The sequence below is a fragment of the Saccoglossus kowalevskii genome, chromosome 12, assembly GCF_978046115.1.
Source record: "Saccoglossus kowalevskii chromosome 12, keSacKowa6.1, whole genome shotgun sequence".
Classification (NCBI taxonomy): Eukaryota; Metazoa; Hemichordata; class Enteropneusta; family Harrimaniidae; genus Saccoglossus; species Saccoglossus kowalevskii.
In genome coordinates, this window is record NC_140652.1 from 36,088,951 (window position 1) to 36,356,065 (window position 267,115).

Below are 267,115 nucleotides of genomic sequence, written 5' to 3' on the forward strand. Positions count from 1 at the left end.
AATATCGATTTTGGGACTCGTCATAGGAAAGTTACATGTGGTTTGTCAATATAGATTTTGGGGCTCGTCATAGGAAAGTTACATGTGGTTTATCAATATAGATTTTGGGGATCGTCATAGGAAAGTTACATGTGGTTTATCAATATAGATTTTGGGACACGTCATAGGAAAGTTACATGTTGTTTATCAATATAGATTTTGGGGATCGTCATAGGAAAGTTACATGTGGTTTATCAATATAGATTTTGGGGATCGTCATAGGAAAGTTACATGTGGTTTATCAATATAGATTTTGGGGATTGTCATAAGAAAGTTACATGTGGTTTATCAATAAAGATTTTGGGACACGTCATAGGAAAGTTACATGTTGTTTAGCAATATAGATTTTGGGACTCGTCATAGCAAAGTTACATGTTGTTTATCAATATAGATTTTGGGGATTGTCATAGGAAAGTTACATGTGGTTTATCAATATAGATTTTGGGGATCGTCATAGGAAAGTTACATGTGGTTTATCAATAAAGATTTTGGGACACGTCATAGGAAAGTTACATGTTGTTTATCAATATAGATTTTGGGGATCGTCATAGGAAAGTTACATGTGGTTTATCAATATAGATTTTGGGGATTGTCATAAGAAAGTTACATGTGGTTTATCAATAAAGATTTTGGGACTCGTCATAGGAAAGTTACATGTTGTTTAGCAATATAGATTTTGGGGATCGTCATAGGAAAGTTACATGTGGTTTATCAATATAGATTTTGGGGATTGTCATAGGAAAGTTACATGTGGTTTATCAATAAAGATTTTGGGACTCGTCATAGGAAAGTTACATGTTGTTTAGCAATATAGATTTTGGGGATCGTCATAGGAAAGTTACATGTGGTTTATCAATATAGATTTTGGGGATTGTCATAAGAAAGTTACATGTGGTTTATCAATAAAGATTTTGGGACTCGTCATAGGAAAGTTACATGTTGTTTAGCAATATAGATTTTGGGGATCGTCATAGGAAAGTTACATGTGGTTTATCAATATAGATTTTGGGGATCGTCATAGGAAAGTTACATGTGGTTTATCAATAAAGATTTTGGGACTCGTCATAGGAAAGTTACATGTTGTTTATCAATATAGATTTTGGGGATCGTCATAGGAAAGTTACATGTGGTTTATCAATATAGATTTTGGGGATCGTCATAGGAAAGTTACATGTGGTTTATCAATAAAGATTTTGGGACACGTCATAGGAAAGTTACATGTTGTTTAGCAATATAGATTTTGGGGATCGTCATAGGAAAGTTACATGTGGTTTATCAATATAGATTTTGGGGATCGTCATAGGAAAGTTACATGTGGTTTATCAATATAGATTTTGGGGATCGTCATAGCAAAGTTACACATGGTTTATCAATATAGATTTTGGGGATCGTCATAGGAAAGTTACATGTGGTTTATCAATATAGATTTTGGGACTCGTCATAGGAAAGTTACATATGGTTTATCAATATAGATTTTGGGGATCGTCATAGGAAAGTTACATGTGGTTTATCAATATAGATTTTGGGGATCGTCATAGGAAAGTTACATGTTGTTTAGCAATATAGATTTTGGGACTCGTCATAGGAAAGTTACATGTGGTTTATCAATATAGATTTTGGGGATCGTCATAGGAAAGTTACATGTTGTTTATCAATATAGATTTTGGGGATCGTCATAGGAAAGTTACATGTGGTTTATCAATATAGATTTTGGGGATCGTCATAGGAAAGTTACATGTGGTTTATCAATATAGATTTTGGGACACGTCATAGGAAAGTTACATGTTGTTTATCAATATAGATTTTGGGGATCGTCATAGGAAAGTTACACGTGGTTTATCAATATAGATTTTGGGGATTGTCATAAGAAAGTTACACGTGGTTTATCAATAAAGATTTTGGGACTCGTCATAGGAAAGTTACACGTGGTTTATCAATATAGATTTTGGGGATCGTCATAGGAAACTTACATGTGGTTTATCAATAAAGATTTTGGGACACGTCATAGGAAAGTTACATGTTGTTTATCAATATAGATTTTGGGGATTGTCATAGGAAAGTTACATGTGGTTTATCAATATAGATTTTGGGACTCGTCATAGCAAAGTTACATGTTGTTTATCAATATAGATTTTGGGGATTGTCATAGGAAAGTTACATGTGGTTTATCAATATAGATTTTGGGACTCGTCATAGTAAAGTTACATGTGGTTTATCAATATAGATTTTGGGGATTGTCATAGGAAAGTTACATGTTGTTTATCAATATAGATTTTGGGGATCGTCATAGGAAAGTTACATGTGGTTTATCAATATAGATTTTGGGACTCGTTATAGGAAAGTTACACGTGGTTTATCAATATAGATTTTGGGACTCGTCATAGTAAAGTTACATGTGGTTTATCAATATAGATTTTGGGGATTGTCATAGGAAAGTTACATGTTGTTTATCAATATAGATTTTGGGGATCGTCATAGGAAACTTACATGTGGTTTATCAATAAAGATTTTGGGACACGTCATAGGAAAGTTACATGTTGTTTATCAATATAGATTTTGGGGATTGTCATAGGAAAGTTACATGTTGTTTATCAATATAGATTTTGGGACTCGTCATAGCAAAGTTACATGTTGTTTATCAATATAGATTTTGGGGATTGTCATAGGAAAGTTACATGTGGTTTATCAATATAGATTTTGGGACTCGTCATAGTAAAGTTACATGTGGTTTATCAATATAGATTTTGGGGATTGTCATAGGAAAGTTACATGTTGTTTATCAATATAGATTTTGGGGATCGTCATAGGAAAGTTACATGTGGTTTATCAATATAGATTTTGGGACTCGTTATAGGAAAGTTACACGTGGTTTATCAATATAGATTTTGGGACTCGTTATAGCAAAGTTACATGTGGTTTATCAACATAGATTTTGGGGATTGTCATAGGAAAGTTACATGTGGTTTATCAATATAGATTTTGGGACTCGTTATAGGAAAGTTACATGTGGTTTGTCAATATAGATTTTGGGACACGTCATAGCAAATTTACATGTGGTTTATCAATATAGATTTTGGGACTCGTCATAGGAAAGTTAAATGTGGTTTATCAATGTAGATTTTGGGACTCGTCATAGGAAAGTTACACGTGGTTTATCAATATAGATTTTGGGGATCGTCATAGGAAAGTTACATGTTGTTTATCAATATAGATTTTGGGACTCGTTATAGGAAAGTTACACGTGGTTTATCAATATAGATTTTGGGACTCGTCATAGCAAAGTTACACGTGGTTTATCAATATAGATTTTGGGGATCGTCATAGCAAAGTTACATGTGGTTTATCATTACAGATTTTGGGGATCGTCATAGCAAAGTTACATGTTGTTTATCAATATAGATTTTGGGGATCGTCATAGGAAAGTTACATGTGGTTTATCAATATAGATTTTGGGGATCGTCATAGGAAAGTTACACGTGGTTTATCAATATAGATTTTGGGGATCGTCATAGGAAAGTTACATGTGGTTTATCAATATAGATTTTGGGGATCATCATAGGAAAGTTACATGTGGTTTATCAATATAGATTTTGGGGATCGTCATAGGAAAGTTACACGTGGTTTATCAATATAGATTTTGGGGATCGTCATAGGAAAGTTACATGTGGTTTATCAATATAGATTTTGGGGATCATCATAGGAAAGTTACATGTGGTTTATCAATATAGATTTTGGGGATCATCATAGGAAAGTTACATGTGGTTTATCAATATAGATTTTGGGACTCGTCATAGGAAAGTTACATGTGGTTTATCAATATAGATTTTGGGGATCGTCATAGGAAAGTTACATGTGGTTTATCAATATAGATTTTGGGGATCGTCATAGGAAAGTTACATGTGGTTTATCAATATAGATTTTGGGGATCGTCATAGGAAAGTTACATGTGGTTTATCAATATAGATTTTGGGGATCGTCATAGGAAAGTTACACGTGGTTTATCAATATAGATTTTGGGACTCGTCATAGGAAAGTTACATGTGGTTTATCAATATAGATTTTGGGACTCGTCATAGGAAAGTTACATGTGGTTTATCAATATAGATTTTGGGGATCGTCATAGGAAAGTTACATGTGGTTTATCAATATAGATTTTGGGGATTGTCATAGGAAAGTTACACGTGGTTTATCAATATAGATTTTGGGGATTGTCATAGGAAAGTTACATGTGGTTTATCAATATAGATTTTGGGGATTGTCATAGGAAAGTTACACGTGGTTTATCAATATAGATTTTGGGACTCGTTATAGGAAAGTTACATGTTGTTTATCAATATAGATTTTGGGGATCGTCATAGGAAAGTTACATGTTGTTTAGCAATATAGATTTTGGGGATCGTCATAGGAAAGTTACATGTGGTTTATCAATATAGATTTTGGGGATCGTCATAGGAAAGTTACATGTGGTTTATCAATATAGATTTTGGGGATCGTCATAGGAAAGTTACATGTGGTTTATCAATATAGATTTTGGGGATCGTCATAGGAAAGTTACACGTGGTTTATCAATATAGATTTTGGGGATCATCATAGGAAAGTTACATGTGGTTTATCAATATAGATTTTGGGGATCGTCATAGGAAAGTTACACGTGGTTTATCAATATAGATTTTGGGGATCGTCATAGGAAAGTTACACGTGGTTTATCAATAAAGATTTTGGGGATCGTCATAGGAAAGTTACATGTGGTTTATCAATATCGATTTTGGGACTCGTCATAGGAAAGTTACATGTGGTTTATCAATATAGATTTTGGGGCTCGTCATAGGAAAGTTACATGTGGTTTATCAATATAGATTTTGGGACTCGTCATAGGAAAGTTACATGTGGTTTATCAATATAGATTTTGGGGCTCGTCATAGGAAAGTTACATGTGGTTTATCAATATCGATTTTGGGACTCGTCATAGGAAAGTTACATGTGGTTTATCAATATAGATTTTGGGGCTCGTCATAGGAAAGTTACATGTGGTTTATCAATATAGATTTTGGGGCTCGTCATAGGAAAGTTACATGTGGTTTATCAATATAGATTTTGGGGCTCGTCATAGGAAAGTTACATGTGGTTTATCAATATAGATTTTGGGGCTCGTCATAGGAAAGTTACATGTGGTTTATCAATATCGATTTTGGGACTCGTCATAGGAAAGTTACATGTGGTTTATCAATATAGATTTTGGGGCTCGTCATAGGAAAGTTACATGTGGTTTATCAATATAGATTTTGGGACTCGTCATAGGAAAGTTACATGTGGTTTATCAATATAGATTTTGGGACTCGTCATAAGAAAGTTACATGTTGTTTATCAATATAGATTTTGGGGATCGTCATAGGAAAGTTACATGTGGTTTATCAATATAGATTTTGGGGATCGTCATAGGAAAGTTACATGTGGTTTATCAATATCGATTTTGGGACTCGTCATAGGAAAGTTACATGTGGTTTATCAATATAGATTTTGGGACTCGTCATAGGAAAGTTACATGTGGTTTATCAATATAGATTTTGGGGATCGTCATAGGAAAGTTACATGTGGTTTATCAATATAGATTTTGGGGATCGTCATAGGAAAGTTACATGTGGTTTATCAATATCGATTTTGGGACTCGTCATAGGAAAGTTACATGTGGTTTATCAATATCGATTTTGGGACTCGTCATAGGAAAGTTACATGTGGTTTATCAATATAGATTTTGGGACTCGTCATAGGAAAGTTACATGTGGTTTGTCAATATAGATTTTGGGACTCGTCATAGCAAAGTTACATGTTGTTTATCAATATAGATTTTGGGGATCGTCATAGGAAAGTTACATGTGGTTTATCAATATAGATTTTGGGGATCGTCATAGGAAAGTTACATGTGGTTTATCAATATCGATTTTGGGACTCGTCATAGGAAAGTTACATGTGGTTTATCAATATAGATTTTGGGACTCGTCATAGGAAAGTTACATGTGGTTTATCAATATAGATTTTGAGGATCGTCATAGGAAAGTTACATGTGGTTTATCAATATCGATTTTGGGACTCGTCATAGGAAAGTTACATGTGGTTTGTCAATATAGATTTTGGGGCTCGTCATAGGAAAGTTACATGTGGTTTATCAATATAGATTTTGGGGATCGTCATAGGAAAGTTACACGTGGTTTATCAATATAGAATTTGGGACTCGTCATAGGAAAGTTACATGTGGTTTATCAATATCGATTTTGGGACTCGTCATAGGAAAGTTACATGTGGTTTGTCAATATAGATTTTGGGGCTCGTCATAGGAAAGTTACATGTGGTTTATCAATATAGATTTTGGGGATCGTCATAGGAAAGTTACATGTGGTTTATCAATATCGATTTTGGGACTCGTCATAGGAAAGTTACATGTGGTTTGTCAATATAGATTTTGGGGATCGTCATAGGAAAGTTACATGTGGTTTATCAATATAGATTTTGGGACTCGTCATAGCAAAGTTACATGTGGTTTATCAATATAGATTTTGGGACTCGTCATAGGAAAGTTACATGTGGTTTATCAATATAGATTTTGGGGATCGTCATAGGAAAGTTACATGTGGTTTATCAATATAGATTTTGGGACTCGTCATAGCAAAGTTACATGTGGTTTATCAATATAGATTTTGGGGATCGTCATAGGAAAGTTACATGTGGTTTATCAATATAGATTTTGGGACTCGTCATAGGAAAGTTACATGTGGTTTATCAATATAGATTTTGGGGATCGTCATAGGAAAGTTACATGTGGTTTATCAATATAGATTTTGGGACTCGTCATAGGAAAGTTACATGTGGTTTATCAATATAGATTTTGGGGATCGTCATAGGAAAGTTACATGTGGTTTATCAATATAGATTTTGGGGATCGTCATAGGAAAGTTACATGTGGTTTATCAATATAGATTTTGGGGATTGTCATAAGAAAGTTACATGTGGTTTATCAATAAAGATTTTGGGACACGTCATAGGAAAGTTACATGTTGTTTAGCAATATAGATTTTGGGACTCGTCATAGCAAAGTTACATGTTGTTTATCAATATAGATTTTGGGGATTGTCATAGGAAAGTTACATGTGGTTTATCAATATAGATTTTGGGACTCGTCATAGTAAAGTTACATGTGGTTTATCAATATAGATTTTGGGGATTGTCATAGGAAAGTTACATGTTGTTTATCAATATAGATTTTGGGGATCGTCATAGGAAAGTTACATGTGGTTTATCAATATAGATTTTGGGGATTGTCATAGGAAAGTTACATGTGGTTTATCAATATAGATTTTGGGACTCGTTATAGGAAAGTTACACGTGGTTTATCAATATAGATTTTGGGACTCGTTATAGCAAAGTTACATGTGGTTTATCAACATAGATTTTGGGGATTGTCATAGGAAAGTTACATGTGGTTTATCAATATAGATTTTGGGACTCGTTATAGGAAAGTTACATGTGGTTTGTCAATATAGATTTTGGGACACGTCATAGCAAATTTACATGTGGTTTATCAATATAGATTTTGGGACTCGTCATAGGAAAGTTAAATGTGGTTTATCAATGTAGATTTTGGGACTCGTCATAGGAAAGTTACACGTGGTTTATCAATATAGATTTTGGGGATCGTCATAGGAAAGTTACATGTTGTTTATCAATATAGATTTTGGGACTCGTTATAGGAAAGTTACACGTGGTTTATCAATATAGATTTTGGGACTCGTCATAGGAAAGTTACACGTGGTTTATCAATATAGATTTTGGGACTCGTCATAGGAAAGTTACATGTGGTTTATCAATATAGATTTTGGGGATCGTCATAGGAAAGTTACATGTGGTTTATCAATATAGATTTTGGGACTCGTTATAGGAAAGTTACACGTGGTTTATCAATATAGATTTTGGGACTCGTCATAGCAAAGTTACACGTGGTTTATCAATATAGATTTTGGGGATCGTCATAGCAAAGTTACATGTGGTTTATCATTACAGATTTTGGGGATCGTCATAGCAAAGTTACATGTTGTTTATCAATATAGATTTTGGGGATCATCATAGGAAAGTTACATGTGGTTTATCAATATCGATTTTGGGACTCGTCATAGGAAAGTTACACGTGGTTTATCAATATAGATTTTGGGGATCGTCATAGGAAAGTTACATGTGGTTTATCAATATAGATTTTGGGGATCGTCATAGGAAAGTTACATGTGGTTTATCAATATCGATTTTGGGACTCGTCATAGGAAAGTTACATGTGGTTTATCAATATAGATTTTGGGGATCGTCATAGGAAAGTTACACGTGGTTTATCAATATAGATTTTGGGGATTGTCATAGGAAAGTTACATGTGGTTTATCAATATAGATTTTGGGGATCGTCATAGGAAAGTTACACGTGGTTTATCAATATAGATTTTGGGGATCGTCATAGGAAAGTTACACGTGGTTTATCAATATAGATTTTGGGGATTGTCATAGGAAAGTTACATGTGGTTTATCAATATAGATTTTGGGACTCGTCATAGGAAAGTTACACGTGGTTTATCAATATAGATTTTGGGGATCGTCATAGGAAAGTTACATGTGGTTTATCAATATAGATTTTGGGGATCGTCATAGGAAAGTTACATGTGGTTTATCAATATAGATTTTGGGGATCGTCATAGGAAAGTTACACGTGGTTTATCAATATAGATTTTGGGGATCGTCATAGGAAAGTTACACGTGGTTTATCAATATAGATTTTGGGGATTGTCATAAGAAAGTTACACGTGGTTTATCAATATAGATTTTGGGGATCGTCATAGGAAAGTTACATGTGGTTTATCAATATAGATTTTGGGGCTCGTCATAGGAAAGTTACATGTGGTTTATCAATATAGATTTTGGGGCTCGTCATAGGAAAGTTACACGTGGTTTATCAATATAGATTTTGGGGCTCGTCATAGTAAAGTTACATGTGGTTTATCAATATAGATTTTGGGGATCGTCATAGGAAAGTTACATGTGGTTTATCAATATAGATTTTGGGGCTCGTCATAGGAAAGTTACACGTGGTTTATCAATATAGATTTTGGGGATTGTCATAAGAAAGTTACACGTGGTTTATCAATATAGATTTTGGGGCTCGTCATAGTAAAGTTACATGTGGTTTATCAATAAAGATTTTGGGGATCGTTATAGGAAAGTTACATGTGGTTTATCAATATAGATTTTGGGGATCGTCATAGGAAAGTTACACGTGGTTTATCAATATAGATTTTGGGGCTCGTCATAGTAAAGTTACATGTGGTTTATCAATATAGATTTTGGGACTCGTCATAGGAAAGTTACATGTTGTTTATCAATATAGATTTTGGGGCTCGTCATAGTAAAGTTACATGTGGTTTATCAATATAGATTTTGGGACTCGTCATAGGAAAGTTACATGTTGTTTATCAATATAGATTTTGGGGATCGTCATAGGAAAGTTACATGTGGTTTATCAATATAGATTTTGGGGATCGTCATAGGAAAGTTACACGTGGTTTATCAATATAGATTTTGGGGCTCGTCATAGTAAAGTTACATGTGGTTTATCAATATAGATTTTGGGACTCGTCATAGGAAAGTTACATGTTGTTTATCAATATAGATTTTGGGGATCGTCATAGGAAAGTTACATGTGGTTTATCAATATAGATTTTGGGGATCGTCATAGGAAAGTTACATGTGGTTTATCAATATAGATTTTGGGACTCGTCATAGGAAAGTTACATGTGGTTTGTCAATATAGATTTTGGGGCTCGTCATAGGAAAGTTACATGTGGTTTATCAATATAGATTTTGGGGATCGTCATAGGAAAGTTACATGTGGTTTATCAATATAGATATTGGGACACGTCATAGGAAAGTTACATGTGGTTTATCAATATAGATTTTGGGGATCGTCATAGGAAAGTTACATGTGGTTTATCAATATCGATTTTGGGACACGTCATAGGAAAGTTACATGTGGTTTATCAATATAGATTTTGGGGATCGTCATAGGAAAGTTACATGTGGTTTATCAATATAGATTTTGGGGCTCGTCATAGTAAAGTTACATGTGGTTTATCAATATAGATTTTGGGACTCGTCATAGGAAAGTTACATGTTGTTTATCAATATAGATTTTGGGGATCGTCATAGGAAAGTTACATGTGGTTTATCAATATAGATTTTGGGGATCGTCATAGGAAAGTTACATGTGGTTTATCAATATAGATTTTGGGGATCGTCATAGGAAAGTTACATGTGGTTTATCAATATAGATTTTGGGACTCGTCATAGCAAAGTTACATGTTGTTTATCAATATAGATTTTGGGGATCGTCATAGGAAAGTTACATGTGGTTTATCAATATAGATTTTGGGGATCGTCATAGGAAAGTTACATGTTGTTTATCAATATAGATTTTGGGACTCGTCATAGCAAAGTTACATGTTGTTTATCAATATAGATTTTGGGGCTCGTCATAGGAAAGTTACATGTTGTTTATCAATATAGATTTTGGGGATCGTCATAGGAAAGTTACATGTGGTTTATCAATATAGATTTTGGGGATCGTCATAGGAAAGTTACATGTGGTTTATCAATATAGATTTTGGGACTCGTCATAGGAAAGTTACATGTGGTTTATCAATATAGATTTTGGGACTCGTCATAGGAAAGTTACATGTGGTTTGTCAATATAGATTTTGGGGCTCGTCATAGGAAAGTTACATGTGGTTTATCAATATAGATTTTGGGGATCGTCATAGGAAAGTTACATGTGGTTTATCAATATAGATATTGGGACACGTCATAGGAAAGTTACATGTGGTTCATCAATATAGATTTTGGGGATCGTCATAGGAAAGTTACACGTGGTTTATCAATATAGATTTTGGGACTCGTCATAGGAAAGTTACATGTTGTTTATCAATATAGATTTTGGGGATCGTCATAGGAAAGTTACATGTGGTTTATCAATATAGATTTTGGGGATCGTCATAGGAAAGTTACATGTGGTTTATCAATATAGATTTTGGGGATCGTCATAGGAAAGTTACATGTGGTTTATCAATATAGATTTTGGGGATTGTCATAGGAAAGTTACATGTGGTTTATCAATATAGATTTTGGGGATCGTCATAGGAAAGTTACATGTGGTTTATCAATATAGATTTTGGGACTCGTCATAGGAAAGTTACATGTGGTTTATCAATATAGATTTTGGGGATCGTCATAGGAAAGTTACACGTGGTTTATCAATATAGATTTTGGGGATCGTCATAGGAAAGTTACATGTGGTTTATCAATATAGATTTTGGGGATCGTCATAGGAAAGTTACATGTGGTTTATCAATATAGATTTTGGGGATCGTCATAGGAAAGTTACATGTGGTTTATCAATATAGATTTTGGGGATCGTCATAGGAAAGTTACATGTGGTTTATCAATATAGATTTTGGGACTCGTCATAGGAAAGTTACATGTGGTTTATCAATATAGATTTTGGGGATCGTCATAGGAAAGTTACACGTGGTTTATCAATATAGATTTTGGGGATCGTCATAGGAAAGTTACATGTGGTTTATCAATATAGATTTTGGGGATCGTCATAGGAAAGTTACATGTTGTTTATCAATATAGATTTTGGGGATTGTCATAGGAAAGTTACATGTGGTTTATCAATATAGATTTTGGGGATTGTCATAGGAAAGTTACACGTGGTTTATCAATATAGATTTTGGGGATCGTCATAGGAAAGTTACATGTGGTTTATCAATATAGATTTTGGGGATCGTCATAGGAAAGTTACATGTTGTTTATCAATATAGATTTTGGGGATTGTCATAGGAAAGTTACATGTGGTTTATCAATATAGATTTTGGGGATTGTCATAGGAAAGTTACACGTGGTTTATCAATATAGATTTTGGGGATCGTCATAGGAAAGTTACATGTGGTTTATCAATATAGATTTTGGGGATCGTCATAGGAAAGTTACATGTTGTTTATCAATATAGATTTTGGGGATTGTCATAGGAAAGTTACATGTGGTTTATCAATATAGATTTTGGGGATTGTCATAGGAAAGTTACACGTGGTTTATCAATATAGATTTTGGGGATCGTCATAGGAAAGTTACATGTTGTTTATCAATATAGATTTTGGGGATTGTCATAGGAAAGTTACATGTGGTTTATCAATATAGATTTTGGGGATTGTCATAGGAAAGTTACACGTGGTTTATCAATATAGATTTTGGGGATCGTCATAGGAAAGTTACACGTGGTTTATCAATATAGATTTTGGGGATCGTCATAGGAAAGTTACACGTGGTTTATCAATATAGATTTTGGGGATCGTCATAGGAAAGTTACATGTGGTTTATCAATATAGATTTTGGGGATCGTCATAGGAAAGTTACATGTTGTTTATCAATATAGATTTTGGGGATTGTCATAGGAAAGTTACATGTGGTTTATCAATATAGATTTTGGGGATCGTCATAGGAAAGTTACATGTGGTTTATCAATATAGATTTTGGGGATCGTCATAGGAAAGTTACATGTGGTTTATCAATATAGATTTTGGGACTCGTTATAGGAAAGTTACATGTGGTTTATCAATATAGATTTTGGGGATCGTCATAGGAAAGTTACATGTGGTTTATCAATATAGATTTTGGGGATCGTCATAGGAAAGTTACATGTGGTTTATCAATATAGATTTTGGGGATCGTCATAGGAAAGTTACATGTTGTTTATCAATATAGATTTTGGGGATTGTCATAGGAAAGTTACATGTGGTTTATCAATATAGATTTTGGGGATCGTCATAGGAAAGTTACATGTGGTTTATCAATATAGATTTTGGGACTCGTCATAGGAAAGTTACACGTGGTTTATCAATATAGATTTTGGGGATTGTCATAGGAAAGTTACATGTTGTTTATCAATATAGATTTTGGGGATTGTCATAGGAAAGTTACATGTGGTTTATCAATATAGATTTTGGGGATCGTCATAGGAAAGTTACATGTGGTTTATCAATATAGATTTTGGGACTCGTCATAGGAAAGTTACACGTGGTTTATCAATATAGATTTTGGGGATCGTCATAGGAAAGTTACATGTTGTTTATCAATATAGATTTTGGGACACGTCATAGGAAAGTTACATGTGGTTTATCAATATAGATTTTGGGGATCGTCATAGGAAAGTTACATGTTGTTTATCAATATAGATTTTGGGACTCGTCATAGGAAAGTTACATGTGGTTTATCAATATAGATTTTGGGACTCGTCATAGGAAAGTTACACGTGGTTTATCAATATAGATTTTGGGGATCGTCATAGGAAAGTTACATGTTGTTTATCAATATAGATTTTGGGACACGTCATAGGAAAGTTACATGTGGTTTATCAATATAGATTTTGGGGATCGTCATAGGAAAGTTACATGTTGTTTATCAATATAGATTTTGGGGATCGTCATAGGAAAGTTACATGTGGTTTATCAATATAGATTTTGGGGATCGTCATAGCAAAGTTACACGTGGTTTATCAATATAGATTTTGGGGATCGTCATAGGAAAGTTACATGTTGTTTATCAATATAGATTTTGGGACACGTCATAGGAAAGTTACATGTGGTTTATCAATATAGATTTTGGGGATCGTCATAGGAAAGTTACACGTGGTTTATCAATATAGATTTTGGGGATTGTCATAAGAAAGTTACATGTGGTTTATCAATATAGATTTTGGGACTCGTTATAGGAAAGTTACATGTGGTTTATCAATATAGATTTTGGGGATCGTCATAGGAAACTTACATGTGGTTTATCAATAAAGATTTTGGGACACGTCATAGGAAAGTTACATGTTGTTTAGCAATATAGCTTTTGGGACTCGTCATAGCAAAGTTACATGTTGTTTATCAATATAGATTTTGGGGATTGTCATAGGAAAGTTACATGTGGTTTATCAATATAGATTTTGGGGATCGTCATAGGAAAGTTACATGTGGTTTATCAATATAGATTTTGGGACTCGTCATAGGAAAGTTACATGTTGTTTATCAATATAGATTTTGGGACTCGTCATAGGAAAGTTACATGTGGTTTATCAATATAGATTTTGGGGATCGTCATAGGAAAGTTACATGTGGTTTATCAATATAGATTTTGGGGATCGTCACAGGAAAGTTACATGTGGTTTATCAATATAGATTTTGGGGATTGTCATAGGAAAGTTACATGTGGTTTATCAATATAGATTTTGGGACTCGTTATAGGAAAGTTACACGTGGTTTATCAATATAGATTTTAGGACTCGTTATAGCAAAGTTACATGTGGTTTATCAATATAGATTTTGGGGATTGTCATAGGAAAGTTATATGTGGTTTATCAATATAGATTTTGGGACTCGTTATAGGAAAGTTACATGTGGTTTGTCAATATAGATTTTGGGACACGTCATAGCAAATTTACATGTGGTTTATCAATATAGATTTTGGGACTCGTCATATGAAAGTTACATGTGGTTTATCAATATAGATTTTGGGACTCGTCATAGGAAAGTTACACGTGGTTTATCAATATAGATTTTGGGGATCGTCATAGGAAAGTTACATGTTGTTTATCAATATAGATTTTGGGACTTGTTATAGGAAAGTTACACGTGGTTTATCAATATAGATTTTGGGACTCGTCATAGCAAAGTTACACGTGGTTTATCAATATAGATTTTGGGGATCGTCATAGCAAAGTTACATATGGTTTATCAATATAGATTTTGGGGATCGTCATAGGAAAGTTACATGTGGTTTATCAATATAGATTTTGGGGATTGTCATAGGAAAGTTACATGTGGTTTATCAATATAGATTTTGGGGATCGTCATAGGAAAGTTACATGTGGTTTATCAATATAGATTTTGGGACTCGTTATAGGAAAGTTACACGTGGTTTATCAATATAGATTTTGGGACTCGTCATAGCAAAGTTACACGTGGTTTATCAATATAGATTTTGGGGATCGTCATAGCAAAGTTACATATGGTTTATCAATATAGATTTTGGGGATCGTCATAGGAAAGTTACATGTGGTTTATCAATATAGATTTTGGGGATCGTTATAGGAAAGTTACACGTGGTTTATCAATATAGATTTTGGGACTCGTCATAGCAAAGTTACACGTGGTTTATCAATATAGATTTTGGGGATCGTCATAGCAAAGTTACATATGGTTTATCAATATAGATTTTGGGGATCGTCATAGGAAAGTTACACGTGGTTTATCAATATAGATTTTGGGGATCGTCATAGCAAAGTTACATGTGGTTTATCAATATAGATTTTGGGGATCGTCATAGGAAAGTTACATGTGGTTTATCAATATAGATTTTGGGGATCGTCATAGGAAAGTTACATGTGGTTTATCAATATAGATTTTGGGGATCGTCATAGGAAAGTTACACGTGGTTTATCAATATAGATTTTGGGACTCGTCATAGGAAAGTTACACGTGGTTTATCAATATAGATTTTGGGGATCGTCATAGGAAAGTTACATGTGGTTTATCAATATAGATTTTGGGGATCGTCATAGGAAAGTTACATGTGGTTTATCAATATAGATTTTGGGGATCGTCATAGGAAAGTTACATGTGGTTTATCAATATCGATTTTGGGACTCGTCATAGGAAAGTTACATGTGGTTTATCAATATAGATTTTGGGGATCGTCATAGGAAAGTTACATGTGGTTTATCAATATAGATTTTGGGGATTGTCATAGGAAAGTTACACGTGGTTTATCAATATAGATTTTGGGGATCGTCATAGGAAAGTTACATGTGGTTTATCAATATAGATTTTGGGGATCGTCATAGCAAAGTTACATATGGTTTATCAATATAGATTTTGGGGATTGTCATAGGAAAGTTACATGTGGTTTATCAATATAGATTTTGGGACTCGTCATAGGAAAGTTACATGTGGTTTATCAATATAGATTTTGGGACTCGTCATAGCAAAGTTACACGTGGTTTATCAATATAGATTTTGGGGATCGTCATAGGAAAGTTACATGTGGTTTATCAATATAGATTTTGGGGATCGTCATAGCAAAGTTACATATGGTTTATCAATATAGATTTTGGGGATTGTCATAGGAAAGTTACATGTTGTTTATCAATATAGATTTTGGGGATTGTCATAGGAAAGTTACATGTGGTTTATCAATATAGATTTTGGGGATCGTCATAGGAAAGTTACATGTGGTTTATCAATATAGATTTTGGGGATTGTCATAGGAAAGTTACATGTGGTTTATCAATATAGATTTTGGGGATCGTCATAGGAAAGTTACATGTGGTTTATCAATATAGATTTTGGGGATCGTCATAGGAAAGTTACATGTGGTTTATCAATATAGATTTTGGGGATTGTCATAGGAAAGTTACATGTGGTTTATCAATATAGATTTTGGGGATCGTCATAGGAAAGTTACATGTGGTTTATCAATATAGATTTTGGGGATCGTCATAGGAAAGTTACATGTGGTTTATCAATATAGATTTTGGGGATTGTCATAGGAAAGTTACATGTGGTTTATCAATATAGATTTTGGGGATCGTCATAGGAAAGTTACATGTGGTTTATCAATATAGATTTTGGGGATCGTCATAGGAAAGTTACACGTGGTTTATCAATATAGATTTTGGGGATCGTCATAGGAAAGTTACATGTGGTTTATCAATATAGATTTTGGGGATCGTCATAGGAAAGTTACATGTGGTTTATCAATATAGATTTTGGGGATCGTCATAGCAAAGTTACATATGGTTTATCAATATAGATTTTGGGGATCGTCATAGGAAAGTTACATGTGGTTTATCAATATAGATTTTGGGGATCGTCATAAGAAAGTTACACGTGGTTTATCAATATAGATTTTGGGGATTGTCATAGGAAAGTTACATGTGGTTTATCAATATAGATTTTGGGGATCGTCATAGGAAAGTTACATGTGGTTTATCAATATAGATTTTGGGGATTGTCATAGGAAAGTTACATGTGGTTTATCAATATAGATTTTGGGGATCGTCATAAGAAAGTTACACGTGGTTTATCAATATAGATTTTGGGGATTGTCATAGGAAAGTTACACGTGGTTTATCAATATAGATTTTGGGGATCGTCATAGGAAAGTTACATGTGGTTTATCAATATAGATTTTGGGGATCGTCATAGGAAAGTTACATGTGGTTTATCAATATAGATTTTGGGGATCGTCATAGGAAAGTTACATGTGGTTTATCAATATAGATTTTGGGGATCGTCATAGGAAAGTTACATGTGGTTTATCAATATAGATTTTGGGGATCGTCATAGGAAAGTTACATGTGGTTTATCAATATAGATTTTGGGGATCGTCATAGCAAAGTTACATATGGTTTATCAATATAGATTTTGGGGATCGTCATAGGAAAGTTACATGTGGTTTATCAATATAGATTTTGGGGATCGTCATAAGAAAGTTACACGTGGTTTATCAATATAGATTTTGGGACTCGTCATAGGAAAGTTACATGTGGTTTATCAATATAGATTTTGGGGATCGTCATAGGAAAGTTACATGTGGTTTATCAATATAGATTTTGGGGATCGTCATAGGAAAGTTACATGTGGTTTATCAATATAGATTTTGGGGATCGTCATAGGAAAGTTACACGTGGTTTATCAATATAGATTTTGGGGATCGTCATAGGAAAGTTACATGTTGTTTATCAATATAGATTTTGGGGATCGTCATAGGAAAGTTACATGTGGTTTATCAATATAGATTTTGGGGATCGTCATAGGAAAGTTACATGTTGTTTATCAATATAGATTTTGGGACTCGTCATAGCAAAGTTACATGTGGTTTATCAATATAGATTTTGGGGATCGTCATAGGAAAGTTACATGTTGTTTATCAATATAGATTTTGGGGATCGTCATAGGAAAGTTACATGTGGTTTATCAATATAGATTTTGGGGATCGTCATAGGAAAGTTACATGTGGTTTATCAATATAGATTTTGGGGATTGTCATAGGAAAGTTACATGTGGTTTATCAATATAGATTTTGGGGATCGTCATAGGAAAGTTACATGTGGTTTATCAATAAAGATTTTGGGGATTGTCATAGGAAAGTTACATGTGGTTTATCAATATAGATTTTGGGGATCGTCATAGGAAAGTTACATGTGGTTTATCAATATAGATTTTGGGGATCGTCATAGGAAAGTTACATGTGGTTTATCAATATAGATTTTGGGGATCGTTATAGCAAAGTTACATATGGTTTATCAATATAGATTTTGGGGATCGTCATAGGAAAGTTACATGTGGTTTATCAATATAGATTTTGGGGATTGTCATAGGAAAGTTACACGTGGTTTATCAATATAGATTTTGGGGATCGTCATAGGAAAGTTACATGTGGTTTATCAATAAAGATTTTGGGGATTGTCATAGGAAAGTTACATGTGGTTTATCAATATAGATTTTGGGGATCGTCATAGGAAAGTTACATGTGGTTTATCAATATAGATTTTGGGGATCGTCATAGGAAAGTTACATGTGGTTTATCAATATAGATTTTGGGGATTGTCATAGGAAAGTTACACGTGGTTTATCAATATAGATTTTGGGGATCGTCATAGGAAAGTTACATGTGGTTTATCAATATAGATTTTGGGGATTGTCATAGGAAAGTTACATGTGGTTTATCAATATAGATTTTGGGGATCGTCATAGGAAAGTTACATGTGGTTTATCAATATAGATTTTGGGGATTGTCATAGGAAAGTTACACGTGGTTTATCAATATAGATTTTGGGGATCGTCATAGGAAAGTTACATGTGGTTTATCAATATAGATTTTGGGGATTGTCATAGGAAAGTTACACGTGGTTTATCAATATAGATTTTGGGGATCGTCATAGGAAAGTTACATGTGGTTTATCAATATAGATTTTGGGGATCGTCATAGGAAAGTTACACGTGGTTTATCAATATAGATTTTGGGGATCGTCATAGGAAAGTTACATGTGGTTTATCAATATAGATTTTGGGGATTGTCATAGGAAAGTTACACGTGGTTTATCAATATAGATTTTGGGGATCGTCATAGGAAAGTTACATGTGGTTTATCAATATAGATTTTGGGGATTGTCATAGGAAAGTTACATGTGGTTTATCAATATAGATTTTGGGGATCGTCATAGGAAAGTTACATGTGGTTTATCAATATAGATATTGGGACACGTCATAGCAAAGTTACATGTGGTTTATCAATATAGATTTTGGGGATCGTCATAGGAAAGTTACATGTGGTTTATCAATATAGATTTTGGGGCTCGTCATAGGAAAGTTACATGTGGTTTATCAATATAGATTTTGGGGCTCGTCATAGGAAAGTTACATGTGGTTTATCAATATAGATTTTGGGGATCGTCATAGGAAAGTTACATGTGGTTTATCAATATAGATTTTGGGGCTCGTCATAGGAAAGTTACATGTGGTTTATCAATATAGATTTTGGGGCTCGTCATAGGAAAGTTACATGTGGTTTATCAATATAGATTTTGGGGATCGTCATAGGAAAGTTACATGTGGTTTGTCAATATAGATTTTGGGGATCGTCATAGGAAAGTTACATGTGGTTTATCAATATAGATTTTGGGGATCGTCATAGGAAAGTTACATGTGGTTTATCAATATAGATTTTGGGGCTCGTCATAGGAAAGTTACATGTGGTTTATCAATATAGATTTTGGGGATCGTCATAGGAAAGTTACATGTGGTTTATCAATATAGATTTTGGGGCTCGTCATAGGAAAGTTACATGTGGTTTATCAATATAGATTTTGGGGATCGTCATAGGAAAGTTACATGTGGTTTATCAATATAGATTTTGGGGATCGTCATAGGAAAGTTACACGTGGTTTATCAATATAGATTTTGGGGATCGTCATAGGAAAGTTACATGTGGTTTATCAATATAGATTTTGGGGATCGTCATAGGAAAGTTACATGTGGTTTATCAATATAGATTTTGGGGATCGTCATAGGAAAGTTACATGTGGTTTATCAATATAGATTTTGGGGATTGTCATAGGAAAGTTACACGTGGTTTATCAATATAGATTTTGGGGATCGTCATAGGAAAGTTACATGTGGTTTATCAATATAGATTTTGGGGATCGTTATAGGAAAGTTACATGTTGTTTATCAATATAGATTTTGGGGATCGTTATAGGAAAGTTACATGTGGTTTATCAATATAGATTTTGGGGATTGTCATAGGAAAGTTACACGTGGTTTATCAATATAGATTTTGGGGATCGTCATAGGAAAGTTACATGTGGTTTATCAATATAGATTTTGGGGATCGTCATAGGAAAGTTACATGTGGTTTATCAATATAGATTTTGGGGATCGTCATAGGAAAGTTACATGTGGTTTATCAATATAGATTTTGGGGATTGTCATAGGAAAGTTACATGTGGTTTATCAATATAGATTTTGGGGATCGTCATAGGAAAGTTACATGTGGTTTATCAATATAGATTTTGGGGATCGTCATAGGAAAGTTACATGTGGTTTATCAATATAGATTTTGGGGATCGTCATAGGAAAGTTACATGTGGTTTATCAATATAGATTTTGGGGATTGTCATAGGAAAGTTACATGTGGTTTATCAATATAGATTTTGGGGATCGTCATAAGAAAGTTACATGTGGTTTATCAATATAGATTTTGGGGATCGTCATAGGAAAGTTACATGTGGTTTATCAATATAGATTTTGGGGATCGTCATAGGAAAGTTACATGTGGTTTATCAATATAGATTTTGGGGATCGTCATAGCAAAGTTACATGTGGTTTATCAATATAGATTTTGGGGATTGTCATAGGAAAGTTACATGTGGTTTATCAATATAGATTTTGGGGATTGTCATAGGAAAGTTACACGTGGTTTATCAATATAGATTTTGGGGATCGTCATAGGAAAGTTACATGTGGTTTATCAATATAGATTTTGGGGATCGTCATAGGAAAGTTACATATGGTTTATCAATATAGATTTTGGGGATCGTCATAGGAAAGTTACATGTGGTTTATCAATATAGATTTTGGGGATCGTCATAGGAAAGTTACATGTGGTTTATCAATATAGATTTTGGGACTCGTCATAGGAAAGTTACATGTTGTTTATCAATATAGATTTTGGGGATCGTCATAGGAAAGTTACATGTGGTTTATCAATATAGATTTTGGGGATCGTCATAGGAAAGTTACATGTGGTTTATCAATATAGATTTTGGGACTCGTCATAGGAAAGTTACATGTGGTTTATCAATATAGATTTTGGGGATCGTCATAGGAAAGTTACATGTGGTTTATCAATATAGATTTTGGGGATCGTCATAGGAAAGTTACATGTGGTTTATCAATATAGATTTTGGGGATTGTCATAGGAAAGTTACACGTGGTTTATCAATATAGATTTTGGGACACGTCATAGGAAAGTTACATGTTGTTTATCAATATAGATTTTGGGGCTCGTCATAGTAAAGTTACATGTGGTTTATCAATATAGATTTTGGGGATCGTCATAGCAAAGTTACACATGGTTTATCAATATAGATTTTGGGGATCGTCATAGGAAAGTTACACGTGGTTTATCAATATAGATTTTGGGGATCGTCATAGGAAAGTTACATGTGGTTTATCAATATAGATTTTGGGGATCGTCATAGGAAAGTTACATGTGGTTTATCAATATAGATTTTGGGGATTGTCATAGGAAAGTTACATGTGGTTTATCAATATAGATTTTGGGGATCGTCATAGCAAAGTTACATGTGGTTTATCAATATAGATTTTGGGGATCGTCATAGGAAAGTTACATGTGGTTTATCAATATAGATTTTGGGGATCGTCATAGGAAAGTTACATGTGGTTTATCAATATAGATTTTGGGGATCGTCATAGGAAAGTTACACGTGGTTTATCAATATAGATTTTGGGGATCGTCATAGGAAAGTTACATGTGGTTTATCAATATAGATTTTGGGGATCGTCATAGGAAAGTTACATGTGGTTTATCAATATAGATTTTGGGGATCATCATAGGAAAGTTACATGTGGTTTATCAATATAGATTTTGGGGATCGTCATAGGAAAGTTACATGTGGTTTATCAATATAGATTTTGGGGATCGTCATAGGAAAGTTACACGTGGTTTATCAATATAGATTTTGGGGATCGTTATAGGAAAGTTACATGTGGTTTATCAATATAGATTTTGGGGATCGTCATAGGAAAGTTACATGTGGTTTATCAATATAGATTTTGGGGATCGTCATAGGAAAGTTACATGTGGTTTATCAATATAGATTTTGGGACTCGTCATAGGAAAGTTACATGTTGTTTATCAATATAGATTTTGGGGATCGTCATAGGAAAGTTACATGTGGTTTATCAATATAGATTTTGGGGATCGTCATAGGAAAGTTACATGTGGTTTATCAATATAGATTTTGGGGATCGTCATAGGAAAGTTACATGTGGTTTATCAATATAGATTTTGGGGATCGTCATAGGAAAGTTACACGTGGTTTATCAATATAGATTTTGGGGATCGTCATAGGAAAGTTACATGTTGTTTATCAATATAGATTTTGGGGATCGTCATAGGAAAGTTACATGTGGTTTATCAATATAGATTTTGGGGATTGTCATAGGAAAGTTACATGTGGTTTATCAATATAGATTTTGGGGATTGTCATAGGAAAGTTACACGTGGTTTATCAATATAGATTTTGGGGATCGTCATAGGAAAGTTACATGTGGTTTATCAATATAGATTTTGGGGATCGTCATAGGAAAGTTACATGTGGTTTATCAATATAGATTTTGGGGATCGTCATAGGAAAGTTACATGTGGTTTATCAATATAGATTTTGGGGATCGTCATAGGAAAGTTACATGTGGTTTATCAATATAGATTTTGGGACTCGTCATAGGAAAGTTACATGTGGTTTATCAATATAGATTTTGGGGATCGTCATAGGAAAGTTACATGTGGTTTATCAATATAGATTTTGGGGATCGTCATAGGAAAGTTACATGTGGTTTATCAATATAGATTTTGGGGATTGTCATAGGAAAGTTACACGTGGTTTATCAATATAGATTTTGGGACACGTCATAGGAAAGTTACATGTTGTTTATCAATATAGATTTTGGGGCTCGTCATAGTAAAGTTACATGTGGTTTATCAATATAGATTTTGGGGATCGTCATAGCAAAGTTACACATGGTTTATCAATATAGATTTTGGGGATCGTCATAGGAAAGTTACACGTGGTTTATCAATATAGATTTTGGGGATCGTCATAGGAAAGTTACATGTGGTTTATCAATATAGATTTTGGGGATCGTCATAGGAAAGTTACATGTGGTTTATCAATATAGATTTTGGGGATCGTCATAGGAAAGTTACATGTGGTTTATCAATATAGATTTTGGGGATCGTCATAGGAAAGTTACACGTGGTTTATCAATATAGATTTTGGGGATCGTCATAGGAAAGTTACATGTGGTTTATCAATATAGATTTTGGGGATTGTCATAGGAAAGTTACATGTGGTTTATCAATATAGATTTTGGGGATCGTCATAGGAAAGTTACACGTGGTTTATCAATATAGATTTTGGGGATCGTCATAGGAAAGTTACATGTTGTTTATCAATATAGATTTTGGGGATCGTCATAGGAAAGTTACATGTGGTTTATCAATATAGATTTTGGGGATTGTCATAGGAAAGTTACATGTGGTTTATCAATATAGATTTTGGGGATCGTCATAGGAAAGTTACATGTGGTTTATCAATATAGATTTTGGGACTCGTCATAGGAAAGTTACATGTGGTTTATCAATATAGATTTTGGGGATCGTCATAGGAAAGTTACATGTGGTTTATCAATATAGATTTTGGGGATCGTCATAGGAAAGTTACATGTGGTTTATCAATATAGATTTTGGGGATCGTCATAGGAAAGTTACATGTGGTTTATCAATATAGATTTTGGGGCTCGTCATAGGAAAGTTACATGTGGTTTATCAATATAGATTTTGGGACTCGTCATAGGAAAGTTACATGTGGTTTATCAATATAGATTTTGGGGATTGTCATAGGAAAGTTACATGTGGTTTATCAATATAGATTTTGGGGATCGTCATAGGAAAGTTACATGTGGTTTATCAACATAGATTTTGGGGATCGTCATAGGAAAGTTACATGTGGTTTATCAATATAGATTTTGGGGATCGTCATAGGAAAGTTACATGTGGTTTATCAATATAGATTTTGGGGATCGTCATAGGAAAGTTACACGTGGTTTATCAATATAGATTTTGGGGATCGTCATAGGAAAGTTACATGTGGTTTATCAATATAGATTTTGGGGCTCGTCATAGGAAAGTTACATGTGGTTTATCAATATAGATTTTGGGACTCGTCATAGGAAAGTTACATGTGGTTTATCAATATAGATTTTGGGGATTGTCATAGGAAAGTTACATGTGGTTTATCAATATAGATTTTGGGGATCGTCATAGGAAAGTTACATGTGGTTTATCAATATAGATTTTGGGGATCGTCATAAGAAAGTTACATGTGGTTTATCAATATAGATTTTGGGGATCGTCATAGGAAAGTTACATGTGGTTTATCAATATAGATTTTGGGGATTGTCATAGGAAAGTTACATGTGGTTTATCAATATAGATTTTGGGGATCGTCATAGGAAAGTTACATGTGGTTTATCAATATAGATTTTGGGACTCGTCATAGGAAAGTTACATGTGGTTTATCAATATAGATTTTGGGGATCGTCATAGGAAAGTTACATGTGGTTTATCAATATAGATTTTGGGGATCGTCATAAGAAAGTTACATGTGGTTTATCAATATAGATTTTGGGGATCGTCATAGGAAAGTTACATGTGGTTTATCAATATAGATTTTGGGGATCGTCATAGGAAAGTTACATGTGGTTTATCAATATAGATTTTGGGACTCGTCATAGGAAAGTTACATGTGGTTTATCAATATAGATTTTGGGGATCGTCATAGGAAAGTTACATGTTGTTTATCAATATAGATTTTGGGGATCGTCATAGGAAAGTTACATGTGGTTTATCAATATAGATTTTGGGGATTGTCATAGGAAAGTTACATGTGGTTTATCAATATAGATTTTGGGGATCGTCATAGGAAAGTTACATGTGGTTTATCAATATAGATTTTGGGGATCGTCATAGCAAAGTTACACGTGGTTTATCAATATAGATTTTGGGGATCGTCATAGGAAAGTTACATGTGGTTTATCAATATAGATTTGGGGATCGTCATAGCAAAGTTACACGTGGTTTATCAATATAGATTTTGGGGATCGTCATAGGAAAGTTACATGTGGTTTATCAATATAGATTTTGGGGATCGTCATAGGAAAGTTACATGTGGTTTATCAATATAGATTTTGGGACACGTCATAGGAAAGTTACATGTGGTTTATCAATATAGATTTTGGGGATCGTCATAGGAAAGTTACACGTGGTTTATCAATATAGATTTTGGGGATCGTCATAGGAAAGTTACATGTGGTTTATCAATATAGATTTTGGGACACGTCATAGGAAAGTTACATGTGGTTTATCAATATAGATTTTGGGGATCGTCATAGGAAAGTTACATGTGGTTTATCAATATAGATTTTGGGGATCGTCATAGGAAAGTTACATGTGGTTTATCAATATAGATTTTGGGGATCGTCATAGGAAAGTTACACGTGGTTTATCAATATAGATTTTGGGGATCATCATAGGAAAGTTACATGTGGTTTATCAATATAGATTTTGGGACTCGTCATAGGAAAGTTACATATGGTTTATCAATATAGATTTTGGGGATCGTCATAGGAAAGTTACATGTGGTTTATCAATATAGATTTTGGGGATCGTCATAGCAAAGTTACACGTGGTTTATCAATATAGATTTTGGGGATCGTCATAGGAAAGTTACACGTGGTTTATCAATATAGATTTTGGGACTCGTCATAGGAAAGTTACATGTGGTTTATCAATATAGATTTTGGGGATCGTCATAGGAAAGTTACATGTGGTTTATCAATATAGATTTTGGGGATCGTCATAGGAAAGTTACATGTGGTTTATCAATATAGATTTTGGGGATCGTCATAGCAAAGTTACACGTGGTTTATCAATATAGATTTTGGGGATCGTCATAGGAAAGTTACACGTGGTTTATCAATATAGATTTTGGGGATCGTCATAGGAAAGTTACACGTGGTTTATCAATATAGATTTTGGGACTCGTCATAGGAAAGTTACATGTGGTTTATCAATATAGATTTTGGGGATCGTCATAGCAAAGTTACACGTGGTTTATCAATATAGATTTTGGGGATCGTCATAGCAAAGTTACACGTGGTTTATCAATATAGATTTTGGGGATCGTCATAGGAAAGTTACACGTGGTTTATCAATATAGATTTTGGGACTCGTCATAGGAAAGTTACATGTGGTTTATCAATATAGATTTTGGGGATCGTCATAGGAAAGTTACACGTGGTTTATCAATATAGATTTTGGGGATCGTCATAGGAAAGTTACATGTGGTTTATCAATATAGATTTTGGGGATCGTCATAGCAAAGTTACACGTGGTTTATCAATATAGATTTTGGGGATCGTCATAGGAAAGTTACATGTGGTTTATCAATATAGATTTTGGGGATCGTCATAGGAAAGTTACATGTGGTTTATCAATATAGATTTTGGGGATCGTCATAGGAAAGTTACACGTGGTTTATCAATATAGATTTTGGGGATCGTCATAGGAAAGTTACACGTGGTTTATCAATATAGATTTTGGGGATCGTCATAGGAAAGTTACACGTGGTTTATCAATATCGATTTTGGGACTCGTCATAGGAAAGTTACACGTGGTTTATCAATATAGATTTTGGGGATCGTCATAGGAAAGTTACATGTTGTTTATCAATATAGATTTTGGGACTCGTCATAGCAAAGTTACATGTTGTTTATCAATATAGATTTTGGGACTCGTCATAGGAAAGTTACATGTTGTTTATCAATATAGATTTTGGGACTCGTCATAGCAAAGTTACATGTTGTTTATCAATATAGATTTTGGGGATCGTCATAGGAAAGTTACATATGGTTTATCAATATAGATTTTGGGGATCGTCATAGGAAAGTTACACGTGGTTTATCAATATAGATTTTGGGGATCGTCATAGGAAAGTTACACGTGGTTTATCAATATAGATTTTGGGGATCGTCATAGGAAAGTTACATGTGGTTTATCAATATAGATTTTGGGACACGTCATAGGAAAGTTACATGTGGTTTATCAATATAGATTTTGGGGATCGTCATAGGAAAGTTACATGTGGTTTATCAATATAGATTTTGGGGATCGTCATAGGAAAGTTACACGTGGTTTATCAATATAGATTTTGGGGATCGTCATAGGAAAGTTACACGTGGTTTATCAATATAGATTTTGGGGATCGTCATAGGAAAGTTACACGTGGTTTATCAATATCGATTTTGGGATTCGTCATAGGAAAGTTACACGTGGTTTATCAATATAGATTTTGGGGATCGTCATAGGAAAGTTACATGTTGTTTATCAATATAGATTTTGGGACTCGTCATAGCAAAGTTACATGTTGTTTATCAATATAGATTTTGGGACTCGTCATAGGAAAGTTACATGTTGTTTATCAATATAGATTTTGGGACTCGTCATAGCAAAGTTACATGTGGTTTATCAATATAGATTTTGGGGATCGTCATAGGAAAGTTACATGTGGTTTATCAATATAGATTTTGGGGATCGTCATAGGAAAGTTACATATGGTTTATCAATATAGATTTTGGGGATCGTCATAGGAAAGTTACATGTGGTTTGTCAATATAGATTTTGGGGATCGTCATAGGAAAGTTACATGTGGTTTATCAATATAGATTTTGGGGATTGTCATAGGAAAGTTACATGTGGTTTATCAATATAGATTTTGGGGATTGTCATAGGAAAGTTACACGTGGTTTATCAATATAGATTTTGGGACTCGTCATAGTAAAGTTACATGTGGTTTATCAATATAGATTTTGGGGATTGTCATAGGAAAGTTACATGTGGTTTATCAATATAGATTTTGGGGATCGTCATAGGAAAGTTACATGTGGTTTATCAATATAGATTTTGGGGATCGTCATAGGAAAGTTACACGTGGTTTATCAATATAGATTTTGGGGATCGTCATAGGAAAGTTACATGTTGTTTATCAATATAGATTTTGGGACTTGTTATAGGAAAGTTACACGTGGTTTATCAATATAGATTTTGGGACTCGTCATAGCAAAGTTACACGTGGTTTATCAATATAGATTTTGGGGATCGTCATAGCAAAGTTACATATGGTTTATCAATATAGATTTTGGGGATCGTCATAGGAAAGTTACATGTGGTTTATCAATATAGATTTTGGGGCTCGTCATAGGAAAGTTACATGTGGTTTATCAATATAGATTTTGGGACTCGTTATAGGAAAGTTAAATGTGGTTTATCAATGTAGATTTTGGGGATCGTCATAGCAAAGTTACATATGGTTTATCAATATAGATTTTGGGGATCGTCATAGGAAAGTTACATGTGGTTTATCAATATAGATTTTGGGGATCGTCATAGGAAAGTTACACGTGGTTTATCAATATAGATTTTGGGACTCGTCATAGCAAAGTTACACGTGGTTTATCAATATAGATTTTGGGGATCGTCATAGCAAAGTTACATATGGTTTATCAATATAGATTTTGGGGATCGTCATAGGAAAGTTACATGTGGTTTATCAATATAGATTTTGGGGATCGTCATAGGAAAGTTACATGTGGTTTATCAATATAGATTTTGGGGATTGTCATAGGAAAGTTACACGTGGTTTATCAATATAGATTTTGGGGATCGTCATAGGAAAGTTACATGTGGTTTATCAATATAGATTTTGGGGATCGTCATAGGAAAGTTACATGTGGTTTATCAATATAGATTTTGGGGATTGTCATAGGAAAGTTACATGTGGTTTATCAATATAGATTTTGGGGATCGTCATAGGAAAGTTACATGTGGTTTATCAATATAGATTTTGGGGATCGTCATAGGAAAGTTACATGTGGTTTATCAATATAGATTTTGGGACTCGTTATAGGAAAGTTAAATGTGGTTTATCAATGTAGATTTTGGGGATCGTCATAGCAAAGTTACATATGGTTTATCAATATAGATTTTGGGGATCGTCATAGGAAAGTTACATGTGGTTTATCAATATAGATTTTGGGGCTCGTCATAGGAAAGTTACATGTGGTTTATCAATATAGATTTTGGGGATCGTCATAGGAAAGTTACATGTGGTTTATCAATATAGATTTTGGGGCTCGTCATAGGAAAGTTACATGTGGTTTATCAATATAGATTTTGGGGATCGTCATAGGAAAGTTACATGTGGTTTATCAATATAGATTTTGGGGATCGTCATAGGAAAGTTACATGTGGTTTATCAATATAGATTTTGGGGATCGTCATAGGAAAGTTACATGTGGTTTATCAATATAGATTTTGGGACTCGTCATAAGAAAGTTACATGTGGTTTATCAATATAGATTTTGGGGATCGTCATAGGAAAGTTACATGTGGTTTATCAATATAGATTTTGGGGATCGTCATAGGAAAGTTACATGTTGTTTATCAATATAGATTTTGGGGATCGTCATAGGAAAGTTACATGTGGTTTATCAATATAGATTTTGGGGATCGTCATAGGAAAGTTACACGTGGTTTATCAATATAGATTTTGGGACACGTCATAGCAAAGTTACACGTGGTTTATCAATATAGATTTTGGGGCTCGTCATAGTAAAGTTACATGTGGTTTATCAATATAGATTTTGGGGATCGTCATAGGAAAGTTACACGTGGTTTATCAATATAGATTTTGGGGATCGTCATAAGAAAGTTACATGTGGTTTATCAATATAGATTTTGGGGATTGTCATAGGAAAGTTACATGTGGTTTATCAATATAGATTTTGGGACTCGTCATAGGAAAGTTACATGTGGTTTATCAATATAGATTTTGGGGATCGTCATAGGAAAGTTACATGTGGTTTATCAATATAGATTTTGGGGATTGTCATAGGAAAGTTACATGTGGTTTATCAATATAGATTTTGGGGATTGTCATAGGAAAGTTACATGTGGTTTATCAATATAGATTTTGGGACACGTCATAGGAAAGTTACATGTGGTTTATCAATATAGATTTTGGGGATTGTCATAAGAAAGTTACATGTGGTTTATCAATATAGATTTTGGGGATCGTCATAGGAAAGTTACATGTGGTTTATCAATATAGATTTTGGGGATCGTCATAGGAAAGTTACATGTGGTTTATCAATATAGATTTTGGGGATCGTCATAGGAAAGTTACATGTGGTTTATCAATATAGATTTTGGGGATTGTCATAGCAAAGTTACATGTTGTTTATCAATATAGATTTTGGGGATCGTCATAGGAAAGTTACATGTGGTTTATCAATATAGATTTTGGGGATTGTCATAGGAAAGTTACATGTGGTTTATCAATATAGATTTTGGGGATTGTCATAGGAAAGTTACATGTGGTTTATCAATATAGATTTTGGGACACGTCATAGGAAAGTTACATGTGGTTTATCAATATAGATTTTGGGGATTGTCATAAGAAAGTTACATGTGGTTTATCAATATAGATTTTGGGGATCGTCATAGGAAAGTTACATGTGGTTTATCAATATAGATTTTGGGGATCGTCATAGGAAAGTTACATGTGGTTTATCAATATAGATTTTGGGGATCGTCATAGGAAAGTTACATGTGGTTTATCAATATAGATTTTGGGGATCGTCATAGGAAAGTTACATGTGGTTTATCAATATAGATTTTGGGGATTGTCATAGGAAAGTTACATGTGGTTTATCAATATAGATTTTGGGGATCGTCATAGGAAAGTTACATGTGGTTTATCAATATAGATTTTGGGGATCGTCATAGGAAAGTTACACGTGGTTTATCAATATAGATTTTGGGACTCGTCATAGGAAAGTTACATGTGGTTTATCAATATAGATTTTGGGGATCGTCATAGGAAAGTTACATGTGGTTTATCAATATAGATTTTGGGGATCGTCATAGGAAAGTTACACGTGGTTTATCAATATAGATTTTGGGGATCGTCATAGCAAAGTTACATGTTGTTTATCAATATAGATTTTGGGGATCGTCATAGGAAAGTTACATGTGGTTTATCAATATAGATTTTGGGACTCGTCATAGGAAAGTTACATGTTGTTTATCAATATAGATTTTGGGGATCGTCATAGGAAAGTTACATGTGGTTTATCAATACAGATTTTGGGGATTGTCATAGGAAAGTTACATGTTGTTTATCAATATAGATTTTGGGGATCGTCATAGCAAAGTTACATGTTGTTTATCAATATAGATTTTGGGGATCGTCATAGGAAAGTTACATGTGGTTTATCAATATAGATTTTGGGACTCGTCATAGGAAAGTTACATGTTGTTTATCAATATAGATTTTGGGGATCGTCATAGGAAAGTTACATGTGGTTTATCAATACAGATTTTGGGGATTGTCATAGGAAAGTTACATGTGGTTTATCAATACAGATTTTGGGGATTGTCATAGGAAAGTTACATGTTGTTTATCAATATAGATTTTGGGACTCGTCATAGGAAAGTTACATGTGGTTTATCAATACAGATTTTGGGGATTGTCATAGGAAAGTTACATGTTGTTTATCAATACAGATTTTGGGGATTGTCATAGGAAAGTTACACGTGGTTTATCAATATAGATTTTGGGGATCGTCATAGCAAAGTTACATGTTGTTTATCAATATAGATTTTGGGGATTGTCATAGGAAAGTTACATGTTGTTTATCAATATAGATTTTGGGGATCGTCATAGGAAAGTTACATGTGGTTTATCAATATAGATTTTGGGGATCGTCATAGGAAAGTTACATGTGGTTTATCAATATAGATTTTGGGGATCGTCATAGCAAAGTTACATGTTGTTTATCAATATAGATTTTGGGGATCGTCATAAGAAAGTTACATGTGGTTTATCAATATAGATTTTGGGGATCGTCATAAGAAAGTTACATGTTGTTTATCAATATAGATTTTGGGGATCGTCATAGGAAAGTTACACGTGGTTTATCAATATAGATTTTGGGGATCGTCATAGGAAAGTTACATGTGGTTTATCAATATAGATTTTGGGGATCGTCATAGGAAAGTTACATGTGGTTTATCAATATAGATTTTGGGGATCGTCATAGGAAAGTTACATGTGGTTTATCAATATAGATTTTGGGGATCGTCATAGGAAAGTTACATGTGGTTTATCAATATAGATTTTGGGGATCGTCATAGGAAAGTTACACGTGGTTTATCAATATAGATTTTGGGGATCGTCATAGGAAAGTTACATGTTGTTTATCAATATAGATTTTGGGGATCGTCATAGGAAAGTTACACGTGGTTTATCAATATAGATTTTGGGGATCGTCATAGGAAAGTTACATGTTGTTTATCAATATAGATTTTGGGGATCGTCATAGGAAAGTTACATGTGGTTTATCAATATAGATTTTGGGACTCGTCATAGGAAAGTTACATGTGGTTTATCAATATAGATTTTGGGGATCGTCATAGGAAAGTTACACGTGGTTTATCAATATAGATTTTGGGGATCGTCATAGGAAAGTTACATGTTGTTTATCAATATAGATTTTGGGGATCGTTATAGGAAAGTTACATGTTGTTTATCAATATAGATTTTGGGGATCGTTATAGGAAAGTTACATGTGGTTTATCAATATAGATTTTGGGGATCGTTATAGGAAAGTTACATGTTGTTTATCAATATAGATTTTGGGGATCGTCATAGGAAAGTTACATGTTGTTTATCAATATAGATTTTGGGGATCGTTATAGGAAAGTTACATGTTGTTTATCAATATAGATTTTGGGGATCGTTATAGGAAAGTTACATGTTGTTTATCAATATAGATTTTGGGGATCGTCATAGGAAAGTTACATGTTGTTTATCAATATAGATTTTGGGGATCGTTATAGGAAAGTTACATGTGGTTTATCAATATAGATTTTGGGGATCGTCATAGGAAAGTTACACGTGGTTTATCAATATAGATTTTGGGGATCGTCATAGGAAAGTTACATGTTGTTTATCAATATAGATTTTGGGGATCGTTATAGGAAAGTTACATGTGGTTTATCAATATAGATTTTGGGGCTCGTCATAGTAAAGTTACATGTGGTTTATCAATATAGATTTTGGGGATCGTCATAGGAAAGTTACATGTGGTTTATCAATATAGATTTTGGGGATCGTCATAGGAAAGTTACACGTGGTTTATCAATATAGATTTTGGGGATCGTCATAGGAAAGTTACACGTGGTTTATCAATATAGATTTTGGGACTCGTCATAGCAAAGTTACACGTGGTTTATCAATATAGATTTTGGGGATCGTCATAGGAAAGTTACATGTGGTTTATCAATATAGATTTTGGGACTCGTCATAGGAAAGTTACATGTGGTTTATCAATATAGATTTTGGGGCTCGTCATAGGAAAGTTACATGTGGTTTATCAATATAGATTTTGGGGATCGTCATAGGAAAGTTACACGTGGTTTATCAATATAGATTTTGGGGATCGTCATAGGAAAGTTACATGTGGTTTATCAATATAGATTTTGGGGATCGTCATAGGAAAGTTACATGTGGTTTATCAATATAGATTTTGGGGATCGTCATAGGAAAGTTACATGTGGTTTATCAATATAGATTTTGGGACTCGTCATAGGAAAGTTACATGTGGTTTATCAATATAGATTTTGGGGATCGTCATAGGAAAGTTACACGTGGTTTATCAATATAGATTTTGGGGATCGTCATAGGAAAGTTACATGTGGTTTATCAATATAGATTTTGGGACTCGTCATAGGAAAGTTACACGTGGTTTATCAATATAGATTTTGGGGATCGTCATAGGAAAGTTACATGTGGTTTATCAATATAGATTTTGGGGATCGTCATAGGAAAGTTACATGTGGTTTATCAATATAGATTTTGGGGATCGTCATAGGAAAGTTACATGTGGTTTATCAATATAGATTTTGGGGATCATCATAGGAAAGTTACATGTGGTTTATCAATATAGATTTTGGGGATCGTCATAGGAAAGTTACATGTGGTTTATCAATATAGATTTTGGGGATCGTCATAGGAAAGTTACACGTGGTTTATCAATATAGATTTTGGGGATCGTCATAGGAAAGTTACATGTGGTTTATCAATATAGATTTTGGGGATCGTCATAGGAAAGTTACATGTGGTTTATCAATATAGATTTTGGGGATCGTCATAGGAAAGTTACATGTGGTTTATCAATATAGATTTTGGGGATCGTCATAGGAAAGTTACATGTGGTTTATCAATATAGATTTTGGGGATTGTCATAGGAAAGTTACATGTGGTTTATCAATATAGATTTTGGGGATCGTCATAGGAAAGTTACATGTGGTTTATCAATATAGATTTTGGGGATCGTCATAGGAAAGTTACATGTGGTTTATCAATATAGATTTTGGGGATCGTCATAGGAAAGTTACATGTGGTTTATCAATATAGATTTTGGGGATCGTCATAGGAAAGTTACATGTGGTTTATCAATATAGATTTTGGGGATCGTCATAGGAAAGTTACATGTGGTTTATCAATATAGATTTTGGGACTCGTCATAGGAAAGTTACATGTGGTTTATCAATATAGATTTTGGGGATCGTCATAGGAAAGTTACATGTGGTTTATCAATATAGATTTTGGGGATCGTCATAGGAAAGTTACATGTGGTTTATCAATATAGATTTTGGGGATCGTCATAGGAAAGTTACATGTGGTTTATCAATATAGATTTTGGGACTCGTCATAGGAAAGTTACACGTGGTTTATCAATATAGATTTTGGGGATCGTCATAGCAAAGTTACACGTGGTTTATCAATATAGATTTTGGGGATCGTCATAGGAAAGTTACATGTGGTTTATCAATATAGATTTTGGGACTCGTCATAGGAAAGTTACATGTGGTTTATCAATATAGATTTTGGGGATCGTCATAGGAAAGTTACATGTGGTTTATCAATATAGATTTTGGGGATCGTCATAGGAAAGTTACACGTGGTTTATCAATATAGATTTTGGGGATCGTCATAGGAAAGTTACATGTGGTTTATCAATATAGATTTTGGGGATCGTCATAGCAAAGTTACACGTGGTTTATCAATATAGATTTTGGGGATCGTCATAGGAAAGTTACATGTGGTTTATCAATATAGATTTTGGGGATCGTCATAGGAAAGTTACATGTGGTTTATCAATATAGATTTTGGGACTCGTCATAGGAAAGTTACATGTGGTTTATCAATATAGATTTTGGGGATCGTCATAGGAAAGTTACACGTGCTTTATCAATATAGATTTTGGGACTCGTCATAGGAAAGTTACATGTGGTTTATCAATATAGATTTTGGGACTCGTTATAGGAAAGTTACACGTGGTTTATCAATATAGATTTTGGGGATCGTCATAGGAAAGTTACACGTGGTTTATCAATATAGATTTTGGGGATTGTCATAGGAAAGTTACATGTGGTTTATCAATATAGATTTTGGGGATCGTCATAGGAAAGTTACACGTGGTTTATCAATATAGATTTTGGGACTCGTCATAAGAAAGTTACATGTTGTTTATCAATATAGATTTTGGGACTCGTTATAGGAAAGTTACACGTGGTTTATCAATATAGATTTTGGGGATCGTCATAGGAAAGTTACACGTGGTTCATCAATATAGATTTTGGGGATCGTCATAGGAAAGTTACACGTGGTTTATCAATATAGATTTTGGGACTCGTCATAAGAAAGTTACACGTGGTTTATCAATATAGATTTTGGGACTCGTCATAAGAAAGTTACATGTGGTTTATCAATATAGATTTTGGGACTCGTCATAGCAAAGTTACATGTGGTTTATCAATATAGATTTTGGGGATCGTCATAGGAAAGTTACATGTGGTTTATCAATATAGATTTTGGGACTCGTCATAGGAAAGTTACACGTGGTTTACCAATATAGTCACTAAGACCAGGAGTAAATGGGGCAGACCCAGGAAGCACACACAGAAGCTTCAACCTAACGGTTTTTAAAGTAATCTACTTCAATAGAATAATAACAGAATCAGGGATTAGCATATACACAGGGATACACTGGAGTGGGACGTCCCTGACATAAAGAATAATTCAAAGAGAGAAAGGAAACCTAATCTGTTTGAGTTGAATTCAACTCTAAACAGTCTTTCAATAAAATGCAATCAGCTAATTTATTCTTAACAAAACCGATGATTCGAACAATAAATCAACTTAAATTATGAAATGTATTCAAATAAAAACGCAGGTGTAAACAAAGAATACACCACGATATATGAACAGTGCATACATGTCAACACAGTCAACATCGTGCCAGGTTTGCCATCGTTGCGGGCGCTACTCGACGAAATCTTGGCGTGTCAGCGCAGTTTACCCAGGTTTGGCGTTGAGTGCGATGTTCTGCAGACACTTTAAATGTACACGAATTGATAGATAGGATTACTCTACTCGTATATCAGTATAGACAAGAGAACTGGTGATGGTTGTAGAACCATAACTGCCTCAGCTCAAAGACTGTTATGTAATACAGGGGAATGTAAAGGGAAATGTATTGTAGTGTTACCTCTGTGTAATTTACAATATATCTGCATTAACCTTCACTTTGAAGGACTAAGGACAAGTCACATCAGACTAATCTCTAGTATTCTGCTATATCTCAGATTTCTGAGACACATGTATCCATTGTCCTAGCTACATGTTTAGGCGAGAATGCTCAAATACCAATTACATTAGTTTTCCTTTTTGCTACCTCGCTCGCTAAAGTGTTTTATCCCGTTACACAGTCACATTTGTATAAAATCTCGTTTATCAGACATCATCATTAAGTAATAGATAAATAAACAACATAAATTGTAACTATTTTCAGCTAATGACGCCGGAAATCTAAAAATATCATGTTCAATACTGCTTCAAATTCGTTGACAAAGACAATGTTAGAATATTTTCGTGTGCAGACATATTTTGGCAGCACTTTATGGTTTTGCATATTGCAATTATTAAAGCGGGGGTCGTCACCTGAGCACGCGCGGGAATTGAGTCCCAAGCAACGATAACAACACACGCTAAAAACGCAAAGATTCATGGGTAGACACTTGTTCATAAACAATGACACGCTATGGCCATCTGACGCATGTTCAGGCGACGACTCCCCCGCTTTAAGAGTTTGGGCTCAGTAAAAGCCATGGAAGGTTCATGGTAAAAGCTAAACTAATATTCTTTCAAAGTTAACTCTGCGGGTGACATCAAATTAAGATTTTAATACAGTGAAAAAACTTCTATTACATTAGCATGATTTTTCGTACCGAATGGTAATTTTTTTAATTTCTATTGATTGACATAATAATGACTTTGGAAAGTACAGCAAGAAGGTCACTAAAACTACAAGGCAAAGAAAAATAGTTCTACTATGGTGATCTACGGTAGGTGATATTATAGATATATAAAAATGGCGTTGTTTCAAGACCAACGCTTGCTATATTTATTGAAAAGATATGATTCGTATTGTAAAGAAGGCATTTTCCATGAGTGTTACGTGACGTTCCGACTGGTTGACGCATAATAAACAAGACGCGCTGCCTGCTACGCCACGTCTTGTGATGTCACTGTGTGCATCCGTATTTGGAATGTGTCACCTGCATAGAAATACCATATTTATTTCACCCATAGGTGTGTTTATGTCGATATCTGGATATTATTATTATTAATCTTTGTCATAATCGCTGTAGTTTGTAATGAGAACGAGGCTATAATTTTACAACTATAAGCAAGTTTGGGTGATAAAAATATACAACTACAAGCCTGCATCGCGAGGATTGCTTGCTCCCCGAGAAAGCAGAAAACCGCAGTCTAGAAACTTTATATTTATCTGTATGTACTTGTCACTTTGGCAATGTCACTGATTACTTTAGTGAGTAAAACATCCGGTGTATTCTTGTATAAACGGTAGTTTTGTCAGATAACGATTTTTCCATGCACAGGATGCTCTGCAGACTTTAAATGTGACACAAATGAATAATGTATCACATGGTTGCCATGGCAACATATTGTTTAACTGAATTATGCCACGCTATGATAACAGAGTATGATAACAGAATTAATTCATTATTTGAGATATCCTTCGCCGAATTAATTTATTTGCCCAGACTGAATTATATTGAAATTAAACTGAGTCAATCTCGACAACGTCAATTATTTGTGAACGTCGTCTTCATGGAAACTGCTGTTCATTTAAAATCGTTATCATGACGCCCGTGGTTCTGTGTATGTGTGTTTTCAGATAAATGCAGTACAATGATAAACAATCAGGTAAATCTTGAAAACGTCAAAACATTATGGTTTTCCCTTCCCTGTGTTTGGTTTACTTTCAGCGAAAGTACCGGTGAATATTTATTTATATGCACGACGGATTAAAATAAGTGTCCATCTGGTACCAACGAGCTCTCAAAATAGAATGTTATTCTCGGTTCACGATGTGGCCAGTCTAATTTTTGAGGTCTTTCGACGTAAGTAGGTCCGATACAGTGAACTTGAAAATGTAGAAAAAAAAAACAGATTTACGTCTTCGTGTTTTTTCCATGGTGGACAATTTATTTGTTTCCGCGATGAAAAATAGTAACAAAAAGGATATGACAGTTCCATGAAACAGCTGTGACTCGAATTTCAATATGTCACGTGACACACATATGATTTCAGGGAGTGGGAAAATGTATTACTGATATAAAAAAAAATATTACAAAATATTGTTTGTCTTTTACCTACCCTCCAGTATAATTGACTGTTCTCCACCTGTTTACGCTTATCGATGACCTTCATAAATAATAATGTTTATATTCTGTAAACTGGGCATCGATAGTGCACACATTTACCAAGTAAATATTATTATTGATAAGAGATAAATTAGTGCTTGACCCTGGCCTAAGTGTGATTGTACTTCGTTTTACCCCTGGCCTAAGTGTGATTGTACTTCGTTTTACCCCTGGCCTAAGTGTGATTGTACTTCGTTTTGCCCCTGGCCTAAGTGTAATTGTACTTCGTTTTACCCCTGGCCTAAGTGTGATTGTACTTCGTTTTACCCCTGGCCTAAGTGTGATTGTACTTCGTTTTACCCCTGGCCTAAGTGTGATTGTACTTCGTTTTACCCCTGGCGTAAGTGTGATTATACATCGTTCTACCCCTGGCCTAAGTGTGATTGTACTTCGTTTTACCCCTGGCATAAGTGTGATTGTACTTTGTTTTACCCTGGCCTAAGTGTGATTGTACTTTGTTTCACCCTGGCCTAAGTGTGATTGTACTTCGTTCTACCCCTGGCATAAGTGTGATTGTACATCGTTTTACCCCTGGCCTAAGTGTGATTGTACTTCGTTTCACCCTGGCATAAGTGTGATTGTACTTCGTTGTACCCCTGGTCTAAGTGTGATTGTACATCGTTTTACCCCTGGTCTAAGTGTGATTGTACATCGTTTTACCCCTGGTCTAAGTGTGATTGTACTTTGTTTTACCCCTGGCCTAAGTGTAATTGTACTTCGTTTTACCCCTGGCCTAAGTGTGATTGTACTTCGTTTTACCCCTGGCCTAAGTGTGATTGTACTTCGTTTTACCCCTGGCCTAAGTGTGATTGTACTTCGTTTTACCCCTGGCGTAAGTGTGATTATACATCGTTCTACCCCTGGCCTAAGTGTGATTGTACTTCGTTTTACCCCTGGCCTAAGTGTGATTGTACTTCGTTCTACCCCTGGCATAAGTGTGATTGTACATCGTTTTACCCCTGGCCTAAGTGTGATTGTACTTCGTTTCACCCTGGCATAAGTGTGATTGTACTTCGTTGTACCCCTGGTCTAAGTGTGATTGTACATCGTTTTACCCCTGGTCTAAGTGTGGTTGTACATCGTTTTACCCCTGGTCTAAGTGTGATTGTACTTTGTTTTACCCCTGGCCTAAGTGTAATTGTACTTCGTTTTACCCCTGGCCTAAGTGTGATTGTACTTCGTTTCACCCTGGCATAAGTGTGATTGTACTTCGTTGTACCCCTGGTCTAAGTGTGATTGTACATCGTTTTACCCCTGGTCTAAGTGTGATTGTACATCGTTTTACCCCTGGTCTAAGTGTGATTGTACTTTGTTTTACCCCTGGCCTAAGTGTGATTGTACTTCGTTTTACCCCTGGCCTAAGTGTGATTGTACTTCGTTTTACCCTGGCCTAAGTATGATTGTACTTCGTTCTACCCCTGGTCTAAGTGTGATTGTACATCGTTTTACCCCTGGTCTAAGTGTGATTGTACTTTGTTTTACCCCTGGCCTAAGTGTGATTGTACTTCGTTTTACCCTGGCCTAAGTGTGATTGTACTTTGTTCTACCCCTGGCCTAAGTGTGATTGTACTTTGTTTCACCCTGGCATAAGTGTGATTGTACTTCGTTGTACCCCTGGTCTAAGTGTGATTGTACATCGTTTTACCCCTGGTCTAAGTGTGATTGTACATCGTTTTACCCCTGGTCTAAGTGTGATTGTACTTCGTTTTACCCCTGGCCTAAGTGTGATTGTACTTCGTTCTACCCTGGCCTAAGTGTGATTGTACTTTGTTTTACCCCTGGCCTTAGTGTGATTGTACTTCGTTCTACCCCTGGCCTAGGTGTGATTGTACTTCGTTTTACCCCTGGCCTAAGTGTGATTGTACTTCGTTCTACCCCTGGCCTAAGTGTGATTGTACTTCGTTTTACCCCTGGCCTAAGTGTGATTGTACTTCGTTTTACCCCTGGCCTAAGTGTGATTGTACTTCGTTTTACCCCTGGCCTAAGTGTGATTGTACTTTGTTTTACCCTGGCCTAAGTGTGATTGTACTTCGTTTTACCCCTGGCCCAAGTGTGACTGTACTTCGTTTTACCCTGGCCTAAGTGTGATTGTACATCGTTTTACCCCTGGCCTAAGTGTGATTGTACTTCGTTCTACCCCTGGCCTAAGTGTGATTGTACTTCGTTTTACCCCTGGCCTAAGTGTGATTGTACTTCGTTTTAGCCCTGGCCTAAGTGTGATTGTACTTCGTTCTACCCCTGGCCTAAGTGTGATTGTACTTTGATTACATTTACACAAATATACACGAATTCACAGTGAAATATGTGTCGAGTTATTTACTGTCCGACAAGACTAAACAGTACTGGTACCTTTACTTTTCTGTACTGCCTTAAACGATTATTTTAACTCAGTGCTCTGGAACTTTGAAGTACAGTATTTGAGAATTCCTATCCCATAAAGTTATCACACGGCACTAAGCCAAGATTATTCATATACGCAAATTCGGATAAAAATATTTTTTGCTACCAGGCTGTTGTTAATGGATATTTTCCTATCCCAATTGTTATACTTTATAGAGTGTAAGCTCTGAGGGAGTCTTTATTTAGTGCGCCGAGACGTTGAAAGACAAATAATCCCGATCGAGATATATTCATTCTGTTCGAAATGCAACTGTTTACGATCGGAACATATATCTCGTTCGACGATTGGTTCTGTCTGGCCTTGGATCTTAAATAACATCTATAGTAAAACTGTTCCATGTTTGCAGTGAACATGGGTCAGCTTCATTTGCATAAAGAGAGCGATTAAAATTCAGTCAATGAGCAAATTGCTTACAGTTTCGCGATACAACCTCTATATTATTGAAACTCTCGTTGCAGAACTTCCTGCTACTGCTGTGTATACTGCGATAAACATACCGACTGCTCTATTAATCTATCAAATCGATGACGTCATTACACAGGCTCGTGCAGCGTTTAGTTTGAGTTTATGAACATTTATGGCTTTATACAATTTAAAATGACTCCAAAGTAGACGTTCAGTGACATATATCTGTGGGAACATTAATATAGTCATTAATTTTATTGTCAACTAAAATCAAAGTTTGAAAGCAAAAAGTCCATAGAAATGAAAGGGCCTATGTTTGAAGTTCCGTGTATTTATATTATTTGCGTTTTGCAATAGAAGAATATGCAAGTATTAAAAAGCATTAACGTTATTTGTGTTCTCATTTCGAAGTCGTCATATCAACTTATTCATACCTTACGTATCTACGGAGTGTACTGAGGACAGTTTCCCGACATGCACCGCAATATCTTCATCGCTTCTCGCTGACCGGAAAATAACGCAGCCTCTACATAGCCATTCCATTTTGGATCAGTTGCCTCGCCTCCAAAAAACAACCGACCTAAGTTTGCCTGGAGTCTTTTTTGAGCACCAATCGACACTTCAACTGGCCAGTTGCTGTAAGCACCAAAATACAGAGGATCACGTGACCATCGATGGAGCATTATTTCTTCGACATCCGGGATGTTGTCACCATACATATGACGTAGCACATTCATCACTTCCGATCTAATGACGTTATCGTTTTGTCCCTCCAGTCTTTTCGATTCTTCGCCTGTCACTGTCACCATCAATATATTCGTGCCAACATCGAATAAGCCGGGAGCTTCAAGATTTTGCCAGACGGGGTAAAATCCTCGTCTTGGATGCGCGTGTAAGATGAATTCTTGTTCGTCCCAGAATCGGGTTGCATTCTTTGGAAATTTCAAGAAAATCTTTGTGTATAGTGCCATTTCGAATTGTTTGATTTCTAACATCTTCCAGGTAGGAAGGGGAGGGTCAAACATTATGACGTCATTTTGAAGTACGCCGATGCTGAAAGTGATGAGAGCGAATGGAGCTGTGTATACAGTGTCGTCTTGGCAACGGACAGTGACGCTGTTGTTTGTCCAGGTAATAGCCGTCACCACTTTACCGTACCTTAAACGGAGGTCGCCTTGTTTCATGAATTCATTTGACATTTTTTTGATAAGTACGCTATACCCGCGTTGGTCGGTCACAAACAAATCTTTGTCGTTCACGACGACAGCTGTAGACTTAAGGGACGTTACGTACGCAATTCCGCCGTATTCAAAATCAACACGAAGATATTCCAGAACTTCGTCGATAGGGGTACGTGGGTTCCACTTAGCTAGTCTCAGCGCAGCACGGATAGACATGTCAGATTTATTGTTTTCCAGGAGTTCTAACGCTAGATCGTGGGTGTAATCAAGAGACTTGTCAAGCTGGTGTCTTACAACCAACGCTTCCCTGGTCACGTTCTTCCCTTCTGCATTTCTAAAAATAATACTATCCCAGTTCGACGGTTTCCCTTTTAATTTATACTTCTTAGCTAGGCCAACAACAGGATTCAGGTTCTCGTTGTTGGGCTGGATCCAATTGGCGCCAACTTCCACCACTTTACCACCGAACGGAACTTCCATCATGCGCCCGCCTACACGATGAGACCCCTCCAGTATGACAAAATTGTCAATTCCGTGAGAATTCAGAACTTTAGCTGCTGCGATCCCGGTTGCCCCGGCACCCAGAATTAAAACATCAGCATTAAAATGGCTTCTTTGGTTATTTCTAGACTCAACAACATTTATGACTAATACATGTATAAATAAAGCACCCAACATCCTAAAATAACTTCCCATTTTGGCATCCAATATCCTTAACATTGGGTCTAAATAATACCACGATTTCTTTAAGTCCTCGGGATTTGCACCTAATTGTACTTTAGCACCAATATAACGACGAACAATGGGATCACGCAGCTCAAAATAATACTCCTCCTAAAAGTATTTCAATAACACGTTTCACAACAAGCTAATGTCGCGAATAAGACACTGAAAATAAAGGTCCCCAACTGCAGCGACGTACTATTTCGTTCTGCTTCCCAGTATTCCTGTATATTTTTGCAGTCCTGTGCGGTGAACCGTGTTTGCAGTCCTCGTCAACTGACCTTGGCGACGCGAGACTTGTAAAATCCAGTTCTACCCACGCATATTACGATTGTTTATAAAAAGCTCTCGAGCTTTGTCAATAAATTGTCTTTATTTACATGAAAGCGCCCTCTAACGAAGGTTATTTATACGTATATTTGGATGTCATTATATATTTGATCGTCTGCTGTACCATCAAAGGTCATTTGATAGATCGTAATGACGAATACACTGCACTGTGGTAGGCTGTAATAACTCTAGGATACGCGCCCTCACACAACAACAATAGTATGTTGCAAAGCAAAAACGTCATGCGTGTACCCGTAACCACCCGTAACCACCACCACAGGGATTTTGAGAGATGCATTATTAAAAAAATTAAAAGCTTTTTCATCTACCTATCCGCGCAGTAGACTGTTCCTGCCTATTGCCTTCACCACATATTCACACAATGGAATGATCCACTTACCTATTGCCTTCACCACATATTCACACAATGGAATGATCCACTTACCTATTGCCTTCACCACATATTCACACAATGGAATGATCCACTTACCTATTGCCTTCACCACATATTCACACAATGGAATGATCCACTTTACCTATTGCCTTCACCACATATTCACACAATGGAATGATCCACTTACCTATTGCCTTCACCACATATTCACACAATGGAATGATCCACTTACCTATTGCCTTCACCACATATTCACACAATGGAATGATCCACTTACCTATTGCCTTCACCACATATTCACACAATGGAATGATCCACTTACCCATTGCCTTCACCACATATTCACACAATGGAATGATCCACTTACCTATTGCCTTCACCACATATTCACACAATGGAATTATCCACTTACCTATTGCCTTCACCACATATTCACACAATGAATGATCCACTTACCTATTGCCTTCACCACATATTCACACAATGGAATGATCCACTTACCTATTGCCGTTACCACATATTCGCACAATGGAATGATCCACTTACCTATTGCCTTCACCACGTATTCACACAATGGAATGATCCATTTACCAATGACCTTCATAAATATATTTGCTCAACGCATGGAGCAGGGAACAGTCTAATAATAATAATAATCTTTAATGGATAAAAATCGATACATGACAATTAACGAAAATAAAAAATACAATACAAACATTAATAAAAATAACTAAGAACAAAAGAGAGAAAATAGCCACTGGTGACGCTGTATACGATCGAAACCTGTTGAGGCTTGCCTGCGCTTATTCAGATTTTAGTGTAAATGCCTGAAACACTTGTTAAATATGGTGACCAGTTTAGTATGATAGAAAGTGTACAGCCTTCAAATTAGCACAATAGACAGAGTGGGGAGGGGGAGGGGTCAAGACCAAATATACGTGATTCCGGAGTTTCATAATAAATGCTCTCTATTAATAATTTCACTTACGTGAGGGAAGCCTGAATAGGTTTTGATTGTATACAGCGCCACCAGTGGCTGTTCCCAGCTTCATGCGTCCAGTTGTAGATTAGCATTCCACTGTGCATTTACATATCAAACGCCGAGTTGAGGCTGGGGTGGGTGTGTTTTGGTCTACGTTTCTCCCGGAATTGAAGCGGTTTATTAACAGTATATACATACATAAATATTTCTGTAACTGAGGATAGCTGGAAAGATATGCATCCGATACTTATTGATGCTCAGCAGGCTAACCTTACAACACAATGTTAAACTAATAAATAAATTTATTCGTTGAGTGAATAAACTATTCATAACTCATAGAAAAACGAAAGCTGGCGTCAATTAGATAAATGTGTTTTGTCGTAAGACAATATTGTAGATGGATAGGTAAAAATAAGTAATTTGCAAGTTGTGATGAAGGTTATGACTCTCAGGGTGACTTATAATCCGACAATAAACCAAGTAATGCTTGTAAGATTTACTATGGACCAAACATATTATATTGGTACTACGAAGTTTTCTGAACGTCAAAGATTGTTACAGTTATGCACACACACCGTCAAACAAGTCTGAATAAAAATGTGTATAATTTATTAAACCACTGTTGATGATTTCCAATATTTCTTTACCCTTCCCATACAGTATACTGGACTTTCCGCCTACCTTTGCTGTCAATTCAGTATACGAGTACATGTTTGTGCATGGCGCCCTCAACGGTATCAGTTTACAACTTTCTGTGTTCGAAATCTGAACAGCAATGCTAGTAAAACAACAATGAAACAACTTTCCTGCAATGAAAACCATCTAGGGTATGTTACCCCCCCCCCCCCCCCACCGTGTAAACTATCGATATTGTTGCACATAAATCAAGTAATGAGTGTTTTATCTTTCATGTCACAATATCATCAGTCCCATGGCAACCATGCCATAATACCGATATCACCTTGTTCGGTAAACATCAGTACAAGGGACAAATAGCGACACCGACTTTTTTTTATATATATATCTTTATTTCGTACTGTGGCCATTGGCCTTATGTACAGATACAAATAAATACATAATAAATTAGATTGGAATGGTCGCAGAAACAAGTAAAGAAAAACAAATATAAAATCATAATACATAACATTTGCATAATTAAGTGTTCTCTTCAAGCATAAGCTGACGTACTTGAAAACTATAAAATATAAATTTACCAAGGTTTAATTGTATATATGGGGTTTGATTCTGAAATAATGAAATAAACTTTATCTCTGTAGGTGGGGAGAAGTAATACTGTGCAATAAACTTCAACCTTAGGGAGCTATATTTGGGACAAACTAATGTAAAGTGGTATTCGTCCTCAATTACATTACAGCCAAAAGGACACAACCTCTGGTTACGTGGAGTACCACTGGCCCTACCCTTTTCAATTTGTAGTACATGGGACGAGATCCTTAATCTACATAAAGCATTTCTATATATTGCATAAGACTGACCAATATTTGTAAGATATTTCTCACATGTTAATTCATGTTTCACCTTACAATAAGTTACTAGTTTGAGACTTCTATTAATTTCAGAGCTCCAATCTTGTCTGGAAATATCAAAGCACCTCTGTTTAAATAGTTCCAGGAATGCAATAGAGTTACTTACATATTGGTCAATCCAAATATGTCCAAAACCATATTTATAGAGAAGATTTTTAACTGTCAAAGCCCAGCAAATAGCACCTGCTCCTGCCATATTAAGTTGAAATTTATACGATTCTTTTAAAATATGTGGAGAAACATCACGTATTAGTTTTAACCAAAAACGAATAATTTCAATATTTACATACACTCTAAGATAATGCCGACCCAACTCTCCCCTAACAGCGGAATTAGTGGCAACCAAACTAACACTTAGTAAAAATTTGCAAAATTTATTGTGTACTCTCTCCACATCATTAATATCAGAATGAGTGCCCCAAATAGCACTACCGTAGAGGAGAATTGGGAGGATTTTACAATCAAATATACGAAAAGCAACATCAGGCGGCACACCACCCAGATTCTGTATCTTTTTTTCCAAACAAAAAAGTGCTTTACTGGCCTGTTGAGAAACATATTTTTGTGCCTGGTACCACTTTCCAGAACTGGAAAGTATAACCCCCAAATAATTATATTTTGAAACAGTTTCAATGCTTTTACCCTTCCAAAACCATTTTTCACTGTTTTTTAAACGACCCCCTTTCCGAAAAACAATAATTTTAGTTTTCTTAAGGTTCACTGTAAGTCTCCACTTTGAACAATAGTCTGCCAAATTATTCAATAATCGTTGTAAACGAATGGGTGTACTACTAAACAGAGCCAGGTCATCTGCATACAATAGGTAACACAATTTCAAAGCACACAGGTAAACTACACTTTCATGACCTCGTTGAAAAGCCCCATGAAGATCATTAATGTAGAAACAAAATAAAAGAGGTGAAATCACAGAGCCCTGTTGCAAACCCATACTAATATTAAAGTAGTTAGTTACCCCCCAGGGAGTTTTCACTGCTGCCTTTACATGCTGGTACATTGAATATAAGGAATTAAATAATTTGCCTTTGAGACCAGTCTTCGATAATTTGTAAAACAATGAGCAATGATGTACCCTGTCGAAGGCCTTCTCATAGTCCACAAATGCACAATAGAAACGACCTTTTAACTGAAAGACATATTTTTCCACAAGAGTACGTAAAATGAAAACATTATCTAATGTGCTTCTATGTTTCTGGAAACCACTTTGTTCTTCTACAATTTCATTATAATGTTTTAACCAGGTATTTAACCTATTACTTAATATACTTGTATAAATTTTACTTATGACGTTTAATAACATAATACTCCTATAATTACCGGGGTCATCCTTATTTCCCTTCTTGTATACAGGCGATATTAATCCCCTACCCCATTCATCAGGAAAGATTCCCTGGTCAAATACCTTGTTGTATAAAATAAATAACATTTCATGGATTTCTATGGGAGCATTTTTCCAAAATTCTGTGGGTATACCATCTGGTCCTGGGGCTTTATTTGTCTTTAATTTACTTAAATTTTCCCTAATTTCATCCAAAGAAATAGGCCCATCAAATTCAGAAACATTTAATTCGTTATTTAACACCGCATTATCTTCTAAATCATCCATGTAGTTTTTGATTGATGCGAAAAACTCTTTTTGATTTTCGTCCTCCATCAAGGTTAGAGGGTTAAATAAATCATTAAAATAGTTAAACCATTCAACCTCTGATATACTGTCTGGCACATTGGGCCTATTAGATTTCAAACTCTTCCAAAATTGTTTTGAATTAGGTTGTATCGCCATTTTTAAAAATTCATCACGACACCGACTTACACAGTGTGTTGATAAATACAATTAATTTTTATCTATGTACATGTAGGTCACATAATGACAGCATCTGTATTGGTACAAGTTGACACAGACCTTTTATCTAAGTCAATTGGAGGGGGGCATCACATACAGGTCTTAAAAAGCAGTTAGGCTGATATTGTTTTTCTGAATTTTCTCGTCAACAATTTTTCTTTGTTTTTTTAAAAGTGACCTAATTGGACCTAATTTTGAAAAGCATGACATTTAGTTGTAAATTCTTTGTCAGTAACGAATCTCTGTATTCCAGTCACTCTACTAGGAGAGTTACTGTGCGAGTATATACACAAAAGGTCACCATTTTAAGCCTTAGTCCATATATCATAATCGTCACGTTAAAAGCTATTATTTTCATTCACTAACGAATGAGACTTTAGGAGAACTTTCGTTAAGGTCCCCAGGTGCTTGTGTTCGACCAAGCCTGGTTGACGCCAGTATAGCGCATTAAATTGCCATTTGATAGGGAGATGGCCGCACAGCCGTCATGCAGTTCCAAACAGGAAATGACTTCTGTGGCAAAATGCACTATGTGTCAGCACTAGCACTTGCACATACAAAAAAGTCAGGAGAGACAACAGTGACATTCAATGTTCAGACTATCGCCTGGCACAAAAAAAAAAATTCTATATAACAACAGTTATAGCAACAGTTATTGTGCACACTTGGCTTTTTTCAAGGTTTTTTGGTGTAAAAGGAAACAAATTTTTAGACAATCAAAAAAATATGTATGATTTGTACATCGACTTAGAAAAACAAATCTACCAGAACACCTTTTTCTAGGACCCCCCCCCCCCAAAAGACATTAGGATGCTATGGAAGTAGAAACCAAAAGACTGCTATGCTTTAGGCCTTGGCCACATCACCCATCAATATGTTATGAAGAAGTGTGAGTGGGAGTGGGGACCACAACACCCAAGTAACTCATAATCGCAAATTTCATTAAAATGCTGAATTTATTGACTATAATCCATTTAATTGTAGACATAATATTTGGAGCTAAAATCAAAGAATTTCACAATAACTGAAATGTACATTGCAATGACTAAGATATGTACAACTTTTTATGATAACTGTTTTCACAATCCCAAAGTTTGAAATTGCAGAGTGAAAAAGGGTAACTTAATTTTCTTTTTGAGTTTTTCATAACCGACACAGATTTTAAGAATGAGACCCATGAAACGATTCTCATTGTATTGGAAAAGTACAAAAAGTAAATTTTGATAAAAATCTCATACCAGCACAGATCTCTTCTTAAAAACCTGGCAAGCAATCAGAAATTTGTGAACTTTTGATACAAAGTAGCATATTGAAATACTATTGTAATTAAAGTATGCTACACATGCATTGTATGTCAGATTGAACCCACATTGGTTTTTTTTAGAAAGGAACTCATTTTAGTCAGAACAGTTTACACAAAAAATTGTACAAATTAATTGTTATTATAATATTAATGTTGGTTAAAATACAATGCTAAAAGTGAAAAATAAACAGAAACTGGCAGTTACACGAGTATAGTAAAACACCCCCAATAATAATGGTACAGTCCACAGTTCCAGCAGTACGTTTTAAAATAGGGGTGGCAGACAGAGTGGTGGGCACATTTCATTTAGAAAGGAAGAAATTTACAAAATGCATATAGTCATATATAAAGTTTGATGCTGAAAGCATGACTAGACTAGTCTATTTTGCAATAGGGGTCGGAGAGTTACAGTGATAGCAAGATTTCATTAAAAAAGAAAAAAAATATATAGAATATTCAGCGTCTTCCCAGGCAAATTATGTAACCTTAGCTAATTGGCATAACAATTATTATCTTAAGTGAGCTCTGATCTGGGGAGAATTCTTCAAATCACAAAAACATTAATATTTGAATTAAATTTGCTCTACAACTGACTTCAGTAGAAATGAGAATTGTAGTTAAAAGAAGAAAACCATGAAGGATCATAAATTGTATGTACCGGGTATATTACAGCAAATACAATGCACGGTAGCAGAAATAACCACAAAAAATTCTACTAGTATTCACAACAATTTTCAATCAACACTTCTCAAACAGTTCTCCATGGCAACAAATGTTTTATACAAGACATTTTGTTAAAATTGCAAGAATCTTTTACATAATATAGCACGATAATGCAAACTAACTAGGGAGTGTGTTAAGACCCCTCAACTTAATGACAAGTCAGCTATAAATGACAGGGACCAGTTGAGTTGAAGCAAATGTACAAGGTGATAAGTTGGAAAAAAAATGCCAACGAACAGCTCTTTGATTGGTTGTAAAGGGTCAGGTGGTAAATCTGGCTAAGTTTTGTTAGTTGTGGTGTCAGCTCACAAGTTCAGTTGAAGTAATCCTGCTAGCAAAATTATTCTTATCAAAACAATGTCATTAGTTTCTATGTTTTTCTCTATATTCAATACTGAATTTTTAATCAAACAAATGAGACATGACATTGTTTATAAGTTTTCATCGAATTCACCTTTTGCAAAAGAAACAATATTTATTTTATGAAGTGAAATGTAAGTAAACTATGGTTAGTGAGACGGTTGAATCTGGACCTCACTACAGCACTATGTATTTTATGTATTACTACACTGGACCTCATTACAACACTATGTATTTTATGTATTACTACACTGGACCTCATTACAGCACTGTGTATTTTATGTATTACTACACTCATAGTAAGTAGGTCGTTTATTTTATGCAATATAAAGCACTACCATAGTTTTTGAAAGAAACATAACAAATTTTATGCATTTCACATAAAACGTAACACTAGGACACAATTCTATTGCAAATCAATACTAAACATGAAATTTAAAGTTGTAAACAAAAAACATGTATGACATTTACCACAAGAGGGAGACAATCTGTGTGACAAAAAAAGCAACAGAATTCGTTCAACTGCTTTAATTTGATTTTTCAAAATGCAATTAAATCCTGAAATAACAAAAAACTACGGTTTACGGTCAATTTAAAAAATGAATGTTCTAAACTAGAAAAGCAATTCAGTAGAGAAATATAAAGCACCATAAAGATCCATTCTTGTAGAAAATAATGCATGCATATATGAACAGTTAACTACAAAGAAGTTATGAATTATCTGCATTAAAACATGTTTCAATACACAGAGCATCAAAAACTTAAACTGCAGGCATTGTATCAACAAAATACAGAATTTTCACATAAAATAAGATTTGCATGTCAGAGAAAATTTAGAAATATAGAAATAAACATCTCATTCGTCAAATTGCGGAAAAAAAATCAAAGTGTTGAAAATTGAATTGCTGATTTATATATATATGGTGAAATACGCATCCATTAAAATAACAATCATTTGTTGATACCAATTTTGTTGAGGTTTATTGCAATACTATAAGGTTATTACGAAGATACCTCAAAGTATGCACGAAGACAGTACAGCGGCAATATCGGTCGACGCGTAGCAGAGGTCGATGCGACAGCGTACTGTCTGAGTGCATACATTGGGGTATCTTCGTAATAACCTTATTATTATACATCTTTTCCTTCCAAGGATACATCATGGGAATGCCGAAATCTAAAAAGTTTAGAACAGAATAAGCGAACTTATTTGTGTGGAGTCCAGTCAAATCTTGGTAGCAGCCATGTTTGTTTTTATTATTAGAGGACGCTTACGCACGTAATCATTCCAAATTTGGAATTCGCATTTCCTAATATGGTAGTATGAAAAATACCCCGTAAAATACCGCCAAATCACGGCACGCTGTAACTTATGCCGTTACGGTGACAGATGTATAATAATTCCAAATACGTCTAAGTGCTTATGTTACATTTACAACTTTCTCATCATCATTTAGTTTGTAAAGGTCCCTATTCAAAGTAACGTCAACCACATTGTCAGGAACATTTGCATTACCCGCAACAAAAATGTATGCATTAATAATCATGTAAAGCAATTACATCCAACAATGACAAAACAACTCCTTCACAAATAGAATATGCTTTCTGAGTGCAGTTTGGGTTATCCAGAAAAATTAAATCACCATGGTTACATAAATGTTCTTACATTCATTATATAATATAATATACAATTGCCATATAAAGAACTGCTAGTCATACTGGTATTTGATTGATAATTTTACAATAACTAGCCTATAAATCAATCAATCAATCGATGATTAATGTATTCTGTCTACTGTTAAAAATACACACTTCCCAAGACGTATTTGCTACTGTCTTATATCACTGTACATTATATTCCATATGCCCCTAGTGTCTACAAATTAAGTATTCATACTACTATGCCATTCTGATTAAAATCTGATGTAAGAAAAAGACTCTGGTTGCTTTTAATCAGTGATCACTGACTATGGTTGCTGGCGTTCACACCTTGTACTACTGATCAACTAACTATCTATGCAAATAGCTCACCAACCAATTAAAACATGCTTTACTAAAACAGACCATAATGTTCTGTAAGACAAGCTCTGATTAGCAGCTGATAATGCACAATTTGCATAGGTAGTTGGTTAGTTACATCTCTTTAAAGTGACCAGATTTACTACCTAACCTTCAAATTTGAATTAGGTTGCTACAACATCAACAGAGGTAATACATTCAAAACATCATTAATATCATCTACGGTTTTCCAACTCCTCACTTTTAAAAGAACATGTCTATATGATATGAACTAAAACAACATTTGCAGCTCATCAGGGGTTTGATAGTGTACGTCACATCGATTAAAAGAACGAGGTATTGATGAGATGATCACTAAGTCCTTCTAATCATTAGCCATTGCGCAGTACAGACCCATCAATAAGCAATCACATAGTAGAGACCCAATCGATTAGCCTATTTGTTCCATCATCAAGTAATCACAAACACTTGGAATAAAGAACAAAAACTGAATAAACTTGATACATGTATAAATATATATTTATGTATGGCATTTCATTTAAAACCAAGGCACTGTATCGTTTCATAGATCTGTACTATAGCAATGACTGTAGCGCTTAGATATTTTAGGGGAACAAATTAAATTGATTAAAAGCTGTTCAACAATGTTGATAAAAACGTATTCCACAACACTAAGGATGTAAAAATCTGCTAGGGTCTCTCCACAATTATTAGTATAGATATATTACACACGTTGGCTATTATTCAGAGTTGTAGAAAATGCCCACCTGTGTCAACCCATTTTGAATTTTAACTTTGTCCACCCCTGTTTCACATACAAAACAGGCATTAACTTAAAACAGTAAATTCTAGTCTGAAATAAGAGTTCTGCATTTTCAACTATCGGCGACATCAGAAGTTGAAGTTTTTATTTCCTTTGCACCATTTTCTGTTATCACCTGTGCTTGTAGAGCAGGTGCCTTTTCACATGTCTGCACTTCGACAATGGTTTCAGACTGCTTGTCTTCTTGATGGTCATCGGCTGCCTCCTGCATGTCACCACCTCCTGGGCACTTTTCTATAAGTGGTTCAGCCTCAGAAACAGCTTCTTGGATCTTCTCTAGCAGAGGCTCTGTGGCCGAGATAACATCTCCCCCAGCAGTGACAGTACTATCTATCATGTTGTTTACAATATTGCCATCAGTAGGTAAAGCTGTTTCAACCTTGTCTAAAACAGGTGGGTTACTTATTCTGCTATCATTTACAGTAGCAGTGCTGCTAGAGCAAATTTCATCTGCAGGTACATCAGCACTGCTGATGGCAGCATCTTTACTAGAACCAATTTGACTATCATCCACTGCCTGGCTACTTTCAACTTCAACCACATCTTCAGACATAGAAACATGACTTTCCACAACTTCAACAACATCAGAATGTGCTTCTTTCTTCTCGTCTTGACCACTTTCTTCAATAATAATAGGATCATCTATCCGAGTGTCCACGCTTTTTATCATGTCATTGGTTGTATCTGCCTGGCTATCTACAACTTCAACCACATCGTCAGAAACGTATGCATGACCCTCAACATGACCAACTTCGATCACATCCTCGGTGTCGCTTGTGTGGCCCTCAACATGACCAACTTCAATCACATCATCAGAGACATTTGCCTCACTATCAACATGACCGACTTCAACTACATCAGCTGACATGCTTTCTTGGCAATCTTCAGCACTAACAGAGACACTTCCTTGACTATCAATGTTGCCATCTTCAACAACTTCAGTAGGGACATTTGCCTGACTATCAACCCCACGAATGTCAACTACATCTGCAGACTCACTTTGACCGTCTATGACACCAACTTCAATCACATCATCAGAGATATTTGCCTGACTATCAACCTCACCAACTTCAACTACATTAGCAGATAGGCCTTCTTGACTATCAGCATGACCATGTTTAATGACTTCAGAAGAGGCATTTGCTTGACTGTCAATATGACTGACTTCAACTACACCAGCTGACATGCTTTCTTGGCAATCTTCAGCACTAACAGAGACACTTCCTTGATTATCAATGTTGCCATCTTCAAGTACTTCAGCTGGAACAACTGCCTTAGTATCAGTGTCACCAACATCAACTACATCGGCAGATATGCTTTCTTGACTATCTAAGTTACTAACTTCACCAGAAACATTTGCCTGACTATCATTGTTACTATCTTCCTCAACTTTAGCAGAAACATTCATCTTATCTGTGCTGCTTTTTACTTCAACAATTTCTTTTTCACTGTCCACCATTGGATGACTGTCAACGGCAATCGCATCCCCTGGTACTTCAGCTTCACTGTCAACATTGCTACTTTCAGCTTCGGTCACAGCAGCTGATACTTCTCTCTTGCCCTCCACATCAGATTTTTCAATCACAATAATATCAGCAGATGTATCTTTCTGTTGGTCTATGCCATGTCTTGCTATTTCAATAATCTCATTATCCTTATTCAATTCTTCTAAGCTCTCAGCAACATCTGAGTTCTTAAGTGGCTCGTTGGTTTCTTCTTGGCTCTCAGCAACTTCTACCTTTTCAAGTGGACCATTGGATTTTTTTTGGCTCTTAACAACTTCTGGGTTCTTAAGTGGGTCATTATTTTTTTCTTGACTCTCAACAACTTCCACGTTTTTATTTGACTCATCAGACTTTTCTTTGCTCACAACTTCTATATTCTCATGTAACTCATTATTTCCAGAAGAGCTCTGTACTTTACTGGGCTGTTTACTTTCTTCAACACTTTCACTATTGCTAACAGTTTCTTTAGTCTTTCCTTTAGCTGCATCTACTCTGTATGGAACCTTGAAAACACTTTCTTTTGCTGCTTCTTTTTCTTTAATAGGATGGGAGTGTGTTATCTTCACAGTTTTATCTTCCACCTCAACAATTTTAACAGATTTGTTATCTGTTTTGTCACCTTTCTTTCCAGCACTTGATTTAGCTTTGCTTATGTTTTGCACACCTGCTACAACCTTTGCTTTCATTACTTTGCTTTTTCCAGCACTGTCTTTTGATATATCCTCCATTTCAACATCACAGCTTTTCAGCAATGCTTCACAACATTCCATCCCAGACAGTCCATATTCTCTCTTTTTACCCTCTTTTGTCTTTCCGGGCAAAGTCCTCTTTCCTGAAGATTTTTTTGGCTCCTGCTGTCTACCTTTTTCCTGCAATGCTTCTTTTTTGTTACCTACTCGTTTAGATGGAACATTCTTCTCAACTGCACTCTGTTTTTTTGAAGAGGCATCAGTTCGATGCTGTTTTGTAGGAAGTTGTGTTGATGGTGTTATTGTTTTTTCGCCTTTATTTTCTCCCTCATCTGTCTGTGTACCCATTTCTCTGCACTCTACTTGTTTATATCCACGCCTTATTTTTGGACTTGGAAATGATACTTTCAGTTTCTGTTTTCTGTCAGGGGTCTTACGGACTTTAACTGGTGGCGTTACTGCAGGTGAAGCTATTCTAACTTTCTTCTTCACTGGAGGGGATTGTACATCATCATTTGCACTTTTACCCTGCTGAGGTCTTTTAAGAGAAGTAGGTTGTCTTTTATTTGAATCAACTTTGGGTGCAGCTTGTAGACGAGACCTTGTGAACCTCCTAGATGCCACAGGTTTCTCTTTAGGTGGTACAGGTTCTTGCTTCTTGGACTTTGTTACTGAACTATCTTTTTCAATACGTTTTTCACTTGGTTTTGGCTTTTCCTTTAAATCTTTTACAGATTTTGCTTTGGTCAATTTTTCCTCTGGTAATTTTGTTTCTTTTTCTTGCCTATCCATAGCAGATCTGGTTGTTCTTGTTGGATTTTCAGTGACAGAACGTGTGAGCCTGTCAGTACCTGTTTTTACCTTGGACAATCTGGTTGTTTTTTCTACTCTTATTTCTGTTTTTTGGACCACAGATTTGGTGAATTTGTCTCCAACAGTTTTGGTGGACTTACTTTCGTTTCCCTTGCTTGCCTTTTCCTCAACAATTTTGGTTGAAACGCTCGTCTTTTTCTCAACCAACTTGGTTGACTTATTTGCCTTTTCCTCAACCAATTTGATCGATTTGTCTGCTTTTTCCACAGCAGATTTTGTTTCCGTCTTTCCCTTGACCAATTTTGCAGACTTATCTGTCATTTCAGCAGGTTTGATGGATTTATTAGCTTTTGCCAGATCAGATTTGGTAGATTTTTCTATCTTTTCCACAAAAGCAGGTTCTTTACCGACTCTTGGTGATGATCTTGAAGGTACTTCTTTTGGTTTGTTAGGTTTCCTACCCCTTCTAGGAGATTCTTCTTCAGCATCAGGAGGCATCATGACAATGGTTCTTTTAGCTCTTGATGGTGATGGTTTTTCCTTCACTGGTGAAACTGTGATAACAGATTTAGTCTCTGTTACATTCTTCTTGGTGATAGGTGAATCTTTCTTTGGAGAGATCTTGATGACAGTTTTATTGGGCGAGTTTTCCTCCTTCTGTGGGGAATGCTTTACAGGGGAAACTATAACATCAGTTTTTTTACCACTGTGTGTACTTTCAAAATGCTGACCAAGTTCACCAACATCTTTGAATGAAATCTTACAGCTGTTACAGGCATACTTTCCTTCACCTGTATGGGCCTTCTTATGCAACATTAGTGCTGGCTTATCTTCAAACTCTCTTGGACACTTGTCACAACGGTAGATTATCTTGTAGGGTTTGTTACGAATATGCTCTTTAGACACAATTGAAGTAGATGTGCTTGGCTCTGGCTCCTCTTCTTTTTCTTCTTCTTCTTCCTCCTCCTCCTCTTCTTCTGTTGGTGGATGTATTATTTCAACTATCTGCCTAGGTGTAGACTTAGTAGATGCTTTTGGGGTTGCATTATGTACCTTAATCTTGTGGTTATTCAATGTGCTGACTTGTTTACATGAATACTCACACTCATCACATTTGTAAGGCTTGTCATCAGAATGTTGTAGAAGATGAGTAATCAACTGACTTTTCTGTACAAATCCCTTCTTACAATGTTCACATTCATATGGGCGTTCACCAGAGTGAGATCTCTCATGATCCTGTAAGTGTCCCTTCTGTTTAAATCCCTTGTCACATGTTGAACATTTGAATGGGCGTTCTCCAGTGTGGATTCTGACATGATTATCAAGATTATCTTTCCTACTGAAGGTTTTAACACAGTGGCTACAAGAATAGGGTTTCTCTCCAGAATGTACACGTTCATGTGAGCGAAGATTTCCCTTGGAAGTGAAAACCTTTCCACATCGAGAGCATTCATGTATTTTCTTATTTGCATGATGTTTGATATGAGAATTCAACAAACTTCTATGAGCAAATGCTTTACCACATAACCCACAGGCTACCAACCCCTGACTTAGATGAGATAATTCATGCTCTGCAAAATCATCATATATGGTAAAAAAAGTTTTACAATATTTGCATGAATAGAAGATCTGAGATTTGGTGACAGATTTCCTCCCTTTTCCCTTCTTCTTTTCGTCACTTGTTTCAGCTTCTTCTTCATCACCATCATCATCCTCAACTTCACTCACAACTTCCTTGTCTTCCACAGTCTCAATCTTTGGTTCATCATCAACTTCACCTCCTTCTCCTTTCATCCTTTTCCTCTTGGGAGTTGAAGGAGCCTTGGGAACATCTTCAACTGCAGCTGGAGCTTCAGTTTCTGTAGGCTTCTGTCGTTTAGGCATCTTGAGCTCAAAAATAACACAACGTCAACGAGTCCAAAGATTATGATCTGAAATGAAACAAGTCAATTCAATAACTGTGCAAGCAAAACAAATAAACATTTGCGACAAACATGTAAATGTGACATTTCTGAACATTGAGGTCACTTGATCCCTTTTTCTGGTGCTATTTGCAAGAGTGCATGTAAGTGCAAATTGGTCACCCAAAAGACTTGACTATGTTTGGAAGACAAGGCAGGCTATACTCTGATTTACAACTCACAACCTCTCTGATGAAGGGAAAAATAAAGTGTAAAGTTTAAAACCATTTAACCAAACTACTATAAGGACACAAAATAAACAAATGGTATAAATGTATGTCAGGTCTTTATTTATACAAACAAGCACATACAATGTTTCTTTGTGTTTGGCCAAACTGTAGCAAAAAACACCAAGGACATACTGGAACAGTTTCCAGTAAAAATTCAAAGGCTTTATGTTTATTACAAGTCAACTCCATAATTATGTGATTGTTTATATTACAAAACTGATGAAAACAAGAAAATATTTCAATAAAGACTGTCTTCTTTACTTTAGGGAAATTAACCATTTGTTGCAAAAAAAAAAAGGAACCATGTCTCCGGTTTCATTGTTTTTATTAAAGCACGGCTCTGCAATTCCAGGGACTGCACCAGTGCATCATGGGAAATGTAATTTGCATGGTCCGCCCAGTTGTTTACTTGGTACACAGCTGTTATTATTTCAATCAAGTGTTAATTCCGTAAGCTAACATCATGCACTACGCTATTTCCCAATTTGAAAGGACTCATTGAATCACATTGTTCAACGCTCAAGGGCCACATTATCTTTTGAAAGCAGTTTGCTGCGTTTATTCGTGGTCAACTGTAAAGCACAATTTCTGTACCTTTTAACTTGAAAAGATAAAACGACATGGTAATTATTGTCATTGCAACTACCGTATTGTCAATTACTTGCATCATGGAGCTCCTTATTTAGTACAAAGCAGCACATCGTCAAAAATAATTGTGGTTAAATTCACAGAAATGTCATGTCATATCAAGATTGTCGGTATAAGGTCAGTGTTCTCCACAATAGCTGGTGGGTGACCTAATTAGCATACATTTGCACATAATTTGCATATCATTTACATACAACATTTTGGAATTTATGTCATGAACTCCAATACACACTAAATTAATAATTGAGTTATAATGTAGAAATTATACAAGGTAATTTACCGAAGCCAAAACGGACGATTTGTCAAAATAAAACCCATAACATTTTTATTTGTGGCATCATTACTCCCCCATGCTGACAGACGGTACGATACATTTACACATGTACGATCACGACACGTTGTGTTTTCACATGTTGTTTAGGAATTCAAGAAAAAATGCTAGCAATCAACAAAATAAAATAATTAGCTATGTTCTCGAAAGATTCAACATAAAAAATTGATAAATTGAAAAAAGTACGTAGAAAAGATAACTAAAATATGTATTCAATTACTAATCCGGCAGCCATGTTTGATGTTTTTTACCACTTTCCGAATTCAGTACACGAACACCCAGAATGCGCTGTTTCCTTATGCAACTTAGATACTAAATCGTTAAAGCGCCAACAGCGGTGGGTGGCCGGCGGGCACTGAATGGGGTAGGCCAAAAGGTGAAAATCGAGCGAACGTTGTAAATACGCTAGTATTTTAATTTTTGTTCGAGTTTACATGCAATCAGCTAACATACTGTAAAATACTTTATTTTCGCATGGAATTAATTTTCGCTATTTTCGATGAAAAAATGATTCAGTGAAAATAAAATTCCAGCGAATACATGTACATGTATACCTTTTCCCCTATATTTTACATTCAACTAGTCAAAAATCAGTGAAAATAAATTCCATACAGAACACCTAGAAAGTATTTTCAGTGAAAATAAATCCCAGCCACAGTATTTGTTTATTTTCTGTGCATATACATTTCGTTCGTATTTACTTCTTTCTTTCGTGATTGGAAGACGATTATTAAAAATACAGCTGTAAATTGAAACCACTGTAGTTGCGTATTGTGAGCAATAAGTGGCAATAATGTCGGACGACAATGAATTCAGGCGATTGACACATTGCCATGAATACACTTGATAACTGCTTGCAGACTTCCAGTGGTCATTGTTTATGTCTGGACTCTTGAAATAATAGCAAAACAGCATAAAAAGGAAGAAAAAATTATACCGGGGTGTTATAGCCAGTCAGTGAATATAATGTTATCCATGGATGTAACTGGTTCATCATTATGTACAAGTTTTAGTGCCCAGGTCACTGTCGGTTCATATAAACGTTGGGGAAAACATTTTTTGGTTAAATTTATAAAGTCAGCGAGATATTGAATTATGTTCATTGTGAAAACAGCATGGAGAAGGCAAACTGATGACCTTTTGGCCTACCCCATTCAACGACCGTCTGCTACCCACCGCTGTTGGTGCTGTAACGATTTAGTATCTAAGTTGCATAGGGGAACAACGCATTCTGGGTGTTCGTGTACTGAATTCGGAAAGCGGTAATAAACATCAAACATGGCTGCTGGATTAGTTTACCGCGAGTATTTGTAATTGAATAATATTTTAGTTATCTTTTCCACGTACTTTTTTCAATTTATCTATTTTTTATGTCTAATCTTTCAAGAACATATCAGATTCTTTTATTTTGCCGATTGCTAGCATTTTTTTCTTGAAATCCAAAACAATGTGTGAAAACGCAACGTATCGTGGCCGTACATGCGTAAATGCATCTTACCGTCCGTCGGCACGGGTGAGTACTGATGCCACAAATAAAAATGTTATGGATTTTGTTTTGACAAATTGTCTGTTTTGGCTTCGTGGGCAAATCATCTCGTATATTTTCTACCTTATAACTCAATTATGTTTTGTACTTGCTCTTGGTTACTCGAATTGCATTTCATGAACGCAGAATAATTTGCGAATGCATAAATCACCGATTTCAAACTTTTTGCATTTCGTAAATATTGATAGTGACCAATCTGTTTGTATTTCAAAAAATTGTAACATGTTCCAATTAAATTAAATTAAAAAGAGAATAGTAAATAACTTAGTGTGTATTGCAGTTCATGTCATAAATGCGAGAATGCTGTATGTAAATGATATGCAAATTAATATGCAAATTTATGCTAATTAGGACGCCCACCAGCTAATTTGGATTGTGGAGAACACTGATACCTACAAATCAGGACAAAAATACCAATCTTTCACAAAAATACGGTCCGTTGGGGTTATATTAAGCCAACCGATAACAAAACTCGGCGTAATTCGTCGTTTTTGTGTGGAAAAATCCCCTGCATACGAACACCTAATTACGCGAAGAACCTGGAACACTAAGCCGGGGTATTTGAAACCGAAATTGTCATCTAAGCGTTAGGCCATCGCTGATTGGCTGCTGAGCTGGAATGCCAAAATAAAGGGTTGGACTACTACTTTTTTGTTTATGCCTGGGAAGAACAATGTAAGCTTTTTACAAATAATTTCAGCTGGATGTACATTGGTGGACGGGTGTTGAGAGTAACTAGGCTGCCACAAAACTTGTGGAGAACCCCTTATGGAGAACACTGAAGGTTGAGTCAGATGTGAAATCTGTCAATTCTACCGTAGCTGGTCACTTTAGTTCTTTAGATTCATTTGGTTTAAAAATAAACTAAATTAACAAATGTACTGTAAATATTGTCTATAAGCTGGCTGTGTGTTGCCCATAAGCTGGCTGTATGTTACCCATAAGCTGGCTGTGTGTTACCCATAAGCTGGCTGTGTGTTACCCATAAGCTGACTGTATGTTACCCATAAGCTGACTGTATGTTACCTATAAGCTGACTGTATGTTACCCATAAGCTGACTGTATGTTACCCATAAGCTGGCTGTGTGTTACCCATAAGCTGGCTGTGTGTTACCCATAAGCTGGCTGTGTGTTACCCATAAGCTGGCTGTGTGTTACCCATAAGCTGGCTGTGTGTTACCCATAAGCTGGCTGTGTGTTGCCCATAAGCTGGCTGTGTGTTGCCCATAAGCTGACTGTATGTTGCCCATAAACTGACTGTATGTTGCCCATAAGCTGACTGTATGTTACCCATAAACTGGCTGTATGTTACCCATAAACTGGCTGTGTATTGCCCATAAGCTGGCTGTGTGTTACCCATAAACTGGCTGTGTGTTGCCTGCTTGTATAAGCTGGCTGTGTGTTGCCCATAAGCTGACTGTATGTTACCCATAAACTGGCTGTGTGTTGCCCATAAACTGGCTGTGTGTTGCCCATAAGCTGGCTGTGTGTTACCCATAAGCTGGCTGTGTGTTGCCTATAAGCTGGCTGTGTGTTGCCTATAAGCTGGCTGTGTGTTGCCCATAAGCTGGCTGTATGTTACCCATAAGCTGGCTGTATGTTGCCCATAAGCTGGCTGTGTGTTGCCCATAAGCTGGCTGTGTGTTGCCCATAGGCTGGCTGTGTGTTGCCCATAGGCTGGCTGTGTGTTGCCCATAAGCTGGCTGTGTGTTGCCCATAAGCTGGCTGTGTGTTGCCCATAAGCTGGTTGTGTGTTGCCCATAAGCTGGCTGTATGTTACCCATAAGCCGGCTGTGTGTTGCCCATAAGCTGGCTGTATGTTGCCCATAAGCTGGCTGTGTGTTGCCCATAAGCTGGCTGTGTGTTGCCCATAGGCTGGCTGTGTGTTGCCCATAGGCTGGCTGTGTGTTGCCCATAAGCTGGCTGTGTGTATTGGCCATAAGCTAGCTGTGTGTTGCCCATAAGCTGGCTGCGTGTTGCCTGCTTGTATAAGCTGGCTGTGTGTTGCCCATTTACATGTTTGGGGCAGATTGAGAGCCACGATCCACACATTCAATAAGCCATATTCCGCTCACTGCGAGATTTTGTGTGACCAAGCTTTACGTCTTTAACAACCAGTTTGGATCACATGACACAGGTCAAGCTTTCCCCTAGAGACGTTGGTAGCGCCATTGATCACTCCACTGTATGTCCTTCACACAAAATTATCGACTGTACAAAAACGTTCTTACGGTGAATGCAAGAGCGATTCTCGATTTCATCTAAAGGATTACAGTACATGAATGGTGGTTTTTTACACATTTCCCTAAACCAAAAACACAACCTGGGAAATGTGATCGGTGCATGTTCTTGTGGCGATGACTTCGAAAGACACTTGATCACGACCACGTTAGCGCTCAGTGTCTTCACTCAGAAAATCATAATTATTTAGGGGTGGGCGCATACCCTCGCACATGACAATTTTAATTGACTATTAGTATGCGACAGATTAGGGGAGATATTACATGTATGTCTTTGAGGGAAATAAAATTATGAAATTAACTGCGTTGACATCGGATAAAGAAACAGAAATGGTCATAAAAAAAAAAAAAAGCACATTTTATTTCAATATTAATTACGTACCACCCGAATTTACAAGGTTAAAAATATTAATGTCTGTTGGAACACAGTCAAAGTCAAAATCTTCATCATTATCTTGATTGTCATATGTTTTGGATCGTACGCAAACTCTGGACATATTCTTGCATGATTTGACCTAATGGGTCAAGTCTGTTATTAACCAATCAGAATGATGTAATTCTTTGAAAATTCCCCAAGACTATCTGATAACGCAGTGTGGAAGTGAATTATCATGTCGATGTATGCACTCAGAATTTCCGACTAGGACAAAAAGTTGGCGACCAGCACTATTCTATTTGTTTATGATACACACAGGATGTTGGCCACTGGACCATCATTCTATTGTCCTTGTTGGTTTTAACACACAACAACACAATGCAAAAAATTAACACACAACAAAATTTGAAAGAAGATACCGCTGTTCAAAATCAACGTACACGTGTGACATCAGCCTAATGGGTTTTTGTTTTAACCTCCGATTGACATTCTGTTAGTTTTAACAAACGAACCAGATCGGAATAAGTCGTACAGCAAGATAATGGAAGGGGAGACAATGATAAATCAAAGAAAGCTTAGAAAGAACTCCCATGTGCTGAGAGTATTGGAGACACATTAAATATAATTCGAAATTACTTAGCTGAAAACTAATTATGCAAATCAGAAAATTAATATGACCAGATTTGAGTGTAAAACTAATGAGGTCTGCGCAATGTAACAGAAAATCTATGTTTCCAAGTTTAATTGAAATGTGATTAGAACCAAAAAATTATGAATTATTATGCTTATTAGGGAATTAATATGAACAGATTTTTACCCCAAACTAATTAGGTTTGTACATTGTCCTAGAGCATCTTTGTACTAAGTTTCATTGAAATGGAATAAGTAGTACTTTAGATATCAGTGTGAAAGCTTAAAATCTTTATATATCAGTGGAACATTATGCAAATTAGGTAATTAATATCCAATTAAAACTAATTAGGTCTCTGCATAATCCTAGAAGATCTATGTAGCAAGTCTCATTGAAATATGATGATTACTACTTGATATATCAAAAGCTGAAAATTAATTAATTATGCAAATTAGGTAATTAATATATACTGATATTACCCAAAAAACTATCAGGTCTGTGCAGTGTCCTATGACATCTATGTACCAAATTTCATTGAAATGTGATGATTACTACTTGAAATATCACAAGCTGAAATATAATTAATTATGCTAATTAGGTAATTAATATGTACTCGTATTACCCTAAAAACTATCAGGTCTGTGCAGTGTCCTATGACATCTATCAGTGTTCTCCCCAGCATTCAATTTGTGTGCGGGGCCGCCACGCTGCTTTTCCTGCCCGCCACTGTGGTCTCGAGCCGCCACGGTGATTAGTAAGACCGCCACAGTGCTTTTTTCATTGTTCATCCTGTGAACTGTATTACGAAATATAGAAAGAAATACGTAGCTATCAGGGATCTTGCCACGCTTCCGACAGGACTATTGTCCGACGTACCGACCGACACGCATCCTGCCAGTCACGGATTATAATTTGTAAACAATAGACATAGTCGCACAATGTGGTAGTGGCTTATAAACAATACAAGTTAATTTTGTAAAATTAGCACCTCTTTGTTCGTAAGTAAATACTTTAACGATCGACGCAGTCTTTAGATTGAAAGCTAACATTTTTTCAAAATCAATTCCACCCTGATATAACATGAGCAAAGCGGAGTTCACGATCTGTTTACGCTACTCAAGGAAAAAACAACGTGTTTATTGCGTGATTGGGTAAAATACATTTGAACTTTTATCATCGTGAATCATGTAAAAACTCTTCTTTCAAGACTTCTTTTACCTTTTAAAAATTGCTTATCACCTATTTCGAAAACCATCATGCAGTTTTCATCTGAAATCCATACCAACACATCATGCTACGACATCGTTTTACTTCCGCAATGTAATTTTTATTATCACTATCATTCGGAAAACTTCGGGTTCTGCCGGCATTACCATGCGGTATTCTGATTGGTTAATGGCGTTTTTGACCCATCGGGTCAAAGGACACATGACAGTCAACTAATACGTCACGATTATCATGGCGGTCTTTGTTTTTCACCGAAGCGATCGAGTGATCAAAAATAATCGCTCAAATTTTACGTTTATTTCATATAAAAAAATAAGTAACATTTTTTCATGGCATGACTGAGTATGAGGAATTATTGGTATAACCAGTGTATAACATCGTGAAATAAGTTAAGTCACGTTGTAACTTTGATGATCGTTTGGAAGTTTTATTTGTTCGTTCATTACTGTAAATGTAAACGTTGTAGAAGCTGATGGTACGAATAATGAACAATTTTTTGAAGGAGAATGTTTTTGTAGTAAATAAGATCATGGAAGCCGAGAACATATTCCTGGCTGAAACGTTTCAAATGCGTTTCATTTAGCCTTTTACAATTTATTTGTTTGTTTGTTTTTAATAGTCTGCAGCATTTCCATTTCGATTTGACAATTTTTCATTTTTAAATTCAAACTCTTCTAAATTGTGAAACGTAATATTTTGACTCCAATAGAAAAAATATTTGCACTGTGACTGAGCTCATTAATATCCCAAAAGAATAGTGTTTATAACACTGTATGAAACAAATAAATATGTGCCACATTGTTTTTGAAAATATATGTTGTTTGTTATGTGGATGTAAATATGCTTTGGTCAATCTCTATTATTATGTAAATGATATGCAAATGATATGCAAATTAGTCCGCCACAGTGGTTTAAATTCCTGGGGAAAACACTGTCTATGTACCAAGTGTCATTGAAATGTGATGATTAGTACTTGAAATATCAAAAGCTGAAAATTAATTAATTATGCAAATTGGGTAATTAATATGTACTCATATTACCCTAAAAACTATCAGGTCTGTGCAGTGTCCTATGACATCTATGTACCAAGTTTCATTGAAATGTGACAATTACTACTTGAAATATCAAAGCTGAAAATTAATTAAGCTAATTAGGTAATTAATATCTACTGATATTACCCTAAAAACTTTCAGGTTTGTGCAGTGTCCTATGACATCTATGTACCAAGTTTTATTGAAATGTGATGATTAGTACTTGAAATATCAGTGGAAAAGCCGAAAATTGACACGCATACACACGCATACACACACACACACACACACACACACACATAAAGACACACTAACTGCAAAGACTCCCTTTTTGTGCTTCGCACACGGGAGTCAAACATAAGATCTATGGTTAAAACCAAGTTCACGACGTGACTGGTAGCAGCAACATCGTCACCGCCGAGCGGAACAAAGGCAGCCATGCTCTAGCATGATCGGTAAACGACCAGCGCAGTCGACATACCATCACAGACATTGCTGATCACCAAGAAGTCCACATGAATGCTTGCTTAAACATGTAAATGTTTATATTTTGACGAATGTCACTATTTAAAGTTGAATTTTCTTTAAATCACTATTTAAAAACCCTGGTAAAACGGCTATCCTTTCAACTCGCATCATAAGTGGAGGAAATAAATTTACTTGTGCTTTTCTTGAAACAAATATTCTGATTGGTTGTTTTTCACGTCAATGCGTGGATTTGGCCAATCAAAGGCATCATTACATAATATCAGGATGCACGCAGTAAAATGAATCGTTTCCGGGTCACTGCTGTTTTTAACGAAGCAGACAACAAACTTTCGATACGAATGAAAATTCTTCTTCTAAGTATGTATTTTTTTTATACATAATTCTATTATTTTTGATAGTAACTGTTAACTGCAGATCGAAAATCTTCTATTGTGTAGACTTTATTTTGTTTGATCATCTTTCTTTTTGGTGCCGATGACGCACATTCATGCAAGTATTTCAATGAACCAATTACGAACGTTTGTGCGACATCATAAATTTTGTTTGCTTCGTCCAAATAAATATAAATTACAATTTTTGCTAAAAATTAAATAAAGCATGTACATGTATGTATCTATTTGGTAAAACTTTTACGTCTTTTTTTTGACGTGATCATTACTGGTAAACAACTGATGTCGCCGCGTGATGAATCGTGCAGCTAAAACCAGCTGATTGTACGTACTGACATTTACTTAATAATAGCACTTAAAAATTCTCAATATTTTTGTAATAATAAATATATATATATATTATGCATATGTAATGTAGATTAATACCATGTAGATTACCATTTTTTCAACGCCCATGATGCAAGATACGAATAGGCCACGCCCACTTTACATTGGCGCGCCATGTTTAATTTTCAAACCGTGGAGAACCCTGCAGACTGAAAAGTCAATTACAGATTTCACAGAATTAATTCATGTATTCAAATTACATGAAACTCACAAGGTAATTGTAATATTTGGTAATAAAAATTTAGGTCTTTTAGAAGAGAGTAAATTTAATTACTGTGAATATAAAATGCAACCGAACCAACATAAAGCAAACAAAATAGTAATTCAAATGTAACAGTTTGTAATGATAAGCTGATATTAACATTGCTACTGTATTAGTATTAGTAAAACAGTGAGCTATAATATTTCAAAACTGCTGGTTGGTTTGATTTTTTGATCACAGTAATGGTTCAAAAATATAAAATGGATCTAAGCAAGAAATTAAGCTCATCTACATAAAACATTTTTACAAAACATCTACTGGATAAACGATGAAATTTGACAATAGTTGCTTGAAAAGTGTTGCTTTGTTGCGAACTGTGAAACGATTCTTGGTCAGTGTTTATAATATGCAAATTAGATAAAAACAAATACCATGGCAGTCTAGGAGATCCTGGTTTGTACCTGTCCATGTGACTTTGGAAATAGGAGAATACCGAATACAACACTTCAAATAATAAATCAATATGTATTGAATTCGAAGTATACTTCTAACAGAACGTCTTAATTTTTAAATATCGAGTTTGCGTTAACGATTTAACCGACAAACTCGGCTTTTTGAGTGACACACATAATGGCGTCCAAAATAGCGCCCTCTGTCGACGAACCGATTAATTGCATTTGTTGTTTTTACACACAAAAAACGAGCTTGGAAAGCAATATTTGAAATAAAAATGAACTGTGAAGTATGCAGACAATTAATAATTTGTTCAGCGCGATTAAACTAAAGGCAACGTTTGGTTCGGACGGTTCTAAGCTCGTTTTTCGGTGCGATCAAGCCCCGATTCGCGTCAGTCCGCACATTCTGAAAGTGACGCTGACATTTTTAAAGGGATTTCTCTTTAAAAAAACAGGCAGAATCGAAATCAAATTAAGTCAACATGTACATACCTATCGTAGAATTGTTGATGGGCAATTTTCCTCCAGGAAGGTTGTCAGTAACGTCCAGAAAACGAATTTGCTTCGAACAAAGGCTCACACCACTTGCACAGCGTCAGCCATGTTAGCTTCGGAAGATGAACTCCCTAGGTGACGTACTATTATGAAGCTGGCACACCTAGGCATGTCATTCTAATGGTACATAACAATATCACTCGTCATCGTATATGCGTCTTTAGCAGTGATAAAACGTGTTAAAAATACACAGCTCAGCGTCACATATCAAATATCTTTATTCAGCATTCTATTCTACATCATTGTTGCAAAATTTAAAGACGAAATCGGTAATTATTGAAACAAAATAAGGAGATAAAATGTTCATAATTTTACCTATTTTAGAAACAGATCTTGTCAACTCTATCTAAACATTCATATATATAAAATAAAAAACTTATAAAACTAAGTAATGGTCCTATAAAAAAAATGTTTGGTACACTTTGGTAAAATCAAAATCGTTGAGGGCGCACTACACTGCGTTTGGACTCTAGACTTGAAGCCAGAGTTGCAAAAAGTGACCACTTGAGACGCCAGGTACCGGTGCATGGTTAACAGTGTTGTGCAGTTTATTTTTTTTCCATTTAACAGAATAATAGCAAATAATTTCACAGTAAACTGTGTAACTAATACACTTATGTTATACACGGGAGAACATGCATTATTTTGTGGGTAAGCAAGAAGCCAGGGGAGGGGGGGGGAGGGGGCACAGGCCTTTCAGTTTGGTAGTGGTGTGCGGTCAGGAAGTAAAACCCCAGACCAAACCATACCTCATTATAACCAAATTATGATTTTGTATATTCGACTTGAAACCGAATTGTCACTAAATTTATTCAGTTATAGGTTGAATCTACTCATCATGCAGACTTGTCAATAAAAGTTTTAAAAAGTAATTGGGTAAATGCACAAATTAAAAATAACAGACCCCATCCCACAAGCCCCATTCTTGACAAACCTGATATTGAACCAAAAGGCAAGCAAATCTAGACCCAATCTAGACTAAACAGCTAAAAATTACGACCCCCTCAAATGACGAGACGTCCCCATAATGTGATTTGCATTTTATTTTGCCTTTTGATTTTAAAAATCTACTGGACTTTTTAATGGTCAACCCTTTATATATGAAGGAACACTAAAATAGAATTAGAATAGTCTTTTCCGATAAAAAATTGTAAATTTCAAGAAATCAAGGCTGGTGCTTTCCATGTATTCAAATATATTCATGATTTGTTATCATAAACTCATAACGTGTATAGGATGTGACTGGTGCAAATATATTATATCATTTACTAATCACTAAATTAATGTTAATTTTTTAAAAATTTGCAACAATATTAGGATCCTTATCAAAAATAATATACAACATACTCGTCCAATGTCAACGAACAAAATTTCAAAATACAACAAAATGTTTTCACCATTGGATCAAATATACAAAAACTTACATTACAACAGTTGATTTATTCTTTTACTGTAAGATTTTGAATAATGTTCATAATGTGCAAATTTGTCACTGAAATCAATTTTTCTTTTTTTTAATAGTTCAATGTGTAAGTGGGGGGGGGGGGTAGTAATCATTCACAATCAAGAAAGCTAAACAAAAATATTGATAACTTTTTTCTTTAAAATTATTTCTTTATTGATAACAAGTTTACGATTAAATATCACATACAAATAATAGCACACAAGTTTAACCTTTTTACCACCAGTTTTCTCCTTTCATCACAAATTCACAAAATAGTCCTGTTTATAGTCTGCACTTTCCTTCAGATGATTGGGTAAAAAATAGTCAAATTTTTTGAGTAAAAACAGAAAATTCACTCAAATTTTGTCTGTTGGCTCCAAAATTAGGTTACATTTATAGAAATATTGAAAAATATAAGAAAGTGTAAAAACATTTCTGCAAGAAAATCTAGTTGTGAAAAGGTTAAGACAGAAGCTTAAATGTAAAATACGGACAGCATATGGAGACATGTCTAACACAAAAATTAATATTGATACAAAGTAACATACATAATGGTATACACAGACTATTTTTTAAGATTTTAATAGTCATAAAAAAAAAAAATATTTACAAATAATTATGGAAGATAGTCCAGCTAACTGCACTATTACATCTTAGCAAATACTCAAGCCATTTTTTAGAATTTCGGTCTATAAAAGAAAAGTTACCGTAATACAATTTCAATAATGCATTCAAGTTTTAATTTAAATAAATAAATACAGTGATAATGAGCACACATATTATAACCTTCATTTTAACTGAAGCAGATATGTCAGACAAGATGTGTATTTTAGAAGTGTCACATGACATGATTTGTGACCAATGTTTATCAGAGAATTTACTTGACATGATTTACGACAATTCATTGGAGTCACAGGACAATAAATTTAAACTCAGTTGGCTTTGTGATTTACTTGTAACAGGAAGAAGTAAACAAGTCATTGTCAATGACATAGTTTCCATTTGTACACTAGATACAAGATATATAAACATATGTGTGATGTACATTTGTAGCTGTGAAGTTTAAACTTGATTTGTCCAGACATGTATGCATGGAACTGCAGCAAAGAAGACTTGCAGTAATCTATTTTAGATTTGATGGTAACAAAAATGCACGTGTCTGAATGTTTGTGTGAAGTTTGAACTTGATCAGTCCAGGCATTTCAGATATATGAATCTGAAACTGCATTCTTTAAAACAAATTGGCCATCAGTCAGCCATTTTGAGCTTAATCCAAAAAATATAAAAATGATGTGCATTAAGATCCTATTGTGTTTAATGTATGTACATGTGTATCAAGTTTAAATCAAATCCATACACTACTGAGATGCAGTTGCGAAATGGTAAAAATGGTTGATTTTGATACATCATAAGCCTTCAAATGGCTGCTATTTAACCATTTCAAATCATATCAAAGAACAAATACAATGTCAGTTGTCAGTCTATACAGTTGCCTTTATATTCAAGTTTAATTAATTAAATAAAAGTTGAATATGGTACAATTATATTAATATTAATATAAATTGAACCATACCTTTCGCCTTTACTGAACCGAAGCTACACACAATTTACTTAAATTTGATTAAATATTAATATAAATTATGAAAATAGTGAGGGTCGTCATAATGTAGGTTCTGTCACAAGTCGGTGTAAAGTTAAAGTGAAGTCGTCACAACGTTTGGTACTACAAACGCACGCACACAAACACACACATAGAGGTCAATCCATCAGTTCCAGTTACCAAACTGTGTCCGATCATGGACTAATAAGCACCGAAACATCTAAGCTCTTTGAAAATCAGATGTAGGTTATGATTGACTGTAAACAATCTAGTCCAGCGGTTATAAAGAACTCCATTATATTATGGTCGAAAGGAATACTGTAAAATGACTACCGGGTAATTTTCACTGGTATAAATTTCACTGAAATAAGCATTTCACGCATATTCGGTCGGTTTTAAATTCAGAGTTTTATCATTTAGATATCGTGTTCTATGCTCAATTTTACATATTCACTGGGTTTTAATTTAGCGCATTTTCCAGTCAGCAAAATAAGCAAAATTAAAACCCAATGAATAATTAATCCTTTCACAGTATACAGGTATATGACTAAGAATATTACAGCAGTGATTTTATGCCATAAATATGACAATAATTGTATGGATATAACTAAATACACAAACTGAGAAATTACCTACTCAATAATTATCTTGTGACCAGGTTTACTTTTAAAAACAAAAATATTTCTTTACTTTTCATGATTTATGCCTGTGTGCATATTTTGTATTGCTAATATCACATCACACTGATAGTTGTTTATATACTCCTTCAGTTCAGACAAAGAAAGAGTAAAAATGAACAAAAAACTTGCTGATTATACTGACATTCAGAGATGACATGATTTGATCAACAGTACAGAAATACAACATGCTTGTGGACACACAATGCCCAAACTGAAAAATGTTTAAAGTGGCCATGAGTATGGCCATAAAACAATGTTTCTTTCTGCAAACAATCACACAAACATTGCAGCTGAAGTCTTCTCCATATAAACATTCAGAATGTTTAAGTTTATGTTTTGAGTTTTGAAATTTACGCATGGTGTCCCAGCATACTTAGGAGGCACTGCTTTATTTTTATTTTTATTCGTGCTCCTCAATATTTAGTTTGAAATCGAAATAGTAATGATTTCCTCAACGAGTGTTCCAAGAACAATAAAAAGTTAATAATATATTAACAAAAAGTAAAGTTAGTAAATAATAAAACTAGTCTGTGACAGGATGCAGAACAATTTCCAAAACTTGTTGTACTTGAGAATAAGCTTAAAAATCATAATTTATTTTCCTGAACATAAATAGGTTTCAGCTTTAGAAGAAAAAAAAATAAATGCAAATAATAATAATTGTACCGTATTTGCTCTATTAGAAGAGAAGAGTGCCTATGGTGAAAACAAGTTGTATTATATTCTATAAGTTTTTCGGTTTATATGAGCTTGTATTGGAGATACACTTCTAATAAAGCAAATAGAGTCTGTGCACTTAGAAATGCAGTATTTTTATGATGCAATGTGTTTAAAAATTTCTTTATCTTTAGTTCACAATAATCATGAAAACAGAAGTGTTACTGCTTCTTTATGAATTGGCAGTGTGATCTATGTACACAGTTAATCAACTCACATAAAGTGTCCCTTGATAATATGTGCATTGAATTCCACACGATCTTTGCAATCCTGTCCACATGCATTGCACTGGAAGGCACCTTCTCTCCCGTGGCAACCACGGTGAATCATGAACATAGACAAATCAGGAAAGGCAATCTCACAATATTGACATTTAAATTCATTAAAACGCTCGCATGATGTACATTCAACACTACTACTTGTCTCATTATCTTCTGCTCCATCTTCATCTCTGATTAACACTTCATTGCTTTTTTTAGCAAGTCCCATGGACAGTCTTAATGGCAAGCATTGCTTTCGACGACTTCCCAATCTCAAAAGATTATGGCTATTTAGTTTCAAACTAACTCTAGATAATGGGAGTCTTGTTGGTGAATTGGATTTGCCAACAATATTAACTTTTTTCAACCTTTCTTCCTTTCTTTGTGGACTATAAAGAACATCAGTGCACTTCTCTGTGACATCTTGACTATTTCTACATGATGTTTCATCGGTTTGCGAAGAACAAGGAACGTCATCAGTGCACTTCTCTGTGTCATCTTGACTATTACTACATGCAGTGTCATCCCTATGATCAGTATTGGTCCTGGCACTATCCTTATCTAGCAAAGCAGTTTCCTGTGAGGGATCGTTTCTGTCTTCCCCACAATGCTTTGTCTCATCAATAACTTCACGAATCATACCTTCTTTTCTATCTACCTTCCAGTGAACCGCTAATACATCATTATTTATTTCTTTGTCGTCGCTTGTTTGTGAATGTGAAATTAATTCTTCAGTTTTCCTATTAATGGAGTTGCTGCCCTCGCTGACTGAATGAGGTAACGAGGGACTTGATGCACTAGGATTGGATTCCTGGTCTGTAACATTGTTACTATTTCCTGCATGGTTTTGTATTGAAAGCATTTGAGATCTGTGTAGGTATTCTTTGTCTAAATAATGTGCATGTGACTGCAATCTTGATTGGTCAATCTGTGATACAGGTATATGAGAATAATTTGGGGATTGCTGCTCATTAAGAGAATATACTTGACCAATGATTGGCATATGTGCACTGTGTCCCATTTCAATAGTTTGGTTTAACATGGCTTGATTGGATATCTGATTTGTCGCACTGACTGCTGTGGAGGTTGACTGCACAGAATTGACCAGAGACTGTAATCCATCCAAATTAACAGAGTTATTTTGGGGAAACATTCCATAGTGCGGTAGAAGACCTGTCAAAATTGACCTTTCGGTATCAGCAGTTCGTGGTTGCACTGTTTTACGCACAGATAAAGAATATGCTTTGGGAAGACCATGCTTGGTATGCTTATGCCGAGTCAAGTTTGGTCGATAACGAAAAGTCTCGCCACACTGAACACACGAAAATGGCCTTTCTTTGATGTGAATCCTCATATGCAATTTCATGTTATCACGACGTGTGTACGTCTTACCACAAATATGACATTGGTACAATTCCTCCCCAGCATGCAACTTTTTATGCTTAATAAAATCCTGCAATAATCGAAATGTAGCACTACATTCATCGCATTCAAGCATTGTGTTTGGGTTTCGTCGTCTTTTTTTCTTGATCAGTTGCATCCTACTTTCCATATCTGAGGCTATTCGATTGAATTGTACTGGTAGTGTGTCATCCAAATTGAAAGACATTCTATTTAGTTGTGATACTGGACCGATAGTTGAGTTCTCCATTACCTCAGAATGTGCTGGAGGACTTGTGTCGGTGCTTTCCGCTGTACTGTCTTCAAGGCATGGTAATTCACCATAGTCATTATTTGGAGGTGGTGCAGGTTTAACTTGTACAGTACTTGCTTCATCCATGCTAAGATTAACAGAATGCTGGCTTCTTTCAATTGCACCTAAATTATACTTCTATAATACGATTTCAAATGTTTTCTGGTCTGTATCTGAGGAAAAACAAAAAAAAAGTACTGAAACTACTAAGATAGTGGGGAAAATAGACATACGGAGCACCTTATGAAATCAAAAATTTATTAAACATTAGATATGCAAATTAGATATGAAGGTCACACCAGTCATTTTATACCTGCATCTGGGGTGGCATGGATCAACCTCCCTTACACTACACCAATCAAAGTATGCCTGCCACTTGGAGTCAGGCTGCGTTGGTAGAACCCCTATTCACCCACACAGCTAAACCTTCCGACAGTGCAAGTCTACTGAGAGCCTCTGTTGCGTGTACTAGTAAGTGGTTGGGACAGCAGATCTGGAATGTCCGGAAGCACTATTAGTGCATAGACTAACAATTCCAACAGTAGTAGAAACAAGGCCTTGGTTGGCCAATTGGGTGCCACCAGCGTCAAGATGCAGGTGTGCTCCTGTCAAAGTTTCTCCAGTACCCAGTGAATCAGCGGGAAGGGAGGAAAGGCGTACACGTCCATGTTGGTCCATGGGATCGACAGTGCGTCTGTGGCCCATGCTCCTGGGGTTTGCAGGAACGTCACATATGTCCGGGAGGTTAGGATTCCGGGGTGTGGCGAAACATTCTGGATGCTACACATTTGGGTACTTGCCACTCCCTGTTCTGAAACCGGAGTCGCTGTGAAAAGGCATCCACTTGACTGTTCCGCACCCCTGGAAGGTGGTATGCAGTTAGCTCCACATTGTATTGCAGACACCAATGGAGAATTCACTCCCCCAGTGATGGGGATTTTGCCCCCCCCCCCCCCCGAACTATGGGTAGCAAGTGCACCGCTTTCAGTTTGAGCCAGTTGATATGGTGGTCCTGAATCCAATGCAGGGGCCATATTTCTTGGGCTTGATCGATCATTAGGTGCGCTCCCCAAACTGTGAGGAAGGCATCAGTGATCAGAGTCAGCTGTGGCGAGTGGGTCCAAGGGGGCCCCCTGCCTGAAGTTTGAAATTACCATCCACCAGAGCAAGGTATTCCTCGCTTGGTCTGAGAGAGTTACTCACCATTCTAGTTTCCGTAGGTGAGACTGGTGTAGCAGCAAAGCATGTTGCACCAGGCGGCTGCACAGTGCAGCATGGAGAACTACCCTGCAAACTGATGTCATCATCCCGACACAGAGGGTACAATGACTAAATGTTTGGTTAGGCTGCTTAATGCTAGGCAACGAGCCTGCGATGGCCGCACTGAGCCTGCCTTTGTGTCAAATTCCATGCCCAGAAACACCAACTGATGTGTGGGTGCGGGAGGTACTTTTTTAGATTTACTTGAAAGCCAAATTCGTGTAGTAAATTCTGTGTTAGCCTTACTTGTTTTGGTTGTGTAGCAGCCAGTCTTCTAGGTACGGGTTGACGTGTACTGATGCAGCAGCAGCACCACCTGTTTTACTCTGGTAAACACGTGGAGTCGTGCATAGCGCAAAGGGGAGTACCTTGAATTTGAATACCTGGCCCAAATGGGCAAATCGAAAGAGCGGATGGCTCACTGGGTGCATGGGTATGTGTCGGTAAGTATCGCTTAAGAATAGTGAAGCTAACCAATCTAAACGGTGCCTGGAGAGTAAAACTGTGTTTGGTGTCTCCATGCGGAACCAATAGAGGAGTACATACTGATTTAGCTTGCTTTTTGCGTTTGAGAGTCCAGACTTGTCGCCGGGTCTTCTACTCTGCATATGACGTCCTTTGTAAGCAAACTGTCTACCTCCTGTTAGATTACTTCTGCTTTGAGGGGATCCCCTGGCAGCACCCCCAACTTGAGGAGGGGGTAGCAGCGGAATTTTGTAACTGTGCATCACCACCTGGAGCATCCAGGGGTCAGTTACCCGCTGCCTCCAAGCCGGAATACATCGGCGTAATCTGAGTGCGACAGGCATATTTGGCCATGGGTTTGGCTGTTCTACATTGGGGCGAACTCTCTACCGAGGTGAGTGCCCATGAGGTTTGTAGAGTCAAAAAGCTCCGCCGAACACTTGCCCGTGTCAAACTTGCTTCCCCTGCAACTTTTTTTTTTGGGGGGGAAAGACCCAAGAAAGAGAAGAACCCACCAGCTGGTCCATTCTTCGGTGTGTGTGTGTGTGTGTGGAAGGGGGGCTACTCTTCCCTGCCTCAGGAGAGTAGGGGTGCTTGATTGCTCAGGGAGTGATCTGACGAAGATGTCTAGAAACTCCACTGATTGCGGACATCCCCTTCACCCAGTGCACCAGTGCTTTCTCCTGCTTGCCGACCGAGAGGTGTCAGCAGTGCCAGGGACAAAATTTGTCCTGACAGGCTCTCGAACATTGCCCCAATCTTGGAGGCAAACCCGGTATCCAAGCACTCGGCTCCAGGGGCACAGCCTTGTTGTTTCCGGCATGGCCGAGCAAACCGCCATCTGTAATAAACAGGCTGCAAGGATACCCTCCAGTCAGCAGGGGTAGGGGGATCCACCACTGCGGGCCCACCACTCGACGTCTCAGCACCCCAGGTACTGGCAGTCGAACAGGAGGGCTTTTCCACCCATACTAACACTCCTCTCACTCATGTCCGCCACGCCACCCAACCCAATCACGCGATTAGCCCCGAGCTCTGGTGACACAATCATCCTTGGCCCCCTGCATGTGACTTTGGAAACTATCCCAGGTTATTTGGGTCCCAACTTGCACACACGCCTTCAAGGCAAAACCCCAAACCCTGCATGCATTCGAGGCAAAGATGGCATTTTGAGGGCGGGTTCCATGCCAGCAGATCTTGATGACAAACTCTGTTAGTCTGTGTCGTTCTTTTGGGTGACAAAACAGGAGAGGAGCTCTTCTTTTAGTGTTTGCCCATTCTCTTGTCCATTTTTACTACGTCAAGAAATGAACAAGGCACGTGAGTGGAGCAAAATTACAAATGACACAATGACACAATGAAGCCCTACAAAAGTGGCCAAAATGCATCACCCAAGTTTTTTGTATACGGTATAAAAGACACAGGGCCCAAAAGAAAGAAAAAATGTTATTCTACCCGAGATCCAATCTGATTAAAATCTGATGTAGTGTACAGGCTTTACTTATTTTGGCTATAAATTTATTTTTATTTTATTTTTTATTACTTTTGTTATTAATGCCTTTTATTTTATTATTTTACTTTTTTTTAATTCCGCCCTACATACATCTGACCCGATGCCTATGTAACGTGATTCAACGAGACCCACTATCGACGATTTTAGTCAACGAATCACAGACCATCACCTCCTATAGCGCACATGATGACGTCACTGGGCAGAGTCAGGTGGCAAACACACTCAAATAAAATGGCAGATTATGCCAACGTTAGTGGCCGAGAGAAAAACACGGCTTTTCGGTAAGTTTATCATTGTCAAATGCAACGAGAAAGTCATTTTTTTATGTTTATATTGTGGCTCGAATGGTTCGAGTTTAGATCGTTATTTTGCGTAGTTATTCTGGGAGTGACGATTTTGTTTCCACCGGTTCGACCGTACACCGGTGTTTTTTTCCAGGCGCTTGCCCTGGAGACGGGTGATGTTTTGTTGACGATCGGCCAAAATCATGATCGTCCACGGTATTGAAGCCATAGCTGTAAATATTCGTCAAAATGTATCAATATTTTGTACATTATACAATAACTCTTTATTAAAGTACTAGTAATTGAGCTGATTTGGACTGGAATAAAATATTTTTTATTTAGAACACATCGTTTTTTTTGCTCCAATTTTTTGCGTCGATGCTGTGGGCTGGTGACCGTTATACAATTTAAAATCAGTTTGTATTGTTTACTATAGCTGTTTACGATTTACGATTTACTTATTTTTTTGCTTCCATTCTAGATAATTATGCTCAGTGTTTGATATCAGGAAAATGTATCAGGAAGTGTACACATTTGTTGGAAGTGAACAAAATTTTCAATGTAATGACAAAAATTGTAAAATGCTGTGGAATTTCTTTTGTGAATAAAAATATACTAGCAATTTTCTATTAATAGTTTATTCAAGTGGGCAAAATATAATGTACAGAAAGATTGCCCGTTGAGTATCGCTACACTGAAATGTAAGCAACCGACAGCATGTATAAAAGGGGGGCTGTGATTGGCTGTTACTTACGCAAGATTTGAACGGGACTTACATAGGCATCGGACCAGATGTATGTAGGGCGGAATTAAAAAAAAATCACAAAATCAAAATCAAAGTAAAATAATAATTAAAGCCCGTACACTACATCAGATTTTAATCAGATTGCCCGAGATCATGCCCTACTGCTACAAGAAGGTTTACAGGAGTACCTCAGAAACTTGAGATAAAACTGTCGACTGAACCTCTTCTGTTTTGCTACGATGCACTCTCGTGGGGAGAAAACAGGAGAGTGAAGACAAGGCAAGATGGCATCGATCTTTTGTCTTGATCACGTGTTACATGTCATGGGGCTTCCCCTGATCTAGACTTCTCTCTCCGTCAATCGCAGATTAATGCCTACAGTTCAAAATAGTCATTTTGACTGACTGGAGTTTATGGTGGGTAATTGTACTTAGTGAATTGCATGGCAAACCTGATCACTATATCAATTTGATTTGAGACAACAATGAACCCACAGCCCCTCACCTGGCAGCTTCTGAAATGCATGACGGACCCACTGACCACAGTTCCAATTTGATTTGTGTCAGAAAGAAACCACAACCTATCTCCTGGCAGGTTCTGAAATGCATGACGGACCCACTGACCACGGTTCCAATTTGATTTGTGTCAGAAAGAAACCACAACCTATCTCCTGGCAGCTTCAGAAATGCATGACGGACCCACTGACCACGGTTCCAATTTGATTTGTGTCAGAAAGAAACCACAACCTATCTCCTGGCAGCTTCTGAAATGCATGACGGACCCACTGACCACAGTTCCAATTTGATTTGTGTCAGAAAGAAACCACAACCTATCTCCTGGCAAATCCACTTAGTCAAAGTACACATGAATATATTATTGTACATTTGTATAGAGCTTTATTATTCACAACAAATTCACTAAATTAAAACTCAGTGAATATTTCTCTTCTCACAGTGTACAAATTGGTTGATCATGTTCTTTAGACAATGCAAAGTAACTTACCACAATACTCCCATTATAGTTGAAGTTTTTTTCAGTCTACTTTTCACCAAGAAACACCTGTAATGAAATCAACATACAAATTGTTAAATTTCATAGAAATAAATATACTTGCTTGTATTACAGAAAAATGGTGCTTACTTATTTATTGGCTTTTGAAATTTCAATCAATCACAGGATTATATGGTTGAACTCTAATTTTGGCTTTAATTAGGATAAAAACCACTGAACTTATGATCTTGCACACACACACAAAAAACTCTGGATGTTTTAACAGAATTGTTTATTATTCAGTCATAAGTTGATACAAATATGTTATTTCTTTGGTTTGCTATGAAATAAGTTTTATTATGAAAGAATGATGGAATCCATACAAATATTGAGATCTGTCATTTTTTCTTCAGTTTGATTTGACCTACCATGATGACCTTTGACCTGATAAATCAAGAGTGTCATTAATCAATCAGAATAGCATGTGGCAACACCAACAGTTTCCAACATCTTCCAAATTGGTGTTTGCAAAGAGTGCATTCCAAAAGTAAATTTTAACATCATTGAAGTTTCTTTTAAAAAAAAGTGATTTTCAAAATGCAAAGTACTGAAAAAATTTGAACAGCTTTCATGACGATAACAGAAAATATGCATTTTACAAAGTCGTTTCCATGGCACTAACTCATTTTTATATTTTTGGCTACAAAACATCACAAGTGATTCTAACAGGATGTATGGTATCTCTTATTTTTGTCAAAAATTTAACCAGTTAAAGCTATTCTGGAAGCTATTTTTCAAAACTACAATGTAATTTCTATTTTCTAAAAGGTCTAAATTTTTTAACGTGTAAGAAAGTTACGGATTTTAAATAAAAGAGATCTTGATTTGTTCATTTTTACAAATATAAGTATACCTGGAGAAACAACAAAATGTACTGAAATATCTATATCGAATGTTATTAGCATGTGTTGTTATTGTCAATTAGGACTCAATTTCTGCATGTACACAGGTGTGACCCTTCCGATTTAAATATTATCCCTGATTCATATCGCACATTGTTATATTAATAAGAATAACGTTTTTGCATCCTTAGAAATACAATGTTTCTATCAGTTGTGTAACTTTCCGAATATTGTGCAACAAATGATAAACAACCAATGATGTCTGGCAAGAGAAAAGTGATTGAGTCTCATGTCTAGAAAATAGCAGTTTCAAACATAAATCATTGCAGTTAGTGACAAAAGTTATTGGTTTCTGTATATACCTTGTGTTGGCTGTACAACATAATAGATAATGGTGCTCGGCAGTGAAGATTTGACGAATGGCTCTGATTCACATATTTTCATTTTCAGATAGCGTTCACGGCCTAGAGTACAAATATGCGGCTATAGTTGGCGTAAGCATAAAATATTCAGATTTAGTAAAAACTCAGAATAAAAGATAAATTATCCACGACATTGAAAAATAAAACAATGCAGTGAATCACGACCAAAACCATCTGATATAACGTATAAGTGACTACCTGTGGGAAACCAAACATACGCTTTGTTGTCGGCCATCTTGGATTACCACAAAGGTCAAAGAGACTCCTTATCTTACTTTTCGTTCGATGACTCAAGTCTATGAGAGCATTACCTCCATGATGAGAGGTACCATTGTTCTACTATGCCTGATAAAAATTCTGATATTTGAAAATAACAAATTTAATAGCACCAAATGTATCAGAAATGACTGAAATACCACCAAAAAGACTAATTAACAACACAAGAAGAGCTATGAATCCACAGCTACAAAATAGGGCGAACACTTTATCACATTTCGTTCGTTTTGCGCCGCGAACACAAACTCAGAGATTACCAAATTTCAATTAGGTATTTTTTTATTTTGGTTTTATCGAAGTTATCGAAGAAGTCGCCGGCGGTAAAACTCGTACTCGTGATTTCGTTAGAAAAGCGCATTGGATTATGGGAATATAAATGTTTACACAAATGTCACACATGCGCGGCGCGAACTTGAAGACTACCGATATAATGCACCACAGTCACGCCAGTAGAGCACGGTTACTAGGATTAGTGGTCAGTTTTGACCACTGTTTTAAATATGTTCTTTTTGTGATAGAGCTCTGATTTTTTTCAAATAAATAAATATAGCTATATTTTTTATATAAAAAGTTCATTTCGATTAACATGTGCCAAAAAACTCCTCTACACTCCTTACACCCTGAAATTCGATCTATTTCTTCTTCATCCTCTGATTTAAGCGGTTATAATTAAGCTAGATTTGTAAACAATAGATTTGACTGAGCCTACTCACAATTTTTGACGAAATTGGTCATAAATCACATGGCAATGTTAATTAGTTTATTATGTACAATCATGAAGCTAATGTCCCATGGTACAATGAAATAGCATTATTTTGTGTGTTACAGTTAAAGCGCGGCTCCGCAATCCCAGGAATTGCACCAGTGCATCATGGGAAATGTAATTTGCATGGTCCGCCCAGTTGTTTACTTGGTATACAGCTGTTATCATTTCAACTGAAGGCGTTAATTCCGTAAGCTAACATCATGCATTACGCTATTATCTGATTTGAAAGGACTTGCTGAATCCCGTTGTTCGACGTTCACTGGGCCTACGCACTCTTTTGAAAGCCGTTTTCTGTGTTTGTTTCGCTCGTGGTCGACTGTAAAGCACAATTTCTGTAAATGGCGTTACGGCATTGTAAGGTTCTCTCTGAATTGAGCTCATGCCTTTGCTTTCTTGCTATTGTACTAATATGTTACAAGTGCGACCTTTTTATACAATGTATTTATTAATTCACAACCCGTACGTTACGAGCGCGATGTATTCATACTACGTACTGTGCTATGTTGCCGTGGGTTTATTTATAAATATAATGAGTACGTAGTTGCAACAAGCCAGTTATTATTAAAAATCTAAATAGACAAAGTTATGAGTAAATCAATATAGATACATCGAACATGCAACGTGCGGATCATGAATAAATAGTTATAAGTAAACTTTTGGCAAAAATCCGTTGCCGAAAAGTCGGGGTGGTAAATGGTGACCGAAACTTCCATTCACCACTTCTAACTTGAACAGATCAAAACAGCATGGTAATTGTTCTTCCGCAAAATGGCTGGCACAATAAAACAATGGACTACTCTGTTATATTAACTGTACATGTATTTTTTTATTTAAAATTATCTTTACATCGTTTATGTTTTACTTGTTTTGTCTAAAACATTTGCTGCATCAATCTGTTCCAAATATTTGCACGCCAAATATACGTCTTCGAAGTCAGGTTTCGTTTACCCGACCTCCTCCTCGGCGCTCTTGCATTCTGTCCCACAGTCACAGACGTAGCAGGGCGGTCAACATTTTCATTCTGTCGAAGAAAATAATTAAATTGTAACTATAAGATTTGTTAGCCAGTGTCAACAGAAAACGCAATAATTTAGAGTTGGTAACGATGCGGACGCAATTACATACCCAGTCAAGGCAGGTGAGATCACTTCGGAATTTGTAGGAATCCCTGAGCTGAAAGTTGATTCTCTTGTCGTGGTAAAGTAACGCAACACTGTTGAATGTCTCAACATAGTGAGTGTCTATACACTGGAAATAATAACAATATGAATCGCTTAGAAAATAAATTGTGGATTTTGTAAATAAATATTGTATTAATTATAATCGTGAAGTAAGCACAACTTACATCCACGTAACTCAACGGGTTTCTATATATAGAAGTCTGTTTTATAAATTTCTGCAATAAATTAATAGCAACAGGGCTTCTCATTATGGTGAATGACGGCTCGTAGTTCGCTTGTGTGCGACACCTCGATGCAGAGTCACAATCAGCATGATTATTCTGTGAAGTAAATGAAAAAAATATATGTAAAAAGTCAACATTTATTTTAGCTTCGACGTTTAAAGCAACGTTGAAAATCTGTAGATAAATTGTTGTACCTGGTAGTGGTTGACAATATTTTCGAGACTGGCTATCAGTGCGGCAGCGGCGGCATCCCTGTCCCTATTGTTGCCTGCAAGTGTTGTCTTAGCTTTTTTCATGGCCCAATAAAAATGCGTCTTTACGGAAGCAGCTTTTTAAAATAAAGAAAAAAGAATTACATATATATATATATATATATATATATATATATATATATATATATATATATATATATATACATTGCACATAAGTCACAATGTTCTAACATCGATAACATTATTCAATATTGACGATTCAAAACCACAAATCAAGAGTAAGACATACCTTTATCCGACAATTCTCTGTGCCATGTTTTGTTATGGTTCCTTGCAGCGCCCTTGGTTATGTTTTTTATTTTCTTTCCAATTTCTTTGGTAGCTAGGCAATGAACATATTTATTTGATTTAGTAATACAATATCTTAATATATAGCTAAGTGTTCGAAATTAAATCATGTATACGCAACTGATTGTAATGTAAGTAATATATTTACCATGCCACGTGTCGTTGCTACTGACTGTGTCCGGGCGTTCCTCTCTCAGGAATTTATTTACGGACATGTTTTTGTCGTGGCCATGAACCAATATTGGTACTCCTGTAAAATAGACAGAAATATGAATGACGTGAGTTTCGTTGCAGTCTGGCACAATAGATATGAATCGTGTTTTAAATCAGCATGTAAATATTACTGTACCTTCGTCATCTGCCCACTGGTAAAACCGTCTAACTCCAACCATTTCGTGTCTCTGGCTGCATGTATCGTCATGTTTAGTCACCAACTCTTTGTGGATGCATTTGTGTGTTCTAGATATTTTAATAACAATATATACAAGCAATATATTGTAAATCACACTAAAGTTTGAGGATGTACTTATGTTTTAATAAATACTATTCATAACATATAAAGAATATCACGCGAATACGTATTTCGAGTTGATATGCCAACAAAGGTAAGTGCAACAGTTTCATGTTCACAGCTAGCTGTTCACAGTTATTACTAATCTATCCCTCTTGTTATAAACAATACACAAATCGTCCATGGATTAATACGTACATGTCTCCCAAGAACACTACATCACTGTGTTTTGAATTTTTTCTTGTGCCATGTCTGGCATCCGACACGATGTCAATACCTTGTCTTGTCTCTCGGTCTTCCGAAGCATATTCCTTTAATAACATAAATTGATTTTTGCATAGATGAGAAATGTGGGTCACATCTGAATTACCTTATATTATCGATAACTGAATAATATAACTGTTGCATTATGAGATGGCGGTTTGTTATCAATAGCTGATGTAATAATATTGCACACAACGGGATGTACACATGAATATATAGTGGTCACGTTTTCTCTAATTTCATACCTCATGTAAAGCATCCTGCATGGATTCATTTGCGGCATCAGAAACATGTACTTGGTAATTCTGAAAAACTGTAGACATAAACAAAAAGTATACAGGTCAGTATCAGATAATATAATGTTGTGTGGACGTGTTATAAAATATATCGTTGTACAGGTGTATGCAATATTATAAACACAAATGTTTACGGTCATTATTTTAGAAAGTGGATATTTACATGATTTCCTGTACGATTTCTTTATAACTCCCATATTAGCGGCATCCACTATCACTTTGTACTCTTGCTCTCTCATGCCGGATGCATAGAATCCATGCAGCAGTCTGATTAGTAAATATGAAAGAATAGTTCTTTCGTTATTGTTGTTGCGTGTAAACATGGAAACTAAAAATATCAACCGTGGTGTGTTTGTCAGTCATTGCTGCTTGATGTGAGTTACAAACGCGTACGAATTCTACACTTTTTTACAAATGGGATTCTAGCTGTCCTCGTGTTTATTTACTAATAACTGTACATGTACATTGCAAGCAATGCTCATTTATAAGTGTCAAGTCACGAAACAAATATAACAATACGCAGTGTGAGCAAATCACGAGTTATGAGTAAATATAAATACGCTGTTTCTGCAACGTGATAAAATAATAATTATGACTCAAAAAAATACAATAAAAACACAAAGAACTGAAGTACAAAAGAATAAATAAACGACTGCGAAAAACATGTTAGAGGAAATACTATTAATTGAGAATTCACTCACCTATAGTTTACCAAGAGTCTACCATTTGGCAAGTATGGTGATGAGTTCCAAATAAATGCATGCTTGCAATTGCACTGAAAATGGAGTCTCGCTGCGTGACCAAGCATACAAGTCCTGTCCGTTATCATTAGGTTATCTGAACAGGTACGACTATGATGCTCGATGGTACTCGTCAGATTACGCATGGATGTCACCGTACTCAAAAACATCATTTCATTCGTTTTAGTTTCGTGGCATAGCTGATATACTGGTCCGTCAAAAGTTGCACCATTTTTGCTACCGTCATCAGGGCGGCAATCCTCCGAGCTGACCTTGTGGTTCATGAGAAAGAAGTCGATAACTTCGCTCAGGATCGAGTAATTTGCATTTCTGACGATATCAACTCGAGACCGTAGATTTGACAATTTGTTTAGCAGTAACCTCTTTTCCTCTGCGGAAGGAGCGGAAAATTCTATCTGACCGCGAATAGTTGAGTCACGTTGCCTTCGTTGGTTGCGTGCCTTGATTGCTTCTTTAGTCATAGACGGCCTAACATCCATTTTTTTTTTATAAATGTGCACGTTATAAAATATATAAAATGTGTTTTAAAAAAATCGAAATAACAGTAAATATAAATAAAAAATTTGTTGAAGTGTCAAAACTTTAAAAACTATAATTATATTATAAAAAAACGAAGTAAAAAGGATTAAAAAATGATGTAAGTAAAAAAACTGAATAATTGAAAGAGGTTTACGTATATGACGAGTGAGCAAGTGGCTGTCAGCGTTGAATGTACCAACATAAATCTGTATCGTCAGTTTTATAATTTACATATGAAGTAATATTACCACGGAAATGCTGGAGCTGGCTTTGACAAGGTGATATTGTCTCACACTTCTAACGTCTACTATCATGAAATCGTATTGTCCAAAAAGGGAAACTATTGTTTATACCCATTTGCACTTGTTTCCGGAAGCATAGCAGAACTTCGCGTACTTGAAGTCAAGTGTACGTGTTTGGCGGGACATTTGATTGCACCTTTACCGTGTAACAGCCAACATGCACAGAATAACGATACATGTCTCGGAAGCACAAGAGGCCGCGATACGCGCTCTATTCTCCCACTCTGATTGGGATTTAGTTTACGAGAACCAGGCGGAGGAAGAACTAGATTTAGATGATAGTGGGTTGGAGCCTGATCTGGTTGTTGAGAGAGTCGTCGGGCAAAACGAGTGTCGGTTTTGTCTTAGTCAACCTTGTGTGACAACAAACAGGCAAGATTGGTTGGGAAATGGCCAGGGTCCGTGTGACAACAACGCTGCTATTAGGCGTCGTTTATACAAAAAGTATTGGACGATGCTCGGACGACGAAATGCGTGGACTGACGAAAGATACATCCAGCGCAAGTCACAACTTATGAGGGCTGATGACGTTGTGGTAACACAAAGAGAAGTGATGCCGGAGTGTGTTGTAAGACAGATACGCGGACTGTATCCCAATCTCCCAGGCGTGCCTTATATGGGTCATCTCTGGTACTGAAAAATACGTGTCTTTCATTGATACAAACGAACCAAACGGCCCTTTTCAGGGCCAACAAATATTCCAAAAAGAGAACTACCGTATTGTCAATTACTTGCATCATGAAATAACTGTAGTTTATTTGAATGACCTACACAATGTAGTTGTCCTACAACGTTTGCCATAATGTGTCTTGTCGTCTAGGCAATAATGACGTTATGCAACGTCAAAAAAACAAAAACAAAAAAAAACTTTATTATACGTATACGGCTGTGCGGCACGGGTCCGACGCCAAATATACATGAATATATGTGCGGCTCATACTAGTACGTGACAAAAAGGGCTAAATATTTCACTGCAGGGACATGTTTCAGGGAACATTATAATTTTTTGTGAGACCTTTCAATTTATTTATTTCGAGAACGAAGAGAAATTTGTCGGGGACGTATTTGGGACTCCCTCGACTCTTTTCATCGATATCAGAGTGAAAACCATTTTTTTTTTATTTTCCCAGCCCTGTAACCGCGAATGTCTTTCTTTGCGCACACACACTACAGAAATTATTGGTATGTTTACGCAAAGTCCCTCCCCTCTCGCGCACACCCCAGCTCGTGCGATTCGCACTCGCTCGGATCGGACCGCTTCACGGAGCGCCGACGATGTCCCCTGAGATGAACGGACGGACAAACAGCTCACAGCATATCATTTCTTATTAGCTCCACGATATCACTTACATGATCAACTCCGTAATTACATAAACATACCTAGAGATTGAACAAACAACTCGGGACTAACACCTTACATTTACATAAACCCATGACTGACAGCCAGTTTGAGCAGTCAAAACGACTGTTTGAATCATGCTTTTCCGTCGCTTTTACGCGGAAATCACACTGATATCGCACCGAACTCGTAAATTAACATCGCAGTTGTATCGCGGACATATTCATGTTTGTGTACGACATGAAAATAAAGCACCACAGGCGTTAAGATTGCCGAAAAGAGTGATTTTGCGGAGCACCCCGAAGAGATGTTTCACGCTTGAGTGTCATTTGCATACTGAAAAGTGGCGGCCATCTTTCCTTTTATACACCCAGACCCGCGGTTTAAGTTTTTTGAGAAACGTGTCCTAATATTTCTTGAAAATCGCTGTTTTTAGAACAATTCATTTTTTGACACTTTTTAAAATCCAGATTTTTAAAATTAATTCAGAACAACAAAAAGTACTCTTTTATTAACAATATATGATTTTTTTAGCCTATGTCACCAGGTTAGATTTTGAGATATTGCACAATATCTCTGCCATAGGAACCTATGGTAAAAACATTATGATTGTGCCGAAATTGCGACTTTCCACTAAAATAAAACCACCAATATCTCGAAAATAAGGCTGGTGACCCCCAACTTTTTTTAAGTCAACATCGCTATATTGCCTTGGAGTACAGTTTGTTGCAAAATGAATAAATTCTGTTTGTTTTTTTAATTTATGAGTCGGCTTCTGAAACAAGACGATGGCACGTTCTACGCATCGTTATCAACACCGTCATCATGACAAGCCTACGTACTGTAAAACACTGCAACAGTGCAATTATTGTCAACTCAATAATGAACTTGAAGTCATAAATTACTCCAGGTAAAACAAATAAATCAGCGTTAGAATCCAGAATTAGTTTCCACACACTATATCAATAAGTGTTCCAGAAATCCGTACTAGTATCGTACCCGGCAACGACAGAACCTTTAGTGTGGAAGAATGGTGAAGAACCTGGTGAAATACGGAGCGGGTTTATCAGATATGAATGTTTTTTATTGGAGCTAAAATTCCTACCCGCACGCTTTTCAACTGCAGTACTAGCAGCTCTATGTTGGTTTCTAAGAGCATTATCACCTTTTCGTGTTTCTACAGATCTATTAATTATAACGTATATGAACGCTTTATTGGCATCTATGTGTGATAGTGAACATGTTGTATCTAATTTTCTGGGGAAAATGATATATTAATTAATTATGATTTATCAATTATCTTTTATTGTTCAGTACTAAAGTATGTCGGGTGACAAAAATGCAATTTTCTTACACATTCACGCCCCGATAAGAATACAAAATATAGAAAAAAAACCGAGTGAAAAAGATGAAGAATTGCCCTTACATTTGATTCTACTGCGCCCTCGCCGACGAATCACGCGCCTTATGTTAAGGTCGGGACAAATTTGATTCCGTGGAACCACTTAGAAAAAAATCTCGTAAAAGAAGATACAATATATATATATATTTACCAATGCTACATAATATTAATAAAGTTAAAGGTGAAGGTAACAAAAATCTATTATTACATGTATGTTTGAGCATGTGTGCAAAATGACAGCACATCCAATATGGAGTTTTAAATAAGGCCATACTTATCAACACATGTGTGAAAGTTAGCGAAAAAATCTCTGAATGGTTAGAAGAAATTGTACAGACGGTCATCGTGAAGTGTTTGCTCAGTTAATAGCGTGCTGGCACAGCGGCGTCATATTGGATTCAGACTGAGAAGGCTCTGAGTAAGCAAATAACACCGAATAAACGGCAAGGTAAAGACTATGTCTAATTATAGTAAACACATACTGCGTGCGTGACTCGAACCGGCGCTCGCGTACGGCACCTAATCGCCTAGTTTCACGCCACTACACGTCTTCCCCTCGGCCACCGGGCATCCCAAAAAAAGGATGCTTAATAACCGAGCTTATTACGTGCAGAGAACATGAAACCCGTCCACGCGATCCGCGCCACATAGCGTGGCCAGAATGCGGCAAAGGCTTTCAGATCTGGCTGTAGTAGGATTGTGAAAGTAATGGTACAGCATTGTAACAGTGTATAAGTACTGAGAAATAATTTTAAACTCATAGTTGCTGTCGACATAGGAAGTAAAGTAAGCAAATAACACCGAATAAACGGCAAGGTAAAGATTATGTCTAATTATAGTAAACACATACTGCTCTAAACGGTTTCGCCTTACGTTTTACACGATTTCACCTCATTCAAGATTGGCAACTATATTCATAATGCATTTCAATCAAGAAATAAAAATGCCATTTGATATGTAACACTTGCTTTATCTTTTTTTTTTTTTTAACAACTAACTTTCTTTTTGTAGTAGTAGTTATCACAACTAATCTTTATTGCTATTAACTGATAGAAACATTGTATTTCTAAGGATGCAATAAAGTTATTATTATTATTATTATTATTCAATGCGACGTTGTGGGTATTCATTAATGGCAGTGGCGGCGCCACAGGGACCCCCTGAAATCAAGCTGAAACCCTTTGTGTCAGCAAAATGTGCCCCTCAAAATGCAGAAAATAGCGTTTCAGAGGATCTATATTTCAACATTTTTAAGGGGAGCATGCCCAGTAAGGTCGCGTCTTCGGCGCATGGTTGGTGAGTAGATCTCGCCCCCATACAAAATGTCGTGCCGCCGCCTCTGATTGGTTAAATAATAACTAATTAGGGTTCCATGAGAGTAACATAGTCAAACATGTGCAAATTTATAACATATACTACTTCTACTATTTTTTATAACCATCAATTGTAGACACAGAATTAATATTTGCTTCGATAAAAATGAAATGTTCTCATTATATACGGATATAACAATTAGAAATATGAAATGCAAATATTGGGTAATTATATTCTGAGTTTGGAATATATCCGTACTCTGTAATTTCAAGAGCCTCGACGTACGTGTAGTAGAGTGATTGGGGGAGCAATTAATATTAATAATCTTTATTGAAACCATATCCAGATGTGGGGTCTTGAAAACAATAACTTACGAGAAGAGAAGTTAGTATTAATCGTTATTGAATCGTGTCCCCATTGAAATCTTGATAAAGTTGAAAAAATCTAGAAGATAAAGAAAATAAATAATAATAATAATAAAATACACTTGAAAATATCGATTACATTTTAGAAGAAAATAAAACCTGTCAATATTTAGATATTTTCTGACAATTTGTATATATTTGGTTCCTCTATTTTGAAAACACTTATACATGTATATAGTGGTGTTATTATTCTCTCTTTCACTTTTTTCGATACTTTTATTATAAAATTTATGTGTTCATTAATAAATTAATTTATTTATTAGTTTATTAATTGAAAGCGGAGGGTCGTCACCTGATTGAGTCCCAAGCGATGATAACACAGACGCTAAAAACGCAAAGGCTCGTGGGTAGACGCTTGTTTGTAAACAGTGACATGCTGTGGCCATCTGACGCATGTGCAGGTGACGACCCCCCCCCCCCCCCCTCCCGCTTTAACTTTATTATTCAGAGCCTAAGAAGATTGTAATTTCTTTAATAAAGTGTTATTATCATTATTATTATTTGTAAATGGTTCGCTTTTGTTTCTTACTCGTGTTTAGTTTTTTAATGTCTGTGATTTTAGCAAGAAATGTTTTTTTTTTAGTGTTTGATTTGACTCGAAAAACGTGCCGCATAGCTCGCCCTCTTGTGGCGCCCTTCTAAGGTCAACGCGTAAAACGGTCTCGATTAGCGCTTATTCGTCAGTGACTGCAACCGTTATGTGTCGGCCTTTTTTGGCTTGATTCAAGTGATAACGAATTATATACCTACTTTGAATGGAATGACAATATTGTTAATATTCGATAAAGGTATGTATTGTACGTACACATTCTTATACACTGTAGGAGTTTCTATAAATAGATGATTGTTATAGCCAACTAACCACAGTGTCTTGTAGAACAAAATGGCGATCATAAACTTACATCGACTCGAAGTTAACAACATTTTGATTATAGTCTGCTGGGCTATAAGTTATATAAGCTGGTAGTCATCTGTTTAGGCAAGTACTGACAGCATGGCAGAAAAGTATGAATAGAAATAACCAGAAACGTCATTCATTTGTACTTGTAGGACAAATTTGTTTATTTAAAACAAAATAGTAATATTCTGTAAATGTACACACACCCCAAAACAACATTACAAGATAGAATTTGTCTACATTGTGATTCGCATAATGTAGAAGATGAAGAACATTTACTAATAGTTTGTCCAAAATACATGACATTACGGCAAGATTTGTTCTCACATATAATATTCCCAAAAGAAATCAAAACTAATAATGAAAAATTTCAATGTATAATGACAATAACAGACAAAACCTCAATTAAGCACGTTGCACAATTTATCTTCATGGCATTCCAACAACGCACAAAAAACATGTGATTTGAACTTATTATATTTTATTTACTTTTTAAAATTCTTACTAACTTGTTATATTTTATTTTATTTTTCTGTATTGATTAATATTTCTATTGCTATATACTGAAAGAAATGTATATTTCTAAAGATGCAATCAACAATTCTTATTATTATGTTGATTGCATGATGGGTACTGTGGACAAAGGTCAAACCAGATACTAGTACCATGTTGTTTCAATTGTTTACTGTACATTTTGTTTTGATGAATCTTTTTACTTTTCATCAATAAAAGGCAAGTAACAAGCAATTGGACCAATAAATTGTTGTTGGTTCTATTGTTCTTAAATATCTGAGCTAATTCAGGAATGATGATGGAACTTGTTTCGACTCTCCCATGTCGTGATCAACGTAGTGCTGGTGTCAATCACTTCACGCATCTAGTTTTTGTTTATTTATTCAGGCAGTTGTTTTTTCCAGACATCCAATTCATTGTTCTAGTTGTCATCTAGACCACTATCTGTCTTTTAGTCCTTTGTTTTATTGCCTGTCAGTTTATGAGAGGTCTATCAATAACGACTCCGGTTAAACAGTTGTTCACCAAAAAGAAAGGAGGGCGCTGAAGATGAATAGAGGAGGACTAAAAATTGAAGAGGGGCAGGCGCAAATAAATTATAGAGGGGCACTGCACCCCTCTTAAAGTGCCTGTGAAATGGCTGCTATTTTCACGCCTAAAATTATCCATTGATACATAAATTTTATTAATTTTTATGTTTGTAAGCAATAAATTATTTTTTTAAGTGAAAAAATGCGTTTTAAACTCAGTCTACGGCAACTTTATTTTTGTGTATTTTAAAACGAGGCTCCTCATTAGCTTCTCATTTGCATACAGAAATTCCCCTTGTGACGTCAGAAGGGGAAGTTGCTGGGTAGCTTGCATTGCCGATGCGTGTAAATAAGGCGAATTTCTTGTGCTGTTTTCTCATCTTTGACTAAATTGCCACTTATGTACTTGTTCGTCGAGTAAGAATGGACCATAATGAACACATTAGTATCAAGTTTGTTGCATGGGGTTGAGTCAGATGCGAAATATGTCGGGTTAGGTGTAGCTAGTCACCGTGGTCGTCACTGTCACATGTTTGTACACTGTTGCTGGACCCCGGCACTGGACAAAATCGAATTTGACGCCTGAATCGTCTTGTTATTTAGCAGGTTACTAGGCACGTCACTACACTGTTTTATTTCAACGATCGTCTGAGTAAAAAAAAACACATTCAAAATTAAAATAAAAAGAGAACATATTTTGACATTCTAAACATTAAATTATAGTGATCAATAAAATAGAGAAATAATTAAAAAAAACGACAAATCACAGTTACTAAATAAATGACAGCCGCGTTGAAATAAATTTGTTGTGATGGGTGAACGCGTCGGGTCATGACGGGGACAAGTGCGTGAATGGCGACGTTTAATTGGATAACAAAAATAGTTGAGAGTGGATTTAACGTGATTTTCATAATTATGACATCATATTAAAAAAATACTTGTTGGAAACACATTGACAGCCCAAGCCCGGATTCTTATTCCATAAATTATTACGCAGATCAAGCTGCAAGTAAAGGCAACAAAGGTGTGAATTCGACATTCAACACCAATCACCGAACAATTCAGACACTTTTAGCCTGCGAAAATGAAAACAGGGCTGCGTAATTTCCTGTTTGTCCGACGCTTCGTTGTCGTGTCATTATCTAAATTCCTGCTTCCTTTTACATAACACGGGTGGTCTCTATAAAGCAATAATCAGGATCGCAAAAAAAGTCAAATCATTTGAAACACTTACCCGGCGTCTCTCTCCCTTCTAAAATCCGCCTCAGTGATCATGGGCTGGTCCGGAATCTATTTTTTTGAAAACGTTTTGTATTGCGCCAGGTTTAAGTTGTTGGCGTTTCTCGTTAAAACCTAGTTGTTTTGTCATGAAGAAGGACAGTTTTATGAAAAAAAGAATCTGAGGTGAAGTGGACACTACATTTGACGCTGTAAGGAGGAAGTCCACCCCAACATTTTCTTGTTATTTTCATGGCTTTCGTCCACCGATTTCGCACCTTCGGAAAGGAAACGTGTAAATACTTACACTATGACTATACGCATTACTGCAACCGCCCACAACACAATGTTTAACCATCATAAATGTTTGTTGTGAAAACAACTTCTAAAAATTCTCTCTCTCAAAAATAAAATAAAATAGACACAAAAAAAGAAACGCCGATCAAAAAATGTATATCGTTTAAAAGTATGTTGAATGACACAGTGATATAAAAGTACGGCCCAGAGGTATGGCTTCCTCTCATATTTTAGCATTTGGTGGCGCACTTTCGGCGAGAAATCCGGAAACAGTTGACCGTTTCAGGATAGGTGGGCGTGGCTACAGCACGGGAAATATCTCAAATTTACATGGATACGAGTAATCATTTTCAGCAAAAAAATCAATAACTGCCCATTTCAGTGGGGCACAGATCTAAAATAGGAAGCGTGTGGGTAGGCATTGCGCAGGCACTTTAAATCCCTTGTGGAGAACACTGCCGGGAGTCTATAATCAAATAATACGGTGTCACTATGCAATTTGCGAACTGCATTTATTTCTGGTATAACTTTACTTTTAAAAAATATTTATGTATGTCCCCTAAGAAAGTATCCAAATCTTCTAGCAAGACAAGGAATAAAATGTTGCACTATTGTCGCCATGCATGTTTATTTATCCTTGACTATTCCCTCACCAGAGTGAATTACATCACGAATATTTGTTCCCCGGGAGTCTGTCATAAAACTGAATTCACATCCTAAATTCATAAGCTGTGTGTCATTTCGGGCCTCACTGGTCGCTGCGTTCCCCAGAATCAATTGGGTCTCTAACCCATTGGTTATTATCACAGTTTTATTCGTAATTCGCGTCCAAAATTTTGCCTCTAATAAACAACCTATCTAACAGCTGGGTTGAATTAATGATATAACCAAAAAATCATGGTAGATTGGCTGTGACCTTCTTTCGCTCTGAAACGCAAGGGCAATAAGACTCGATTTTTAAATCATTTGGATCAGGCGGTATCTTTTGTTTCAAGTTTGTTGTTGTTTTGGGTGTATATAGAGCATGTTCTCTTCCAATAAAAGATTTTGATATGCAAATCAAACAATTTTAATAATTCCTTACTGGGACGTCTCCTGTATAAATAGTCCTGTACTCTCCAAAATTTGACAATGGCACTATCCCAAAATGGACTTCCTGTTCAACGCAACTTTGATTGTAGCAATAATGTTGACGTCGCTGTACGTCAAAACACACTCTTGAACTTGACAACATTCACTCTCGAACCACTAATCAAATAGATGGAAATACCAGTAATATTTTTGTGAGCTGTAATCAATTGTTTTTACCGGTATTTTCATAATAATAAAAAACGTAAATTCATAGACAATGGGCAAGGTGTTAAATGTAATCAGCTATTTTATTCGTAAAAAAACAATTTTTTAACTGTAAATGGAACTTTCATTTAATTTCCTGGTCCCCCCCTCTTCAACATGGGACTCTGAATAACAGGTAGGCCCTGAAGATAGCGTCATCATACAGTATTGATGAACAAAATTCACATTACAATCAAATGCTTCCGAAAGAAAAAGATAATATGGACCCTATGGTATACATGTACATAAAAATGTTACTACAAAATAAATGTCGGTGAATACAATATTTTTTTCTTCAAATCTTGCAGCCACCATAGACAAGTTGACAATCCCTAATATTGCTAAACCGCCAGTTGTGAAATTTAAATCTAATTTATTAGGATTTCCACATGAAGTTTGGGAATAATGCATCATCATGGCAAGGACTGATAATGATTTTTTTGGTCAAAGTTATATAATAAATTCTCTAATTAATATTTCGTGTGTATTTTTGTGAGTGTACCTATATGTATTAAAATATGTACACATATCTTATTGGTAGTGGGAATTGTCAGACAAAATTCAGACAAAATTTTGTTAAATTTAAATTTTTAACTATTTGTCAATGTAAGTACATTTGTAGGAAGATAAAATTCCAAACATAAGGATTAACATATTTGTCTATAAAAGTCCATGATATTAAGATTGTTACAATCTAGTTGATTAATCTTATCCATCTGTATTATCTTCTGACTGGTATCACTGTTTTTGGATCTTAGATGTTCTTAAGTTGTGGTATATGACAGTAGAACTAACATTTTTGATCAACTCGTCCTTGCATGTGGTTAAACTATCAATCCCGCATTTCAATTTTATTTCATTTTCATGTGCATCATGTAATGCACAAAGCAGTGCTATTGTCACATCACTACCCACACCACAATACCAAAGTCCTGTATTACTTTGATGATTTATCTGTGATAAATTTGACACAAGGGTGGAGCGTAAAACCATTTCGATTAACCAATCACCTAGACGACTGATTGACAATATTATAATCAAAATCAGGAACACTGTATCCAGACCCATAAACTGACCGGTATGGTCTCAGTGTTTTATCCAATATAAGCAAATACTGATCATATGCTGTTTTAAGAACAGTCTTGTCATTCGTCAACAAATCAGAAAATAATTTTACTATTGTTAAGGATGTAGTAGAGGTTTTTTTCTGTAAAAATATCAAATTTACTTTTTTCCCCACATTCTCTTATAAGAATATATAAAGCATGCATTCAACTAGAAAAAACAATTGGTTTAAGAGGGTAATACATTTTGAGTAAATCTGAGATGCAGTGTGTTTTGTGGTTTTTGACTCCCATGTGCGAAGCACATAATGGGAGTCTTTGCAGTTAGTGTGTCTGTGTGTGTGTATGTGTGTATGTGTGTGTATGTGTGTTCGACTGTTCCACTGCTATATCAAGAACCATACATCGGTTTTTGATGAAACTTGGTGCATAGATGCTCTGGGCCAATGCGCAGATTTGATTAGGTTTTTGTAAAAATCCATGCTCGTTAATTACCTAATTTGCATGATAATTAGCTAATTTTTAGCTGTTCTATGACTGTTCCACTGATATCTAAACAACCACTCATTGGATTTTGATGAAACTTTGTACATACATGCTCTGAACTAATGCTAGGTTTTGATTAGGTTTTGGTAATAATCCGTGGATACTAATTACCTAATTTGCATAATGATTAGTCAATTTTCGGGTTTTCCACTGATATCTCAAGTACTAATCATCACATTTCAATGAAACTTGGTACATAGATGTCATATGACACTGCACAGACCTGATAGTTTTTATGGTAATATCAGTTCATATTAATTACCTAATTTGCATAATTAATTAATTTTCAGCATTTGATATAAGTACTAATCATCACATTTCAATGAAACTTGGTACATAGATGTCATTTGACACTGCACAGACCTGATAGTTTTTATGGTAATATCAGTACATATTAATTACCTAATTTGCATAATTAATTAATTTTCAGCATTTGATATAAGTACTGATCAAAACATTTCAATGAAACTTGGTACATAGATGTCATATGACACTGCACAGACCTGATAGTTTTTTATGGTAATATCAGTACATATTAATTACCTAATTTGCATAATTAATTAATTTTCAGCATTTGATATAAGTATTGAGCATTACATTTCAATGAAACTTGGTACTTACATACTCAAGGAATATGCAGAGATTGATTGTTTCCGATAAATAATTGTGCATATTAATCACCTAATTTGCATAATTAGTTAATTTTCAGCTTTTCCACGGGTATCTCAAGTACTAATCATCGCATTTCAATGAAACTTGGTACATAGATCTTTTAGGACTATGCAGAGACCTGATTAGTTTTAGGGTAAATAATTGTGCATATTAATTACCTAATTTGCATAATTAATTGTTAGCTTTTCTACTGATATCTAAAGTACTAATCATCACATTTCAATGAATCTAGAATTATGCAGACCCAATTAGTTTCTGGTAAATATTTGTGCATATTAATCACCTAATTTGCATAATTAACCAACTTTCACACTGATATCTCGGGTAATATACATCACATATCAATGCAGTATTCTCAACAATCCAAATTAGCTGGTGGGTGGCCTAATTAGCATAAATTTGCATATTAATTTGCATATCATTTACATACAGCATTCTCGCATTTATAACATGAACTGCAATACACACTAAGTTATTTACTATTCTCTTTTTAATTTAATTTAATTGGAACATGTTACAATTTTTTGAAATACAAACAGATTGGTCACTATCAATATTTACGAAACGCAAAAAGTTTGAAATCGGTGATTTATGCGTTCGCAAATTATTCTGCGTTCATGAAATGCAATTCGAGTAACCAAGAGCAAGTACAAAACATAATTGAGTTATAAGGTAGAAAATATACGAGATGATTTGCCCACAAAGCCAAAACAGACAATTTGTCAAAACAAAATCCATAACATTTTTGTTTGTGGCATCAGTACTCACCCGTGCCGACGAACGGTAAGATGCATTTACGCATGTACGGCCACGATACGTTGCGTTTTCACACATTGTTTTGGAATTCAAGAAAAAAATGCTAGCAATCGGCAAAATAAAAGAATCTGATATGTTCTCGAAAGATTAGACATAAAAAAATAGATAAATTGAAAAAAGTACGTGGAAAAGATAACTAAAATATTATTCAATTTCAAATACTCGCGGTAAACTAATCCAGCAGCCATGTTTGATGTTTATTACCGCTTTCCGAATTCAGTACACGAACACCCAGAATGCGCTGTTCCCCTATGCAACTTAGATACTAAATCGTTACAGCGCCAACAGCGGTGGGTAGCAGACGGTCGTTGAATGGGGTAGACCAAAAGGTCATCAGTTTGCCTTCTCCATGCTGTTTTCACAATGAAAATCGAGCGAACATTGTAAATACGGCTAGAATTTAAATTTTTGTTCGAGTTTACATGCAATCTGCTAATATATTTGTTTATTTTCTGTGCATATACATTTCGTTCGTATTTACTTCTTTCTTTCGTGATCGGAAGACGATTATTAAAAATACAGCTGTAAATTGAAACCACTGTAGTTGCGTATCGTAAGCAATAAGTGGCAACAATGTCGGGCGACAATGAATTCAAGCGATTGACACATTGCCATGAATACACTTGATAACTGCTTGCAGACTTCCAATGGACATTGTTTATGTTTGGACTGTTGAAACAATAGCAAAATAAAGGGTTGGGCAACTACTCTTTTGTTTAGGCTTGGGAAGAACAATGCAAGCTTTTTACAAATAATTTCAGCTGGATGTACGTTGGTGGGCGGGTGTTGAGAGTTACTGGGCGGCCGTAAAACTTGATGGGCGGGCCGCCCGCCTAAAACCCCTTGTGGTGAACACTGCAATGAATGTACATGGATGCTGTAGGACAATAGACAGACCTGAATAATTGTGGGTTAAAATCTGTACATATTAATTACTTAATTTGCATAATTTACCAATTTTAAGCTTTCACACTGATATCTAAAGTACTAATTATTCCATTTCAATGAAACTTAGTACAAAGATGCTCTAGGACAATGTACAAACCTAATTAGTTTGGGGTAAAAATCTGTTCATATTAATTCCCTAATAAGCATAATAATTCATAATTTTTTGGTTCTAATCACATTTCAATTAAACTTGGAAACATAGATTTTCTGTTACGTTGCGCAGAGCTCATTAGTTTTACACTCAAATCTGGTCATATTAATTTTCTGATTTGCATAATTAGTTTTCAGCTAAGTAATTTTGAATTATATTTAATGTGTCTCCAATACTCTCAGCACATGGGAGTTCTTTCTAAGCTTTCTTTGATTGTGATTTTTCACGCATAAGTAAACATCGGTGTTTGGGATTAATCTAGAGAGTTGATCTCGACTCCCAGCTGCTCCATGACGGTGATTTTTGGCATAGGTATTCTGTGAAATCTGGCAAAGATAGTTTGTCTCCCATTTGACTTTAGAAAATACCACACAACTCTCCCGTTTGTGAACTCTGACACGGGGTATCATATTTCAAAACAATGTTGACGATGTTTTTAAAAAGTGTTATGATGTTCCACACAACGGTAGACGAACTGGGAAATTGAATTCAAACCTTTTATAGTATCTCTAAGTATCACAAACATCATTTCTGTGGCCTTATTTCGGTAACACCTCTCTATTTGCACAATGATCAAATGATTACACGATTCCATTTTTTTGTTGGAATATTTATTTCATATTATTTGAGAAATAAGCTTTCTATAAATATATAACTTGATGGAATTCAAAGAATGCGTTACTTCAGAAATGTGCTATGCATTTGCAATAGCAATAACCTCTACTATATATCAAGACAAACTACATTGGAAAAGTTGTCAACAAGAGATGACATCTGTTCAGATTAATTGGGCTCTTGTCTCAATGGTCTTTCCCCTGGCAGCAAAGTTATTGATATCTGTTAGCACTTTGGGCATATTTCACTACTTTCTGTGAGTACTGTATCCGTAGTATTTAGAATGTGTTAAATGTATAAATTAGCAGTTACGATATCTGGTACTTCACAAAAGTTATTTCCATGAAGAACACTAATAGTACAAACTGAACATTGCATGAAATTTAACATACTCAGCAACTTGAAGTATGTATGAAAAGGAATTCTGCTTTCATTGCACTAATAGTACAAACTGAACATTGCATGAAATTTAACATACTCAGCAACTTGAAGTATGTATGAAAAGGAATTCTGCTTTCATTGCACTTATGTTTCAGCTTTGATTCATAAGCTCTTTGATGTGGACAAAATATTTGAATTACGATTTTTAGCAGACTCGCGTCATCTTTCCATGCCAACTGACAGTAGTTGCCAGGTTTGCTGACAGGGCAAGTCACATTAGGCCCACATTGAGGCCTTTCAGGGTGCACCTCTACCACATTGAGGCCTTTCAGGGTGTACCTCTACCACATTGAGGCCTTTCAGGGTGCACCTCTACCACATTGAGGCCTTTTCAGGGTGCACCTCTACCACATTGAGGCCTTTCAGGGTGCACCTCTACCACATTGAGGCCTTTCAGGGTGTACCTCTACCACATTGAGGCCTTTCAGGGTGCACCTCTACCACATTGAGGCCTTTTCAGGGTGCACCTCTACCACATTGAGGCCTTTCAGGGTGCACCTCTACCACATTGAGGCCTTTCAGGGTGCACCTCTACCACATTGAGGCCTTTCAGGGTGCACCTCTACCACATTGAGGCCTTTCAGGGTGCACCTCTACCACATTGAGGCCTTTCAGGGTGCACCTCTACCACATTGAGGCCTTTCAGGGTGCACCTCTACCACATTGAGGCCTTTCAGGGTGCACCTCTACCACATTGAGGCCTTTCAGGGTGCACCTCTACCACATTGAGGCCTTTTCAGGGTGCACCTCTACCACATTGAGGCCTTTCAGGGTGCACCTCTACCACATTGAGGCCTTTCAGGGTGCACCTCTACCACATTGAGGCCTTTCAGGGTGCACCTCTACCACATTGAGGCCTTTCAGGGTGCACCTCTACCACATTGAGGCCTTTCAGGGTGCACCTCTACCACATTGAGGCCTTTCAGGGTGCACCTCTACCACATTGAGGCCTTTCAGGGTGCACCTCTACCACATTGAGGCCTTTCAGGGTGCACCTCTACCACATTGAGGCCTTTTCAGGGTGCACCTCTACCACATTGAGGCCTTTCAGGGTGCACCTCTACCACATTGAGGCCTTTTCAGGGTGCACCTCTACCACATTGAGGCCTTTTCAGGGTGCACCTCTACCACATTGAGGCCTTTCAGGGTGCACCTCTACCACATTGAGGCCTTTCAGGGTGCACCTCTACCACATTGAGGCCTTTCAGGGTGCACCTCTACCACATTGAGGCCTTTCTGGGTGCACCTCTACCACATTGAGGCCTTTCTGGGTGCACCTCTACCACATTGAGGCCTTTCAGGGTGCACCTCTACCACATTGAGGCCTTTTCAGGGTGCACCTCTACCACATTGAGGCCTTTCAGGGTGCACCTCTACCACATTGAGGCCTTTCAGGGTGCACCTCTACCACATTGAGGCCTTTCAGGGTGTACCTCTACCACAGTGAGGCCTTTCAGGGTGCACCTCTACCACATTGAGGCCTTTTCAGGGTGCACCTCTACCACATTGAGGCCTTTTCAGGGTGCACCTCTACCACATTGAGGCCTTTCAGGGTGCACCTCTACCACAGTGAGGCCTTTCTGGGTGCACCTCTACCACATTGAGGCCTTTCAGGGTGCACCTCTACCACATTGAGGCCTTTCAGGGTGCACCTCTACCACATTGAGGCCTTTTCAGGGTGCACCTCTACCACATTGAGGCCTTTTCAGGGTGCACCTCTACCACATTGAGGCCTTTCAGGGTGCACCTCTACCACATTGAGGCCTTTCTGGGTGCACCTCTACCACATTGAGGCCTTTCAGGGTGCACCTCTACCACATTGAGGCCTTTCAGGGTGCACCTCTACCACATTGAGGCCTTTCAGGGTGCACCTCTACCACATTGAGGCCTTTTCAGGGTGCACCTCTACCACATTGAGGCCTTTCAGGGTGCACCTCTACCACATTGAGGCCTTTTCAGGGTGCACCTCTACCACATTGAGGCCTTTCAGGGTGCACCTCTACCACATTGAGGCCTTTTCAGGGTGCACCTCTACCACAGTGAGGCCTTTTCAGGGTGCACCTCTACCACATTGAGGCCTTTTCAGGGTGCACCTCTACCACATTGAGGCCTTTCAGGGTGCACCTCTACCACATTGAGGCCTTTCAGGGTGCACCTCTACCACATTGAGGCCTTTCAGGGTGCACCTCTACCACATTGAGGCCTTTCAGGGTGCACCTCTACCACAGTGAGGCCTTTCAGGGTGCACCTCTACCACATTGAGGCCTTTCAGGGTGCACCTCTACCACATTGAGGCCTTTCAGGGTGCACCTCTACCACAGTGAGGCCTTTCAGGGTGCACCTCTACCACAGTGAGGCCTTTCAGGGTGCACCTCTACCACAGTGAGGCCTTTCAGGGTGCACCTCTACCACATTGAGGCCTTTCAGGGTGCACCTCTACCACATTGAGGCCTTTTCAGGGTGCACCTCTACCACATTGAGGCCTTTCAGGGTGCACCTCTACCACATTGAGGCCTTTCAGGGTGCACCTCTACCACATTGAGGCCTTTCAGGGTGCACCTCTACCACATTGAGGCCTTTCTGGGTGCACCTCTACCACATTGAGGCCTTTCAGGGTGCACCTCTACCACATTGAGGCCTTTCAGGGTGCACCTCTACCACATTGAGGCCTTTCAAGGTGCACCTCTACCACAGTGAGGCCTTTCAGGGTGCACCTCTACCACATTGAGGCCTTTTCAGGGTGCACCTCTACCACATTGAGGCCTTTCAGGGTGCACCTCTACCACATTGAGGCCTTTTCAGGGTGCACCTCTACCACATTGAGGCCTTTCAGGGTGCACCTCTACCACATTGAGGCCTTTTCAGGGTGCACCTCTACCACAGTGAGGCCTTTTCAGGGTGCACCTCTACCACATTGAGGCCTTTTCAGGGTGCACCTCTACCACATTGAGGCCTTTCAGGGTGCACCTCTACCACATTGAGGCCTTTCAGGGTGCACCTCTACCACATTGAGGCCTTTCAGGGTGCACCTCTACCACATTGAGGCCTTTCAGGGTGCACCTCTACCACAGTGAGGCCTTTCAGGGTGCACCTCTACCACATTGAGGCCTTTCAGGGTGCACCTCTACCACATTGAGGCCTTTCAGGGTGCACCTCTACCACAGTGAGGCCTTTCAGGGTGCACCTCTACCACAGTGAGGCCTTTCAGGGTGCACCTCTACCACAGTGAGGCCTTTCAGGGTGCACCTCTACCACAGTGAGGCCTTTCAGGGTGCACCTCTACCACATTGAGGCCTTTCAGGGTGCACCTCTACCACATTGAGGCCTTTTCAGGGTGCACCTCTACCACATTGAGGCCTTTCAGGGTGCACCTCTAAACTAACTTTGCTCTTCAGCATAGTTGTAGTTTAACCATAAAAATGGGATTCAGATGTTTTCAAAACAATGTACGGTAGGTATACTCTGAGAATACTGGAGAAAACAACCCAAACTAATCATTTCTACCAGCCTCATTTACATTATAAACAATTTAAATTTGTCTATTTCTGAAACTTTAAAAGGGATTTTTTGAATGAGTTTTCTACCAGCAAGTTGCATACACTTATAAATCCTTGATGCAACTATGTGGTGTATTTTACTTGTAGAAGATTATGTAATTAAGGTTTAAATATTGAGCCTCAAGTGGCCAATTATTTTAAGTCAAATTATGAATTCAGTAAACTAGACAGGGCGGAGTCTATATATATCTAAAAAACCACATACAATACTTTTAAATATTATTTCACATGTAAAAAAAAGTAAAGCATGTTTCCATGGTAATATCGGTGTAAAATGACATGAAATTTAGTATGCCTGGTATGTAACAATGTACTACAGATTAAAATTGTCAAACCACTCAAGTAATCTTCACATATATAAGGATACCCATTTAATTGCTGTAATTGTTGAAAAGGACCATGAAGTTTTGGGTCATATGACAGAGTGAAGGTTAAATGTTTACTATCCCTGTTATTTGATCTTTTATTGCTAAATTTAGATTTGCCTGTTTTCCCACATGTGATAAAAGGTTATTGTCAGTGTTATCTCAAATTCAAATGTTCATAAACTCAAACTTCAATTCTAAAGTAATCCATTCAACAATGTTTTAGTAGAATATTTATTATTCTGTCTGCATTTTGATTTGGAATATAGTGTTGCTATTTACAGAGATATGAAAAATGAAATGAAGGCATATTTCTGACGGCCATTTTGAATTAATGAATAGGTCAACTCTCAAATGAACAGTTAGCTTTTTCACTGAGATTTGGAATGCTGGTAAGTGAAAACACATTCAATATGATACCTTACAGTTTTTATCTGATATGTTGTACTCGTAACTACAATATTTCGAATAGTTGTACAGCCCAGTAATGACCTTTGTATGATACAACAGATATGCTTGTTAGTAAGACCATCGCTATGCTTCAAGTGTGGTTTTCATGGCGTTGATTAGAATACTCATTATTTCCTGAGGGTCATTTTCACTGTTCGTTAATCGTGGATTGTTTATTAGTGATTGGCTCCACTAGGATTGCCCTTATACAGTTGTAATCATTTTTGTGTATGTGTGTATGGGTAATAAATCAGGAAAAAAATCTTCATGTGAAATATATCTCCTCCTACAAATCTAAAAACATCAGACATAGCTCATTCTACTCAGCTTGAGTGTCGGCACAAAGTTGTTATTTGTTTTTTTGATATCTTTTTTGACTCCCGTGTGCTAAGCACAAAAGGAAGTCTTTGCAGCTACCCTGTCTGTATGTCTGTATGTATGTATGTATGTATGTATGTCACTTTTTTTGTTCCACCGTTATCTCAAGAACCACTAATCAAATTTTGATGAAACTTGGTACATAGATGCTCTGGGATAATGCGCAGAGTTGATTAGGTTTTGGTAAAAAACCATGAATATTAATTACCTAATTTGCATAATAATTAGCTGATTTTTAGCTGTTCCATGACTGTTCCACTGATATCTGAAGAACCACTCGTTGGATTTTGATGAAACTTATCACATGGATGCTTTGAACTAATGCGCAGATTTGATTAGTTTTGGGTAAAAACCCTTGAATATTAATTACCTAATTTGCATGATAATTAACTGATTTTAAGCTGTTCTAAGACTGTTCCACTGATATTTGAAGAACCACTCGTTGGATTTTGATGAAACTTATCACATGGATGCTCTGAACTAATGCGCAGATTTGATTAGTTTTGGGTAAAAACCCATGAATATCAATTACCTAATTTGCATAATGATTAATCACTTTTTGGCTTTTCCACTGTTATCTCAAGTACTAATCATAACATTTCAATAAAACTTGGTACATAGATGTCATATGACACTTCACAGACCTGATAGTTTTTAGGGTAATATCAGTACATATTAATTACCTAATTTGCATAATTAATTAATTTTCAGCTTTTGATATTTCAAGTAGGAATCATCACATTTCAATGAAACCTGGTACATAGTTACTTGAGGACTGTGCAGAGACCTAATTAGATTTTGGGTAAATATTTGTGCATATTAATCACCTTATTAGCATAATTATTTAATTTTCAGCTTTTCAACTCATATCTCATATCTCATCACATTTCAATGAGACTTGTGACATGGACCTTCTAAGACTATGCAGAAACCTGATTAATTTTGGGGTAAATAATTGTGCATATTAATTACTTAATTTGCATAATTAATTAATTTTTTGCTGTTGCACTGATGTCTAAAGAACCACTCATTGGATTTTAAAGAGTACGCATCATCACATTTCAATGAACCTAGGACTATACACTATATTAGTTTTTGGTAAATATTTATGTTTCTTAATCACCTAGTTAACATAATTAATTAATACTGGTATCTCAAATACTGATCGTCTCATTTGAGTAAAATTTGGTACATAAATGCTCTAGGACAATAGACAGCCTGATTAATTTTGGGTTAAAATCTGTTATATTAATTCTCTAATTAGTATAATAATTAATATTTTTTTTTGTTCTAATCACATTTCAATGAAACTTGGTACATAGATGTTACATTGTCCAGACCTTATTAGTTTTAAACTTAAATCTGTTCATATTAGTTACCTTATTTGTATAAGCTTTTCCATCAATATCTCAAGTTCAAGTAATTTTTAATGTGCCTCCAATACTCTCAGCACATGGGAGTTCTTTCTAAGCTTTCTTTGATTTAATGTGTCTTCAATACTCTCAGCACATGGGAGTTCTTTCTAAGCTTTCTTTGATTTAATGTGTCTTCAATACTCTCAGCACATGGGAGTTCTTTCTAAGCTTTCTTTGATTTAATGTGTCTCCAATACTCTCAGCACATGGAAGTTCTTTCTAAGCTTTCTTTGATTTAATGTGTCTCCAATACTCTCAGCACACGGAAGTTCTTTCTAAGCTTTCTTTGATTTAATGTATCTCCAATACTCTCAGCACATGGGAGTTCTTTCTAAGCTTTCTTTGATTTAATGTGTCTCCAATACTCTCAGCACATGGGAGTTCTTTCTAAGCTTTCTTTGATTTAATGTGTCTTCAATACTCTCAGCACACGGGAGTTCTTTCTAAGCTTTCTTTGATTTAATGTGTCTTCAATACTCTCAGCACACGGAAGTTCTTTCTAAGCTTTCTTTGATTTAATGTGTCTCCAATACTCTCAGCACACGGAAGTTCTTTCTAAGCTTTCTTTGATTTAAATTGTGTCTCCAATACTCTCAGCACACGGAAGTTCTTTCTAAGCTTTCTTTGATTTAATGTGTCTTCAATACTCTCAGCACACGGGAGTTCTTTCTAAGCTTTCTTTGATTTGTTATTGCTGATAAATTTGACATCGATTTTGGGGTAACTTTTTGCGAGGAACGGCTTTTTAACTTTTCTGTGATTTGTATGGGAGTGGTGATATTGATCAAACTTGACAGGCTGGTCACACTTGCACTCTATCTAGCAAAGTAGACAAATTTTAAAAAAAAGTTCTGTCCTAATGTTGTCATGACAACAGCTGAAAACTTGATTTTTGGACATGTGCAAAATGTATCCTTGTACAAATCTATGAGTCAAAATCTCAGACATATCTCATTCTATTTTGCTTGACTGTATGTCTAAAGTTACTATTGGTATATTGTTTTTGAGGCTGTCCTACCATTACCATGGCAACGCCCTCTAAATTATTTTTTGTTAGTGGAGCATATCACCAATCAGTTTACTGGCTTGTGTGATACATAAATCCCACTGTTAATCTTGGCATCCATGTCAAGCTCTTTTTGACTTGGTTCAGCTGCTGTGTGTTCATGGGATTAAATGAATGCAGTGGAATTTTATTGTAGCTAATCTGTGGTTTCAAAAGGTGTGTAAAATACTCAATAGATAGAAGTGAATTTATCCATAGATTTGTTGTCTTACATTTAAAAAAATAAATATGTTTGGCTATTTTAAAGGACACTATCATATTTGTTTGAAATGTGGCTATAAATCTAAAAAGCAAAACAAATTTTTGAGTGACAAAAAAATCCACAAGCACAAAACAAAAACAACTGACAAATACATACATAGTACACTACACTACATAGTCAAATCAAATCAAATCAAATCAGGAAGAAAAATTTATATGCTATACATGAAGTACCGGTAGTGTCAGGTGTTTTGAAAAGACGAAGCACATCCTTTCAAATGTTTTTCTTTGCTTTAGCTTGCTAGTTAATCATTCTCATGCTTAATCATGGTATTTGAAGTACCGGTAAATTCTTCCGAATATGGCCTAAATTATGGTAATGAAATATTGTTTGATGTTTGTACAAAATTGGTAGGATATAAATTTTAGGGTTAGGGCTTTTGGGAATAACAACATATATTTTTAGCTCCGCTGTCGACTTTGTCGAGCGGAGCTTATCATATGAGTGATTGTCCGTCGTCGTCGTCGTCGTTGTCCGTCGACGTCCGTGTCAATGTTTTACTTTTTCGACTTCTTCTTGAAAACTACAAGCCTGAATGCTTTGATACTTGGTGTATATGTACCTTGGGTAGACCTCTCTCAGATTTGTTCATTTCATGATGATATCTTCAATTCTCTAATTTTGGTGAATATTTTTGTCATTTTTAGTAAAAAGTGATATTTTCGACTTCTTGTTGAAAACCGCAAGTGCAATTGCTTTGATATTACATATATAGGTACTACATGTGGACCTCTCTCAGATTTGTTCATTTTGTAATGATATCTTTAATTCTCTAATTTTGGTGAATATTTTTGTCATTTTTGGTAAAAAGTGATATTTTCGACTTCTTGTTGAAAACTGCAAGTCCAATTGCTTTGATATTTACATATATAGGTACTACATGTGGACCTCTCTCAGATTTGTTTATTTTGTAATGATATCTTCAATTCTCTAATTTTGGTGAATATTTTTGTAATTTTTGGTAAAAAGTGATATTTTCGACTTCTTGTTGAAAACCGCAAGTCCAATTGCTTTGATATTACATATATAGGTACTACATGTGGACCTCTCTCAGATTTGTTCATTTTGTAATGATATCTTTAATTCTCTAATTTTGGTGAATATTTTTGTAATTTTTGGTAAAAAGTGATATTTTCGACTTCTTGTTGAAAACCGCAAGTCCAATTGCTTTGATATATTATACATATAGGTACTACATGTGGACCTCTCTCAGATTTGTTCATTTTCTAATGATATCTTCTGTTCTTTAATTGCCATGTGCATTGCTAACAGCGGAGCTATCTCAGCCGACAGGCTGCTTGTTTGTATTTGTCCTAAATGTCTATAATTATTTGTTTCTGCCTTAGTGAGTAATTGTTTGTATTAATAGGGCTATTTTTTTAGCTCTGCTTTTATCAAAGATGAAAGAACGAAGATGTTCACATATGTATAAGTGATTGTCCATTGTTGTTGTCTTCTATCATTCATCCGTTTTTCTTCAACAATTTGAATCCTTCTTGACACTAGTAGCTCAATTACTTTGATACTTGGTATGTAGCTACCTTGGTTGGACCTCTATCAGATTTGTTAATTTCTTGACAATATCCTGATTTTGCCAAATATTTATTTTGGTAATTTTTGTTAAAAAATGCTATATTTGACTTCTTCTCAAAATCTTACTAGGTCAATTGTTTTGATATAAATAACTTTGTATATAACATGTATGGCCACAGCCCATGCACTTACATGAGAAATAATTTAATTAGTCCCCGTTCGAACAAAGTCCGAAAACGGGGACTTATAATTCGGTCTCCGTCCATGCGTCTGTGCATCCGTGCGTCTGTCCGGAGTCATATCTTAGAATCCCTTGGACCGATTCCGTTCATTCTTTGCATGTGCCTAGTACTTTATCTGGGACATATGCACATGCAGTGGTTTAGCGATTCGATTCAAAATGGCCGACTGGCAGCCATCTTGTTTTTTGAAAATGTTGTATTTTGGACATGCTTTGTCAGTTTTCATTCAAATTTGGTACATAGATTATACATGTTAGGATACATGTCCATGATGATTTATTTCACAATTGGATCAAAGATGGCCGACTGGCAGCCATCTTGTTTTTTGAAAATGTCGTATTTTGGACATGCTTTGTCAGTTTTTAGCTCCGCTGTCGACTTTGTCGAGCGGAGCTTATCATATGAGTGATTGTCCGTCGCCGTCTGTCGTCTGTGTCAATGTTTTACTTTTTCGACTTCTTCTTGAAAACTACAAGCCTGAATGCTTTGATACTTGGTGTATATGTACTTTGGGTAGACCTCTCTGAGATTTGTTTATTTCATGTTGATATCTTCAAGTCTCTAATTTTGGTATATATTTTTGTCATTTTTGGTAAAAAGTGATATTTTCGACTTCTTGTTAAAAACCGCAAGTGCAATTGCTTTGATATTACATATATAGGTACTACATGTGGATCTCTCTCAGATTTGTTCATTTTGTAATGATATCTTTAATTCTCTAATTTTAGTGAATATTTTTGTCATTTTTGGTAAAAAGTGATATTTTCGACTTCTTGTTAAAAACCGCACATCCAATTGCTTTGATACTACATATATAGGTACTACATGTGGACCTCTCTCAGATTTGTTCATTTCGTGATGATATCTTCAATTCTCTAATTATGGTGAATATTTTTGTCATTTTTGGTAAAAAGTGATATTTTCGACTTCTTGTTAAAAACCGCACATCCAATTGCTTTGATACTACATATATAGGTACTACATGTGGACCTCTCTCAGATTTGTTCATTTCGTGATGATATCTTAAATTCTCTAATTTTGGTGAATATTTTTGTAATTTTTGGTAAAAAGTGATATTTTCGACTTCTTGTTAAAAACCGCAAGTCCAATTGCTTTGATATTACATATATAGGTACTACATGTGGACCTCTCTCAGATTTGTTCATTTTGTGATGATATCTTCAATTCTCTAATTTTGGTGAATATTTTTGTAATTTTTGGTAAAAAGTGATATTTTCGACTTCTTGTTAAAAACCGCAAGTCCAATTGCTTTGATATTACATATATAGGTACTACATGTGGACCTCTCTCAGATTTGTTCATTTTGTGATGATATCTTCAATTCTCTAATTTTGGTGAATATTTTTGTAATTTTTGGTAAAAAGTGATATTTTCGACTTCTTGTTAAAAACCAAAAGTTCAATTGCTTTGATACTACATATATAGGTACTACATGTGGACCTCTCTCAGATTTGTTCATTTCGTGATGATATCTTAAATTCTCTAATTTTGGTGAATATTTTTGTCATTTTTGGTAAAAAGTGATATTTTCGACTTCTTGTTAAAAACCGCACATCCAATTGCTTTGATACTACATATATAGGTACTACATGTGGACCTCTCTCAGATTTGTTCATTTCGTGATGATATCTTAAATTCTCTAATTTTGGTGAATATTTTTGTAATTTTTGGTAAAAAGTGATATTTTCGACTTCTTGTTAAAAACCGCAAGTCCAATTGCTTTGATATTACATATATAGGTACTACATGTGGACCTCTCTCAGATTTGTTCATTTGGTGATGATATCTTCAATTCTCTAATTTTGGTGAATATTTTTGTCATTTTTGGTAGAAAGTAATATTTTCGACTTCTTGTTAAGAACTGAAAGTCAGATTGCTTTGATACTATTCATATTGTTCATTTTCTAATGATGTCTTCAGTTCTTTAATTGAAATGTGCATTGCTAACAGCGGAGCTATCTCAGCCGATAGGCTGCTTATTTTTTAAATGCAAATAAACACAATGAGAATATTAACACAGAACATAACTTGAACAGAAATTGACACTAATGAAAATGGGCTTGAATGTTCTGGGCTAATGCGCATATTTGATTAGGTTTTGGTTTAAAAATCCGTGCATATTAATGACCTAATTTGCATGATAATTAGCTAATCTTTATCTGTTCCATGACTTTTCCACTGATATCTAAAGAACCACTCCTTGGATTTTGATGAAGCTTGGTACATAGATGTTCTGGGACAATGCACTTAATTTGCATAATTAGTAAATTTTTGTGTTTTTTTCATGTCTAAAGTACAATGAAATTTGGTACATTGATGGTCTGTGACATTGAGCAGACCTTATTAGTTTTACATTAAAATCTGTGCATAATTAATTGATTTGCATAATATTTAGTCAGTTTTCAGCTTTTCCATCAATATCTCAAGTACTTATCACTTTTTGCAATAATTCTAGGTACATAAATACTCTTTAGGCAATGCAACGATTTAATTAGTTTTGCATTTAAATACTATTATTATATAATAATAATTACCCAATTTGCATAATAATTTTCCATCAATTTTTAGCTCCGCTATCATCGAAGATGACTGAGCAGAGCTCATGGGTTGACTGGGCTTGTCGACATCTGTCCGTCATCATCAACTTTTATTCAAGCGACTTCTTCCAAACCATAAGCTAGATCACCTTGCTATTCATAGCACAGTATATTTGGGTGGTCCTCTGTCAGATTTGTACATTTCATGACATAACATCCACATTTTTTTGGGAATTTTTTTGTCAGTTTTGTTCAAAAATGATTTTTTCAACAACTGCTTGTCAGATTTCATTGAAATTTGGCATGAATGTTCTTGACATGGACTAGACTCTGATTTGCTAATTTCATGACGCCATATGCAAGAGTATCTATTTTTAATAAATATTTTTTTGCTCATTTTTGCATATTTTTGACTTCTTCTCCAAAACCACCTGCCAGATTCATAATGTAGACACATGGACAATTTGAAGATATATCTATTTTTGTGAAAGTTTGTGAATATTTATTTTTAATTTTCCACTTTTCCATACGTTATATATGGGTTATGTGTAATACATGAGCTATAATAGACAAGTGTATTGTTGGGTTCTACCAAGGCCAATGTTTTTCAAATATGTTGAAAATCAGGTCAAGGTCATTTAAATGTTTATATGTTTTGCTGCTATTAGACAGCTGCAGCGTTATCATTAGAAGCCGGCAACGATGTCTGTCTGTCTGTCTGTCGATGTCATTTCTCCAAATAAACCTGACTAAATGAACCATTAAACGATATACTTGACATTGAAAACAGTTTTAATTGACATAGTAAAAAAAAAGATGTTTTTTTTTTTTTTTTTTTAAAGTCTGATTAAAATGTTTACTTTCCTGGAAAATGTTTTAGAATCACATTTTGCTTGAGAAAGTGCTTCGGAATGCCCCTTGTAAAACCCGAAAAACCATCACTGGCGTGAACTCTCCCCCTGCAGGCTTTCTCCCTGCAACGGGCCTACCGCCTCCATCTGTTCTCCTGTTATTTTTCAAAATTCTCCTATTCCAAATCTTAGTGAAAACCCTGCAACTGTAACAGTTGGAAGGTAGTATTTTTCAGTATACATTGTGTTGGGTACTGAACTATCTGGGCCAATGTTTTCCATGGTATTTTTCAGTACACATCGTGTTGAGTACTGAAATATCTGGGCCAATGTTTTCCATGGCATTTTTCAGTATACATTGTGTTGGGTACTGAACTATCTGGGCCAATGTTTTCCATGGTATTTTTCAGTATACATTGTTTTGGGTACTGAAATATCTGGGCCAATGTTTTCTATGGCATTTTTCAGTACACATTGTGTTGGGTACTGAACTATCTGGGCCAATGTTTTCCATGGTATTTTTCAGTATACATTGTGTTGGGTACTGAACTATCTGGGCCAATGTTTTCCATGGTATTTTTCAGTATACATTGTTTTGGGTACTGAAATATCTGGGCCAATGTTTTCCATGGCATTTTTCAGTACACATTGTGTTGGGTACTGAACTATCTGGGCCAATGTTTTCCATGGTATTTTTCAGTATACATTGTGTTGGGTACTGAAATATCTGGGCCAATGTTTTCCATGGCATTTTTCAGTACACATTGTGTTGGGTACTGAACTATCTGGGCCAATGTTTCCCATGGTATTTTTCAGTATACATTGTGTTGGGTACTGAACTATCTGGGCCAATGTTTTCCATGGTATTTTTCAGTATACATTGTGTTGGGTACTGAAATATCTGGGCCAATGTTTTCCATGGCATTTTTCAGTACACATTGTGTTGGGTACTGAACTATCTGGGCCAATGTTTTCCATGGTATTTTTCAGTATACATTGTGTTGGGTACTGAACTATCTGGGCCAATGTTTTCCATGGTATTTTTCAGTATACATTGTGTTGGGTACTGAACTATCTGGGCCAATGTTTTCCATGGTATTTTTCAGTACACATTGTGTTGGGTACTGAACGACCTGGGCCAATGTTTTCCATGGTATTTTTCAGTACACATTGTGTTGGGTACTGAACTATCTGGGCCAATGTTTTCCATGTTATTTTTCAGTACACATTGTGTTGGGTACTGAACTATCTGGGCCAATGTTTTCCATGGTATTTTTCAGTACACATTGTGTTGGGTACTGAACTATCTGGGCCAATGTTTTCCATGGTATTTTTCAGTACACATTGTGTTGGGTACTGAACTATCTGGGCCAATGTTTTCCATGGTATTTTTCAGTACACATTGTGATGGGTACTGAACTATCTGGGCCAATGTTTTCCATGGCATTTTTCAGTATACATTGTGTTGGGTACTGAACTATCTGGGCCAATGTTTTCCATGGCATTTTTCAGTATACATTGTGTGGGGTACTGAACTATCTGGGCCAATGTTTTCCATGGTATTTTTCAGTATACATTGTGTTGGGTTCTGAACTATCTGGGCCAATGTTTTCCATGGTATTTTTCAGTATACATTGTGTTTGGTACTGAACTATCTGGGCCAATGTTTTCCATGGTATTTTTCAGTATACATTGTGTTGGGTACTGAACTATCTGGGCCAATGTTTTCCATGGCATTTTTCAGTATACATTGTGTTGGGTACTGAACTATCTGGGCCAATGTTTTCCATGGTATTTTTCAGTATACATTGTTTTGGGTTCTGAACTATCTGGGCCAATGTTTTCCATGGTATTTTTCAGTACACATTGTGTTTGGTACTGAACTGCCTGGGCAATGTTTTCCATTGTATTTTTCAGTGTACATTGTGTTTGGTACTGAACTACCTGAGCAATGTTTTCCATGGTATTTTTCAGTATACATTGTGTTGGGTACTGAACTATCTGGGCCAATGTTTTCCATGGCATTTTTCAGTACACATTGTGTTGGGTACTGAACTATCTGGGCCAATGTTTTCCATGGTATTTTTCAGTATACATTGTGTTAGGTACTGAACGACCTGGGCCAATGTTTTCCATGGCATTTTTCAGTATACATTGTGTTGGGTACTAAACTATCTGAGCCAATGTTTTCCATGGCATTTTTCAGTATACATTGTGTTGGGTTCTGAACTATCTGGGCCAATGTTTTCCATGGCATTTTTCAATATACATTGTGTTGGGTACTGAACTATCTGGGCCAATGTTTTCCATGGTATTTTTCAGTACACATTGTGTTGGGTACTGAACTATCTGGGCCAATGTTTTCCATGGCATTTTTCAATATACATTGTGTTGGGTACTGAACTATCTGGGCCAATGTTTTCCATGGTATTTTTCAGTACACATTGTGTTGGGTACTGAACTATCTGGGCCAATGTTTTCCATGGTATTTTTCAGTACACATTGTGTTGGGTTCTGAACTATCTGGGCCAATGTTTTCCATGGCATTTTTCAATATACATTGTGTTGGGTACTGAACTATCTGGGCCAATGTTTTCCATGGTATTTTTCAGTACACATTGTGTTGGGTACTGAACTATCTGGGCCAATGTTTTCCATGGTATTTTTCAGTATACATTGTGTTGGGTACTGAACGACCTGGGCCAATGTTTTCCATGGTATTTTTCAGTACACATCGTGTTGAGTACTGAAATATCTGGGCCAATGTTTTCCATGGCATTTTTCAGTATACATTGTGTTGGGTACTGAACGACCTGGGCCAATGTTTTCCATGGTATTTTTCAGTACACATTGTGTTGGGTACTGAATGACCTGGGCCAATGTTTTCCATGGTATTTTTCAGTATACATTGTGTTGGGTACTGAACTACCTGGGCCAATGTTTTCCATGGTATTTTTCAGTACACATTGTGTTGGGTACTGAACGACTTGGGCCAATGTTTTCTATGGTATTTTTCAGTACACATTGTGTTTGATACTGAACGACCTGGGCCAATGTTTTCCATGGTATTTTTCAGTACACATTGTGTTGGGTACTGAACGACCTGGGCTAATGTTTTCCATGGTATTTTTCAGTATACATTGTGTTGGGTACTGAACTATCTGGGCCAATGTTTTCCATGGTATTTTTCAGTACACATTGTGTTGGGTACTGAACTATCTGGGCCAATGTTTTCCATGGCATTTTTCAATATACATTGTGTTGGGTACTGAACTATCTGGGCCAATGTTTTCCATGGTATTTTTCAGTATACATTGTGTTGGGTACTGAACTATCTGGGCCAATGTTTTCCATGGTATTTTTCAGTACACATTGTGTTGGGTACTGAACGACCTGGGCCAATGTTTTCCATGGTATTTTTCACTACACATTGTATTTGGTACTGAACTACCTGGGCCAATGTTTTTCATGGTACATTGTATTTTTCAGTACACATTGTGTTGGTACTGAATGACCTGGGCCAATGTTTTCCATGGTATTTTTTTCAGTACGGATTGTGTCGGGTACTGAGCTACCTGGGCCAATGTTTTCCATGGTATTTTTCAGTACGGAATGTGTTGAGTACTGAACTAACTGGGCCAATATTTTCCATGGTATTTTTCAGTACATATTTCCTGGACCATTACTGATACATTACGGTCTGTATACTGTCTAATGCATCACAAAAACCTGAACAGGAAGAGTCATATGTTGAAATTGTGGGAGAAATAATTTCAATCACAAAACCTGTTGAGTACTGAACTACCTGGGCCAATGTTTTTCATGGTATTTTTCAGTACATATTTCCGGGCCATTACTGATCTCAGCCTATCAGATCATAGATTGATTACCGTGAAATTTGTATTAAAAGCCGCATCCCTAATAGAAGTCGCACCCATTCTTTTTGAATAATTGAGAATCTAAAATTCATCATTTCTCATATGTGTAGATGCTCTAATGGAAACCACATCCCCTCTGTTGCATTGTACCATTTTAATAGAAGCCGCGGTTTCTAATACAGATTTTACAGTACATCTGAAATAATGCATAGCTCTCTTTTAATCTGTATTCTATTTTGAGTTTTAGAAATCTTGTCCTGACTGGCCATACTCTACGATCTCCATTTCTTCAAACTGGTAATTTTGCCAAACTTTGTCAACATGACTCCACCTTTCATTTCCAACTCACAGTTAATATTTTCAGCGAAGCGGTAGAGGAGCTCTGGAATAAATTAAACTGAAAACCACAAATGTAAAACCAAATATATTTTCTAGGGGTACCATAGAGAGGGCACTCAAGAACGCAAACACAATAATCGAGTAAAATGAATGGAGCATCGAGAAAAAAACACTATAGTCGAGAAAAATAAATGCACACTCGAGCATAAAAACACTACGATTGAGAAAAAAAACGTGATGAATTGTGGGTAATTAAAAATGGCTGCTTTCAAGTCAAGTCAAGCAAGGACGTCGGGTGAGTAACTATTTCCTCTGCTTATGTTTTACAAATCAAAGTATGCAAGTACACCCCACTATGTGAAGTTTGTATTCAGCATATTTCTATTTTGATTGTGGTTTTAAAAATTTCGAGTAAATATAGAAATATAACTTATTACACCAAAATAGAATCTATGGAAACTCGCATTGTACACAGTACAAAAGCCGTGCATTGCATAGTATGATTCTGAACACCGAAACTAGAATCACAACAGTTTTGATATTACTATTCAGAGTGTTACAAAATTTGCTGAATAGAAGCTTGACATAGTGGGGGTAATGATATTTACTTGCATACTTTAATTTGTAAAACATAAGCAGAGAAAATATTTACTCAACCAACATCCTTGCTTGTTTTGACTAGGAAGCAGCCATTTTAAATTACCCACAACTCATCATGTTTTTTCTCGACCATAGTGTTTTAATGCTCGAGTGTGCGTTTATTTTTCTCGACTATAGTGTTTTTTTCTCTCGACACTTCGTTTATTTTACTCGATTATTGTGTTTGCGTTCTTGAGTGCCCTCTCCATGGTACCCCTGTTTTCTGTATATTTTATAAACTTCAATACTAGTAATGTGAATCACATTGTTTTCAAATTTAAAGAAATTCAAATGCCTACTCATAATTGTAGAATTATTTCAAGCCTCTTTCCAGCAAGCCTGGGTAATTGTCTCATATTTTCAAAACGTAACATTTCTGCACTACATATTTATTGCCAACACTTCACAAGCTGCATACATAATAATGATATGGCTACAAACGAAGCAAGTTTTTAGTAGGTATACACTATGAGAAGTGTTTTAGTTGTTCATACAAATGTGTTATTGTGTTTGTTTTCAGATTAAGTCCTATAAGTCCTGAAACACAGTGACCTGACTTCTTGGTTTGGTTCAAGAAGCTTGCTATTCATCATTCTTTATAATAATACCATTGGTCAACACAATTGTTCATCATGGAATCAGCAGACAAACAAGTGAGTGATGCAGACATGTATTGGGTACACCAGTTCCGGAGATTTGTTCCAAGTTCTGGGGAAGCTGAATCAAGCATTACACCAGCATTAAAAGATAAGGCAAAGAAGAAAATAAACAAGATAGTTAAGAACGGCAAAATAAAAAAAAATAAAAAAGTAAAAGTATTGGATAAAACAAATGTTGACAAACTATGTAAGTTAAAAACACAAGATCTGAACCAGCAGCAAGAGAAGGAGGAAAAACTGTCCCTAAAAGAACAAAGATGTGATGCAACGGTTGAAAAGTTGAGTTCAAAGTATGTACAAACTGAAAAAAATAATGTTTGCCATAACATTCTAGTTGATGTACATAATTCAGAATCCAGGAAACAGTATTTGGATTCATCAGAAAAGTCAAGTACAGTAGCTGCGCCAAAAGAACCTGTGTCAATTCACCGACTGACACCTGAGACATCACAACAAACTGTACATACACCTAAACTGAAAGTATCTCACCAACCTGTACGTGGAGCATTCTATCCACAGCTGTCTGTACCTAGGAATACTGTGACACCTATGGCATCGCAAGCTAAGACCATGCAGAAAATCACTCAGTCATCTGAGTTATTTGTGAAACCTGCACAGTCACCCCAACCGCCAACATGTACTCTGACATCTAATGCATCCCAAGGTGAGACCACCCAGCAATCTACTCAATCATCTGAGTCATGCAAGAATCCTGCACAGTCACCAGAACCTGAGGTCTCCTATAAGTCTACATGTACTGTGACATCTAATGCATCCCAAGGTGAGACCACCCAACAATCTACTCAATCATCTGAATCATGCAAGAATCCTGCACAGTCACCAGAACCTGAGGTCTCTTATCAATCTACATGTACTCTAGCATCTAATGCATCCCAAGGTGAGACCACCCAACAATCTACTCAATCATCTGAATCATGCAAGAATCCTGCACAGTCACCAGAACCTGAGGTCTCTTATCAATCTACATGTACTCTGACATCTAATGCATCCGAAGGTGAAACCACCCAACAATCTACTCAATCATCTGAATCATGCAAGAATCCTGCACAGTCACCAGAACCTGAGATCTCTTATCAATCTACATGTACTCTAGCATCTAATGCATCCCAAGGTGAAACCACCCAACAATCTACTCAATCATCTGAATCATGCAAGAATCCTGCACAGTCACCAGAACCTGAGATCTCTTATAAGTCTACATGTACTCTGACATCTAATGCATCCCAAGGTGAGACAACCCAACAATCTACTCATTCATCTGAATCATGCAAGAATCCTGCACAGTCACCAGAACCTGAGGTCTCTTATCAATCTACATGTGCTCTGACATCTAATGCATCCCAAGGTGAAACCACCCAACAATCTACTCAATCATCTGAATCATGCAAGAATCCTGCACAGTCACCAGAACCTGAGGTCTCCTATCAATCTACAAGTGCTCTAACATCTAATGCATCCCAAGGTGAAACCACCCAACAATCTACTCAATTATCTGAACCATGCAAGAATCCTGCACAGTCACCAGAACCTGAGATCTCCTATCAATCTACATGTACTCTGACATCTAATGCATCCCAAGGTGAAACCACCCAACAATCTACTCAATCACCTGAATCCTGCAAGAATCCTGCACAGTCACCAGAACCTGAGATCTCTTATCAATCTACATGTACTCTAGCATCTAATGCATCCCAAGGTGAAACCACCCAACAATCTACTCAATTATCTGAACCATGCAAGAATCCTGCACAGTCATCAACACCTGAGGTCTCCTATCAGTCTACAAGTACTCTGATGTCTAATGCATCAAAACAACCTGAACAGGAAGAGTCATATGTTGAAATTGTGGGAGAAATAATTTCAATCACAACACCTGGAGATAGACAGGATTCCTCACATGAAACCTCTAAAAAACCTTTATCAAAAACAGAAGCAGGACCTGTTCCACCTGCTGTAGGACCTATACCTATTAAACCATTGCCACCAGCCAAACAAGACAAAAAATCAGAAATAATTTGCATTGACTCTGATTCAGACTCTGATATTGAGATAATATCAGAACATAAATCTCCTTCTTTAGATGACTTTAATGATCAGTACTGGATGCTACAAAGTCAAAGATTCGTTAAAAAATCTAGTGACAAGACAACTATAAATAAGAAAAAGAAACACTCTGTAAAATCTAAGAAAAACGATGGAACGAAAAAGCTTGTTAAAAAACGTGATGTCGGCAAACAAAATAAGGCTTCAAAAGCAAAGACTAAGAAAAGAAAAAAAGGCAATGAAGAAATTATAAAAAGGCCCCAAAGGAGAACAAGATGGTCAAGTATCCATCAGTTGAAGCCTCCAGAAAAGGAATCACTGATAGGCAAAGAAGTAGAAGGTGATGTTGATGAATACCTTGCAGAGAAATGTTCTGATTCTGATTCTGATTCTGATTGGTTTCCTACTTCAGAATCTGATTCTGATTCTGATTGGTGTCCAAAACGGGTTACTCGCTCTACAAACAAACGTAAACAGACAAGTCAGACTTTGAATAGAACTTACTCTGATAGTCAGACAGTGTCTTATTCCAACAAGCCAAAAGATAAATTACATAATACTTCACTTGATAAAAAAGACCAGTTAAGTCAAATTAACTCACAAACAGAAGTTGAGAACAATCAGGGCATTGGTACAGTTTGTGTTTTGTCACCTGATGAACAAAGTAAAAAAGGTGATACAGCAAGTAGCACTCTTTCCCCATCAAGTACTAATAACACATCCTTGAAGTCTAACCAAAAGAAGCAAGTCAGTAGCTCATTTTCTGACCAAACAGTGACTCGAATTATTTTAAAAACATTAGAAAACAATAGTGGGACCACCAAATCTGCTGAAGGAACATTGTTAGCTAGTGAAATGAAAGCCACATCTCCAGCAAAACATTCCAGTGAAACTTGTTTGGATCCACACGATATGATTAATGATTGCAAATTAGCTGAATCTCCTGTGATTCAGTCTGAAGAATCACATAAATCACATGGGAAATGTATTGATAGTAAACATTCTGAAAACCAGATCTTACAACAAAACAATGTATCACATAAGAATCCAGCATTAAATGAACCTGCAGAAGATTCAGGTACAGTTCAAGATTATTCTAGTGATGAAGTGCAATATAATAATAATATTCGTAATGATGTTCATGAGTTGTTGAATGAATTTTCTCCATCCAATAAACAAGTAACACCAGGTACATCAGAAATGACAAGCAAACCATTACAGGAAGTTGGAATGTCTGATTCTTGGGTTGACCAGGTGCAACGTTTTCTGCCAAAAGTCTCTGATGGCGTATCTTGCAAGTCCACAAAAATACCTTCAGAAATTAAAAAAAATAGAAAACAAAAAAAAGATTGGCCACAAAAACAAATTAGTAAAAAAATGCATATTGGTAGTGAATCAACATCTACGAAACTGAATAGTAATGTAAATAGCAGTAAATCATTAAATGACACTAAAAGGGGAAGAGGAAGACCCCGGAATAACAAATCTAAACAGACCGATGATACTGCTACTCACCAAGAAAAAGCCACTGTACTTAGTGACATAATGCAAAATGCATCAACAATGTCAAGTTCACCACCAGAAAAAAAAGAAACATGTGCTAAACAGGAAAGTGGAAGACACCAACAATTGCACACACAAAAAATAGTACAGCAATGCAGTGAACAACGCCATGGTGTAGATAATCCGGGAAAAGATACTACAAAAGGCCTTTCATTACTCTCCAATCTAAGTACATTACAAGAGAAATTTGAAAAAACCTCACCACCAAAGCTATCTTTCAAAGATAAAACAACAACAACTGAGGTTAAGGGGAGGCAGAAACGAGAATTGGGTAAGGGAAGTCCCAAACAAATGAATACAGAGAAACCAACTCAGCAAAGGATTGAAGATTTCTCTAGTGATGAACAACAACAATGTAATAATAATGATGTTCATAAGTCATTGAAGCCCTCTTCTCAATCCAATAAACAAACAACATCAGAAATGCAAAGCAAATCATTACAGGATGTTGCAATGGATGACTATTGGGTTGACCAGGTGCAACGTTTTCTGCCAAAGGTCTCTGATGATGCATCTTGCTATTCCACAAAAAGTCCTTTAAAAACCAAGAAAACTCTAAAGCAGAAAAAGGTGTGGCCACAAGAACAAATTAGTAAAAAAATGCATATTGGTAGTGAATCAACATCTACGAAACTGAATAGTAATGTAAATAGCAGTAAATCATTAAATGACACTAAAAGGGGAAGAGGAAGACCCCGGAAAGACAAATCTAAACAGACCGATGATACTGCTACTCCCCAAGAAAAAGCCACTGTATTTAGTGACATAATGCAAAATGCATCAACAATGTCAAGTTCACCACCAGAAAAAAAAGAAACATGTGCTAAACAGGAAAGTGGAAGACACCAACAATTGCACACACAAAAAATAGTACAGCAATGCAGTGAACAACGCCATGGTGTAGATAATCCGGGAAAAGATACTACAAAAGGCCTTTCATTACTCTCCAATCTAAGTACATTACAAGAGAAATTTGAAAAAACCTCACCACCAAAGCTATCTTTCAAAGATAAAACAACAACAACTGAGGTTAAGGGGAGGCAGAAACGAGAATTGGGTAAGGGAAGTCCCAAACAAATGAATACAGAGCAACCAACTCAGCAAAGGATTGAAGATTTCTCTAGTGATGAACAACAACAATGTAATAATAATGATGTTCATAAGTCATTGAAGCCCTCTTCTCAATCCAATAAACAAACAACATCAGAAATGCAAAGCAAATCGTTACAGGATGTTGCAATGGATGACTATTGGGTTGACCAGGTGCAACGTTTTCTGCCAAAGGTCTCTGATGACACATCTTGCAATTTCACCAAAAGTCCTTTAAAAACCAAGAAAACTGTAAAGCAGAAAAAGGTGTGGCCACAAGAACAAATTAGTAAAAAAAAACATGTTGGTAGTGAGTCAACATCTACGAAACCCAATATAAATAAGAATAAATCATTGGATACCTCTCTCAAATCTATGAAAACAACTGCAAAAAGGGGAAGAGGAAGACCTAGAAAAGTCAGCACAGAGCAGCCAGGACAGCAAAACTGCAAAGAACAATTAATTACTACATTTAGTGAAACATTTAAAAATACATCAACAATGTTACCTAAAAAAGAACTTTCCTTACTGCACAATACACACAAGCCAAGTGCAGGACCAGAACCATTTGAAACAAGTGCATTAGTAGAAACATCTTCCACAATTTTGAAAACATCTGCAATTAAAGAAAAGGAAAGACTCCAGCAATTATGTAGAAAACAACCACTACAGCAAAGCAATGAACCACACCATGCTACTGATATTCAACCAAAAAATATTACCCATAGTGAAAGTTTACCACCAGGACAATTTGAAACTGCAACTCAAAAAAGAAGAAGAGGAAGACCTTGCAAACAGAACAAACAGGAAAGCAAGAAACAAAAAGAATCTGCACTTGGTGAAACAATTGAAGATGCATCAACACCTTCTACAAAGGAAGCAGTTAAGTTAAACTCATCTTCAGAGAACATTAATTCAGATATAATACATGCAGCATCTAATTTGAATGATATTATTTTTAGACATGCTCTGAGCACATACAAACTGAAGCAAATAAAACTTGTTATACCTAAACTGACTGCTAAAGAAATCAAAGCTTTTTCTCATGGGAACAAATTACCTGAAATAAAAACAGAGCCATTAGAAGAAGAATTTGTTACCCCTATAAATGACAGAGAACTAGATACAGACGGTTCACCTTCTGCTGGGTATGATGAAGAAAAAAGTGATCTTTTTCATTTACTCCATCCTCCAAACAATGATCAGAATGATAAATTGACAGAAACAAATTCTACAGATTATTGGATTAATGAATCGCATAGATTTGTCAAGCCTAAAAAAAAATGCTCATCTGAAGGGGGTGTGGAGTTAGACAACTCGTATAATACACAATTACCTGTTGTGCAGAATCTGAAATATGTACAGTCATTTCAGCTAGAGCATGAAGAGGCACCACAACGACAAGGAACTGCTGAGCTGCAGCAAAAACGAGAAAACCATCAAACAAAACATGAACAGCAGTCTGATCAACATGACCCTGAACATAATCTGGTATTGCCCTCACCCAACAGTAATTATCAATCAAGGGAGCAATCTCAGCTGCAGATTCAACAGAGTAGTTGCTCAATTCAATCAATCCAACAGTCTCCAGAACAACTTGCTGACACATTTGTGAAACGTCAGCGACAAATTGATGACAATTTAGTGGAAACATTATTGCAACAGTTGAAACAAAGTAAACAACTGCTTCAAATGTATAGTGAACAAATTCAGAATCAGCAAGTGTTATTACAAAAACTCCAAGATCAACAACAGCAATTTCGAGAACAACATTCTAGCCTAAGTGGGGAAATGCAACCACAACCTCAGCTGCATGTTCACAATCAGTTGCAGCAAGATCTTGAGAGTCAGTTGCAGAATCAAAAAGATATACTTTCTCAACAGGAATCACAGCTTCAGGATATTCTGGATAAAAATGCTTTAGATGAACACAATGTAAAAACAGCTAAAGATAACACTGATGCACAGATGGTCTATATTGGAGACAACCAACCAGTTATGCTAGATTCACATGTTGAGGTACAGTCATCAGTAAAACTGTCTTTGATGAACCAATACACATCACACCAAGCACAGGCTTCAAGACAGCCACAGCATACAATCATGTCGGATCAACAAGTTAATGCAGGTGCGGTACAGCAACTAACACAGAGACAGTTACAGTTTGAGCAACAACAATTAAAAGAAAATCTAATACAGCATGTGCCAATAGATCTACCACAAGTATCATTAAGCACACAGCACATACAACAACAAATGCCATTTAATCAACAAGAGCAATTAATAAATCAGTTACAACAACAAGAAAGAAGCAATGTACAAAAACAAATACCAATCCATAATCCCCATCAGGTGCCATTCAACCAACATGTGGAGCAACAACAAATGCAAGTAAATCAGCTGCAACATCAAATGGCATCAAATCAACAACAAATGCCAGTTTGGCAATCGCAACAAGTTGGTTCACCGAGTAATGCGTACAATGTAAATCGAATACCAACAAATCAGTATGAACAACAAGTATCAGTGACACCATTGTTGCAAGAACCAAGGTCAGTATGTCAGTTGGAGCAACAAATGCAACCTGCAACATATGACCCACTAATAAACCAGCAGAACCAACAGCAGTTCATAACTCAACATGATGGTGTGACTCAACTAACACCAAGACAGTCAGAGCCCTTAGAACAGTGGAACAAAGCTGAAGCTTTGAAGAGGTTGCTAATTGAAAGGCGGCAGACTCAAAGGAATTGTCAGCCTGGACAGTGTCTGAAACAATCAGTAAAGACAAACCAACAATCCAAGGAAGATCATCTGCTCAGTGTTTGTTGTCAAAAAGAGCAAGAATCGGGAGCTTGGCAGCAACAACTAAGATCAACAATCCACAAAGACAAGGGGAGCCAGGGGCAAAGCACATTTGCTCCTGTACAAATACATGCACCTTTTCAACAACAACAACAACAACAACAACAACAACAACAACAACAACCTATACCTAATCAAAGAGTATTGTATCAACAACTGTCTCCACAATTTTCTTCTGTAAACACTTTTTCCTCCAAGCCAATGTGATAATGTATCAAGCTTTCATGTGAAGCAGAATTTCAGTGTACATATACATTGTGGATTATACTGAAAACCATGTGGTGTAGTGAACTATATCTTATGCCAAAGACTTCTTGTAACTTAAAACATTGTAGCTTATGTCAAGGACTACATTATGTTGAAACTATGTATACATTATATCAAGGGCTACTTTGTGATACCATACATGAAAATTCAAAGAAGTAATTTTGATAACTTTGAGTAGTGTTGAATATGTTTAAAGGAGAATCGAGCCAAAAGTACAATATACCATTTAAGACCTTAACCAGGTCTTTCTCAAATAATCGTCCAACTTCTTCTATCGCCATTGATCATTATGTTTAAAGCTTTTTTGTTAGATTTATGAGAAAGAAGATGTTGCATCATTCTTGTAAAAAACTATTTATTTGTACTTTCAATAACTCACACAATTCTAATTAGTCCTTGTTTGAACGAAGGACCAAACTTGTTCATTTCTTGCATGTGCCTAGTACTTCATCTGGGACATGTGCACATACAGTGGTTTACTGATTCATTCAAAGATGGCCGACTGACAGCCATTTTGTATTTTTTTTGCAAATGTTGTATCTTAAGCATGCTTTGTTTTTCAAAAATGGGGTGTCTTATGCATGCTTTGTCAGTTTTTGTTCAAATTTTATACATACATTGTATGTTTAGATTACATGTCTCTGACAATTTGGTTTTACAATCAGATCAAAAATGTCTGATTGGCAGCTACCTTTCTCTTTGACCATACTATATCTCCAAGGCTTCGGGACTATTTTCAATCATACTTTGCACACAGATTATACATATTGGAATACATGTTCAGGTCAGTTTGTTCCATAATCAGATCAAAGATTGTCGCATTCATCTAGTTTTTTTGAAACAGTGGTATCTTGAAAATGATTTGTTGATTTTCATTCAAATTTGATACAAACATTATACATGTTGTGATCGTTTTGTATATCTGTACATGAGCCTGGACATATGAAATTCAGTTTGAATACAAAAAATGCATGAATAGCATATCCCATTTCTGAACATATGTTACGAATTTGGAAGAGTCATTTAACACACCTACTGTAAAATACTTTATTTTAGCTGGAATTAATTTTCGCTGAAAAGACTTTTTTAGCTCTGCTGTCGACTTTGTTGAGCGGAGCTGATCATATGAGTGATTGTCCGTCGTCGTCCGTGTCAATGTTTTATCTTTTAGACTTCTTCTTGAAATCTACAAGCCTGAATGCTTTGATACTTAGTGTATATGTACCTTGGGTAGACCTCTCTAAGATTTGTTCATTTCATGATGATATCTTCAATTCTCTAATTTTGGTGAATATTTTTGTAATTTTTGGTAAAAAGTTATATTTTCGACTTCTTGTTAAAAACCGCTTCAAAGTTCAATTGCTTTAATATTACATATATAGATACTACATGTGGACCTTTCTCAGATTTGTTCATTTCGTGATGATATCTTAAATTCTCTAATTTTGGTGAATATTTTTGGTAAAAAGTGATATTTTCGACTTCTTGTTAAAAACCAAAAGTACAATTGCTTTGATATTACATATATAGGTACTACATGTAGACCTTTCTCAGATTTGTTCATTTGGTGATGATATCTTCAATTATCTAATTTTGATGAATATTTATGTCATTTTTGGTCCGATTGCTATACATACTATACATATTGTTCATTTTCTAATGATATCTTCTGTTCTTTAATTGAAATATGCATTGCTAACAGCAGAGCTATCTCAGCCGACTGGCTGCTTGTTGGTGTATTTTACAGTAATTTCTATTGATACTAGACCAGCCAATTATTGATGCTAAATTTTTCGTCCATATTATTATATTTTTGGCATGAATACCATTTTCTCTAATTCCAACAGGGATTATGTCATTAACAATGACTTGTTATCCTTTCCTGACAAATTTTGCAAGGTTTTTGATACAAAAGATTTCTTATTTTCTTATTTTTGGCATAAATTATTGCCAAATTTTATTACATAGTTTTGTATGATCATTTTTTTTATTGTTAATTGTGTACCAATAACTCTAACTGTAATTCGTTTTATTGTGAATTGTTATACTTCACATGAAAAGTAGATAGAACATTCTCTATATGTAAACAATATACGTCTTCGACACGTCCAACTTAATCTACAATTTAGTGTTGGGAGGTGGTAAACATGTTCAATAGAAAAATTTCATGTAAGACATTTCAGAATCCATGCTAAATGTTGCACATTGGATTTTTATTGGCATTAATTCAAATACCACTTGAATAATACATTTGTATTTTCATCTTTTTGAAATGTAATATTTGCTTACCTGCCATATACAGTTTTTTCAAAGTTTATTAGAGGTTGTGTTGATATGTTATAGAATCTTCTTATTTTTTGTTATTAAATTCTTGTTTATAAGGTTTTGTAGACATTCACATGGGTGTGCTTTCTGCTTCCTAACTGCACTCTTTAGTAATCACATTGGTGTTCTGTTTCACGCCCCATCCCCAATCTACACTCTTCATATAGCAGATCGAAATGATTTTCCCAGAATTTATCTTAGTAAAGTTAGTACTTGACTTCTGTACTGTTTTGCTTTTTCAATAAGTTTCCGTGTTCTTTCTGACCTCCGCAGTTGACTTGTCTCTTCCTCAGTTTGACTTTCAACAGGAATTCCAACCAATCCCATCTGTGCCTCTGGTGGCACTTCATTGTCATGTGGACTAATATATGTTGGTGTGATGGCCCCATCAGCCATATCTGAAAAGAGACTATTAAACTGTATGGTTAAATTGAATCAAATATGACAAAATGAACTAATTTCACAATTGATTTGAAAAGGCAGATACGCTCACTATTGGGCTGGGAGTGTGGTAAACGAACAATCGCGACTGCAACGGGAAAGCACAGAGCGCATGGGTAAGCCAAGTACAGATGTCAAGCCCCCTAATAGCACAGATCCTTAATATGACACTGAAATTATACCAAAAATATTTGAAATATAAATGCAGAGTATCCTGAGTATGCAGATTGAGTCTTATTCTATATTACAATTCTCATTGGCGGTGACACCTTAGAGCTATACTGAATTTAAGCAAGTAACTCAATGTCCATCACAGTTTGATAGTAAATCAATGACATTCACTGTCTGCTTGTGAACACAAATGTCAAATGTTTAATACAACATGTATGTTTCAAACAGTGTTTCAATGTACTGGATCTTGCAATCTTGTGTCTATATGTAACAGTCTTCTGTTGTCATACAGTGCTTAAGAGTGTCCACTGATTGTCTTGATAAAAACGAAGTCTATCCGAGTGACATCTGAACGTTCAGCTTAGTATACAATTTGATGTGCCGTGGATAGTGCAGGCAATTCCTTTCTTCGACCTCACAGCAATGACTATAGTTTCGACCAGAAATTGTTGACTGTCGAGTTTTGACTGTAGCTGCCCCAGTAACCAACGCAAAACACTGATGTAACCTTCACTTTATTTATGACGAACAATATTGAGAAGATTGTAACACCGTAAAAACTGTGAAATACAAGAGTATACGTTCAGAAAATAATAACATGAACTTGCTTATTTATATTGTAATACGTGCCAGTGCTACTATGCAAATAGATAGTCAATGATATTACAGCATAGTGTGCCACCTAGTGGCAAGACTAGACGCATCTATTGTACATGTACACACAAAATATAGACAAAATTGTACATGAATCTAAGCTTATTCAAATAGATTACATACTGTACATGGAATGCGACTTGCATAATCGTGTAGAAAACTACTGAGAATTTTTGATGAGTCTCAACTACACAACTGACGGCAACTCGGCATGTAAGCTACGCCAATCATAAATCAACTAAATCGATAAGGCTTTCGAAATTAGTCTAAACATAACAATGGTTACTGAACTGGACTTAGTATGACCTGTAGTATAATTCAAAACAAGACGTCTTTAACATGAACGTAGCGCACACGACAAAAAAGCGAGGTTGAACAAAGTGCGGGAACGCAGCAAGATACCTACTCTTACCTGTGTAGAGGGCTAGGATAATTGATACCTTCTCTTATCTGTGTAGAGAGCTAGGATGATTGATACCTTCTCTTATCTGTGTAGAGAGCTAGGATGATTGATACCTTCTCTTACCTGTGTAGAGGGCTAGGATAATTGATACCTTCTCTTACCTGTGTAGAGAGCTAGGATAATTGATACCTTCTCTTACCTGTGTAGAGAGCTAGGATAATTGATACCTTCTCTTACCTGTGTAGAGGGCTAGGATAATTGATACCTTCTCTTACCTGTGTAGAGGGCTAGGATAATTGATACCTTCTCTTACCTGTGTAGAGAGCTAGGATAATTGATACCTTCTCTTACCTGTGTAGAGGGCTATGATAATTGATACCTTTTCTTACCTGTGTAGAGGGCTAGGATAATTGATACCTTCTCTTACCTGTGTAGATGGCTAGGATAATTGATACCTTCTCTTACCTGTGTAGAGGGCTAGGATAATTGATACCTTCTCTTACCTGTGTAGAGGGCTAGGATAATTGATACCTACTCTTACCTGTGTAGAGGGCTAGGATAATTGATACCTTCTCTTACCTGTGTAGATGGCTAGGATAATTGATACCTTCTCTTACCTGTGTAGAGGGCTAGGATAATTGATACCTACTCTTACCTGTGTAGAGGGCTAGGATAATTGATACCTTCTCTTACCTGTGTAGATGGCTAGGATAATTGATACCTTCTCTTACCTGTGTAGAGGGCTAGGATAATTGATACCTTCTCTTACCTGTGTAGAGGGCTAGAATAATTGATACCTTCTCGTACCTGTGTATAGGGCTAGGATAATTGATACCTTTTCTTACCTGTGTAGAGGGCTAGGATAACTCGTACCTACTCTTACCTGTGTAGAGGGCTAGGATAATTGATACCTACTCTTACCTGTGTAGAGGGCTAGGATAATTGATACCTTCTCTTACCTGTGTAGATGGCTAGGATAAATGATAACTTCTCTTACCTGTGTAGAGGGCTAGGATAATTGATACCTTCTCTTACCTGTGTAGAGGTCTAGGATAATTGATACCCTTTCTTACCTGTGTAGAGGGCTAGGATAATTGATACCTACTCTTACCTGTGTAGAGGGCTAGGATAATTGATACCTTCTCTTACCTGTGTAGAGGGCTAGAATAATTGATACCTTCTCTTACCTGTGTATAGGGCTAGGATAATTGATACCTTCTCTTACCTGTGTAGAGGGCTAGGATAATTGATACCTTCTCTTACCTGTGTAGAGGTCTAGGATAATTGATACCCTTTCTTACCTGTGTAGAGGGCTAGGATAATTGATACCTACTCTTACCTGTGTAGAGGGCTAGGATAATTGATACCTTCTCTTACCTGTGTAGAGGGCTAGGATAATTGATACCTACTCTTACCTGTGTAGAGGGCTAGGATAATTGATACCTTTTCTTACCCGTGTAGAGGGCTATGATAATTGATACCTTCTCTTACCTGTGTAGAGGGCTAGGATAATTGATACCTTCTCTTACCTGTGTAGAGGGCTAGGATAATTGATACCTTCTCTTACCTGTGTAGAGGGCTAGGATAATTGATACCTTCTCTTACCTGTGTAGATGGCTAGGATAATTGATACCTTCTCTTACCTGTGTAGAGGGCTAGAATAATTGATACTTTCTCTTACCTGTGTAACGGGCTAGGATAATTGATACCTTCTCTTACCTGTGTAGAGGGCTAGGATAATTGATACCTACTCTTACCTGTGTAGAGGGCTAGGATAATTGATACCTTCTCTTACCTGTGTAGAGGGCTAGGATAATTGATACCTTCTCTTACCTGTGTAGAGGTCTAGGATAATTGATACCCTTTCTTACCTGTGTAGAGGGCTAGGATAATTGATACCTACTCTTACCTGTGTAGAGGGCTAGGATAATTGATACCTTTTCTTACCTGTGTAGAGGGCTAGGATAACTCGTACCTACTCTTACCTGTGTAGAGGGCTAGGATAATTGATACCTACTCTTACCTGTGTAGAGGGCTAGGATAATTGATACCTTCTCTTACCTGTGTAGATGGCTAGGATAAATGATAACTTCTCTTACCTGTGTAGAGGGCTAGGATAATTGATACCTTCTCTTACCTGTGTAGAGGTCTAGGATAATTGATACCCTTTCTTACCTGTGTAGAGGGCTAGGATAATTGATACCTACTCTTACCTGTGTAGAGGGCTAGGATAATTGATACCTTCTCTTACCTGTGTAGAGGGCTAGAATAATTGATACCTTCTCTTACCTGTGTATAGGGCTAGGATAATTGATACCTTCTCTTACCTGTGTAGAGGGCTAGGATAATTGATACCTTCTCTTACCTGTGTAGAGGTCTAGGATAATTGATACCCTTTCTTACCTGTGTAGAGGGCTAGGATAATTGATACCTACTCTTACCTGTGTAGAGGGCTAGGATAATTGATACCTTCTCTTACCTGTGTAGAGGGCTAGGATAATTGATACCTACTCTTACCTGTGTAGAGGGCTAGGATAATTGATACCTTTTCTTACCCGTGTAGAGGGCTATGATAATTGATACCTTCTCTTACCTGTGTAGAGGGCTAGGATAATTGATACCTTCTCTTACCTGTGTAGAGGGCTAGGATAATTGATACCTTCTCTTACCTGTGTAGAGGGCTAGGATAATTGATACCTTCTCTTACCTGTGTAGATGGCTAGGATAATTGATACCTTCTCTTACCTGTGTAGAGGGCTAGAATAATTGATACTTTCTCTTACCTGTGTAACGGGCTAGGATAATTGATACCTTCTCTTACCTGTGTAGAGGGCTAGGATAATTGATACCTTCTCTTACCTGTGTAGAGGGCTAGAATAATTGATACTTTCTCTTACCTGTGTAGAGGGCTAGGATAATTGATACCTTCTCTTACCTGTGTAGAGGGCTAGGATAATTGATACCTACTCTTACCTGTGTAGAGGGCTAGGATAATTGATACCTTCTCTTACCTGTGTAGATGGCTAGGATAATTGATACCTTCTCTTACCTGTGTAGAGGGCTAGGATAATTGATACCCTTTCTTACCTGTGTAGAGGGCTAGGATAATTGATACCTTCTCTTACCTGTGTAGAGGCTAGGATAATTGATACCTACTCTTACCTGTGTAGAGGGCTAGGATAATTGATACCTTCTCTTACCTGTGTAGATGGCTAGGATAATTGATACCCTTTCTTACCTGTGTAGAGGGCTAGGATAATTGATACCTACTCTTACCTGTGTAGAGGGCTAGGATAATTGATACCTTCTCTTACCTGTGTAGAGGGCTAGGATAATTGATACCTACTCTTACCTGTGTAGAGGGCTAGGATAATTGATACCTACTCTTACCTGTGTAGAGGGCTATGATAATTGATACCTTTTCTTACCTGTGTAGAGGGCTATGATAATTGATACCTTCTCTTACCTGTGTAGAGGGCTAGGATAATTGATACCTTCTCTTACCTGTGTAGAGGGCTAGGATAATTGATACCTTCTCTTACCTGTGTAGAGGGCTAGGATAATTGATACCTTCTCTTACCTGTATAGAGGGCTATGATAATTGATACCTCCTCTTACCTGTGTAGAGGGCTAGGATAATTGATACCTACTCTTACCTGTGTAGAGGGCTAGGATAATTGATACCTTCTCTTACCTGTGTAGATGGCTAGAATAATTGATACCTTCTCTTACCTGTGTAGAGGGCTAGAATAATTGATACCTTCTCTTACCTGTGTAGATGGCTAGGATAATTGATACCTACTCTTACCTGTGTAGAGGCTAGGATAATTGATACCTTCTCTTACCTGTGTAGAGGGCTAGGATAAATGATACCTTCTCTTACCTGTGTAGAGGGCTAGGATAATTGTTACCTACTCTTACCTATGTAGAGGGCTAGGATAATTGATACCTTCTCTTACCTGTGTAGAGGGCTAGGATAATTGATACCTACTCTTACCTGTGTAGAGGTCTAGGATAATTGATACCTTCTCTTACCTGTGTAGAGGGCTAGGATAATTGATACCTTCTCTTACCTGTGTAGAGGGCTAGGATAATTGATACCCTTTCTTACCTGTGTAGAGGGCTAGGATAATTGAAACCTACTCTTACCTGTGTAGAGGGCTAGGATAATTGATACCTTCTCTTACCTGTGTAGAGGGCTATGATAATTGATACCTCCTCTTACCTGTGTAGAGGGCTAGGATAATTGATACCTACTCTTACCTGTGTAGAGGGCTAGGATAATTGATGCCTTCTCTTACCTGTGTAGATGGCTAGAATAATTGATACCTTCTCTTACCTGTGTAGAGGGCTAGAATAATTGATACCTTCTCTTACCTGTGTAGATGGCTAGGATAATTGATACCTACTCTTACCTGTGTAGAGGCTAGGATAATTGATACCTTCTCTTACCTGTGTAGAGGGCTAGGATAAATGATACCTTCTCTTACCTGTGTAGAGGGCTAGGATAATTGTTACCTACTCTTACCTGTGTAGAGGGCTAGGATAATTGATACCTTCTCTTACCTGTGTAGAGGGCTAGGATAATTGATACCTACTCTTACCTGTGTAGAGGTCTAGGATAATTGATACCTTCTCTTACCTGTGTAGAGGGCTAGGATAATTGATACCTTCTCTTACCTGTGTAGAGGGCTAGGATAATTGATACCCTTTCTTACCTGTGTAGAGGGCTAGGATAATTGAAACCTACTCTTACCTGTGTAGAGGGCTAGGATAATTGATACCTTCTCTTACCTGTGTAGAGGGCTAGGATAATTGATACCTTCTCTTACCTGTGTAGAGGGCTAGGATAATTGATACCTTCTCTTACCTGTGTAGAGGGCTAGGATAATTGATACCTTCTCTTACCTGTGTAGAGGGCTAGGATGATTGATGTCTGCTCTTATCTGGGTTCAGGGCTAGAATAATTGATATGTACACCAATCCGATTAAAATCTGATGTATTGTACGGCGTGTATTTCATTTTATATATTCATTTTACCTAGGTTATTTTGTATATTTTTTTGTTTTGTTACGTACTTGTGATTCGGTATATTTTTTAAATATCGCCACATACATCTCCTTATTGGCATTCACAATTACTAAAACTTCAAAAAATAAATACTGGATCAAAATAAGATAAAATAAATTCACAAAAAAAGAAGACAAAACTAGGATCTTATTTTAATCAGATTGATATTTACACTTACCTGGGCACAGGGATATGATAGTATACCTAATTACCACAGTACGAGGCTAATACATATTATATATTAGTGCCCGAATATGGGCGTTTGTACCCGGGTGCAGGTTATCATTTGACCGACGTTGCGCGAGGGCACTAACGCCAATATTCGAGCTGTATTATTTTTATTACATGTCTTTGATAACATAAAGAATACAGGGTTTATATCTTAATGTTTAAAGGTAATTCTTATTGGTAAAAAGGTAAATATTTCGTAAGCAGTAACAAAGTTTGACAATCCGCAGACGATAATAGCTGCATCAGCCCAAATGAATATTATGCAGTGATTTCGGTCGATAGGATAGCGCCAATTTGATGAGATTCTTGGACTATCACCAGAAAATTAAGCACCAGACGAAGTGGACAGTTTTATAAAAGCACACCAAAAGCAAAGTGGCTAACTTAGAATACCAGAGAATTGCGGTGCCTCGTTTCTATTGACTACGGCCTGTACATGGCTCACTGTACCGCAAAAATCCCCGGATGTCCCTATTCTAAAGTGTGTGTTTGATTGGCGGGCGGATGAAGGCATGTAATAAGATATCTTGTCTTCCCGGAGTACAGGATTGGGATACTACATACGGTTATCCACACTTTGCAGAGTACAGGAATGAGATAAATACGTTTGGAGATGTATAATGCACGAACGATAGAAATTGAAAGATTACATGATTTGTAGTATTTTGATATTTTAGAATCACAATGTTATAATTTCAAGGCATGATATGTTAATGTGTATATAAAAAATCGTTTCCTATATTGCGTTTTATTCCGAATCTGGATGAACGATCACAGTACGATACCTTTTCGAATGTACATTGGATCATTGACGACAATCTACATGCTTCTAATTTGTTTTAAAAAAAACAAACAATTGTTGACATACGTGATTTATTGTAATATGAAAAGAGATAAAAATCATCCTGCCATTTGTAGTTCCCCAAATTCATAGTGATGTCACAAACATCTGACTCATGTGCCTATTCTTTTGATATTTTGTGAGAATTCAATTTATAATATTTGTATCTACTTTAAACTATGCATGCCTGTAAACATGCTCAGGCATATATAACAAATAATATCTGATAATATTGTTTAAAAAGAATGATAATATTATAATTGCAGTAAGCTAATCAACCCATGGTGTGTTATATTAGTAAATATGTTCTGTCACAAGAATATATTTGTTTTTAGAACTTAAAATCTAAAACTAATATTTATCTTTAGAATAGACATGATACTTGTCACTAAATGATTTCGTTGCGTTGTCGGCTCAGTGAGTGCGGGTGAATTGTGTTTGACATAAGGGGCCTTGTCATATAATTCAGTCACATAGGAGGTCTATATCCGTGTATTGCTGACAACGGACAAAAATTCGAGTTGACAAAACCGAATAATCACCAGGTACGTAACCATATACATAATTATTTAAATATTACCGTTGTAGTGAAACAACCGATGTAGCGTGGTCGTACAATTGTCAGACAAATGAAAAACTATATTTATTGCGAACGTTATTGTGACCTGTGATTCCATTCCGAAGTGCAAATAACAGTTTATACGACCATGCCCTGTTTTCTATATTATAAACGTAGGGATATAATAGCTTGGACGTGATTAAAAGCATTATTTGAATGAATACTATGAAGTAATTACATTCATGAATACATGAACCACACACCGACACAGTCAGTTATATAGATATTAATTAGAACAAAAAGAAACTGCTTGGTAATGAGGTATGTCAGGTATTCAGTACAAGGTACTGTTTACCATTGCGTGGGCGAATCTAGTTGAACACATTGGGGGAAGCAATTATAAAGTTCAGCCACTTGTTTATCCTGCAAAATTACTGCTTATCTTTCTAACCAATAATATTACTAATACTAACTATAAATAACAGCAGTTATTTTATTATATTAAATACAAATAATAATTACATAGTTCAATTTTGTCTGAAAAAACACGTTAGACTATAAGACCATATAACTGACCACTACTCAAGCTTAGTAAATCATTCTGTGACTTTGATTCCTGTTAACGTATTAAGTGACTGGTTACACAGATACTTGTGGAATACAGGTTGTTTATACTCACAGGAATAATGATTATATGGTACAATTAACTTATGTTGAAACAGTTTTGTATGTGTGCTTAAACGGGACAGACAGAGGTCAAAGGTTAGGTAAAACACGATATGGTTATCAGTTAAACAGCCTTGGGATAGCAATGTGTCACATAAAACGCACGTTTGCTTTCCACTTATGTGTTTTATTTAAAACTATACAGTCGTGTTCAATATAGGACCCATGGCGACGCATACAACTGTAGCGCTTCTAATGACTTGAATGACGATTGCAAGATATTCACCAAAATTTACTGTGATAACAGTAACAGTTTTTTTTCACTAACATTATGCATCCTTCAATAATGGATAGGGGTATACGATAAATAAAGTGCTCACCCTCGCTAACGATTGTGAGAAAATAGGACTCAAGTGAAGAGATGAATGATTTTCTGCCACCCCATGCTTTCATCGATGTCACTCATTAATACAAATCTCGTATTCGCAGGAGCGGACATCCGGGCATTTTCACCGCCTGACAACCATCACGGTGAAAACAAAGGCCGATACTGTTTTCTCGAATTTAGCTTTTTTCCCCACAGCAGCTCGCACAGAGTCCATAAAAATACATGGCATGCACTGGCACTGACATTAGTGACCTATTACGTGTGATGTTCTTACGAAGTTTGAATGAGATCAGCTCAGGCATGGTTGAAAAACGGTTTATGAAATGTTCAAATGTTGACATATGTATACTTCTTTTTGCATTGAATATCAGACAGACTGTTCCCGTTTTGGACCTCGTATTTTTAACAGTTGCTCATCAGCATCAATGATGTAGACTACATATTTTTTTTTAGAAAAAATTAGTTCGCAATGTGTTTAGAGGGAAATTCTTCCATCGAAAATGCTTCATTTCAACATGTCTTTTCTTGTATTGCAGGTCACCAACTGCTACACAATCATAGGCTGTCCAACCATTCGCATGGAATCCAACAAATGAACTGAATATAATTGATCTTACATCAAATGAACCCACTGCTGAAACACCACAGCGTTGTGAAAAGCATAGACATTTGCCGGAATACATATACATTTACTGTCATCGCAACATGATTAAACAGAAACAAATATTCACAAAGAAGCGCCAGGCCGATCAATGTCTATATAAGTGTCAGTTTTGTGAGAACTCGTTTGAGCTGAGAAGTTTTTTGGCCATGGATATACATTCAGAGAAACAACTGTATAGGTGTGACTTGTGCGATTACTCGTGCAAACGAATAGCCGCTTTGAAGTTTCATAGAAACATGGTACATCATACATGGTCAAAAACTGTCACAAAGTCAAAAGATGCTGAGTACAGAGAATGTGGAATTAACATACCCAACCTGAAAACCGTTAACCAGCCCGTTAACCAAAATCTAACAAGCAAATTGACTAGTCCAAGAACACAAAACAAAAGAATGAAAACAATCAACAAGAACAAAACTACGGGCAAGTATACTACGCAGCATAGTCAAAATAATCGGATAAGGATAAATGGACATCATGATATAAAGGGAATGAAAGCAAATGATATTCATCAACTTAATAGAAAGTACTTAACAGTAGAGTTGTATAAGTTAGACAAAACTACTAATCGACACCATGGACAAACATCTGTTAGTGATAAGATGCGTGCACACTCTGACAACAACACGACTGGGGCAGTTGAACCACATGAGTTGCCACATGAACTTGCTGAACAGCTGCAGAGTTCCAAGTTTAAAGGCCGCAAACATGAGGCAGGGCAAGATTGTAAAACAATGTGTAAAACCAAAGCAAAAGTAACAATTAAACGTGCAGGTTCCGATCAAAGCTGTATGTTTAGACAATTTAGAAAGGTTAAACAACAAATGATAAAAACGACAATAAAAATACCAAGGAAAAATCAACAAACTGGCATTGCTTATTCAAGGCGAAAGAAACTAGCGAAAGTACTAAGAAATACAAATGGAAGAACGCAGATTGATCTGTTTGGTGAAAAACAAAAATCTGGCAAGCAACAAAAACTTACAGAAACTGACAAGAAATTGCGAAATATAGACATTTCAGACACAAATGTGGAAGATTCAAGCGATTGTGCAGACATATCTGATGTTGAGCCTGCTACAGATGATTATAATGTAACAAACCAGATAAAAAAATATGGATATCATGATATAAAGGGAATGAAGGCAAATGATTTGATTCGCCAACTCAATAGAAAATATCTAACAATAGACTTGTATAAGGTAGACAAAACTACTAATCAAAACCATGGACACACATGCGTTAGTGATGAGATGCATGCTCACTCTGACAATAACACGACTGGTGTAGTTGAACCAAAGTTGCTGCATAACCTTGCTGAACCGCCACAGAGTTCTCAGTTTAAAGGCAGAAAACAAGAGACAAGACAGGATTGTGCGAAAATATGTAAAACCAAAGCAAAAATAACAAAGAAACGTGCAGGTTCCAATGTGTGTGTAGATATAGCAGATGTTGAGAGAACTACAGTTGATTGTGTGGATATAGCACATGTTGAGAACAATACAGATGATTGTGTGGATAAAGCAGATGTTGAGACCACTACAGATGATTGTGTAATTATAGCAGTTGTTGAGAGAACTACAGATGATATAGCAGATGTTGAGACAAAAGATGATTGTGTGGATATAGCAGATGTTGAGACCACTACAGATGATTGTGTGGATAAAGCAGATGTTGAGACCACTACAGATGATTGTGTAGTTATAGCAGTTGTTGAGAGAACTACAGATGATTCTGGGGATATATCAGATGTTGAGACTACTACAGATGATTGTGTGGATATATCAGATGTTGAGCCCACTGCAGATGATTGTGTAGTTATATCAGTTGTTGAGAGAACTACAGATGATATAACAGATGTTGAGACAAAAGATGATTGTGTGGATATAACAGATGTTAAGACCACTACAGGTGATTGTGTAGTTATAGCAGATGTTGAGACAACAGATGATTCTGGGGATATATCAGATGTTGAGACTACTACAGATGATCGTGTAGTTATAGCAGATGCTGAGACAACAGACGATTATGTAGATATAGCAAATGTTGAGACAACAGACGATTGTGTGGATATAGCAGATGTTGAGACAACAGATGATTGTGTAGATATAGCAGATGTTGAGAGAACTACAGATGATTATAATGTAACAATAATTAAACAGTGCATAGAAGAACATATTAAAAAACAAAAGATATGGAACAAACAGAGACCAACAATGGATACCTGCTCATTTGATGACGATATATTACCTGTACAACTTTCAGAAATGCAATCATGCAAAAACAAGCTATTACTGGAGATATCACCGGATAATGTCGATGGTAGTGCATCTAAGAACAATTCAAATGATGTCATTTTTGATAAATTCGAGCAAAATATCATTGATGACAATCCGACCGAAAAGCAACATTCCAACCTACTAAAAATGCAGTCTAAACAGCAACAAAAGCGGAGATTTATTGAGGAACGGCCAGACGATCAGCAAAGGACCACAACCGCTAAGCGATTCCATGATCAACTTGAAATCAATCACATTACATACTCTTTGCCAAATATACACACAGTTGCACCTATAGGAACCCCTCTCACAAACATAAGCCATGCAGTAGATATTGATCACATGCAAAAAAAGACACCTGACTTTCGGGCACAGAAAAAGAAACAAGACACTGGTACCAAGAACTTGACTGAGGATCACTTTATACAGAGTGGAGGACAATCCCCATCATCTAAGTCAAACGCATATGTTCATAATACAATAGAGATCAATAGTTTGAACCCAAATTATGCACAGAATAATGAGCAGCAACAGACATTGAGAGATGGAAACAATTCGTGGTTGGTTCAAGACTTCTCGGGTGTTGATAAGAAAGATAATATTGAGGACGATTTCTATGATTTATTGAAGTATGTTTCTTCAAGCACTAATAATAAACGTGACAGTGCAAATATCAACAAAGCCAGTAACCATTTAAATCTGCAATCTTCGGACTATTGGATCAAAGAGATGCAGCATTTTCTACAGAATTCAGAAAAAGATACCCCAACACTGTTAAGCAAAGAGACAAATCATCAGCAAATACAAGGAAGCAATGCACATGAAATGACAGAGAATAATGAACTTGATCAGAAACCGATTGACTCACCATCTTCATTGGACAATACACATTCTAAATCTGAAATTCAAAAGTACAATCCAAATCAGCCAAATAATGAACAAATTATAGAACTGTCACACTGTACAACATCATTACAGCAAAATATTCAACAGAAATATACTCAACAAAATGACGTTAGCAGTTGTGTTTGTTGCGATACTAGAAGCAAAATGAGTGATTTACTTCCTTCCTTTGATTCACAAGATAAGATGTCAATCAGTGACAATAAAATAGCCTCAAGTGATGACATGATAAATGAATTGCCTACAATTGCGAACTTACAAACCTACAGTGAAACACAACAGATAATTAGTGAGAAAGAACACAAACCACCAAGTTTCAACACACAGCATTATGAGTATCACATGAAATCTTCAGTGCAACATAGAAACACTCATTGGGATCAACAATATGTTTTGCAGGAACAAAAACCTGTACTAGAGGACCTGGTTGATTGTTCAAAACAGCAGAATATTTATAAATATGATGAATATCAAAAAATGCCTTTCAAACTAGACGAGTTAGTCAAAGATGAAGAGAAAGATGTGGGACACATTTATGATAAGGCATTTCTGTCTCTGGCTCTCCAACACATCCTTTATCAAGGACGAATTGTTGCGTGTGATGAGTGCAAACAGGAAGCCTATTGGCAGCAGACTGAACAACAACAAAATCAGTCATTGACATTCGAATCTAAATGTGGTGAGCAGGAATTAATGCAGAGTCATTCGGAGTCACACTTCCAAATGATTGAACAACCAGAGAGTAATGCCAATCTTAGTTTTCAAGATGCGATTCAAGGAAATCCATTAGCGTCAATCAATACATGCCCAGACATTGAATCACAGCCTACTTTACAGTTTAAATTTGACGCAATGTTCCTGAAAACACTGGTGCAAAAATTAATTCATAGCAAACAAACCCTTCAATTGTACAGTAAACAACTATCAACTCAACGGATAATATTGAAACAACTCCAGGAATATCAAAGAATTGGCACCGACAATTGTACCAACAATGAACAGTTACAGCCACAATATCAGTTACACATACAACAACTATTGCAAGAAGAACTAGAAAGTCAACTCCAGAATCAGAAAGAAATTCTATCTCAGCAAGAGTCACAATTACTGGATTTTCTGGAGAAAAGAAAATCTTCTCAGCCCCAACTCACAAGAGCTATCTTAGAAAACATTGCATTTGATCACCTCTAACTATCAGGCACAAAAGAATAGTTCCTTAAGGGCATTTTAGACGACCATTTACACAGTATCAATATATATATATATATATATACATAAGTGCTATAATTGGGACAGTAAATCTTCACCTAAGAATACTTCGGACACAAATAAATAATTAAATAATAGCCCAGTTAGATATTTAGTAATATGTGGTTACATCATAATAACCTTATTATTATACATGTACATCTTTTCCTCTCAATGATACATCATGGAAATGCCGAAATCCAAAAAGTTCCAAATAGAACTTCTTTGTGTGAAATCCGGTCAAACCTTGATGACAGCCATGTTTGTTTTTATTATTAGAGCACGCTTACACGCGTAATCATTCCATATGTAATGACACTAATATTTAGAAAACCTTATAATATGTTATGTATGTTTTCCAGCAACTTTAATAGAGTCCTGGAACATTCATAAAGACTTCCTTTTCAATAATTTTTCGTTTTTATGCAAGAAAATTGAGTTGTTCAACACACTGCATAGTTTGTACGTTCATTCAGCTTCTTTCAGTTATAATTCAAAACAAACGAAGTGCAAAATGTAGTCTACTGCAATTTTTCTTTTCCATAATATTTATGTGTAGTTGGTAATTATGATAATTAACATTGGTGTATATATAGAATACATTTAGGTATTGATTATTCATAACATGGTTCTAAAATTTCTTTTCAAAGTCAGTTGTTTTCACGGTTTTCCCGCAAAACAAACGAATTTCACAATTTCGAAAATGTAAAGCTTTCATCAAAATGTTAAATGCTATCGAGTTGATATTCAAATTCGATCTGTAATAATTGCCATGTATACAGAATACACATTTCTACCTTGACTGCTTACTAATATTTTATATAATTTTGTTCAAAGCTGTAGCTTAGAATGGCAGAATATATTCCAGGGTTTAAGCAGTATGTGGCCGATGTACACTATTATACCAAATTTTCTGTCTACCATATATACATTGATTTATTTGATGTTATCAGCTGATTTTTCGTTCAGTATTTTCGAAAGTGGTTTTGGATGCAGTATTGGCCTGACCTTGTGCAGATGCTGCTTATACTTTGTATCTAACTTTTTGATTTGTTGTTAAAATGTATTAAAATGTATAAATTGATATGTGCTAAATATAATATTGTATAGTTTCTGAATAAATCTTTGGTTTAATATGTTTACTTACTGCAGTAAGGGAGATGACTGCAATTTAACATAAAAGGTTCTAGCCTTAGTTGTAGAAAGAGAGTGAGAACAATTATTTTATTTGAGCACAAAACATTCTCTATTGCGTACACAAACAGGAGTGAGTAAAATGCACTAAAAGGGTGATTGGGTAGTAGAAAGTGTGGGAGTTCTGTCTTTTTTTGAAAGCTTTGATACTGAAAGCTCAACAGTAAGACATACTGTTCTCAGGAATCCTTATTCAATCCTTGAGTTCTTCAATACTGTGAAGCTATGGGAACCTGCGTTCATGCTGGGGGAAGCATTGTTGACTTGAAAGTCAAATGGTACCAGCCACGACCTGGACAGAAATGCTATGGTGATATTTTGTACTTTGCCTTTCCTCCCAACACTATGAAAACCCCAATGAGCGAGCAATGCAATAAAGTTTTATATCATGCTTTTATCGGGAATCATTATAAGCACTCGAGCTTAATGCAACTTTTGGATTCTGCATACAAAAGATTCAGCCTATCACAACGCATATAATTTAGCCAATCAGATCCCTTCCTTATTGACCTATTACAAACATGTAATATATCCTCTCCCCGCCTAAATTCAAGAATGGACCATTCCCCTATAAATTGAGAATTTGTCCTTGTACTTGTCAGATGCTGTTTTATGTTAGTGTAATAAACCTCGTTACTTCCTCAAGCCACTGTTATCTCGCCTCCGTTATCTCTATCCACTCGAATCTCTTCTATACAATTCTACACATTGTTTTGGTGCCGAGACCAGGATAGCAAGATGACGGACCCACAAGCATCTCAACCAACACTGGCAAAGTTAAAAGCTTCTGGAAGTGGACATCGTGGACAAATGACGAAATTATTCAATAGATCCGATGAAGTAATCGCTTCATTCCATCATGAACGTGATGACGACCTACAATCACTCGTGTCCATCCATGATTTAGTAGAAGCCAAATACACAATTCTCGTCGATATCGACAAAGAAATTCAGGAAAGAACCCCAGACGACGAATTGGAAGCTGTTATCGTCGAGTCGGACGATCATCTCAACGAGATATATCTCAGGAAAAACAAGCTAAGTCGTTTTATACAATTATCTACACAGCCGCAACCCACGCAAACTACTCCAAGCCCGACTCCAAGTACCAGTGCGGCACCTACTCCTACCGTGCATTCTACCAAAACAATCAGTTTGCCAAAACTTTCGTTACCCACTTTCAACGGCGATGTTCTCAAATGGATGAGTTTCAAGGATGCATACTACTCGGCGGTACACGATAATACTAATTTGGATGACATTCAAAAATTCAACTACCTTCGATCGCAACTAACGGGTGAAGCCGCGCGAACAATCGACGGACTGACTCTTACAAGCGCTAACTATGGACACGCGATCGATCTACTGACTCAAAGATACGGACAATCACACAAAATCGTAAGTGCCTACATGCGAGCACTGTGGGGTATTTCTAAACCAAATGGAGATGTTAACAGCCTCAGGAATTTTGATGACACGTTGGAAAGCTACGTTCGAGGTCTCAGATCGCTAGGAAAAGATGAAGATTCCTACGGCGGTTTATTGATACCCATAGTGATGGACAAACTACCAAGTAACACGCGGAAACAAATTGCGCGGAACCATGGGGACAATGAATGGACTTTAACCGAACTACGTAAAGCCATTCGTCATGAAATTGAAGCCATTCAAGCCGGTTTCTCCGTTGACTGCCATGACCGCGAAGAAGCCGAACCGGAACCTCTCGTCACTGCAGCGTTTTACGTGGGAAACACAACGGCCGCACCGAGGAAACCTAAATCATCTACGTGCGCCTATTGTAAAGGTTCTCATCGCTCCAACGACTGCGTGATTGTCACCGATGCTGACAAACGAGACCAAATTATCAAACGTGATAGATTGTGTTTCAATTGTTTCGGGAAACATAAGGTTAGTGACTGTAACTCTAAGTATAGCTGTCGTATTTGTAAAAGAAAGCATCACACATCACTGTGCAAGGGAAACACTGGTAGCACTACAAGCTCCAAATATACGACAACTCAGTCCAATGTCGCACAAAGTACTACACAAATTCATGTAAACTTTCTGAAAACGGCAGATACTCCCACACATAATGGACCAGTCTTACTGAAGACTGCTGTAACTCAAGTATCCGCCGGTCATCAAACCATCGATGCTACTATATTATTTGATGAGGGTGCCACGCGCTCATTCATAACTATGGACCTCGCTAGCAAACCCGACATTACGCCTGTCAAATCGGAATTTATCAACTTGGCAACATTTGGGGATAAAGACACACGCGCCAGAAGATTTGACATTTCTACTGTCTCTTTGCATACTATAACGGGACACAGATTAGACATTTCTGCACTCATTGTTCCTAAGATTTCTACTCCATCTAAGAATCTAATCACACCGTCAATCATGAAGTTACCTTATCTGCGTAATTTGAATCTGGCTCATCCCATTTCTGGAATTGATTCGTTCGAAATTTCAATTCTCATTGGCGTTGACTATTACTGGGATTTCGTTGGTGACCATATTGTACGCGGACCTGGTCCAACCACCGTTTCATACATTGAGGCAAAAATATTTAAAATGGTGTTATTATTAAATACAATTGTATTAGAGGACCATTCCTGGAAGGAATTTGGAAACATAATTGATTGTTTTTTTTTTGTATATATGCCTACCTGTCCACTTTAAATATTATTTTGCAACATGATCACTGTCCTTGTGACCACAAAACACTTAAATATGTTTTGACAGTGGCAGATGTGGCTTCGCATTTAAAGAAGGCCGAACATCTGATCACAGAAGTTTCTGATTCTATTTCTTGCATGTTCATGTGGAGTCTTAACTAGCTAAGAATAGTTGTACTGAGAATACAATATCATGGATGTGATGCCAATAGTCGTTTATCCAGAAGGTCTGTCATCAAAATGAGTAGCTCAACTGCTGTTGAGCGTAAGGGCGGCATCAAATCGTAATCCATACCCATAAAACATTCTCTTTGGTCGCTAATGAAAAAAAAACTACCCTTAACCTTGGTACCTTTACCAGCATGTTTAACTGGAGAGCAGCATTTGGAGGGAAACTAATCTGGTGTACTGGTTTGGATGCTTGGTTCAAAAACACTGATGAGCATGTGCCATATCATCTGTTAGATGGCCATCTTTGTGGATTGGTTAAGGAAGAGTTTTTTGTGGGTCCATCTGGCACCATACTGCCACCAGATAGGGTCTTCACATGCTTAGTGCTAAACCTCCATTTTTTAGTTGCACTCTAAACAAGTCAGCCATACATCAGATTAAATCCAGTGTGCTCTGTGGCCTTACCCTAGTGCATGTTTGAAACAATAGTGCTTGCACTGATTGTGATCCATATGGTGGTCCATAAAAATGAGGTTGCTTGGTCTCCAGGCATCAATAAATCTATCCCGTTTAAGGCCTTACGTAATATCTGACATAAATGAATTTTTCCAAGGCATATTTTGCTCTGTGTTTAACCTCAAGCTCCTCATTGCTCCTATTTCACCTGCTATTGGTGGCAGCTAACCATGTTTGCCATGTCAGAGAACTTGCACAACTCAGTCATTGAGCCAGTCTAAGAACATCTCAGGAATAGACTGGTGCAGACCCTGCCATATGGAATAAGTTTCTGACACACCCACACAAATGTCCTTAGCACTCTGGCCACTCCACCAGAAAAAGCTATGTTAGGTGTGTTGGATGCAACACATGCCTTGACTACCTCAACTCCAGCTCATGCAGTGCAGTCTTGAATTTTTGTGATGTGCTTTGAGTTCAACCTTTACATATTAGTCAAGTTTTCCCTGATAAATTACAAGCTCGCGAGTAATTTGTTTGCCATCAGCTTTTCTGCCTATTATGCTGCTGCCTTATTCATGGTTTTCCATAATCCAGACCTCAGTTTGCTTCTAAAAACTTACAGTAGCTATGCAAACCTAGAGGCTTTTGAGAAGGCCAGACTCTATGAGAAAGGCACACACTTCCTGAACCAAAGTGGAAGTTGGCGATACAATCTTTTTTCTGAACCCCTGCAAAGGCTGTGCTGATTCCTTAGAGAAGGGGCCATTGATTACAGCCTGAAATTTGAATTAGTTTTGCCTTTCCTCAAAAGATGGTCAATTAGCAGACTTTCATGTTGATGTTAACAATGTCTTAGAACAATAACATTTGTATATCTGAAATGAAGAGATTTCATTTCAGGAAGGCATGACAGTTGTATTAGCCAATGAATTAAATGACACCCATTTACAATATACTCTGTTTATTGTCACGGCAACCAATTACATTAACCATCCACCATTTGTATTAGTAATTTCACTTATAACAAGCATAAAGAATAACTTTTCAAATGTTAAAATCTAGAAAGCATTATGTGGCATGTTGTCGTGCAAATGGTGTGTTCTGAATTCAAATAACATGGAAATACAGAGAAATTATATCAGAATCGCAGTAACAGTATGTATGTATAAGATCTACAATTGTACAACTTTGTATTGTGACATTTCAGATAAAAATAAAAAAAACATCATTTGGAAATATACACACGTAATACACGCTCTGTGAATAAGCAAGAACATTAACAATAAACTTATATAAATAAACAAATTTGTCAGCTAGCACACCTTATGCATGTCCTTATAATTCATGTTCCAAATTAACATTGCAGAGTCTACGAGACCATTTGCAATGTTATGGTGCGTCTGATATTAGGTCTCCAGGTTACCCAGATATGCACCACGTGTCATGCTTATGTAAGTGTGAGTATAACTCAACATGGTGGATTGGATGACGTACCCGGACACAGATGTAAAGTGACGCCGATCTCGCAAAATAGTCTAATGCAAATTAAAATATGAAAATACATTGTTACATAGTCGCAGATTGAAAATAAAACAAACCACTTTGCTCTCACATATCAAACTTGGTAAAACCTCACAGTAAGAGGTCACTCGACATTGCAGTTTGACAATTTCCGACCATTTATTCCTGGCTTTTACTATTATCAGTAAGTTGACCTTTTACGACATTTTGTTCTCTCACTAGTATCAGAAAATGGCGCTGTTCTTTCGACAACGTAACGTCATCATATTATTGGTGAATTCATACTTCAATTGTCCAGTTTGACGCACCAATCAGAGTACGAAAAAGGGTGCCACACTTCTCTTTACCGTGTCTTGGATTGAAGGCATTTCTACGTTTACCACAACATCATCGTGTGTAACAACTTCTGTTTGTTTATAAACCCCTCCCTAAAACAAACGAAAAGGGAAATCAACAATTCAGAGGTGCATTAATGATGAACACAAACCTAATATATATTATGTATATGACTGCTGTCTATAAATAATGGCGCGCCACGTATAATGGTAATTCAAGACAAGGTTGACACAGGTTGTGCTATGTTTTTGCTTGGCCGCTGACATATCTAATATGTCAAGTTAAAATATATACGAGCACGTTTTCGACATTTGGCGTTGAATAGAATAAGCAGGTATATAGTGTTATTTATGGGTCACTTTTAAATAATGTTAGGCTGTTAACAGTGACAATGCATTTTGGACTATTTATATCACCGATAATTCTCTTGTTGGTAGGGACCAGCTAAGCACTGTCTAGAGAGCTTGATATCACGAAAGTAACCAAAGTAACAACCCTTTTATCTCAGAATTGACACTAAGATAAGTGTTTACTATCACAAAGAAACGTTTGTATCTATTTGAAATCTGGCACAACATACAGGACTGATTTGAACGATACTGGCCAAAACAAGACATTATACTGATGTGATATAGCTATAAATAGAAACCCTACAGATACTTGACTGCATGAAAGTCATGGGAACCTGGCAACCTCTCGCCGTCAATCAAATTATCAGAAACAATACACACACCACTACACAGAAAGCCGCCACACGTTATCTTTCAAAATGTACCAATCCGTCCAAACCAATGACAAAGTAAATTATAATAAAATCAACCACCTCTTGACATGCAATGCAAAAAACCATCTTAATATATCAAACATTTATACAGCCATGGAGGTATGATACAGTTAACCAATGCCCGTGGCTACACGTATATCAGAGGGGAAACTATTTTAATACATGGACAAAATGGGGAGGGATACCTTCAAACCATTGGCGTGATTGGCAGGGCAAAAACAAAGATAAACAGTTTGGACACTATCATAAGGTCCACTACCTAGTCACTTCTAATGTCCACATCGCACACTTACCTCTATATCGTCCATACACAGATCTTCTCGTAAAGGAGCTACTGCGGGTACAATCAAGTAAAACATGGTTCACAATTAGTTGACATGGTCAAACAATGTACTAATGTAACAATAAGAGGAGATTAGATCGGTTGGTTGGCAATGAACAAAAAGTGTGAACCGAACTATAACACTTTGAATAAATGAGCGACAATATACAATCGGTTTTTTTTTTACCTCAGTCTAATTCCAGCATTGTACAATATTGAAGGCTGATAACATAGACGTTCTCATATTAAAAAAAAATACTTAGAAAATATGCATGTACAAACTTGTCCTAAAAGGCAGTGGTTGAGCCACGTCATGTAGGATATGGCCTCCATGCAGCTTGTATGAGTCTTAGAAAACGCGTGGTTTGCTTATATGAAATTCGAACGCGAAGACGACCGTTCTTTAAAGCGAGATGGTCGTCACCTGCGCACGCGCGGGAATTGATTCCCAAGCGACGATAACAACACACGCTAAATACGCAAAGGCCCATGGGTAAACGCTTGTTTGTAAACAATGACACGCTATGGCCACCTGACACATGCGTAGGTGACGACAATCCCGCTTTAATTATAAGTATTGCGTGTGCAATTGTATTTGAAGCATGTGACCGTCACATGGCTAAGGTCATCCGCTCAACAATTCTATTTGATAACACTGCAGTAATCCCCCGGGATAAGACACAACTTACTTTTATTTGGCGAGTGTTTCCCACGAAAATATCGTACTTTAAGAAATAAATGTATAGCAAGAGACAAAATGGCGGCGAGCAGTAAACACACTATTAAAAGAATGACTGACAGCATCAGCCCAGATCCTGAAAAATAGATTTAATAAATATTATTTTGTTGCACGGTCACCGGAATGACGGCATTAAATAACGACGTGTGAATTCTTAACCCTTATCTGGTCAAGTACATGGGGCTAGCAAGATAAAGGTTGATTAATAATTGTATTTATGTATACTGCCATCAACGGTTGTATCGGTTCATCTACAACGGTAGCGTTAAGGCGACTGATCGGAATGTCATAACACTCAGAGTCACTGTTCTACTATCACCACCTTTATCTTGTGCATACACAGACGGCAAACAAAAATATGGTACTCAAGTACAGCCATAGACCTTAGAAAACAGGGAGATGCATACTCTGTCTGACACAAAGGAAAATTCGGTTTTCTATGTGCAATGTGGTTACAATTTCTTTTATGGATAATCCCATTCATGCATATACCTAGAAGATTTATACATGTGAAACAGTTTTAGTTGTTACTTTTTTACGCTTTTTTATATGTTTGATAAGTTCCTAGTATGCTGTGCCAATATTCACATTTGTCAGTGTATAACAGTTGGTCTATGTTATATTTGTTCTAAATATGATAAAACAAATCACTTGTTATAATGACACAAATTCTGACAGGTCATTGTTTACTTTTAGGCAGTAGTGTTTATTGTAGAGAAAATTGACCTTTTTGTTTCCCTTTCCTGTTTTTATAGTGAAAAAAATGTTAACTTTGCAATTTTTAGTTTCACTCATATAAGTAGAATGGAATTGGATATTCAGTTTTGATCAAATGTAATTATTCTGATTATATTCTAACCACAAAATTGCTATTTTGTTTAGCTGCACCCTGGCAGCCATGTTTGGCTTATGGAACAGGAGAGGATGTAACAGTGGTGTTGACATAGTTTTATTGTCAGTTCCTCTAACGTGTTAATTGGGTAGAGGATTATAACTAATGTTACATGAAAGGGATACCCACGGTAGCATGCCTCTGTTTTCTAAGGTCTACTAATAGAAAATTCTAAAACTAACACAAACATATTGAAACAATAGTAGGGTAACTTTGAATGTAAGGAAGTCAAAAAAAAACACAAGATAACAAAAAATAACTAAAATTATTAACCTTAAATTAACAAAAGGATAAAAAAAGTTTGAAAAAAAAAACAAATAATTAATAATCAAAACGAGACAAACAAGTTAAGAACAAACAGTTTTTTTCAAAATATACTTCAGAATGAACATATTCGTAAGTGAAATAAAAAACAATAACATAGAAAAATTTTGACAAATTGAAAATAAGTGATCATGATCTGGAAATCGAATTAGTTAGAAGAAAATAAATAAACGCTACTGGGATTGATAAATGTGATATATAGTAGATAATATTTGGTAATCGTTGTCGTGTTTCATCTTACTGTGTTACTTAGGATTACCAAATATGATTATAGAATAAAGATTACCAAATATTATCTACTATATATCATAGTTAGAAGAAACACGCACAGAGGAAAGGAAAAGACTTTGCAAATAATGAAATAAAATGCAGTTGAGAATGAAATTCATTTCATTCTAGATTGTGAATTACACAAAAAGGAAAGAATATTTAAAGAATGTAATATCAAAACAAACCAGGAAGTGAAAAGAATAAACAACTTTATAACAATAGTAGTATTGCATTTGGCCAAATATTAAAAACTACAATATACAAAACTAAATAGTTACACTGTATTGTTTATTTTTGACTGTGTGTGGGGGGGGGGGGAGGGGGTGCTATTTATGTCTTGTCCTTATCATACGTTACCCCTAGCTGGTACTGAAGTGGTGAGTTATGATAGTATTATGCTCACAATATGCCCCGCAAATAGAAATGTGCTGTATAACTGACGGAGCTGAACTGAGTACTTTTAATTGTTTATATCGAAATACAATATATATAAGAAATATATTTTGATGACAATGGTGTGGTGTGTGATAAAGCAAATACACGCTACCTCGTGAGCAAACCTATTGCTATTTAAAGCGGGAGGGTCGTCACCTGCGCACGCGCGGGAATTGAGTCCCAAGCGACGATAGCAACACACGATAAAAACGCAACGGCTCATGGGTAGACGCTTGTTTGTAAACAATGACACGATGTGGCCATCTGACGCATGCGCAGGTGACGACTCCCAGCTTTAATTATTTGTAACTACACAATCTACAAAAAACACTTCACGCGTGCTGTGGATACACAGACAACATCACTAAGCAGTAAAACTACATCAGTTTTATGATTATTTTATGACGTATTTCTTTGATTCGTCATGTGATTTGATTATGTGCTTTTAGTTCAGCACAATGCATATGGTGTTTTTCAGTAATAACTGTAAGAGTGTGCCACATCTGTCATGGTTTCTATTTATATATATGCCCTACCTTACTGGTACATGTTGTCTTGGGAGTTACAGGAAAGGGAGAAGGATAGGAAGGCAACCGTTTTATAGGATTACTACACAGTCTAGTGTAATGTATATAAGGGAGCGGTTTGGAGTGTGGCAACCATTAACTCAACGTTGACAAACCCGAACAAGTAATTCTGAAATACAAAATTAAAATAAATGCAACTGCTTATTTTTTAACACAGCCATATTGCCTAATTCAGCTTGCATTGTATATGTCTTAGTCGATATTTGGTTTTGCATTGTTTCTATGTCAAGATAAAACGACGTGGTGACTGAAGTCCAATTTATACGTGACACTGCCTTGATCTCTAGACTTAGTGCATGCAATGTTTATGTCTTTGGCGTTATTTCGTTTTGCATTGTTTCTATGTCCATAAAACGAAATGGTGACTGAAGTCCAATTGTATAAATCATGATGCTAATATGTTACACGTGCCTCCATATACATGTATCAATATATACCAGGACCTTGTTCTGTCTTATATCGTTTAAAAATGTCGCCATATTTTAACGGTGTGTTTACATAGCAACCAATGTTAGAAGGCTGCAAATATACCTTCAATATACATATATACATCGCCAAATTAAATCGTGTATTGGGGTAGATGAGGTTAAGGTAACTAGATGTCAGTTTCCATCATGGCGATTGAATAAACATTGCGTAGTCGACATAATGTAAATCCTGTATGGTGTACGAATGAATGTCTTATATCACGCTTGGTAAATGCCTTGCAGTATTACTGATTTCAAATAAAATTTATATCACTTTACTCGCCTGCAAATTTGACATGGAAGTCCATTATTAATATTTGTTTTAATCATATCAACGTCTCATTTATTTACGCCACGGTCGCCATGGTGATGAAAATGATTGATGGATATTATGTCAGGACTGATTAAAGACGGTCAATGTCGAATCGTGAAGATGACAAATCGTGGCCATGCGTTCCATGTTCAGTTTGTTGTCCTTATGATCGGATCAACCGTCGTAGTACAGATGTATACACAGCTAATAATGAGCATATTGGGTCGGTTCCGGTTTTTGATATCAGTTCTATCCTCGGGGGCGGAGCTACGTCACAAGACGTTCAACGTTGCTAAGACGCGCACCGCTGTACCATGCATTTCTATGGGCTCTTTTCGCGCTGCTGTGGAACGCCGGTCGAGCCGGTGAAAATTCGAGAAAACAACACAAACTCAACTTTGAAGTAATCCTGAACAATCAAATTTATATATGTTACACACGTAGGGCTAATCTGGTTACACTGTTCAGGGGACTCTCAACAACCATCCCAAAGTACCATTTTCTGTGAATTTTTGGCCTTTGTTTTCACCGCCATGGTTGCCAAGCGCTGAAAATGTCCGGATGTCCGCCCGAGGATTAGCTGTACATCTACCATTTTGTAACTATATATAACCCTTGACAATTGGCAGAAAGCATCCTCAACTTTCTGCTGGTAATATTAAAAAAGGCGCTCTCCGGATATAAACAATAACTCTATTTTGGATGGGCGGCGCGTAATATACTGAACAAATGCCAACATATGTTCGGGTATCTACGTTTACACTTCCGGTATTTCAAATGGGATAGAGGTATTAGTCAACGGATATCTTTGTCAATTGACCTATACCGAAATCGTTACTGCACACCCAATCGAAATCTACTCACCCATAGTTATTTTAACATGAACATGGTTCCAGGGTGCAAAACAACCACTGTGGACATACGATGAATGTGGTGATTCTCCTGTGTTGGATCGAGTGTGGACATACGATGAATGTGGTGACTCTCCTGTGTTGGATCGAGTGTGGACATACGATGAATGTGGTGACTCTCCTGTGTTGGATCGAGTGTGGACATACGATGAATGTTGCGGATTCTCCTGTGTGGGATGTTGTGGATTGAGTGTCCGTGTTTTTATTTATAATATGTAACTATTTAAATACATATCTTCATAAGGTATGCAATATTATTCTGAGGGCGCTGTATCAAATCAGTATCGCTACATGCACACATGTACCAAGTTTCATTATGTGATGTTTAGTACTAATATCACTGGAAGCCGAAAATTGACTAATCATTATGCAAAATAGGTTATTTATAATACGCATGTTTTTTACCCCCAAACTAATCAAACATGATTAGTCTATGTACCAAGTTTCAGCAAAATCCAATGAGTGTTTATTTAGATATCAGTGGAACCTACATACACACACACATACAGACACACATACATACAGACACACACACATACAGACATACACACATACACACACACACATACAGACACACACACACACACATACAGACACACACACACACACATACACACACACACACACACACACACACACACACACACACACACATACACACACATACACACACACACACACATACACACACACATACAGACACACACACACACATACACACACATACACACACACATACAGACACACATACAGACACACTAACTGCAACGACTCCAATTGTTTGTTTCCTACACGGGAGTCGAAATGAATGCTTTAAAACAATTGTTGAGAACACCAGACTGGTTGAAACTTTTTTTTCAAATCGCATTTCTTCATTGTGAGGATGTTCGTGAGTTGACATTGCTATTTTCCTGGGAAACCTCCACAACTGGAAAATTACCAAGGATCAACAAGGGGGACTACGACAACATTCGATGTTTTAAAATACACGTACATAATATACTATTTGAATTACGTTTCCGGTGTTCTATTACAGCTAAAATACCAGCCATTAATAACATATAGATATTAAAGCGGGACAGTCGTCACCTACGCACGCGTCAGATGGCCATAGCGCGTCATTGTTTACAAACAAGCGTCTACCCATGAGCCTTTGCGTTTATAGCGTGTGTTGTTGTCGTCGCTTGGGACTCATTTCCCGCGCGTGCGCAGGTGACGACCCTCTAATCGTAATCCAGGCTATACAAATTTGACGTAGTTCCACCACGTGACAAAACGGTAGCAAATGAACACAAAATTTCGTAATTTGATTGAACCAAAATTTACATGAGAAGTGTTGTCGTGTACAATTGTACAAGTGTGTAAGTGACAATAATAATAATCCGATAATCAATATGCACGATTTCAACATTAAACTAATCCTGTCTGTGGATCACCATGACCAAATGAATTAATATGCAAATTATTCAATTATTATGCATAGTATTAGGTATGTATATTGTTACATACGCACATGTACCAAGTTTCATTTAATACAATGATAAAAATTGGAGGAAATCTGAAAAAATATATAAAAATAGAAATTAGGTATTATTATTGATGTACATAATCGCAATACTAATTAGGTCATCGCATTATCCTAGAGTGACTGTCATGTTTACGCGGACCCCCCCCCCCCGCCGCCGCTGTCGGAGATTATATGTTTGCTTCACGCAATATACAGTGTGCAATACACATTTATTTCCCACCTAAGCTTAATGGACATCTGTTCACGCATGACTCATCGTGTGCCATCAAGCCTTCATCACTGAAAACAGTCTCTTTATATCATACATACTCAATTTTGTAATAACGTACTCTACCACTAACTGCGGCGTAAGTAACTCACCCCCCCCCCCATATATACATACATACTATGCATTTTAAGGCGAATGAAGCAAAGAGTAAACCAGGTCAGCTGTGATTGACATAACCATCACACGACAGATCAACCATACACTGGAAGTGACATGCTGTCTAAGACAGCCATACTTTGGCAATATGCTTTGTACAAAAATGTGAACATACCTTAGGCTTCAGACGGGTCCTTGGCCGAACACCTTGTTCTTGACAGACTGATTATGTTCGAACGAGTTGACCTCGTGGTACGCGTGGCCTTTTTAAATGACCTCTTACAGGACACGAAATCAGTGTGCACGATGCAGAAAAAATGATTTAAGATATAAATATATTCTCCAGTTCTGAATTAATTTATTATCACGTGACCGCCCAAATTACGTCAACGATATCTCTTACACATCCACTTTACTTAAGTCGATTCTTCCTAATACTTGCTTAACCGTGGTGCAATCAAATAAATCAGTTTCAAGAGTGTTCATAAGTTTGAAATAGTATATCTTGATTAAAACAGTATGATATTATATAATAAATACCTTGTTTTGGCAGTAGATATAACAGTATTAATTCGGTGAAACGCTAGTGCACGTGTGATTGGAATTATGTATCTAGGTAAAACCGGGCGCATGCGTATTACGTTATTTGTCTGTGTTCTTTATGCAATATGGACGAGAGATAATATTGTTGTTGGATATATATCTATGATTAAATACATTAAGATTTGTCAAACTGATAACACTGTTTTTGATGAAACAATGTAATTACTGCATGTATTTGTAGTTTGCTGTTTTCATCGAACAAACTCAGTTATGCAAACATATTAATTCATCATAATGTACCTGCTATCAAATGATTAAAACAAAATATTTGTTTCGTCCATATTGCATCTGTATTTTGTTTCATACTGTATTGTTATTCTGTTACTCATTCCATGTTCGATACTGAATAGACGAGACACGTGTTAGGATAGCGACATCACGTTCGCTCATTCGGTTCACACGTCGTTGCACTATTGTTTAGAATCAACAACTTGCATGTATAGGGTGGAGATTATAAACATAGAGGAATTTGATAAATCGATTGTTTACTTATTGTATTTAGTAGTTGCGACTTTGCAAGGCTTTAACCGTGAAACACATCTTTGGTAAACACGTGATCGTGCCAACGACTGCATCGATTGGCTGGTCGCATGGTTACTCTGCCACACCTTAGAGAGTTCACTATTAATATGGAGTTTGTAAACCTTTGGTAAGGGGAGAGAACGAGACGCCCTATTCATGACACACGACACAATTTCAGGGAAAGCACTTCACTGCTTTCCATAACAATATTTTACTCGCAATGCTGCCCTCAGCGATCATATTCAGTCCGCGAATCAAACAGAAGACCAAACTAGTAAACATGGATGGCAAGTAGATAAACGCGTATTTATGACGAGGCCCGTATGTCATATATCAATACAATCGATTTACATTTATACTATGCAAAAACAAATTGGACCATCTCAAATTTTTCTGCCCACCATATGTCAGATTTTACCATCTCAGAACAAGTTCTGCCCATCATAAGTCAGATTGGACAATCTCAAAACAGTGTCTGCCCACCGTAAGTCAGATTGAACCATATTAGAACTTTTTCTGCCCACCGTGAGTCAGATTGAACCATATCGAAACATTTTCTTCCCTCGGTAAGTCAAATTGAATCATCTCAGAACATTTTCTGCCCACCATAAGACAGATTTGACAATCTTGAAACATATTTTGCCCACCGTAGGTGAGGCAGAAGAAGTGCTGGCATGTTTTTAAACAGAATGTTTTAGAACGTGGCGTAAGTTTGTTATAAACATGCTTTGTTACAATCAGATCTGTATCTGAACTAATTTTGAATAAGGTATAAATAATGTAATCTTCTCATCCTTTAAAATACGAGGGGCGTTCCATAAGTATTGCCCCTGACCCACTTTCAGTTGTCAGATCTAGATGAAATTTTGCAAGTGTAATGATTTACATCTCTATGGGTTATGTTGCAAAAAACAGCTCTGAACTACTTGTGGTTTCTGATTTACAGGTGTTTAAACTGAGTCAGGTGTGAAATGAAGCCAGTTGAGTGTCCGTTTTTTTGTATTTGAAAGGACGCTCACCAAAGGAGACTTGAAAAGAAAGGAACTTATGGTGATGATGCCCCATCATATGATCTTGTAAAACACTGGCATCGTGAATTCAATCATGGCCGGAAATCTGTGGAAACAGCTTCCAGACCTGGTCTTCCCTCTTCTGCCATTGCTGGGGCATCTGTCCGTCAAGTTGAGGCAGCCATTTTGGAAGATCCACGCATTACTGTTCGCCAAATAGCCCAAGAGGTCAAGATTAGTACCCGGTCTGTGGAAACTATCCTTTTGCATATGCATAAGGTGTCCGTTGGCAAGATCATGCTCACAGTCTTCTGGGACCAGGACGGAGTAGTGCTGACAGATTTCTTGGCAAAGGGTACCACAATTACAGGAGCTTATTACGCTTCAAATTTGACGAAATTAAAAGAAGCTATCAAAATCAAGAGGCGGGGCAAGATCAGCAAAGGTATCCTCCTCCTGCAGGACGCTCTGGTCCAAAACTCGCATGTCGCCAGATCAGAAGCACGGGCATGTGGCTATGAAATCCTCCCCCGTCGCTCTCCTGACATTGCATCCTCTGACTTTCATCTCTTACCAGCCATGAAGTTATTTTTGAAAGGAAAGCGTTTCCAAGATGATGCAGCCTTGATTTCTGAAGTTACGACGTGGTTGGAGGATCAACCTGGGGTTGGTGTCCAGAGCTGCATTAAACGATTGGAGAAATGCATAGCTCTGGGTGGTTCCTATGTAGAAAAAGACTAATAACTCTGCCAAGTTTCATTAACCTCCTGCTATGGGAAATGGATCAGGGACATTACTTATTGAACGCCCCTTGTAAGCGTTTGGCAATGTTCCGATCATGAACTCATATAGCGTAAACTTGTATAATTTTGTTGGAGTCAGTGTGCATACTCATCATTGGTCACGTTTTTAAGGGATGTATATGGATACAGACATTTCTTGCTATGAACGACATGTCTGTCATACTGGATGCAACAACTCGCATTATCTGTTTTTTAGTTTCTCGTGGTGACGCTGTTTTCAGATATCTCGTGGTAGCACTGTTGTATGATATGATGGTGGCACCATTGGTGGCACTGTTGTCTAGTATCTCGTGATAGCACTGTTGCCTTATATCTCGTGATAGCACTGTTGCCTAGTATCTCGTGGTGCCACTGTTGTCTAGTATTTCGTGGTAGAACTGTTGTATAGTGTCTCGTGGTGGAACTGTTGCCTTATATCTCGTGGTGGCACTGTTGCCTAGTGTCTCGTGGTGACACTGTTGCCTAGTATCTCGTGCAGGTACTGTCTAGTATCTCATGATGGCAGTGTTGTCTAGTATCTCCTGGTGGCACTGTTGTCTAGTATCTCCTGGTGGCAATATTATCTAGTATCTCGTATTGGCACTGTTGTCTAGTATCTCGTATTGACACTGTTGTCTCGTATCTCCTGGTGGCACTGCTGTCTAGTATCTCCTTGTGGCACTGTTGTCTTATATCTCCTGGTGGCACTGCTGTCTAGTATCTCGTACTGGCACTGTTGTCTAGTATCTCCTGCTGGCACTGTTGTCTAGTATTTCGGACTAGCACTGTTGTCTAGTATCTCATGATGGCAGTGTTGTCTAGTATCTCATGGTGGCACTGTTGTCTACTATCTCGTGGTGGCACTGTTGTCTAGTATCTCATGGTGGCACTGTTGTCTTATATCTCCTGCTGGCACTGTTGTCTAGTATCTCCTGCTGGCACTGTTGTCTAGTATCTCCTGGTGGCACTATTGTCTAGTATCTCCTGGTTGCACTGTTGTCTAGTATCTCCTGGAGGCACCATTATCTAGTATCTCGTGGTGGCACTGTTGTCTAGTATTTCGTGGTTGCACTGTTGTCTAGTATATCCTGGTGGAACTAATATCTAGTATCTCATATTGGCACTGTTGTCTAGTATCCCCTTGTGGCACTGTTGTCTAGTATCTCTTGGTGGCACTGTTGTTCAGTATCCCTTGGTGGCACTGTTGTCTAGTATCTCCTGGTGGCACTGTTGTCTAGTATCTCCTGGTGGCACAGTTGTTTAGTATCTCCTGATGGCACTGTTGTCTCGTATCTCCTGCTGGCACTGTTGTCTGGTATCTTCTTGTGGCACAGTTGTCTAGTAATTCCTGGTGGCACTGTTGTCTAGTATCTCCTTGTGGCACAGTTGTTTAGTATCTCCTGATGGCACTGTTGTCTCGTATCTCCTGCTGGCACTGTTGTCTGGTATCTTCTTGTGGCACAGTTGTCTAGTAATTCCTGATGGCACTGTTGTCTAGTATCTCCTGGTGGCACTGTTGTCTAGTATCTCCTAGTGGCACTGTTGTCTGGTATCTTCTTGTGGCACAGTTGTCTAGTAATTCCTGGTGGCACTGTTGTCTAGTATCTCCTGGTGGCACTATTGTCTAGTATCTCCTTGTGGCACTTGTCTAGTATCTCATGTTGGCACTGTTGTCTGGTATCTCATGTTGGCACTGTTGTCTAGTATCTCCTGGTGGCACTATTGTCTAGTATCTCCTTGTGGCACTTGTCTAGTATCTCATGTTGGCACTGTTGTCTAGTATCTCATGTTGGCACTGTTGTCTGGTATCTCGTGGTGGCACTGTTGTCTAGTATCTCATGTTGGCACTGTTGTCTGGTATCTCCTGGTGGCACTTGTCTAGTATCTCATGTTGGCACTGTTGTCTAGTATCTCATGTTGGCACTGTTGTCTAGTATCTCCTTGTGGCACTTGTCTAGTATCTCATGTTGGCACTGTTGTCTGGTATCTCATGTTGGCACTGTTGTCTAGTATCTCCTGGTGGCACTATTGTCTAGTATCTCCTTGTGGCACTTGTCTAGTATCTCCTGATGGCACTGTTGTCTGGTATCTCCTGGTGGCACTTGTCTAGTATCTCATGTTGGCACTGTTGTCTAGTATCTCATGTTGGCACTGTTGTCTGGTATCTCGTGGTGGCACTGTTGTCTAGTATCTCATGTTGGCACTGTTGTCTGGTATCTCCTGGTGGCACTGTTGTCTAGTATCTCATGTTGGCACTGTTGTCTGGTATCTCCTGGTGGCACTGTTGTCTAGTATCTCATGTTGGCACTGTTGTCTGGTATCTCCTGGTGGCACTGTTGTCTAGTATCTCATGTTGGCACTGTTGTCTAGTATCTCATGTTGGCACTGTTGTCTGGTATCTCGTGGTGGCACTGTTGTCTAGTATCTCATGTTGGCACTGTTGTCTGGTATCTCCTGGTGGCACTTGTCTAGTATCTCATGTTGGCACTGTTGTCTAGTATCTCATGTTGGCACTGTTGTCTAGTATCTCCTTGTGGCACTTGTCTAGTATCTCATGTTGGCACTGTTGTCTGGTATCTCATGTTGGCACTGTTGTCTAGTATCTCCTGGTGGCACTATTGTCTAGTATCTCCTTGTGGCACTTGTCTAGTATCTCCTGATGGCACTGTTGTCTGGTATCTCCTGGTGGCACTTGTCTAGTATCTCATGTTGGCACTGTTGTCTGGTATCTCCTTGTGGCACTTGTCTAGTATCTCATGTTGGCACTGTTGTCTGGTATCTCCTGGTGGCACTTGTCTAGTATCTCATGTTGGCACTGTTGTCTGGTATCTCCTGGTGGCACTTGTCTAGTATCTCATGTTGGCACTGTTGTCTAGTATCTCATGTTGGCACTGTTGTCTAGTATCTCCTTGTGGCACTTGTCTAGTATCTCATGTTGGCACTGTTGTCTGGTATCTCATGTTGGCACTGTTGTCTAGTATCTCCTGGTGGCACTATTGTCTAGTATCTCCTTGTGGCACTTGTCTAGTATCTCCTTGTGGCACTTGTCTAGTATCTCATGTTGGCACTGTTGTCTAGTATCTCATGTTGGCACTGTTGTCTGGTATCTCGTGGTGGCACTGTTGTCTAGTATCTCATGTTGGCACTGTTGTCTGGTATCTCCTGGTGGCACTGTTGTCTAGTATCTCATGTTGGCACTGTTGTCTGGTATCTCCTGGTGGCACTGTTGTCTAGTATCTCATGTTGGCACTGTTGTCTGGTATCTCCTGGTGGCACTGTTGTCTAGTATCTCATGTTGGCACTGTTGTCTGGTATCTCCTGGTGGCACTGTTGTCTAGTATCTCCGGGTGGCACTGTTGCCTAGTTTCCCCCTGGTGACACCGTTGCCTAGTACCTCGTGGTGACACTGTCGTCTGGTATCTCATGGTGGAACTGTTGTCTAGTATCTCCTGGTGGCACTGTTGTCTAGTATCTTGTGTTGGCACTGTTGTCTAGTATTTCGTGCTGGCACTGTTGTCTAGTATCTCGTGGTGGAACTGTTGTCTAGTACCTGCTGGTGACATTGTTGTCTAGTATCTTGTGTTTGCACTGTTGTCTGGTATTTCGTTCTGGCACTGTTGTCTAGTATCTCGTGGTGGAACTGTTGTCTAGTATCTCGTGGTGGAACTGTTGTCTAGTACCTGCTGGTGACATTGTTGTCTAGTATCTTGTGTTTGCACTGTTGTCTGGTTTTTCGTTCTGGCACTTTTGTCTAGTATCTCGTGGTGCAACTGTTGTCTAGTATCTCCTGGTGACATTGTTGTCTAGTATCTCGTGGTGGAACTGTTGCCTAGTGTCTCCTGGTGGCACTGTTGTCTAGTATCTCCTGATGACATTGTTGTCTAGTATCTCCTCGTGGCACTGTTGTCTAGTGTCTCCTGGTGGCACTGGTGCCTAGTATCCCCTGGTGGCACTGTTGTCTAGTATCTCGTGGTGGAACTGTTGTCTAGTATCTCGTGGTGGCACTGTTGTCTAGTATCTCGTGTTGGCACTGTTGTTTAGTATCTCCTGGTGACATTGTTGTCTAGTATCTCGTGGTAGAACTGTTGCCTAGTGTCTCCTGGTGTCACTGTTGCCTAGTGTCTCCTGGTGTCACTGTTGTCTAGTATCTCGTGGTAGAACTGTTGCCTAGTGTCTCCTGGTGTCACTGTTGCCTAGTGTCTCCTGGTGTCACTGTTGTCTAGTATCTCGTGGTAGAACTGTTGCCTAGTGTCTCCTGGTGTCACTGTTGCCTAGTGTCTCCTGGTGTCATTGTTGTCTAGTATCTCCTGGTGTCATTGTTGTCTAGTATCTCCTTGTGGCACTGTTACCTAGTATCTTGTGGTGGAACTGTTGTCTAGTATCTCGTGGCGGCAATGTTGCTTGGAATAAATGCATGAACACAATTACTTCACTATAATTAACAACGATAATAACATTATAATATATTTGTGCCATATTTATTCACAATGATCCATTTTTCAAAGATATATAATATCATTCCCTTACATTTGTGTAGGTGTCCTTGTTGGCTGGTAACGTTGTAATATGCGTTGGTATGCGGCCGTGTGTTTGTACAGGTGGAACATACAATGTATTTTTTATTTAGTTATAGATTTGACTATGTTCTACTCAAAATGAATAATGTCAATAATATTATTATTTTTACAAATGCTGTGAAATTAAAGCTTTGATGGTAAGCGCTGAACAAAAAGTGGCAGTCATCACCGAACCTTGCTGATAAGTCAGAAAGCAATACGTAAATGTGTCGGTACTACATTGAGTACGCCATCAATCACAAGTTATAATAGAACACAGATAAAAAGTTGCAAGCGTGGTCACCGTGGTCTTGATTCCGATGCCTAAAACAGAGCGTCCTCAACAAAGAATCGCGATTTAGCACGTATGTGAGAGTTCTGGGTTGTCATGGTGAGTCTAAATGTGTGTTTCACCAGGAGTAAATGCACCAAATTAACAAAGTGTAGTCAAACCTGTTTAAAACTTGTTATCGAGAATATATTTTGTATAAAAGCATACAGTAGTCCCTCTGTATGTTTGTTGGTGCGTTGTTTGAGGCGGCGATATTGTAATCGATTCTATTTTAAATGACGGTACTAGGGCGTGGTACCAAGTGTCTGTTTAAGGAACACGAAGTGGACAACATCCGTCAAAATATAATTTATTTAGTGCCGGAAATCTACATCATTTACATTCAGATACGCAATATATCACTAACATTCATTCCGTTAATATTGAAGGTCTTGGCACGCAAACCTCGCCTCAAGGCTCTGACTCGAGTCAGTTTGATTCGGACCATCCTCGGCACTTGTCGAATTATGTCCGTCTATTAATAAATACTTGGCTCGGCTGGAATCGGTTGTTATAGAAACAAATTCACAAAAAATTAGATCTCAGATTGCATGTAAACTCGACAACAAAGTGAAATTCCTTTCTATATTTACATATTTCCGCCGATTTCAATCGTGAAAGTTTTAGCGGGGACCTCTGTGTCTACTCCAATTAAGGCTGCAGACCATCCGCCGGTGCTGGCGCTGTACTCGAGCTACATGGAGGGGGGTATTGCTTTAATCAAACTGAAGCATTACCACCGGGATAATTTTTCATCTCTGTTTTTTTGAAAACAATTTTTCCTGCAAGATGTTAAGATACTCCTCGCACCTTTTCACTTTATCGTTTTCTTATGGCGATTATGTGAACATAATATATTCTTGTATTTTGCGACTTTATAGTATATTTTGCGACTCGCTTGTATACTTTGCGACTCGCTCGTATATTTTCTCAAATTCCACACAAACAAAGTGTATCTTACAGTCGACACGGATGAGAAATGATGTTATGCTTTATTTTATTTCTACAATTATCTAGTATTTTTCTACAATATAAAGTAATTATTTTGGTCACCTGACTTTGACGTAAAATATTTATATTGGTTTACAAGACTTTAAATTATATTGATCATTTTTTCGTATTTCGAATGATGGTAACATGTAAACATGTTCCAATTAAATAAATACTTGTAACAAATGGTGTGCATATACATTTGTGTCATGAGACATTTAATTCTGAAAAAGACGTCGGTGGAAGGTGTGAGTTCGGCATGAGTCGAGTTGGTCCAGCCATCGATATGAACTCAACTACGATACATGTTTTTCTAACTTATTGATTATCACCCTTTTTCGGCATATGTTAAAATCACATATTAATGTTGCTCATAATAAAAAACCCTTGACCGGCAAAGTCACTAAGACAATTTTTTCGCACCGTATATAAAAACATAAACCTGTTTTTGCTATTTCCCTTCAAAATCATTGACCTCTAGACTATGAAAATTTATGGGCAAATATAAGAAAACGCAGAAAAGAACTGCACAAACTTTCAGTATTTTAGTTCGATACGTAAACCACATCTGTGATCGTTATGTGTTGGAAAGAAGAATTGTTGCGGACATTTCTCATAATCTCGATGCAAGAATAAAGTTTTCTCCTTAAATTTGTTCAGTCTGAACTACGTCTTTTCTCCACGTAAGTTGTATTTTTTAGGGGGTCGGTGGATAAATATATCTATCTAATTCAACGCAATGCACGACGGATATACAAAGGTTAGTGGGAAAAACATATACATACATATAATGGGAGATATTTGCATATAGAGATAATCGTATTATGCTGTCTTATCGAAGAGGAGAGCGGACAAGTGTAACATGATTATACTTCCGGGGTCAAATGTGTCACTGCGGGAGGGGCAAATACGTAGTTCTAATCTGGTATTAGCTAAATATATGACTCAATTAAATGATAATTTCCTGCATTTAAACGGTGTTTTCAGGTCAGTCACCGACGGGCGGGTCTAGTTTAATGAGCTATATAAAAAAAAACACCGATCATTGACTTCCCCTGTGGAAGTAGTGGCATAGTCCGTGCGAAGACCAAGCTGTGTTCCGTTCATCTCTCACGCTCTACGTTCTATTCACACTTCGTGGCACTGTTAGTGGTCTACGGTTCGCTGCATCCGACAGTCTTCGAAGTTAAGTTGCAAAATAATTCGAACAGCAAACGTGTACTAGGATCAACAGAGTATTTGGAACATTGTCGAAAAAATCGCTGTGACAGTCATCGCTAATATACATTAGGATTATAACTAGTGCCGTTATCAATTATTACTTAGCTAGTCACGGTGCTGGCTGTCTGCATAAATTGACGGCGTATGTTTGAGGTACCCGCATTGCCTTTGCCGAAATTCATGATACTGGGTACCGTCGTTCAGCGTGAAAATGACTGGTATTGAAGCCAAAGTGGTTGTTTTAGGATGTCCGAACGTCGGTAAATCTGGTAAGTATACCTATAATATTGATATCAGTTATAAATGGACTAGCAAAGTCTGGACTTCTTTGTTGAATTGAATATTTTAGTTAGTTTTCAATATTTTTATCGTTATAAAGTACGTCTGTTTTACCATGGTATTACGTGAACTGAGATGACAATCAACAGGTGGCTATCCCATAGGTTACCATCTCTCTTTAATTTTCACAGATTAAAAAGTGCCGTTGTTAGATTGTTTGTAAAATCAACACAGTCAACGACACAAATCCGTCTTTTCCCACCGCGACAACGAATGGAAAAACGGTTTGTTTGATGATTTCTGACCTTACTAGTTCAGTTTAAATGTGTCTTTTATTCGTATGCTTGACGATAAACAAACACGAAGTAATTCTATAGTTCTCAGTGACAAAGAACTATGTTCGCATATTGATTTAAACACTTAAACACTGCCACGACGGACTAGATTGAATTGATCGACCAAATTGCAGCAGAAACGGAAATAACAAAAATGACCCGTATCGCAAAACGAATCCTCAGAGGGTCACATATTGATTGGAATCATGACAGAACGTGGAGCCTCCTGGCCCAATATTAAAATACAAATAAAAGCGTTGATACCTGAGTTGAATTGAATTACACTCGAATCAAACACATCTGATTTACAATCATTAAATTGACATCTTTGGAAAAGAAGTAATATTTTGTCTAAAGCCCGAGGACGGAATTAAGCAAACATGTCAAACCATGCAACCCCGGCATGTTGCTTGTGACCAGGACTACTAGGAACGACTACAACTATTTTTTGTTTAAAGAAGAAGAAAGTCTAAAATTGGTCACAGAGAGTTATTTATATCGTTATTTGGATTCATATGTCATTGTTTGCCAAGTTCAAGGGTCGAATTGATATCGTATCATGTCTTCGGCAATCATGATGTTTATCGAAATACTATAATTGGACAACTAACCTGAAAGTACACGACCAGCATCATTAATTCTGGGTTAGCCTATCGAGCTGATTTTATTTTAGTTTTGGCGATATCAGAATGGTAAACAAGAACGCATTCAGTCGGGTACGCAGGTATGCTAACTAGGTGGTGGCGTGACGACAGACTTTTCAGTCAATGTCAGACAGTTACAATGACACGGGTAAACCAGTCTAATGTTATCGGTGAGAATGCGTTATCATCATATACCTGGGCAATCGGACACCATTCACATCCACTAGTGTTGATGCCGAGTGGCGATGATTGGTTTGTAGGGAGTCATTTTAAAGAACCATGCAATGACATTCTGGTATGTTTTAGTGTTTGTCATACTTTATAGAATTATTTTGATAATTTGAAAAGCTAATAAGGTGCACGCAGACACCGGTCACTGGTAGCATAGTGGTTGTTGCATCAGACTTATAATCGGTAGACCCAAGTTCAAATCCTACCTTAGGCTGAACATCAAAGGGTCGACCCCTACCCTGGGTGAGTGTGCCACAGACTCCATGGGAAGGCCAATTCCACTACCCGAGATTCATTCACTTCATGCGACTTTGGGGGAACCTTGGTTAAGGTCCGCAGGTGTTCGACCAAGCCTGGTTGACGCCAGGATAGCGCATTAAAATTGCCATTTGATAGAGAGATGGCCATATAGCCCTGTCATGTAGTCCCAAACATGAATATGACTTCTGTGGACAAAATGCATTATGTGTGAGCACCAGCACTTGGAATTTGAACATCCGAAAAAATAAAAAAAATAAGGTGCACGCAAAAAAAAAAACTTTTGTCAGGTGACGTTTTCATCACATGGTATACAGCTCCCATGTAAAGTTTAATCGCTACGTTATGTATTAATTTTATTATATATGTCTAAAGTCTTTAATTTGGATGTACTAGGCATCGGGTAAAACTCGTAAAGTATATTCAAAAAGTTCTAAATTCGCGGCTGCTGATTTTTCTTTTTTGGTATAAAATACCTCTAATTCGTGGCACTGACCCAATGGGTACTTTTGAATTATCTTTGAAGAACATTTAATCTGATGCCAAAGACGCTCACTTGTATGAAATGTGAGACGGATACCTAACCGGTTATGCACGTCATTTTAACAACTCCAAGGTTATTATCAATTTCACAAATTGCAAGTATATTAATATTGTCCCACGACAAGCTTGTTTTAAGGCATTGTCTTCTATATAAATTTCAATATTCGAAATCTTGGATAAAATCGGAGTAGAGACCAGTCAAGAGTGGCAATTTTGAAAAAACAATCAGACCAAAGGATGTTTTAGGCAATGTAGTCACGTATTTTGTTCACATGGAATATATTTGAAAACAAAATTACTTATGAAGGTGGTGATGGGAGGGGCGCGGACTACTCAATTTATGTTTAAACAGTTTACTACAAGTAGATATAGACAGTTCAATAACACGACTTGGTTTTCATCACCATGTTAAGTTCTTTTTATCAACTTGACTCCGACCTTGAAGCTTTGTTTAATTAGCCATAAACCATCTTTCTTTAAACCTTCCTACAGCCCTGTAAAACTTGGGTCCTAGGGCGTGCTTTTGACTGAATGTTATAGGGGGAGCCTAAACTAACGGCCAATTTACTTACTAGATGAAAAAAATACATTGATTCAGAAAAACAGACAGATTAACATTGTAAACTACATAAACAATAACATCCCACGATTCCTTGGGTTAGTCTTGGGGATTGACAAGTTCCCCTTTAAAGATGATGTCAGATGTAAAGAATGGTGTTTATCCTGTGTGAATATGATGACGTCACTGATTTATTGCACATCATAAATATGAGAAAGGTTTTCTCTAATTGCCGTTATTTACGGTCACGTGTTAGACTTCCGGAATTCAGTTTCAAATATCATCACGCTACAGACATCGAAGTACATTCAACTTTGGCGAGCATTGTACTCTAGTGCCGCACTCACTGAGATTGTCTCTCATTAAATTGACAAGTTGGACAAACATGTATTATACTAATATCGCTTGACACTGACACTGTGCAAAATGATTCATTGTGAGAAATTATGATTTAGTAGCGTCCTAGTACGATATAATATACGTTTATATTTGCTGAAATGACGATCTGCACAAACGCTTCTTTCGATTACTGATACGTACCGTTTAATAGTACATTAGACGATGTGTGCAACAAACACCGTGTAACAGAACACGCCCACAGCTGTTCCCATGATATTATATGAATAATATCCCGTCACATAGTTAATATGAATTGACCCTAGTAGTAAATTATTACATGTTCATGGCTCACTGTAAATTAACAGTAACATAACGTCAATGAGTGACAGCCTCGTTCGTAGTTGCCGCGATACTCCCAAATATTCCAAGGGTATGAAATATGGATTGTGTGAGATAACACAACTTAGTAGTAATCGTTTGATAATTGGGAGTTATTGATTTTTTTGCTGTATTTGAAATACAATGATTTTCGGCAAATAACACTTATGTCCTCAGTGGTAATATCCCGCCACCATGCAAGGCATAAACCCATGCTAATATCCCGCCACCATGCAAGGCATAAATCCATGCTAATATCCCGCCACCATGCAAGGCATAAACCCATGCTAATATCCCGCCACCATGCAAGGCATAAACCAATGCTAATATCCCGCCACCATGCAAGGCATAAACCCATGCTAATATCCCGCCACCATGCAAGGCATAAACCAATGCTAATATCTCGCCACCATGCAAGGCATAAACCCATGCTAATATAGGATATTACACTAATATTATTTTGTTTACAATTACAATTTAATTATTTCCCTTGGTATGCAGTAAAATGTTGGTGTTGGTCAGTTACAACCAGTTTTATCCAGTTTTGGGTGATTTTGTTCATTCAAACTAGTGGCTACGTGTAGGCCACTATAGCCTGAAATGTATTAGACACCCACCTCACCAAATCAACCGCTCTAGTCTGCCCTATTAAGTGTATGGTTAAAATGATAGTTGGTGAACAGTTTGCCGATATATTTGTCAAATAACATTATGGTTAACCAAACTGAATGCAAATGTGGTAGTATACGTATTTTAGCAATGTCTATGGACATCTTGTTATCTGCATTTTATTAACTGGATTTACTATTATTGCATTACGTCAATTCACATAGATGTAAGACATGGTTCATCTAAGGATGTTATTTTTGATTCACGACTGCGTGACAGCATAGCTCTGTCTTGTTCATTTCGATGTGTGTCGAGTCGTGTCCGTCGTAGTTGTCGTGGTTGTCGCATCACGACAGTTGTGGCGTGTCACGTTCGTTGCATCACGACCGTACACGACACGGCCCGCCACAACTCGGTCAAAATACGGAACCTGTTTAATATATAGTCTGATAAACTTTAACCCTGTCCAATATAAGTACTAATATTTATCGACTACGGACAGTTAATATTATACACATAAAAAACTAAAGTGTTGCCATGGCTCCCAATGCCATTGCTTTTGCCCAGAGTTCAATTCGTTTTTTTTTTCTGTAACAAAAATGTGATATTCAAATGCTCGAATAAATGCCATGACAACGAACGTTTGTACTACATATCTGTCCATTACCTTGCGAGAATGCAATAGCAGACGAAGAAAACGACTCACTAGAATCACCAGTTAAAACTCCGACCACATTGAATTGTCAATAAAAGACACACCCCGATTTTAGTCGAGGGGGCTGTTTACCGAATCGTGGTTACCAGACGATATCACGCCACCTCAAAACTTATTGGTTGGTTATTTACTCAAACTCTTCTACTACGACCGTTAATACCGAGAATCAATGTTTATAGCGACTAATCTTTGTTTTTACTACAAGTGATAACATATTCAGGAAGTTAAGGGGCTACGAATAACGTCTGGGTTCTCTATTATAACAATGTCCACATACATCCATGTAGAGCGTCTCATTATTGTCATGTTTTGTATGAGCCTCCCCCTCCCTTACAACAGTTGTGTCACCGGGACGTATGATTCCTGGGTCAACTGGGGTCATCTTAGTGTGTCCACATTCTCTTCATTTGTGGTTCTATCATCTCATCATCACGTTTTTTCTATTGCTGAAAAAAGTTGAAAAATCGTGAAAAATAAAGTGATGAAAATTTGCAAATCATGGACAAAAGTGACGAGAATGACACAAGCAGAGCTATGGACCCACAGCTACAATCATTTGTCCACTTACAACGCCCATATACGTTGCATTATCGGCACTAAAACACTCATTATAGGATTAAACGGGGTTAAAGTCTACATTGAAGTAATTATTTTAAGACGATACCACAATTTGTGTTAAACTTTTTGATAAATTCTGTATGCTGTTCGTAATCATTAAGATAACGGGCAATCACATCACAGTGCTTGGTATGTTAGTTATTCAGGTTAGGACCATTGTCCATGTTACGGTACTAAACTCGAACTTATTGTCATGTGATCAGAAGTCAGATTTAGCTCACGGCTTCGTGATAATAGTTGTTTACCGAGGGATTTGCTAAGTTGGTCGTCCCGGTGCTCCTCGTCCAATATTAGGAGAGTACGGGTCATTATAAGTGAAAAGAATCAACATGTTGTCCCAATGTGAGTAATAACACGCACGGATTTAGCCACCCACCCCCTCAGCCCGCGAAAAAAATTACAAATCAATTGACAAACCCATGCCACGTCAATATGACCCCCCCCCCATACCGAATTTCTGGATCCACCAGTGAATGGTGCAAGATTGAGCAATGTTATATTTGTTTAGAATTAAATAAACCTAAGTATATAATATTTTAATATACACATTCAGTTCATTACGCGCGAACAATGACATTCTTACAAACCACGCGGAATACAATGCAATAAAGATGTACTTGCTAAGCGAATCATTCATACGGTGTTTTTTGGATATCGAAATTCCATGATTTCCTGTTCCTCAAGTATCACCATTAAATGCTACTTCATCGTTCATAACTATGTTGCCACTTATCAGAGACTATTTATACCAATTATCCTATTTGTAAAGAATAACGAACGATAATGACGCCATTAAAGTTAATCACGCAATTCTCACATGCCTATCTTCTAGCATAGGACTTCGTACGAAAGATAGGGAGCCGTGAGAATATATACAGTCTTTAAAGTTTTGAACACATATTAATAGAGAAGACCAAAGACCTATGTTGAAGTAGCGGTACATATTAACTTCCATGTAAAAACTGCATTCCTGAAGTATGGCCTGCACTTCCCCTGACGCACCGTTGCAATAGCTTACCATATCCCACCCACAGTCCCCAGTGTTGAGGGACTGTGCTCCACCCGAGGTTCTCAAAGAACGTTGACATAGCAACAACACTAAATGACGTAACACAGGCATGTGTTTTCAGTCGTGTTATATATGACTGAGAATTGGTAAAACGGCTATTTATCAATGTGCAACAGATTGTTATAATTGTGAGATGTTACTGTCTAAAAACGAAAAACCAATCCTGAATTTAAAGCGCGGTAGACGTCGCGCTGCGCATGTGCGAGTTTTATGGGTCTCATATAAACAAAGATGGCGACTTTGACTGTTGCGCAGATCACGGTTACTAAAAAAGAAACCGTGCACAGATCAACGAGTACGAACTGACACGTTTCCAAGCTTTAATTAGGTAATTTCCATGTAATTGGAAGGTATCGAAGGAGTCACTGGCGGTAATCAGTGCAAGTCGCGCCCAGGTCAAACCATAGACCCTCTAAAAGAGGGTCTATGGTCAAACCTCATACTTGTGATTTCCATTTGAAAAGCGCATTGGATTGTGGGAAAATCAATGTTTATCAACACAAATGTCGCACATGCGCAGCGTGACGACTACCGCGCTTTAAATAAAATCGAAGAGTGTACACGTATACATACTGCTTATTGGAGAATCTGGAAAAGGGGTGCAGTTGTGGTGAAGTTAGATGGGATAGGGTGGGTCTGTTAGGTTGCATTAGGTTGACGATGTAGGTTGACTGCTCTTGAGCAACAGTTAGACTGTCCGGGTAAAATTTACGAGTAGACACTATCCAAACAACACACCTAAAACACCGAGGGTTCTCTGTTTATTTTCAGTGTTGATTTAATTCTATACGCATGCCTATATTGTATTTATTATGATCGCAAACGGTGCTGTTCTTATCCTGTGTACTTGTCTACGAATGTAAACAAATATAGCATGTTCCAATATGTCTGTCACATAAATCAGGCTCTTTCGTAATCCAGACGTTGGATCCGGACGCCAGTGAGATATTACAACGTTCCTCTGAAGTGCATCTTTCTACAGCTTGTTATGAAGTCATACAATGAATAGCGACTGTAATATGGAACAGTCCCGTGATAAACAGGTGTAAAGGAACCGATATAGATTGACGATCAGTGCTCAAGGTCGACATTTCTCATCTCAATTTGGTTCACCTCATAAAAGTGCTTCATTCCTCTCTATACAGGTGTTGACGGTATTGACGAAGACGATCCCTAGACGTCGGAATGTATTTAATTAGACACTTCAAAAGATTAACAACGTCGGGTTAGCACACAAGTGCAGTTTAATTTATAGGGGATGCAATAAAAATATCACAACCTCAGTTCAGGAGTGTGAACTTAATCACCTGGTTTAGCGATTGGAGTGTCGACTGACTGACTAGTCCGAACAAGTTGTGATGCCAACTTAATAACAAATAATTGTAACATGACACGGAATGCTTGCCGTCTCCATGTAATGTGACGCCCCATCGCCATTCCTATTGAAGCGTCACAGTGACGTCATCGATTTTGGGGGAGGGGCAGTGAGAATAGAGTAAAATATTTTATTATCACCGTAAAAATAGTTTGACTTTTTATTTTTGGCATATACAAGATAATTTGATTTGATTAGAAAACAACTTAAATGTCAACAGAAAATGCCAAAGAAATGGATGAATTGACATATTTACTCTGAGACAAACTGTTTAGTTTATTAATCCTATTACAAGTTGTTTGTCATTGCAGCCCATTGTGTGGATACATTTCTCTTCGTCAGACGAGGAAGTAAATGCATGTAAATGAGAAATATAGAATACAGTTGTTTTCGTTAATCTGTGTATAATTTACATCAAGTGGTGAAATGAAATTTGTATTCAAGAGCATTTTCTTTGGCTGATTTCAGTTTTTGGTCTAGTGTGTAATTTATGGCAACTAAGTCTAATTTGCTTAATATTCTTACTGCTTGTCTGTCATTCAACTGTTTTAGATAGGTTTCTTGATGAATGGTGTGTTCAAATAATTTAAATATTATAATTTTTTAATAATCCATGCATTTTTGGTAATGTTTTGGTAACTTTTTGAAAGTGATCTTTTGTAGCATTAAAGTCTATTTTGTAGACGTTGTTTAGTTACACAGTTCTGTAAGCCAATGGTTATTTTTTATTTCCAGTGAGAGGTCATTGAATTATTATTCGAGGTGCATGGTGGGATGAAATGGGAGAATGGGAGAAATTGTTCTTATTCATTGTGCGTTTAAATCCCAGTATTACATACCCAGTTCGTTTAGCAATTCTCTTAATCCTTAATTACTTGCCCTATGATTTGCAGCAAACCAAAAAATACTAAAGTTCAAAAATCTGCATGTTTTTGAATTAGTAGTACGTACCAATAATTCATTCATTATATTCTCAACAACACAAATATTTCCAAATAATTTTATTCTAATCGTCAATATGTCACTTTATGTTTCTGTGAGATTTGTTATTCACACTTTTTTTTTGTTTTTTTTTCCAGCCCTAACTGTGAGATTCCTAACAGGAAGATTCATTGGTGAATATGAATCTAATTTAGGTAAGTGGTCACGTGTTCTTTCTTTGTTGATCGTTTTACTGTACATAACTGAGGTGTGTTGGTTTGTAGAAAATATACACTATTGTATCCGACTCATCTTCTCAGTTATCAGGGTGTGCAAAAGTGTTAAGAGCGCCTTTGCAATTATTGAAATGTACATTGATCGTCATAGCAACCAAAATTCGAATCTATACATTTTGCGTATTGGGGAGGTGGAGGTCGGTGAACCATATCAGGTGCAGCCAGCGATCAATAAATTGAAATATTCAATTCTGTGGGACAAATTTAATTTTATGGACCTTTATAAGTATGCTAATTAATATAAAGGAAAGATGGGAAATTAAAAGCTGTTCATAAGCTACCCTCCACCTGACCAAATTCATCTTTCCCATGCCCTCATTAAACAAACATTTTTTTGCCCACTCCCATACCGCCAACTTGCCATTCTTTCCCTGCTGACCAAATTCATCTTTCCCCTCCCCTCATTAAAAACACCTTTTTGTCTACATTAACCACTCAGCAGATCAGTGGATGACTCGCATTTTCAGTTATTGATAGCACATGGCTGCCCACATTATATGCCAACCAACAGGGTAATCTGCCATGACTTGACATGTGTATGCTGACACATTCTTGTTCAATTTACAAATTATGTAATACAACTGAACACCCAATCTTCATTTATTCCGAGATGAGCTGCATGAACTGATAGACATACTAGTGAACCGTCATTTGATATTGTTGGAATTCTGTACATAGTTTAGAACTACTGGTCTTACCAATGTTGCCAGGCACTCTGATGACATTGCACTTGTCGAGATGAACGTTCCCCGACACCAAATATTATAAATGTTGTGTGGATACGTTTGTCGGCGTAAGTCGTGCTCATTTTTGGAATGTCAGACAGTGGGATATGTGACACATTGTTTTCATAATATCCTGTCGTCACGTGACCTAATTTATTTTGAACTTTGTACACTCTGTATCCCAGTAACTGAACCAAGTGATGCATACGAACAGTATGGATTTCCGCATGGCTGTGTTAACTTACAGATACGTAACTGGCCTGCCCCCCCCCCTCCACTATGTTTGCAACAACTTTACAAGCATTATTAGGAAGACGAAGTTCTTCCATGTATTAATGAGAATTTAAAGGATATTGTCAAAATCAATAATATAATAAACAATTATTTCTGAATATCAATGAATTTTCCTAAATTAGTTTGGACGATGTTGGTTGTAATCAGTGAATGATGTACCCAGGCCAATCAATCTTAATTTATGAAGCAACCCGATATATACACACTACGTTATTGCTATCTGAGCAACTGACTAAACCGATGAGTGTGTCAACACTAAATATTGACGTATTTTAATTCAATAAACCATATTTGATTTCACTCCTTTAAACGCCATGTTGAGAATGTTATGTCCCTAACCTGCACAATGCCAATGTTTTCTGCACAGATTTTTGGTTGAGTGTGCTATCAATGGCGAAAACTCCTTTATTAATCTGAAAGTAAACAAATTACCGTAATATGTTCAAAATTAATGTTTTCAGTGTGTTTCATTTTATTGGGTCAGAATGCCGATTGATGAAAGGTAAACAAATTCGAAAAAGAACATACACCGTGATTCAGTTTTACCAATGATCCATCTATTAGTAGTGTGGCATACAAGTTTGGTCTTCTCTCTCGATGACAGATTTGTAGACAATGTCGCCTATTCATGACTGAACTACTCACAATATGGACAAAGACAACCTATATTCTAAAATGTAATTCAAGTAAACACATGGCAAGCACATGTTGGCACTGGCAACAACCTACATCAAGGTTAAGTGTACTTTGAGGGTACCACATTGCAAAGTCGAGAAAAAAGTTATTTTTGCACACCACCCCCTAACATTTTTTTAAAAATAATATATGTTTATTGCATCTTCTTTTATATATTTTTTGTGTGACAAGCGACAGTTTCATACATTGAATGTCACTGTTATCTCTCCTGACTTTGTTTTTGTATGTGCAAATTGCAAGTGCCACTCTCCCATTGTTTCCTAATTAATCTGCAGGGAGTATATACAATTACATTTGAGGGTTGGTTTGATGGTTAGATTTTCAGGTTAAAGGTTCGGTGCGAGTAGAATCGACATGATAACAATAAACTGTTTTACGAATGAACGAATACATGCCTTTCCAGCCAGCAATAAAACTCACAATTGGGTATTATTGTGACGTCACCCATGGACGAATCTCTGTGGTTGATCCAATGGATCAAATAAGTCCAGTCTAATTGCTTTATTGGTTTAGAGAATTTAACCGAGACCATCCATGTCATTTAATTAATGTCTTTCTTTTTTATTCCAGATCGTTACTACAAACATTTAGTGCCACACAATGACGTGTCAATGTCAATTGAAGTACTGGACAGTTGCTGCCAAGAGGTTAGTCTAGTTTCTGATACTAAAGGGCGGTAGTCGTCGCGCCGCGCATGCGCGAGATATAGGTCTCATATAAACAAAGATGGCGATTTTGACTGTAGCGCACACCAACTAGTACAAACCAAGCTTTAATTAAATATTTTGTTTTGGTGTTTCGCAGGTATCGAAAGTATCGCGGCGCGGCGACTACCGCCATTTAAATCGAATATCTAACGTTAAAGCGGAGGGGTCGTCACTACGCACGCGCGGGAATTGAGTCCCACGCGACGATAACAACGCGCGCTAAAATGCAAGGACTCATGTATGTACATGTTTGTTTGCGGGGGAAAACTCCTCTGCTTTATTTTTTACTGATTTACCTTCCTCTTCCCAAAATATTCGTCACTGATTAATAAATGAAGAATTGTTTCAACCCCACTCCAACCCACCCAACTCCCTGAAAACTAACCGTGATGGATACAATAGTCTGTGTATTGAAATAGTGGTATGTTCCTGAAATGCTTTTAGTCGTGAGCGCACTGAGTGAAATTGTGGATCGTAAAACTAACTGCAAATGCAAAATCATTTTGAGAATGACTAAGTTACTGCGCAAAATTGTTTCTCTCTACTAGTATGTGGGAAATATGTCGTTGGAAATGCTGTATGGCCATTTGTATATTTTTATGACAATATAACACGGTATGTTGGTGTCAGTCGGACACAACCACATGTAGGCATTGTCCAATGTCGCGCCTCCAAGTAAATTATTTTGCCTTCCCATTCAGTCTGTGGCACAGCTCCATTTGGACACATTTTTGTTCTGATTAATAGACATATTTAAAAGCGGGAATGAACCTTTATTAAAGAATAACTGGTAAATTTACATCTGAAAATAGTTTTTACTTTTTTTTGTATATGGTCGAAAAGTTATGTTTTGCCAATATTCTGATTTGTCACAGTGAAATATACGGACTTGGCTATATCGGTTGTAACTTTAATATCAAATCATTTATTCTTTACATTTAGATATTTTGTGTCTGTGTATTCACAACGCGACATTTACTATAACCACTGCAATTTTAGTTTTACGCATATCCATGAAATAAACTTTGCTATTCAGGTAAAAACAAAATATTGTATTTACTTTCTAATCACAAATCTGGCACATTTTATTTAGCTACTCTCTGATGTAACAGAACAGAGTGTGACATTGTTGTATACCTTGGTTGAATGAAATGGTGATGTAACAGAACAGAGTGTGACATTGTTGCAGACCTTGATTGAATGAAATGGTGAGGTAACAGAACAGAGTGTGACATTGTTGTAGACCTTGGTTGAATGAAATGGTGATGTAACAGAACAGAGTGTGACATTGTTGTAGACCTTGGTTGAATGAAATGGATATCCACAGTTGAATGTCCCTATCTTCCAAGATTTATTGTATATTACACGTTGGTTATAATGTTACAATATAGGAAAAAAGTGCGACAAAATCCCGGGAGAGGATGGTGCCTTACGGTCATAGATTACCAAAAAAACAGTTGGGGGTTACTTTTAATCCGAAGATTCATCAAAACAGTTTATAATTTATGACCCGATTTGTTTTCAAATTCTAGTGTGTTTTTTTTCAGCATAAAAGTTGTAAATGTGATTTATATGGTGAACGATGGTGTGAGGGAAAACACTTGAAGTTTTGTTGTTGTTGTTGTTATTCCAGGGACAGTCTCAGTGTTCGGGTCACGATGGGTCAATATCGGAATGGGATCGTCGTACATTCACAGACTTGTCCATCTCCCATGTCCACAATGTCGGTTCGTGACAGGTGAACTATTTTAGTGTCTGATCTGCGAGTATGGCCTCTCAAATTGTACAAAGGTCGCCCGGCGTCACATGTGTTGAATATGGCGCCAACAGACCCGTCTAGGTACTCGTAAAATATCTGGCCTAATGTGCTTAATAAATAACAACATTTAGCTATCAAGTCTAAAATAGGTTAATATGTTATACCTCCGAGAACATCTCAATATCTAAAAACAATAATTTTATTATCAAGGTATGTTTAGGTGAAACTTATTTGTTCTGTTGCAATTTTTACTAAAATTGTACTAAAAATCTAGCAACTCGCGCGCGTCCATTGCGAGGAAAAAAAACATAAACATATAAAAACTGGTATTGGTGAAAAATACGAAACGAAACTTAACAGTCTCAACGAACACCAAACTCGACCAAACATTTCAATCAATGGGAAACACATAAATCAGTCTTACATAAAGATACAAATGTGACCCCGAGGAGGTCAATCGTTTAATGGATTTAGCACTTAAAATAGAGGGTTATCTTGACAAGAGCGGAAATAAGGTCTGAGGTCGAACCCAACATCATGCAGCGAGCAAACACACAGTTTTAGAGTGATTGTAAACAAGGAGGTAAACAAATCCTGTTAGCTCCATATTGTAACTGAACATAATATGAGCTTGGGATTCCTATTGATTAAAGGGGGTAGTCGTCGCGTCGCGTCATGTTCCATATGGAACTCATATACAACGCGTGTAAAATGCTACATTTCAAGTAACCTAAAAATGTTGTCTAATTTGATCGATCATACTTGTCTTATCCAATCGCGTCCATGAATCGCAGCGCTATGGAAGCTCAAAAAATAACCCGGAAGTAGTATGTGGTATTTACATAATTCGTGGAAATTAACAATGTATTTTACACGAGTCCCATGTCGAAAATGACGCAGTGCGTCGGCCACCGCCCTTTCACCTTTTCATCGCCATTGTCCGTCAAATTACGCCATATTCCACCAAAACATGAATTTTGTTCGAACCAGTAAGTAATGTAGAAATAAGTCGATTATTATAAAATTAGGATTTTTGATTGTCCAGTAATTCAATGAGTTGAATATTGTCTGAAAACGCAAAAACATGACGAGGCTGTTTCATTAATTCAAGTTATCGTTTCATGACAACGTAATCTCACAGCAGACGTCAAGTGGCAACAGGCGGCATACTTTTGTTTCTTGTAGAATGATGGCGACACTAATCTATGGCGACTCGGAATGCTAAGTTGTGTACTCGACGATTCAGGATGTATTAGTCTGTGTTTATCAACATGGAGTATCGAACAGCACTATTTAAAAGTGTGTGTCTTCATCTATATTTCATATTTAGATTAATAAATCATAAAAGTTGTTTGCAGCGAATGTTTTACAATAATTTTTCATTTTCGTTTCCAGCAAGAACTTGGAGAAGAATTGTTGTGTAAAGAATCTCACGTCAAATGGGGGGACGCGTTCGTAGTCGTCTACAACATATGTGATAGGAGAACTTTTGATGTATTGGAAAGACAAATACAGTACATCCACAAAGCAAAAGTACCATGTTCGGTTCCCATAGCAATAATCGGGAATAAAACCGATCTCAACGCTCATCGACAGGTCCCACTCGAGGATGGGGAATTACTTGCCGAAGAGTATGGATGTCACTTTTTTGAAGTTACCGCTAGAGGGGGCTGTACCGGCGTGTCGAAAGCGTTTACTTCAATTGTCCAAGACGTGAACACGACTAAGAGACAGAAAACCACATTGCGCAGGCGTAACAGCGTCACCAAGGCGATCAGCAATAAAGTGTTATCAGCTGTTCAAACATTCAGGACTAAACAACCCCATCACCAGCAATCAAATTCTCTCCGCTCCCGACATCATCATCAGCACCACCATCCAGGTGAAACCTCGTACGTGAAACCAAAATCAAGGAAAACTTCGCTTCAAATGTTTTGAGCTAGAATTTAAACTCAGCAGAGGCATCGGATGTGTCGTAACTTTAGACAGGAATTCTGTATCTATATACGGAAAAAATACACTGCGTGGAGATGCTTGCCGAACTGTTCAAGTTGAACAATCGTTCCCTTGAGACGAATAAGCGTTTTTTGAACCTTAACTTTTCGAAATTGGGTACCGTAAGAGGGCGCTGTCGGACATATGATGCGTGTGAAGACTCGCTGGTGTAACTGTTAACAGTTGTTTTCTGGTTCAATAATATATCACTTGAGACAATCAAGTTGACTCACAACTTCCAGGGTGAGATGGATAGAACAATTACAACTTGATCATTTGCCGATTTCATTCATTTTCAAATCATTTATATTCGAGTTGAGAAAAAAACCTAAACTCATGCTGTCCCAAGTTCGTTGACAGGAAATTATTTGTGCTGCATCACTAATTTTAGTCACCATCAGTACATTGTGTCACCGAGACAGAGGGCGCAGTTTAGACGTTTACTTAGTTAGCAACTTCCATACACGGTTCATCATTTCTTTATCATTAAAACACATTTTGAATTGTTCTGAAATTTTCAAATATGACAGAAACGCCACAGGTGAAGGGTGAAGAAAAGGTTGGTTCGTTTATTTCAAAAAAAGTATTTTTTTTATATAATGAATAATTAATAAATTCAAATTAAAAGTAAATTTTATGCAGTTGAGACCTTTGAATGTATTCACACTGAGACGAGACTTATTTAGTAAAATGAGACCACTTAGTTCAGTGATGAGAGAACGGAATAATTATTCCTGTCGTTGGGTAATTATTCTTCACTGGGTTAAACCTGTTACATTTTGTGTAGTATTACATTTTGACAATTATTGTATTTGTAAAATAATAGAAGGAAAGCTCAAGTCATGATTAAAGTGTAGCATTCTTTTTAGAAATATCGATTTATTTGTTGTCAATTCTGTTTTTATCGTTACATCGCTTGTATTGGCAGAGAGCTAGCATCGTTCAAATCGCACGGTTTCGCTAAAACCGACCATTCAATTCCGGCCCACGAATGTTGAGGCTTCGGCCGAATAAATGGTCCTTGGCTGGGGAAGATGGGGAGCTAGTAGCTATTGAATTATATATTATCCCACAGTGATTTGCGACATGATTTGACCGGGCGAGTGTAATACAGAATAGGATGGAGACAGAGCATGAGTATTATTCTGATTATTCTCGGGATCACGACCTCAATGAATTTTACACATGCTTATTCAGTTCAATGTTTGCAGAATAAATCAGCCTGGGGTCAGTAGAGTATTCTGTGAGTCATGATTGTATTATATAGACTTGTACCGCTTTATTGTGTGTATGTAAACAAGACGAGTACATTTAAATTCAGTCAATAAACGTACAAGGTGAAATTCACAAGGTGAATATGCTAGATGGAGGACAATAGTAAACAAAATTCTTCGAGATACGTTCCGGAATGTTGTAAATGCTTGATTTGGGTTCATTTTACAACTAAACCGCTGGTCAACTGTCTGTGCAACTTCATATTGTATGAATCTGTGTTACTACTATAACGCGATATAATGTCAACCTCTTATTTATCATTTGTGATTTCATGAACCAGTATTTCCGCCTCTTACATCCGATATTGGTGATACTATCTAACAGTTTCAGGCTGATTGGGAAATACTTGAAATTTGATTTAGTACAGTTTGTCTCATAATACATAATGTTTTCACTGTTTATTTTTTAGAATTACATGGCTTAGTTTAAACATTTCATTTAGGGTAAATGTTGTTTACTTTCCTTTACAACAGTTATGACAGTTAATCACCCGTATTATATTATAATAACCCGTATTATATTATAATAACCCGGTTTGGACGCAGTCATTTATTGCAACCATATAAATACATAATTAAAATAGAACCATAATAGAACCAGAGCGATATGATCTTCAAGTTTGCACGTGATAAATCATAGACATCATACATATCCAGTATGTAAATATGGGGCTGAGATCGCTGTGGGTTAAGCATGGTATAGATCTTTGATGTTTAAAGCGCGGTAGTCGTCGCGCTGCGCATGTGCGAGATATTTGGGTCTCATATAAACAAACATGGCGAATTTGACTGTTGCGCATAACAACGAGTACAAACTGAGACGTTACCAAGCTTTAATTAGGTATGTTTAGGTGACTGGAAGGTATCGAACTGTAATCGACTGTAATTAGTGCAAATCGCGTCCAGGTCAAACCTTATACTTGTGATTTCCATTTGAAGAGCGCATTGGATTGTGGGAAAATCAATGTTTATCAATACAAATGTCACACATGCGCAGCGCGACGACTGCTGCGCTTTAACTTGTAATTTAACATTATGTTCATACTCTGAGGTTTAGGTTTAGGTTGCCACCAACGGTGTAGTTGTAAGTCGAATTTAATTAACAACGCCAAAGTAACACACTGACACTATGAGTCATTGTTATGCATTCTCATAATTCGCCAATTGTGAACAGCATCCAATGAAATACACTTACAAGTTAATGCCCCATTGATACTTTTTACGCTTTACGTAACACCAGTCCATTGTAAAGACTGCAACACCTAATTTCAAAGAACACGTCACAGTTAGTGTTTGTTTACCCATACAAAGTAAATAAGGGCACATTGTCATGGAAATTTTACGTTTCTTTGGCTTACTTCAAGTCCACCTCACCTCAGCTGAAATGGCGTCGTGTAATGTCAACAGGGCATTAAAGACAACCGCGGGACTGTGGTTAGTTACAGTTGTGCTGTTTGTCCAAATTAGTGCGGTGGAAAATTGTAGTCGTAGCAGAGTAACGCTACAGAACAACGAGTATCGTAATATTGTTATTGCAATCAACGAGAACGTTCCCGAGGACCCCCATCTACTTGACAGAATACGAGAAATATTCACCAAAGCATCTGCCTTTCTTTACAAAGCTACAAGGTATGTACGACTGCACGAATACTAGAATGGCTTCCATAAGCTGTTTACTATCAGCATATATTAACAGTTGTGAATTCATGGAGTGCTGTCACATGAGTTAGAGAACCGAACCCCGTTTCGCATCGGTCCATTGTGCAGATTGTGTCTCCTGTTTGCAATTTCTTTGTATGAGAGTTTAGGGACATATATCGTTTACCACAGATACTACGCGCTAAGTTCTTCCGATGTGGACTTGTTAGAGGTGTCATGTCGGCTGGTGCTATATTAAAGATGTGGCAACAAAAATGTTAAAAAACTGATTGAAGCATAACAGTAAATACATGGTGTAACCCTTGATGTTAGCGTGAATGACGTCACTTGACAATATATGGTGTAACCCTTGATGTTAGCGTGAATGACGTCACTTGACAATGCTCTCCCATGAAAGTCAAACGCTAACTATTTGTTATTTGATGAAGTGTTTAGTTATTTACGGCAACTATATTACCAAATTAGAATCCAGAAATCGTAATGTTTTCTAAAAAAATGTTTTGACATTTACTTTTTTTATTCCAATCACCTCAAGTTTAGACACTGACAAAATCAACTTATAATGGATTCGGACGAATGCAATTGACGTATTCGCCATTTGATAAGTGCTAGGTGCGTTATTATTCAATGGATTTAAAAAAAAAAAAAAACTTCAAAATAAAACTTCGAACCAGGTTTTATGCAAAATATAACCCAAACTTATTGGTTATGCACCAGAAAATACCTCTCTATACGCATATAACTCTGCGTAATCAGAAAAATTATCCCTCAATGCGAGTATTATAAAAGTTAAATATGACAGGCATAATTTATCGTACGTAAATCGAGGAATATAACAATACAATATAAAGTCGATTTTCGTACATTATCTTGTTACATTTCCCCGACCACTAGGGCCGATGTTAAATTGTCCATGCCCGTCTTTTTTGCAATCCAGTTAATGCAAGAATTGCTTCGTGATTATCTGTCAATTGCACCAACACCACAACAGTCCCAGACTTGGGAGAGGTGGTGTGCTGGAAATTGACCAGTGTACAGTAATTTTTGGTGTTAGACTGTGGTTTCATATCACTACCTTTTGCTTTGAAACATTCCTTTATATCTTTTACAGATACCGGGCGTTCTTCAAAGACATATTCATACTCGTTCCCAATTCCTGGAGCGATAATCCCGATTATGAAACACCAGACTTTCAAAGTTACGACAAGAGTGACGTAATCGTCGATTACCCGGATGTTAACAGCAGAACTGGCCACAGGCCCTACGTCATAAATCCATCTCCTTGCGGTCAGATTGGTCAATATATGCACCTGACGCCGGAGTACATAACCAATCCTGTCACAGGGGCGTATTATGGACCCTATGATAAGGTTCGTTATTTCTTTGCTCCAATAATGTATATAGTTTGTTATAAATCATCGATATATAGCCCAGGGTTGGCATATATGTACTTTTATTTATTTTATGCACACATTGTTCAGAATGTTTCTGTGTTGACAAAAGAGAATCGTTTTCTAATTGATTCTTCATTACATAACATTACATTACCATCTATGATTTTGACGTCTCTGGTGGAAATGACTTCTCGTTTGCATTTAATAAATGTTTGCAATAAATAATGTGTATCTGTTACATGAACTTCCACGGATTATCTGAATATGGGAGAAGTCCTGTGTTCATTTCCATTTCCAATTTTGTAATATATTTTGCAAAATTCATTGAAATCATTTTTTTTTCGGTCACATCATACCGTTGTAGCATGCCTATGTAACATCAGTGGATATTTGGAGTTATACTAAATGTAATTGTCTTATAGGTATTAGTCCATGAATGGAGTCATTTGAGATGGGGTGTATATGATGAATATCCAAGTCCGATCACTGGACAATACTTCTATGCCGGGGATAATGGTCAAATAGAGGCAACTAGATGCTCATTGGCTGTAACAGGTAGACATGTGACTCTGAAAATTAGAATAACCAATTAACACATTCACACATTCCGATACTTTCTATGAAACAACCTGAATTATCTATGAAAGTTTGTTTTTCAAAACATGCAATAAGTTTTAAATTAAGTTCAAAACGATGGTATAAATAGCTATAAAGTGTCGGGATGCTGTGCACTAACATTATCAGAGACAATACGTGAAACACTTGTTTACATTTTTCTATCGTAACATATTATAATTATTGATGTCTTGATCTGATTTAGAGACTTGATGCCGCCGTAAAAATATTGATACTTTCCTTTCAATTGTATGGAGGCTTCTCGGTTACCCACAATTCATTATGATCACGCGATATTTCAAGTCACGTGCGCCAAACGAGATATGGACAAGTAATATACTAGTAAATATCCAGAATATAGTATAATATTATACATAAATGCGGCCACAGTTACAATAAGTAACAGTTCGTGTATTGATATATAGTATCCTAGAGGAATGTACATAACACACTTAATATAACACACTATTATATAATATTTGTTAATTTCGTATTTTGTAGGTCGTCTAGTTACTCTCGATGGCGACGAATGTAAAATAGTAGACAATTTACCGGAAGCTGATTGTAGATTTCAAGATGACCGGAAGTCGACAGATTACACAGGATCGCTTGTGTACAAACAATTTTTACCAAATGTACGTATCCATATGGTTGAGGGCAGTATATAGCAAATCAGATACTAGTGTATTCATTTTTGAAATTACAGAAATTGACATAGAATATTATAATTCTTTCCAGGTGGTAGATTTCTGTGATGACGAAGAACACGCAGAGTCCGTTGGAAATTTACATAATAGAGAAGCCCCGAACAAACAGAATCAACTGTGCGATGGTAGAAGTGTTTGGGAGGTGAGTTGGGACGGATGCTGGATGTACAGTTAGGAGAGGGCGCGCCTTTACAATGACGTCATTGACGCAGATCATTTTGACACGGTTGTCTCCGTCGCCAATGTATTCCGCAGCCTGACGAGAAATACTTTTTAAAGGAAATCCATGCGTAGTTCCCCCTTTCGGCAGAAAAATCATTAAAATGTGAAATAGTTTATTTTTTTGTTACATGAAAATTCGAAAATTGCCATTTAGAAAAAAAATAGGATGATTTTATCTGGAACTGAAGAAACGGACTGAGAGCCCGAAAGAGAATCAACCGACATATGCCGGTATGCAAGGAACCACAAATGACAAACACACAGAAAGCGATTAGCTGTAGCACGGATTGGGTTTCTGTATTGTGTTGAAATACCTGGATTGAATCCCATGTCTTGATATTTCTTTGATTTCTGGGCAAAAAATGGATAAGTTCAAATTGACAACTGTTTTTCAGGTGTTACGGGGACATGGCGATTTTGAGAATGGAATGAACCCACCACGCGAAATTGGATCCAGTGTGCCGACATTTCGCACCGTAAAACGAAGAAATAAGAGAACAGTGTTAGTAATGGACACATCTGGTAGTATGGAAGAAAATGGACGAATTGATAAATTACACCAAGTAAGTCATCTGGCCTGTTGCTATGTGCTATATGCGTTTTGGGAATTCGTCTTCCAAACCCCAGCTTTTAATTTGATCGTATGACAAGTATAATAGTAGCATATTTGCGAATTAGTATACCTAAAGGTTCTGAGTCTTTTGATGTAACATCTGATTTAACAAAGAATATTTTTAGTGAGGAATTTCTGTAAACAAAGTGTAAACCTGAAAAATTACGTATTTTTATATTTAGAACTTAACGTCTACGTCACGTGCGTACTTTCTCCACTGACAACAATATTATTGTCTTTCCCCATTGCTCATTGAATTCTGTTACCTTCTAAGTAGGGACCAGTGTTATGACTGTTCAATCGAAATAGCTATGGACTAGCAATGAGTTTGAACAATGAACGATTTATGACAAAAACTTGTGTTTACGAAAGATGAGACTTCAGAACACATTTGTATACTGGGTGGAGAGTTACCCAGCTCGAACTTGCATATTTGCAAGTCGGACGAATCTCGTTCGCAATTGATTCACTCCTTTACCTGAACTCTCGTCACCCTGTGGACTAACAAACAGCATCATGTCAGTCGTGGATCGGATCTACTGTACATTAGGAATAAATCTACTAAGCGTTGCACACTGAACTACTCCAATATTTTCAATGTATACACCCTTACCGCCTGGTAACGATTCCCGTACGTACCTCCAGCCTGCCAACTTATTGAGCTAATCTACGATTGCTGAGTTCCCCCAAACTCTGTAGAAACCCCGACCACAAAAGTAACAGTATTATTCTATTCGAGAGCGTTGTTCTTCTACATACGGGATTAACGGCGGTTCTATTTAGTGATTCTTAACAGTTTACCATATTTGGTCAACATATAACATTGAACCAGTGTCGTCGGGGTTATTTCTTAATTATTTACACGCAATATCATCTCTGTTCACCAGGCTGTGAGTAATTACATTTTAAATACACTCGATGATGGTGAAGAAGTGGGGGTGGTGACATTTAGTACAACAGCCACAATTCAGTCACATTTAGTCTTAATAAATAACGAATCAAGAACAGAATTACTATCACGTGTTCCGTCTATGCAGAATGTAGGAAGATGGACAAGTATCGGTAGCGGTAAGTTCATAGTACAGTATTCGAATATCATGAAGGTATATTACAAAAATAAAATATATGTTTAAATACAGTTCATTTTTTTTCTACGTGTTTTGTTGTATAAAATAGGTTTACTGAAAGCTTTTGATGTTCTGGAGGAAGGTGAAAGGAACGCCGCTGGTGGTGTCATTGTTGTTATTTCTGACGGAGAAGAAAACAGAGATCCGTTGATTGCTGATATCATTCCAATGGTAAACAAGTCATTGTAAATGACACGTCCCGTTCCGTTCATATTTGAGTGACATATACATTCAAAGCAGACCATGACCGAAATCTCAGACCACTTTCAGTTTTCTGATCCGAAATGGACCTGGATATGTACAACACATTGTATGATGTGTATGAAGTGTGGTCTTGATCGGTTCAGGCATGCCTGAGATATGGATGCCGAACTGTATTCAGTTAAAACCCGATTTGGAAAACAAAACAATGTGATTCAAGGTACCATAATGTACAATGTATGCATGAAGTGTGAACTAAATTCACCCATGGTGAATATGTGCAATTTTGACGAATTTTTGACCTTAAAAGGACTGACCCAAATGCACAGGCATATGTATGATATAATGTATGATGTGTATGTGAAGTTTGAACTTGATCTGTCCAGGCATGTCCGAGATATGGATCGAAAGCTAAATTCTTTAAAACAAAATGGCCGCCAGTCGGCCATTTTAAACTTGATCCGAAGAAAAATTGGTGTGCATCAAGCTTATATTATGTTTAATATATGCACTAAATCTGAACGAAATTCATCCATGCATGACTGAGATCCGGTTCCGGAATTGTGAAAATACGTGATTTTGATGCATTTTCGACCTTAAAATGGCCATCATTCAGCTATGGTTAAGCGGATCATGAAACAAATGCACATATCTATTTGTGACATGATGTACCATGTGTGTGTGTGTGTGAAGTTTGAACTTGGTCAATCCAGACATGTCTCGGATACGGATCCAGAACTGAATCCAAAAAAAAAATGACGTGCATCAAGGTCCTATTATGTTTAATGTATGTACCAAATTTGAACAAAATCCGTCCATGCATAACTGCGATCCTGGTCCGGAATGGTGAAAATGTGCGATTTCAATGCATTTTCGGCCTTAAAGCGGCCGTCATTTGGCTATCGTTAATGAGATAATGAAACAAATGCACATACATATTTGTGACATGATGTACCTTGTATGTGTGAAGTTTGAACTCGATCAATCCAAGCATGTCTCAGACTGATACGGACCCAGAACTGAATTCTTTAAAACAAAATGGCCGCCAGTCGGCCATTTCGAACCCGATCCAAAAAAACGACGTGCATCAAGGTCCTATTATGTTTAATGTATGTACCAAATTTGCGATTTTGATGCATTTTCGGCCTTAAAATGGCCGCTATTCGGCTATCGTTAATCGGATCATGAAAAAAATGCATGTGCATATGTCCCATATAATGTGTGATGTATGAGTGAAGTTTGAACTTAATCGGTCCATGCATGTTCGAGATACAGGTGATCACGGACGCACGGACGTACACAGGGCAAACCATAAGTCCCCGTTTTCGGACTACGTCCGAACGGGGACTAACAATCCATAGATACATCAATTGGTCAATCAATCAATCAATCAATTAAATCAATTAATCAATCAGTCAGTCACGATCAATCAATCAAACATATGACAATATTGCAGGTATTGGAGAAGGGTGTAACTGTAGATTCTATTGGTATTGGTACAGACGCATCAACAAATCTGGAAGTGTTACCAGCGGCAACTGACGGCATGACATTTTATTATTCCGAAGACTCCAATTCAAATGGTTTGAATGAAGCTCTTGCAGCCAGTGCGAGTCGAGAAAAAAGTGAGTATACTGCCTTCTCACGACCCATCATCTTCGCCAGCCAAGGACCATTTATTCGGTCGAAGCCTCAACATTAACCTTGGCAGATTTCACCACGATTTACTATATGTCGCACGCCCTCAAACGATTATAAGACTCATTTCGGCTCATTTGCATCACCCAATCAGAACTCACGAAAGAAACTGCGCATTAGGCAAAAATTGGGTCGGTCGGTCAGATTATTTTTTTCAGAGAAATACAGATCAATCCGAGGTTCAAAGTCGCCACTTATCTCCCCGGGAACCCTGGGGATCAAACAACGGTCCGGGATCGTTAATTTTTAGAGGAAACACATTTTTACTGCTTAAAATGGTTTTTAATACTAGTATTTGGGCCTATTAAGGCCAGACTTTTATTATCCCTTGTTTCGCAAACCCGCCGAATGAACAGGAGCCGAAAATGAAATAAAAATAAAATTTTATTTCAGCGTAATTTCTCGCGCCCACCTACTTGTAAGTGCAAACAATTGCTAAAAAAAATATTGTTATCTTCATTTCACAAACCCAAGTTGCATTTTCGTGGGAGTATCATAATCAAAGTAGCAAAGTCTCGCGCAGATGAGAAACAAGGTCATTACATGAAATAATATTTTATTTTATTTTATTTCTTCTCTCCGATCAATGACCTGACTTACAATTCTTTGAGAATCACACAAGGAATAAAAAAATTCTGGCCTAATAAAACGCGACCCGATATTCCATATTTTTCGGTCAGTCGCTGAGAGCAATAAAACGAATATTTTTTGGCCTTACTTTGTAAAATTAAAATAGCGGAATCAAATAAACGTGTTGCTAGATTCTCTGAACGAGCTTACTGATCATCAAAAGAAAGCGCTGTGTCTGAGGAAAATGACGTGTTTGTTGCAAACACAGCCCCTCTACTGTGTTGCGAAGACCGAATCGGGTAAGTCGATATGTTATCAGTTTCGTCAGTTTATAATTACTAAAACACAGTTTGCACAAATATTTAGACATTCCTTCGTCCTCATTCACTTGCTCACAAACAATTTTCAACGTTGGAATAATAAATTTTCGAAACGTGTCAACGAATATAGACCTTCTGTTCTTGACTAACGGTGAATCAGCATGAAGCCTACACGCCGCTATTGTTTTAATCTGGGAAGAGCTCTCTGTTCTTCACATTTATGATACAGCAACTCTCATTGGTGACGCCAGCTCCTTGGCGCGCCCAATCAAATGACTTAGTTTCGCTACAGTGAAATACAGCTTTTCCAAACACGATCACGCACGGGTTATGAATGGCCGGCTTTAGCGAAACTGTGCGATTCGGACGATGGCGACCCATGTGATCTATGCGCGTCACTGACAAAGCTGAAGAGCACGAACACAAATAATACAATGTTATTATTGTTCAGTTATGCCTATATTCGCTTTCCCTAACATGTGTGTCAAGATTGTTACTTTTTAGAATATCTTTAAAATATTGGCCGAACGTATCAAGTTCAGTCATGTACTTCCGGTATTGTTATTATTTTGAATTTTGTTTTATGTAGGTATCCTAGAAAGTCCAATAATGTTATACAGCGAAACAGCCATGATAGAAGGCAGGAGTAGTATATCTACCAGTGTATATATAGATGATACCATCGGCTTCAAAACAGAATTTTATTTCAACTACCTCGGAAATGATCCGGTGGAAGTGACGTTATCCAGCCCATCCGGCGAGACATTTAACAACGAATCAAAAACCTATGAATTGGACACTACATTCAGTGTTGTGCGAATCAAAATAAAAGATATAGCAGAGGTAAAACAACTAGCACCATGTATAAGAGAATAAATTATAAATGCAAATTATATAAAAGTTTGTATGTGTTTGCTTCACAATCATACATTGACATTGTACGAAGTCCTACATGTTGATATTGAATGACGATCATCGCTAATCTCTTATATTCGAATATTGGAGACATCTTAGTCTGAAACAAGACTCATATATTAATATTATTGATAGGTTGGTGAGTGGACGGCATATATTTACAATCCATCCAGTGAACCACAGAATTTAAGTTCCATGGTACAGTCTAGAAATAGGAATGACAAATATCCAATACTCGCGACAGCTCAGTGGAGTAAACAAACAATTACACCTCCGGACAAACTGACACTTTACGTATCGGTCAGTAAAGGTAAAACAGTTTATTTATTTATTTATTTATTTATTTATTTATTTATTTATTTATTTATTTATGTCGGAGTCATTTCTGAATCATTTATCTGTGAAGCATTGTAATTGAAACATGCATTATTTGTTAATTGCTTTATTTGATTGTTTTATACAAGTAAGAATACTGCATTCTGACTTATACATTGTTGCAAAATACGGATTCTGAAGTGAGACGACGACATGAATGCGAACGTGGTAGAAACCACCGCAGTGTGTTCTTAACCTAGTCGAAATTCTGTATCATTCTTACAATTTGTGTTGTATCGTTGATATCGAGTTGTAAGTCTCCGGATTGCCAGCGGGTTTTCCGTTAGTGAATAAATTGTGAGTTTTCATTAAGTCGTTCTTCTGTGGTGATTGGTGCTGATTGTGTAGCAGATAATTTTGCATACTATATTTCGTTACATTTCCATAACCGCAACGTATCGTCCCCCACAATTTATTTATTTATTTATTTATTTATTTATTTATTTATTTATTTATTTATTTATTTATTTATTTATTTATTTATTTATTAATAAATTATTTATTATTTATTAACCTAGTCGAATACTCTACCCTGTCTCATAGGCTACATACCAATTTTAAATGCAGTTGTCATAGCAACTGTAGAAAGACCGCGTGATGGAAGCGTAACTTTGAATATGTATGATAATGGGGCTGGTGCCGATATCGTGAAGGATGATGGGATATATTCTTCGTATTTCACCAATTTCAATGGCGTCAGTAGATACAGCGTTAAGGTGAGAAACAATTGTCATGTTCTTCTGTCCCTTTATATTTCAAACTGGGAAGGCTCATTCTTTTTCATACTTTATTCCAATGATGTCAACATATTATTCGGATTACCATTCTTTTTGAATAATTGGAGTAAAATGTGACTTTAACAATCTATGTCATCTCATCATTCGCGTTTGTGCGAAAATGATAACGTAATTGCATTGCATTATGGGTAACTACTGACATACTGAACTACTGGCATAAGTATGTGGCTCTATTCAGGTTCGAGTGAATAATGCAGGTGACGTCACAGTGACGAGTAAAAATAGAAAACTGGGAATTGGTGCTGTGGAAGACGATCTTACTTTAGATGTGATAAACATCGATGACGTAACAACCGGAGAGTTTCAAAGAGTTACAAATGGAGGAAGCTTTTCATGTGTTGGTGCTGCATGTGAAGGTAATACAAGTGTGGGTAATTATGGGATACATGTATACGTGTACCCAACATGTATGAGCGCATATAGCAACCACTTTTAGATGACTGCTCCAGTGCAGATACGAAAGATAATGACATGTAGAACAATTTGGTAACACCAAGGCAAGGGCAAATTCATTTGCTATCTAGGATCAAACAAAAGAACCTTAAAGGTGGTGGTCGTCGTGCCACACATGCGCGAAATACGGGACTCGTATGAACAATGATGGCGACTTTGACTTGTGCAGAACAACGAGTACAAGCTGAGACGCTACTAAGCTTTAACTATGTAATTTCTTTGGTGATTGGCAGGTATCAATGGAGTCACCGGCGGTAATTAGTGCAAATGTTGCACATGCGCGGCGCAACGACCACCGCCTTTTAACCAGTATAATATGAATTTGGCTTTCCCAGTGAGCCTATGATATACTCACCTAGGGTGAAATGGATTTGGCCTTCGCAGTAAGTCTATAGCCTACTTATCCAGGCCAGAGATAGACCCCAGGTAGAATTTGAAATAGGCCACAGCGATCACTGACGAGCGCAGTGCTTAGCCACCACGCTATGCCGACTGGTAAGTTCGGTGGTACTTTTGACTTGTGGCAACTCAGTGCTGATGTGATATCGGAAAGAGAATGTTAATTGTGTAGTCAGACAATTTCCGACAAGTTTAGCATTTTAATAAAGTTGAGGATTTTTGCGATTTTTTACATCTTTTTATTCGATATTGTAACTAGTAGGGTATAGTAAAATACAATCATTGCATCGACAGCAAACATGGCAGTATTCGTTCGATGATATTATCAAAATAGTTTCATTTTCGTGAATCCTGACAACGTTTTCATCTCATACACATTTGTTCCTATATTAGGATACAACATAAAACAAAATGATATACAAATCCAAAAATATTAATAATGACTGTTTAACAATTAAGTTGTTTGGGGGGATGTGCCGTGGTATTTAGGGTGTACACAACTCATGTTTCCCGTCTGTCTGAATGCTACATGTTACGATTGTCGACAGTTACAAATACTGCTTTATTGTTTCAGGAAATACTGACATATATTTCCCGGCTAAAATAATGGACCTGCGAGTGCAACATATATCCTACGACGACAAGCAAGTCACATTAACATTCACATCAACAGGAGATGACCTGGATCATGGACAGGGTAAGTTGTATGTACAATGTATAGTGATATACAAAAATCTCGAAAAGGGATTTATCGCGAGATTTAGCGAGATATATATTGGTGACTGTGCGACATTACGGTGGGTATCGGGGCCATCCGTGCATAGTTGCCTGAATTTTTTTTTTGGAAATGTATCAGGGGGAATTCTCTTCCCTCTAGGGTTCTCCACACGTGTCAGGGGGGAATCTCGTCTCGTCTCTCTCTACCGCGTCCCCTTGAGGTGCGGGATCGGGAAAGTCACTTATACTTTACAGTCAAATAAGACACACACAACGAAATACGTTTCAACTCTCGTCTTAATCGATCAGTCGAGCACTCTATAAGACACAGCGCCCTGGGGAAAAATCCCCAAGACTAGCGCAAGGCTGACCCAAGACTCACCCAAGACTCTCCAGGACTGGACTCTCGACTGCGTCTGTCGTGCTGTACACGCCAAGACCAACTCAAACAACTTTATTCATTTTCAAAACTCTAACCAATTACAAAACAGTAAAAAGACTCTAGGGCGTAACCTTCAATCATAAAGCCAATCACACTAAGTACTGAATACGTCATATCTTTTGATTAATCGTTCACTACATTAATAACTACGAATACCAACTGTCAGAATTCGTAGTCAGAATAGCGACGGTTATCTCATAATTAGTTCCAAATCACTGAGCCAAGTTCCGTCCAAAACTTCAAATAGGCCTAAACGATGACAGACATAACACAGCAATTTGCTAATAATCAGCTAATTAAGTCGGTCAACAGATACGCGTAAACAAATTCATGACAAATGCATAAAAAGTATGAATTTAGGGAACATTATTAAGAAAATGCATGTTTTCGTCAGAAAGGAATAACAAAATATCCAAATATATTTAAAGGAAACAGTCGATACGATTACGGATATAATAACACATATCAATTGAAATAAAGCTCTGAAGATGAGATTGGGAAGATGCGGGAAAAATTTGTAAAAACACGGAAAACTACAAGCTTAAAGAGGAGAATGTTGATATCCCATGTACCTTGAATATTAGTATGTAACCGCAGTTATCTTCAACCAACACATAGTACAACTCCGACGAGAACATTACGTCATAACTTGACCTCTTCAATAATGGAGTGTTTGTTTTTTCAGCTACAAATTACGAAATCTGGTTTGGTGATGATTTTAATGAAATGTACTCTGATTATGAATCCACCAACATTGTCAGTGATCGTCTATTCTACCCTAAGCCGCCCGGGCAACTAAAAACGTACATTATAGATGTACCAACACAAGGTATGTGTTACACAGAGGTAGATAAGATTCATCGTATATTATACCACAGTCCATCTTGAGGGACTGTGATTATACTGATTTTCATTGTTGCTGCTCTTATGTGGAGATGAAAGGGAGGGATAAATGTTCTCGTACATATTGCAAAATTATAAATTGCCACAGTCGTGTTTAACAGACGTTCAGTGCAAAGTATACAGCATAAAATGAATGATATGAATATTTTGATTTAATGGTTTATTATGTCATGTTATTCACAGGGGATATAAGTTACGTGTTTTGTGTTGTTGCCGTAGACGATGCCGGTAGCAAGTCACCAAGGTCCAACATCGTGTCCGCATCCATGAAGCATTTCAGTTACTTTGAGTTGCCGGTATCTGTAGCAATCGTTACTATTATTGTTGTAGCTGTGTTCCTGGTCGTTCTCATAGTATATCTAATTCGTATCTGTTATCGAAGAAGACTTCGGGAAGGCAGCGATAATCAGAACACAGAGGCGGCGAAAGGAAATAAAAACGGTGACCGTGAGGGTGCGGGGATGAGAGCAGAGAACATAGAAACGGAGAATTCACCAAGAATTCCGAGTCACGTGGTTACACGTGAAGGGGGGGACAAGAGCAATTTTGGTCTAGTGAATGAGGTTACGACGGCAGACGAAGTTTCCATTAGATACCCAGCCAACAACGATTTAGAAAATATTACAACTGGGTCCGTTGCAAACATAGCGTCAAGGTTCCAGCAACTACAGTGTAGTAATACCAACACGGGTGAAAGTCTTACGAATGGTGCGCCACATAAGCGGGTACTTCGTACTAACAGCCCGATTGGACAGGTTATGCAAAATAGCGTGGTGTCCGATCAAAAACTTGAGACTGGAACTCCACAAACTCAGACTGGAACTGAAGAGGTCCAAGTGACATTCCGCGTTCAAAATCTGACAGCGCGGTTTGAACAGAAGTCTTAGACCATACTACTTCAAAAAATATGCTCAGTCTGTTTTTGAAAATATAAATTTCCACAACAATAAAACATTGACGTCATCTTCAAAAAGTTAAAAAAGTGAGTTTCAAATAAAATATGTCTAAAACGAGCATCTCGTTCTTTATGTTGTCATAGTAGTAAATGTCTGGAATAGACAGACACAATGTCTGTTACCACGTTACGTAACACGCAAGGTTATTTACATTGCTTGATTGCCTTCCGGACCAACTACGGGTTGGACCAACTACTGTTTTAGTGTCCATTAGCGGCACCCTTTCAAGTTTACAGTAATGACTATGACATCTGTTTTTATTGTATTTATTAAGTGTATACTAGTAGTATCTGAAAAAAAGTTAGTTGTTCACTAGCCTCAGAAGCGTAAATACCGTCTTGACTGACTTCTCTACTATCACCCACAGTAAATTTGGTATCATAGAACACAAAAGAAGAGGAAGATGCACAACATGGTGGAATCCATGACGAACTCAAACATACTAAATGTCACGTGACACTGTTACCCATAGATGATGTGTATACATTTCAAACCGAAATAATGCTAATAAAATGTTCTAACTCAGACTAGTAATACTAGTCTGAGGTTCTAATAAGCAATGTTACATTGTGTTATGTTTACATCATGTTTCGTTGCCGTTTGGTCCTCATTTATCATATATTCTAATGAAATTATTAAAAAAAAAAAATTCCACAGAACACAAAGTTTATATAAATAGTGATTTTTACTGGTCTTGCCAACCTGATACATACATACAAATCATCCTATATTAGAATGTGATCCCTTTTTTTCAAAACTACTTTTTCTTCATTAGATGTCATACTCGTATTTCAGACTGTTTTATTAAATTTTCGGGTTGGAAACACATTTTCTTTGTTTCAAACTTTAGAATAAAGGGCAAATGTCGTTGCGTCGTGTTTGATAGCGTCGCACACAACTTGAGTAATATACAGTGTTTGTTACAAGAAATCACACGAACACGAGCTGCTCAACGCCCACCGTTTTTTCGGACCAAAATAGTTGTCTTCAATTGGGCACTCTTCTCATGTAAGGTATGTAAAGACTGTCACATTAGAAACTAATGTCTTTGGTAAAATTAACATATTACGGGCTAAGAATAAAGAAGTGATTTCTATAAACGTGTGTCAATCTCCCTTTGGTAACTTATTTAATTCATGGTTTGAGTCCTACAATAAATTATGTCCCACATTAAGACTCTTCTTTCCCTTACTAGGCCACGTCATACGGGGGCTATATGCGACCACTTATAAATAGAAACGTGACATGATAAATGGCTAGATGGATTGGACCCACATTTTATCCTACACAGTGATAATTGCTTTACATTAGAGCACCTATTGTAGTCAGCTTGGGTGTTGGTATAGGTACGCTCTATCGCCTCTATCTGGTGTCCTGATATCATACGGGATGTGGCATAACTCCCCACATTTCTGTGGTTTCCCACCTAGATCTACCGACACTGTAAGTCGTGTTTTTAATAATTGTGCCAAATAAGGTACCGTGGTTCATGACGAGTGTGTCCATCCACAGCCCCTTTGAGGGACTGTGGTCCATCCTATGTTGGATCACAGTCCCTCTACCAGATAGAGGGACTGTGGATGGATATACTAGTACGTGATAGGTCATTGACCGCCAATGCACTTGCGTCACATAGGCCTAATTCTATGTTTATTCGCGCTGTGGAACTTGGAATGTGTTTTATTTTAACTCACGTGATTTTAACTAGGAGACACACCTCCACCTGCAAACTACAAATATTAACACAATCCAACTAGCACTCAAGGCTTTCGATTCACGTGACCGCACTCTAAACCTAAACTATGTTAGGAATTACAAGCAACGTGCGCCGCCCATGAGTAGACGCTCATTTACATAATACATTCCAGACTCAAAAGCGATGAACTTTGGCCTTTTAACATCTTGTCATGTGATTTGATAGTATTCGAAGAGTTTGCGTAGTTTGTATGTGACCACCCGTCCTATATTTACCTCGACCTAAGATGAGAACTCGAAGTCATAAGTATCTAGTCGGGATAGTAGTGGCACTGATCACACTGCTGTTAGCGTCGGTGGCACTGTTTGTGTGTGTCTACGTCGTCGTACGACCCTCTCTCCAAAAGATCACTACGGAAGCGTTTCAAGTGACGAACTGTACTGTGTTTAACACGACCTCCCACGTCAAGGACTGTACATTACAATGTGCACACGGTTACAACTGTCCAAGTTCCTATAAGTGTGACATAATCCGGGTTATTTATGATGTAAACGGCAGTGGAAACAGCACGGAGACTAGGAATTCTGTGTTGTATGATGAACTTCGAACTTTAAACTCGGAGACACAGGTCAGTTCCTCCTCGCATTACTTGACAAAAATCACACCCGGGTACGACTTCTGTTTTGACAATAACATTGTTTCTGTTCATGCCCCCAACTTTTAAAAAATAGAGCGGAGGGGGAAAAGATGCACAATGGAGCACAAGAAACAGAGGTCGTTCAGTGGAACTCATAATTTGTATATCCATGCTTTATAAAACCAGGATAACATTTGAGGTGATATTTACAGCGAAGTGGAATTTAGGAAATAGGTTACTCATAATTTAGTGTTGTCAATTTTCAGTAAGGTTTTTCTCAGTGTTGTTTGTTTCACAGAGTGCACACCCATTTCCCCGGAAATATGTTGAATAAAATGGTAACCATGGGATAGTGCAGATATTTGAAAAAAAAGTGTTCAAGCCCATAACATGCATTAGTAGTCATGAAAGATGCCCTAATTTATTAGATCGCATAGCAATAACATGAACTTATGGTTACACGCTCACCTGCAAGACATCGAGACGTCCTAAAGGAATGTGGTGTCTATCATAAAGAAGCTACTAAGTATGTGGTAGTATGTATTCTTACTCAACTGGTTACAAACTGGTTACTGTGTGCACGGGTACGGTTTTAATAACCGTGATGTGTGGTACTACAAAGCAATTTGGGACTTCGCACGTGACGTTGACGCAACCCAAGAAGCCAGCATTGGCAACAGAGCAATGAACTGACGTCAATCGCGCTAGTAGTTTAACTTTCTCTTCATTTCAGAAAGTGTTGACTTTCATCTAATTTCCTCTTCCTATTTATGGATATACCACGTGTGTAAGATGTGTCCACTTCGACATAATTTATTTCAGTTTAATAGACTATCGGCCATTAGTATTTGATCTGCTTGGTGATGTCACTGATTTCATTATTTAAACGTCACCGGTATATAAAAATTACTTATTAATTAATCAGTGTTCCAAAATGTTTCAATTTCACCACATTCACAGTAACATATAATAACGCTAAATTTCAAATTATAAATATGTCTACTCTATTCACAATATAGCAATATCTCTTGCAACAATGGCATTGCAATTGTGCAACCATCAAACAATGCCATAATAATGATAGAACAATATGAAATGATCAGTTATTGCTGGAACACCGTAAGTATTATCATATGATAACACTACAAAGCTAAACCAGTGCAAAAATGATCAAATTTCGGGTTACAACAGTGTTCGGTTATTGCAACAAAAGATACACAGTGTGTACTTGCAGTCGTCTTTGATACATAGTTTACATTTCAATTCGAGACAAAGATAGTCAGCGCGCATATGATGTTGTTGCAACGGAAAGTTTATGGTCTCCATAATGTTATATATGCAAGTGTCCGAAAACTGATATGAACACGCGGCGAACGATTCTAATCACAAATCTTACTATCTCATATATGGGTAGTCCAGCTTCGTCAGCTGAGGCCAGTTTGTGGTTCGGTACTGCCTCGGAAACGCAATGTTGTGACGGGAAAGACATCGATAATTACTAACAATATTGGTCTATCATTTTGTTTCAGTGTTCGCTAGGGACGCCATGCCCAGACAAAAAGGACATAGACGTCATAAAGGCAGATATTTTCAACTTTACCTCGATGTGGGGGAAACGCGAATCAACGTACGAGTGTTATCATGACAACGAGAATAACGTGGTGTTGAAAGTAGATAGTGACGTCAGCGACGGACACAAGATACAAGTCTTCCACGCCATATTTTGGCCCACAGCTGTGATGGTGTTCAGCATAGTTTCCTGTGGATATTTTCAATATCGACGTAATAAGATGGAGAAACGCTTACAGGAGTATGTTGACAGGCTTGGTCTCCATGGCAACGGACCAAGCAACGTAATATACCAAAAACTGGAAACAACGTCTCCATTATAATAATATCGCCTTGACCTCCGATGTTCACGTGACAATTATTTGAACACGTTTATATTGATTTTATCATTCCATTTCACCAATATTTAACAAACATATTTTTACATTGTATAACAATATATTAGCTCTATGGCAAAATGGGGACTAGCCAATGACGTCATGAATATGACACACGTGGGAAGGTATTTAAGCTGCTGACTGGTTCACTGTGTTTGTAATACGTTATTTTTTTATCGTACACTTTAACTGAGCAAGTATGATTGTGATCATTATACTTCTGATGACGTAATCGCAGCCACATTCGTGTTTTTCATTTATGCGTCTTAACAACTATGCCAATAAATTGCGCCCTCAACGACTCTCTTTAGGGTATTCAAACACCAATAAGCCATGTACAAAGTCATCCGGTCTATTTTTCAAAGAGCTAGAGCTAAGTTATTACATTTCAATGTTGCTTTATTAATCGTGTTAGTGGTTGATTATTATGTCACTAAACGTATTAACCTGTTATACCTGAATAGCGTGACATTATGCAAATGTGGGCAATGCAGTTAGATCTGGGGTCGCGTAGTCTATAACATTATTAGAAAAAATATTATGTTTCTTTAATTGCATTGATAGTTATGTTGAGTGGTCGTAATCGCAATCATTGAAGATACCTGTGCAGTTCCGATATTACTGATGATCAAAAGCCGTGGTGATATTTCAGATTTCGATACCGGCATTTGGTGAAACTGTTTGAATTCTTTTATTTTTTTTTATTTCTTTCGTATTGTACTTTACCTAGTGACAAGCTTAGTTCATTCATTGATTTGTTCATTTTTAATATACATATTATTTATATTTTCTGTTGTTGTTTTTTTGTCCATTCAGTCGGTCATCGTGTTATTTTATTTTTTGAATACTACGACGTGCTTGGGTGATGAATTTATGTTAACGCTCTACCGTTCTCGTGCCGCGCCATCTTTAATGGTTTCATATAACTTATAAATGTATGCGACAACTGTGGCAATAGTATTGCGTCTTTCAACTGTGAATATGATTACTAATTCGTGATACAAATCCCAAGCATCGGAGACATACAAGCTAAACGCTTGATTGTTTGTAAATATTGCGTATTTGTTTATGTACGGTATTTAGATTGGTGAATAAAGTACGATATTTGGTATAAAAGGGTGGTCGCCATTTTTCACAGTTAAGAATTTGTAACATTTGTTTGTAATAGTATTGTTTGTAATACACCCAACACACCGAGATGTTACGTAATACATCACTGTCCCAGTGCTGGTGTATTATGTTCTAAAAAAGAATTTCAAAATACAAGGGAAATATAAATGTATTTTTTATAAAATCGCACATACATAACCTTCTAATTTATGATGCCAATTTACTATGATATCGCAAAATAATTTAATACTAGAAATGTGGCAGCCCAAGAATAAGTAAATGTGCGTTACCATACACTTAAACAGTCTGCAAAATATGTTACACTCCATAAATAGAATGGAGTTGTATCTATTCTGTGGTTTTATTACTTTGTGTTTTAAAATCACTATATATAGACATACAGTACAAGACTAGCGTGTTTCAAACAATTACCTATGTGTATTATCTGTCCTCGTATAAGAAGTTCTGAAACATTTGCATTACAACTGCTTAGAATTTGTTTCATTACCATACGATTATAAAAAGCTGACAAAATTTTGATAATTTAACATACATATTTTCTAATCGCCAATCAAACAAACTTAATATTGTTTAGTATTGTTCGTACCATTGCCGTTTGTTATAATATTGTTTGTAATATTGTTGTTTGTAATAGTATATTTCACAAAATTAGGAATCACAGATCAGAACAACGCGCTCGAGCATTTTAAAAACAATCTGCCGGCAGTTGTCCTTGCTAGTGACATGGCCATTCTTGTCCATCTTGGTAGTAAAACAAATTATATCATCGTACTAGTAATAGATTCATTAGTAAGTATTGCCGAAATGCACACACAAGGATTCTCCGCAAGATTCTCGACACAGTCCGGAGGGGGGGGGGGAGTTGCATGACACATGATTGCATGATTGATTGAAATAATCGTCTTATTTGCATAAATTAATATTCACGAGCAATGAAAAACTCGTCTTTTCAGTAAAATTGTGCCAAAATGCTTTCCGATAGCATACATGTTAGTTCTAAATTTACTGATTCTATCGTCACGAGCTAAAAAAATAATCGGAAAAATTATGTAAAGGTATTTTTTGAGACACGTTTTCGATCGGACTCCAGCTAACTGTTGAAAGTAAACACATGTTTTCTCTTTACCATGATCATAGCAAGTTACGAAATTAATGGAGAATGCAGAGGCACGTTTATATTTCACTCTAGTACTATTGCTCAAAATTGCTCAAAATGTTTTCGGTGTCTTTTATCAGTGACAAGTCACCTAATTAGTATGCATTTCGAGAAACCACAGTGTGTGTGCATGCGCAGTTTGAAATGGAAGTTTTGAACGCAATAAAATCACGCGTAAAACTCGGGCTCCAGCAAGAAATTGTGGTGTCAAACTGGTTGTCGGTCGAATTGTTTCTAAGTTTTGTTGAGGATTATTCTGTAAAGAAATTGCTGAAATTACTATTAGTTCATCTGTTCGTAAACGGGACGTTGTTGCTTTGACGGTGGGCAACGGACGACTGACGTCGAAACGTTCCATTCAGATCGGATGACGCCCTCTCGTGCCAATCCCCCCTGACACAGTCCGTCTGAACTGCGAGATTTTCCAATTATAGGTAACTTATCAATAATAAAACTAATTTCAGCAGGAAACTCTATAGGAAACTATAAAGCTCCAACCGCCACAATTATTAAATCATATTTTCAATCTTTGTTTCACTTGAATGCCATTGGCCATAGAGGGCAGCGATGAATGTGCCGTTAACTTGCTTCCACATAACACCGTATATACACTTTTCATTCATCATTATTTTTGCATTGGCGAACTTGCGTTACAAATGCTACGAACAAAATATCACAAACAAAATGTGAACTGGGAACTGCTTTCCAGTCTCCAATAACCAAAACATTTCGCAATGAAACGCAGGCCCGTAGCCAGCCAGCACTTTTGAATAGGGGGTTCGAAAACAACAATAAATGATATATTTATTTATAATATTCAAAAAGTGTTTTTGAGCTCTGTTACATACATTTTTATATTCTCGGTTTTAAATTCAATTGGTTTACTTTGTGTTACGTTGGTAAGTTATTCCACATAACATTTTTGAACTATTTTACCATTTTAGAGAAGGGGTCCTAGGCCATTCCCCACCCACAAACACACCCACACCCTTGATCCATTACGGCAAAATGTTGTACACAAAAAAGACAAGACTGTACGTATCTTAGCATTATTGTCCAAGCATTTTAAGGTAGAATGCTACTCACGAGCTTTTTCGCTCTTCACAGATGTTAGCGCACATAAAAGTGACACAATTTCATGTCGAAATCTGTCTACAATTATTCATTTTAGTATTAGTCAATTATGTAATTTTATTTCTGTTCAGAGCCTCACCACACCGTACAAAATGTAATGGGTAGAAAAGTGCATATCACGTTTTAAAAACAATACAACATCCATGTAAACATATGGTACTAAGTTAAGCTGAATTCATATTCATCTCGTCGCTTTAAAACTTTTAAAAGATACAGAGCTAGTTGATATATCGTGTGGCAGTTTGTGTAGCGACGAAGCAAAATGAACATATAAAGTGAACATATAAAAACAAAGTGAATTTCAATTGTCTACCATGCTAAATTCAAACGTATCACTGCAAAAACTAAAAATGTATTGATCTAACTGTATTTGTGTGTGTTTGCCTAATTCAACATTATGTTTATGGCCAAAACAGCGAAAACTCGTCAGTATATATTTTAGTCTATTGCTTGCCAATAAATCTCCCAGGTTTTCTAAGACATCAAAAAAAACGTGTAAAAAAATATGTTTGAAAAATGTGATTTATCGCATAGTTTCAGTGTTGAAGCAACACTGTGGGATATTTTTTTGGCTGCAAGAAGCTCTTCGACCTATACAACTTGTGATGATAAATCTTCGTCATTTTTTTAATGATGTTTTAAACCCGTAGTTGTACACTATGTCCAATAACACAGGCTACACGTACTTATACAATAAGTTGACTACATTTGGCTGATACACTTAGAACAAAACAGTATATATGCCATCATTAACTTGAAGAATACAAAACTAATGAACCAATATGAAAGTACAGTGTCGTGTTGTCGTCTCAATCCCGTTCGAACCCCACACTTTACTAACTGAGCGAACACTAGCACAAGACAAACGGACCTATTCAGGACCACCACATCCTTCAGAGAGTGACTACCATTACATTATTGTTTCAATGTTGTTTTAATATTTAACATCAGCTGCTTGAACGCGATCTTCATTACACCATCGCGGAATCACCGAATAAAAGCTTGCCCATTTATAACAACCTGTTTTTATTGGCTGCTGTTGAACTGAGACGGCGTAACTTCACGATTGACATTTAAAGCTCGTTGCCACCTAAATGCTCATTACTATGCTATTTCGACCGAGTCTGATAGTTACCTCACTGAGTCAAGTGATTTAAACGATGATAATTATTTTAATTAATACTGTTTGTTTTATTATGTTCTAATCTACGATCATAAATCTATTCACTTCCAAAATTTAGGGGGTTCGACCGAACCCCCCGAACCCCCCCCCCAAAACTACGGGCCTGAAACGTGTCGCAACTTTGAATGAATAGTCGGATACTCCTCTAGATTGTCATTCGTATTGTGGGTGGAAGATAAACACAGAGCAAAATAAACGTAATGATTTTAGAAATTATTTTCACATCAAAAGTCAATGAACATCGAATGTTTTGATGTGAATGGTGCTTGACAAAAGATGACAGTTCTATCGTAGCTAGACAGAATGCTAATAATGATTACCATTCATTTTGTTTGTGCATGATAATATACATGTACGAGTAATAACATATAACGCCCTCAATTTACAACGTTACACAACCTTTCGTTTTCGACTAAACTCCCTAGCTTTTTTAATTTGAATAGCAAAGATGGCGGCCATCGTGTTAGACAACGGGGCATACACCGCCAAAGTTGGTTACGCTAGCGAGAAAGAGCCTAAAAAAATTCCGAATTGTCTAATGAAGGCGAAAAGTGAACGAAGGAAACAGTTTATTGGGAACCAGATAGATGAGTGCAAAGATCTCTCTGGGCTTTTCTATGTTCTACCAATGCAGAAGGTACGTCATTCACGTGTTGTTTTGATGCCGAGTAGCCGAGTCATGGGTTCATAGTCCCATGTTTACTTTAATTACCGGTACGGGAAAACTTAAAAACAAACGCCAACAAATACAGAATAAAGGTAGGATAACTTTGATCGAAATCTTATAGCTAAGCGACCGTAGATAGGTTCGAACGAAGTAGAACCCACAAATCACAAATAACGACGACCTCTACGACAAGTATCAGAAAACTTTTAGAATAATGTAGGGAAAAAGTTCCATTCTTGTACCTCCCCCCTCCATCCCTAACCCTAACTCTAAAACTGCGTGTTTGCTCGTTGCATGATGTTTGATTCAAACTCAGACCTTATTTCTGCCTTTGTAAAAAAAAACTGCATTTTAAGTGCTTAAACAATTGATCTTGTCGGGCACATTTGTATCTTTATGTAACACTGATTTATGTGTTTCCCATTTTTTAAAACAGTTTTGCTTCACAGCTTATGTAACTTTAACAAAAGCTTCATTTAATAAATATTTAGATGTGAACACATTTTGTAAATATATTGTGAGAATATTTTCCAAATGAAAAACTTTTATCCTAATAATATCCGCATGAAGAGGGAATTTTGTTGACCTGGGTAACCTACCCTAAAAATGAGTGTGGAGTTGAAAAAGTAAAGGCATAAGGGTAACTTGTAATACAAATGGAAGATATAGAACTAGTAAGTCAAAAATATATAAAATCATAAATTGCACCATGAGATATTGCACTCACCATATACACGTTCTTTGCTCCATGCAACATTATACTGTAATTGTTTTTATCACATACCTTGGGCCATAGAAGGCAGCTGATTATCAAATTTAAATATATCTCCAATTTACAAAGCATAAATAAATAATAATACAATTTTTAGCTATTATTGCTTCTTAACCATTTTTCACTTGACCTCTGCAGGGTTACCTAATAAACTGGGATGTTCAAAGGCAAGTATGGGATAATATATTTGGTAAAGATGTCCTGAATGCAAAATGTAGTGAGCATAGCATAATTATTGGTGAACCCTATTTCAATTTTTCTTCCATACAAGAAGCAATGAATGAAATATTTTTTGAAGAATATCAGTTTAATTCTTTATGTCGAATGAATGGTGAGTACTTCCATGATTTTTCATACTTTTTTAACCCATTAACCAAATGATCTTTGTGGAAACAAAAATTATTTTCCAGCTATTTGCAGGCTATGAAGTTCAAGTGTATGGCCCTTTAACTTGACATTTGGTGCCAAACAGGTCATTATGGCTCAGAATTACGTAGATAATCCTTTACAAAACTATTGGCAGCTGATGGTTTTTTAAGGCTGCCATATTGAAGTCACAGTTACTGCCAATAAAGGCTGCCATGTTGAAGTCACAGTTAATGCCATTAAAGACTGCCATATTGAAGTCACAGTTACAGTCATTAAAGGCTGCCATATTGAAATCACAGTTACTGCCACTAAAAGCTGCCATATTGAAATCATAGTTACTGCCACTAAAAGCTGCCATATTGAAATAACAGTTACTGCCACTAAAGGCTGCCATATTGAAATCACAGTTACTGTCATTAAAGGCTGCCATATTGAAATCATAGTTACTGTCAGTAAAGGCTGCCATATTGAAGTCACAGTTGCTGTCATTAAAGGCTGCCATATTGAAATCATAGTTACTGTCATTAAAGGCTGCTATATTGAAGTCAGTTACTGTCATTAAAGGCTGCCATATTGAAGTCACACTTACTGTCATTAAAGGCTGCCATATTGAAGTCACAGTTGCTACCATTAAAGGCTGCCATATTGAAATCACAGTTGCTTACCATTGAAAAGACGGTTACTGCCATTAAAGGCTGCCATATCGAAGTCACAGTTGCTACCATTAAAGGCTGCCGATATTGAAATCACAGTTACTGTCATTAAAGGCTGCCATATTGAAGTCACACTTGCTACCATTAAAGGCTGCCTTATTGAAGCCACAGTTGCTACCATTAAAGGCTGCCATATTGAAATCACAGTTACTGCCACTTAAGGCTGCCATATATAAAAATCATAGTTACTGCCACTAAAGGCTGCCATATTGAAATCACATTTACTGCCACTAAAGGCTGCCATATTGAAATCACAGTTACTGTCATTAAAGGCTGCCATATTGAAGTCACAGTTACTGTCATTAAAGGTTGCCATATTGAAATCAGTTGCTGCCACTAAAGGCTGCCATATTGAAGTTACAGTTGCTACCATTAAAGGCTGCCATATTGAAATCACAGTTGCTACCATTAAAGGCTGCCATATTGAAATCACATTTACTGCCACTAAAGGCTGCCATATTGAAATCACAGTTACTGTTATTAAAGGCTGCCATATTGAAGTCACAGTTACTGTCATTAAGGTTGCCATATTGAAATCACAGTTACTGCCACTAAAGGCTGCCATATTGAAGTCACAGTTGCTACCATTAAAGGCTGCCATATTGAAATCACAGTTGCTACCATTGAAATCACAGTTACTGCCACTTAAGGCTGCCATATATAAAAATCATAGTTACTGCCACTAAAGGCTGCCATATTGAAATCACAGTTACTGTCATTAAAAGCTGCCATATTGAAGTCACAGTTACTGTCATTAAAGGTTGCCATATTGAAATCACAGTTACTGCCACTAAAGGCTGCCATATTGAAGTCACAGTTGCTACCATTAAAGGCTGCCATATTGAAATCACAGTTGCTACCATTGAAATCACAGTTACTGCCATTAAAGGCTGCCATATTGAAGTCACTGTTACTGTCATTAAAGGCTGCCATATTGAAGTCACAGTTACTGTCATTAAAGGTTGCCATATTGAAATCAGTTGCTGCCACTAAAGGCTGCCATATTGAAGTCACAGTTGCTACCATTAAAGGCTGCCATATTGAAATCACAGTTGCTACCATTAAAGGCTGCCATATTGAAATCACATTTACTGCCACTAAAGGCTGCCATATTGAAATCACAGTTACTGTTATTAAAGGCTGCCATATTGAAGTCACAGTTACTGTCATTAAGGTTGCCATATTGAAATCACAGTTACTGCCACTAAAGGCTGCCATATTGAAGTCACAGTTGCTACCATTAAAGGCTGCCATATTGAAATCACAGTTGCTACCATTGAAATCACAGTTACTGCCACTTAAGGCTGCCATATATAAAAATCATAGTTACTGCCACTAAAGGCTGCCATATTGAAATCACAGTTACTGTCATTAAAAGCTGCCATATTGAAGTCACAGTTACTGTCATTAAAGGTTGCCATATTGAAATCACAGTTACTGCCACTAAAGGCTGCCATATTGAAGTCACAGTTGCTACCATTAAAGGCTGCCATATTGAAATCACAGTTGCTACCATTGAAATCACAGTTACTGCCATTAAAGGCTGCCATATTGAAGTCACTGTTACTGTCATTAAAGGCTGCCATATCAAAGTCACAGTTGCTACCATTAAAGGCTGTCTATATTGAAATCACAGTTACTGTCATTAAAGGCTGCCATATTGAAGTCACACTTGCTACCATCAAAGGCTGCCATATTGAAGTCACAGTTACTGCCATTAAAGACTGCCATATTGAAGTCACAGTTACTGTCATTAAAGGCTGCCATATTGAAGTCACACTTGCTATCATTAAAGGCTGCCATTTTGAAGTCACAGTTGCTACCTTTAACGGATGCCATATTGAAGTCACAGTTCCTGCCATTAAAGGCTGCCATATTGAAGTCACAGTTACTGTCATTGAAGGCTGCCATATCGAAGTCACAGTTGCTACCATTGAAATCACAGTTACTGCCATTAAAGACTGCCATATTGAAGTCACAGTTACAGTCATTAAAGGCTGCCATATTGAAATCACAGTTACTGCCACTAAAGGCTGCCATATTGAAATCATAGTTACTGCCACTAAAAGCTGCCATATTGAAATCACAGTTACTGCCACTAAAGGCTGCCATATTGAAATCACAGTTGTTACCATTCAAGGCTGCCATATGAAAGTGACAGTTGCTTCAATTAAAAGATGACATATTGATATCATAGTTACTGCCATTAAAGGCTGCCATGTTGAAGTCACAGTTAGTGCCATTAAAGGCTGCCATATTGAAATCACAGTTACTGCCACTAAAGGCTGCCATATTGAAGTCACAGTTAGTGCCATTAAAGGCCGCCATATTGAAATCATAGTTAGAATTCTGAATGGCAGAATATCAGGTGATTGTAGTGGTAACTTCACATGTTATCATTACAACGGGGCTAGCATGGTAGATTATGCAATAGCTGGATCTAAACTCATTGAGAAATTTCTGTACTTTAAAGTACATAATTTTACTTATATGTCAGACCACTGCCAGATTTCCTGCCTTCTTAGACTTGATAAAAACATTAAACTAGATAAAATTAGTACAAATACAAATACTCTAAATAATCTGCCAAATAGTAATATATGGGATAAACTATCAGTGTTTAATTATCATGATACCCTAGCCTCTAAAGCTATTCAAGATAAAATCAAAAGTTTCCTAAATAATAATTACAATGAAGATAAAGACATAAATAAAGCAGTGGATGATTTGAACTCAATAGTCACCAGTTCAGCTAATCAGGTATTTCGTAGGAAAAATAATAAAAATAACAATAACAAATTTAAACCAAAGAATAACAAAAGATGGTTTGATAAGGAGTGTAAAATTCTCAAAAAAGATGTATCTGAAACAGCCAAACTACTTAATAAATTCCCTTATGACACTAAACTAAGAAAAGCATTTTTTGGCAAGAAAAAAAAATTAAAAAAAATGATTAAATACAAAAGAAAAAAGGAGGAAAATATAATCGTTAACAAATTAAAACAACTTAACAATAACAACCCTATAGAATTCTGGAAAATCATTAACAATTTAAGAGACTCAAATAAGGATCAGGATAATCCAATCTCACCAGAGAAATGGGTTGATTATTATAAAAAGTTAAACAGCAATGACAAGATAAATGACTTTCAAAATCAATCTAATCCAATTCCACCAAAATGGAAAGAATTCTATGGACAATTAAATAATAATGCTACTGATTATAATAATACTGTTTTTCAAAAACAGATAATCTGTAACATCTCAGCTATGGAAGAAAAAGAATATTTTAAAAATTATAATTTAAATAATGAGATATCTGAAAAAGAAATTAGGCTGGCCATTAAAAAACTAAAGAGTAAAAAATCATCAGGATATGATGGTTATTGCCCAGAATTACTTAAATACAGTTCAGACTTCCTAATTCAGCCCCTACATATACTATTTAATATAATCCTGGACTCAGGTATTTATCCAGATCTTTGGAATATTAGTATTATCTCTCATATTTTCAAGAAAGGAGACAAAACTGACCCAGATAATTATAGAGGAATAGCTGTATCTAGTTGTAGGTAAAACTTTCTGTAGTATAATTAACACTAGAATTAGTCAATATACTGAAGATATTAACATTATAAATAATAACCAGGCAGGATTTCGTAGGGGATATCGTACTACAGATCAGATATTTGTATTGAAAACTATTGTCAACAAATACTTGAAATCAAAGGGAAAATTGTATTCATGTTTCATAGACTTTCGAAAAGCATTTGATAAAATCTGGAGACAGGGGCTTTTCTATAAATTACTTAATAATGGTATAAATGGGAAAATCTATAACATCATTAAAAATATGTATCTAAATACAAAATCATGCATTCGTTTCAAAAATAAAATTACACCCATATTTGAAACGACCAAGGGTGTTAGGCAGGGTTGTGTCATTAGCCCAATGCTTTTTAATTTGTTTGTTAATGACTTAAATAATTCACTAAAAGATGAATCATTAGATCCAGTTACATTGAATAACTGTAAAATAAGTTCCCTACTCTATGCAGATGATCTAGTGTTAATATCTGAAACAAAAAACGGTCTACAAAATGCACTAAATAGTTTAGAGGTTTATTGTCATAAATGGAAACTTCAGGTAAATCTGACAAAAACAAAAGTTGTTATTTTCAGACGAGGAACACTGAAAAAGACAGAAAAATTCTGTTATAATGAACAAAATATTACCTGTGTAGACATGTACAACTACCTGGGTATAAACATAAAGTCAAATGGCTGCTACACTGAAGCCAAACAAAATTTAGCAGATAAAGCAGCCCGAGCAATGTATGCATTGAAACAGTTCCTACCACCGGAAACAAACTGTAGAACTTTCATCCATCTTTTTAAAAGGTGTATTCAACCAATATTATTGTACGGGTCTGAAATCTGGGGTCATGAAATTCAAGATTACAACAAATGGGACAAAACAATAACAGAAAAGACACAATTGAATTTTTACAAACAACTACTAGGATTGAACAAATTTGTGACAAACATTGCATGCAGAGCTGAAGTAGGAGAATTCCCACTCTTAGTAGACATTAGGATCAATTTAATAAAATACTGGACTCGTATCAGTAAATTACCAGGCAATAATATCACAAAACAAGCATACCTTGAACAAAAGAAATCAAATTTACAATGGTATTCTTCAATACAAAAAATTATGAACAACATGAATTTTTCACGAGAACAACAGAATGATTTGTTAACAAAACATATACAGCAAATTGGCAAAGTTGTCAAACAAAAATACATAAATTTCTGGAGAAAAAATATAACCGAAAAAACAAAACTGAGAACTTATGAAAAATTCAAAGACTCTTATAATTTTGAAAAATACTTGGATGTGTTGAATTTGAAGCAAAGAATTTCAATGACAAAATTTCGAACTAGTAATCACAATCTAGCAATAGAAAAAGGGAGGCATATGCAACCAAAAATACCTACTGAAAATAGAATTTGCAAACAATGTACACAGAATAAAATAGAAGATGAACTGCACTTTGTCATGATATGTCCACAATATAAAGTAATACGCCAACAAATCATTCAAGACATTACATTTCCAGAAGAAACACAGGATGATCTCCAGAAATTTAATTTCTTGATGACTTCAAAAGATGATGTAATAATAAAAAAGATTGGCAATTATATTCATAACGCATTTCAATCAAGAAATGAAAATGCCATTTGATATGTAACACTTGCTTTATCCTATTAACAACTAACTTTCTTTTTGTAGTAGTAATTATCACAACTAATCTTTATTGCTATTAACTGATAGAAACATTGTATTTCTAAGGATGCAATAAAGTTATTATTATTATTATTATAGTTACTGCCATTAAAGGCTGACATATTGAAGTCACAGTTAGTGCCATTAAAGGCTGCCATATTGAAATCATAGTTACTGCCATTAAAGGCTGCCATGTTGAAGTCACAGTTAGTGCCATTAAAGGCTGCCATATTGAAATCATAGTTACTGCCATTAAAGGCTGCCATGTTGAAGTCATAGTTACTAAAATCAAATTCTTGGTGCAAGCTAAACCTTGTTTCTTTTACTTTCTCTTGAAAGATTTGTTCAGTGTTGCTAGTGTGTGATAACTGTCAAAAGGCTGAGTGATACATTAGTCTGCTTGGCAATTTTCAATTATAGCATTTTTTTTAATATTGACTACGTGTTCAAAACAATATTGTTGATGTAAGTTGGCTTTCTCTCACTCGTCTGTTTCACAGAGTTGAAAATTATTGAAAAGTTCAGAAATGTGTCATATGAAGACATTAAATTCAAGTTTAATGCAAATTTTTTTTTTTTTCACAGTGGGTACATTGAGTGCTCATAAAGCTAAGGATGATAACAAAACCCATCTATGTTGTCTTGTCATTGATAGTGGTTATTCATTTACTCATATCACGCCATACTATAATTGTGAAAAAATTGAGAAAGGCATTAAAAGGTGAGTGTATATGTGTAGGGAGAGGATATAGTGTGTTGTCTTGCCAACCAAAGATGGCTGAATAATAGCCATTTTGTTTTTGCATGATAATCAAATATTGCTGATGATTAAACATTTGTTTTGCACCTTTAATCAAAAATAGCCAATTGGTAGCCATTTTGTTTTGCATGCTAACTACAGATAGTTTATTGGTAGCCATTTTGTTTTGCATGCTAACCACAGATAGTTTATTAGTAGCCATTTTGTTTTGCATGCTAACTACAGATAGTTAATTGGTTGCCATTTTGTTTTGCATGCTAACCTCAGATAGTTTATTGATAGCCATTTTGTTTTGCATGCTAACCACAGATAGTTTATTGGTAGCCATTTTGTTTTGCATGCTAACCACAGATAGTTTATTGGTAGCCATTTTGTTTTGCATGCTAACTACAGATAGTTTATTGGTAGCCATTTTGTTTTGCATGCTAACTACAGATAGTTTATTGGTAGCCATTTTGTTTTGCATGCTAACCACAGATAGTTTATTGGTAGCCATTTTGTTTTGCATGCTAACCACAGATAGTTTATTGGTAGCCATTTTGTTTTGCATGCTAACTACAGATAGTTTATTGGTAGCCATTTTGTTTTGCATGCTAACTACAGATAGTTTATTGGTAGCCATTTTGTTTTGCATGTTAACCACAGATAGTTTATTGGTAGCCATTTTGTTTTGCATGCTAACCTCAGATAGTTTATTGATAGCCATTTTGTTTTGCATGCTAACTACAGATAGTTTCTTGGTTGCCATTTTGTTTTGCATGCTAACCTCAGATAGTTTATTGATAGTCATTTTGTTTTGCATGCTAACCACAGATAGTTTATTGGTAGCCATTTTGTTTTGCATGCTAACCTCAGATAGTGTATTGATAGCCATTTTGTTTTGCATGCTAACTACAGATAGTTTATTGGTAGCCATTTTGTTTTGCATGCTAACCACAGATAGTTTATTGATAGCCATTTTGTTTTGCATGCTAACCCCAGATAGTTTATTGATAGCCATTTTGTTTTGCATGCTAACTATAGATAGTTTATTGGTAGCCATTTTGTTTTGCATGCTAACCACAGATAGTTTACTGGTTGCCATTTTGTTTTGCATGCTAACCACAGATAGTTTACTGATAGCCATTTTGATCACTTTATTAATTAAATAAGTTGTTGTTAAGAATGTTTTTACTTTATTTTTTTAATTTTACAGAATCAATGTTGGTGGTAAAATTTTAACCAATCATCTAAAAGAAATCATCTCATATCGTCAGTTACATGTAATGGATGAGACGTACGTCATCAATCAGGTCAAAGAGGATGTCTGTTTTGTATCTAATCAGTTCTATAAAGACATGAATATAACACAGTGAGTGATGCATTATGGGTTATATACACACTACAAACAAAAAACTACTATTTTTATTTCTAGTCTGTTTTTAAAGACCAGAAACTGACATATTATCCCAAAACCTTGGCAAAAAATGCAGCCTCGTGGTCCTAAATATATTATTTATTGCAATCCCAGAGGTGTAATCATTTTGTTTGTTCATTATTGTAGATTAAAAGGTAAAGACAATACAATTGTCAAGGACTATGTTCTTCCAGATTTCTCACAGATTAAAAGAGGATATGTGAAAGAGGAATCCTCTGGGAAAGCCAAACAAAATGAACAGGTGGGTTGGTAACTATGGAAACATTGTTTTCCTTGGTGATATCAGTTTGATTCACAATTACATCCATGTATGTGGTTAGCATTTTGTTACAATCACTGTGTTAGCTATGTGCCATTTATAGGAATTTGGCTGAATGCATATATTAGCATAGTACTTTTTTTTAATCATGTTCAAACACACTTTGGTTCACATGTAATTCTTAACTACTGGCAATATTTCCACAATATGCACAAGTATGTCACATGACATTCTAACACAACAATAAACAAACAAAAAACCTTCTCAGAATGTGATTTTAAGTTATTTAAAATTGCATTTGCACTTTGCAAATATGTGAAATGAATCCAGAACAAGCTACAAACATAAACTGTTGGTGTTAATATGAAATATTAAAAGTAGATATATATTTTGCCCTGTCCCATGTGCAGGCGAAGACTCCCCCTCTTTAAGTAAAAAATTACTGAAAATAATCATTTATACAATCAAGAAAAACTCATTTTTTCATGCCAAGTATCAGCAAACAGCATTTTAGTTTCTGCTTTAAAATTCTGTCTTGTCAAACATGCATAACCGAAACAAACTTTTGTGATTATGGTCACCATATTTGAAAGTTTAAAATAGATATACCAAACAACTGTACAATCAAAGTTGCCATTTTGAAAACATATGAACCCTGCTTGCCTTCCTCAGAACTTGAGAAATTATTTTGTTGATTGTTGACGCAAGTTTTATTCTAAAATTGTATACACTCTTGTTCACACTCAATGACATTAGAAAATTGTGCAATTTCATGATCTTAATTTTGTTGGTATGTTTATTATTATGGTACACGAATAAATTAGTATCTCATTTCATACCATGGTAACATCTGACATCTAATTTACATATTATTGAACATTCTGGATTTAGTTTCAGAAAAAAGCTTCAATGTAAGACACATTATTGTATTTGAGGTTCATCTGAAAATGTAAAAATAAACTTCAAAAAATGTTTTTTATTTGGTTTAGTTTGGTTTGGGGCTTCATTATTTGTGTAACCATTGCCCTTAAATTCATATATCAGGAAATGGTACTTTACAGATTTGCAAAGTCTGCAACTTTAAAAAGAGTGCAACTTTGAAAACTGTTAACTGCCTAATTGTGAGCTTAGTTCTAAAAAAAGAACAGGATTGTTGTGCTCCCTCTTCGTCATTTTATCATTGACTTGACACTCTCTATGAATGTATGTGATGATGACTTTAATTTATTTGTAGATAGTTCGTATGAACAATGAAAGATTCTCTGTACCAGAAATTCTTTTCCATCCATCTGATATTGGTATTCAAGAAATGGGAATACCGGAAGCTGTAATTCTTGCAATAAATGCTACACCTAAAGGTACTTAATCTAGTAAAATAGTCAAAATTTGATTCTATAGTTATTGCTTTCAACTTTTTGTCTGCATGATCCACATGAAGTCATTATGTTTGTATTAATTAGTGTGCAATGCTTTGTCTCACTGAAATGTTTAAATTTTTTTAACTGGCAAATATAATAACACATTTGTATATTAATAAAATAATGTAAATCTGGTCAACATTGCATAAACACACATTGAACATTACAGTGTTCAGTTAATTTGTCTGCCTGAAGTGATTGGTGTTATTTTGCATGTACATAACTCACAGAACTGAACAATAAATGCCAAATTATTTATAGAAATCTATAAGAGATGTAGAAATTGATTATTGTGACTTGCAGTTGTCTCAACATTTAACTGATATACATTGTATTTACAAAAAGAGAACGGGAGCAACAAACAAAAGTCACAAAAAGTACAATCATGTCAAATTATTGAAATAGAATTTTTAGAATAAGCCTTTTAAATAAAAGTTTTCAAAATTTTGTTTTCTATAGTTTAGAATATGTTATAGTAGAATGTTATCAGTAGAATGTTATCAGTAGAATGTTATCAGTAGAATGTTATCAGTAGAATGTTATCAGTAGGCATAGAATGTATGAAACAACTGATACAACTTTGTATTTTTAAAAAATCTTGATAATTCAAGGAAGGAGCTGAAAAGATAAATTTCTAATATTTTTTTTTAATTTCAGAAATGCATCCACATCTTTACAGAAACATTGTGCTGACTGGTGGCAATTCTCTATTTCCTGGCTATCGACAAAGAGTTTTTGATGAAGTGAGGTCACTAGCTCCTCAGGAATATGAAGTCAATGTTGTCTTACCTCAAAAGTAAGTGATATTTGCAAAGTAATAGCTTCCTTTAAAAACATGTCCTTATAGATTGACTTGTGTTTCTGTGTACTTGGTGCATGCATGAATGTATCTAGAACCAATCACATTCAAACTTCCACACATACATCATACTTCTTAGGATATGAATATACATTGATTTGTTTGACATCCCAATGACAGCCATTTATTTGTCTCCATTTTTTTTTTAAAAATTCTCTTCTGGAGCCATACCTCTGATTTGTCCTGACTTATCATGTTCATATATCATGTCATGTCACACTTATGCACATTTATCAGTTTGAAGATTTGATTCAAGATGGTTGAATGGTGGTTTTTTTAATGTTAAAAATTCATCAAAATCAAGCAATTCTGGATCCAGATCTTGGTTGCACATGGACAGATTTTGTTCAAGCTTGGTATAAAAAATTATGTCGTCTTGATGCATGTTTTTTTGTTTTTCATAACAGTTTTACATGAGTGTAGCTCATATCTTTAACATGCTCTGATTATTTATGTTAAAACTTTATATTTCTTGAAACTCACAGGGACTAGCTGTTATATGTGTTTTCATTCTTTCAATTATTATATTGACCTAATGTTTTGCATGTGCCTAGTACTTTAGTTTAGACATATGCACATGCATTGGTTTACTGATTTAATCAAGATGGCTAACTGGCAGCTATTTTGTGTTTTGTAAAATTGGTATCGGATCAAAGATGGCCAACTGGTAGGCATTTTGTTTTTTGAAAATGTGGTATCTTATGCATGCTTTTGTTCAAATTTAGTACATACATTGTACATTTTAGATTACATGCGCAAGTACAATTTGTTTTACGAACAGATCATAGATAGCTGACTGGTGGCCTCGTCGTGGCTTTTTGACCATACTACATCTCCATGTCTTAGGGTCCATTATCAATCATATTTGGCACATACATCATATATATTGGAATACATGTCTTTTTTTTTCTTAATCAGATCAACTTGGCGGCCATCTTGCTTTTGACCATACTACTACCGGTATATCTCCACGGCTTATGGGACCATTTTCAATCATAATTTGACACATACATCATACATATTGGAATAATCAGATCAAAGATGGCCAACTGGCATCCATCTTGTTTTTTGAAAATGTGGTATTTGATTTCCAATTTGATACAAACATTATGATTTGTTTTGTGTTTCTTATCTCTGTATGTGAGTTTAGATAAAAACATACATGAACAGTACAATTTAATTTCTGACCATATATTATGATTTTGGAAGAGTCATTTAATACATCTAATTTCTGTTGATACTAAACCAGTCAATTATTCACTCTTTATTTTTGTCATGAACAACATTTCCCCTAATCCCAACAGGTCTATGCCATTGACAATGACTTGTGAAGGTTGCTTTTATAGATAATAAATTCATTGCGCTTACATTTTGTATTTGAAAGTTGTAAGCAAAATGTTTCGTTTTTACATAAGGGTTGTCATAGAAACATCTGTCTGTTCTAACATTGATATCAAATTCAGATATAAAACACCTTTGCCTGGTGGTACTTGCTCTGAACAAAAAATGCCAATGAATATTATGTGATTTTCATCTTTTACTAAAAATGACACATACTTGTTTCTCAAACAGTGCCATAACATATCCCTGGGAAGGCGGTGGTGTGATCTCCAAATATGAAGAATTTCAAGACAAATATTGTGTGACCAAAAAACAATATGAAGAAAGTGGACAGAACATCTGTCTGGAGACTTTTGATGTGTGAATTATTTGTTATCATATACATAGGCCCTAGAAAAAGAAGGATAGGAAACATGGGCATTTTATTTGATGCAATCTTGGTTGAATTACTCATGATGATTCACTGATTCGCTTCTTGTTTACTGAAAATACTTTCCAGGTGAACAAATATGGTAAAATCTGTCTTGTATGAATTGCAACTTTTGTATATAGCTAATTGTTGTTCAGCAAGACAGATCAATACAATATGAAATACGACAGTTTAAATTTTTTCATGTGTGATTATTCAATTATTCACACATTATTGACTCCTAAATATCACCATGTCACAAGATTATATTTTATAAACTATTATGACTATAAAACTGGTAATGAAGTTGTGAGAAAGTTAATTGACAATTTTGGTTGTTGTTCCCAAACTACTGTAGAATACTTTACTTCCACTTGGAATTTATTTTCCCTGAAGTGATAATCGAGAAAATTAAAATCCAGTCAATATACCTTTTTCCTATATTTTACATTCAACTCATCACAAATCAGTGAAGATTCTCCAAACAAAACACCCAGTGAAAAATAATTCCAGCTAAAATTATGAATTTTACATTATTTCAAAAACAGTGCACAACTATGACAGCTCTGCACATGCATGGTAACTCTTTTGTTAGCCTTAGATAATCCAATTATAAATTTGGTCAGTATAACCAAGCTCTTACAATAACCATTCTGATTTCCTTATTTGTTGTTTTGCACAGTTTCTTATCCTTTTTTTCTTGAGTTTACATATATATGTCATAATGTATGGCATTATATTTGGGAATATATTGTTGATATTTGTAACAAGATTGGTAATAAACTTCACATCACTGCCAATATCTACACCAGTTTTATTTTCATGTAATAAATCTTTTTATACCATAATACGTTGGCTTTCTTATTTTCTGTAACAAGAAGTTCATAAATAAGCATTGTTTAATGTTTGTACTACAAATATGATTTATATTGATGTAAATATCAGAGAAGTCATTATGTGTGATTAATGCAGTGTCTCACCGAGGGTTTAATATAAAAGTCTGTAAGATCCTTTTTAAAGTCATTCTATTGGGGTCTATAAGAAGAAGACAGTGAACATTCCACTGTGAATATTCCACTAGTCAATAATAATGAGACAGTAAACATTCCACTAAGAATATTTATAAAAAAAATGGATAACCGAAAATGCAGTCAAAAAACACAGGACTAAATGCCTCTGTCACCTTTGTACATATAACACCAAATAATATCAATTTGCATAACAAGGTTACAGCAGCAGGCTGTCACTCTGAATAAGTTCTGTATCTGCACACCATCTGGATATGTAAAATTATGTTATAGAACTCAATAAGCTTTGTTACTGAGTGGTATACAAACATTATATATAGTACGTTGCTATGTGACAACTATGCAGCTTTTGTTTTTATAATAATTACGATTAATCACCTGCGAAAATTTGATAATAATCGGACTCAGAACTATCGAACTAACCCTTTTATTGGAAGATGCTAAATATTCAATATCTAATTAATAAATTGTTCCTACAATTCAAACTTAGGCCAGACTTTTGTTATTCCTTGTTTCTCGAGTTTTTATAAGGCAATTTTTTTGAGGAGGGCGAAAAATAAATAAAATTAATTCTTTTTTTCCATTAGATTTGTGTGATTCTCAAAGAATTGTAATTGAGATCATTGATCGAAGAGAAGAAATGAAATAAAATTGTATTCCATGTATAACCTTGTTTCTCATCTGCGCGAGACTTCGGTACTTTGATCATAATACTCCCACAAAAATGCAACTTAGATTTGTTATGCGGCGGGCGGTAAAAAAATGAAGATACAAATAAAAAAAATTTAAAATATTTTTGCACTTACAAGTCGGCAGGCACGAGAAATTGCGCTGAAATAAAATTTTATTTTTATTTCATTTTCAGATCCTGTTCATTCGGCGGGTTCACAAAACAGGGGGATATTAAAAAGTCTGGCCTTAATGCGCACAAGATTTTATAATGGGAATTGCTATGAATACTGATTTAATGAATAAATACCACGCCATGACCTCAAGAACACTTTTAAGAAACACAATGGTATATAGACTAAGATGTACACAGCCTGGGGCTGATATCAAGATTTATAGTTCCTAAGTGCCACCTTGGGATGATATTCTTGATATTGGCCTAGGGCAAACTGTTTCCTAATTTGTCCCAAATATCTCAAAAGCGAACAACAAGATAGTAAGCATGGTAAAATTGTCAACCAAATCGCAAAGCTAAACAGTCAGGTCAAGATTAAGGTCACACAGGCAGAGACAGCTAGCATCACGGATAAATATGGCACTTAAAGTTTCCCATCCCTGAAAACCATGTACAATACAATAACTGAATGTGTAAATAAAGATGAATGCTCATATGTCTATTACTAAGTACATGTATGTTAACATCACAGTAGTGATTACATACAATGTGTACAATGCTCTACTTATATGTTCGTTATTTCTTTAATCTTTGGGCAACAGCAGCAACTATAGCAGCACCTCTACCACTACCATCTGATGACTCCACATACTGCACAGTCATAAATGGAGCAAGTAGCTTGGTGGTTTCCGCCATTATTGTCTTTATATTTGGATGATACTTATAAAGTGATCCATCCACACCACATATGACTTCTTTTCTTCCCACCTGACAGACAATGGCAGCAATACCTGCTGATAACAGCTTGGCAGCACGAGACGAGACAGCAGAACAGACTGTCTTGACCTTTTCACAGTCTTCATCTTTTATCTCTAGACCAAACTTCTTGAATATAGATTTGCATGCTTCATTATTTACACTGGTGTCTCTGTGTATATAGTAAATACATTTGAATAATTACATTTGTCTCCAAACATTCTATCATTAGTTCCATTCTGAATATTCACAGCAATTTACAAACACAAGTGATGGATGAATGGATGGATGGATGGATGGATGGATGGATGGATGGATACCGAGAAACATGTGATATTATGTGCTGCACAAGTTGTACAAGTCTTATGTTATTTCTTTTACTTTCAAATACTAAATCAATGTTCCAGCAAGAACACGAAATATACTGACTATATTATTGTTGTATAAATATTCTAGAACTACATCTACAACATCCCAATGATGTAATAATGGTCCGATATAGTATAAGGCTTATATGTTTCATCAATGAGCTGACAGACGATTAGTACGTATGTCGACAGCTTGATGTAAAGGCATTTCAAAATGCTCATACTAGTTTATGAGCTGATAACAACAAACTCGGTGAACTTACTCTTCAATGTATGAAATATATTTAGTTTTGAAAATCCATTTAGTTTCTAAATCGTCTGTAATATTACCATTGAAGATAACACCAGCCTTGGTTAGTTTCACAAGAATTAAACGAACAATTTCACCCAGGTACATCCCAGAAGTCATCTTTTCAAAACTGTTGATAAAAAAGAAAATGCTTTTGTTAGTTTGAAGTAAGCACATTTCACAAAGTTGAACAAATGAGCAAAACTCATTTCTTATAAATTCGTTTTACACTGTGGCATGTGATGAAATGTTAGGTTGTAAGTTCTGCCACACGGAGAATACATTCTAATCTTGATTCTACTTATGCGACTTTGGTCAAGTATTCTTACTCGATTTCACTATAGTGAGTTGACCTACTTGTCCATATATACGCCATAGGCTTAAAGAAGGTTCGAGAAATTGGTAATTTATAAATAATCCTGCTTATAATACAGGTTACTTTATAAACCATTAGGTTCAATTTGGAGAAACAGATCAAGGTACGAAGTGAATGCTAAGTTCTTTAGAAGAGTTGTCAATGTATCTGTGCGTGTTGTTGAAGTGGTGTACATCTAGGAATACATACTCGATTGGCTGAGGAAAACTGTTTGATATCTTTATATTTTAAATAGTGAGAGTTAGCAATTGAACCCCTCAACGAATGAACAAATGATTTTAATAATGAATGAATAAACGAATGAAAAAAATATTAATTCAATGCAACAATGTGTTATTATATGCAAACACTTTCATCTTCCATGTGCGGGCGATCATTTTCAAAGAAGGCGTTAATGTTTCCCATAAATAATGTATGCGTGGTTCTCGGATGTACACGTCATCATATATGCAAGTATACGATGTACACGCCATCATATATGCAAATATCTGATGTACACGTCATCATATATGCAAGTATACGATGTACACGTCATCATATATACAAGTAACTGATGTACACGTCATCATATATGCAAGTATCCAATGTGCACGTCATCATATATGCAAATAACCGATGTACACGTTATCATATATGCAAGTATCCGATGTACACGTCATCATATATGCAAATATCTGATGTACACGTCATCATATAAGCAAGTATACGATGTACACGTCATTATATATAAGTATACGATGTACACGTCATCATATATGCAAGTATCCCGATGTACACGTCACCATATATGCAAGTATCCGATGTACATGTCATCATATATGCAAGTATACGATGTACACGTCATCATATATGCAAGTATCCGATGTACACGTCATCATATATGCACGTATACGATGTACACGTCATCATACATGCAAGTATCCGATGTACACGTCATCATATATGCAAGTACACGATGTACACGTCATCATATATGCAAGTATACGATGTACACGTCATCATATATACAAGTATCCGATGTACACGTCATCACATATGCAAGTATACGATGTACACGTCATCATATATACAAGTATCCGATGTACACGTCATCATATATGCAAGTATCCGATGTACACGTCATCATATATGCAAATATCTGTTGTACACGTCATCATATATGGAAGTATACGATGTACACGTCATCATATATGCAAATATATTATGTGCACGTCATCATATATGCAAATATCCGATGTACACGTCATCATATATGCAAGTATACGATGTACACGTCATCATATATGCAAATATCTGATGTACACGTCATCATATATGCAAATATCCGATACACACGTTAAACTTACATATGTTTTCCATCATTCACTGTGCTTCTATTGATTTCGTCATCATACTCAGTTATCAAGTGTTCCAATACTCCTCCATTACCATCTGCATCTCTATCACCAAATGCACCCCATTCAGTGTTGATTATGATCTGCTGAGGTGGCAGAGTGTCACCATCCCAAATATCAACATTCTCAAGTTTCTCAATATAGCACGCGTTAGTACCAGTCCCTATAATTATACACATATATTGATAATTTAATTAATTTTGTTGATTTTTATTAAATTATTTCTTACATATTTCGGGTATATACAGTAAGACTGATGGGTGTTATATTGGCATGTGTGTGTGACCGACTTGTTTATTCGTACGAATTTCCACAAAGCGACTACAAATTTATCTGAATTGTGCATACACACACTGAATTAGTTTTCTAACTTACCAAGAATAAGACCTGCCACACAATCGTGGTGTTCAAAAGCACATGACATCAGCGTACCGGTTGTATCGTTAATCACAGCTAGCACGTTAACAGATATATCCTGTAAGTATACAATAAAAGCATTAACACGTCGAATAACAAATGATTTCATATTTTCTTCTAATGCCGGAAATGTTCAAATAAATTATGTTTACTATTACCCCTCTGCGTTTTATCGCTTCTTGTAAAAGTACATAAACATCTTCGCCTTCGACTCCTGATACCTCAAAATCTTTGGACCAAGCAGTCAGAGTAGCTACGGAGAAATACCATCACTAGTAGATTTAATGCACTAATTTTGTCAAATTTCATATTTACTCGCATTTTACAGAGCGTTCGAATTTAAGTTTTTTTTTATAACCCCACAATACATTTTCAACAACAATGTGAAGCCAGTACTGTCTAAATATATATATATATATATATATATATATATATATATATATATATATAAAATAACTAAATAAAACAATTATCAGTTGTTAATTCCCAACCTGAAGTAAGACCTTTCTGCACATAGGGAAATGAAAACGTAAACCCAAGCGGTAACGTCTTTTCTTTTAGTCCATTTTTCTCCATAAATTCAGCTAAACGTTCTGCAACATAGTCAAATAACTGAAAATCAAAAATAAAACGTCAGCATAACATAAACAATGATTAACACAATTATAAGATATATGCATTGGGAGCATATTCTATCATTACATCGGTTCTAATAATTTGGGTTCTGTGTGTCTGTTAGTCCGTCTGGAGCCATTTCTCGGACATAATTTGACTGATCATTCTTAGACCATGGACGACGACTCACACATGCACGTTTGTTTTTTATAAAACATGGCTGTATTTATTAAAGTCCTGTAATTTTTTTTGTTATGGGTAATAAAAAATATTTATCAAAAAAAAAAAAAAAACATGGCTGACTGACGGCCATTTTGGTCCTCAAAATTGCTGAGTTCTGATAATTAGTGTGATTCAAAGGCGGCACACATTTTTGCATGGGGACGTGATTTGCTCATCAACCTTGCGCTTTCGGTGCGACCTTACTAAGGGGTCCGCGCGCTTCTCCTTAAAAATTTGGAAATCTAGACCCTCTATTTCATGCATTTTGAGGGGCAAATTTTGCTGGCACAAAAGGTTTCAGCTAGATTTTGTAGGGGGGACGCCCCCAACATCTTTTTCGAGAGGGCGACCGTCCCACCCTCTGCCCCCCCCCCCCCGTGCCGCCAACACTGCGATTGTATTCAAACTATGTATCATGATGACGCATAGGAAGACGTTATATTTTTGAGATTTGTTTTTTTATCTGTTTGTATGTGTGATAGATAATCATAACATATTGTCAGTCTATGCACTTCACATCGTATTGAAATTGTCTTAAAGATGGGACATGTACGTGATAGACGTGTATATTTACTTTGTACTGAATATTGAGATGGTCTACGAGTGAAAACAATACAATGCGTGTTGCCTATTGTTTCGACTATTATTGTTTGTTGTGGCTCGCTATTGGCTATTGTAACCTATTGATATATATCATGTTCTTGTGTAAATAAAAATAACGATTGAGTAGGCTAGTTATCTTCATATCTACTGACCATTATTTGTTTAGCACTGTGCACTATAGAGTCTCTCGTGAACCGCTCAATCCCATGGATTGCACCAAAGAATCATGGGACACTATTGTTTTATAATGTTTACAATGTTAATCTATCGAGATTAGGCTTAACTGGATCCAGAAACAGTTGTGTCACGTAAATGTAACAACAAACCACAGTCCCTCTATCTATGATAGAGGGACTGTGAACAAACCCTACTGACTCACTTACTTGAATACCAGTTACTTTCTTCAAGTCTTTTATTTCATGTCTGGTTTCAGTAATTTGTTTAACAACTTTGTCACTAATGTGAACGTATAACACACGGAGATTAGTACCACCAATATCCAAGGCCAGAAAATCACCACTCTCTTGAAAAATAAAATATTCACGAGTTGCTGATAGTTTGCTGCAGTGTCTAAGTTCAGATATTATACAATTTTAAGTACCAATATGACGTTAATAACTGTGAACAAGCTATTATTGTTTCACATTACCTGTACCATTGGGTGTGAGTCTCACATATGGCGGATACATCTTTCTTTAGCGATAGTATAAATAACTTTAGTGAGACTTTTCAACATCTATATTATCATCTCTACCTGGACCATCGGGTGTGGCTAACATGCATGCCAGACACATCTCAACTTAAAAAATAACATAACTAGTTTTAATGCAACATTTGAACATTTCTATGTTGAACTTCACTCTTACCTGTACCATCAGATGTGGCTGTACATTTTAACTTAGGGTACATATTAACTTAACAGTAGCATATATAATGTTATTATACATCTGTCACCGTAACGCCATAAGTTACAGTGTGCCGTACTTTTGTGGTATTTACGGGGTATTTTCATCCTACCATATTAGAAAATGCAAATTCCAAATATGGAATGATTACGCACGTAAGCGTCCTTTAAAAATAAAAACAAACATGGCTGCCACCAGGGTTTGACCGAACTCTACACAAAGAAGTTCGCTGTTTTTGTTCTAAACATTTTGAATTTCCCATGGTGTATCCTTGTAAGGAAAAGATGTATAATAATAAGGTTATTACGAGAATACCTCAAAGTATGCACTCAGACAGTACGCCGCGCATCGACCTCCGCGCATACTTCAGCTGTACTATCTTCGTGCATATTTTGAAGTATTCTCGTAATAACCTTATATTATCAAAACATTTCATGGTCCCTATATTCATCCTTACCTGTACCATCAGGTGTAGCTCTCACATATGTCGGATACATCTTAACATCCGCAGTATTATGAGTATCTTTACTGAGACCTTTCATCATCTCCCTATGCATGAGTTCTTTTACATCAATTAACTGGTCTATTCTGTGATGCATACATTTTAACATTGACGTCAGCTACGGATAAATACATATTATTACAGACAAACTGTTATTAATGATTATTGCTGATTTTAATTGTATCTCTTTTTTATTTCCTGCTATTGTTCACACATGTAGCATATTATTCTCTAATATATATTCTATATACGATGGCACATATGATGTTGTGTTTTCTTATTAAAATCGTATGCCAGTATTTCGTAAAGAATAATTAAATGTTTGTTTTACCTCATTTTCCTCTTTATTTTCATCTGCATTTCTGTTTGGATCTATAAGTAAGCGTTAAGTAACAAACACCCATAGTATAAGGTAAGCAATATTATATGGCAAACACTGCACAAATAATATCAATAGCATTGTATCCATGGCTAGATGTGTAACATGAGAATATAGGTGACTTGTATGTCCATTTTTGTAGTTTAAATAAAATAAAAAATTCGCGAAACGGAGGTGTTAGCGCGAAATTCGCTGTAACTGCGAAATCACCACGACGGGGTGATTTCGCGTTAACACCTCCATTTCGCGATTTTTTAAAAAAAATTTTAAAACTAAAAAAACAAACAAATTAATCGCCCGACTGCGCCAGTCTACCCTGATGTATCTTCCAAGAAAGTCATACCGTCTCGTGTAAGTGACAACGTTCATAAGAATTGTATTATATTCATATACGGTCATCCGTCTGTTGTTACATTGTAAATGGTAACAACATTTATTATATCCATCTAACTCATATTGACGTCACAAAAACTCATGTCGACGTCTCAAATGCGATTCGTTACCTAAGAGCGCAAGTCATAGGAATGGTGTATACACTGAAATGAATTGTTATTTCTATTTATAGAAATTGCTTTATTAAGAATAGTCTTTATAATATCTCTTTCAATAGTGCCGTACTAACAGCAAAATTAAATGGACATTGTTGTATCATACAGTTGATATATGTGAAGTACCCGAATGCCAAATACAGGAAGAAATGTAGCAACCATACAAACAGATGATATGTATACATCACTATAACAATACAGACATACTAGCCCCGAGATGACAAGTGCATATCCCATATAATTGATCATTTAACGTTAATATAAATAACCATGACACATAAAAACGTGTATAACATACTTGCTTGTCCATGATCATCTACGGTATCTTCATAATTGCTTGTTGTCTTTAACGTTAACTGTAGAGGCAAATACGAGCAATAACTGTTAAACAAAGATTTCGCTGAAAATGTTTATTTTATTCATAAATTAACTCATCTTACATCTTATCATCAAATTGTCATAATATTAAAATGTGTAAGTTACTGTATACTTATCCACTACTAAATTGGTCTACATGATAAAACAAGTTACCACGTCTATATGTCGTTGTGTTTAATACTATACTTTGACTTACCTCATTTTCATCGGAATTTATGTCTGAATCTACCAATACAAATCAAATTAACAGAAAACAATATCAAATACGTAATATTAAATAATTGTATATAAGTTTGAAAACACATCGAAATATTATTTCCGGTTAATGAATTTGTAACTTCGCTATATTTTAATTATGCAGCTTTTTACAACTCTAATTCACTGTAATAAATGCCTGCTACTTCAGTTTGCTTTAACTCTCAACTGATGAAATAATGAAAATAACAAATCTTGAAATGTTTAATAGGGAATCTGACTTCGAGCTGAGCTTATAGTGATGACGCTTGTAAATGATACTGCTAATTTGTGCTTGTCTTTATCATGTTGTACAATCAAATAAATAATCTTTGTTCCACCCTACAACGTGTTTTGTCAATGAAGATAGTTGAGGTATCTACACAATATTACGCAGCAAACGAACAACACACACACACACGTGTAACAGCGCTGTGTCTGATAAACCCTAACCCTAGTGTGATATGGATGCTCCGTAATTATAAGCTGACTCTGCTTTGTAACCACCGTAATTGTAAACAGTTTTATACAAAAATAACGAAATCGGTGCAATACATACTTGCACCTAGTTGTCCAGGGTCACTTATGGTTTTACCATCTTCGCTTCTTGCCTTTGTGCAAGTATTTCCCATGATAAGTATGCAGTTATGTTACGCATATGCAACCCTGTTTTTTATATTATTTTGGTCTGGAACCACGTAAACCTGTAAATACCATAATATATGGCATCAAGTCAAGCAAAGATAATAAGAAATTGAGACCGTATTCAAACAAACACTATGTAGGTCACTATGTTGTGTCTGTAATGGTTACGATATTCGTGATGTAATAATATGTCACACTATGGAAGAACTTATCATGTTTTAAACATTCAATGCATTGTATATTCAGGTTTGAAAATAGTTTCTCAGATCTAGCAAATTAAACCAAAAAACTACAAAAACACAATAATGAATAAATCTGTACGCACCTACTTTAATTCCGTCTTGCCGATCGTGGTCATGTTTTTACTGATAATCACAGGAGTGGCTGACAGTGTTACACAGCAAGACAGTGACGAATAGACAGAGAGTGCCAGTACTTTTATTACAGCATTTTAAAATAACTGGTAATACGACCCCCAGTAACGTCATGTGACCATAGCAACGCTAGCAATGAGTAAAACAGTTTAATACTCAGTTTAAAAACTGTCTTGCTAAATAAAGTCTTAATCTATTCAACAACTGGTCTATATACGAGGTATTCCTAATGTACATTATATGTGACTATAAATATGATTTCCATACATATTTGAAACACCCATGTAAATTAATATAGTAATATAGAGCCCCTATAGACCATGTTTCTGAGTCGTTTTGCATCAGCCCATTTTATTACAATTTTAATGGATCTACAGTGGAATATATAATTATAAATGCCTTGTGGCGGTAGATTCAAATTAATTAAATAAAAAAAAAAGTCCTGCGACATGATAAAATATCTGCAGTCTCGACATTTGATCTCTGATCGGATTATGTACAGGTTAGTTCGGATCCGGGTTAGAGCCAATCATTCCTGAGATATATTCATAGTAGTCAGAATTACATTTGTTGAAAGATGTTAGTCACCTTTGACGTCATCAAATCTGAATTTTCTTTCATTGGCATCGTCTTTGAAGTCGAAACACAAACTTGTGTAATCTGATTGGCTAGCTCAGTTTCAAGCTCAGACAACCAACCCAAAGTATTGCTCGAGGTTCAAGTAAGGTGAACCCCCAAATCATAGAGGAATCCCCTTCACTAGTATATCATATATTATGAATCAAAGTCATAATCAACGAATCAAGTTGTGCCTTCTATGATCATATACCATATTGTTTACTAAGTTATGTTTTGTTCTTCAGCAAATTATGGTGTGGCAAATTACAAGTCTGTTCATTGGCGTGTTTGAATTTCATGTAAATAAACAATGTATTTTACACGCGTTGTATACGTCGCTATGAATCCCATATCGAATAGGGTGCGGTGCGACGACTACCGCCCTTTAAACGTCACGTACAAGAAGAACCTTCCTACTATATCCTAACAGTACGAGTAAATGAAAGTGGATTAAGATTGAAAAACGCGACTCTTATTGTCAGATGACAACATACACATCAGATGAGGAGTAGACACCCTTCTTGTTTCTGGCATCATAGTTATAAACCACAAAGAGCTAAACAGTAACACCTGCAATCCCAATAATTACGCTCAGGGTGGAGATCATTATTATGAAGCAACCGCTGGCAACTACTACTTTTTGAATGAAGGATAAGCCTTTCTTTCAAATACCTTGGAAGCAGTTTTTTTCCTTTGATAAAGATGTAAAGGCACAAGAAAACTTCAGATATAATCAAGATTGCCATGCCATGATATAAATCTGACCAGTTCACAATAAATGATTCTATCTGTTGATGAGGGTACTTTTTCTGGTATTGGCTATGACAAGATCGACCCTGGGGATAAACCTAATAATTCTGAAATTGATCCAGTGGTAAACTGTATTTGTAAGTACATGTATGTAAACATTACATCTTGCTTGTATACATTTCTGATGGAAATTGCAATTCTGTTGTTTAATGAAAATCAATTTCAAATAAAATAATCGGCAGTACAATGAGGGAAAAGTGCTACAATATATTTGATAATACAACAGACTTAAATTCACTTCTACTTGTCTTTATTATAATAAATAAATTTTAGCCAAAAAAACATGCATTAATTGAAATACACCTGTAACTCTAAACCACAAATCTACAACTGTGCATCTACACTTCCTGTGACACATTTATAAAAACAAGTATGTACAAATTTTTTTACAAATCTGATTAAAATCAGATGTAGAGGGCATTGGTTACTGACTATCCAAATTGTTTTCAAGACTCTTGAAAACGATGCTGTCTGAAACACTTGACTTGTCTATAATACAATGATACAAGATAAGATTTAAATTGGTCAAATGTACACTGCTGACTGTACATTCAATATTAGATTTCAAATTACTGTACAGCTGGGTAGTATATAATTAACAGTCCTATTTAATATATATTTGCATTGTACTATTACAAATTGTAAATGTCACATAGATATATGCACTATCATATCTATCAATCTATTGGTATTTTTGACTTGATTTAAAGCAACAATTGTATGTTTTTTTCTCATACATATATTTTCTGTTGCTAGTCCATAAATAGGCACTAGAGTGCATGTTTGTTTTTTAGCTTTGTCAAATTCTATAACAATGACACTTCCTGGCAGTGATTGTTACTTGGCTAATGTTCCTAAAGAAGCACTGAAAGATGACATGAGTATTACATGGTACATGTATGTAGGATAATCTGCATATGTGCAAGTTTGAGGGAAATTGTTGAGAATTTGGCTTCACCCTGAGTAGGTCTATACTGAAATAATCCTACTACAAATTATTGTGAATCAACATGACATTAAAGAAAAATATTGAAAAGCAACAGTCAAATGAAATTCAAACAAAAAAACACAAATGCAAGGCAAAAAAATTACCTACATTGTGAACAGGCTGAAAATCATGGAGTCATGGATATATCAGATTATCCCAAAATATCAGTAAACACAAAGTATTGTAGAGTTGAATTTTGTGTGTCAACCATAATAAATGATTAACTGCAATTCATTTATGTGAAATGATAAAGTTACTTTCACCACTACCAGATTGTTTCCCTGCCAGTGCAAATTCACATTTACTGTATTTTTCACAGATATTTGACAGTAAACTTCGCGGGGATACAAAGATGCTGGATACAGGTTTACTCTATACAGAAGGTTACAAAAGTTACAAATAGTTTTGTATTCAAGTTTTCACAAAGTAGTGACTAGTTTTCAAATTCAGATGTGCAAATAAAACCAAAATACATTTCAACTATACATCAATATTCAATTTTTTCATTCAGTACAATTCTCAGGAAAAAGGAGTGTATAATTATTACTTATACCTTTTTTGATACAAAAATGGTAATGTTCCATAAATACACATAACTATTATTATAAGCATTATTATCCTTATCAAAGTGAGCACTATTTTTTAGCACTTGTAAATACAGAAATATATTTAATAAAATTTATATTAAAACTGATTAGCAATTGCAAACCAAAATACATAAATATCAGATATATAGTACAGAGGGAAAATTATGATTTTCGCATTGTTTGTAAAGGACAGAGGGGATATTATATGCTATTTAATAATTAAAGGCAATTGTGACATTTGCCAAAGTCACTGTGACACACTGTCTTCTTAGACATTATTTCTGTTATTAACACAACTGCAAAAACTCTAATTTAATTAATATGCTGATATTTCCTTGTTTCATATTGTAATCAGCACCTCTAGCATTGTCCAGTAGGTTTGGCTTGGGCTCCTCCTGACAAGTTTGGCTTGTGCTCCTCAGGTCAATTTTGGCTTGGGCTCCTCAGGTCAAGTTTAACTTGGGCTCCTCAGGTCAAGTTTGGTTTACCGGTAGGTTCCTCTGGTCAAGTTTGGATTGGGTTCCTCAGGTCAGGTTTGGTCTAGGTTCCTCTGGTCAAGTTTGCCTTGGGTTCCTCAGGTCAATTTTGGTTTAAACGTCACGTACAAGAAGAACCTTCCTACTATATCCTAACAGTACGAGTAAATGAAAGTGGATTAAGATTGAAAAACGCGACTCTTATTGTCAGATGACAACATACACATCAGATGAGGAGTAGACACCCTTCTTGTTTCTGGCATCATAGTTATAAACCACAAAGAGCTAAACAGTAACACCTGCAATCCCAATAATTACGCTCAGGGTGGAGATCATTATTATGAAGCAACCGCTGGCAACTACTACTTTTTGAATGAAGGATAAGCCTTTCTTTCAAATACCTTGGAAGCAGTTTTTTTCCTTTGATAAAGATGTAAAGGCACAAGAAAACTTCAGATATAATCAAGATTGCCATGCCATGATATAAATCTGACCAGTTCACAATAAATGATTCTATCTGTTGATGAGGGTACTTTTTCTGGTATTGGCTATGACAAGATCGACCCTGGGGATAAACCTAATAATTCTGAAATTGATCCAGTGGTAAACTGTATTTGTAAGTACATGTATGTAAACATTACATCTTGCTTGTATACATTTCTGATGGAAATTGCAATTCTGTTGTTTAATGAAAATCAATTTCAAATAAAATAATCGGCAGTACAATGAGGGAAAAGTGCTACAATATATTTGATAATACAACAGACTTAAATTCACTTCTACTTGTCTTTATTATAATAAATAAATTTTAGCCAAAAAAACATGCATTAATTGAAATACACCTGTAACTCTAAACCACAAATCTACAACTGTGCATCTACACTTCCTGTGACACATTTATAAAAACAAGTATGTACAAATTTTTTTACAAATCTGATTAAAATCAGATGTAGAGGGCATTGGTTACTGACTATCCAAATTGTTTTCAAGACTCTTGAAAACGATGCTGTCTGAAACACTTGACTTGTCTATAATACAATGATACAAGATAAGATTTAAATTGGTCAAATGTACACTGCTGACTGTACATTCAATATTAGATTTCAAATTACTGTACAGCTGGGTAGTATATAATTAACAGTCCTATTTAATATATATTTGCATTGTACTATTACAAATTGTAAATGTCACATAGATATATGCACTATCATATCTATCAATCTATTGGTATTTTTGACTTGATTTAAAGCAACAATTGTATGTTTTTTTCTCATACATATATTTTCTGTTGCTAGTCCATAAATAGGCACTAGAGTGCATGTTTGTTTTTTAGCTTTGTCAAATTCTATAACAATGACACTTCCTGGCAGTGATTGTTACTTGGCTAATGTTCCTAAAGAAGCACTGAAAGATGACATGAGTATTACATGGTACATGTATGTAGGATAATCTGCATATGTGCAAGTTTGAGGGAAATTGTTGAGAATTTGGCTTCACCCTGAGTAGGTCTATACTGAAATAATCCTACTACAAATTATTGTGAATCAACATGACATTAAAGAAAAATATTGAAAAGCAACAGTCAAATGAAATTCAAACAAAAAAACACAAATGCAAGGCAAAAAAATTACCTACATTGTGAACAGGCTGAAAATCATGGAGTCATGGATATATCAGATTATCCCAAAATATCAGTAAACACAAAGTATTGTAGAGTTGAATTTTGTGTGTCAACCATAATAAATGATTAACTGCAATTCATTTATGTGAAATGATAAAGTTACTTTCACCACTACCAGATTGTTTCCCTGCCAGTGCAAATTCACATTTACTGTATTTTTCACAGATATTTGACAGTAAACTTCGCGGGGATACAAAGATGCTGGATACAGGTTTACTCTATACAGAAGGTTACAAAAGTTACAAATAGTTTTGTATTCAAGTTTTCACAAAGTAGTGACTAGTTTTCAAATTCAGATGTGCAAATAAAACCAAAATACATTTCAACTATACATCAATATTCAATTTTTTCATTCAGTACAATTCTCAGGAAAAAGGAGTGTATAATTATTACTTATACCTTTTTTGATACAAAAATGGTAATGTTCCATAAATACACATAACTATTATTATAAGCATTATTATCCTTATCAAAGTGAGCACTATTTTTTAGCACTTGTAAATACAGAAATATATTTAATAAAATTTATATTAAAACTGATTAGCAATTGCAAACCAAAATACATAAATATCAGATATATAGTACAGAGGGAAAATTATGATTTTCGCATTGTTTGTAAAGGACAGAGGGGATATTATATGCTATTTAATAATTAAAGGCAATTGTGACATTTGCCAAAGTCACTGTGACACACTGTCTTCTTAGACATTATTTCTGTTATTAACACAACTGCAAAAACTCTAATTTAATTAATATGCTGATATTTCCTTGTTTCATATTGTAATCAGCACCTCTAGCATTGTCCAGTAGGTTTGGCTTGGGCTCCTCCTGACAAGTTTGGCTTGTGCTCCTCAGGTCAATTTTGGCTTGGGCTCCTCAGGTCAAGTTTAACTTGGGCTCCTCAGGTCAAGTTTGGTTTACCGGTAGGTTCCTCTGGTCAAGTTTGGATTGGGTTCCTCAGGTCAGGTTTGGTCTAGGTTCCTCTGGTCAAGTTTGCCTTGGGTTCCTCAGGTCAATTTTGGTTTAAACGTCACGTACAAGAAGAACCTTCCTACTATATCCTAACAGTACGAGTAAATGAAAGTGGATTAAGATTGAAAAACGCGACTCTTATTGTCAGATGACAACATACACATCAGATGAGGAGTAGACACCCTTCTTGTTTCTGGCATCATAGTTATAAACCACAAAGAGCTAAACAGTAACACCTGCAATCCCAATAATTACGCTCAGGGTGGAGATCATTATTATGAAGCAACCGCTGGCAACTACTACTTTTTGAATGAAGGATAAGCCTTTCTTTCAAATACCTTGGAAGCAGTTTTTTTCCTTTGATAAAGATGTAAAGGCACAAGAAAACTTCAGATATAATCAAGATTGCCATGCCATGATATAAATCTGACCAGTTCACAATAAATGATTCTATCTGTTGATGAGGGTACTTTTTCTGGTATTGGCTATGACAAGATCGACCCTGGGGATAAACCTAATAATTCTGAAATTGATCCAGTGGTAAACTGTATTTGTAAGTACATGTATGTAAACATTACATCTTGCTTGTATACATTTCTGATGGAAATTGCAATTCTGTTGTTTAATGAAAATCAATTTCAAATAAAATAATCGGCAGTACAATGAGGGAAAAGTGCTACAATATATTTGATAATACAACAGACTTAAATTCACTTCTACTTGTCTTTATTATAATAAATAAATTTTAGCCAAAAAAACATGCATTAATTGAAATACACCTGTAACTCTAAACCACAAATCTACAACTGTGCATCTACACTTCCTGTGACACATTTATAAAAACAAGTATGTACAAATTTTTTTACAAATCTGATTAAAATCAGATGTAGAGGGCATTGGTTACTGACTATCCAAATTGTTTTCAAGACTCTTGAAAACGATGCTGTCTGAAACACTTGACTTGTCTATAATACAATGATACAAGATAAGATTTAAATTGGTCAAATGTACACTGCTGACTGTACATTCAATATTAGATTTCAAATTACTGTACAGCTGGGTAGTATATAATTAACAGTCCTATTTAATATATATTTGCATTGTACTATTACAAATTGTAAATGTCACATAGATATATGCACTATCATATCTATCAATCTATTGGTATTTTTGACTTGATTTAAAGCAACAATTGTATGTTTTTTTCTCATACATATATTTTCTGTTGCTAGTCCATAAATAGGCACTAGAGTGCATGTTTGTTTTTTAGCTTTGTCAAATTCTATAACAATGACACTTCCTGGCAGTGATTGTTACTTGGCTAATGTTCCTAAAGAAGCACTGAAAGATGACATGAGTATTACATGGTACATGTATGTAGGATAATCTGCATATGTGCAAGTTTGAGGGAAATTGTTGAGAATTTGGCTTCACCCTGAGTAGGTCTATACTGAAATAATCCTACTACAAATTATTGTGAATCAACATGACATTAAAGAAAAATATTGAAAAGCAACAGTCAAATGAAATTCAAACAAAAAAACACAAATGCAAGGCAAAAAAATTACCTACATTGTGAACAGGCTGAAAATCATGGAGTCATGGATATATCAGATTATCCCAAAATATCAGTAAACACAAAGTATTGTAGAGTTGAATTTTGTGTGTCAACCATAATAAATGATTAACTGCAATTCATTTATGTGAAATGATAAAGTTACTTTCACCACTACCAGATTGTTTCCCTGCCAGTGCAAATTCACATTTACTGTATTTTTCACAGATATTTGACAGTAAACTTCGCGGGGATACAAAGATGCTGGATACAGGTTTACTCTATACAGAAGGTTACAAAAGTTACAAATAGTTTTGTATTCAAGTTTTCACAAAGTAGTGACTAGTTTTCAAATTCAGATGTGCAAATAAAACCAAAATACATTTCAACTATACATCAATATTCAATTTTTTCATTCAGTACAATTCTCAGGAAAAAGGAGTGTATAATTATTACTTATACCTTTTTTGATACAAAAATGGTAATGTTCCATAAATACACATAACTATTATTATAAGCATTATTATCCTTATCAAAGTGAGCACTATTTTTTAGCACTTGTAAATACAGAAATATATTTAATAAAATTTATATTAAAACTGATTAGCAATTGCAAACCAAAATACATAAATATCAGATATATAGTACAGAGGGAAAATTATGATTTTCGCATTGTTTGTAAAGGACAGAGGGGATATTATATGCTATTTAATAATTAAAGGCAATTGTGACATTTGCCAAAGTCACTGTGACACACTGTCTTCTTAGACATTATTTCTGTTATTAACACAACTGCAAAAACTCTAATTTAATTAATATGCTGATATTTCCTTGTTTCATATTGTAATCAGCACCTCTAGCATTGTCCAGTAGGTTTGGCTTGGGCTCCTCCTGACAAGTTTGGCTTGTGCTCCTCAGGTCAATTTTGGCTTGGGCTCCTCAGGTCAAGTTTAACTTGGGCTCCTCAGGTCAAGTTTGGTTTACCGGTAGGTTCCTCTGGTCAAGTTTGGATTGGGTTCCTCAGGTCAGGTTTGGTCTAGGTTCCTCTGGTCAAGTTTGCCTTGGGTTCCTCAGGTCAATTTTGGTTTGGGTTCCACAGGTCAAGTTTGGTTTAGGTTCCTCAGGTCAAGTTTGGCTTGTACACCTTAGTTAGATTTTGGTTTGGGTTCCTCAGGTCAAGTTTGGCTTGTACTCCTTAGGTAGATTTTGGTTGGTTTCCTCAGGTCAAGTTTGGCTTGGGCTCCTCAGGTCAAGTTTGGCTTGTACTCCTTAGGTAGATTTTGGTTTGGGTTCCTCAGGTCAAGTTTAGTTTAGGTTCCTCAGGTCAAGTTTGGCTTGTACTCCTTAGGTAGATTTTGGTTTGGATTCCTCAGGTCAAGTTTGGCTTGGGTTCCTCAGGTCAAGTTTGGTTTGTACTCCTTAGGTAGATTTTGGTTTGGGTTCCTCAGGTCAAGTTTGGCTTGTACTCCTTAGGTAGATTTTGGTTTGGGTTCCTCAGGTCAAGTTTGGCTTGTACTCCTTAGGTAGATTTTGGTTTGGGTTCCTCAGGTCAAGTTTGGTTTGGGTTCCTCAGGTCAAGTTTGGCTTGTACTCCTTAGGTAGATTTTGGTTTGGGTTCCTCAGGTCAAGTTTGGTTTGGGTTCCTCAGGTCAAGTTTGGCTTGTACTCCTTAGGTAGATTTTGGTTTGGGTTCCTCAGGTCAAGTTTGGCTTGTACTTATTAGGTAGATTTTGGTTTGGGTTCCTCAGGTCAAGTTTGGTTTGGGTTCCTCAGGTCAAGTTTGGCTTGTACTCCTTAGGTAGATTTTGGTTTGGGTTCCTCAGGTCAAGTTTGGTTTGGGTTCCTCAGGTCAAGTTTGGCTTGTACTCCTTAGATAGATTTTGGTTTGCGTTCCTTAGGTCAAGTTTGGTTTGGGTTCCTCAGGTCAAGTTTGGCTTGTACTCCTTAGGTAGATTTTGGTTTGGGTTCCTCTGGCTATTCAGTATAAATTGAATGAACACATTCATTCATTCCCTTATACATTTATAACTATTATAAGCAGAGTTATAGAAATCCATGAAAATGTACATCATATACATCGCTGTGAGCTTTCTGCAATTGTTTGAGTTTTTGTTTCTTTTGTTTGAGTGAGAGGTTCACATCATCTATAATATAGTTCATCAAATCACGTAAAGCATCACGAGTCAAGTTTACTTTTTCCTTTTCATAGTCTATCTTAGATATCATAGTACAGTAGGTTTCTGAAAAGAAAAGAAAAGAAAAATTGTACTGTAACAACTGCATCAAACTAAAGCTGAACTTACTAACAGAAAGAAAGTAAAGCTGCTTGATTCCCTGGACTGATTGAGATAAAAGTCTACATATACTCATAATCCAAATACCAAAAATGCATGCACAATTGTCCTCTGAGTCAATATAAAGTCATCAATCATATAAATGTCTCATATCACTCTTCTAGTACATTAAATTCAGTTAAATGAGTACGAAGACAATTTTTTTCTTGATCTGTAAATATTAGATTTGATGACATGTCTAATAGTGTAATTCATACAAACTTTTAGTCAGTTTAGTGTAATTCATACAAACTTTTAGTCCATTTAGTGTAATTCATACAAACTTTTAGTCAGTTTAGTGTAATTCATACAAACTTTTAGTCAGTTTAGTGTAATTCATACAAACTTTTAGTCAGTTTAGTGTAATTCATACAAACTTTTAGTCAGTTTAGTGTAATTCATACAAACTTTTAGTCAGTTTAGTGTAATTCATACAAACTTTTAGTCAGTTTAGTGTAATTCATACAAACTTTTAGTCAGTTTAGTGTAATTCATACAAACTTTTAGTCAGTTTAGTGTAATTCATACAAACTTTTAGTCAGTTTAGTGTAATTCATACAAACTTTTAGTCAGTTTAGTGTAATTCATACAAACTTTTAGTCAGTTTAGTGTAATTCATACAAACTTTTAGTCAGTTTAGTGTAATTCATACAAACTTTTAGTCAGTTTAGTGTAATTCATACAAACTTTTAGTCAGTTTAGTGTAATTCATACAAACTTTTAGTCAGTTTAGTGTAATTCATACAAACTTTTAGTCAGTTTAGTGTAATTCATACAAACTTTTAGTCAGTTTAGTGTAATTCATACAAACTTTTAGTCAGTTTAGTGTAATTCATACAAACTTTTAGTCAGTTTAGTGTAATTCATACAAACTTTTAGTCAGTTTAGTGTAATTCATACAAACTTTTAGTCAGTTTAGTGTAATTCATACAAACTTTTAGTCAGTTTAGTGTAATTCATACAAACTTTTAGTCAGTTTAGTGTAATTCATACAAACTTTTAGTCAGTTTAGTGTAATTCATACAAACTTTTAGTCAGTTTAGTGTAATTCATACAAACTTTTAGTCAGTTTAGTGTAATTCATACAAACTTTTAGTCAGTTTAGTGTAATTCATACAAACTTTTAGTCAGTTTAGTGTAATTCATACAAACTTTTAGTCAGTTTAGTGTAATTCATACAAACTTTTAGTCAGTTTAGTGTAATTCATACAAACTTTTAGTCAGTTTAGTGTAATTCATACAAACTTTTAGTCAGTTTAGTGATACCTACCATTGTTTGGGAGATAATCTTTGCCGTGTCTTGCAGCTGATAATTTCTCTTCCACCTCCTCAGCAATTCTGTCTGGTATTTCAAAAACTTCATTATTTTGATCCATCATGAATATGACAAGTTGTTCCGACTGTCCTTTGCTTAACATAGGATGGTGTATTATGACATTGGTGAATGAACGGCGGACTAGTGTTCTGTTGTCAACCTGATGGAAAGAAAGTTGAATTATGACACCACCAATGGGTTGCCTGAAACGTGGATAGTAGTATACAATACTAGTTTATGTGTTCACTGGGATTTTTTTCATTATATTTTGTTTAATCAATCAATGAATATGCAAAAATAACTATAGAATTCATTGTTTCCTTAACAAAAAAGTTAATTTATACCCAATTGTACCTAATAAATATCATCAAATTGGGTTAATTACACAACCTCAAAGGTAGAAAGGAAGCATCACCAATTTTGGTTTCACTTCAGTTGGCAATGATCTTTTTAGCCCACGTAAGTGTGCCCTGTCCTTTTCTGCACTGAACAATATAAAAATAACTTGACTCACATCTTGATCCAGTCTTACTCCGTGAGATGTAGCTGCATGTGACATAAAGTTTAATAACCTCTTCAGTGAATCTCTGGTTGATCTATTCAATAGTATCATATGTAACTGTACCGCAAACAATGCTTCTTTGCATTTACCATTAGAAAGTAATGTCAATATTGCAGTATATAACTCAAAAAATCCTTTTGGCAGTAGAGGTTCTCTCTGTCCATGGTATAAGTCCTGTACAACTTTAAACAATGCTTTTTTCTTGAGAGTATCCATTTCTTGGATATCAGATGCATCTGATATGTTCCCATCTGATCCAATGAGACTTTCAATAATCCTTAGACTTTCTGGGTGCTGATCCAGGCAGTCTAGTGCAGATACAATCCATCCATCACTGAGAAGTTAACAATAAAAAGAGTTAACCAAGTTTTGATACTGATTTCTAATGTAGATACAATCCATTCACCATTGAGGTGTTAACCAAGTTTTTATATTGAAATGAAATTACTGATGTACAAAGACGATAGGGGACTAATCTTTACATATGCACTAGAAAATAATGACATCAAACACATACATGTACTACAAACAAATACAGTTATATTATGTAATTATTTCTTACCTTGGTGTACTTGTCTGGGCAGGACTATGAGTATTAGCAAAAACATTAGAGATGACAATATTATGGGAGTCTTCCTGTTTATTGTCTGTAATACATTTCAATACATGGTCTAACATTGGCACATCAATTACATGCAAAAGTCTTTCCAATGCTACTTCTCGCCACACATCATCAATATCTGAAAAGAAACAACAATTTCAGGTCAATCATTGCTGTTAGACAAACCAATTCAGGATTATTCACATGTCTATCTGAAGTCATGTAAATTAACCTTTTCACCACCAGTTCCCTCTTTTCATCACAAATTCACAAAATAGTCTTGTTTATAGTGTCACTTTCACTACTATTTACCTCTAGACTGTACAATAGATGTAGATGATGCTGTAGACATATTGCCTTGACTGTCATTACATGTACTGTCCTGTAAGATTCTATGAAATAATTCACCATATGGACTGAATGGCAAAGGATTGCTAATAACACGCTCTGTGTCTGGTGTCTTGGGAACATCTCTGTAAAACAAACCAAATAATAATTACAAGGAGAGACCACACACTGAGCATCACACACAAGTCAAAACAAAAGAAATGAATGAATAAACAGCAAAATATACCTTTACTTTTCATTTATACAGCCATCTCATGTAAAAAAAAGTCTACAATGGGACCAGGATGTTTTTAAAATATGGAATATATTTTAAAATGTATTCACCACTGTGACATGAAAGCACATTGAATGCATTTACAGTAACATAATTTCTAATATCATTTTGTTATTACTATCATCAAAAAAGAGCTCCATGTTTCTAATTGATTAAATTCAATAATGCCATGATGATGCACTTTTAATATGTAGTCAGAAGAGACTTTATTAACTAACTACTTTATTGCATGTAGTTGTACAATCATGGGTTAAATGGTCTTATTTGGTTTGGGGGAGAGGTGATAAATAGACCAACTTTAAATACTTAAATTCAAATGAAATTGTAGAGTTGATGGCACATCATTTCCTTCAGAATAGATGAGAAAATTTTGCAAAAGCACTGAAATCTGAACTGATAAACAGAACCCAACTTAGCAGTAAATTGCAAATGGTAAATATTCAGTAAATTTGAATCTGCAGGTCAAATTTGCAAATCATTTTGAATGAGTACCGTAACTAGAATATCTACATTAAAGCGAACTTAAATGCGGCCTTAAATTATAGTTCTGTATATTCTAAACTGTATTCGAAATAATATTGCAGTGGTTTAATTTTTTTTAATTATAACTGTAGCTTGGATAGGCATTTGAAGTGCTTGCAATTAAACACCATGGAGGCCATTCATGGAGGGGAATAAATAACGAACGAACATATTTAACATCCGGGTACTTTTCAAAGCTATGATGTTTTAGTATCTGATCGCATTCGTATACGCCATTGTACATAGCCGTTCATGCTGCCAAGCATTGTGTACTACTAGTATAAACTCAACTTTTATATGCACAATGTGCTTTTTATAACTTGGGTTAGAGCCTTATGCGTTTGAACCACAGTATTCTGAGAGTGAAAGCCCAATTACGTTAAAGTACCGCACTTCCCCGATCGTAAGCCCCTCCCGAGTATGAATCATTTTTTCTGAGTTGGTCCTCGAGTACAAGCTCATCTCTCACTTTTCCCTTACGTGTTCATGCCTCCGGGCTTATAATCAGGGAGGTACGGTATACTGTGAAGATTCAGATCAGTCCAGTGTGAGTGATGAGAGTATATCGTCGACGATGCCCCTTGTTCGGATGATTTTATTTCAAATTACACGGAAGTCTGTGAACAATCTGCTTGGTGTTCCTGTGACAATTATCCCATGATTTGCCACTGCAGCCCCCTGAATACATGGACGAAAATGTTTCCACCACTACCTACGAACTCAAGATTGCATACTCCAGCATCCATACTTTGAATAATTTGCACGCCGCACAGTGTAGTACTGGAAACAGCATTTATTAGACAGTTAGACAAAAAACAAAACAAAATGCCTGTCTCGATCAATCGCACATCTATAATGTTTGTATGTTGATACGCTTTGTAAATAACATTAACGTAAAAGTCGAAACAACCTAGACTAAAAGTCAATTCACCTGTCCAGCCAACTATGGCTCCCTAAGTTGCTTATATTTAATCAGATACTATTTCGTCATCATGCTTTGTTACCTTACCTGTTTATACCTCATGAGGGCGTATTTTTATGGCAAGATGGCGCAAACGGAAGTCCATCGCAGGTTTATGGTTTCTCATATTTAAATCATCATAACTCTGAAGATAATCATTTTTTTTAATTTTTTTTTTCAAATTTATAATCAATATACATAACTTGATAAATACAAACACCAAAATAGGCTCTATTTAGTTCCCCTTTAAAACATTAAATAGGTCACAACAGTTGCCATAGAATGTTCTAATGAAAACAAAACCTCACCTCGCTGACTTCACATGATGAACATGATCAAAACTGGCAAGGGTGCAGAAGAACGATGCTATCCGTGAATTCAGTTACGTTCTGTGGATCAAGTATCACAATATAACCACAGCTAAAACAACAGAAAACTGCAGATATACAATAATACATACTGTAAAATCTGTATTAGAAGCCGCGGCTTCTATTAAAATGGTACAATGCAACCAAGGAAATGCGGCTTCTATTAGAGCATCTACACATATGAGAAATGATGGTTTTTTGGTTCTCAATTATTCAAAAAGAATGGGTGCGACTTCTATTAGGGATGCGGCTTCTAATACAGATTTTACGGTAGTACTTACTTCACAACAAATTTCTGTTTTGATGGCAATCCAAAACTACTTCGTCGGCTTCTCCGCTTTGTATTTGGTGTTTTTTCCACTTTCTGTGTTGAGGCTTCAGTGCTGTCTTCACAAAACCTATTTCAAGTATAGAGTGATAAAATGAATAAATACAATCAAAGTGGAAAATATGAATTTTAGTACATGTGGAAAGTAATGAATATTTCAAAAGGTATGATGCCATGGTGAACACAAGAAATATGAGATATAACACCACAATCAAACATGACAACAACCCAGGGTACACAACAATATTGGTGTTACTATTTATATTCAACCCAGGGTACACAACAATATTGGTGTTACTATTTATATTCAAAGTAGCATTAAGTCACAGCAATAAATATATTATGGTAAAATACTGAGGATAAATTATTTCATTCTTCCATACTCTACAAACGCTGTATCAACCAGGTACAAGTAACAATTCACATTGAGTCATATTATTCTAATTCTATATCAGCTTTTCCTACATCACATGTGCATATCCTACATCTATGTTCTTATCTACTGTCAATGTATAAGCCTTCATATTCTAATTCTATATCAGCTTTTCCTACATCACATGTGCATATCCTACATCTATGTTCTTATCTACTGTCAATGTATAAGCCTTCATATTCTAATTCTATATCAGCTTTTCCTACATCACATGTGCATATCCTACATCTATGTTCTTATCTACTGTCAATGTATAAGCCTTCATATTCTAATTCTATATCAGCTTTTCCTACATCACATGTGCATATCCTACATCTATGTTCTTATCTACTGTCAATGTATAAGCCTTCATATTCTAATTCTATATCAGCTTTTCCTACATCACATGTGCATATCCTACATCTATGTTCTTATCTACTGTCAATGTATAAGCCTTCATATTCTAATTCTATATCAGCTTTTCCTACATCACATGTGCATATCCTACATCTATGTTCTTATCTACTGTCAATGTATAAGCCTTCATATTCTAATTCTATATCAGCTTTTCCTACATCACATGTGCATATCCTACATATATGTTCTTATCTACTGTCAATGTATAAGCCTTCATATTCTAATTCTATATCAGCTTTTCCTACATCACATGTGCATATCCTACATCTATGTTCTTATCTACTGTCAATGTATAAGCCTTCTTATTATAATTCTATATCAGCTTTTCCTACATCACATGTGCATATCCTACATCTATGTTCTTATCTACTGTCAATGTATAAGCCTTCATATTCTAATTCTATATCAGCTTTTCCTACATCACATGTGGATATCCTACATCTATGTTCTTATCTACTGTCAATGTATAAGCCTTCATATTCTAATTCTATATCAGCTTTTCCTACATCACATGTGGATATCCTACATCTATGTTCTTATCTACTGTCAATGTATAAGCCTTCATATTCTAATTCTATATCAGCTTTTCCTACATCACATGTGCATATCCTACATCTATGTTCTTATCTACTGTCAATGTATAAGCCTTCATATTCTAATTCTATATCAGCTTTTCCTACATCACATGTGGATATCCTACATCTATGTTCTTATCTACTGTCAATGTATAAGCCTTCATATTCTAATTCTATATCAGCTTTTCCTACATCACATGTGCATATCCTACATCTATGTTCTTATCTACTGTCAATGTATAAGCCTTCATATTCTAATTCTATATCAGCTTTTCCTACATCACATGTGCATATCCTACATCTATGTTCTTATCTACTGTCAATGTATAAGCTTTCATATACCTATAGAGATGACTTGCACTGTCTTCAAATGATATCTTCTTAGCAGTTTGTGCCGAACTAGATGACACAGACTCAAAAACATTGTTGTCCATTAAAGCCTAGGAGGATATAAACAAAAATTTGAAACAAATAAACACAATGAATAATAAGGTTATATGACAGATTTACATGCATACAGATATTGATATACTTGCTTGAATAAGTATGTTTGACAGTGTGCCCTGGAACAAAACTAATTTTGTAGGGGTCCTCACTCAAAATGGTATTCCTCAAAACCAAGATGAGTCAGCATGTTGCAAAATTAAATTGTATGTGACTGTATAGGTGACTTGAGACACAGACAAACATGTTGTGACCCCTGATTTCCTTTTACAATTATTTTGTATAACTATGGTACAACTTTGATTTTGCAAGATTACTATATGAATTATGATTTTCTGTTGCATCAATGAATTAGCACAACTAGTTGGGTTCACAGCAAATCTGTGTGCATTGATAGTGCATTATATTGGCTTAGAGAGCACACTGGAGTGTGATATGCAGAGAAGTGAAGGAAAAACAAGACAAATAAGAGTACCGGTACTTGATTATTAATTGCTTTTAATTGTTAGGGTCATTTTCACAATCCCACCCACCCATATTTTTTTCTTCTTGTGGTCATGCCAGCTGTTTTTTTTTTCTCATATTAGTGTTACTATCATATTTTTTTGTGTGCTCTTTATTGATTTGTCACAGTTCTGTTTTAAAGTTTGTTTGTTTTGTTTTTTCCCCTCAAGCCTTTTAGTGCTGTATTTTTCTGCATGCCAGAAATGTAATTTTACCGGTAGATTCAACAGAATAAAGTGGCACAAACTTTTTATTTTATTTTGCCACCAATTTGCTTGCATCGGGTTTGTTTTATGCCATTGAATAATTGCACCATGAATAAATGATTTATTATCCAAGATTTTGAAAAAAAAAATTTTGAGAAGATGAAGCCTGTTTAGTCATTAGCTAATAACAATGTATAATTTACTGAGAGTGATGACATGTCAAAGTATTAGTGGAAGCCAGATAATTTTATATAATGCACAGACTGCCTTTAATTAATTTCTAGAAAATATTCTGAATTTAAACCCAAAGAAATCTAAATTCACAGTAAATCAAATCCCATTGTTCACGACCATACAGTCATTAATTGTCAGGTCATTGTCACCTGATGACACATTTAACACATTGTCTGTGGAAGACTGTCACAGGGTACTAAATGCAATGAATAATGCACTATTGTTCTCCAATTATCATGTAAACAGCTCATGATGGTATTACCATTGTTCTGACTGGCGACAGATTTAGCAAAAAGCCAACTATAATTTTTCCCATGAACTTTGTGTATTAGGCAACAAAAGTACTTCAAAACTCTGCAAAACATTTTTGGAGTTGGTAGTCACATTCTAATATTTGACTCCCATCAGACTTAGTAGGTACTTGAAGCCATGCAAGAAAAGTGCAAACATAAAGAAATAAATGTTGTATTGCTAATACACCCTTAGCTTCGAACACATGCAGGGTTATTTTTCTATATATAGAATTAGTTCAGTTAGGCTACTAATTTTGTTATTAGTTCGAGCCATGGAGCTACATGCTATTCTAGTAAATTTGGCATGAAGCAGGAATTAATTATATAATTATCAGAATCTTAATTTAGCCAAAGTGCCAACAATCAACTTATGTACAGACTGCGTGAAGCTTGTAATCTTGGTACCCCCTCAATGTCCACTTTGACACGTTGCCTGCTGTCACCGTGTATGAAGCTTGTAATCTTGGTACCCCCTCACTGCCCACTTTGACACGTTGCCTGCTGTCACCGTGTATGAAGCTTGTAATCTTGGTACCCCCTCACTGCCCACTTTAACACATTGCCTGCTGTCACATTTTTATCCATTGAAGCTTTCAGCAGATGATGTGTAATTTGTCACAATTAATAAACAGCAGCCATACCTGTGCCAACTTTATTGCTTTATCTCTGGTTATATCACATTTTAGAATATTACTGACTGTGAGCAAGTAATTCATCAGCACATCAACAGCTTCTGTTCCAATAAAACAGTTATCATAGTTTTTAACCAAGTGTCGTCGTTTTTTAACTTCCACATGTCCCTTCATGTGATGGATGATGTCATTCCACAGTTGTGTGAAACGAAATGGGCCTACAAGAACAATTTGAAAAACATCAATTTTTAATCATACATACAAGGTTCATAACAAATTCTTGAATACATTTATAATCAAAACCTGTGAAAAAAACACATTAATGACTTACATTTGTACATGAAAGTATTCTCTGGCATACTCAAAATGAAACAACAATCAGAGGACATGTTGGCTTTGTTGATGACAACATGTTCCATGATGCACATGGTTGGAACAGAAGTGCTCTAGCTTTTCCACATAAAACATAAATAACAATTTTAGACCATTTTTACACAAAATTTTGCTGTCAGGAAATGATGAAATTAAAGAAATATAATTGTTATATATCTAACAGAGTCTAGTATGTTTTTTTTAGAACACAAAGCAAAGATTTTGTTTTGTTAACGATAGGTCCTAAAACTAGAAATGTACTCGTTGTTTGTGTTACCGTATTTAACATTGCTACTAGTTTAGGATACTAACATATACATCAATTTCTTATTCAAGGTTGTGGCCAAACATATTTTGTTAATTTGATGTACCAATGTGATTGTGTGACATGTTTAGAACACAGGTATATAAAATGTGATTTTTTGTTTTATTTTAATGCATCACTAAACAGCATTTGCTGCACAGATAAAAATAACACAATAGCAGTACCTAATATACATTTATTTTGTTACTAATGTCTGGGTAGCACAAAATTGTCAAATTTATTTACTCACTTATGAATATCGCTATATACAATAGTACAGACCAACTTCAACCTTGAATTTTATAAATAATATTTATAAATTTCACAATTTAAAGTGAAACAAAGTTTGATTGGCTAATGGAATTGTCGTTACTGGTACCATCATCACGGGCAACACATGTCTACATCAGTAGACACCAGGGAGGGGTCCATTGTTTACAACCAAACGCACAGCGATATACTATGTTTACGTCGGTTTCAATTTCGAAGGACGACTACGAGCACTTCTTAAGTTCTAAACGTATTATATGATAGTGTACACATGTAGTAAATATGAGTATAACTACTGAAACATTGCAAGAAATAAAACTATTAGTGTTTACGCTGAAACTACGAAGACGTACAACGCCGTTCGCGGACAGTAGGCCGGGCGAGTTCTGAGAAAAAAATAATGACGATCACTACCATCCAGAGGTGAAAAATGATACATTTGAGAAAACCTAGTGGTTTGCCCACGGATTGATACAATGCTGACTTAATATAGTCTACTTTACCTCTTTGCACGTTATTTTTCTGTCGATTTTCTGTCATATGCTGCATAGGATGAATTCTCACCAACGACGCCATTTTCGAAATTCGTGCCAATTCAAGTCTCGCGAGACTTGGTCTAGCTAGGTGACAGTTCTACGAGAATACGGAGCTACATGGGAAGGGTCTAGCAGTTTATACTGGACAATAAAAGCAATACCATAACAGTTCAGATTTGATTTTTAGTAGTATTGAACACACTTAAAATTTCCAAAATATCACAGAACATAATGAACTTACATAAATACAATACTGAACGAGGAAGTGAGAAAACCAACGATATCCTCAAAAGCCTAGTCATAATTTTTGACAAAATTAGTCATAAATCGCATGACAATGTTCATTAGTTTATTATGTACAATCATGAAGCTAATGTCCCGTGGTACAGTGAAATAGCATTATTTTGTGTGTTACAGTTAAGCTTTTGAGAAACGTGTCCTAGAATTTCTTGAAAATTGCTATTTTTAGAACAATTCCTTAAGAACACAATGTTAAAGAAAAATTGCATTTGTTGACACTTTTTACAACCCAGATTTTTTAAATAATTCAGAACAACAAAATGTACTCCATCATTAACAATAAATGAATTTTTCAGCCTATGTCACCAGGCTAGATTTTGAGATATTGCATAATATCTCTGCCACAGGAACCTGTGGTAAAACTGTTATAATAGTGTCAAAATGGCGACTTTCCACTAAAATACAACCATCAATTTCTCGAAAAAAAAAGGCTGGTGACCCCACTTTTATTATTTGTATAAACAAAAATAGTCATCGACGTTAAAATATTAAATGTAACTGTTGTTAAAATCTTCCAAACATGTTAAAAGTATCGAACATGTAAAAAGTATATACATTTTGTACATTTTAAATACAGTTTAGTTGACAAACATGCACTGAACCATACAGATACACGTGTTTACTATTAACATTTTTTATTTAGAAAAAAAAAAATCAAATCATAGGTCATACTTCCCTGGTGCCCTAGTACGCCCTGTGACTCCGGTGTTGATCGTTTTTCTCTGGTTTGACGATTACTCGTAGTTGCGTGTATAGCGCCCTCAGACTATCATATCGTAATCTAACGTCAAGTTGATTACTACGCACTAGAACAGTAAGAAATTTATCTTCGTGGGAGATATTTATTTTGAAGATAAAAATATATAAATAAATAAACATGAGGAGTATTAACAAGAACAGAAAAAAATGTAGAAGCGTCGAACCCATTCATCGCGTTCATTGATTTACCTGTGTGATATCTAGATCGCCCTCTTGCGACGCCGTTGTAAATGGTTGTAAATGGGAGGTAGGAACGCCGGTCAAAGTGATGATAATGTTTTGTGAGAGCATGGAGGTATATACCTCCATGGTGAGAGTTTACTGGAAATGACAAACAACACAAAACTAAACGTAAGTGTCGATATGAAATTAATTGTTTCCCATCATTTAGCCCACAAATGCGATTCTTCACTTCTTGCAAGATTGGATCTCGTACACTTGATTTATAGCAGAGTACACCAATATTCGTTCATTTTTTTATATCCCGGAATTAGATCAAATAACAAGTACCAAGCATATATTATAGTGTATATACTCGTATTTTGTAAAATTAACATGCAGGTTGGTAGATAGTATTGTGTAATGTAACTATAAGTATAGCACGAGGTCTTAGACTGAGTACTGTAATATCAACCAACATCCAGGGAAAGTATACAATATAGAACGGAAAACATATTTTTTGGGTGATTTTTACGCATTGAAAAACACTTCTTTAAATGTTATCTGATACTGGTGTTTGAAGTATTAAACAAACCATAGAGGTAAACAAACTAACTAACACAGCTATGTATATATATACATACTATAGTTTATTTAACACAGATTTTGAATGGGTTATCCTTTATTGGTATATTTACATGTACAGGGTTTCCCCAAATATTCACCCTTCGGTATGACACGATTCCTTTTCAGAATACTACTAGTGTGGGATATTATGCTCTGCAGTAACACTGATCAATCATTTATTTTACATTTAAGGTATAGATGCAGGTTCGTGGGCACTTGAGAGTGAATTTTCTTTTTTTTTGCTTTTTATTATCCAAACAGTCTTGGCTATAGACTGTTAAAATTTCACAGCATTGTGAGTAGTGGAACATACTCAAAAGACGATTTTAAAATATAGAAAACTGGTACAAACATTCTCTCTTTTGAATGCTTAGCAAGATTTAGCAAGGCTGTACATAAATAATAAAAAAGAAACATGGTGAAAAAAAAAGTAATGACGGGATCTCCATATTATGCACTATATTTAACTTTTTACAAAACGATAATAGGTTTAAATTTGGAACTGTTACAGCCATTTTAATTATGAGCATTAGCAAACTTCTTACAAAGTGAATGGTTATGCAAATTAGCCATTATCTCCACTTGTGTTTTTCAGTTTACCATGGAAGTTAAAATCTAAATAGCTCGCACAATTCTTGTTTATTTTGAGTGACACTTTCACACAACGTTTATCAGTTGTTTATTAACAAATGGGCGTCCAGGCGTATATTTAATATGTTTTGTTTTCATATTACAAAGTTCAAAGGGGTATCAGACAGGGAGATGGTTTAAGCCCATTCCTTTTCAATCTTTTCATTAATGATATCAAATGCCAGATAGAATCATCCAATAATGAACCCCCTTTACTTGTAAACAATCATTTGTCATGTTTGATGTATGCGGATGACCTCCTCCTTCTATCACAATCTAAAAATGGTCTGCAAAATGCAATACGCACAGTGGAAACATACTGCAAACAATGGAAACTAGATATCAATGTGTCAAAATCAAAAATTATCATTTTCAACAAGCAAGGTAAAATATTAAGTAAGTTCAGATTTCAAATCAATAGCCAAAAATTGGAAAACGTCTCATCATACTCCTACCTTGGTGTTAAAATCAATGCTACTGGTAAACTGAACAGAGCTCAAGAAGACCTTAGTCACAGAGCAATGAAGGCACTTTTTAAACTAAAACAATTACTCTATGCAGACCCAAATATTCCAATCAAAACACATCTGAAATTGTTTGATGCTATGGTTAAACCAATTTTACTCTACTGTAGCGAAATCTGGGCAAGCGATGTTATTAATATGCACTCAACAGACTTGTTTAAACAATCCTTGCCTATGGAAAAATTACATCACAAAATGTGCAAGTACCTACTACAAGTAAACTGTAAAGCCACAGACTTGGCATGTTTACTTGAACTGAGAAGATATCCACTTATCATCTTAAGCATCAAACGTATGATTAACTACTGGCTGAAAATAAAACATATGGATGAAACCACTCTGATCTCTGAGGCCTACAAACTTGGTACCAATTTGGACAAAGAAAACGTCAGTAATTGGACCACAGGCATAAAAAAATTACTGAACCCTTTAGAAATTAGTGATGTTTGCGAAAAAACCAGTATTATTCCATTAGCTACAAAAAAACTAAAAAATATGTTTGAGAAACACTGCACAGAAACAATGCATAATGACAATAAAGGTACTAATCACAAAAATAAACTTCGTACCTACAGACAGCTGAAAACTGATTTTGCACTTGAAAAATACCTTGAAATTATTAAAAACCCCATCCACAGATCATCTATGACTAAACTGAGGATAAGTGCCCACATACTTCAGATTGAAGTTGGGCGATATCACAACATAGATGTCTTAAATAGAACATGCCCTGTCTGTGACTCCAATGAAATTGAAGATGAAGAACACTTCCTCTTCAATTGTAACCAGTACAAATTTGAAAGAGATGCTTTGTTTGAAAACGTAAACTTATCCGGTAATCTGAAAGCACTTCTCAATAACAAAAATTCTGAAACCGTCCAAGCAATTGCCAAGTTTATCAGCGACTGTTTCAATAAAAGAGAGAATTTCATGAAAAGCAATTTACCAGCTGCCTCAAAATAACACCAAAAAATATTTATATAATAATATTTTCACAGTATTACTATTTATTTCTTTTTTTTTATTATTATTATTACTTATGTATTTTATTGTTCCTTATATCCTTATTGTATTCTAATCTAGATCCCAGAAGGGATACGATATCAATAAAGGTTGTTATTATATAGGTGCCGTGTTTCACAACTTGTTTATTTATATACGTATAGCGGATGATTTTTTTTGAAAATTAGTATTTATTGATTTTCAGCCCCCAAGTGACTGTGATCGCAATGCTATCAGCAAGGTGATCGTTACAGTGAAACGACAAATGCAAAATTAGTCAGTTTTATAATGCCTGCGAAGAAAAAAAAGCGTGAAAAAAATGATTTAACAGCACTCCACTGGAAGCTGCCAGGCTAGAAGTTGTCGACATGTTGCGAGATAAGGGTGAAAAAGTTTGCTTATCATTTACAACTGTATGTTTTTTTGTATTCCGCTTGCATGCTGGAAGCGTCTACGTCTTGTCTTTTTTTTTGTAGTTTGCAAGACTAGTTGGTAGCGCTTGAGGTAAGTTAAACAGGGTCGCGGACAGGAAGTTACACATCGCCGCACCGTAACTGAGGCCAATAACTCATTTGCATACAACATCAACAGTGACTTGCCAATCAAAGAGCAACGTAAACAAACTTTCGGGACTTTTAATCACATACGCGTGCCTCGGTTCCCTATATTTTAAAATCCATTTTTGGGCATGTTCCATCATTGACAATGCTCCGAAATTTCAACATTATCTAGCCAAGACTGTCTGAGTAAGAAAAGCAAAAAAAAAAAAAAAAAAATTCACTCCGAGTGCCCACGAACATGCATCTATACCTTAAGTATTGTGTTGTGTAATAAATCATTCAGGTTTACTACATTTTTATGCTTTTTCTTAACATTGAAACATGAATGTAACAATCTCAACATAGACCCCGTCAAATCACGTCAATGCAACATGTTTCAAATTTACACCGATGATTCACAAGACAATAAGAAATCAGAATGTGTCTGAGTGTTAAAATACAATGCATTGTTACAGAATAATGGTCCATTGCTAGTGGCGCCCACTTCTCCGTAAACAGTCGGAACACATTTATATGGACTTAATAACACTGAGTATAATCCCCCTAAATTACAATCGTAATGTACTGCAATGTTTTCTAGAAATCGCGGGTTAATTAATTTTGACAAGGTCCGATAACTAGACTTGACGCCTATGTAAACAAATGAATATGTTTTCATTTATACATAGGCTTCCAAACACTATGTGGTGAATGAGATAACTAACAGACAATTCTATATTAATAAAAATGACACTCTTCTTGCAAATGACTGACAAATCACTCACATGCCAGTGTTTTGTCACGAACGACACGTTCGTAACCTTATTAGTCCCCGTTCGGACGCAGTCCGAAAACGGGGACTTATGTTTTGCCCTGTGTGCGTCCGTCCGTGCGTCCGTCCGTGCGTCCGTGATCACCTGTATCTCGAACATGCATGGACCGATTAAGTTCAAACTTCACTCATACATCACACATTATATGGGACATGTGCACATGCATTTTTTTCATGATCTGATTAACGATAGCCGAATAGCGGCCATTTTAAGGCCGAAAATGCATCAAAATCGCACATTTTCACCATTCCGGACCCGGATCTCAGTTATGCATGGACGGATTTTGTTCAAATTTGGTACATACATTAAACATAATAGGACCTTGATGCACGTCATTTTTTTTGGATCGGGTTCGAAATGGCCGACTGGCGGCCATTTTGTTTTAAAGAATTCAGTTCTGGATCCGTATCTGAGACATGCTTGGATTGATCGAGTTCAAACTTCACACACACAAGGTACATCATGTCACAAATATGTATGTGCATTTGCTTCATGATCTCATTAACGATAGCCAAATGGGGGCCGCTTTAAGGCCGAAAATGCATTGAAATCGCACATTTTCACCATTCCGGACCCGTATCTCAGTTATGCATGGATGGATTTTGTTCAAATTTGGTACATACATTAAACATAATAGGACCTTGATGCACGTCTTTTTTTTTTCGGATCAAGTTCGAAATGGCCGACTGGCGGCCATTTTGTTAAAGAATTCAGTTCTGGATCCGTATCCAAGACATGTCTGGATTGATCAAGTTCAAACTTCACACACACATGGTACATCATGTCACAAATAGATATGTTCATTTGTTTCATGATCTGCTTAACAATAGTGGAATGATGGCCATTTTAAGGCCGAAAATGCATCAAAATCACGTATTTTCACAATTCCAGAACCGGATCTCAGTCATGCATGGATGGATTTTGTTCAGATTTAGCACAATGTGTTGTACATATGCAGGTGCATTTCGGTCATGATCTGCTTTGAATGTATATGTCACTCAAATATGAACGAAACGGGGACGTGTCATTGACAATGACTTGTTTTTCATTCAGTCTGTCTTGTGTGTTCAACCAAGTTAACTACAATATATAACAATAACCTTATGTGTAAAAGACTGAACAAATTATTTATAATTCATCTTTTATTTCGTTGTATTTGTTTATTTTAATTTATTGATTCAGTCAGCATGTAAAATGAGAGCTGACTTCTTAGAATAAAGTGCACCAAGTGAGTATCACAGTACTTTCTTAGTAAATACTGACAAAGAATGCTGAACGATAAAATAGAACAATAGAGACAAAATATACAAGTAGTATCACACACATGCACACAGACAGACAGGGTATTAGAAAAGACTTCCATGGTGTGATACTTGGGAGTTAACACTTAAAGTTCATTGTTAGACAAGTCAAAATATACAAGTAGTACCACACACATGCACACAGACAGACAGGGTACTAGAAAAGACTTCCATGGTGTGATACTTGGGAGTTGACACTTAAAGTTCATTGTTACTCAATAGCACAAACAATTCAGCATCTAAAAAACTCCAGACATGCTACCAACATTCTGTTGGACAGTTTTGGTAGGCTGTAATTAGAAAACTAAAGCAGAGTTAAAAAAAATCGAGGCTTCGGTTACTTCTTTGTACATTGTCTCAAAAACAAAATATGTTCACAAACACTCCAGAATGAAAGTGAAACCGAAAACTTCGTGAAGCGTTAAACCACAATTTTGTTTTGACAAACCACTCCTAATGAATCAATCTTTCAATTAATCGGAAAAATACAAAATCTTCTCCATGTTTTATTTCTCAGACTATCTTTTATTCTATGTTTTGTCATATTATCTCAAACCCTGCAAATAGAAGTGAGAATGGAACTATGGGAAAAAACGATGTCCATTGCCGTGTGATAACTGTCATAAAGGTGATTGACAGGTCATACTTGTTTACAACTCTGGAAGGACAATTGGAATCTACCAGGTGTGCTTGTGATCTACGTAACAAAGGATGCTTACGATCTACTGGCCTACTGACTTGCAAGACTGCAGTCTGATTGGCTCATGTGGAAACCCAGGTGGTTTACCTAAATCTGGGCCATTTATGCCTATAAATAAGCTAGACTGAAGATAGTTGGGTCCATCATTTCAACAGAGTATCCTATGTGTTCCTGTTGCGATATTGTGAGACAAGTGATACAGGCTTCAATAATTATTCTGTGAAACTTGTATGAATTGCTTTGTGATGAGCTGTAGGCTGTACCCTAAGTTCGCCCGAATCCAAAACTAATAATTTTCCCACAATTCAAGAGAATATATTGTTTATACAGACGGAACACTTCGCCGTCTTAAGTTACAGCAGCCACTTTTAATGTTTTTAACATTAGGCGAATGATGAACACTTCCGTTAACATTATTAATACCATATGATGTCATATTCAAAGTTGTCATAAAACTGTTGTGTTATTCCATATCAACACTGCAACCTTAGAAGGTCACCAGGCCTGAATTCTTAAGATTACACATATAAGTAATACCATTTGCTGCTTAATTCATTGACAGCTTAGTTTTTGTTGCTATGAATTTCACGACTGTATGGCATTTATGAAGACAAAACTTCTCTCTGTGTTGAAGAACCCCAAGGATATATTCACTGATACAAAATTCTACAGTGTTCAGTGACTCACACAAATCGCTAAAACTTGTCTTTTGCGAAATTAAAGGGATTTACAACTACACTTCAGGGAATTTGCAGGGGGTTAATTACTAGAACAAAAATACCGCCTCGATACAATCTGAAGAGTGCCAATGGTAAACGGCACTCACGGTACTACAGATTTATCTATCCATGACAAAACTATCCCACGGGCATTTGAGTCCTCAAATGTTACCATTCATTCCTCATATTTTAATGCAATTCCTCATTATATGAATTTGAGTCCTCAAATTTTACCATTCATTTCTCATATTTTAATGTAATTCCTCATTATATAAGTTTGAGTCCTCAAATTTTACCATTCATTTCTCATATTTTAATGTAATTCCTCATTATATAAGTTTGAGTCCTCAAATTTTACCATTCATTTCTCATATTTTAATGTAATTCCTCATTATATAAATTTGAGACCTCAAATTTTACCATTCATTTCTCATATTTTAATGTAATTCCCCATTATATAAATTTGAGTCCTCAAATTTTAACATTCACTTCTCATATTTTTAGTTTAATTTTTCAGATTTTAACATTCGGTGACGGTGATCACTGAAACTACTGAACACTGACACTGAAACCACTGAACACTGACACGACGATCACTGAAGCGACTGAACACAGACACGGTGATCACTGAAACCACTGAACACAGATACGGTGATCACTGAAACCACTGAACACTGACACTGCGATCACTGAAATGACTGAACACAGACACGGTGATCACCGAAACCACTGAACACTGACACTGCGATCACTGAAATGACTGAACACTGACACGACGATCACTGAAACGACTGAACACAGACACGGTGATCACTGAAACCACTGAACACTGACACTGCGATCACTGAAATGACTGAACACTGACACGACGATCACTGAAGCGACTGAACACAGACACGGTGATCACTGAACGACTAAACTTTTGCAAGGCAAGCACTGAAACGACTGAACACAGACACGGTGATCACTGAACGACTGAACTTTTGCAAGACAATCACTGAAACGACTGAACACAGACACGGTGATCACTGAACGACTGAACTTTTGCAAGGCAATCATTGAAACGATTGAACACTGACACCGTGACTGCGATCACTGAAACGACTGAACACAGACACGGCGATCACTGGAACGACTGAACACTGACACGGCGATTACTGAAATGACTGAACACTGACACTGCGATCACTGAAATGACTGAACATTGACACGACGATCACTGAAGCGACTGAACACAGACACAGTGATCACTGAACGACTAAACTTTTGCAAGGCAATCATTGAAACGATTGAACACTGACACCGTGACTGCGATCACTGAAACGACTGAACACTGACACGGTGATCACTGGAACGACTGAACACTGACACGGCGATCACTGGAACGACTGAACACTGACACGGCGATTACTGAAACGACTGAACACTGACACTGCGATCACTGAAATGACTGAAATGACTGAACACAGACACAGTGATCACTGAACGACTAAACTTTTGCAAGGCAATCACTGAAACGACTGAACACGGACACGGTCATCACTGAACGACTGAACTTTTGCAAGGCAATCACTGAAACGATTGAACACTGACACTGCGATCACTGAAACGACTGAACATTGACACGGCGATTACTGAAACTATTGAACACTGGTAAGGCAACCTCTGAAGCGTCTCGCATGGTTTTATTGAAGCGACTTAGAACCCTGAAAACATCTGCTCACTAACGAGACGATCCCTGAAATGACTGAACAATGACACGACGAGCACGACGCTATTTCATTTTACTAAACTATTAATAGCTTTGAAAAAGTTGCTAATAGTCACCGCGCACGTCTTTTAAACAGTCGCTTGTAAAATAAAGATAAATACGACTTTTATCAAATGTCAGATTAATGTCGGTCTCTATGTATAATTGCTGTGGTTGACTGCGATATGATAGTGTTTTGTCGAGTTTATAAAACGAAACAAAACCCAATTGTCATGACTTTTTTTTTTCCTTTTTTTTTCACAAATCACACGCGTCCCCTGTTTACCACATGTTAAGTATAATTTATGGAATGCGTGATAAGCCAAATGATGTCATCTTCAAATGTAAGTAGTGTATTATTCCAGTAAAGTGCTTACACGTGTTGTTCATATGGGAAGAAATTTATGATCGGCTACGAACTCGTGCGAGCGGATAATGAATTATATCCACTGGTAGGGGAAAGAAAGAAAGAAAG

General features: G+C 36.2%; 13 protein-coding genes and 1 long non-coding RNA gene across 15 annotated transcripts; 7 read left to right on the forward strand and 7 right to left on the reverse strand.

Annotated features, from left to right (window-relative positions):
* Window positions 1-42,479: 42,479 nt before the first annotated feature.
* On the reverse strand, window positions 42,480-44,428 carry LOC100373364 (uncharacterized). Its single transcript, XM_085506256.1, has one exon. It carries the CDS (start codon window positions 44,152-44,154, stop codon window positions 42,697-42,699), a length of 1,458 nt encoding a protein of 485 aa, XP_085362382.1. The 5' UTR covers window positions 44,155-44,428; the 3' UTR covers window positions 42,480-42,696.
* A 5,780-nt stretch (window positions 44,429-50,208) lies between these two features.
* LOC102803153 (uncharacterized) lies at window positions 50,209-70,282 on the reverse strand. The gene is made up of 2 exons (XM_006817103.3): window positions 70,142-70,282; window positions 50,209-59,437 (listed from the first exon to the last, which is right to left on the reverse strand). Exon 2 carries the CDS (start codon window positions 59,388-59,390, stop codon window positions 54,552-54,554), a length of 4,839 nt encoding a protein of 1,612 aa, XP_006817166.2. The 5' UTR covers window positions 59,391-59,437; window positions 70,142-70,282; the 3' UTR covers window positions 50,209-54,551.
* A 1,515-nt stretch (window positions 70,283-71,797) lies between these two features.
* On the reverse strand, window positions 71,798-83,467 carry LOC102803377 (uncharacterized). 2 transcript variants are annotated; one of them, XM_085506637.1, is made up of 4 exons: window positions 83,378-83,467; window positions 83,120-83,240; window positions 81,868-81,924; window positions 71,798-76,771 (listed from the first exon to the last, which is right to left on the reverse strand). In XM_085506637.1, the coding sequence occupies exon 4, from the start codon at window positions 76,683-76,685 to the stop codon at window positions 74,859-74,861; it is 1,827 nt and encodes a 608-aa protein (XP_085362763.1). In that variant the 5' UTR covers window positions 76,686-76,771; window positions 81,868-81,924; window positions 83,120-83,240; window positions 83,378-83,467; the 3' UTR covers window positions 71,798-74,858. The 2 variants fall into 2 exon arrangements, with proteins under 2 accessions (XP_085362763.1, XP_085362764.1); XM_085506638.1 differs by lacking the exon at window positions 83,120-83,240 and having other exon boundaries at window positions 83,378-83,421.
* Window positions 83,468-85,022: 1,555 nt separating this feature from the next.
* On the reverse strand, window positions 85,023-88,522 carry LOC146735768 (uncharacterized). Its single transcript, XM_085506257.1, has 11 exons — window positions 87,959-88,522; window positions 87,421-87,524; window positions 87,207-87,274; window positions 86,896-87,008; window positions 86,536-86,645; window positions 86,335-86,436; window positions 86,128-86,220; window positions 85,821-85,954; window positions 85,567-85,722; window positions 85,347-85,469; window positions 85,023-85,242 (listed from the first exon to the last, which is right to left on the reverse strand). Exons 1-11 carry the CDS (start codon window positions 88,495-88,497, stop codon window positions 85,093-85,095), a joined length of 1,692 nt encoding a protein of 563 aa, XP_085362383.1. The 5' UTR covers window positions 88,498-88,522; the 3' UTR covers window positions 85,023-85,092.
* A 5,450-nt stretch (window positions 88,523-93,972) lies between these two features.
* Window positions 93,973-129,438, forward strand: LOC146735769 (uncharacterized). The gene is made up of 2 exons (XM_085506639.1): window positions 93,973-94,107; window positions 121,417-129,438. The coding sequence occupies exon 2, from the start codon at window positions 121,529-121,531 to the stop codon at window positions 129,341-129,343; it is 7,815 nt and encodes a 2,604-aa protein (XP_085362765.1). The 5' UTR covers window positions 93,973-94,107; window positions 121,417-121,528; the 3' UTR covers window positions 129,344-129,438.
* Window positions 129,439-140,011: 10,573 nt separating this feature from the next.
* LOC146735770 (uncharacterized) lies at window positions 140,012-146,190 on the forward strand. The gene is made up of 2 exons (XM_085506061.1): window positions 140,012-140,085; window positions 141,690-146,190. The coding sequence occupies exon 2, from the start codon at window positions 141,859-141,861 to the stop codon at window positions 146,188-146,190; it is 4,332 nt and encodes a 1,443-aa protein (XP_085362187.1). The 5' UTR covers window positions 140,012-140,085; window positions 141,690-141,858.
* Window positions 146,191-148,179: 1,989 nt separating this feature from the next.
* LOC146735771 (uncharacterized) lies at window positions 148,180-150,129 on the forward strand. The gene has a single exon (XM_085506062.1). It carries the CDS (start codon window positions 148,180-148,182, stop codon window positions 150,127-150,129), a length of 1,950 nt encoding a protein of 649 aa, XP_085362188.1.
* A 1,570-nt stretch (window positions 150,130-151,699) lies between these two features.
* Window positions 151,700-160,773, reverse strand: LOC144351981 (uncharacterized). Its single transcript, XR_013420512.2, has 5 exons — window positions 160,724-160,773; window positions 158,610-158,823; window positions 154,408-154,533; window positions 153,690-153,730; window positions 151,700-152,704 (listed from the first exon to the last, which is right to left on the reverse strand). It is a non-coding gene; the product is annotated as an uncharacterized LOC144351981 (long non-coding RNA).
* Window positions 160,774-170,491: 9,718 nt separating this feature from the next.
* LOC102803852 (ras-related and estrogen-regulated growth inhibitor-like) lies at window positions 170,492-186,784 on the forward strand. The gene is made up of 4 exons (XM_006816483.3): window positions 170,492-170,832; window positions 179,595-179,651; window positions 182,018-182,094; window positions 185,309-186,784. Exons 1-4 carry the CDS (start codon window positions 170,775-170,777, stop codon window positions 185,849-185,851), a joined length of 735 nt encoding a protein of 244 aa, XP_006816546.3. The 5' UTR covers window positions 170,492-170,774; the 3' UTR covers window positions 185,852-186,784.
* Window positions 186,785-188,566: 1,782 nt separating this feature from the next.
* LOC100376164 (calcium-activated chloride channel regulator 3A-1-like) lies at window positions 188,567-202,196 on the forward strand. The gene is made up of 16 exons (XM_085506063.1): window positions 188,567-188,811; window positions 189,953-190,211; window positions 190,658-190,790; window positions 191,352-191,485; window positions 191,589-191,699; window positions 192,175-192,342; window positions 193,280-193,460; window positions 193,569-193,690; window positions 195,177-195,345; window positions 196,898-197,151; window positions 197,359-197,533; window positions 198,142-198,314; window positions 198,574-198,760; window positions 199,822-199,944; window positions 201,092-201,235; window positions 201,493-202,196. Exons 1-16 carry the CDS (start codon window positions 188,567-188,569, stop codon window positions 202,194-202,196), a joined length of 3,282 nt encoding a protein of 1,093 aa, XP_085362189.1.
* Window positions 202,197-204,179: 1,983 nt separating this feature from the next.
* LOC100376470 (uncharacterized) lies at window positions 204,180-207,660 on the forward strand. Its single transcript, XM_002734755.3, has 2 exons — window positions 204,180-204,589; window positions 206,128-207,660. The coding sequence occupies exons 1-2, from the start codon at window positions 204,248-204,250 to the stop codon at window positions 206,488-206,490; spliced, it is 705 nt and encodes a 234-aa protein (XP_002734801.1). The 5' UTR covers window positions 204,180-204,247; the 3' UTR covers window positions 206,491-207,660.
* A 3,931-nt stretch (window positions 207,661-211,591) lies between these two features.
* On the forward strand, window positions 211,592-226,270 carry LOC100376623 (actin-related protein 6-like). Its single transcript, XM_002734756.3, has 8 exons — window positions 211,592-211,785; window positions 212,726-212,918; window positions 219,545-219,680; window positions 220,915-221,070; window positions 221,263-221,377; window positions 222,630-222,753; window positions 223,471-223,609; window positions 225,245-226,270. Exons 1-8 carry the CDS (start codon window positions 211,597-211,599, stop codon window positions 225,375-225,377), a joined length of 1,185 nt encoding a protein of 394 aa, XP_002734802.1. The 5' UTR covers window positions 211,592-211,596; the 3' UTR covers window positions 225,378-226,270.
* LOC100376318 (hexokinase-4-like) lies at window positions 226,217-236,393 on the reverse strand. The gene is made up of 13 exons (XM_002734754.3): window positions 236,251-236,393; window positions 235,840-235,984; window positions 235,243-235,271; window positions 234,967-235,024; window positions 234,073-234,113; window positions 233,697-233,859; window positions 232,718-232,857; window positions 231,386-231,506; window positions 231,053-231,147; window positions 230,853-230,952; window positions 230,430-230,640; window positions 228,682-228,837; window positions 226,217-228,222 (listed from the first exon to the last, which is right to left on the reverse strand). The coding sequence occupies exons 2-13, from the start codon at window positions 235,910-235,912 to the stop codon at window positions 227,871-227,873; spliced, it is 1,539 nt and encodes a 512-aa protein (XP_002734800.2). The 5' UTR covers window positions 235,913-235,984; window positions 236,251-236,393; the 3' UTR covers window positions 226,217-227,870.
* Window positions 236,394-245,961: 9,568 nt separating this feature from the next.
* LOC102804209 (DEP domain-containing protein 7-like) lies at window positions 245,962-256,846 on the reverse strand. Its single transcript, XM_078009271.2, has 9 exons — window positions 256,765-256,846; window positions 255,325-255,533; window positions 253,345-253,442; window positions 251,552-251,668; window positions 249,110-249,270; window positions 248,759-248,936; window positions 248,149-248,530; window positions 247,590-247,794; window positions 245,962-246,226 (listed from the first exon to the last, which is right to left on the reverse strand). Exons 1-9 carry the CDS (start codon window positions 256,835-256,837, stop codon window positions 246,030-246,032), a joined length of 1,620 nt encoding a protein of 539 aa, XP_077865397.1. The 5' UTR covers window positions 256,838-256,846; the 3' UTR covers window positions 245,962-246,029.
* Window positions 256,847-267,115: the final 10,269 nt, after the last annotated feature.

Excerpts from the sequence above, each read along its gene's own strand:
- LOC100373364 (XM_085506256.1), bottom strand. The coding sequence starts at position 44,154 with ATGTTAAGGATATTGGATGCCAAAATGGGAAGTTATTTTAGGATGTTG.
- LOC100376623 (XM_002734756.3), top strand. The coding sequence starts at position 211,597 with ATGGCGGCCATCGTGTTAGACAACGGGGCATACACCGCCAAAGTTGGT. Across the intron at positions 221,071-221,262 it reads AAAGACATGAATATAACACA|ATTAAAAGGTAAAGACAATA; the intron begins GTGAGTGATGCA and ends TCATTATTGTAG. Across the intron at positions 223,610-225,244 it reads AATGTTGTCTTACCTCAAAA|TGCCATAACATATCCCTGGG; the intron begins GTAAGTGATATT and ends TTTCTCAAACAG.
- LOC146735768 (XM_085506257.1), bottom strand. The coding sequence starts at position 88,497 with ATGGATGTTAGGCCGTCTATGACTAAAGAAGCAATCAAGGCACGCAAC. Across the intron at positions 87,275-87,420 it reads GAAATCGTACAGGAAATCAT|TTTTTCAGAATTACCAAGTA; the intron begins GTAAATATCCAC and ends TTATGTCTACAG. Across the intron at positions 87,009-87,206 it reads TGCAGGATGCTTTACATGAG|GAATATGCTTCGGAAGACCG; the intron begins GTATGAAATTAG and ends ATGTTATTAAAG.
- LOC146735769 (XM_085506639.1), top strand. The coding sequence starts at position 121,529 with ATGGAATCAGCAGACAAACAAGTGAGTGATGCAGACATGTATTGGGTA.
- LOC102803377 (XM_085506637.1), bottom strand. The coding sequence starts at position 76,685 with ATGGATGAAGCAAGTACTGTACAAGTTAAACCTGCACCACCTCCAAAT.
- LOC100376470 (XM_002734755.3), top strand. The coding sequence starts at position 204,248 with ATGAGAACTCGAAGTCATAAGTATCTAGTCGGGATAGTAGTGGCACTG. Across the intron at positions 204,590-206,127 it reads CTTTAAACTCGGAGACACAG|TGTTCGCTAGGGACGCCATG; the intron begins GTCAGTTCCTCC and ends ATTTTGTTTCAG.
- LOC146735770 (XM_085506061.1), top strand. The coding sequence starts at position 141,859 with ATGATTAAACAGAAACAAATATTCACAAAGAAGCGCCAGGCCGATCAA.
- LOC102803153 (XM_006817103.3), bottom strand. The coding sequence starts at position 59,390 with ATGCCTAAACGACAGAAGCCTACAGAAACTGAAGCTCCAGCTGCAGTT.
- LOC102804209 (XM_078009271.2), bottom strand. The coding sequence starts at position 256,837 with ATGGCGTCGTTGGTGAGAATTCATCCTATGCAGCATATGACAGAAAAT. Across the intron at positions 255,534-256,764 it reads GAAAAATAACGTGCAAAGAG|GCCCATTTCGTTTCACACAA; the intron begins GTAAAGTAGACT and ends TTGTTCTTGTAG. Across the intron at positions 246,227-247,589 it reads AGATTATCTCCCAAACAATG|AAACCTACTGTACTATGATA; the intron begins GTAGGTATCACT and ends TTTTCTTTTCAG.
- LOC100376164 (XM_085506063.1), top strand. The coding sequence starts at position 188,567 with ATGGCGTCGTGTAATGTCAACAGGGCATTAAAGACAACCGCGGGACTG. Across the intron at positions 193,691-195,176 it reads TTGCTGATATCATTCCAATG|GTATTGGAGAAGGGTGTAAC; the intron begins GTAAACAAGTCA and ends ACAATATTGCAG. Across the intron at positions 199,945-201,091 it reads TGACCTGGATCATGGACAGG|CTACAAATTACGAAATCTGG; the intron begins GTAAGTTGTATG and ends TTGTTTTTTCAG.
- LOC100376318 (XM_002734754.3), bottom strand. The coding sequence starts at position 235,912 with ATGGGAAATACTTGCACAAAGGCAAGAAGCGAAGATGGTAAAACCATA. Across the intron at positions 235,272-235,839 it reads CCCTGGACAACTAGGTGCAA|ATTCAGACATAAATTCCGAT; the intron begins GTATGTATTGCA and ends TTGTATTGGTAG. Across the intron at positions 228,223-228,681 it reads TATATTTCATACATTGAAGA|AGACACCAGTGTAAATAATG; the intron begins GTAAGTTCACCG and ends CTATATACACAG.
- LOC102803852 (XM_006816483.3), top strand. The coding sequence starts at position 170,775 with ATGACTGGTATTGAAGCCAAAGTGGTTGTTTTAGGATGTCCGAACGTC. Across the intron at positions 179,652-182,017 it reads TGAATATGAATCTAATTTAG|ATCGTTACTACAAACATTTA; the intron begins GTAAGTGGTCAC and ends TTTTTATTCCAG. Across the intron at positions 182,095-185,308 it reads TGGACAGTTGCTGCCAAGAG|CAAGAACTTGGAGAAGAATT; the intron begins GTTAGTCTAGTT and ends TTTCGTTTCCAG.
- LOC146735771 (XM_085506062.1), top strand. The coding sequence starts at position 148,180 with ATGACGGACCCACAAGCATCTCAACCAACACTGGCAAAGTTAAAAGCT.